Source organism: Macaca thibetana, chromosome 3 (genome assembly GCF_024542745.1).
Source record: "Macaca thibetana thibetana isolate TM-01 chromosome 3, ASM2454274v1, whole genome shotgun sequence".
Lineage (NCBI taxonomy): Eukaryota > Metazoa > Chordata > Mammalia > Primates > Cercopithecidae > Macaca > Macaca thibetana.
Genome location: NC_065580.1, coordinates 129,617,666 through 129,906,023, shown reverse-complemented (window position 1 = coordinate 129,906,023; position 288,358 = coordinate 129,617,666). Strand labels below are relative to the sequence as shown.

Sequence of the window (288,358 nt, the reverse complement as noted above, 5' to 3'; positions counted from 1 at the left end):
GCATTGGGGGCTTTTGGTTGGAGTCCAGTTCAATTTTAGAAAAATAAAAATACATGTCTCGCACTTCTGAGTGTGCAGACTAAGGTCCATTCTGTATTTGCAAACGAGGACAAAAAGGCGGTTGGGTGCGGTGGCTCACCCCTGTAATTCCAACACTTTGGGAGGTCAAGATGGGCGGATCACTTGAGGCTGGCCAGGAGTTCGAGACTGGCCTGGCCAACCAGCTTGGCCTTTCACCATGTTAGGGTGCCTAAAAATACAAAAAATCAGCCGGATGCTGTGGCACATGCCTGTAATCCCAACTACTCAGGAGGCTGAGGCAGGAGAATCGTTTGAACCTGGGAGGCGGAAGTTGCAGTGAGCCGAGATCATGCCACTGCACTCCAGCCTGGCCAACAAGAGCTAAACTCCATCTCCAAAAAAAAAAAAAAGAGAAAAGAAAAAGAAAAAAGGCAACTGGGGGAAAACAGTATTCCCAGCTCACCTGGCACTGCCCGTCTTTTTCCATATTCAGATCACATGGCGAGGCAGGTGTACTTGTCTGTCTTAGTGATAAGGAAGTGAAGGCTCAGATTCCCACAGCTAGTCAGGTGGGTACAGGCACTTGAACGAGACGGCGCTTTCCCATGGCCCATACGCTGCCTGGGACCCTGAAGGCTGATTCCTGGGCACTGCCCCAGCCACCTGCCTCTCTACAGACTATGTGCCACCCCTCCACCTGCCCTGGGACACCTGCCACCAGATGAAGAGGCCTGCTATTGCCTCTGCCTCCCCCAGCAGACCCCAGCTTCCACTCCAATTCACCTTGGAACTGCCGGTGCTGGCCCAGGCCAGGCTTTGGGGACCGTGCGAGGGAGGGCTTGAGAAAAGCCCATGTTTGTGCAGGAGTAGCCCTCTGTGACCTCTGGTGAACCCTTGGAGACTCCCAGGAGCCTGGACATGTTCCCAGCCCAGCATGACTAGAGGCATGAGTAAGTGTGGAGCTGGTTCTCCAGGCGGCTACCTGGCTTGGGTGCCAATGCCATCCCTGAGGGCTGGGGCCATGGCCACCTGCTAGCCCTGGGACATACAGTATTAACACGTCACTCAGGCCGGGCGCCGTGGCTCACGCCTGTAATCCCAGCACTTTGGGAGGCCGAGGCGGGCGGATCACAAGGTCAGGAGATCGAGACCACGGTGAAACCCCGTCTCTACTAAAAATACAAAAAATTAGCCGGGCGCGGTTGTGGGCGCCTGTAGTCCCAGCTACTCGGGAGGCTGAGGCAGGAGAATGGCGTGAACCCGGGAGGCGGAGCTTGCAGTGAGCCGAGATCGCGCCACTGCACTCCAGCCTGGGCGACAGAGCGAGACTCCGTCTCAAAAAAAAAACCAAAAAACAAAAAACAAAAAAAAACCCGTCACTCACACTGAGCCTCAGTTTCCCCCTCTGTAAGGTGGGCTCTAGCATCTACCTCCTAGGTGTGAAGCCTAAATGAGATGCCTCCTCTGTCTGCACTCCGCTGTAACCCTGGTTCCTAGAACACTGCCTTGCCCCAGCAGGACCTCCTGAAATACGTGTGAAAGGCACCCGCATACAGCACCCAGTGCAGGGCCAGAAACCCAGTGACCTCTCAGCTGGGTGCCCACCAGAGCCACACTCACTGCATTGTGCTGCTGCAGCTTCCACTGTCTCTACCTTTCCAACATCACCTGACCATTCTGCCCCTCTGAGAGCTCCGGAAACACACTGCTGGCATCCAGTGACCCCCCAACCCCTGCCGTTCACCCCGCCAAACACAACCCACCCTCCTCTCTGCCTCTCAAAGTCCCATCTTCCCCTGAGGCCCAAGCACGGCCTTCCTTACTCCAGGATCCAACTACCCCTCACCCTCCTGATCCCCCTTCTGGGGGTTCCCACGGCCTGTCGGCAGCCGCCACATCACTGTACCCTAGGTACTTTTTTTTTTTTTTTAAGACAGTCTCGCCCTGTTGCCCAGGCTGGAGTGCAGTGGTGCGATCTTGGCTCACTGCAACCTCTGCCTCCTGGGTTCAAGTGATTCTCCTGCCTCAGCCTCCCAAGTAGCTGGGATTACAGCTGCGTACCACCATGCCTGGCTAATTTTTGTATTATAAGTAGACACGGGGTTTTACCATGTTGGTCAGGCTGGTCTCGAACTCCTGACCTCAAGTGATCCTCCTGCCTTGGCCTCCCAAAGTGCTGGGATTACAGGTGTGAGCCACAATGCCTGGCCCACCCTGGAGGCTCTGGCCAGTCCTTAGTGCTCACCACGTGGCATGTTTCCCTGCAGGGACAGCCTCTGCAAATCTGGGTTTGGGAGGCCAGGGCACAACCCATGGTGGACATGGAGATGGATGGGTGGCTTAAAAAGGGTCAGGAGGCTGGGCATGGTGGCTTATGCCTGTCATACCAGCACTTTGGGAGGCCAAGGCAGGAGGATCACTTGAGGCCAGGAGTTTGAGACCAGCCTTGCCAACATGGTGAAACCCCATCTCTACCAGGAGAATAGCTTGAACCTGGGAGATGGAGGTTGCAGTGAGTGGAGATTGTGCCACTGCACTCCAGCCTGGGCAACAAAGTGAGACTTGGTCTCAAAAAAAAAAAAAAAAAAAAATACACACACACACACACACACACACACACACACACACACACACACATATAAAACACAAAAAAAGGGTCAGGAGAGGCACTGCACTGTTGAAGGCGGGGTAGACACCCCCCACATCTTACCACCACGCTTGCAGTTCCCATGGAGACACCCCTCCTTCTGTGGTTAGGAACCCACTCACCGACAACCTCATCTATTCACTATGGTCAACCAGACCCCCTTTATCAGGAGTGGGCACACTGACCTGGCCTGACCCCTCCCTCCTGAACCCAGACTGGGTAAAACTTAGAAATCACTGGTACCACCACTCCTTTCTCTTCCCCAGGATGTGGGGCCACATTCAAGCTTAGCCTTCCTCCATCTACCTGGGTCAGGCGCCCAGGTGAGGTGGCTAAACAGGAGGGCAGGGGCCTAGGCCGGGCACGGTGGCGCACGCCTGTAATCCCAACACTTTGGGAGGCTGAGGTAGGTGGATCACTTGAGGTCAGGAGTTGGAAACCAGCCTGGCCAACATGGTGAAACCCTGTCTCTACTAAAAATACAAAAATTAGCTGGACATGGTGGCGGGCACCTGTAATCCCAGCTACTCGAGAGGCTGAGGCAGAATTGCTTAAACCCAGGAGGCAGAGGTTGTAGTGAGCCAAGATCGCACCATTGCACTCCAGCCTGGGTGACAAGAGCAAGACTCTGTCTTAAAAATAAAATAAAATAGTGGCTGCGCGCAGTGGCTCATGCCTGTAATCCCAGCACTTTGGTAGGCCAAGGCAGGTGGATCACCTGAGGTCAGGAGTTCAAGACCAGCCTGACCAACATGGTGAAACCCCGTCTCTACTAAAAATACAAAATAAAATAAAATAAAATAAAATAGCCAGGCGCAGTGGCTCACACCTGTAATCCCAGCACTTTGGGAGGCTGAGGCGGGCAGATCACGAGGTCAGGAGTTTGAGACCAGCCTGGCCAACATGGTGAAACCCTGTCTCTACTAAAAATACAAAAAATAGCCAGGCGTGGTGACAGTTGCCTGTAATCCCAGCTACTCAGGAGGCTGAGGCAGGAGAATCGCTTGAATCCGGGAGGTGGAGGTTACAGTGAGCTGAGATCACACCACTGCTCTCCAGCCTGGTTGACAGAAAAGAACTCTGCCGCAGAAAAAAAAAAAAAGAAAGGCAGGGGCCTGGCTTCTGTTCCCAGCCCCCAGAACCTGTGCCCCACAGCAGGCTTAGCTCCAGCCCCCAGCACCATGACTGGGCCCTGTTCCCAGTGCCCCTCCACAGCCAGTGCCTCTTACCAGGCTTTGGGATGAGTCCTTGGAAAGGCCTAGAAGAGAAACAGAGGCAGGGGTGTCATGGGGAGGGCCTGGGGGATGAGGAAGACACCCCCGGGATGCAGTGGCCTCGGTCTCTCCTGGGAGCACCCCAGACCTATGGCAGCAGAATCTGCATTTTAACAAGCTGCCCTGGGGTTCTGTGTGTGCAGGACACTGAGACAATGTGGCAGGGTGCTGGCATTGGCAGTGTCACTCTGCAGGACGCAGACCTGGGCCTTGTGCAGGCTCTGCCCTGGCTGGCCCTGGGACCTTGGGCAAATCCCTCTGATGGGGGCTGAATGCCTTTCCCGGGGGCTGGGGGTGCAGTGAGCGGGTGTTGCTGAACAGGTTGAAGATGCCCTTGAAGGCTGCCCTTGCCATCGTGGGGTGACCAGTCCCACTTCTGAAGGGTTCCCTGCACTCGGGCTGGCCTGCAGTCCCTTTCTGGCCACCCCCAGGACCCAGGATGGCGCCAGGAGAGCCACATTGTCCAGTAGGGAGAGCAGGACCTAGGGAAAGGCTAAGGATTCGCAGGTATAAGCCTCCATCTGAGCTAGTCCCGCCTCTTCACCCTCATCCTTCCCCCTGAGTACCTGGTGACTGTGAACTTGATCTTGTCGGCCACGGCAAGAATCCTCTCCAGGTTCTGGGAGCCGAAGGTGCAGGGCTTTCGGAACGGGATTCCCGGGGGCAGCCCCTCAATGATCACGGAGCGGGGTTACTCTTGATCCGCTTGTAGGGGACCTGGACCGGGTACTTGATACCCAAGACTTCCCCTATGGGTGAGAGGCAGGGTCCTGCCCATCAGGAGTGAGAGGCAGCGTGGGGTGTGTGTACATGGGATTGCAGGGGTGTGACATGCGTGCAGGAGAGTGAATGGCACGAGAAAGGTCTCGGGTAGCACTGTGGAAAGGTATAGGCATTACAATGTGAGCTATTTGATGAGAACATTAAAAAAAGGCCAGCATGGTGGCTCATGCCCGTAATCCCAGCATTTTGGGAGGCCAAGGCAGGAGGATCACTTAAGTCTAAGAGTTCGAGATCATCCTGGGCAACAGAGCAAGATCCTGTCTCTACCAAAAATTTCTAAAAAATAGCTGGACAGGCCAGGCACGGTGGCTCAAGCCTGTAATCCCAGCACTTTGGGAGGCCGAGACGGGCGGATCACGAGGTCAGGAGATCAAGACCATCCTGGCTAACACAGTGAAACCCCGTCTCTACAAAAAAATACAAAAAACTAGCCGGGCGAGGTAGCGGGCGCCTGTAGTCCCAGCTACACGGGAGGCTGAGGCAGGAGAATGGCGTAAACCCGGGAGGCGGAGCTTGCAGTGAGCCAAGATCCGGCCACTGCACTCCAGCCTGGGCGACAGAGCGAGACTCCGTCTCAAAAAAAAAAAAAAAAAAAAAAAAAAAAATAGCTGGACATAGTGGTGCATGCCTGTAGTTCCAGCCACTTGGGAGGCTGAGGCAGGAGGATTGCTTAAGCCCAAGAGTTTGAGGCTGTAGTGAACCATGATCACGGGTGACATGGTGAGACCCTGTCTCAAAAAAAAAAAAAAAAAAGAAAAGAAAAGAAGGAAAAAGCCACACCAATATGCTCCCATGTCATATGCTCCTTTTTTTTTTTTTTTTTTTTTTGAGACAGAGTTCTGCTTTTGTTGCCCAGGTTGGAGTGGAATGGCACGATCTCAGGTCACTGCAACCTCCACCTCGCAGGCTCAAGTGATTCTCCTGCCTCAGCCTCCTGAGTAACTGGGACCACAGGTGTGCACCACTGCACCTGGCTAATTTCTTTTTTGTATTTTTGGTACAGATGGGGTTTCGCCATGTTGCCTGGGCTGGCCTTGAACTCCTGAGCTCAAGTGATCTGCCTGCCTCAGCCTCCAAAAGTGCTGAGATTACAGGCATGAGCCACCGAGCCAGGCCCCTGTCTATTAAATTCTGTGTGTAGTAGTTGAAAGCGTGTCTCACCTCATTGGTCTGCAAGGCTCATGAGTACAGGGACTGTGTCTGTTTTATTCATGGCAGTATCTCCAGTGCCTGAGATAGTGCCTGGCACATAGTAAATGCTCAAGACATACACGTAAAGGGGTGGATCGTTTCCCCAGAAATGCCCTCGACTGGAACTGGGAAACCTCCCATTTCTCTGCCCACAGCAGCTGCGTGTCCCTCCCCGGGGGGTTCTGCGCTGCTTACCATATTTCTTATTGAAAAGCTCCTGGACCTGCTCCCTTAGCGTGTGGGCGATGTAGATCCGTGAGAGCCTCGCGTCGTAATTTTCTGCAAAGCGCAAAACGATTATGGGTTTGGGCTGTTCAGTGAAAAGGCATTTGGTGACTTTTAAGGAAGATGATTTTCTAATTATGGGGAACTCCTTCTCTGACAATTAACGGATCTTTGGAGTGGGCCCCTCAGGTCCTTCAGCACCAACGTCTTGATGGAGATGTGTGTTTTCCAGAAGGACATGCACTGTTACCACAACAGTGATGACTTGGAAATTAAGTTAATTGTTGACATTTGAAAACCACCAAACCAATAAATAAGCCCCGGAGGGGAGGGGCACCATGGAGTGCGGAGTCCTGTGCCCCGGGCTGGCGAGCAGGGGGCGGGGGCTTCATGAAGTCACTGGGGGGCTGGAGACAAGGAAGGAATGGAAGCCCAGCTGATCCAGCAGACGGTGGAGGACGGGCAGTCCCCACAGACACAGCGGACGGGCCTGGCAGCTCCCAATGCAACCTCCACCTCCCAGGCTCAAGTGATTCTCCTGCCTCAGCCTCTTGAGTAGCTGGGACCACAGCCATGTGCCACTGCGCCTGGCTAATTTATTCTTTGTGTTTTTGGTAGAGATAGGGTTTCGCCATGTTGCCCAGGCTGGCAGCAAACCCCTGAGATCAAGTGATCCACCTGCCTCAGCTGGGATTACAGGCATAAGCCACTGAGCCACCCTCACCCATTAAAAACTCCCAAGTGTGGCCAGGCGCGACATTACAGGGATATGCAGACCAAGGCCCAGAGGGCCCTGGTCTATCTATCTAGGGCCCTGGGCCCTATCTATTTTTAAGAAAAGAAATCAGAAGCCGAGTGCAGTGGCTCATGCCTGTAATGCCAGCACTTTGGGAGGCCGAGGCGGGAGGATCACCTGAGGGCAGGAGTTGGAGACCAGCTGGGCCAACATGGTAAAACCCCATCTCTACTAAAACTACAAAAATTAGCCGGGCATGGTGGTACATACCTGTAATCCCAGCTACTCGGGAGGGTGAGTCAAGGTAATCCCTTGAACCTGGGAGGTGGAGGTTGTAGTGAGCTGAGACTGCATCACTGCACTCCAGCCTGGAAGACAGAGCAAGACTCTGTCTCAGAAAAAACAAAAACAAAAAGCTGGGCGCAGTGGCTCACACCTGTAATCCCAACACTTTGGCAGGCTGAGGCCGGCAGATCATCTGAAGTCAGGAATTCGAGACCAGCTTGTCCAACATGGTGAAACCCCATCTATACCAAAAAAATACAAAAATTAGCCGGGTGTGGTGGCATATGCCTGTAATCCCAGCTACTCAGGAGGCTGAGGCAGGAGAATCGCTTGAACCCAGGAGGCAGAGGTTGCAGTGGGCCGAGATTGTGCCATCGCACTCCAGCCTGGGCGACAACAGTAGAACTCCATCTAAACAAACAAACAAACAAACAAAGTGTCAGCATGCGCCGGAAGGATCCAAGACCACCATTTCTCTCTTTCCCTCTCTCTTTTTTTTTGAGACAGGGTCTTGCTCTGTTGCCCAGGCTGGAGTGCAGTGGCACGATCTCGGCTCACTGCAACCTCCGCCTCTCAGGTTCAAGCGATTCTCCTGCCTCAGCCTCCCAAGTAGCTGGGATCACAAGTGCACACCAACTTGCCCGACTAATTCTTACATATTTTTGGTAGACACGGGGTTTCGCCATGTTGGCCAGGCTGGTCTTGATCTCCTGGCCTCAAGTGATCTGCCCGTCTCGGCCTCCCAAAGTGCTAGGATTACAGGCACGAGCCACTGCACTCGGCTTCTGATTTATTTTCTTAAAAATAGATATAGAGACAGGTTCTATGTTGCCCAGGCTGGTCTCGAACTCCTGGCCTCAAGCCATCCTCCCTCCTTGACCTCCCCAAGTGCTGGAATTACAGGCGTGAGGTGCGGCACCTGGCTCCTATTTTGATTTCAAAGCACTAAGACCACAGCTGATTGCTGAATAAGGAGTGGGCGTGTCAGCTACCTCAGTGGGGATGGCGGGGGCCGGGGGGCGGGGAAGGGGAGGAGGGGAGCAGACAGGCTCCTGGGCCCTATACCTTCCCATTCCCCAAGTTCCCCCCACCATCCACCTGTAGGCACCCCCTGTCCCCTGGAGTCTCTAACACAGAGCTGGCAGGGTACAGCCGGGCCTGGGCTGCCAACCTGGCTTGCCTGGTTCCTTAGGCCCTGAGGTTGGGGGCCAGCTCCTCCCCACTTCCAGCCTGGCCCTCCAAACCCAAACCAGGTCAAGGTCATGGTGCTGGGACAACAGACCTCCCCCTGAGCTCAACCTTACCTTGAAAGCCCTGTCTCTTCAGGTTCTCGTCCACCAGAGGGTCCCCGGAGTCCCTCTCTGGGGCCAGGGCAGGGGGAGAGAAGCCAAGTGAGGAGGCAGTTCCTGGGACCCAAGATGGCATCGTTAGGGGAAACCCAGTGTGGGGGTGTGGGGAGAATGCCAGGGCCAGGATGGGAGCAGGACAGAGGCAGCAGGAGGAGGGGCTGGTGGCAGAAGCCCTTGGGGCCCTCCCTTGCCCGCCCACACCACAGCCTGCGACCCCACGCTGGGTACCTTGACTCTCCATGATGGGCTCTTGGACTCCCTCACTGAGCAGCTCAGGCCTGGAAAACACAAGTGGGGCTAGAGGTCCCTCCAAGCATCTGTGGGACTGCCCAGCCCTCCCCTCTGGGCCTTGGTCTGCATATCCCTGTAATGGACCCTCCTGGGTCCGCACAGTTCAGGCCTGGAGTCCCTGTCGCCCCACATGTGGAATCTGGGGGGCTGCGCTGGGCTTGAAGGATCCAGCTGGGCATGAGACCTGCCCAGTCCTGAACACAACTGTCTGATATCTCACTCCTGCTCCCAGGACATTGCACGATTGTCACTACCTGGGATTGGAGCAGGCGGCCTCAGGGGGCCTCCCGTGGAGCTGGTTTAAAGTGTAGAAACGAGGTCTGGTGCAGCAGCTCATGCCTGTAATCCCAGCACTTTGGGAGGCCAAGGAGGATGGTTCACTTGAGGTCAGGAGTCTGAGACCAGCCTGGCCAACATGGTGAAACCTGTCTCTACTAAAAGTACAAAAATTAGCTGGGCATGATGGCAGGTGCCCATAATCCCAGCTACTTGGGAGGCTGAGGGAGGGGAATTGCTTGAACCCAGGAGGCAGAGGTTGCAGTGAGCTGAGATAGCGCCACTGCACTCCAGCCTGGGTAACAGAGTAAGACTGTGTCTCAAAATGAAAGAAAATAAAAGAAAATAAAGGAAAGGAAAATAAAAGAAAAGAAAAGAAAAAAGAAAAGAAAAGAAAAGGAGTAGAAACAGTGGGGGCCCACTACATAGCAAGAACTCTGAGCTTCTGGAAAGGTCTGAGATCTACGGCTCACATCTGAGAGCTGCTGTGTCACTGCAGTCAGGAGTGCCAGTGACCAAGCCCAGCTTTGTATTCTGCTAATGTCTTTAGCTCCACAGACTCCAGAAAGCCCTGCCAGACATGAGTCAACCTTCTTTATCATAGAGCACTGCTTCTTAAGGCCCCATCTGCAGCACAACTTGTCCCCTTAGAGCAAGCCTGTTGGGGGGCTCGGGTTTGTGGTGGGTAGAGGACACTGGGAAAATCATGCTGGCCAGAGCGGGGCTGTCAGGGGATGGCAGGGTGGGCCATGGAGTGCAGAGGTAATGAGCTTTCTGGAGAGGTAATGAGCTCTCTGTCACAGGGGTAATCAAGCAGCTGAACCGAGGAGTCTCTGCCTGGGAGTGAGCCCAAAGGCCAAACTCTCAGGGACGGCACCCCCTGGGTCCCTGGTAGATGAGGATTTGGTCCCCGCTCTGGCAGTGGGCATCTCTTAGGCTTCTGTACAGTGCCAGGGCTGGGAGGGGGAAGCATAGCCCTGCCTTGAACCACAGTCTCAGGAGCTAGAAAAGGTTTCAGATTGGCCAGGCACGGTGGCTCACGCCTGTAACCCCAGCACTTTGGGAGGCCTAGGCGGGCGGATCACGAGGTCAGGAGATCGAGACCATCCTGGCTAATATGGTGAAACGCTGTCTCTCCTAAACAACATACAAAACAATTAGCCAGGTGTGGTGGCGGGCGTCTGTAATCCCAGTTACTTGGGAGGCTGAGGCAGGAGAATCGCTGGAACCCAGGAGGCAGAGGTTGCAGTGAGCCGAGATCACACCACTGCACTCCAGCCTGGGCAACAGAGTGAGTGAGACTCCGTCTCAAAAAAACAAACAAACAAACAAAGCAAAACCCAACTCGGGCGCTGTCGCTCGGCTGCAGAGGCTGCGGTTGGCGGTGGCTGCGGCGGCAGCGCAGGCTAAGCGGCAGCGCGGGAGTCCGCGGTTGGCGCTGCCCCAGCGGGGACCCGGCGGCTCGCAGGCAGCGGCCGAGGCGGGGCAGGGCGGGCGGGGGCCGGTGGGCGGCGGCCGGGCCGGGACGATGACTCTGGAGTCCGTGATGGCGCGTTGCCTGAGCGATGAGGTGAAGGAGCGGATCAACGCCGAGATCCAGAAGCAGCTGCGGGGGACGAGCGCGACGCCCGGCGCCAGCTCAAGCTGCTGCTGCTCCGCAGGGGCGAGAGCGGGAAGAGCATCTTCATCAAACAGACGCGCATCGTCCAGGGCGCCTGCTACTGGGAGGAGGCCAAGCGCGGCTTCACCAAGCTCGTCTACCACATCTTCACCGCCATCCAGGCCACGATCCAGGCCGTGGAGATGCTGAACATCCTCCACAAGGAGGAGCAGAACAAGGCCAGTGGCTCCTGATCCGAGAGGTGGACGCAGAGAAGGTGACCACCTTCGAGCGTTGGTACGTCAGCGCCATCAGGACCCTGTGGGACGACCCCGGCATCCAGGAGTGCTGCGACCGCAGGCGCCAGTGCCAGCTCTCGGACCCGGCCAAGTACTGCCTGACGGACGCTGCCCGCAGGGCCGCCTCGGGCCACCTGCCCACCCCGCAGGACGCGCTGCGGGGCCGCGTGCCCACCACCGGCATCTTTCGACCTGGAGAGCATCATCTTCAGGATTGTGGATGTGGGGGGACAGCGGTCGGCTCCAGGAAGCGGATCCACTGCTTTGGGAACCTGACGTCCATCCTGTTTGTCGTCGCCCTCAGTGAATACGACCAAGTCCTGGTGGAGTCGGACAAGGAGAACCGGGTGGAGGAGAGCAAAGCCCTGTTCCGGACCATCGTCAACTCTCCCTGGTTCCAGAACTCCGTCATCCTCTTCCTCAACAAGAAGGACCTGCTGGAGGACAGTATCCTGTACTCGCACCTGGTGGGCTCCGTCCCCGAGCTGGACGGGCCCCAGCGGGACGCCCAGCGGCGCGGGAGTTCATCCTGAAGATGTTCGTGGACACGAACCCCGACGGCGACAAGATCATCTACACGAAGAACATCCGCTTCGTGCTCGCGGCCGTGAAGGGCACCATCCTGCAGCTCAACCTCAAGGAGCACAACCCGGTCTGAAAGCGCCCAGGCCCAGGGAGACCGGACGGAGACAAGCGCCCGGACAAAACTTTCCTTCACACCGAGCCCGCGGCTGCCGCCGGGTGGCGCTGCTGAGCCCGGGCCGGGGCCTCTGCCTGCGGAGGAGTTGTCTTTGTTTTGTTTGTTTTTTAATATTTTTAACAAATGGTTTTTATTTCACAGTTATCAGAGGATGTATATCTCTCCGAACACTTCGCGCGCCTTCTCACCTTTTGTCAACGGGCAAAGGCAGCCTTTTTCCGGCCTTGGCTTATGACTCGCTTTTTTCTTAAAAAAAAAAAAAACAACAACAACAACAAAAAAAAAACCCAACGAAACATAAAACACACGAGTGCCCCGTGTCCCCAGCGACTCTGGGCCTCACGGAGCCCCTTGCCAGCCAGCATGGGGGTCCCCACTCCAGCAGCCTCCGGCGACTGTCCTTCCAACCCCACGTGCTTTTTCTTTCTCTTTCCCGCTTCTTTTCTTCTTCAGCACGAAAGGCCTGGAGACTCGGGGACTAACATTTTTTCCCCTTTTTAAAGTTATTGACGCCCAGTGCGCCTGGCCTCTCGACAACTCAATGCTGTGTTTTGCCCACTGGACTCCCGAAGAGGGGCTGGGGGACTCCCTCAGTCGCTCACCCTGGGAAGTGCCTAAACTTTTTTTTTTTTTTTTTTTTTTTTGAGTAAAAAGAACGCCTGACCTCACAGGTTGAACAAACGCCCAGGGTCCTCTATTCTGGCCAGGTACCCCATCCCTCTGCAGAGGATGGGAAGGGTCCCTGGGCTGGAGTCATGGGGGCTCGGGGCTCCTCTGGGTTGTGCCTCCAGGGGCGACATTGGCCACTCCAGGCTGCCCAGGGGCTCCAGAGGGCTGCACGGCCACCCTGCCCCAGCTGGAGTGCACCCCACTGGAGCCCACGTGGACTTGGAGGCTAGAAGGATGGTCCCCAGTAACACTCAGAGAAAGGCCACTTGGATGGGGCCATTTCTTTTCGTTTTGTTCTGCTTTGTGTTGTCCCCAATTTGGAAACAGTGAGGGTGGGGTGCGGACTTTTACAGCATATTCTCAGGTGTGTACCGGAGAGGTAGAGAGAGGGACTTGGCCCGCAGCTCCGGCCTTGTACCAAGTACTTGTGTCCGCTCCGGAGGAGCGGGAAGCCAGCACTTGCACTTTGGCCAGGGCCACGTGGAAGGTGGCAGCAGGCACCGGCCCTGGCAGCTTCCAGGTCTGGCTGGCCACAGCCACGGTCTGATGGGGAGCCCGCCAGGCCACGGCTGCGCACTGAGCCACAGCCCGGGGGACCGCCTCCCGGGGCCCCTTTAGGCACTGAGGCACCCAGACTGGTTCTCCCCCAGAGACTTGGAAGGTGGGGAACGAGGGGACTGTTTTTGGGGAGGTGGCTCTTTCGCCTGCTGCTGACTGACCACTGCAGCACTCCGTGGGTCTGGGCTTCGCACAGCTGTCCCAGGATGGATCGCCCGTGCTGCCCTCGCCCACTGCGATTCTGGGACCCTGGACAGCTGCTTCTGGCCTTGGCAGATTATAAAAGAAACAGCCCCAGTCGGGCGCGGTGGCTCAAGCCTGTAATCCTAGCACTTTGGGAGGCCGAGGCACGAGGTCAGGAGATCGAGACCATCCTGGATAACACGGTGAAACCCCGTCCCTACTAAAAAATACAAAAAACTAGCCGGGCGAGGTGGCAGGTGCCTGTAGTCCCAGCTACTCGGGAGGCTGAGGCAGGAGAATGGCATAAACCCGGGAGGCGGAGTTTGCAGTGAGCCGAGATCGTGCCACTGCACTCCAGCCTGGGCGACAGAGCAGACTCCATCTCAAAAAAAAGAAAGAAACGGCCCCCAAATAAGACCACCCCGACCAGCAGTTCCCGCCTGCCACTGTCACACCTGCCCGGGTCTTCTTCTGCGCAGGGCTGTCTGCTGGCTTCTGGCGGGAGAAGAGGGGGAGCCCTGTGGAGGAGACAGGTACATTTCTGGTGATCAGCCCCACTGGGAAACCGGGCAGCGTCCCCGCGCCCCTCGCCACTTTTCCGCTTTTGTCTCTCCCAGAAGCGTCCTTTTTTTGTGCCAAGTGTCTACTTAAGAGGATTGGCGCCAGAAACCCCCATGGTGAGTGCTGGGGCCCGGCCGTGCCCTGGGGGAGCAGATGGTGCCACCCCTGGCGGGGCCAGTGTATCCACTGCCGGCAGCGGACCCCTCTAGGGGGCCTAGACTTGTGGCATCTCTGAGGGCCCAGATCGCACACGGGGACCTGGACCTGGCACAAGGGTGGAATCGCCCAGCGTGCAGGCTGGGGTGCTTAGTATTAGCCCTTCCAGGGGAGGGGGCTGTGCCAAGCATCCCAGAGCCAGGTTGAGGCCACCAAACTGTTTGGCCTGCGTCCTCTGGGTCTGAGTGCCTGATCCCTTGACCCCTCAAAAAAGCAGAGGTGGGTGTTACAGGCCTGGGGTAGGGGTGCCTGCCCCAGTAGAGTCCCAGGCAGTGGTTCTCGTACCAGTGACACCCTCAGGTCGGGGAACGGGCAGCCGATCCCCACCCGTGTCATGTGTGGGACCATGTGTGGGGTGTATGTTTTTACTTTGGTGAATCTCACCTGCCAATGCTTTCTCATGAGTGCTGACCACCTTCTCTGACCATGTCACGCCCAGGCGGCAGCAGCCCCTGGCCACCGCAAGACCCATGCCCTGGGTCCCCCAGCTCCCCTAGAGGGGCATTCCCTTGCCAATGTCCCCCAGTGGTGGCAGCAGATCCTGCGGCTGGCCTGGCAGATGGGACCCAGTGATACTTGTATATTACACTGTCCTGATTTCAGATAATTTCAACCTTATTTAAAAAAGAATATTCTATACAATGCTGTTTTTAAACCTTTTACTGTTTGAAATGCATGTGTCGTGCACGTTGGGGGAAGGGAGGAGGGGCTGAGGAGCGGCTCAGTGTCACCTCCCGTGGCCACTGGCCCTGATCCTTAATCCAGACACCGATGGAAGTTGACTTTTCATATCTTCCTCCTGAAATGAACTGTTTTAAATTGGAAAATATTTTGTTAAAAAAAAAAAAAAACCCAAAACCCAAAAACAAAAACAAAAACCAAAAACCCACTATGAGATCCCTCTACAGAGTCACCGAAAATCCTAAAGCTGGAAACACTAACACTGCCGAAGATTTAGAGGACGTGCTGTAAGAGAAATCCATACAGCTCTAATGGGAGTTTACACTGGTGCCCCCACTTTGGAAAACTGGTAGTGTGTTGGTGCTGGTGCTAACACACTCGCATCTCCCTATTTTATCTTTTTGAGACAGAGTCTCACTCTGTCACCCAGGCTGGAGTGTAGTGGTGTGATCTTGGCTCACTGCAACCTCCACTTCCTGGGCTCAAGTGATTCTCCTGCCTCAGCCTCCTGAGTAGCTGGGATTAAAGGTGCCCACCACGACGCCTGGCTAATTTTGTATTTTTAGCACAGATGGGATGTCACTGTGTTGTCCAGGCCGGTCTCAAACTCCTGAGCTCAGGCAATCTGCTCACCTTGGCCTCCCAAAGTGCTAGGATTACAGGCGTGAGCCCCTGTGCCCGGCCAGTTCACTCTTTAGTAAAATTTTTATAGCAACTTCTCATTCCATAGTGATTTCAGTCACTCTCAACAAATTCACTTACAGTTATCAATATTGGAACTTTCGCAGATGTTGTCATAGATAAGGAATTTGGCCAAATGGACTCTTGATTATTGCAGTAAAAATTCTGCTCAAATTAGGTAACAGGCATTTGAAGTTTAAAATTATGCAAACTGTGTTGCAAAAATTTCGCTTCTAGGGATTTAAGAAACAGTCATGATTGTACAAATAAATGTGCTGTAGGGATGTTCATTTAACAAAATGTGTAAAACAGGGAAAACCTGTAAACAAACTAAGTGTCCTATAACAGAATTCATTAAATCAGTTATGATACATACATATGATGAAATGTATGCAGCCATTAAAAAATGTTATGAGGGGCTAAGTGCGGTGGCTCATGCCTGTAATTCCAGCACTTTGGGAGGCCGAGGTGGGTGATCACTTGAGGTCAAGAGTCTGCGGATCACAAGGTCAGGAGATCGAGACCACAGTGAAACCCCGTCTCTACTAAAAATACAAAAAATTAGCCGGGCGCGGTGGCGGGCACCTGTAGTCCTAGCTACTCAGGAGGCTGAGGCAGGAGAATGGCGTGAACCCAGGAGGCGGAGCTTGCAGTGAGCCGAGATCGCGCCACTGCACTCCAGCCTGGGCAACAGCGTGAGACTCCGTCTCAAAAAAAAAAAAAAAAAAAAAAAAAGAGTCTGAGACTAGCCTAGCCAACATGGTGAAATCCTGTGTCTACTAAAAACACAAAAAATTAGCTCAACGTGGTGGCGCACGCTTGCAATCCCAGCTACTTGGGAGGCTGAGGCAGGAGAATCACTTGAACCCATGAGGCAGAGGTTGCAGTGAGCGGAGATTACACCATTGCACTCTAGCCTGGGTGACAAGAACGAAGCCCCGTCTCAAAAAAAAAAAAAAAAAGGAAAGACTATTTGACACGAAAGGTATTTTTTATAATACATTAAGTGAAAGAGCAGATTACACCACAGTATATACAGTGTGTTTATATTTTGAGAAAATACGTTAAGAGATTACACCACAGTATATACAGTGTGTTTATATTTTGAGAAAATATGTATTTTGAATATTGGAATTATATACACCCAACTAGTAATGCTATCCATTGAGTCATGGAATTACAAGTGATTTGTTTTTTTGCTTGTCCCTATTTTCCAATTTTTCTACAGTGACCGTACTTGCAATAATTAAACATAGTATGGTCATTTAAAATACATCCACAAATTCTCTGATACTCTTTTCAAAAGGCAGAGCCCAGTTCCCATCCCCTTGAGTGTGGGCTGGGTTACATGATTCCCTTTTGACAGATGGGAAAAAGCAAAAGTGATGGCTTGCAACTTTGCAAACTACATCATAAAAGGTACTGTGGCTTCCTCTTGCTCACTCTTTGATTGCTCACTTGGGAAAGCCAGCTGTCACACCATGACACCTAAGTAGCCTGTAGAGAGGCTCATGTGACAGGAACTGAGGCCTCCGGTCAGCAGTCACATGAGCGAGCCATCTTGGAAACAGGCTTTAGGTGACTGCAGTCTCAGTGGACAGCTTGACTGCAATGTCACGAGACACCCTGAGCCCAAATGACCCAGCTCTGTCACTCCTGAATTCTTGACCCACAGAAATGGAGATCCTAAGTATTTTATTTATGTATTTGTGAGACAAGAGTCTCACTCTGTCACCCCAGCTGGAGTGCGGTGGTGTGATCTTGGCTCACTGCAACCTCTCCCTCCTGGGCTCAAGCGATTCTCCCGCATCAGCCTCCTGAGTAGCTGGGACCACAGGTGTGCACCACCATGCATGACTAATGTTTGCATTTTCTGTAGAGATGGAGTCTCGTTATGTTGCCCAGGCTGATCTTAAACTGCTGACTCAAGCGATCTGCCTACCTCGGCCTCCCAAAATGTTGGGATTACAGGTATGAGCCACTGTGCCTGGCCCTAAGTATTTACTTTTAAGCCACTAGGTCTGGAGTAATTTGTTACATAGCAGCAGATAAATAATACACATATTTCTATAGCGATCACATTTATAATTTAAATTGAATTAAAAAGGCCAGGAGCGGCCGGGCGCGATGGCTCAAGCCTGTAATCCCAGCACTTTGGGAGGCCGAGACGGGCGGATCACGAGGTCAGGAGATCGAGACCATCCTGGCTAACACGGTGAAACACCGTCTCTACTAAAAATATGAAAAACTAGCCGGGCGAGGTGGTGGGTGCCTGTAGTCCCAGCTACTCGGGAGGCTGAGGCAGGAGAATGGCGTGAACCCGGAAGGCGGAGCTTGCAGTGAGCTGAGATCCGGCCACTGCACTGCAGCCTGGGAGACAGAGCAAGACTCCGTCTCAAAAAAAAAAAAAAAAAAAAAAAGGCCAGGAGCAGTGCCTCATGCCTGTAATCCTAGCACTTTAGGAGGCTGAGGCTGGAAGATCGCTTGAGCCCATGAGTTTTGAGACCAGCCTGGGTAATGTGGCAAAACACCTTCTCTACAAACTACAAAAAAAAAATTACCTGGGTGTGGGCCGGGCTCGGGGGCTCACACCTGTAATCCTAGCACTTTGGGAGGCCGAGGTGGGCGGATCACGAGGTCAGGAGATCAAGACAATCCTGGCTAATACAGTGAGCTGAGATCGCGCCACTGCACTCCAGCCTGGGCAACAGAGCGAGACTGTATCTCAAAAAACAAACAAACACACAAAAATTAGCCGGGTGTAGTGGCGTGCACCTGTAGTCTGAGATACTTGGGAGACTATGGTGGGAGAATCACCTGAGTCCAGGAAGTCTAGGCTGCAAGTGAGCTGTGATTGTGCCACTGTACTCCAGCCTGCATGACAGAATGAGACTTTGTCTTAAAAAAATTTTTTTTTGGCCGGGCGCAGTGGCTCATGCCTGTAATCTAGCATTTGGGGAGGCTGAGGCGGGTGAATCACGAGGTCAAGAGATCGAGACCATCCTGGCCAACATGGTGAAACCCTGTCTCTACTAAAAATACAAAAATTAGCTGGGCATGGTGGCATGTGCCTGTAGTCCCAGCTACTCGAGAGGCTGAGGCAGGAGGATCGCTTGAACCCAAAAGGCAGAGGTGGCAGTGAGCCGAGATTATGCCACTGCACTCCAGCTCAAAAAAAAAAAAAAAAAAAACTTTTTTTTTTTTTTAAATTAACAAGTTCTAGTACCTAAAACGAGCAAAATTGCCATGTGTGGTGGATCACACCGGTAATCCCAGCACTTTGGGATGCCGAGGCAGGTGGGTCATCTGAGGTCAAGAGTTCAAGACCAGGCTGCAGTGAGCAAAGATCGCACCACTGCACTCCAGCAGGGCAGACAGAGTGAGATTCCATCTCAAAAAAAAAAAAAAAAAAAAAAGTAAAAATGCATTTGAAAAGAACAGCATCAGCCAGGTACAGTGGCTCACGCCTGTAATCCCAGCACTTTGGGAGGCCAAGGGTGGAGGATAGCTGAGCCCAGGAGTTTGAGACCAGCCTGGGCAACATGGTGAAACCCTGTCTCTACAAAAAATACAAAAATTAGCCAACTGTGGTAGCACACACTTGTAGTCTTAGCTACTTGGGAGGCTGGGGGAAGGATTGCTTGAGTCTGGGAGGTCCAGGCTGCAGTGAGCCATGATTGCATCACCTCACTTCAGCCTGGGAAACAGAGCAAGACCTTGTCTCAAAACAACAACAACAACAACAACAACAAAACATGCAAAAAGAAAACAAAACAGAACAGCATCATTTTCTTTTTCTTTTTTTTTTTTTGAGACGGAGTCTTGCTCTGTCGCCCAGGCTGGAGTGCAGTGGCCGGATCTCGGCTCACTGCAAGCTCTGCCTCCCGGGTTCACGCCATTCTCCTGCCTCAGCCTCCCGAGTAGCTGGGACTACAGGCGCCCGCCACCTCGCCCGGCTAGTTTTTTGTATTTTTTAGTAGAGACGGGGTTTCACTGTGTTAGCCAGGATGGTCTCGATCTCCTGACCTCGTGATCCGCCCGTCTCGGCCTCCCAAAGTGCTGGGATTACAGGCTTGAGCCACCGCGCCCGGCCAGAACAGCATCATTTTCTTATCACTTACACATTAGTTTGAAGGAAGGGAATCACTGGTAAAAGTTTCCATTTTCTTTTTCTGAGACGGAGTCTCACTCTGTCGCCCAGGCTGGAGTGCAGTGGCATGATCTTGGCTCACTGCAAGCTCCACCTCCTGGGTTCACACCATTCTCCTGCCTCAGCCTCCCGAGTAGCTGGGACTTGAGGCACCTGCCACTACACCTGGCTAATTTTTTGTATTTTTTAGTAGAAATGGGGTTTCACCATGTTAGCTAGGATGGTCTGAATCTCCCGACCCCGTGATCTGCCCGCCTCGGCCTCCCAAAGTGCTGGGATTACAGGCGTAAGCCACTGTGCCCGGCCAAAAGTTTTCATTTTTGAAAAAAGCATTAAAATATAGTGTGAGGCCAGGCATTATGGCTCATTCCTGTAATCCGAGCACTTTCGGAAGCTGAAATGGATTGCCTGAGCCCAGGAGGTTGAGGCTGCAGTGAGCCATGTTTGTGTCACTGCACACCAGCAGCCTGGGCAACAGAAGAAGACCCTGTCTCAAAACAACAAAACATGGTTTACCACAACCAACAGGAAAATTCTGGATAAAGCTATGTATGAAATATTTACTGCTGTGCTCAACAAGGTAGTGTAGAGGTCAAGGGCAAAATCCTGGGGTCAGGTCACCTAGTCTGCTGTCTAATTAGCTGTGTCATCTTTGGAAAGGTACTTGAACTCTCTGTGCCTTAGAATTCGTTTTCTAAAATGTGGGCAGGGCGTGGTGGCTCATGCTTGTAGTCCCAGCACTTTGGGAAGCCGAGGCGGGTGGATCATCTGAGGTCAAGAGTTCGAGGCCAGCCTGGTCAACAAGGTAAAACCAGGTCTCTATTAAAAACACAAAAATTAGCCGGGCGTGGTAGTGTGCACCTGTAATCCCAGCTACTGGGGAGGCTAAGGTTGCAGAATTGCTTGAACCCAGGAGGCAGAGGCTGCAGTGAGCCGAGATCACGCCACTGCAATCCAGCCTGGATGACAGAGCAAGACTCTGTCTCAAACACAAACAAACAAACAAAAAGTGGATAGTAGCATCTACCTCGAAGAATTGTTGTGGGATCAACAGTGCAGAGAACCTAGCAACTATAAAATTAAAAAAAGTTTCAGGACCCTCTATAAATTTATCATGCCAAGAGGGAAGTTACACCCTGACAGAGTCACATAGCATGTTTGTGACTTCTGCTTCTTAAATTATAATTTATTCCTTCCTTATTTTCATTCTGTAAATGACTATGAGAGACCAGAGAGTAGTCCTCCTCTCTTTCCAATCACTCATCTTTGTTACAGATTAACTGCCTCCTTTTTTTTTTTTTTTGAGACGGAGTCTCGCTCTGTCGCCCAGCCCAGGCTGGAGTGCAGTGGCGCGATCTCGGCTCACTGCAAGCTCCGCCTCCCGGGTTCATGCCATTCTCCTGCCTCAGCCTCCCGAGTACCTGGGACTACAGGCGCCCACAACCGCGCCCGGCTAATTTTTTGTATTTTTAGTAGAGACGGGGTTTCACCGTGGTCTCGATCTCCTGACCTTGTGATCCGCCCGCCTCGGCCTCCCAAAGTGCTGGGATTACAGGCGTGAGCCACCGCGCCCGGCCTTGCCTCCTTTATTGTTCTGTACCTAACTCACACCAGATGGCACAAAAGACCCCATGACTTACATCTTCAGTGTAGACGGCAAAATACACACTTCCCAGAAAAAAAGACCACCCTATCTGGGCACCGTCGCTCATGCCTGTAATTCCAGTACTTTCGGAGGCAGAGGTGAGCAGACTGTTTAAGCCCAGGAATTTCAGACTGGCCTGGGCAACGTGGTGAAACCCTCTCTCTACAGAAAATACAAAAATTAGTCAGGTGTGTTGGTGCATGCCTGTAGTCCCAGCTACTAGGGATGCCGAGGTGGGAGGATCACTTGAGCCAGGGAGGCTGAGGCTGTAATGAGTGGCGACTGCACCACTGCACTCCCGCGTGGGTGACAGAGTGAAAGAAAGACCACCCGGACCAATCAGATTGTTTTAAGTATGTATTAAGCCTTACATGGAGAGATGCTGAAATTCTGCTAAGCTTCCCTAAACTTTGTCTATGCAAGTGATCCCAAACTTCTAAGCCTTGGAACACTGTCTTCCACTCGGGTATCTGTGCTTCCCAGGTGACCCTCCTTAAACTCTCTGCATGAATAAACTCCCTTTAGATTCTGACCCTTTTGATTATTTGAGGTTGACACATTGTGCAATATACATCAGAATACCAAATATTAACCTTTAGAGCAGTCTGTGACATTTAGGTAGAAATCTTTTTTTTTTGGATGGAGTCTGGCTCTGTTGCCCAGGCTGTAGCGCAGTGGCATGATCTCCACTCACCACAACCTTGGCCTCCCAGGTTCAAACGATTCTCCTGCCTCAGCCTCCCAAGTAGCTGGGATTAAAGGCGCCCAGCACCATGCCCATCTAATTTTTGTGTTTTTAGTAGCGACGGGGTTTGGTCATGTTTGCCAGGCTGGTCTTGAACTCCTGACTTCAGGCGATAGACCACCTCGGTCTCCCAAAGTGCTGGGATTACAGGCGTAAGCTACTGCGCCCGGCCAACATTTAGGTAGAAATCTTACACATATTCCTATCTTTGGTCTCTCCCCACTTACATTTCTGACCTCTTTACAGCTAAGAACAAATCATTTGTGAACTTGAAAAGAGTTACCATAGTAACTGCAAAAAAAAAAAAGGAAGAGTTAAAATGCCACTTTCGCTGCTCTCTTTTAATTAATAAACCCTAAAAAGGCTACTCACTTGGACACTACTTAATTAACAATCAATTAGTAAGGAAAAGATACTGAAGCAGTAAACTTTAGTGACAGTGAAAAGTTCTGTTGACCAAACATGGATTCTCTCCTCCTAGAACCAAGTTAGAGTTGGAGTTACAGAAAATACTTTGAACAGGTCCTTCGGTATCTTGTAGGAAATCAGACAAAAACACAGATCAGTTACTTTCTTTTTCTTTTTTCTTTTTTTGACACAGTGTCTTACTCTGTTAACCAGGCTGGAGTGCAGTGGCAAGATCATGGCACACTGCAGCCTCCACCTCCTGGGCTCAAGCGATCCTCCCGCCTCAGCCTTGCAAGTAGCGGGGACTACAAGCACGCGCCACCATGCCCAGCTAATTTTTTGTATTTTTGTAGAGACAGAATTTCACCATGTTGCCCAAGCTAGTCTGGAACTCCTGAGCTCAAGGGATCCGCCCACCTCGGCCTCCCAAAGTGCTGGGATTACAGGTGTGAGCCACCATGCCCGGCCCGATCGCTTATATTTTTAAAAAGATGTTTTCTTGGTTTCCTAGCCCCTTGTATCCCCCTACAAAGTTCCAAAGGCTTTGATGTTGTTGCAACGGCCATCAGAGGTCAAGGCAGCTCCCGATTGCAGGGCAGCCTCAGACCTGGCCGATCCTGCGCGGCGCCCGGCGGCGGGGGACGCTGCTGGCGTCCCCGGGACCTGGCTGGGGGAAGTGTTGGGAGGCGCACCTACACAGACTCAGGTGACGCGAGTGTGCGGCAAGGGCTGCAGCCGAAGCTAGCGGGTTTGCGGTGGCCACTGAGGAGCTTCCGCCCGATCTTGTGCTTGTGCCCGCCAGGCGATAGCCGCTTGGTGCGCAGCGCCTGCTCGCTCAGCGTCAGGCCCTTGCTGCGCCCTACGCCGCAGGCTGGCAAGTCGCGCAGGTAGCAGTAGTACAGTCAGTGGTAAAGCTCCTCCTTGTAGGTTATTGGTGTCCGCGGCCAGGTAGGAGCCTGCGGGCCCTAACACACAGCCTGCGAACACTGACCCGCAGCCTGTAGCCACGCGTCTGCGCATGGGCGACCCTGGAACACCCAGCCGCCGCGCCTCGACTTCCGATTGGTTCCACAGGAGGGGGCGGGTCTCTGTGACGTCACAGGGCCTCTGTGATGACGTGAGAGCGCCGGCCTTCGGCGGCGTCACGGTGACGCCACAGTGCCTGGAGCTGGACTGTGTTTTTCTTGGAGTGGACCCGGGTAACCGCGAGCTTCCCCGCTGTCGGAGTGGACCCCCTAACCGCGAACTTCCCCGCCATGTTCTGTGTGTTGCTGGCTGGAGAAGGGTAGTTGACAAACTCCGACCCAGCTCAGTGTTTCTGTGGGTCAAAACTAGAAAACTGTCCGGACGCGGCCGAGGCGGAAAGAACCCTTCATTCAGGCCAGGAGTTAAAGAGCAGCCTGGGCAACATGGCACGACCCCTTCTCTGTAGTCACACCTCAGCTTCCCAGATACTTGAACCCCAAGGTTCAAGGCTGCAATGAGCTATGATCCCATCAGAGCACTGCATCCTGCCAGACTGAGGTAAACCCTGTCTAAAAAAATAAACCATCCAAGTGTGCAACAGGGAGGGACTGCTTAAAGAAAACATGATAATTGAATGTTCAAATACTTTAACAAGTGCAAAATGTACAGGCTTAAATAAATAGGGCTGGCCCGGCTTGTTGGCTGGCGCCTGTAATTCCAACATTTTGTGTGCCCGAGGCATTCCGATCACTTGCAGTCGGGAACTCGAGACCAGCCTGGCCAACATGGTGAAACCCCATCTCTACTAAAAATATAAAAATTAGGCCGGGCACCTTGCATCGTTTCAGGGGCTCGCACCTCCCTAAGGACCCGGTAATTGAACCTCTCGGACCTGAGACTGAGAAGCCTTTGCTTAGTTCTTCCCAGGGTGATCAGCCCAGGGGTAACGGAGGAGAGGCCAATAAGCAGGACCCATGAGAAGGGCCCCCTCCTGGAGTTTGGGGCCCATTCCCTCCTGCCCCTGTGTCTCCTCTGTCCAGGACTCCTGCCTGCTCTGCCCCACTCCTGGGGCCATGGCCATGGGGGGCTGCTTTTGGGTACAGGCCCCAGCGGCAACCCTGGGTACAAAGTGGGCAGCTCACCTGGAGGGGATTAGAATAACATGGCAAGAAGCGAGGGGAAAAGCCGCGCTGGAACCGCGCCTCTGGAGCCCCTGACATCACTGGGTGCACTCCTCCCTCACCTCACTCAGGCAGCGGCATGAGTTCCACGGGAGCGCTGTCCTGCTCCCTTTGCTGCCTCTTTTTAGTCTTGTGGCTGCCATAACACTTTCCCTTCCCCAGCCCTGCCAACCTGGTGGGATATTGGGCTTCTGTCTCACAGGGTTCTGGGGACAGGCCCGTCCTGTATCATACCCTCAGCGAGAGCCTTTTTTCTCCAGGGCCTGGGGAGCAGCCAGGCTTCGTGAGTTAAATGCAGATCTGAACCATACTAAGCTGGGGTTGGGGTACACACTCTCCTCCTCTGAAAACTAGCTAGGAGTTCCAACTTGGTGAGAGGGAGAGTGGGACACAGCCAGACCAGACAAGGACTGATCACCTGGAAAAACCTACCATCAAAGACCTTGAGGAGTGCTGGGTGCGGTGGCTCACGCCTGTAATCCCAGCACTTTGGGAGGCTGAGACAGGTGGATCACTTGAGGCCAGGAGTTTGAGTCCAGCCTGGACAACATGGCAAAACCCTGTCTCTACTAAAAGTACAAAAATTAGCTAGGTATGCTACGCTCCTGTAATCCCAGCTACTCGGGAGGTTGAGGCAGGAGAATCGTTTGAACTGGGGAGGCAGAGGTTGAAGTGAGCAGAGATCGTGCCACTGCACTCCGGTCTGGGAGACAGAGTGAAACTGTGTCACAGATATGAGCCACTGCGCCTGGCTCCTTCAGGTGGGTTTTGAGGCTTCACTACAATACTGGTTCCCTGTTGCTGCTGCAACAAATTACCACACACTTAGTGGCTTAAAACAGCACAGAGGTATTCCCTTACAGTTCTGAAGGCCAGAATTCTAAAGTCAGTTCCACGGAGTCAAGGTGGGAGCAGGGTCAGTGCCTTCCCAGGCTCTGCGGGAGATTCCATTTCCTGGCCCTGGAGGCGGCCTGTTCTCCTCAGCTTGTGCTGCCCTTCTCCAGTGACGCGAGTTTCCTGCTTTCATCGCTACACCTCCCTCTGCTCTCCATCACCTGCTCTGCTCTTATAAGGATCCAGGTGAGTACATAAACCCTGCGGGGACAAGCTGGCCAAAGACCCTTAACTTCATTATACTTGCAAAGCCCCTTTTGCTGTGTAAGGTCATGTTCACCGGTTCCCGGGATTAGGATATGGGCATCTTGGGGGCATCAGCCTGCTACAGCTAGGCTGCAAAACTGTTATACCCTCCTGGTGTTTCAATGATTGGGATAAAAAGGGCTGGGGTTTTTTGCTTTAGGGTCCCTGTTAAACTTGTATCTGTAAAGTCTGGGGTCCCTCTTAACCTTGTGTTTTTGTTTTTTGAGACAGAGCGTTGCTCTTGTCATCCAGGCTGGTAGTGGCTCGGTCTCGGCCCACTGTAAAATCCGCCTCCTGAGTTCAAGCAATTCTCCTGCCTCAGCCTCCCAAGTAGCTGGGACTACAGGCGCTTGCCACCAGGCCTGGCTAAGTTTTGCATTTTTGGTAGAGAAGGGGGTGGGACTGGGGGGTGGGGGAGGGGAGGGGGGTTTCTGCTATGTTGCCCTTAGCTCAAAGCGATCTGCCCCGCTTCTGCTCCTGAAGTGCTAGGATTACTAGCCCGCACCACTGCAACTGTAAAATCTTATTTCCACGCAGCTGAGAGAGTGTTTTAGGAAGTGTTTTAGGAAGTTTGCTAAAAGACCCTTGGAGACCTCCTCATTGTGGCCTCCCTGCTGTTGTGTTTAATTTGATTGATCTTTTCTGCCCTCTTGCTTTTCAGAAATTAAAAGGCTAAAAAGAGGTACTAAACGTTAAAACTTCTCTTATAGTCTCCCATTAAAGTAATTGTAAGAACTACCAAAAAGGGAAAAAATTTTTTTGAAAGCAGTAAAATGATATGGTCTGTTAGGATGTAAAATATAGAAAATTAGTCATTATATGTTATTGCTGCTCTGACATAGGGATGTATTATTGAGAATAAACTTTTGGTCGATTTTCAGAAAAATGGAATAATCATATTGCTGATCTACGTAAACAAAGAATTGTTTGAAAGAAAATATGGTATGTCTAAACTGGAAAAGTCCTGTAATAGTGTGTTCATCAGCATTTACACAATGGAGTTACTGTTCATCAGTGGGGATACTGTGGACAAGCCCAGGGCTGCTGGTGAATCCTGCCATCCTTACACATCTCTCCTTGTAAGGTACTTTGTAGTGTCTGTCTAAATATTAGCAACATTCTTTGTTTCTAGATTATTAGAAAGCTAAGGAAAAGTTGTATTTCTCTAATTATCAATTAGCATTTCTTTTAAACTTTCAGCATAGATATTTGGGATTTATTTACATATTTATTGCAAAGCCCTGGATCTTAGGGATTTACCCTGTGTGTGTGTGTGTGTGTGTGTGTGTGTGTGTGTGTGTGTGTGTGTGTATTTTTTTTTTTGAGATGGAGTCTTGCTCTGTCGCTGAGGCAGAAGTGCAGTGGCGCGATCTCAGCTCACTGCAACCTCCGTCTGCCAGGTTCAAACAATTCTCTGCCTCAGCCTACTGAGCAGGTAGGATTACAGGCACCCACCACCATGCCCTACTAATTTTGTATTTTTAGGTGAGACGGGGTTTCACGATCTTGGCCAGGCTAGTCTTGAATTCTGGACCTTGTGATCGACCCACCTTGGCCTCACAAAGTGCTGGGATTATAGGCGTGAGCCACTGCGCCTGGCCAAATATTATTTTTTTTAAGGTAATTGCTTCTCTCAGTCTGCTTTGTTAAATTCGTTATTCAGCCAGGCACGGTGGCTCATGCCTGTAATCCCAGCACTTTGGGAGGCTGAGGCAGGCGGAAAACCTGAGGTGGGAGTTCGAGACCAGCCTGACCAACATGGAGAAACCCTGTCCCTACTAAAAACACAAAATTATCCGGGCATGGTGGCATGTAGTCTCAGCCTGTAGTCCCAGCTACTCAGGAGGCCGAGGCAGGGCCTCGTTGTCTGGGCAACAAGAGCAAAATTCTGTCTAAAAAAATTCGGTGTTCACCAAGATGCGTCTATTGTCTCTACTTTTATCTTGATGCATCGCTGAGTTGATGTTAGATTTCAAATTCTTCTTTGCCCTTATACCATTCTATCTTAAAGCCACCTTTATATAATGATGAAAGAAATTCGCAATTTGTTATTATCATCTCTCTGATGGTATATAGCAAATGCTCACCTAAAAATAGCAACAACCAGTGAAAAACATCACGTGTTTTGTTGTTTTTATTTGAATGACTATTTACTTTGCAATCTACTAGCAAGCTGTAGAATTGTATGATATGCAGAATTTTAACTGAAGTGCTTTAAGTGACCATTTAACCATGAAAAACCATATTGATGGTATTTATGTTAATATACTTGAAACGAACAGTTTTTCTTCATCATGAATTATATAACCTACCCCTCAATAAAAGTCTAGAATTAGAGTAAATTTGCTAATTAATTCAATAACTTTTCCATAATATTTTTAGTTATGTACTTAAATACATAAGGTTCTTTTAGTGATTCTTCCAGTTTTTAATAATGTACACCTTTTTTGCCTTTGTTTTTTATTGGTTCATTTTAAAGCAAAAACCTCATAACATGTGCTATTTGGAAGCACTGTAACCTAGTGGTGAGATCATAGGCGCTGGGGACACAGCCTGGCCACATCTCTTCTCCTTTGTGAGCCTTAGTATCCTGTTTTGTGTTCATGAGAACTGAAGATCCATCCCGAAGATTTGATAAGATAGTAAAGTGCTTCACATAATACCGGGCTTATAAATACATAGAAAATGCTTCCTTCATTTTTTTTTTTTTTTTTTGAGACGGAGTCTCGCTCTGTCGCCCAGGCTGGAGTGCAGTGGCGCGATCTCGGCTCACCGCAAGCTCCGCCTCCCAGGTTCACGCCATTCTCCTGCCTCAGCCTCCCGAGTTGCTGGGACTACAGGCACCCGCCACCTCGCCCGGCTAGTTTTTTGTATTTTTTAGTAGAGACGGGGTTTCACCGGATTAGCCAGGATGGTCTCGATCTCCTGACCTCGTGATCCGCCCGTCTCGGCCTCCCAAAGTGCTGGGATTACAGGCTTGAGCCACCGCGCCCGGCCTTCATGTGTTTTTATTGATTGATTGAAGCAGAATCTTACTCTGTCACCCAGGCTGGAGTGCAGTGGCACTATCTAGGCTCACTGCAACCTCTGCCTCCCAGGTTCAAGAAATTCTGCTGCCTCAGCCTCCCAAGTAGCTAGAATTACAGGCATGCACCTCCACGCCCAGCTAATTTTTGTATTTTTAGTAGAGACAGAGTTTTGCCATGTAGGCCAGGCTAGTCTCAAACTCCTGACCTCAAGTGATCCACCTGCCTCCGAAAGTGCTGGGATTACAGGCGTGAGCCACCACACCTGGCCTATATTTTTATTGTTAATTTAGTACTATTCTGAGTAAAAATAATTTACTATTACAGTTTTATAAATTGACTATGACAGTTTTATAAATGTCAGTGCTTTTTTATAAGGTGAAACATTATGTTGTGGGGCTTTTGTTGTGATGGTGATTTATTAGATTACTTTGTTTACAGACAATAATGTTCAGCTGTTGTGAAATTATAAAAACAATCTTCACATTTCATAATTTTAAAGCAATATTAATGGTAATTACCTTAGGGAAAGATAGTTTTGTTGTGATATATAAGTATGATCCTGAAGTTTAGTGTACAGCAAAGGATATTACTAAGTCAGCACTATTGTGTTATATGGTACACTTGAAACTTTAGTACAGATATCAATGTTTAGCAAATAGACATTAACACATAATGATAGCAAAAAAAATGGAGCTGTTCTGATGGGAGACCATTGATTATGTTTGATTTTAATACTTCCCATGCTCTTGACTTTTTTTTTCTTCTTTGAGAGAGAGTCTTGCTCTGTCACCCAGGCTGGAGTGCAGTGGCACCATCTTTGTTGCCCAGGCTGGAGTGCAGTGGCATGATTACAGCTCACTGCAACCTTCGCCTCCTGAGTTCAAGGAATTCTCCTGTCTCAGCCCCCCCGATTACCTGGGATTACAGGTGCACGCCACCATGCCTGGCTAATTTTTGTATTTCTAGAAGAGACGGGGTTTTACCATGTTGGCTAGGCTGGTCTTAAACTCTAAACTTTGTGATCCACTTGCCTCAGCCTCCTGAAGTGCTGGGATTACAGGTGTGAACCACCACAACTGGCCCTCAGCATGCTTTTTATTTAGCCAAAGAATCAAAGCATTGCTGAAGAATCAAAGATTAGAAGACACATATTTTTTGCTAAGGGAGGTAACAGAGAAAGAAAAATATTCCTGGAGGTAGATCTTCAGTTTGGATTAGTCTGAACATGATGAAACCTGTAGAAACATTCATTTCTCAAGACAAAGCTCAAATTCAAGGTTGTGATGAGTGCAGTCACTGCTTTTGTTAGTGGCATTTGTGACAGTGATTGCAGAAACTGAGGGTGTGAAGCCTGTATTATATAAAGAATGTGCAAATGCCGTAGAAGACACTGCAAGGATTGGGTGCTGAAACAGTGCCAGACCTGCTATTGTCACGAGAGTGCAGCAGCTGTCACCAAAAGGAGAATCTCCACTCTTCCTGTCACTAGCATCACTCGATTTTGTCCCACTCATAAAAGATCTTGGAAGGAGTTAAAGGTGCTTAGTGGTTCCTCATTCCAATAGAACCTCACTTGGCCTGCACATGGAACATGCATTAGTCTTTGGACAGGACAATTCAATTCACAGACCACATGACAAAAGAGTTTTGTGGCCATCAGACCTGTCTGCTTAAACCCACCATGGGTGCACTGTGTTCTCAGCTTGGTAAAAGGTAGATGTCACATGCAAGAAGGCAGTAGAGCCAGGAACATGGTGGGGCCTCAAACAGTGGGAGGTGGCACCTCGCTCTGTGAGGAGGGTGTGAAGTCCTCCATGGGAGGAGCAGATGCCAGAAAAGGAGGTGAGGATGGGCAGAAGAGGAGGCTGAGCAGCAAGTGAATAGACGCGCTCGACCTCAGAGGAGGAGAGTCCTGTGTCTTTATTGGTAGTATTCAAATGTGGTTCATACTGATATTATTTTCTGTGGCTGAATGGTTCAACTACTCTGAAATACACAGGAAAAAGAGGGAAAAAAAATCTCATACTTAAACCCTTGAGATGCTATGTTTTCTTTTAAAGTAAAAGAAATGTTACAAGATTTTCTGAAACCAACCTTTAGCAATATTTTAAGACCTTCTCCAATATTTTCCACTGCCTTTGTCAGCAATCAGAGATGACCTCCACACTGAGGCAAATCTTCCACTCCCCTTACCCTTTTCCTTGTCTCTTTCTCTCCTTTCCTCATTCATTAACTCCAGTTGGCCTCCACTGTCTCCAGGTCGACTTTCGTCTTCATCCACAGCTCCTCCACACAAGCCCTGAACACCTGTCCATGTAAGTGACATCCTATATGTCTTTATTTTTATTTTATTTTATTTTATTTTATTTTTATTTTTGATACAGTCTCGTTCTGTTGCCCAGGCTGGAGTGCAGTGGTGTGATCTTGGCTTACTGCAACCTCTGCCTTCTGAGTTCAAGCGATTCTCCTGCCTCAGCCTCCTGAGTAGCTGGGATTACAGGTGCGGGCCACCACTCCTGGCTAATTTTTGTAGTTTTTGGTAGAGTCAGGGTTTTAACCATGTTGGCCAGGCTGGTCTTGAACTCCTGACCTCTGGTGATCCACCTGCCTCTGCCTCCCAAAGTGCTGGGATTACAGGTGTGAGCCATTGTGCCTGGTACATGATTTACTATTTATAAGAACATGAGCTTACTACTTGTGTAACATTTATCCCTGTATTTTAGATGGGAGTTGCTGAGGTGGTATGAGATTGGTGACTACATCTGGCCTCTCAGGGAAATGGCCAAGTTGTTCAGATTCTCAGCTGTATTATGTGAAGTTGTTTGTTGGCTTCACGCTTACTACTGTGAAATAAGTTATAAAGGAAAATTTTTTATTAAAAAAATAGATTCAGGCTGAGCACAGTGGCTCATGCTTGTAATCTTAGCTCTTTGGGAGGCCAAGGCACATGGATTGCCTGAGCTCAGGAGTTTGAGACCACCCTCAGCAAAATGGTGAAACCCCATCTCTACTAAAATACAAAAAAAAAAAAAAAAAAAAAAATTTAGCTGGGCATGATGGTGGGTTCCTATAGTCCCAGCTACTCGGGAGGCTGAGGCATGAGAATTGCTTGAACCCAGGAGATGGAGATTGCAGTGAGCTGACATCGTGCCACTGCCAGCCAGGGTGACAGAGCGAGACTGTCTCTAAAAAAAAAAAAAAAAGAGATTCACTCAGGGGAGGGGGATCCATTGCTAGTAAAATATGTCTAATACCTGATGCTTTTTGGTCTCCTAATGACCTATGAAACTGCAGGTCTCTTGGTTTTGTAATATATTCAGTTCCACATTTATTCACTAAAGAATTGAAGACCTTTTATATCCCCATTATGTGCCAAGTACTGGGTGGGACGCTGGGTGACAGAGATGAACAAATCCCTGATCCCAGGATTTCACAGTGGATGTTGGAATTCAGTGCCATTTAGCTTCATTCAATTGTGCAGTAGTCCCAAGATTTTCCAAGATCGTCTTGTCCTCCACTGTCCTGTTGATTCAACTTTAGAATATATCCCAGAGTCTGTCCCTCTTCACTCCTCACTGCTGCCACCCTGGACCTATCTGCCATGATCTCTCACCTGGATTATCTCAGTAGTCTCCTAACTGGTTTCCTTGTTTCCATGCTTGATTCCTTCAGTCTACGCTCTTTTTTTTTTTTTTTGAGTTGGAGTCTTGTTCTGTCACCAAGGCTGGAGTGCAATGCTATGATCTCGGCTCTCTGCAACCTCCACCTCCCGGGTTCAAGCGATTCTCCTGCCTTAGCCTCCTTAGTAGCTGGGACTACAGGCGTGAGCCACCATGCCCAACTAATTTTTTGTATTTTTAGTAGAGGCAGGGTTTCACCATGTTGGCTGGGCTGGTCATGAACTCCTGGCCTTGAGTGATCCGCCTGCTTTGGCCTCCCGAAGTGTTGGGATTACAGGCGTGAGCCACCGTGCCCAGCCAGTCTACTCTCAATACAACAGCTAGGACAGTCCTTTTACAGTGGAATTTAGATCATGTTTACCCCTCTGTTCAAACTCTCCAGTGGCTTTCTGTCTCTACATGATCTGCCCCCCTACTACCTGTCTCTCTGTGCTTCCTGCTACTCTCCTGCTCTTACTTCTCTGTATAAACACTGAGCTTATGGTGTTTCCTGTAACATGCCAGGCATGCTTGACCCTGTCCTATCTCTGGGCCTTGCTGTTCCCTCTGCCTGGAACATTCTTCCTCTGGCGTCTGCATGGCTCACTCTCTCACTGCTTAGGATTTCAGCTCAAAAATCACCTTATCAAGGGCCTCCAGGCCGCTTTGCATAAAATATATTCCCAACTCATATTTCCTACTTGATGTTTGACTCCCCCTTCTCCTTCATTAAACTGTAAGCTCCATTAGGGACGGGATTTTGTCTGTTTTGTTCTGTTGTATCCCTAAATACCTAGAAGGTGCTCAGTAAATATTTGTTGGTTGGATGACTAAATCAGCCTATTATTGAATCAGTCAATGTCCTCTGTACAAGGGACTTCTCATACTTGGTGCATATCTGTATGCACATCTGTATGATACCTATTGTAGGGAGGCACGTGGTCAGAATGGCTCTGTCTGTGTGGAATAGTTTTGCTTAGCATAATCCCAGCAGGCTCCCATTGGGGTTAAGCCACAGTTTTAGCCTTATTAAAATAACTTTTTAATCATAAAGTCAGAGGATGTAAAGATTGGAAGGGATCTGGGAGACTTTTCAGTTCGCTTTTCTCATTATTGATGTGAGAATAACAGAGCCTAGAGAAAGTAAGTTAATTACTCACAATTGTAAAGCTGTACAGGTCAATCTGAAATTAGGCTTCTCATGTCAGATTCTGTATTTTTTCCTATATGTGTTCCCCCTGCCTGGGACAGTTCATGGGCTTTCAGATTTGACAGTTTTCTCTCCAGTGTGTAAACAGGAGCTTTTATCTGGACATTCTAGGTTAGCATAGATCGACAGTGACCCTGCAATGTGTGAAAAATCCCAAAGATTGACCACTGTGAATGGGAACTACCCTAGATGTGTGAGGAGCACTGCAGGCACACTCACTCCTCCATTTGCTGGAGCTGTGTAGGGTGGAAAGGAAACCCAAATTAAAACCCTTTGCTAGTTCAGTTTTTTATTGCATGTCACAGTCCAATGTGTCTCCATTTAAATTCAGATTGATGAATGGTCAGACCAGCTGTAGGCCCTTTGGGCCAGAAGTCTTGATCTCACCAACTGTTCATTTTCTTGAGGGACTTCCTTCATTCAGGCATTTGTGTGTAGCCGGTCTACTGTGAAGTTCAGAGGGGTGTAGAGCCCTCTCTTTTTGGGACAGCCTATTCTCCCTGTGCAGCATGTCTTGAAGCTGGCCTGTCTCCATCCTGTTTCTAAGTGTGTGAGGTGCTTTATTAAGCAGGGTAAAGTGAGAGAGGACTCCTAAAGAGAGAAAAACTCCAGCATTTGCTGAAACATGTTAGTGAAATGATCAAGTTATAATTGGGATGGCATGAAAAAGACTAAAATTTATTTAATTTCTTGTCATCTGGTTTGTGATATATGGTGCCCCAAATTGAGTTTAGAAGGAACTTTGGTCATAGGTCAAGAAGATGTTTTTTATATATATATAATATATATATAAAATATATAATATATATATAAAATATGGATATATAAATTTTTTATTTTATTTTATTTATTTAATTTTTTTTTTAGATGGAGTTTTGCTCTGTTGCCCAAGCTGGAGTGCAGTGGCATGATCTTGGCTCACTGCAACCTCTACCTCCTGGGTTCAATTGATTCTCCTGCCTCAGCCTCCCAAGCAGCTGGGATCACAGGTGCCTGCCACCACGCCTAGCTACTTTTTGTATTTCTAGTGGAGATGAGGTTTCACCATGTTGGCCAGGCTGGTCTCTTACTCCTAACCTAAGATGATCTGCCCACCTCGGCCTCCCACAGTGTTGGGATTACAGGCATGAGCCACTGCGCCTGGCCAAAGGTGTCATATTTTATTCTACTCCCTGTGGCTTCTCTTACAATACCAATCATGCATGAAGCTCATGGTTTTGCTGCATCTAATGTTACTCAAGCAAAGGCTCTGGACTTTCTTAGTTTACACTAATGTATTCTAGTTTGCATTTGAAATGTACTCTGAGATTGCTGACTTCCAGATAGCCATTTTTGGGTCAAGGAAAGTTCAAGTATCCTGAGTATAGTAGCCATACCACCTAGAGAGCTTCCTTTTGGTTTGCTTACAAAATGTGTTTTAGCTTAGTTGTCTTACAGTAGGTGGGCAAAACAAGAAGGAGCAGAAGTCTGGGCACAGAGGCTCACACCTGTAATCCCAGCACTTTGGGTGGCTGAGGCAGGCAGATCACCTGAGGTCAGGAGTTCAAGACCAGCCTGGCCAATATGTTGTAACCCCATCTCTGCTAAAAATACAAAAATCAGCCGGGTGTGATGGTGTGTACCTGTAATCCCAACTACTTGGGAGGCTGAGGCATGATAATTGTTTGATCCCAGGAGGCGGAGGTTGCAGTGAGCCGAGAGTGTACCACTGCACTCCAGCCTGGGGGATAAAGCAAGACTCTGTCTCAAAAAGAAAAGAAAAAAAAGTTTAGGGACACTCAGCAGAACTATAAGGCCTAGAATTGGAAAGTGGGAATTACTCTGTTCGTAGATGATTTCTTTTCAAGATGGGCTAGTGGAGTTTCTGAGCAGCGGCAACGTTCTCCTTTCACATCTTCAGGTTTTATGAGATTACCTTTTGCCCTCTGAGTGATCAGATCTACCTCACAGTCACTCATGGGAGCCCTTGATCTCGACAAAATGGGCCTTGAGTAGCTGAGTTCAAAGAACTGAGGTGGCAAGAGGGAATCTCCTTCTTGGTTCTTATATATATATATTTTTAATGAAAGAACTAGAGAAGCAATCTCAAGGTCAGGATAACTCACCCTGATGTTCTTCTCACTTTTCAGGGATTGTGCTGCATTCTGACATAGGTTCTGCATCAAACACAGAATGCCCTGATCCTTACAGGCAGAGGCAGCTCTTCAGCCTATGGGGTAAGTAACCAGGGAATGGAATTCTCACCATTTTTATTGTCTATGCTAAGTTTTACTTTTAGATTTGGGGCTGGCCGGGTGCAGTGGCTCACACCTTTAATCCCAGCACTTTTGGAGGCCAAGGCGGGCAGATCACAAGGTCAGGAGATCGAGACCATCCTGGCTAACACGGTGAAACCCCATCTCTACTAAAAATACAAAATATTAGCTGGGTGTGGTGGTGGGCGCCTCTAGTCCCAGCTACTCAGGAGGCTGAAGCAGGAGAATGGTGTGAACTTGGGAGGCAGAACTTGTCGTGAGCCGAGATCGCGCCACCGCACTCCAGCCTGGGTGACAAAGCAAGACTCTTGTCTCAAAAATAAAAAAAAAAAAAAAAAAGGATTTGGGCCTGCTTCTTTTTTTTTTTTTGAAATGGAGTTTCACTCTTGTTGCCCAGGCTGGAGTGCAGTGGCACTATCTCGGCTCACTATAACGTCTGCCTTCTGGGTTCAAGGGATTCTTATGCCTCAGCCTCCCGAGCAGCTGGAATTACAGGCATGCACCACCATGCCCAGCTAATTTTTGTATTTTGTAGTAGAGACAGGGTTTTACCATGTTGGCCAGGCTGGTCTCAAACTCCTGACCTCAAGTGATCTGCCTGCTTTGGCCTCCCAAAGTGCTGGGATTACAGGTGTGAGCCACCGTGCCCAGCCTAAACTGCCCAATTTTAAGGGGACAATTGGGAAAACAATGTTTAAAAAGGTAATGAAGGTGTTGCCATGACTGTGGTTAGCAGTGTGAAGACCCTAGAAAATCTGTGTGAACCCCTGGGGGCTCATAGTCTACTACTTGGTCAAGAGCCTTAGAAAACTTGGATGTACATGTTAGGACACTAGGTTCTGAAAGCTCCCAGGGCTGTATAAACTTCTATATTAGGTTCCATGATACCCGATGAGTAGTCCCACATTTCCACAGTAGACACGCTATTGCTGCTTCCTTCCTTATCATGAGAAGAGCAGAAGATGCAGATAATACGTGAAGCAGGAAGACAAAGGGGAGACACTGAACTTGTCACCTACCTTTGGGTGCCCCTCATGCTTCGTGTTTCCCATTGAGCCTCACTACTCAGTGACACAGGGAATGGTCCCTTTGCTCTCTACTTTCCCTGTGGCTGCCTGGAGGTAGGGGAGGCAGATCGTGCCACTTGCCGACATTATGTTGCTGTGGATGAGTTGGAGGGACAGGAACAGGAAATGTTCCTGGCGGTGTTTGTGTCACTGGGGCTCACAGGGGTACTTTTCAATCTTCTCACTGGCCTCTGTGATTCTGTGACCCTGGTTATTACACGTTCAGAAAGTGTCAGCTTATTTGAAAGGGATACTCTTATTTTCTATTTAAACATTGCCAAAAACCGTCACACTTTTTTTTTAATTGAAATATTTTTGTATTTTTTATTTTTTGGAGATAAGAGTCTCGCCCTTTCATATGAACATGAAGGGACCCATAGTCCTTCCCCTACTGTCGGTCTTTAACTTAACATATCAATGAAGGGTTGTGTCTGAATGAATTATAGAAGTTTAGGACCTAAAAAAGGAAGGTCCCAGAAACCGGGCTTTGGTTTATTTCTACTACTACACTTGCTATTGAAATCAAGCAGGTGACTTCATTTCTCTTGGATTCAGCTTTCTTATGTGTCAGGATGGGAGAGGAAGGGCGGCATTGGGTGAAGTGTCATTCCACTGTCTGTAGTTCAAATCTGGCTAACACACGTCTGGCAAATTCTTAGATTTGTTGACAGCGGTTTCCTGGAGTGCTGTCTTGAACGATTCTGAACAGACTCAGCAAGAAAGTGTGTTTCAGTTGATTGGGTGTGTCTGTCATGGAGAAGGAATTAAGGAGTGGGGAGCACGCAGCATTCCCAGAGCATTCCTGCTTACTATCTCAATACCTGCTGCTGACGTTTCCTGTCCCTTATCAGGAATCCTGTCTACTCTGTGTCTGATGACTTGAACTTACTGAGTGCTGCTTCGTGGCATCATAGACACCACCTGTCTTTGAACAGCTACCCTGCCTCTTGATGAGAATGCAAAGGCTGCCAGGGGCCACTGCTGTATGGAATGGCCTTCGATCATTTCTGCTTAGAACACAGAGGTCATTTTGGCTAATAACGTAACTCTCCTTTTGAGTGAAAGTGTTAAAATGTTCCTCCTAAAAATACTATTTTTTAGGCTGCTTCTTCAGATTTGCCCAATATCCTAAGCAAAATGCCTTCAATATGAAGTGAATATTGCTCGATTGTAGGGAACTTGTCTGTAATGTACTGAGAATGCAGATACAAATAAAAGAAGGTCTGTGTCAAATTTTATCTTCCACAAATTATGTTCTCTTGAACTTTCAGCTCAAGCTCTTGGACTCACTGAGACAGTAAAAGTACCATATCCTGTTTGAATCAAACCCCGAGTTCCTGTATGTAGAAGCCTTGCCAGAGGGGATTCCCTTCCAAAGCCCTCCTGGTTTGGAATTCCGTGACTGGAAAGGATCGTCCAAGGGGGTAATAAAATGAAGTTTGTTGTTAAAAAGTAAGTTTTAGGCTAGGTGTGGTGGCTCACGTCTGTAATCCCAGCACTTTGGGAGGCTGAGGCGGGCAGATCACCTGAGGTCCAGAGTTCGAGACCAGCCTGGCAAACATGGCAAAACCCCATATCTAATAAAAATACAAAGAATTAGCCGGGCATGGTGGTGGGCACCTGTGATCCCAGCTACTCAGGAGGCTGAAGTAGGAGAATCACTTGAACCCGGGAGGCAGTGGCTGCAGTAAGCTGAGATCACAGCACTGCACTCTAGCTTGGGTAACAGATAAAATGCAACAATAAAAATGTAAGTTCTGTTTGCCACTTTGGTCATTTCTGGAATTAAAACAATAAAATGACATTTATACTAAAATGTTTTTCTAGCTGGAGGTGACAAGTGTGGCTGTAAGTCCTTAATGGAAAAGCCTGACTCTGAGCTGCAGTCCTGGCACTCTCCATTGCCCCTGCCATTCCCCATCCCGTACTCAGTTGTCTTCATCAGTGAGAGAATAGTGACCACTGCCTCCACGGTGTTCAGAGGCGCTGTGGTGGCTCGCACTATGCCTGAGTACTTGAATGAAGTTTAATCTGCTGGGTTTTATCTGCTCTGTTATTCCTGGGTCAATCTTGTTAGCAAGTAAATATTGATGATTGAGTACCCTTTTCTTTTTTTCTGAGACAGAGTTTCACTCTTGTTGCCCAGACTGGAGTGCAATGGTACAATCTCAACTTACTGCAACCTCCGACTCCTGGGTTCAGGTGATTCTCCTGCCTCAGCCTCCCAAGTAACTAGGATTACAGGCATGTACCACCATGCCCAGCTAATTTTTGTATTTTTTGTAGAGACGGTGTTTCACCAAGTTGGTCAGGCTGGTCTCAAACTCCTGACCTCAGGTGACCCTGAGGTCATATCACAACCATTTTATTGGCTATGAGGCCACCATTGTACTGGCTACTGTAACATTTCTTAGTTTTCTTTCTAGACCTGAACTAGTTATTTCCTACTCGCCTCCTGGAATGGCTAATAAACACTAAAGGTAAGAGATTACCTGTATTGCGTATTATATTTCACTGCATTAAGACATTCTTTCTCATCATTCCTTAAATCACACGGAATCATTGACCACTCTCTTTGGGGGACTTGCAGTTAGTTTCTTGGCTTTTTAAGGTATTTTATTTAATGGACTTCTTTTTCTTTAAAAAAAAAAATTTATTAGAAGTGTCACATTTGCAATCCCACTTCATTTATGTTTCCATGGCTTTGTTGAGCCCCCCTGTGGAGGATTACACTACAAGTTTAATTCTGCAGTTTACTTTGAAAAGAGCCAAAGTGAATGAATTTTAATACTCTGCGCTTATAAAGCATCTCCCTCTGTATTTTTTCCTACAGTATACTAAAGTAATTCTGTGCTTATTTTACAGTTTTGCAGTTTCTGGGAAGACCATGAAGCCCTGAGAGTAATGAAAAGTTTCCTGACATTGAGGTCACTGTGGAAGGTAAGAGCCAGTTCTTGGCATGTTTCTGTTGATTCTCCAGTTTAATAGTTATGTCAGTTCACTAGCTACATGTTTATACAGATGAAGGTAACCAAACTAGTTTTACATGTGAACAGCTGCCTGTGATAAAGCTAAATTTCTGAATGTCTTTAATTGAAATTTTGAAAATCATTAACAGAAAATAAATAACATGGATCACATCATAAACTGCACTCAAGAGAATCCCTAAAATGCTTTTACTTTATTATAACAAATAAGGGTACAGAGGGTCACGTGGAATGTTTCTTCATCTTTTGTCTTCTTTGTTTTTTCTATTCTTTTTAGGAAAGAAAGTTGAGGGGTGGTTTAAAAAGTAGTGCCAGGAATGAAAATATTTCCTACAACACCCTCTAATGTACTTCTTTCTCTCTATGCCCATGGGGTCTGCAGGGTTCTCATCTTTTCATGTTCACATTATTAAAATACTTCATACAATACCAAAGACAGTTCCCAACCAACCATCAAATATGGGTGTTTCTTCCATCTTCTCATAAATGCAAAAGGAAATAACTGCATTAGGATCATTGTTTTTTATTTGGAGATGAAAGTCTCGCTCTGTCACCCAAGCTGGAGTGCAGTGGCATGATCTTGGCTCACTGCAGCCTCAGCCTCCCAGGTTCAAGCAATTCTCCTGCCTCAGCTTCCCGAGTAGCAGGGACTACAGGCGCACACCGCCATGTCCGGCTAATTTTTTGCATTTTAGTAGAGATAGGGTTTCACCATGTTGCCCAAGCTGGTCTCAAACTCCTGAGCTCAGGCAGTCTGCCTGCCTCGGCCTCCCAAAGTGCTAGGATTACAGGTGTGGGCTGCCGCACCCAGCCTAGGATCTTTTTTTTATGTCCTAGGTGTCGATTTTTTAAGTAAGAGTTTGCAGTACTGGTGTTTAGTGGTGCAGTAATTTCCATTTAATCATCTGGCGTACTCGGAGAGAGGTTCCCAGATGACTAAGAGTATACCTCACAGAGAGTATACCAGATGACTGAGGATACCAGATGACTGAGAGTATACCTCACAGAGAATATACCAGATGACTAAATGGGGACTAGAGTATTTAAACTCTTCATTCATGATCCTATTAAAGGAAAGCTTACTTAATAACATAAACTCTTGGTTATGAATTAGATGTTTCTCCTATGAAAGCTTGTAGGCATCTTTGAGCAACTTAATACCTGATCATTTCTGTTCAAAAATGCCAAGAATAAAAATACATTCAAATCTTTCCTTTTCTTCTTTTGGAAAAGATCAAAGGATCAGAGATCTCTCCTCTACACGAGGTGCCATCCTTTCCTGAAGGAGCTCCTTGTAAAGTGTGTGAGGTGTTCCTTTTGGTAAAAAGACACACTGTGCGACCACAGAGACCTGAACCTGAACCTATAAAGATTTGAACAAGGTGAACGTTGAGACTATATAAAGGAGAGGTTAATTCCAAGGTGACAGGAGCTTTATAGAGAAGATTATGATTTCTACACTTCCAGTCCCCTTCTAACTCTAGTATAAAGGTACATTGTATATGCTGGTGCCCTAATCTCAGTCTGTGGATATTAGATATTAAGATTGAGGAGAAAATACAACAGCCAGTTAATGTGCACCATTTTTACAGGCACTGTCAGTAGCATATAAGAAACAGCATGTTTCTCAAAAGTAAATTAGTTCATAGTAGTCAGTTGGCACATTTGGCAGGTACCTCTATGAGCTTTTTTTTGGGTATCTTTAAACTCTTCATTCATCGATCCTGTTAACCCAAAGCTTATTTAATAACATAAGCTTTTGGTTATCAGTTAGATGTTAGGAAAAACAGATAAATGAACAGCTAATATAATGAGTTAAAAGGATTGAGGCTGTAGGAATAATGTTACGAGGAATAACTTTAGGATTGTTTGCTACTGTAGCTAGCTGTGATTTTCAAAATAGGGAGATGCCTGTTTTTCTCACATAAAAATAATTGTGCAGGTAGGCTGAGGCTGACATTGGTTCAGTAGCTCAAAGATGGTAAGACTGGCTTCCCTGTGCTTCTCTTCACTCTCCTTTCTGGTGCACGATGACCGAGAGAGCTCCTGTCATCATGTCTCCATCCAAACAGGACACATGTAAGTAAAGAAAATGCAGCATGAGCCCTGCCTGCACCCATGGTCAGGAAAAGCAAGAGGTGTTTTTTGAATCCTAGCAGAATTTTGCATAAGTCTCTTGGTTTTAAAAACGATGAATTTTAAAATAATAAAGTAAAATAAAGCACAAACTCTGAGGCCAAAGTGATAGGATTTAAATCTGTGCTCTGCCACTTAGAAAAGTTACTTAAACACTCACCATCAGAGAAAAGCAAATCAAAACCACAATGAGATACCATCTCACACCAGTTAGAATGGCAATCATTAAAAAATCAGGAAACAACAGGTGCTAGAGAGGATGTGGAGAAATAGGAACACTTTTACACTGTTGGTAGGACTGTAAACTGGTTCGACCATTGTGGAAAACAGTGTGGCGATTCCTCAAGGATCTAGAACTAGAAATACCATTTGACCCAGCCATCCCATTACTGGGGACATACCCAAAGGATTATAAATCATGCTGCTATAAAGACACATGCACATGTATGTTTATTGCGGCACTATTCACAATAGCAAAGACTTGGAATCAACCCAAATGTCCATCAGTGACAGGCTGGATTAAGAAAATGTGGCACATACACACCATGGAATATTATGCAGCCATAAAAAAGGATGAGTTCGTGTCCTTTGTAGGGACATGGATACAGCTGGAAACCATCATTCTCAGCAAACTATCGCAAGAACAGAAAACCAAATGCCACATGTTCTCACTCATAGGTGGGAATTGAACAATGAGATCACTTGAGCACAGGAAGGGGAGCATCACACACTGGGTCCTATTGTGGGGAGGGGGTAGGGGGAGGGATAGCATTAGGAGATATACCTAATGTAAATGATGAGTTAATGGGTGCAGCACACCAACACGGCACATGTATACATATGTAATAAACCTGCACATTGTGCACATGTACCCTAGAACTTAAAGTATAATTAAAAAAAAAAAAAAGAAAAGTTACTTAAGTTCTCTGTTCTTTTGGTTGCACACCTGTAAAATGGGAGGAAGAAAATAATATTTGACTCATGGTTTTTAAAATTTGAGATGTTATTTCTTTAATAAACAGCTGCTGTCATTTCAGACCACTTGCTATTTAGGCACTTAGGAATTTTTCATTAGAAGGCATGTAAAGAAAGACGATGGGCATTTGTAATGGATTTAACATTTATCATTTGAATGCCTGATGGACCCTCAGAGCTATGATTTTACTAATGAATTTTTCAGAAGTCCCTTAGCTAGCAATGAGCCTAACCAGCCTCCCACTCTCACCATTCAGTGCTCTTTTGTTCTTACCTGTTTCTCTACAAACTTGGTTACTCTCACAAAGTGATAAAAACTTGCATTTCTTTTCTTTCCTTTTTAGAGACAGGGTCTTGCCCTGTCACTCAGGCTACAATGCAGTGTTGTGATAATGGCTCGCTGTAGCTTCAAACCCCTGGGCTCAAGCAATACTCCCGCCTCTGCTTCCCAAGTAACTGGGACTACAGACGTACACCACCATGCAAAGCTAAATTTTTTATTTTTTTGTTGTAGAGATGGGATCGTGCTATGTTGCCCGGGATGATCTCAAACTCCTGTCCTCAAGTGATCCTCCTGTCTCAGCCTCCCAAAGTGCTGGGACTATAGGTAGCCATGGGCCACCTGTGTCCAGCTCGCTATTTTCTTTCTTTTAAATAACAACTTTATTGAAATGTAGTTCACATACGATGCAATTTATTTATCAAAGTATGCAATTCAGTGGTTTTTAGAATATTCATGGAGCTGTGATCTATCACCACCATCCATTTTAGAAACTTTCATTACCCTGCAGAGAAACCCACTGTTCTTAGCCACTAGCTAGTAGCTTACTCCCCCCATGCCCCTGTGTTCCCTCCCCATAGGAAACCACTGATCTATTTTTGTCTCTATAGATTTGCCTAATCTAGACCTTCTATATAAATAGGATTGTGCAATATGTGATCATTTGTGGCTGGCTTTTTTTTTTCCTCTTAGCACAATGTTTTCAGAGTTCCTTCCTGTCATAGCATGTGTCAGTATTTCGTTCCTTCTATGGCTGAATAATACTCCATGGTAGAGACACACCACATTTTGTTTATTCATCAGTTGATGAACATTTGGGTTGTTTCCATGTATTGGCCATTATGAATAATGCTGCTATGAAGATTCATGTACAAGTTTTTGTGTGGACATATATTTTTATTACTCTGGGATATGTACTTAGGAGAGAAATTGTTGCATTCTATGATACTGTACATTTAGCCTTTTGAGAAACTGTTTTCCAAAGTGGTTACACCAGTCAGGTGCAGTGACTCACACCTGTAATCCCAGCTACATGAGAGGCTGAGGTGGGAGGATCACTTGAGCCTACAAGAGACATCAGCTTGGGCAAGACAGCAAGACCCTGTCTCGGTTTTTGAAAAATTAAATTAAAACGGAAAGAAGACAGGTGCGGTGGCTCATGCCTGTAATCCCAGCACTTTGAAAGGCTAAGGTGGGTGGATAACTTGAGGTCAGGAATTCAAAACCAGCCTGGCTGGGCATGGTGGCAGATGCCTGTAATCCCAGCTATTCGGGAGGTTGAGGCAGGGGAATTTTTTGAACCCAGGAGGTGGAGGTTGCAGTGAGCCAGGATCACACCACTGCATTCCAGCCAGGGCAACAGAGAGAGACTCTGTCACACAAAAGTAAAAATATAAATAAACAAATAAAATAAAATGACAACAAAAGAAACACCTAAAGTAGTTAAACCATTTTGTGTTCCCACCAGAAATGTATGTGGGTTCCAATTTCTCCACATTTTCATCAACATTTCTTTTTTTGAGACAGGATCTCGCTCTGTCACTTAGGCAGGAATGCAGTGGTGTGAACACAGCTCACTGCAGCCTCGAACCCCTAGACACTCGTGATCCTTTTATTTCAGCCTCTTGAGAAGTTGGGACTACAGTCAAACTCCACCACACTCAGCTAATTTCTTTAATTTTTAGTAGAGAGGGTTTTACTATGTTGCCCAGGCTGGTTTCTAACTCCTGGACCTAAATGATCCAGCTGTCTTGGCCTCCCACACTGCTGGGATTATAGGTGTGAACCACCATGCCTGGTCCTCTCTCTCTTTTCTCTCTTCCCTTTCTTTCTTGCTAGAGGGAAATATGTCATGTACCAGCTATCCATCCAATGACTGCCCATCCGTTCCAAATTCACCCTTCACTGCTTGATCTGCAAACATAGATGTGGGTTCCTTAAATGCTTCCTCCGTCAGCTAGTACATGATTAAATGTTGTCAGTACATGGTTCTAGAGGGACCTTGTAAGAGACTTTTCTTTCTGGTTGTGGTGTGCGAATCTCCACAGGCACTGAGCGTCTGCAGCACTGGGCTCCTGCCCTGCATGGTGCTCAGCAGCACCCAGTGACCAGCAGTTTCTCTGCACCTGCCTGGGTGGTTTTGTAGTGAGACAACTGTTCGTTGATATCTTAATCTAGCATCATAGAGGGCGGATTTTCAGCAAATTCCAGAGGGCAGATTGCTAGCATCTTCCACCATGTGGTAATGCAGCAATTCTGCCATTGAATTACCCACGACTGTGCCCTCTCCAAGGGGGGCTGGATCTCAGCCCTAGTGGGGAGTCTTTTCCTTGATCTCAGCGTTGGGACAGTAGGGACAGTTACTGCTTGTTTTATCAGCTGGTCCTATACTTTTTTTTTTTTTTTTTTTTTTTTGAGACAGGGTCTCCCTCTGTTGCCCAGGCTAAAGTGCAGTGGCAAAATCATGGTTCACTGCAGCCTTGACCGCCCGGGCTCAAGCAATCCTCCCACCTCAGCCTCTCAAGTAGCTAGAACTACAGGTATGTGCCACCACACCCAGGTTTTTTGTTGTTGTTAGTTTGTTTGTTTGGGCAGAAACAGGGTCTCACTGTGTTTCCCAGGCTGGTCTCAAACTCCTGGCCTCAAAGAATCCTCCTGCCTTGGCTTTCCAAATTGCTGAAATTGTAAACATGTGCCACCGTGCCTGACCTCTGCTAGTCCTGTATTCTCTAGAGTTCTCTTTACTTTTTGGTAGCCAATCTCTCATTATGCTGTTGCCCTGTTATAATTAATAATTTTTTATTTTAAATTTAACACTTTAAACCTTTGAGTGGTTTATGTCTCCTGTTTGGACTCTGACAAATACAGAATTGATGCTAGGAAGGGTCCTGGGAGATAGACCCACATAGATGGGATTTGGGCATGGGTTTGGTTATCCAAGGAACAGTGCTGAGCTCCTTGCCAATGGGAAATGGGATGCTGGTGAGTTCCAGGAAGTGACCTCATAATGACTCAAGCTACCACTTATTGTTGATTGTGATGAAATGCCAGCTGAGGCACATGCCTTGGGAGCTAAGTGGCTGCTGCACTTGACCACTATGAAGATTGGTGTGGAAAGGGTCCTTTTGGATGCACTTGACCGGGGGCCCCGAATCCCTGGGTCACAGGCCTGTATTGGGCCACACAGCAGGAGGTGAGCAGTGGGTGGGCGAGTGCAGCTTCGTCTGTATTTACAGCCGCTCCCCACATTACCGCCTGATCTGTCTCCTGTCAGATCAGCGACAACATTAGATTATCATGTGAGCACAAACCCTATTGTGAACTGTGCATGCGAGGGATCCACCTTGCTCTGTCCTTATGACAATCTAATGCCTGATGATCTGTCACTGTCTCCCATCATCCCCAGATGGGACCGTCTAGTTGCAGGAAAGCAAGCTCAGGACTCCCACTGATTCTACATTATGGTAAGTTATATAATTATTTTGTTATATGTTACAATGTAGTAATAATAGAAATAAAGTGCACAATAAATGTAACGTGCTTGATATATCCCAGAACTGACCTTCACTGCCCCCAGTCTGTGGAAAAACTGTCTTCCACAAAACTGGTCCCTGGTCCCCCCAAAATTGGGGACCGCTGCACTTGAGCACTTACAGAGAGAAAAACAAAAAGCTCAAGTCTTTACCTTTCAGCATAAGTCATGGTCTAAGATCCAGAGAGCTTCCATGATAGCCCAAACACAATTCCTTATTTCTTGTATCCATAGGGCTGATATTATTGGAAATCAAACACAAACTTAAATGTGTGGGTTGCTGAATTACAGTGACAGTTGAATTCACTGTGTCACCAAGGTTCTCTTGAGAATGTTAGGGCACTAATAAGTGAAGAATGGGATCTTTTTCTTTTTTTCCTTTGTTTTTTTTTTTTTTTTTTTTTTTTTTTTTTTTTTGAGACAGTCTCCCTGTCTTGCCCAGGCTGGAGCACAGTGGGGTGATCTCGGCTCACTGCAATCTCAACCTCCTGGACTCAAGCTATCCTCTCGCCTCAGCCTCTGGGGTAGCTGGGACCACAGGTACGAGCCACCATGCCCATGCCCAGCTAATTTTTGAGTTTTGTAGAGATGTGGTTTCATCACACTGCTCTGGCTGGTCTCAAACTCCTGGGCTCAAGCCATCCGCCCACCTTGGACTTCTCAAGTTTCGAGATTACAGGTAGGAGCCACCATTGCCCCGCCCTGTTCTCTTTTACACTGGTTTATTGTAAGGGCCTCCAGTTGTTTTCCTGACTTCTAGGCTTGCTCACTTCGGCCTGTCCACTGAAGCCAGAGGAATTCTCCTAAAAGGCAAATTTGGGTCAAAATAGTTCTTGATTAAAACCTGCTGGTGACTGCCCATTGCCTTTAAGACAGAGTCAAACTAATTTGGCCACAGGGCCTGGTAAGAGCTGGTCTCCGCTCACCTTCCCAGTTTTATCTCGCACCACCCTCCCCATATCCCTACCCTCCAGCCACATGGAATGTAAATTTCCTTGGGGGACTTTACTGGTCCTGCAGGAAACCCTCTCCCTACCCCCATCATCACTCTTTCACTCTCATCGTTGCTCATCTTTAGCCTCAGCCGAGATGTCTCACCCCACTCTCTGTGATGCAACAAGAAGCCCCTTGGGAGCGTTTCAGTCCCACTCTGAACTTCTGTCATGTGCTCATCACAGTCTGGTAAGTGTTGGCCTATGATTCCTAGATTAGTCCATTTTTCATTGCTATAAGGAAATACCTCAGACTGGGTAGTTTATAAAGAAAAAAGGTTTATTTGGCTCACAGTCCTGCAGACTATACAAGTAGCATGGTACCAGGCCGGGCACAGTGGCCCACACCTGTAATCCCAGCACTTTGGGATACTGAGGCAGGAGGATTGCTTGAGCCCAGAAGTTTGAAACCAGCCTGGGAAACATGGTGAGATCTTGTCTCTGCTAAAGATAAAAAAAATAGCCAGGCATGATAGTGCACTGATGCATGCCTGTGGTTTCAGCTACTTGAAAGGCTAAGGTAAAAAGATCTCTTTAGCCCAGGAGGTCAGGATTGCAGTGAGCCATAATTACACCACTGCTCTCTAGCCTGAGTGTCAGAGTGAGACCCTGTCTCAGAAAAAAAAAAGCATAGTACCAGCATCCACTGGTGAGGACCTCAGGAGGCTTCCTCTCCTGGCGGAAGGTGGAGGAGGAGCCAGCATGTCACTTGTTGAGAAGAAAGAGCAAGGGAGAGGGGAGGAGGTGCCAGGCTCTTTAAACAATCGGCTGTCACGTGAACTAGTAGAGAGAGAACTCACTCATTACCATGGGGAGGGCACCAAGCCATTCATGAGGGATCTGCCCCCATGACCCACACACCTCCCACGAGGCACCACCTCCAACATTAGGGATTTAAATTCAGTATGAGATTTGGAGGAGACAAGCATTCAAACTCTATCAATTTCCTGCTACCCTATACGCTCTGCGAGGGCAGAAATTGTTTTTTTGTTTTTCGTTTTTTTTGAGAAGGAGTTTCACTCTTGTTGCCCAGGCTGGAGTGCAGTGCCGCGACCTCAGCTCACTGCAACCTCCACCTCCTGGGTTCAAGCGATTCTTCTGCCTCCGCCTTCCAAGTAGCTGTAGCTGGGATTACAGGCATGTACAACCATGACCCGCTAATTTTGGTACTTTTAGTAGAGACAGGGTATCACCATGTTCATCAGACTGGTCTGGAACTCCTGACTTCAGGTGATCCACCTGCCTCGGCTTCCCAAAGTGCTGGGATTACAGGTGTGAGCCACCGTGCCCGGCCAAGGGCAAAAACTCTTATACCTTGTTCACTGCTGTTTCCTGGGCACCTGTTATACTGCCTGGTATATAGTAGGAGCTCCAGAAATTTGTTAGGGCCTGATGTGTTGGCTCAAGTCTGTAATCCCAGCTCTTTGGGAGGTGGGGGCCAGAGGATTGCTTGTGCCCAGGAGTTCAAGGCCAGCCTGGGCAACATAGTGAGACCCTGTCTCTAGAAAAAATAATAAACTTGCCAGGAACGGTGGCTCACACCTGTAATCCCAGCACTTTGGGAGGCTGAGGTGGGCGGATCACCTGAGGTCAGGAGTTCAAGACCAGCCTGGTGAACAGGGTGAAACTCCGTTTCTACTAGAAATATAAAAATTAGTTGGGCATGGTGGCACGCACCTGTAATCCCAGCTACTCGGGAGGCTGAGGAAAGAGAATCGCTTGAACCCAGGAGGCAGAGGTTGCAGTGAGCCTTGATTATGCCACTGCACTCCATCCAGCCTAGGCGACAGAGCCAGACTCTGTCTGAAAAAAAAAAAGAAAAAAATAATAAATTTAGCTGGGTGCGATGTTACATGGCTGTAATCCCAACTACTTGGGAGGCTAAGGTGGGAGGATCACTTGAGCCCGGATGATGGAAGCTGCAGTGAGCCATAACGAAGCTGCAGTGAGCCATAATCATCCTGCTGTACTTCAGCCTGTTTGACAGAGGGGGACTCTGTCTCAAAAAAAGTAAAAAAAAAAAAAAAAAAAAAAAAAAAAAAAAAAAGAGGTAAGGAAATATTCATTGGGAAAATAAATAGTGAACAAGCAAAGTGTCAGGAGAGTACTGTGAATGTGGGTCATGTCAGTAGAGTGTAAGGACTTGGGCAGGAGCAGTTGGACTTGAAGAGCAGGTTGGTGGAGACCAGGTCATTCTTCGTAAGCAGTTTGCCCTGTAGCGTGTAGATCAAATATCCCACATTGGCTGCTGGCGACTGAACTGGGCTTCCTGTTTCTGTGTTTGGTTTGACCATCACAGTGTTGAAGAATTATTGAAGTGCAGTTTGCAAGGTTTGAAAACCTTGCAGTTTGTGCAGTTCCCCCTGGTCTCCCACATTACTCCGGCCTCATTCCCTCATGTAGGTTGCCTGACCTGCTGAGACCTGTGTTTGCTATCCCTGCAGATCAGTGGGTAGGAGGTGATTTAAGGAGGAAGATTTAATATATGAGTTATAGAAAGATAAATAGACTGAGTGCAGTGGCTAAAGCCTGTAATCCTAGCATTTTGGGAGGCCAAGGCGGGAGGGTTAGTTTGACCCAGGAGTTCAAGAGCAGTCTGGGCCACATAGTGAGACCCCGTCTCTACAAAAAAATTAAGAATTAGCCAGGCATGGTGGCATTCACCTGTAATCCCAGCTACTCGGGAGGCTGAAGTGGGAGGATAGCTCGAGCCCAGGAGTTGAAAGCTGCAGTAAGCGGTGCTCTTGACACTGCACTCCAGTCTGAGTGACAGAGCAAGACCCTATCTCAGAAAAATAAAAAAAAAGCAAGAAAGAAATAGATCCAGCATTGGTGGGAGTGTGCTTTAAAATTTTTTTTTCTTTAAATTTTTTGTATTCTAGCAGGCTGGGTCCATTCTCTCCTCTTTAATTTCTCAAACACAAAGCACCCTGCCAGAATCTCAAGTTGGATCTGCAGTAGGTCACCATTAACTCAGCAGCCTGCTATGTTGTGAGTCCTCATGCCAGGAACTGTGTGGGATACAAAATGTAAGAGAAGGCTGGAATAGAGCATCTCCAGGGGAAACGAGAGCCAGAGATACGGTGGTGCCTCATGGAGACATCCAGCTGGTGTTTGGTAGTGCCTTGTGGAAAGGCTGTACTTTGGCAGAGTCTCCACATCTGCAATGTGGCCTTCAATATTATAGGTCCCCAAACTCCAGGTTTTTACATTCCCTGCATAGGTCAGGGTCGTAGGGAGTGAATCAATCATCCTAGCAGAACTCCCTGGTTTTTAAGGCAGGCATTCCATTTATTAATTGACAAAGGAGGCATATTTCTCCTTTGGCAACCTGATGATTTAGGTCTTTTCCCTAGAGACTGCCTTTCCACATAAATGTTCTTGGAAAACTAAGCAGAGGATGAGGGAAAGGCTGTGAACAAGCTTGCTGGTCCCTCCCTGTCCTAAAAAAGAGCATACCTCTTCTGTAACCAGAAGACTTTTCACTAGTCCAGGCTGGGCAGACTGGGACAAGGGGGTGTGTGTGCGTGTGTTGAGACAGGGTCTCACTCTGTCACCCAGGCTGGAGTGCAATGGTGAGATCGAGCTCACTGTAGCTTCCACTTCTGCAGCTTTCACTTTGATCCTCCCACTTCAGCCTGCAGAGTAGCTGGGACTATAGGAATGTGCCACCGCACCCAGCTCGTTTTCTAATTTTTTGTAGAGATGAGGGTTCACTGTGTTGCCCAGGCTGCTCTTGAACTTCTGGCCTCACGGGATCCTCCTGCCTTAGTCTCCTGATTGGCTGGGATTATAGGTATGGACCACCTCAGCTGACCTGCGGTGAGTTTTCAACAATGTGATTCCTCTTTTACAGAACCAGCTAAGCTGAAGATTCCCTTGAGAACAAGGGCAAGCCTGTGGTTTCATGGCCTTTCTTCCATTTGTGGTTCTTGCCAAGTGGAATTTAAGTGACCTCTTATCAAGATGGATAAACCCAAGTTTCCCAGTGCTGGAATATAGAAAACGGATGGACAAGTAAGTCCCACTCAGCACCCATAGCCCAGACATGGGGACCTCAATACACCTGGGCCCCAGACATCACCTTTCATTGTGGGTAGCTCAGAGATGACACTTTTGGTTGTTAAATGCCCACTGGCAATATTTTATATAACAGCAAGTGAAGGAATAAATAGTCACCCAAACATTTTCTGTTCCCAATTCCAACATTAATTGGATGAGATGATTATTTTGTGAAGAATTTTCATATAGCACAGTCCTGGCCAAATCTTCAAGTGAACAGAAAAATTCTATTAAAAAGTCAATCTTCTGTCTCATTCTGTTGCCCAGACTGGAGTGCAGTGGTGCAATTGTGGCTCACTGCAGCCACAACTTCCTAGGCACAAGCAATCCTCCCACCTCAGCCTCCCAAAGTGCTGGAATTATAAGCAGACAGCCACCATGCCTGAAAGCTCGACAATTTACATCAAGTGTAATAAGAATGCTCATGCCCTGTGACTCACAGTAATCTCACTTTTGGAAATACCATCTTTGGATATAATTCAACATAAACAAAAGGTCATATGCACACAGTGAAAATCCGGGTGTAATTTTGTTTCTTTTTTTTTTTTAAAAAAAGGAATGCTTCACAAATTTGCATGTCTTTCTTGCACAGAGGCCATGCCAATCTCTCTATTGTTCCAACTTTAGTATATGTGCTACCGAAGCAAGCATGAGTAATTTAAGATAGGGTGGTTACATGGAATAAGGAAGAGTTATGGGGAATTTAAAAATCTGTGGTATTTATAGGCACCTAGTAACAGCTCAGTAAATATTAGCTGCTACTTTTATTATTTTTATGTTAATTCCACTCAATTAAAAACTGGCATTAAAAATTACCATTGTCATGGAACATAATGTATCCTACAGTATAATTGTAAAAACAGATATAATTTGTCCCTTGGTATATGGGGGGGATTAGTTCCAGCTCCCCTGTTTCTGTGTACACCAAAATCCACCCATACTCACTACAGCCTAGAATTTTCAGGTTCAAGGGATCTTCCCATGCCAGACTCCAAAGTAGCTGGAACTACAGGTGTGCACCAACACCACACCTGGCTGATTTTTTTCTTTTGTTTAGTAGACACAGGGTCTCACTACGTTGCCCAGGCTGGTCTCCAACTCCTGTCCTCAAGCGATCCTCCTGCCTAGGCTTCCCAAACTGCTGGGATTACAGGCATGAGCCACCATGCCTGGCCTCTGCTAGTTTTGTATTCTCTAGCGTTGTCTTTAGTTTGTGCTAGTGTGTCACTCATTACGCCGATCCTCTGTTATAATTAATACTTTTTATATTCAATGTACGTATTTTTTTTTACTTTTTTTTTGGTACTGGGTCACACTCGATCACCCGGGCTAAAGTGCAGTGGCACGATCTCTGCTCACTGCTACCTCCGAATTTTCCGGGCTCAAGCAATTCTCCTTCCTCAGCCTCCCGAGTAACTAGGATTACAGGTATGTGCCACCACACCTGGCTAATTTTTGTGTTTTTTTGTTTAGACGGTGTTTCGCCATGTTTTCCAGGCTGGTCTCAAACTCCTGAGCTCAAAGCGATCACCCGCCTTGGCCTCCCAAAGTGCTGGGATTACAGGTGTGAGCCACTGTGCCCATTTCAGTTTAAACCTCTGAGTGGTTTACATCTCCTGATTCGACTCCTAGAAATACAGAATTGTTGCCTGGAAGGATACCAGGAGAGAGACTCACACAGATTGGATTTGGGCATAGGTTTGGTTATCCAAGGAGTGGTGCTGAGCTCCTTGCCAGTGGGACATGGGATGCTGGTGATTTCTAGGAAGTGATCTCATAATGACTCAAGCTACCACTTACTGTTGATTGTGATGAAATGCCAGCCGAGGCATATGCCATGCAAGCTAAGGGGTGCTATACTTGACGACTGCGGCAGTATAGGTGAGTCTGAAGAATGGTATGGGATGGGTACTTTTGAATGCAGTCGAGCAGGGTCTCCAACCACAGGGCCACAGAGCCGGAGGTGAGCAGCAGGCGAGTGAGGGGAAACTTCATCTGTATTTACAGCCCCTCCCATTGCTCACATGACCATCTGAGCACCATGGCCTGTCAGATCAGCGGCAGCATTAGATTCTCATAGGAGCATGAACCCTGTTGTGAACTGTGCATGTGAGGGATCTAGGTTGCGTGCTCCTTATGAGAATCTAGTGCCTGTTTCTCCCATCGCTCCAGAGGGACCTTCTAGTTGCAGGAAAATAAGTTCAGAGATCCCACTGATTGTACATTATCATGAGTTGTAGAATTATTTCATTGTATATTACAATGCAATAATAATAGAAATAAAGTGCACAATATAGGTAATGCAGTTCAATCATCCTGAAGTCATTCCCTCCACCCCCAGTCTGTGGAAAAAATTGCCTTTCACAAATTCACTATTTTTTGTGTGGAGACAGGGTCTTAATATGTTACCCAGGCTGATCTCAAACTGCTGGCCTCAAGTAATCCACCCCTCTCAGCCTCCCAAAGTGTTGAGATTATAGGCATAAGCCACCATGCTCAACCAAGACTGAGTTTCTTAAACCAAATAAAAATTAGGTGAGATTACTTGAACCCAGGAGGTCGAGGCTGCAGTGAGCCCTGATTGCACCACTGCACACCAGCCTAGGTAACAGAATGAGACTCTGTCTCAAAAAATAAAATAAATAAAATAAATAAAATAAAATAAAATAATTTAAGTGAATTAGACCAGGCACGGTGGCTCATGCCTGTAATCCCAGCACTTTGGGAGGCTGAGGCAGGCAGATCACAAGGTCAGGAGATTGAGACCATCCTGGGTAACACGATGAAACCCCGTCTGTACTAAAAGTACAAAAAATTAACCAGGCGTGGTGGCGGGTGCCTGTACTCCCAGCTACTCGGGAGGCTGAGGCAGGAGAATGGCGTGAACCTGGGAAATTCAGAGCTTGCAGCGAGCCGAGATCGCGCCACTGCACTCCAGCCTGGCGACAGAGCGAGACTGCGTCTCAAAAAAAAAAAAACAAACAAAAAACCAAACAAAATATTAACCCTTGATGAAGTTCCCAGTAATTCTTTCCTTCCTGTTTCCCATAAGCCTTTGATTTTTGTTTGCTTTTCACATACCATTTAAAACGTTTAAGAACTTGTGTCTGTTTATATCATCCCCCTTTTTTTTTCAAAGAATGTCTTTTTGTCATTTCCAGCTGGATCTACCATGAAAGACTTCAGAGTCCAGGAAGAGAGACTGACTGGGCAGCATGTTATTCAGGTACAAAAAGACTTGGCCTATGACTCAAAAATGGTCAAATAACAGTACATGCATCAAATGCAATGGGAAGCTCTTCCGGAGGGTGAGAGAAGCTTCCAGTTAAGGTGACATTGAAGCCGGGTCCTGAAAAATGAGGAAGAGTTGTATGAGAGTGGGGAGGGAAGGGGGAGGTGGAGGGATGGGGAATGGGCTGGGATGGGATGGAGGGAGCTGCCCAGGCAGGGAAACCAGCACTGTAAAGACCTGGACAATGAAGATGGCACATTTTGTTCAGGGAATGATGAATTAAGTGTGGTGGGAATGCTTTGGAGAGACAGTAATTTGCTTGTATGGAATTTTGCCTGAGAGAACTCATTACAATTTCTAATCTGTTGATGTTATCATGCATCACTGTCCTTGTCAGATAGTTTGGAATAGGTATAATGATCACACTAACACCAAGCATAGTATTTCATTAGTTCTCATAAAATCACAGGCAGGTGCCACAGTTATCCCCATTTTATGAATGAAGTGATGAAGACTTAGGGATAATGAGTGATTTGCCCAAGCTCGCCTGGATATTAAGACTGAGTCAAATGTCGGGTCTGGTCTGACTTTAATGCTTGCTTTGTTCATGAGCACCACGTGTTGCCTCTCCTATGCAGTTAAGCAGGTAGACAGGTGAAAGAAAAGCCCGTGTTTGTCTCTCCTCACACACTTCTGACTGAATGTGTGTGTGGAGTTTCTACACCAAATTCTCCAATGCTCTGGATATTAACTGGGTATCCCACAATTTTATTCTGACACTACCTGGAGTTGGCACAGACCCCCTAGATGAGGGGCTCAGTCCCACGAGACCACCCTCATTTCAGATGCCAATGGCAAGTCCTAGGTTGTCACCTGTACTTTTGACCAACCTGTCACAAATCAGGGGTTCCCATGACCACCTTCTTGGGTTTAATCATTTGCTAGAACAGCTTACAGAACTCACAAAAACAGTTTATTTTCTTTTTTTCTGAGAGACAGGGTCTCATTTTGTTGCCCAGGCTGTTGTGCAGTGGTGCAGTCATAGCTCACTGCAGCCTCGACTGCCTGGGCTCAAGTGGTCCTCCCACCTCAGCCTCCCTAGTAGCTGAGACTACACGTCTGCACCACTATATCTGGCTAATTTATTTTTTGTAGAGTTGGGGTCTTGTTATGTTGCACAGGTTGGCCACAAATTCCTGGGCCCAAGCAATCCTCCCACCTCAGCCTCTTTGAAGTGCTGGGATTATAGATGTGAGCCACCACATCGGGCCAGTTCATTTCCTATTACTGGTTCATTGTAAAGGATGCATCGCAGAAACAGCCAATGAAAGAGATGTACATGCCAGATGCAGTGGCTCACGCTGTAATCCCAACACTTGGGAGGCCGAGGTGGGAGGATTGCTTAAACTCAGGGGTTTGAGACCAGCCTGGGCAACATGGTGAAACCCTGTCTCTGTAAAAAATTTTTAAAAAGCTGAGCACAGTGGCTCAAGCCTTGCAATCCCAGCACTTTGAGAGGCCAAGGTGGACGAATCACGAGGTCAGGAGTTCGAGACCAGTCTGACCAACATGGTGAAACCCCGTCTACTAAAAATGCAAAAATTAGCCAGGCGTGGTGGTGCGCACCTGTAATTCCAGCTACTCAGGAGGTTGAGGCAGGAGAATCGCTTGAACCTGGGGGTGGAGGTTGCAGTGAGCTGAGATCACATCACTGCACTTTAGCCTGGGTGACAGAACTAGACTGTCTCAATAAATAAATAAATAACCGAGTGCGGTGGTGTGCACCTGTAGTTCTGTAGCAGGACGAGCCGCAGACAAAACCTCTCAGACACCGAGTTGTAGAAGGAAGGGCTTTATTCAGCTGGGAGCATCGGCAAGCTACTGCCTTAAAATCCGAGCTCCCTGAGTGCACAATTTCTGTCCCTTTTAAGGCTCACAGCACTAAAGATTTCACATGAAAGGGTCATGACTGATTTGAGCAAGCAGGGGGTATGTGACAGGGGCTGCATGCACCGGTGGTCAGAGAGAAACAGAACAGGGCAGGGAGATTCACAATGTTTTTCTATACAATGTCTGGAATCTATGAATAACATCGGTTTCTAAGTTATGAGTTGATTTTTAACTACTGGGTTTAGGCCAGGCAGGCCCAGGCCTGGTTTCGGGCCTGGCACGGGGCTGCCTGTCTTTGGTTTTACTTCCTTGTTTTTTCTTAAAACAGGTACTGAGTATAAAACAATATGAGAGGGTCTCTCTTTCCTCGGTTCCAGTTACTAAGAACTAGACTCCGTCTCAATAAATAAATAACCGAGTGCACAGTGGTGTGCACCTGTAGTTCCAGTTACTAGGGAAGCTGAGGTGGGAGGATGTTTTGATCTGGGGACTGGGGAAGCTTAGGTTGCAGTGAGCTAAGATTGTGCTACTGCACTCTAACCTGTGCCACTGCACTCTAGCCTGGATAAAAGAGCCAGACCCATTCTCAAAAAAAAAAAAAAAAAAAAAAAAAAAGGTTGCCCAGGGCAAGGTAAGTTTGGAGGGGCACAGAGCTGCCATGCACTCTGTTGAACATGCTACCCTCCCAGCATCTCCTATGTTCAGTAACCCGGAAGCTCTGCAGTCCTGTTGTTCAGGGTGTTTATGGAGGCTTTATTATGCAAGCATGATTGATAAAATCCTTGGCCATTGGTGATTAAGTCGATCTCCAGCCCCACTTGCCTCCTGGAGTTAAGCGGGTGAGGCTGAAAGTTCCAAGCCTCTAATCATCTGGTTGCTTCCTCTGGCAGTCAGCCCTCCTCCTGAAGAAATCTAGGAGCTTGCAGCCACCCATTCATCTCGACAACATCCCCAAATGCATTCTTACCATGCTGGAGATCCCAGAGTTCTTAGAGGCTCTTGTGTTAGAAACCTGGGACCAAGACCAAATATTAAAACAAAAGATGCTCCTATCACCTCTATCACTGAGGTCTTTATAAAAGCTTTAGAAGCTCTGTACCAAGAACCAGGGACAGAGACCAAATATATTTTTATTTTCTTTTCTTGGGACAAAATCTGCCCGTGTCATCCAGGCTGGAGTGCAGTGATATGATCATAGCTCACTATAGCTTTGACCTCCTAAGCTCAAGCGATCCTCCCACCTCAGTCTCCCAAGTAGCTGGGACTACACATGCATGTCACCCATGCCCAGCTCATTTTTGTAGAGATGAAATTTAGTTATGTCGCCCAGGCTGATCTGAAACTCCTGGGCTAAAGTGATCGTCTCACGTCAGCCTCTCAAGTAGCTGGGAGTACAGGCACATACCACCATGTCTGGCTGATATTTATTTTTATTTTTTTGTAGAGGTGGGGGTCTCACTATGTTGTCCAGGCTAGTTTCAAACTCTAGGCCTCAAGTTTTCCTCCTGCTTTGACCTCCCCAAGTGTTGGAATTATGTGTGGAAGCCACTATGCCCAGCAATTACAAGGATTTTTTTTTTTTTTTGAGACGGAGTTTCGCTCTTGTTGCCCAGGCTGGAGTGCAATGGTGCGATCTTGGCTTACCGCAGCCTCCGCCTCCTGGGTTCAAGCAATTCTCCTGCCTCAGCCTCCAGAGTAGCTGGGAATACAGGCATGCGCCACTACGCCCGGCTAATTTTTGTGTTTTTAGTAGAGATGGAGTTTCTCTCTGTTGGTCAGGCTGGTCTTGAACTCCTGACCTCAGGTGAATCACAAGGATCTTTATAAAAGAAAGAGGGTAGGAGAGTCAGAATTGGAACAGGAGAGGTGGTTATGGAAGCCGAGGTCAGAGAGGGAGATTTGAAGATGCTTCACTTCTGGCTTTGAAGATGGAGTCAGGGGCCATGATCCAAGAAATGGGGGTGGCTTCTAGAAGCTGGAAAAGCCAAGAGAACATGGTAGAGCATCCAGAAGGAATGCAGCCCTGCTGAACACCTTGACTTTAGCCTTAATAAACCTAGTTTGGGCTTCTGGCCCCCAGAATTGTAAGATGGTTGATTTGTGGTGTTTTTAGCCACTAAATGTAGGAAAGTTTGTTGCAGCCACAAGAAGAAATGAACATGAAGCCAGGCATGGTGGCTCATGCCTGTAATCTCAGCACTTTAGGAATCCAGGCAGGAGAATCACTTGAAGCCAGGAGTTCAAGACCAGCCTGGGCAACATAGTGAGACCCTGTCTCTATAAAAAAATTTAAAAAATGGCTGGGCGCAGTGGCTCGCGTCTGTAATTTCAGCACTTTGGGAGGCTGAGGCAGGCAGATCACCTGTCAGGAGTTTGAGACCAGCCTGGCCAACATGGCAAAACCCCATATCTACTGAAAATACAAAAATTAGCCAGGTATGGTGGCACGCGCCTGTAATCCCAGCTACTAGGAAGGCTGAGGCAGGAGATATCCTTGAAACTGGGAGGTGGAAGTTGTAGTGAGTCAGGATTGCACCACTGCACTCCAGTCTGGTCAAGAAGAGTGAAACTCCATCTTCAAATAAAATAAAATAATAAAAGAAATCAGGCAGGCATGACGACATGCCCCTGTAGTCCCAGCTACTAGGGAGGCTGAGGTGGGAGGATTGCTTGAGCCTGGGAATTGGAGGTGGCAGTGAGCTATGATTGTACCACTGCACTCCAGCCTTGGTGGCAGAGTAAGATCTTGTCTCCACAAAAAAAAAAAAAAAAAAAAAAAAAAAAAAAAAAAAAAAAAAAAAAAAGAAAAGAAAAGAAAGAATAAATGAGCATGGTGGGCATGGGGACAGATGGCAATGTTAAATAGAATGGTCAGGGATGGCCTCCTAAGTGAAAATTAAGCCAAGACTTGAAGGAGGGGAAGGAGCTGGCCGAGGTGCTGAGGGAAGAGGATTGTAGGCAGAAACAACGGAATAAAGTGTCTGAGGTGTGTCTGAGGCTCTGGAAGGAGGTCAGTGGAGCAGAAGGAGAGAGGGAGAGAATTAGGGCAGGAGGCCAGGGAGTTGCTGGGCTGGGATCAGCACAGATCGTGTAAGCCCTGGGAGGTTATTGCTGGGGCTTTGGCTTTTACTCTGACTGAGATGGGAACTGTGGGAGGGTCCTGAGCAGAGAGGCGACATGATCTCTCTCCCGATTTAAAAGCTTTCTCCGGCTGCTGAGTTGAGAAAGACTGTGGGAAGATTTGGGTAGAAGCATGGGGGCCAAGCTGCGGCAACATCCAGGCGGGAGATGATAGTGGTCCTGACCAGGGTCATAGTGGTGGTGAGAGATGGTCAGAGGAGAGAAGCAGGGGAGGAGGCCAGGGGGTTGCTGGGTGGAGATCTTCAATACATGTTGAAGACACAACAGGATTTCCCGACAGACTGGATGTGAGAGAAGGCAGAGGTCAAGGTTGAGATAGATTCTTACTGAATTATTAAGTAATTTTAAAAAACACTACTGCCTTTCTCAATCCTATCAAGTATGGGATGCTAGATTAAAGAAATCTCTTCAGGCTCATTGCGGTGGCTCATGCCTGTAGTCACAGTTGTTTGGGAGGCAGAGATGGGAGTATCTTTTAAGGGCAGGAATTTGAGACCAGCCTGGGCAACATAGCAAGACCTCCTCTCTATAAAAATATTTTTCAAAATTTAATAAAATGAAATAAATGTAGCTAGGTATGGTGATGTGTACTTATAGTCCCAGCTACTCAGGAGGCTGAGGTGGGCAGATCTCTTGAGGTCAGGCGTTTGAGGCCAGCTTGGGCAACAGAACAAGACCCCTCACTCTACAAAAAATTAAAAAAATAGCCAGGTATGGTGGCACTCAACTGTAGCACCAGCCAGTGGGGAGCTGAGGCAGGAAGATGGCTTGAGCCCAGAAGGTCGAGGCTGCAGTGAGCTATAAGTGCACACACAACTGCATTCCAGTCTGGGCAACAGAGCAGGACCCTGTCTCACAATACAAATAGAATACAAATAAAATATGAAATCACAAGTTAGAGCCTTTTGGCGCTGTAGCCCTTGCAACCCCAGAGCCGTGCAGTGGGGTTTGCATCGCTGGGAATGAGGAGACCCCTGCCCAGTGTTGTTGCCTGACTAATCAGTGTTTTAAAAAATATATTAATCTGTTGGGAGGCCGAGGTGGGCAGATCACGAGGTCAGGAGATCTAGACCATCCTGGCTAACACGGTGAAACCCTATCTCTAATAAAAATACAAAAAAATTATCCAGGCATGGCAGCGGGCGTCTGTAGTCCCAGCTGCTGGGGAGGCTGAGGCAGGAGAATGGCGTGAACCTGGGAGACGGAGCTTGCAGTGAGCCGAGATTGCGCCACTGCACTCCAGCTTGGGGGACAGAGCGAGACTCCGTCTCAAAAAAAAAAAAAAAAAAAAAAAAAAAAAATATATATATATATATATATATATACACACACACACACACACACACACACACACACACACACACACATTAATACATATATATTAATTGGTTTGGGTGCAATGGCTCACGCCTGTAATCTCAGCACTTTGGGAGACCGAGGTGATCACCTGAGGTCAGGATTTCAAGACCAGCCTGGCCAACATGGTGAAACCACATCTCTACTAAAAATACACAAAAATGAGCCAGGCATGGTGGTAGGTGCCAGTAATCCCAGCTACTTGGGAGGCTGAGCCAGGAGAATTGCTTGAACCCAGGTGGTGGAGGTTGCAGTGAGTCAAGATCATGCCACTTCACTCCAGCGTGGGTGAAAGTAGACTTTGTTTCCCAAAAAAAACCGTATTACTTATGTCAACATGTACTGGTTTTATTATTCATATGTAATGAATGTATCTATGTTAAAAATTTGTCCTGCATTATAACAACATGAAATGGTTTTATTAATATGTAATGAATAATATTTTCAAAATTTTGTCTTATTTTCTAATTTTAATATATTTATATGAAGAAAAAGTTTTAAAAGATCTTCAATAGAGTTAAAAAATGTAAAGAGATGCTAGACCCCAAAAGATTGAAAACATGTAGTTTAGACATATTCAGAGTAAGCTACATACAACTTGCTACTTTACCTATTTTCTTTCTTTTTTTGTTGTTTTTTTGTTTTAGGAGATGGGGTCGCCTCTGCAACCCAGCTGGAGTACAGTGCTGCAATCACAACTCACTGCAGCCTTGAACTCTGGGGCTAAGGCTCCTCCTGCCTCAGCCTCCTGAGTAGCTGGGACTGTAGGTATACATGATGACACCTGGCTAATTTTTAAATTGTTTTGTAGACATGGGGTCTCACTTTGTTGGCCAGGCTGGTGTCAAACTCCTGGCCTCGAGTGACCCTTCCACCCCTGCCTCCCATCCTAGAGGTATGAGCCACCCCAACAAGCACTTGTTCAAATTTCTAAAAAAATAAAAAATTTCTAAAGTAAGGCTATGGGATGATGGCCGGAAGATCAAAGTAGAAAAACAGAAGAATAAGTTCTAATGACTTACACATATTCTTTTGACAGCAAGAAGAACTTTTAGTAGATACATTCCTTACAAACAAACAGCAAATACAATGTTATACAGGAACTTAAACACACACTGTACAATATTCCCACTTTGCTGATGTCAGTTATGGAAATTCTTCGTGGTTTACTTCACTATCGCTATCAGTATTTTGCTTCTCTCATCATTTTTATCAACTTCCTCATCTGCTAACTTTTCTCCAAGGTATGTCATATGGTGACATACTGCTGCTGCACGAACATGGCCAGTGTCATCCTGTTAAACACGTAGAATCCTTCCCTAACCCTCTGTCTCTGTGTTTTGCATTTTTCTTACCTTTACTGTCAGAAACTCCAGAAAGTCAATCGTACTAATTGATCACCAATTGCTTCATTAATCTATGCTTTGCTTATATGGAATTTTGCCCAACAGACGTCATTACAATTTCTAACCTTTTTTTTTTTTTTTTTTTTTTTTTTCTGAGACAGGGTCTTGCTCTGTCGTCCAGGCTGGAGTGGCAGTGGTGCTATCACAGCTGACTGCATCCTCGACCTTTCAGGCTCAAGCATGCCTCCCACCTCAGCCTTTCAAGTGACTGAGACTGTACGTGCTTGCCATGATGCCCAAGTAATATTTGGACTTTTCCTATACGTGGGTTCCAAAGGGCTGACTGCAAAACATGAGTATGCATGGACTTTGGTATATGCAGAGATGGAGGGGCTGGAACGAATCCTCTCTGTATACCGAGGGACAACTGTATATGTTTTTACAATTATGCTGTAGGACACATATTGTTCCACAGCCTTGAAAATGATAATTTTTAATGACAAATAATTTTGAATTTAGTGATATAATATAATAAAAGTAGCAGGTGGACAGGTGTGGTGGCTCACACTGGTAATCACAACACTTTGGGAGGCTGAGGCAGGAGGATGGCTTGAGGCCAAGAGTTTGAGACAGGCCTCAGAAACCAAGGGAGTTACCATCCCTACAGAAATATACATAAATTAGCCTAGTGTGGTGGCATGTTCCTGTAGTCCCAGCTACTTGGGAGGCTGCTGTGGGAGGATCACTTGAGCCCAGGGAGGCTGAGACTGCAGTGAGTCATGATCAGGCCTCTGCACTCCAGCCTGGGTAAACAATAAAAAAGTAGCAGCTAACATGAACTGACCAGGTGCCTGTAAATACCATAGATAGTTTAATTTCTTATAACTGTTTCTTATTTCGCTTAACCACTCTGTCTTCAGTTACTCCCAGATTTTCACTGTTTGAGCAGATGACCTTTTGTTTAGATTCAGTTATCTCCCAAGGTATTTCCAGAAGTGAGATTACTGTGAGTCATGGTGAATGGACATTCTCATTGCCCTTGATGTAAATTGACAAGGTTTTGGGTGCCTCCCAGGTATAATCCCAGCACTTTGGGAAGTTGAGGCAGGAGGATTGCTTGATGTCAGGACTTGGAGGAGAGTGTGGTGAGACAGTGTCTCTATTATTAAAAAAAAAATTGTCGGCCAGGCGTGGTGGCTCAAGCCTGTAATCCCAACACTTTGGGAGGCTGAGGTGGGTGGATCACCTGAGGTCTGGAGTTCAAGACCAGCCTGACCAACATGGAGAAACCGCATCGCTACTAAAAATACAAAATTAGCTGGGTGTGATGGCACACACCTGTGATTCCAGCTATTCAGAGGCTGAGGCGGGAGAATCGCTTGAACCTAGGAGGTGGAAGTTGCGGTGAGCCAAGATTACACCATTGCACTCCAGCCTGGGCAACAAGAATGAAACTCCATCTCAAAAAAAAATAAAAAAAAAATAAAAAAATTGCAAAGCTTTACCCTGAAAGGTTCATACACAATTTAAACACCCCTCATTGTATAAGAAAGTGCCCAGGCTGGGCGCGGTGGCTCAAGCCTGTAATCCCAGCACTTTGGGAGGCCGAGACGGGCGGATCACGAGGTCGGGAGATCGAGACCATCCTGGCTGACACGGTGAAACCCCGTCTCTACTAAAAAAATACAAAAAACTAGCCGGGCGAGGTGGTGGGCGCCTGTAGTCCCAGCTACTCGGGAGGCTGAGGCAGGAGAATGGCGTGAACCCGGGAGGCGGAGCTTGCAGTGAGCTGAGATCCGGCCACTGCACTCCAGCCTGGGCGACAGAGCGAGACTCCGTCTCAAAAAAAAAAAAAAAAAGAAAGTGCCCATTTCACTGCACCTTTGCCAGCACAGGGTATTATAATTTAATAGGTTATTTTTTGTTTGATGATTTTAAATGGATAAAAGCCCTCATATTACTTTGTCACATTTCAACATCATACCTTATTAGCCCTATTTCTTTTCTGTCTGTAAATGGTTGTTGTTGTTGTTTTGTTCCTTGAGACAGGGTCTTGCTGTGTCACCCAGGCTTGACTGTAGTGCCATAATCATGACTCACTGCAGCCTTGACCTCACAGGCTCAAACTACCCTCCCACTTCAGCTTCCCGAGTAGCTGGGATTGTAAGTGTGCACCACCACACCTAGCTAATTTTTTTCTTTTTTTGGATAGAGACAGGGTCTCACCGTGTTGCTCAGGCTGGTCTCTAGCTCCTGGCCTCAAGCAGTCCTCCTGTGTTGGCTTCTTAAATTGCTGGAATTTCAGGCATGAGCCACCATGCCTGACCTTGGCTAGTCCTACATTCACTAGAATTCTCTTTACTTTGTGCTAGCCAATCTGTCATACTGTTTCCCTGTTATAATGAATAATTCTCTGTATTAAATTCTAGCACTTTGGACTTTTGAGTGGTTTACGTGTCCTGATTGGACCCTGACTAATACAGAGTTGCTACTAGGAAGGGTCCCAGGAGACAGACCCACACAGATGGCATTTGGGCATGGGTTTGGTTATCCAAGGGACTGTGTGGAGCTCCTTGCCAACGGGATATGGGATGCTGGTGATTTCCGGGAAGTGACCTCACAATGACTCAAGCTACCACTTACTGTTGATTGTGATGAAATGCCAGCTGAGGCACATGCCTTGGGAGCTAAGTGGCTGCTGCACTTGACCACTATGAAGACTGTTGTGAGAAGGGTCCTTTTGGATGTACTTGAGCAGGGGCCCCCAACGCCTGAGCCATGGAGCTGTACGGAGCCACACAGCAGGTGTTGAGTGGAGCCATGGAGCTGTAAGGAGCCATACAGCAGGTGAATAGTGTTGAGTGAGGGAAGCTGCATCTTTATTTACAGCCACTCCCCATTGCTCACATTCCCCTGAGCTCCACCTTCTCTCAGATCAGCAGCAGCATTAGATTCTCATAAAAGCAAGTACCCCATTGTGAACTGTGCATGTGAGGGATCTACGTTGCGCTGTCCCTGTGAGAATCTAATGCCTGATGATCTGTCACTTTCTCCAATATCATCTTCAAGTGAGCCACTCCTGGCCCAGTTCCTGTCTCCTGTCAGCCTATACAGGCCAAGCTTCTGCCTCATGACTGCCTCTCCAGGTCGAGCTCCTCCTCCTGGCTCCATCTACAGGCCCAACACTTGCCTCAGATAAACTCTTCTGCCCAGCTCCTGTCCAGCTCATGGCGACCATTGTAGGCCTGAAAATTCCTCAATTCAGACTTTCTAGGCCCACCTTCTGCCTCCCACTGGCCTGGACACACCCAACTCCAGACTTCTTAAAGTCAACTTTGCCAGGCCCACCTTTGGCCTCCCAGCAGCCTTGACAGGCCCAGCTCTTGCCTCATGGCAGCTTCCCAATGCCAGGTTTCTGCCTGCATTGCGGTAGCCTTGATGGACCCAACTCTTGCCTTAACAGCAGCCTCCCCACACCAAGTTTCTGCCTGCATCATGGCAGGCTCCGACAGGCCCAGCTCCTGCCTCCCAGTGGCCTCTTTAGGCTCATCTTATGCCTCAAGGCGGCCACCCCAGGTGAAGCTCCTGCCTTTTGGCAGCCTCTAGAGGCCCAGCTCCTGCATCTCATGGCCTCCTGAGGCCCAGCTCATTCCTCAAAATGGACTTTCTACGACCAGATTTTCCCTTTGGTGACTTCTCCAGGCCCAGAAATTCCTCAGTTCGGCCTCTCAAGGTGGAGTTGCTGCCTCCCTATACCCTCTCCAGGCCCAGTTTTTCCTCCCAGCTGTGTCTACAGTCCCAACTCCTGACTCACAACAACCTATTTTGGCTCAGCTCCTGCCCAGCACCTGGCAGCCTTTGTAGGCCTAAAGCTTCTTTAAGTCAAGATTTCCAGACCCAGATCATGCCTCACAGTGGCCTTAACAGGCCCAGCTACTGCCTGACGATGGCCACTCCAGGCCCAGGTCTTGCCTTTCCCCAGCTCCCCCAGGCCCAGCTCTTGCCTCACAGCAGCTTCCCCAGTCCAAGTTATAGCCTGCCACCCGACAGCCTCGACAGACCCAGCTCCTGCCTTACACTGGACTATTTAGGACAAGCTCATATGTCTTGCGGCCTCTCCGGGCCAAGCTCCTGCGTCACACTGGCCTCTACAGGCCCAGGTGCTCAATTGCACTGGCCTGTTTAGGCCCATCTCATGCCTCTCCTGGACTCTGCAGGCCACGATCCGGCCTCACACAGGATTCTATGGGCCAGGTCATCCCTCACACTGGCGTGTTTAAGATCAGGTCATGCCTCTCCACAGGCCGAGATCCTGCCTGTTGTAGGCCCCTTCAGGCTGAGCTGCTGCTTCAAAGTGGACCCTCCAGGCCCAGCTGTTGCCTGACCATGGCCTCCGCAGGTCAGGTGCTTACCTTTTCTCAGCCTCTACAGACCAAGCTATTGCCTCCTGATATGACTTCAGGCTCCAATCGTCCTGAAGTCATCCTCGCCAGGCCCAGTGCGTGTGTGTTGGGGGCCCCAACAACCATGGCCTCTGCCTCACAGTGGAGCCTCCAGGCCCAGCTCTTGCCTCAGTGTGGCCACCTCAGGCCAAGCTCCTGCCTTTAGGCGGCCTCTCCAGGCCCGGCTCTTGCCTCTCGGCATCCTCTCCAGGCCCAGAACTGTTTCTAGTCGGCCTCTCCAGGCCTGGCTCTCCCTCCCGGCCGTGTCTGCTGGCCCACCTCCTGCCACATGACAACCACATTTGGCCCAGCTCCTGGCAGCCTTTGTAGACCCCAGGCTTCTCTACGTCAGGCCTTCCAGGTCCACCTTCAGCTTCCTGGTGGCCTGGGGAGACCCAACTCCTGCCTGACAAGGGCCTCTCCAGGCCCAGCTCTTGCCTCACATCGGCCTCCCCAGGCCACGTTTGTGCCTGCCTCGCAGCAGCCTCAACAGGCCCAGCTCCCGCCTGCGAGGTCCTTTTTAGGCTCATCTCATGCTTCACCGCAGTCTCCCCAGGCCACCCTCCTGCTTTTCAGCAGCCTCTGCAGACCCGGCTCCTGTGTCCCAATGGTCTCTTTAGGCCCAGCTCATGCCTCACCATGGCCTCTTTAGGCCCAGCTTTTCCCTTCTGGCAGCCTCTCCAGACCCAGAACTTCCTCAAGTTGGCCTCCCCCAGCCCAGTTGCTTGCTGCCTCCCAGCCTCCTCTCCAGGCCCAGCTCTTTTCTCACGGCTGCGCCTGTAGGCTCAATTCCTACCTCCAAACAGCCTCCTTTGACTCGACTCCTGCCCAGCTCCCAGCAGCCTTCGTAGGCCCGAAACCTCCTCCAGTTCAGCTGTCCAGGCCCACCTCTTACCTTGCAGCAGCCTTTCCAGGCCCAGCTCTTGCCTTTTGGCAGCCTTCCATGGCCATGCTCCTGCCGGCCTCTCTGCAGTCTCAAGTCGGCCTCTACAGGCCTAGCCTTTGCCTTTCTTACGGTGGCCTCTCCAGGCCTAGTTCTTCCTTCTGGCTGCGTCTACATGCCCAACTCCTGCCTCACAACAACCTCTTTGGACTCAGCTCCCACCCAGCTCCTGCCAGCCTTTCTGGGCCCCAAACTTTTTCCAGGCAAGCCCTTTAGTCCCACCTTCTGCCTCCCGGTGGCCTGTACAGACCCAGCTCTCGCTTAAGAACAGCCTCTGCACGTCCTGCTCTTGCCTACCAGAGGCCTCTCCAGGTCCAATTCATGCCTCACGGCTGTTTTCCCCAGACCTTGGTCTTGACTTTTGGCTGCCTCTTCAGGCCCAGAACTTCCTCAAATCAGCCTCTCCAGTCCCAGCTGCTGCCTCCCGGCCTCGTCTCCAGTCCCAGCTCTTCTTCTGGCTGCATCTGTAGGGCCCAGTTCCTGCCTCACAACAAACTTTTCGGCCTCAGCTGTTGCCCAGCTCCTGGAATCCTTTGTAGGCCTGAAACTTTTTCAAGTTAAGCTGTCTAGGCCCACAGTCTGCCTCGTGGCAGCCTGAACTGGCCCAGTTGCTGCCTGACAATGGCCTCTCCAGGCCCACCTGTTTCCTTGCAGAGGCCTTTCCAGCCCCAGCTCTTTCATCATGGTGGCCTTCCCCAGCCATGTTTCTTCCTGCCTCCTGGCAGCCTCAACAGGCCCAGCTAATGCCTCACACTGGCATCTCTAGGCCCAGCTGCTGCCTCACACTGGCCTCACCAGGCCCATCTCCTGCCTCACGACTGCCTCCCATAACCCAGCTCCTGTCTCGCTGTGGTCTCTCTTACACCAGCTCCTTCCTCACGATGGCCTCATCTGGCCCATCTTCTGCCTCACAGTGGCCACTCAGGGCCCATCTTCTGCCTCATGGTGGCCTCTTCTGGTTTTGCTCTTGCCTCACAGTTGCCTCTTCCAGATCCAGCTTTAAGTCTTTGATGGTCAACAGCATCAAGGAGCCTAAAGCTTCCCTGGACTCTCATTTGTTCACAGCAGAGTGCTTTAGCAAAAGCCGTCTCTTTTTTTAACCTTAAGAGTGGATTTCTGACAAATCGATAGTAAATTCTGCCTGTGTGGTTTCACAGTGATTTCTGTTTTATTTAGTGTTTCATGGCTTTTCTTGTCTTCTGGGGGTAAGGATTGGAATGAACCTTGGGCCCTTTGTATTTGCCCCAGACTTGGTAGCTTCTCACTTCATGTCTTCTATTTTTATATTTTTTACAGTTTTTTTCTTCTTTTTTTTGTTTTCCTTAGGGTCTTGCTCTATCACCCAGGCTGGAGTGTAGTCATGTGATTATGGCTCACTGCAGCCTTGGCCTTTTGGCCTCAAGTGATCCTCCCAACTCAGCATCTTGAGTAGCTGAGGCTACAGGCACATGCCAATATGCCTGGCTAATTTCTGTTTTTTTCTGAGAGGTTGGTTCTCACTAGGTTGCCCAGGCTGGTCCCAAACTTTTGGACATAAGCAATCCTTTTGCCTGGGCCTTCCAAAGTGCTGAGATTACAAGCGTGAGCCACCATGCCTGGCCTGCCATTTACTTGTCATGAACTATTAAGAATTTACTTTTTGATTAATATACTATGACTATATACATTTATGTATATATAGATACATTAAATTTTTCTTTGATACCAATTTTTTCCTTTTTTTTTTTGAGGCAAGGTACTGCTTTGTCATTCAGGATGGAGTGCAGTGGTGTGATCTCAGCTCACTGCAAACTCTGCTTTTTTGAGTTGTGATCCTCCCACCTCAGCCTCCTGAGTAGATGGGACCCCAGGTATAAGCTGCCATGCCCAGGTAATTTTTACATTTGTTCTACAGAGGAAGTCTCACCATGTTTCCCAGACTGGTTTCAAACTCCTGGGCTCAAGCGATACTCCCACATCAGCTTCCCACAGTGCTGGGATTACAGGTGGGAGCCACACCTGGCCTGCCTTTTTCTTTTCATGGATCATTAAGAATTTACTTTAAGCCGGGCACGGTGGCTCACGCCTGTAATCCCAGCACTCTAAGAGGACGAGGTGGGTGGATCATGAGGTCAGGAGTTCAAGACCAGCCTGGCCAAGATGGTGAAACCCTGTATCTACTAAAAATACCAAAATTAGCCATGTGTGGTGTAATCCCAGCTATTCAGGAGGCTGAGGCAGGAGAATCGCTTGAACACGGGGGGCAGAGGTGGCAGTGAACCAAGATAGTGCCACTGCACTCCAGCCTGGGCGACAGAGTTAAACTCTATCCAGAAGAAAGAAAAAAGAAGAATTTGCTTTTTGATTAGTGTACTGTAACTATATATATATGTATATGTGTGTTATCTATTCATATGTGAATATATGTGTGTATATATTTTCATAGCATACACACACACATATACATTGTGAAAAGAGATATTTGAATACCTAGAAACTGATAAGCTTCTTCCAGGTTTTGAAACCACCCTTAGCACAAACACAAAAGAAATACAAAGTATCATTATTAATGACCATGGACCAAGATGACCATGAGTCAGTAGTACTTTGCACCTCCACCACCTTCCAGCAGAGCATCTCAAAGGGCTGGATATATCTGAACATCACATCCTTTCACATACACTAGGATGCTTTGTAATTATTAAGACCTCAGTATGACCCTTGTCAGCTTGAAATCAAACTGTTTCTCAAATCATGGAGATATTGAGTAACAGCTTTGGTCAGGAAACAGGTATTGCATTTGGTTCGTCATGGTAAATTCCTGGCCTAGGCAGATGAAATATTGCAGAAGTGTGCTTGTGTGTGTGTGTGTGTGGGGGGGTGTGTGTGTGTGTTTGTGTGTGTACATTCTTGCGCACAGATATGGGGATGGAAGTAGTGGGGTTGAATTTGATGAAACCAGCAGTGGGCAGGCTTCTGGGAAGAGGGCACTTGTTTTGGCAGCAGCAGTGTAACTCTAGAATTAACAAATGCTTGCAAGCCTCAGTTTTCTCTCCTGAAAAATAAAGATTATAATTCCTGCCTTGATACGTGGATTAGGTGATTCACTATATGCAAAATGTCTAGTATATAATAGGCGCTGAACTAATACTACTTTCTGTAGCTCATTCTTTATCACTGCTTAATTTCAAAAAGTTTACTGCTTTTATAAAAATTATTTGTAATTATTCATAAAATCTAAGTCCTATAGAAAAGTACAAAGCAGGCCGGGTGCTATAGCTCACACCTGTAATCCCAGCACTTTGGAAAGGCAGGGCAGGAGGATTGCTCAAGGCCAGGAGTTTGAGACCAGCATGAGCAACATAGCAAGATCCCATCTCTAAAAAATTAAAAACTAGTTATGGTAACGCACACCTATGGTCCCAGCGACTCGGGAGGCTGAGGCAGGTAGATCACTAAAACCCAGGAGTTTGAGACTGTAGCCTGGGCAACAGAGTGAGACCTTGTCAGAGAGAGGGAGGTGGAAAGAGAGAGAAAGGAGAGAAAAGAAAACTATAAAGAAGCAAGTAACAAATCAAGAAATTTTCAACCACCAAGAAATAACTCTCAACATTAGGTGGTATGGCCAGGCGTGATAGCTCATGCTTGTAATTTTAGCACTTTGGGAAGCCAAGGCAGGTGGCTTACTTGAAGTCAGGAGTTTGAGACCAGCCTGGCAAACATGATGAAACCCCGTCTCTACTAAAAATACAAAAATTAGCTGGGCGTGGTGGGCGCCAGTAATCCCAACTACTCGAGAGGCTGAGGCACGAGACTTGCTTGAGCCTGGGAGGCGGAGGCTGCAGTAAGCCAAGATCGCACCATTCCACTCTAGCCTGGAAAACAGAGAGAGACTCTGTCTCAAAAAATAAATTAGGCAGTAATTAATTCATACCTCTTTTTGTGCAAATAGGTACTTACCTAAGTAGATAGATTAATGGATTAAAAATAACTGCCAGGCGCTATGGCTCATGCCTGTAATCCCAGCACTTTGGGAGGGTGAAGCAGGCGGATCATGAGGTCCGGAGATGGAGACAATCCTGGCCAACACGGTGAAACCCTGTCTCTACTGAAAATACAAAAATTAGCTGGGTGTGGTGGCGGGCACCTGTAATCCCAGCTACTTGGAAGGCTGAGAGGCAGGAGAATCGCTTGAACCTGGGAGGTGGAGGTTGCAGTGAGTGAGATCGCACCACTGCACTTCAGCCTGGTGACAGAGCGAGACTCCATCTCTAAATAAATAAATAAATAAATAATAAATAAATAGCTTTACGTATTTTATATGTGTTTTAGTTTAAATATATATAACTTTCATTTTGCTTGATACAACAGCAGCTGAAGAAACTAAGGTGAGAGAATTTCTGAACTTCAGATAAATGCCTATGTGCAAGTGATACATTTTTATTCAACATTCATTAAAATGAAAAAAGATAAAAGTATCATGATTCTTTTTAACCTGCAGTTTCTATTTTCACCCAGAGCGGCTGTATTTTTGGAAATGGTCCATATTTGAGGGTTTCTGTTTAGTGGGTTTCTACTTGGATGACCATTCTTTTTTTTTATGTATGTATGTATTTATTTATTTATTTATTTATTTGAGATGAAGTCTCGCTCTGTCACCCAGGCTGGAGTGCAGTGGCGTGATCTTGGCTCACTGCAATCTCCACCTCCTGGGTTCACGCCATTCTCCTGCCTCAGCCTCCCTAGTAGCTGGGACTACAGGTGCCTGCCACCACGCCCTGCTAATTTTTTGTATTTTTAGTAGAGATAGGGTTTCACCGTGTTAGCCAGGATGGTCTCGATCTCCTGACCTCGTGATCTGCCCACCTGGGCTTCCCAAAGTTCTGGGATTATAGGCGTGAGCCACCACACCTGGCCTTTGGATAACCATTCTTTTTTATTTTTTAATTATTTTTTTGAGAGAGAGAGTCTTGCTCTGTCGCCCACATTGGAGTGCAGTGGTGCGATCTCGGCTAACTGCAATCTCTGCCTCCCAGGTTCAAACGATTCTGCTGCCTCAACCTCCTGAGTAGCTGGGATTACAGGCGCACACTACTACGCCCAGCTAATTTTTGTATTTTTAGTAGAGATGGGATTTCACCATCTTGGCCAGGCTGGTCTCAAACTTCTGACCATAGGTGATCCTCCTGCCTCAGCCTCTCAAAGTGCTGGGATTACAGGCGTGAGTCACCGCACCTGGCATGGGAGAATATTCTTGATTCATTTTCCTTTTTTTCAGTTCTTTAAGTTCTGACTCTATTGTCATCTGGCTCTAGCTGGGGCTATGGGAAGGTCTGAAGCTGGCTAGAGGTTCTTCTCACATGTACGTTTTATTTTCCTACTCAAAGGCCAGTAGAGTACTTTCTTTATCATTGAAATTCAACAGTTTAGCCAGGGTCGGCCCTAGGCCAGTCATTCTGTATTAGTTCATCCAGGTGTGCGGTGTGTCTTTTGACTACTGACTATGTACTTCTCAATCTCTGCATGCAATCATTCTTTTTCTTTCTTTCTTCCTCCCTCCCTCCTTTCCTTCTTCTCTTTCTTCTTTTTCTTTCTCTTTGCTTTCTTTTTTCCTTTTCTTTCTTGCCTTCCTTAGTTTATTCCTTTTTCTTTTCTTTCTCCCTTCCTCCTTCCCTCCCTCCCTCCCTCCCTCTCTCTCTCCATCCCTCCCTCTCTCTCTCCGTCCCTCTCTCCCTCCTTTCCCTCCCTCCCTCTCTCCCGCTCTCTCTGTCCCTCCCTCCCTCCCTCTCTCCCTCCTTTCCCTCCCTCCCTCTCTCCCGCTGTCTCTCTCTCTGTCCCTCCCTCCCTGCCTCTCTCCCTCCTTTCCCTCCCTCTCTCCCTCCCTCCATTCCTACGTTTCTTCTTTCTTTCAAGACAAGGTTTTGCTCTATCACCCAGGCTCTAGAACGCACTGGTGTCGTCATAGCTCACTACAGCCTTAAACTCCTGGGCTCAAAGGATCTTCCCACCTCAGCCTCCCGAGTAGTTGGGACTACAGGCGTGCACCACCACACCTGGCTAATTTTTGTTACATTTGTAGAGATGGGGTCTTGCTATGTTGCCCAGGCTTGTCTTGGACTCCTGGTCAAGCTAGCCTCCCACCTCAGCCTCTGAAAGCACTGGGATTATAGGCGTGAGCCACTGTGCCCAGCCCTGTTTTATTTTTTTAGGTTGTCTAACTCAGGGTCACCCATCGACAACCCAGTGTTAGACTACTGTCTCTAATTTCCATAATCATTTTCTTCAGTTGCTTTATTGTAGTTCTTTTATCCTCTGATTCACTTTGATTATATCAAGCATTTTCTATGTGTTGAACCATTTTTTTTTTTTTTTTTTTTTTTTTTTTGAGAAGGAGTCTCTCTCTCTCCCAGGCTGGAGTGCAGTGGTGCAATCTCAGCTCACTGCAACCTCCGCCTCCCAAGTTCAAGCGATTCTCCTGCCTCAGCCTCCCGAGTAGCTGGGATTACAGGTGAACACCACCACGGCCGGCTAATTTTCGTATTTTTAGTAGAGACGGGGTTTCACCATGGTTGTCAGGCTGGTCTCAAACTCCTGACCTCAAGTGATCCTTCTGCCTCAGCCTCCCAAGGTGCTAGGATTACAGATTACAGGCATGAGCCACTGCGCCCAGCTGCCACTTTTTCTTTATTCTTTTTTCCATTGATGGAAGGAAACTTAGGTTGATTCCATCCCTTCACTGTTGCGAATAGTTGTCTGCAATTTTTTTTACACTTGTCATCAAGCGATATAATCTAGTTGCAGGCCGGGTGCGGTGGCTCACGCCTGTAATCCCGGCACTTTAGGAGGCTGAGGCAGGTGGATCACACAGTCAGGAGATCGAGACCATCCTGGCCAACATGGTGAAATCCCGTCTCTACTGAACATACAAAAGTTAGCTGGCCGTGGTGGCTTGTGCCTGTAGTCCCAGCTACTCAGGAGGCTGAGGCAGCAGAATCACTTGAACCCGGGAGGTGGAGGTTGCAGTGAGCCGAGATCGGGCCACTGCACTCCAGCCTGGGCAGCAGAGCAAGATTCCATCTCAAAAAAAAAATCTAGTTTATCTTCCCTTGAATGTGAATTTAGTCCCCTGCTTCTCTAAGCAGAATACAGTGGAAGTGGTGCTCATGATCTGCCAAAGTTAGGTCATAAAAGATGACACTGTTTCCACTTGGCTCTCCTTCCTGGGATGGGTGCACTTAGAACCCTTCCACCATTTTGTGAGAAAGCCCAGGCCATGTACAGAGGTGATGTGTGGGTGTTCCACCGGATCGCCCCAGCTGAGGCCCTAGCTAAGAGCCCAAATTAACCAGGAGATATTTGAGCAAGGAAACCTTTGAGACTATTCCAACTGCATACTGTTTGAAGGCAACCACGTAAGACATACAGAGGCAGAACTGCCTAGGTGAGTCTAGTCAGCCTGCAGTATTGTGAGAAGACAAATAAGCATCGTTGTAACTTTATACCATTAAGCTTGGAGTGGTTCGTTATACAGCAATAGATAGCTGATACACAGTGATCTTCCAATATGAATATTATATCAATTCTCCACTTGACAGCATTTAATGAGTTAGAATTGAGTGTAAAAGTCAAAATCCAGGCTGCGTGTAGAGGCTCACGCCTGTAATCCCAGCACTTTGGGAGGCTGAGGCAGGTGGATCACGAGGTCAGGAGTTCAAGACCAGCCTGGCCAAGATGGTGAAATCCTGTCTCTACTAAAACTACAAAAATTACCTGGGCGTGGTGGCGGGCACCTGTGATCCCAGCTACTGGGGAGGCTGAGGCAGGAGGATTGCTTGAACCTGGGAGATGGAGGTTGCGGTAAGCCAAGATAGCACCACTGCACTCCAGCCCAAGCAACCGAGTGAGACTCCATCTCAAAAAAAACAAAAAAAAACAAAAAAAAAAAACCCAATCCTGAATCCATCTGACAAGGGATTTGTAACCAGAGTATATAAGGAGCTCAGGTGGAAAAAAAAATCAATACAAAAAAAATCTGTCTGATTTTAAAATGGGCAAAAGATCAGAATAGACACTTCTGAAAACATAAAAATGGCAAACAGGCATATGAAAAGGTGCTCAACATCATTGATCATCAGGGAAATGCAAATCAGAACTATAGTGAGCTATCATCCTACCCCAGTTAAAATGGCTTATATCCAAAAGACAGGCAATACCAAATGCTATTGAGGATGTAGGGAAAAGGGAGCCCTGGTACCCTCTTGATGGGAATGTAAATTAGTACAACCACTATGGAGAACGTTTTGAGGGTCCTCAAAAAACTAAAAATAGAGCTACTTTATGATCCAGTAATCTTACTGCTGGGTATGTAACCAAAAGAAAGAAAATCAGTACATCAAAGAAATATCTGCATTTTTATATTTATTGCAACACTATTCACAATAGCCAAGATTTAGAATCAATCTAAGTGTCCACCAACAGGTGAATGGATAGAAAAAATGTGGTACATACACGCAATGGAAGACTGTTCAGCCGTGAGAAAGAATAGAATCCTATTATTTGCAACAACGTGGGTAGAACTGGAGGTCATTATGTTAACTAAAATAAGCCAGACACAGAAAGACAAATTTTGCATGTTCCCAGTCATTTGTGGGTGTTAAAAATTAAAACAATTGAACTCCTGAAGATGGAGGGCAGAATGATGGTTACCAGAGGCTGGGAAGGGTAGTGGGCTGGAGGAGGTGCACAGGAATGATTAGCGGGTACAAAAGTACAGTTAGAATGAATAAGATGTAGTATTTGGTAGTACAACAGCATGACTATAGTAAACAATTTTTGTATATTTAAAAATAGCTAAAAGAGGCCAGGCGCAGTGGCTCACACCTGTAATCCAAGCACTTTGGGAGGCTGAGACAGGTGGATCACCTGAGGTCAGGAGTTCGAGACCAGCCTGGCCAACATGGTGAACCCCTGTCTCTACTAAAAATACAAAAATTAGCCGGGTGTGGTGGTGAACGCCTATAGTCCCAGCTGCTTGGGAGGCTGAGGCAGGGGAATCGCTTGAACCCGGGAGGTGGAGTTTTCAGTGAGCCGAGATCAAGCCATTGCACTCCATCCTGGACAAGAGTGAAACTCCATCTTGAAAAAAAAAAAAAAATTAACCAGATGTGGTGGCACGTGCCTGTAGTCCCAGCTCCTGGGGAGGCTGAAGTGAGAGGATCCTTGAGCCCAGGAGACAGAGGCTGCACTGAGCCATGATTGCCCCACTGTACTCCAGCCTGAGTGAAAGAGCTAGACCTTATCTCTAAAAACAAAGGCCAGGCGTGATGGCTCATGCCTAAAATCCCAGCACTTTGGGAGGCCGAGGCGGGTGGATCACCTGAGGTCAGGGTTCGAGACCAGCCTGGCCAACATGGTGAAGCCCTGTCACTACTAAAAAATACAAAAATTAGCCGGGCATGGTGGCAGACGCCTATAATCCCAGCTACCTGGGAGTCTGAGGCATGAGAATTGCTTGAACCCAGGAGGGAGAGGTTGCAGTGAGCAGAGATCATGCCACTGCACTCCAGCCTTGGTGACAAGGACCTCTTCTCAAAGAAAAAATAAAAACACTAAAAAGAACATTCCAGCTGCTTGTCAAGAGACTGGACATGGAGGGGCAAGAGTGGGTGCAGGACATCTGGTGAGGAGCTGCCACATCAACATCTTTTGATCACACCAGGCCACGTTTTGAGCGGGGCCTCTGCTAGAATGTGGCCCAGCCTTACATGCCAGACACAGACACAGAAAGACAAGTGTCAGGAGAGGTCCTGTGAGGTCACACTGTGGAGGCTTCCTGGGAAAGTTGGCTCTTCAAAATCAACATCTTGGTTCATTCCTTTGATGCTGGAGACAATAACCTGTCTCTCCTCATATGTCTGCTCAAGACAGTTAAAAGCAGAGTGGAGTGTCTCTTTATCCAGGAGCTTAGGCTGCTCTGGAGTTTGCACAAACACAAATAATCATCACAGGCTCTCAGGCCACATGTCTTGGTTATGACCCAAAACAGCCCTTCAGCAGTGGACGTCTACATACTGGAAGTTCCCAAACACCTCTTTTAAAAATACATATATATATATACACACACAGACAGGGTCTCACTATGTTGCCCAGGCTGGTCTCGAACTCCCAGCCTCAAGAGATCCTCCTGCCTCAGCCTCCCAAAGTGGTGGGATTACAGGTGTGAGCCACTGAGTCTGGCTCTTTGTTGTTGTTTTTAGACAGGGTCTTGCTCTGTCACGCAGGCTGGAGTGCAGTGGCATAATTACAGCTCGCTGCACCTTCAAATTCCTGGGCTCAGGTGATCCTCCTGCCTCAGCCTCCTGAGAAGCTGGGACCACAGGCATGAAACCACACCCAGCTAAGTAAAAAAAAAATTTTTTTTCTAGAGACAAGGTCTTGCTGTATTGACCAGGCTGATCTTGAACTCATGATCTAAAGCCATCCTCCTGCCTCCACCTCCCACCTTGAACTCTTTTCCCAGGTTTGAAAATAAAATTTACACTTTGAGAAGGAGGAAGAAATGGGGAAGATAGAGAGCCAAGAAGCCAACCAGCCTTGCCTGAATAAACACTAAATCCCTTAAATTGATTTTACTTCAATAATACAGCTAATTAAGGTTTTTTTTTTTTTTTTTTAAGTTCCCACTTGGCATGTGAAACAGTTTCTTCCTCAGTAAATTTGAATATCAAGTGTCTATTCTGTGGTGTCTATTCTGTGATTGAGAAGGAATGAAGCAAGTATTTCACACATGGGAAACCATTGTTAAATGATTGTATTATAGAAAGGGGTGGACGGGACAGGGGCGAGGCAGGGGCAGATGTCACCGTGCCTGTGTCCCTGTGCTCCCCACCCACCTCCTCTGTCCCTGCTCCCCATGGTGTTTGTCAGGGGGCACAGTGCGCTGAAGGAGGGGTTACCAGGTGGCATATCCAGAAGACATCATTCTCGGCTTCATGGAATCCACTTACTTTGATCTACTTTGTTTCCTCATGATCTGATTTGTTTACTCATGAAATTCATTCAACAGGCTGGGCACGTTGGCTCATGCCTGTAATTCCAGCACTTTGAGAGGATGAGGCAGGCAGATCACGAGGTCAAGAGTTCAACACCACCCTGGCCTTGATGGTGAAACCCCGTCTCTACTAAAAATACAAAAATTAGCTGGGCATGGTGGCAGGTGCCTATAATCCCAGCTACTCAAGCGGCTAAGGCAGAGAATTGCTTGAACCCGGGAGGTGGAGGTTGCAGTGAGCTTAGATCTTACCACTGTACTCCAGCCTTGGCAACAGAGCGAGACTCCATTTCAAAAAACAAAAACCAAACAACAACAAAAAACAAATTCATTAAACGTTCACGTCAGCAGCTTCTGAATATCTTTTTTTTTTTTTTGAGACGGAGTTTTGGTCTTGTTGCCCAGGCTGGGGTGCAATGGCGCGATCTTGGCTCACTGCAACCTCCTGCCTCAGCCTCCCGAGTAGCTGGGATTACAAGCATGTGCCACCATGCCTGGCTAATTTTGTATTTTTAGTAGAGACAGGGTTTCTCCATGTTGAGCAGGCTGGTCTCAAACTCCTGACCTCAGGTGATCCGCCCACCTCGGCCCCAGAGTGCTGGGATTACAAGTGTGAGCCACTGTGCCCAGCCAGCAGCTTCTGAATATCTAAGCCAATTGTTAAACATAGTGATGTTACTAGATTCTTAAAACAAGCTGGAGGCTGGGTGCAGTAGCTCACACCTGTAATCTAACACTTTGGGAGGCTGAGGTGGGTGGATCACCTGTGGTCAGGAGTTCGAGACCAGCCTGGCCAACATGGCGAAACCTCATCTTTACTGAAAAAAATAGAAAAAAATTAACTGAGCATGGTGGCAGGCACCTGTAATCCCAGCTACTTGGGAGGCTGAGGCAGGAGAATCGCTAGAACCTGGGAGTCCGGGGTTGCAGAGAGCCAAGATCGCACCACTGCACTCCAACCTGGGCGACAGAGCAAGACTTCATCTCAGAAAAAAAAAACAAAACAAACTAGAGACGGGTTTGTTTTAGCTTCATTTTGAAACTGTGAAGACAGGCAGTGAGGATGAGTTGGGTTGTCCAAATTCAGGCAGCAAGCTGGAGACCACACGGTCCCTGGCCCTTTGCAGCCAGAGTGTGTGGGCCGACTGTGTGGGGGTATGCACTCCCCCTCCGTCTGCCGGCACTACCATGTACCATGTCTGGCCTCGTCACCTGGAGACCTGGGAGTCTTCTTTGGTTTTCCCTGACCTTTGCCACCAGATCTGCTTACTTGCAAGGCCTGTTGGTTGTGCCCCTCCCAGCCTTTCCCCTGTCTTCCTCCTTTTTATCTTGATCATTGTTTCAACCCAGCTAGAATCATATCTGCCCAGAGTACTCCAATAGTTCCTAGTTGGGAGTCCTCTAAACTCTTTTGTTTAAACAAATTTGGCCAAACAGGTGGCACACGCCTGTAATCCAAGCACTTCGGGAGGTTGAGGCAGGAGGATCACTTGAGGCCAAGAGTTCAACAGCAGCCTGGGCAACAGAGTGAGACCCCATCTCTACCAAAAAATTTAAATCTTAGCTGGATGAAGGAAATGTATACAATGGTCCATTTCTAAGACAAAGTGCCTTAAATCAACTTAGGTCAGTAGACTACAGAAGAAACAGGATACAGCAGGCTCCTGCTTGGACAGCCAATGCCTGCTTGTCACCCACCCCCCTTAGTTACCCTCACCTGAACCAAAGAAGTTTAGTCTAAGATGAAAGTTTACTAACTGCAAAATAGCTCGTGTTGTCTGTTCTTATCAGCCTGCCCAGCTACTTAAGTCAGAAGTCAAATACTTGAAGAGCCCCTGAGCTAACTAGGATTGCAATGCAGTGTGGGCTGCAACAAAATGCAGCAGGACAACCCTAAAGAAAACACCTAAAGCCCCTACCCAACAACCAATAGGTGACATCTGGGAAGATTGTGACCCCACAGTACTCAGCCTATGAGGAACTGGGGGAGGGACCTGTGCACTAGTGGATAAATTGCTTGTTGAAACTGTGCTGGGTGTGCCTGCTGCCAGACACCCGATATTGCAAGAGCGTCATTAAATGTCTCACTTCCGCTGTTCTCTGGGTCTCTGAGTCCGTTCTTTGGGTTTGGAGGGGTGAGTTTGTTTCTCATAATGGGGAATAAAAGTCATACATTCCCTTGGGGGCAAGTATTGGTATCTAGGTGGGTTATAGCTGAAGATGTTCTGTCATTCTGATATGTTCTAGAGAGGTATGTGACCTTGTCCCCACAAAACTGGTGACATAATACTAACACAGGAAACAAAGGAAAAAAGGTTATGCTGAAGCTAATTGCTACTTGGAAGTTGCAGCAGTTGAGTTAGATTTCATGAAGAAATAGGACTTAATATACTTTTAGTTTAAGAGGCCAGGGAAGATCTCTCTGAGGAAGTGAGGCTTACTGAGACCACAGAATTGAGAAGGGGCCTATCAGACAGAGCAAAGGGGGTTGGGCGCAGTGGCTCACGCCTGTAATCCCAGCACTTTGGGAGGCTGAGGCGGGAGGATCATTTGAGATTGCGAGTTTAAGACCAGCCTGGCCAACATGGTGAAACCCCGTCTCTATTAAAAATACAAAAATTAGCCGGACATGGTGGCACGTGCCTGTAATTTCAGCTACTCGGGAGGCTGAGGCAGGAAAATTGCTTGAACCCAGGAGGTGGAGGTTGCAGTGAGCTGAAATTGTGCTACTGCAGGCCAGCTGGGCGACAGAGCAAGACTTCATCTTAAATAAATAAATAGCCAACGGGAAGAACATTCCAGAGAGAGGAGATATGTAGAGACAAGAAGAACTTGCTATGTTCTGAAAATAAAGATACTTCTATTAAAGATACTTCTAGAGCACAAGCGGTGAGGTTGGGAGAGAGGCCTGCGATGAGATGGAGAGGAGGACCCTGCTGGCCCTGGCAGGAGTCTGGGCTCTTTTAAGTGACATGGAAGCCACTGAAATGCCTCAGGTGGGGAGGGTCCCGTCCAGATGTGTATTCTAAAAACTCTTATTCTGTTGTGTGATCCAAGAAATACATTGAAGGTAGGATCAAAGATCTTGGATGTGAATGGAAAGAGGGAGGAAAAGGGTGAAATCAAGTGTGCCTCTTTGGTTTCTGGCTCAAGTGACAGAAAATACTGCAATTACTGAGATGGATATGACCTAAATGGATAGGTGCAAGTTTTGGGGCGGAGATGGGATAAGATGTTATATACGCTTATATATATGGCACATATAATATACGTGTTATATGGCACATATGTGAACACACTCAACATGGCAGTTACTACTACTATCTGGACATTCTGTGTTCCATAACAAAGGCTTCTAGGAAGCAAGTGGAAATAATAACTTCCATGTCCTTAAATATAATCTGCAAGTATGAAATAGAACAGGATTCCCAAAGTGGATGGCAGTAGGTTCTCTCTGAAATAAATTACAGAAAACTTCATTACAAAATGATGATGCAGGCCAGGCACTATGGCTCACATCTGTAATTTTAGTACTTTGGGAGGCTGAGGCAGAAGGATCATTTGAGTCCAGGCTGGGGAATGTAGCGAGACCCTGTCTCTACCTACCACCACCCCCGAAAAAAAAAGTGATGGGTCCAGGGGAGTATCCACAATACAGCCAACCGAGGAAACTTTGGTTTATCACACCAGCGTCTGATAAGGTCTGTGCTTCTTTGAAATCACATTAATGAAAACATGTAACTACCAGAATGCTTCACATTGAAAGCTTTTATTTTGAAAAATAAAATACAAAAGTCATTAAGTTGTAAATGTATAATGATAATTTCCCAACTTCTCAGAAACAATACAATGAATTAAATAATTATTTAATATTATTCACATCAATACACTTAAACAGGCACACGTGTTCTACAAAACATTAGAACATGTACAGACAACCTATTTCAAAAGGAGACTGCCCAAGTCTGCTTACAGGATCCCATTTTTAAACCCTCTCCTTGAACACAAACTTCATAATCTGGTAAGAAAAGAGGACAAGAGCAGTTTTAACAGGAAACACGTTTCTTCTGGGCTCCTTATCGCAGGGCTGTGCATGGAATCAGGATCAAGAGCTCTTTGCTCAGGAGGCAGATCCCTCATGAGACCCAAAGCTGTGCGGACACCTCCATCCTCTCAGTGGGAGGAAACTGGCAAAAGCAGAGGAGACATAGCCAAGGTGCAGACGCTCCACCGAGCTCAGCAGGGGACAGCCAGTCCTAGGAATTTCCCTTCCGTTGAAAAGGCAGCAGTCTTTCCTAGGGCGAACAAACAGAACGTGGTTACGGGTGTGGCATCCTGGTGTGTTCCTGTGTCTTCATCTCTTCCTTCCCAGCTACAGGCCTGGACAAGCCAGGCAGCTGGGGAGGTTGCTGCAGGTCAGGGGCCAGGAGGATGGACGTTGAGAACAGCTGCCTCAGGAGGGCTGCCTGGGAGGCACACGCGCCCTCACTCTGGTGCTTTCAGATGCATGCGAGTAGCTGCTGGGAGCAAAGCAAGCAGATGGTGGCCAAAGCCAGGGCTGCTCCTGCCCATTTCCAAATAACTGCGACTGTCGTCTGCTATTGATGCTACTGTGGGGGTACTGTCAGGGGCATAAGGTGTCCAGGGGTCAGCACCCTGATTCCTCCTCATGTGAAGAAATGGGTCCTAAGGTTTTTTTTTTTTTTTTTTTTTTTTTGAGACGGAGTCTCGCTCTGTCACCCAGGCTGGAGTGCAGTGGTGCGATCTCGGCTCACTGCAAGCTCCACCTCTCGGGTTCACACCATTCTCCTGCCTCAGCCTCCCGAGTAGCTGGGACTACAGGCGCCCGCCACCATGCCCGGCTAAGTCCTGAGGTTCTTAAAGTGTCCAGGGGACAAGACCCTGATTCCTCCTTGTGTGAAGAAATAGGTCCTAAGGTTCTTTAAGTGTCCAGGGGTCAGCACCTGATTCTTTGTCACGGGAAGAAATGGGTCCTAAGGTTGTTTAAAGGAAGCTCTGGAGAACACAGTGACTGTTACTGAAATGCCAAGGGGACCCACAAGATAAGATAGTATCCGTCCTAAGGGCTCTGCTGTGTCCCCGGTTCTCCTGAGTCCTCCTCACCACGGGTGGGCCCCTCCCGGCCTCCACACAAAGGCAAGGGTGAACTGCTGTGGAGGCAGCTGCCGATGCGGTCGATCCTCCAACACGCTGGTCAGGAAATGAGGCCTTGTGAGTGTTTGGTGGGATGGGTAGGGAGATTACCTATGAACTTTGAAAGCATTTTGTAAAAACAAAGTTAGCCAAGGCCTGATAACTGCTGTTAAATATGCAGACCCACAGAATAATTCAGCGTTTGCTCCTCAGCAAAAAGGAAACCTGAATCCTAGAGCCTGTCGATATCAGCAGCTTGCTGCCACCTGGGATTTTGAGATGATGGAGCAGTGTCCGTGTGCTTCTTATGTCCATAATCCATCAACGCACCGCAAGTCACATTCAACCTGTTTTCTCACTAGTAAAACAGGAATACTACCAGCTTGCCAGAGTGGTTTGAGAACTGAATACAATTTTATATATAGATGTATATATAATTTAGCATATCAGTTATATATATTATCATCTTATACATATACAAATAAAATGCTTGGTATTTTATGCCTGGTATGGAGTATGCACAATACATCATTATTATATAAAGTAAAAATAAAAACAAAAGTCAGCAAGTAAACTATGAGAAAAAATCACTATCAATATCAGATTTTATTATTTTTATTTATTTATTTATTTTTGAGATGAAGTCTCACTCTGTCACCCAGATTAGAGGGCAGTGGTGTGAGCTCGGCTCACTGCACCCTGTCGGGTTCAAGCGATTCTCCTGCCTCAGCCTCCCGAGTAGCTGGGACTATATGCGCCCGCCACCACACCCAGCTATTTTTTTTTTTTTTTTTGAGACAAAGTCTTGCTCTTTTCACCCAGGCTGGAGTGCAATGGTATGATTTCAGCTCACTGCAACCTCCGCCTCCTGGGTTCAAGTGATTCTCCTGCCTCAGCCTCCCAAGTAGCTGGGATTACAGGCCCCTGCCACCACACCTGGCTAATTTTTGTATTTTTAGTAGAGACGAGGTTTCATTATGTTGACCAGGCTGGTCTCGAAATCCTGACCTTGTGATCCACCTACCTTGGCCCCCAAAGTGCTGAGATTACAGGTGTGAGCCACTGTGCCCAGCCAATATCAGATTTTTTTAAAAGGCTGTTCAAGTTCCAACTGATCAAAGGCTTTGCCATATCATTTGGAGCAAAACTGATCTTAAGCAAGTTTGGGTTGCTTAAGCAGAGACTGTAAGTCTGGGAGAAGGGTAGGAGCTCTGAGCAGCTGCACCTGGAGATCTGGGCTGAGAAACCAGCTTTGCCACTCATGAGCTGGTATCCCTGGACATGTGCCTGATGAGGGCCACATACTCAGATAGAAAGAGGGCTTAAAAGGCAGCAGCTGGCCTTGTCCACAATGTAGTGCTTAGTCCAATGAGACAATGTAGGTTACTTACATAAGCCATCCATAATACATTAAAACAAGCAAGGGCAAACTTGAAAAACCAACCAAGAAACAAACAAAAATTGCAGTAGTGGAAAAACATCTGCAAGTCCAGCACACAGAGAAAGCCCTTGGAGGCGGGGTGGGCAGCTGGGGCCCTGGCTGAACAGGGAACCAGAAGTAAGCAGTCCCTCCTGCGTTCTGGGTTTCCCTGCCTCTGGACTATGGTCTTGACAAACCACCTGCTCCCTCTGGGACCAGCTTCCTTATCAGAAAACAAGGAGTTGGATTGATGGCCTCCAGGTCCCTTTCAGCTGCAATATTTCATGGTTCATAATAAAAATAACAATACTATTGTTTGCTTATTATGAGCCAGGGTCTTGAATGATGATTAATTCTCACCACCATGCTCTTGTTAATATCATCCTCATTTCACAGATGAATAAATGAAGACAGAGAGAGGTGAAGTTAACACGCTCGCTGCCACACAGAAAGTGAAGAGCCAGGATTCCAACCCGGGCAGACGGACTCCAGAGCTGTGCTCTCCACCTCAGCCACCCAGACCCTGCAAGAGCCCGAGTGGGAAACAGGAAAACCCAGCAATGTTCCCCAACCCTCACCTCATGTATGGAAGAGGCTCCTGGTCCTGCTACTCCACTTGCTCAGTCTGTTGAAGGAAAGAAAAGATGTTTTAATGCCCTTGAAGTTGGTCAGCACGAGAAGTGACTGCCCCCACTGAAACACCAGGGGTGGCCCGCAGGCTCTGTTCACTTTCAGATGAACTCAGTGCACTACTGCAGTATGCTCAAGAATCTGACTGGCCTTTCCGCCTGGTTCCTGGGAGGGAAACGCTGAATCCTCGGAATTCCCTAAGTAACAAGAGTGTCTTTGTTATTTCTGAGGCCCTTGGATGACATCTGGGTTTATGGTATGAGATGACTCAGCATGGGGTTGCTCACCACAAAGACCAACCACGGGATCAGGGGGCTGGGCCTTGCAGCCCGCCTCAACTCTGGGGAAGGGAGGTTGTCTGGAGATTGAGTTCTAACACATGACCAATGAGTTGATCAATCTTGCCTGCATAAATAAACCCCAATAAAAACGCTGGGTGTGGAAGTTCAGTGGCACTTCCAGGTTGGCGAACACATGGGTGTGCCGGGAGGGTGACATGCCCTGATTCCACAGAGAGGAGGCGCAGAAGCTCTGCATTCAGGACCCTCCCGGGCCCACTTCTATCTTATGGCTGGTCCTGATCTGCATCCTTTATAAACCTGTAATTGTTAAGTACTGTACTTTCCCAAGTTTTATGAACCATTCTAGCTAATTATTGAATCTGAAGGTTCTTTGGGTTTCAGCTCATTTAAGACCTTATGGGCCCTTTCTGTGTGTGTGTGTGTGTGTGTGTGTGTGTGTGTGTGTGTGTGTCTGTGTGCATGCATGCTTCTGCATGATTTTTTGTTTCTTTTTTTAGTAGACAAGGTTTCCCTCTGTTACCCAGGCTGGAGTGCAGTGGCACAATCACAGCTCACTGCCTGGGCTCAACGGATCATCCTGCCTCAGCTTCCCAAGTATGCCACCATGCTCAGCTTCTTTTTTTTCTTTTTTTTTTTTGAGATTGAGTCTTGCTGTGTCACCCAGGCTGGAGTGCAGTGGTACAATCTCACTTCACTGCAACCTCTGCCTCCTGGGTTCAAGCAATTCTCCTGCCTCAGCCTCGGGAGCAGCTGGGATTACAGGTGTGTGCCACCATGCCCGCCTAATTTTCTGGTATTTGTTCTTAGAGATGGGGTTTTGCCATGTTTACCAGGCTGGTCTTGAACTGCTGATCTCAAGTGATCCACCCGCCTCAGCCTCCCAAAGTGCTAGGATTACAGATGTGAGCCATTGCACCTGGCCCCGCCCAGCTAATTTTTTGATAGAGATAGGGTCTTGCTATGTTGTCCAGGCTTTTTGCCCAATTAAAAAAAATTCCCTTATGATTTGTAGGAAAGATCTATATTCCACAGATGAGTCCTTTTTTTTTTTTTTGAGACAGAGTCTCACACTGTTACCCAGGTTGGAGTGCAGTGGCACGATCTTGGCTCACTTCAGCCTCTGCCTCCTGAGTTCAGCGATTCTCCTGCCTCAGCCTCCCAAGTAGCTGGGATTACAGTCGCCTGCCACCACGCCCAGCTAATTTTTTTTGTATTTTTAGTAGAGATGGGGTTTCACTATGTTGGCCAGTCTGTTCTCAAACTCCTGCCCTCGTGATCCACCCACCTTGGCCTCCCAAAGTGCTGGGATTACAGGCTCATGAGCCACTGAGCTCGGCCTCAGATGAGTCCTTTGTTTCAAATATGTTCTCCTACTTAGGCTCACTTTTTTACTCTTCTTATGATGATTTTTATTACATAAACATCCTCAATTATAATGTAGTTCATATTATCCACCTTTAAATTAATAATTAGTACTTTTTAGGGCTTAAGAAATTCTTTCCTCTTATGGTCATAAAGATGGTCTCCTCTATCATCTTCTTCGTTTTTGTGCGACAGGGTTGATTGCCCAGGCTGGAGTGCAGTGGTGTGATCTTGGCTCATTGCAGCCTCGACCTCTGGGGCTCAAGTGATCCTCCCACCTCAGCCTCCCAAATAGCTGCGACTATAGGCATGCACCACACCTGGCTAATTTTTTGTATTTTTAGTAGAGGTGAGGTTTGGCTCTGTTTCCCAGGCTGGTTTTGAACTCCTGGACTCAAGCAATCTGCCTGCCTCAGCCTCCCAAAGTGCTGGGATTACAGGCCTGTAACAACTTCATCATTTTGCCTTTCACATTTAGGTGTGTGATCCACTTGGAAATATTTTTAGGTATGTTGTGAAGCAGGGGTGTCCCTTTAGTTTTAGCCTCAAATTCCTTTTCTTGACTTCTTCAGACTTGTTATGCAAACCAGGTTTTGGAATTTTTTTTTTTTTTTTTGATGGACTTTTGCTCTGTCACCCAGGCTGGAGTGCAGAGGTGCAGTATTGGCTCACTGCAACCTCCACCTCCCTGGTTCAAGCAATTCCCCTGCCTCAGCCTCCTGAGTACAGGCCCACACCACCAAGTCTTGCTAATTATTTTGTATTTTTAGTAGAGACGGGGTGTCACCATGTTGGCCAGACTGATCTCGAACTCCTGACCTCAGGCAATCCGCCCACCTGGGCCTTCCAAAGCGCTGGGATTACAGGTGTAAACCACCACGCCCAGGCACTTTTGGATTTTATATTCCTTCAAGACAGCCTCTTGGAATATTCTCTGGCTCCAACTTCCACAGCCTGTGAGTGAGTCTGTTCATGAATCTGCCCAGGTTTCTGGGACCTCACGCCCAGCCTGGGCCCAGAGCTCTGCGCCCCTTGTCTGCACGAGGCGGTCGGAGTCTTCTGGATAAATCAGGAGCTCCTCCTGTGACTCCTGAGGACTTACTCCAATGCCTCGCCATAGTACACGCTGGGTAAACAACTGGTGAACAAGTGAATGAATGGATGAATAGTAAATATATGTGAGTAAGAATATGCCCTGCAAGTACTTTGAAGCACTCAAGTCATATGTATCAATTACTGGCGGCTGAATGTTTTTAGACAAGGGTCAGGAAGGAAGAGGCTTCAACTCTGGTGTGAGACATGGCTTCCCTCAGAGAGGGCAGCCCATTTACTCCAGGCTTGCTTCAGGCAACTAGACTTCACACAAGTCTATGAGGCGGCGGTGTTTCACCAATCTCTATCTGGAACGCTTTTAGAAACTGAGTTCAGAACTGAGTCTCCTTTTCCTACTGACAAGCTAATCACTGACAGCAGCAGCCTGGAGGCAACATGCATCAATGCCATGCTGGCAAGGGAAGTTGGCCGCACTCAGGCCATGGGTGCCCATTTTTTCTGACTTCTATATGGGGATGACAGGTGATGCCCAGAGGCAGGACGCGGGCTCCTCTAGGCATGTCAGCTGCAAGACTCCCTGTTTCTTTCCAACCCAGGAAACAGGATTGGAATGCAAGTCCAATCTAGACTCATGGCAACCTCCACCTCCCGGGATCAAGCGATCCTCCTACCTCAGCCTCCCAAGTAGCTGGGACCATAGGCCTGTGCCCCCATGCCTAGCTAATTTTTTCTTTTTAGCTAGGCAGTCTTGTTCTGTCACACAGGCTGTAGTGCAGCAGTGCAATCTTGGCTCAGCAACCTCCACCTCTCGGTTCATGTGATTCTCCTGTCTCAGCCTCCCAAGTAGCTGGGATTACAGGCACCTTCCACAATACTTGGCTAATCTTTGCATGTTTAGTAGAGTTGAGGTTTCACCATGTTGGCCATGCTGGTCTTGAACTCCTGACTTCAAGTGATCCACCAACCTCGGCCTCCCAAACTGCTGGGATTACAGGCATAAGCCACCGTGCTGGCTTTAATCCTTCAAACTCTTGGTGTCCTTCCCAAGGGCCAGTAACTGTGTGCATAATATATTTATAAGTCTTCTGGGCTCCAAATGAGAAAAACCAAAGGGGCATGGATGTACAGTATACACAGTAGGAACAGAGAGGGTCGCTGCAAATTTTTATTTCAAATTAGGCACTGGAAGGCTGGAGTAGCTTTACCCACTGGGTGGCTTGTGCAGGACCTCAAACAATCAGCATTTCGTTATCAATAAAGTATTTCCCTGGTTTTGGGAGACATTGAGCTCTCTGAAATTAAGACTGTGTTAAATTATTGTTAAAATCAACAAGTCCCAGAGGCTGATCTTTCTTCCACCAGCACATACCATTATCTCTTCTTTTCTTTTTGGTTTCTTGTTTCTGTCTTTTTAATTTCATTATCTCTTTAAAAATATTACTTCAATGCAAGAGCCAATCTAGTATACATCAGGAGGAAAAGGCAGACACCGTACCTGTGGTTTTTCTTTAAGAAAGTCAGGTAGTTGGAATTCTCCCTTATAGACCTGGAAAAACAAAGCAGGCGTGAGTTTAAGGCAACAGGTCCAGTCCCCATCATTTCAGGACATGTGCCATGCCTGACCATGGCCGGGTTTACTGCTCCACTGCTGGGGAGTTTAGAATGAGAGAGAAGCCTGTCGGTCCAAGAGCAGCCAGTGGGCAGGACTGACGGAAATCCCCATTCACTGCGATTCCCTCCTGCCCTGTGTTTACCGAGTGTTCACAGATGCGGGCTGGCTAGGAGAGGGCTCAGGGTACCTGAAAAACAAAAGCACCCTGACTGCCAAATCCCAATCACTTTAGCTGAGAGAGGAAGCAAGCCCTAAGGCAATCTCTCTGGAGCAACCAACACAGAACTCACACAGTTGAGGAACAAGCTCCTGGTTCCTTTTGAATTCTCCAAGGATACAACCCTGGATTTAATCCAACTTTACTTTCCTCAATTTACCCAGTATTCCCATGGTGATTTGAATTTGAATATTAAGTGATTCTTAAAATGATATATACCTTAAATCTCATAAAATCTTATAATTAAAAACGTATGCTTTAATATATAAAAATGTCTCCAATACATGCAATAATTAGGAATCATTTTTAAAATACCATTTATTACATTTAAAAGCCCACTGAATATGTAAGAGTAAATCAGTGAAAGATATATAAGACCTTAACACAGAAAACTATAAAACACTATTGAGAGAAATTAAAGACCCACATAAACAGACATACCACTTTCAGGGACAGGAAGATTTAACATAGTACAGATGGCCATTCTCCTCAAAGAATCCCCAAACAAAATTCTAGCATGCTTTTTTTTTTTTTTGGAGGGGAAGGAGTAATTTCAACTTGTTTGTAAAACTTAAATGAAAATACACAGGGCCAAGAATAGTCAAGGTAGTTTTAAAAGAATAACAAAGTAGAAGAACTTATTCTACCAGATATCGATACATTATTATTATACAGCTATAATTATCTACATTACATAGCTCTAAGCATTAGCTAAGTTAATGATATAGCCATAAGAACGACAGTTTTTGGCACAGGGATAGACAAATATATCAATGGAACAGAATGACAGGTCCAGAAACAGCCCCTGAGATATGGATGCCTGGTTTATGGCAAGGTGGCACTATAGAACAGTGCAATGAGAATGCATAAATAAAAAAAGTGCTCTATGCATATAATGATATACTATACAGCAACAGAAAAATGAACTCTGCTACATTACCAAGAACACAGATGAATCTTAACATACAATAAGGAGGTGGGGAGCCAGATTCCAAAGAATAATATACTATGTCTTCATTTAAAAAATTTAAAGCTAAGTAGGTAAAACGAATCAATGATCTTAGAAATCAGGATACTGTTTGCCCTGGACAGGAAGGAGGTGGTAGTGATTTTGAGAGAGAGAAGCTGAGGGAGGCTTCCAGGGTGCTGGTAATTTTCTGTGTTGATATGAGTAGTGATTATGAGCATGTGTTCATTTTGTGAACATATCAGTTATTGATAAATGACTGGTGTACTCTATGTGTGATATACTACAACAACAAAATTCAATAAATGAATTAAGTCAGTGGTTTAATGTTAAAAATTTACTGTTAAAATACACATATATTGGCTGGGCACAGTGGCTCACGCCTGCATTCCCAGCACTTTGGGAGGCCAAGGCGGGTGGATCACGAGGTCAGGAGATCGAGACCATCCTGGCTAACACGGTGAAACCCCGTCTCTACTAAAAAAAAAAACAAAAAAATAGCCAGGCGTGGTGGTGGGCGCCTGTAGTCCCAGCTACTCAGGAGGCTGAGGCAGGAGAATCGCGTGAACCCAGGAGGCGGAGCTTGCAGTGGGCCGAGATCGCGCCACTGCACCTCCAGCCTGGGCGACAGAGTGAGACTCCGTCTCAAAAAAAAAAATATCATTTAAGTACAAAGATGTTTATTTCAACACCGTTTGCAACAGCAAAAAAATACCTGGGAACAAGTAATGTCAATCAAGAGTGGAAAAGCAATCCACTAGGAAGAAGTTTGATAACCACTGGAATCGCGATTGTAACAAGAAACGAAGGAAAGTTATTGGAAGGACAGTTACTGGATGGTCCTTCAGAGCACAGAGAAATCTCAGTGCTGAATCCTAAGCCTAAAAACCTAAAGAAGTTTCTCCTTTTACTGATCCATCTAAATATAATAGCCGCATTACTTCGGAGGCTCAGAGAATGAACACACTTTTTTTTCCTGCAGTGCCTAAAACCTGGTCTATTTTTTGTTTTTCTCTGCTACAGTCTAGGAGGCCTAAACTGAAGTAGAGACACAAGGCTTACAGATAAGGTATTTCCATGGAGGTGCGTGGCCCTGGAAGGTGAACAGGGTGCAGGATAACAAAACTGCAGCTACTAGGAGTGTCTCAAAGCTCCCATCATCTCCCCTAGTCAATGGGGGCTGGCCTAGCTGTTCCCAAACACTGCATGTTCTCACTCATAGGTGGGAATTGAACAATGAGAACACTTGGACACAGCGTGGGGAACATCACACACCGGGGCCTGTCGTGGGGTGGGGGTAGCGGGGAGGGATAGCATTAGGAGATATACCTAATGTAAATGACGAGTTAACGGGTGCAGCACACCAACATGGCACATGTATACATATGTAACAAATCTGCACGTTGTGTACATGTACCCCAGAACTTAAAGTATAATAATCATTAAAAAAAAAAAAAATCTGCATATAAGAATCATTTGTTCGGCCAGGCGCAGTAGCTCAGGCCTGTAATCCTAGCACTTTGGGAGGCCAAGGCGGGCGGATCACCTGAGGTCAGGAGTTCGAGACCAGCCTGGCCAACATGGTGAAATCCCGTCTCTACTTAAAATACAAAAAATTAGCTGAGCGTGTTGGCGGGCGCCTGTAATCCCAGCTACTCAGGCAGCTGAGGCAGGAGAATCACTCGAACCTGGGAGGCGGAGGTTGCGGTGAGCCGAGATCACTGCATTGCACTCCAGCCTGGGCAACCAGAGCGACACTGTCTCAAAAAACAGAATCATTTGTTCTACCCTGACACCACAACTCGGATGGGTCCAGCTTGCTGAGGTGGGAAGCCCTGGGAGCTGTGTATCATGTTAGCACTCGCTTCCATCCACTTTGCCTGCCTATTGTCTGTGGGGTCAGAAGACACCATGCCAGTGGAGGGGCTGAAGCTACTAGAATGTTTTGTTTGTTTTGAGTTTTTTACCAGATTCTCACGTGTCCTTCCTTCTCCCTCTATTCAAGAAATGAAGTCCCAGCCCCTACTTTCCAGGCCCCAAGGGCATACACTGCTCAGGCCCATAGTCCGCTCTGGTCTGTGCCCTGGCTGCTTTACAGAACCAGTTCAGTTCGGGCCTGCCCCAGTTCCTCTTCTCTTGTTAGTGGGTTGGGGTCTCAAGTGACTTGACTTTTTTTTTTTTTTGAGACGGAGTTTCGCTCTGTCACCCAGGCTGGAGTATAATGGCATGATCTTGGCTCTCCGCAACCTCTGCCTCCCACATTTAAGTGCTTTTCCTGCCTCAGCCTCCCAAGCAGCTGGAATTACAGGCATGCATTACCACACCTGGCTAATTTTTTGTAGTTTTAGTAGACATGGGGTTTCTCCACATTGGTCAGGCTGGTCTTGAACTCCTGACCTCAGGTGATCCGCCCACCTCAGCCTCCCAAAGTGCTGCAATTACAGGCATGAGCCACTGTGCCTGGCCAACTTTTCTTATTTTCACACTCTCTCAGACATTCAGACACTGAATCTCCTCTTTGAGCTAGCCTCTTTTGCTAGAATTTATGCAGAAGGTTTAACTCAAGCCCAGGCAGTCATACAGGTGTCAGTGGCAGAGCAAGGCTCACAGGCCCCACCCCAGGGCTCTTCCATTAAACCACACTCATTGCATCCTACATTGCCATTAGCAAATCTATGGTGAAATCTTTCTTACTCTTTTTGGCTTGTTATAAAAAGCATAAGGCCTAACAAGGAAATATGAGTGGGAACATTCAACACTCTAAGTCCCTTCCGAGTACGGACAGTTCCAGATAGGTAAGGCTTATATGAAGAAGAAAAAAAAATCCTAGGTATGTGATGTTACAAATGTAATAAAAAAACCAAAAGGGGTCAGGGTAAAATATCAGATAAAGCTCAAGCAAAAAATCAGTGGGCAGCTGTCTGGAGATTTCCTTCTTTTAGTATCCTCTAGGGAACAAATGCCTCAAAAGTTAGGAACTGTAAAACCGAGAAAAATAACATTTTCCACTGACAAAGCAATTTCTGTGCAGTGCAGGAAACTGACCCACTACATTGCCTACACAAACAGCAGAGCTAGAAATGGAATTTCCTTTGGTTAACAATGTTTCTGGACATCTGAATATTTTCAGGCACTAAAAGAGAGAGGATTCTGCTTGACAGCAACGAGATAGGTATTCAGAATCCAAATGTTTCTACAAACTCTCCCACCTCAAGCACTGAAGAAAAAGACAAAACTAAGCTTCTGATTTGAAGGGCAAATTGAAAATACAAATAATTTAAAAACCTGCTAAACTTTACTATTTTCTATGCATCAGGCTGGTATTAAGCAAGTGCCTCCTCATCAAATCACACAATCTCCTGAGGAGGTATTATTCTCTTTTTACAGATGAAGCAACTGAGGCACAGAGAAATTAAGTAATTCATAGACAGGTGGTGAAATGGGAAGCTTCTGTAGTAATACTAGATTGGATTTCAATCATTGTAGTTGCTCTGTTTAGACTGCGGTATGGAGTCTATAGCAATAATCCAGAGAAGAGATAATGATGGCTTGGACCAAGGAGATAGAAGTAGAAGGGGAGGATTACAGATTTTTTTTTTTCTAATTACATCTCGATATGCTACAAGACAGGATGTGGGATGTGAGGGACAAGGAGAATCAAGAATGACTCCAAGGTGTTTTGCCTAAGCAACTACCAACTGGAAACATGGAGTTACCATAGGTTGGTAGGGCTTTTCTTTCAATACTTTAAATATTTCACTCTGTAAGTCTGATAGCAATGAGACAATAGAAAGAAAGGGCATCCAAACTAGAAAGGAAGAAGTCAAATTATCCTTGTTTATAGATAATATAACCTTATATTTGGAAAATCCAAAAGACTCCACCAAAAAAACTATTAGAACTAATAAATTCAGTAAAGTTGAAGGAGACAAAACCAACATACAAAAATCAGTAGCATTTTTATGTGCCAGCAGTGAACAATCTGAAAAAGAAATCAAGAAAGTAATCCCATGTACCATAGCTACAAATAAAATAAAATACTTCTTCTCAGAAATAGAAAAAACAATCCTAAAGTTTACCTGGAACCATGAAAGATCCAGAATAACCAAAGCTATCCTGAGCAAAAAGAACAATACTGGAGGAGTAACATTACCTGAATTCGAATTATACTACAGAGTTATAGTAACTAAAACAGCATGGTACTGGCATAAAAATAGACATACATACCAATGGAATAGAAGAGATAACCCAGAAACATATCCAGACATCTACAGAGAACTCATTTCCAACAAATGTGCCAAGAACATACATTGGGGAAAGAACAGTCTCTTCAATAAATGGTGCTGGGAAAACTGGATATCCATATATAGTAGAATACAACTAGATACTTGCTCACACCTATAATCCCAGCACTTTAGGAGGCCAAGGCCAGTGTGGATCACTTGAGGCCAGAAGTTTGAGACTACCCTGGGCAACATGGTGAAACCCTGTCTCTACTCAAAATACAAAAATTAGCCAGGCATGGTGGCATACACCTGAAATCCCAGCTACTCAGGAGGCTGAGGCATTAGAATTGCTTGAACCTGGGAGGTGGAGGTTGCAATGAGTTGTGATCACACCACTGTACTCCAGCCTGGGAGACAGTGAGACACCGTCTCAAAAAAAAAAAAAAGAAGAAAGAAAGAAACTAGATCCCTATCTCTTGCCATATACAAAAATCAAATCAAAATGAATTAAATACTTAAATCTAAAACCTCAAACTATGAACCTACTAAAAGAAAACATTTGGAAAACTCTCCAGGACATTGCACTGAGCAAAGATTTCTTGAGTAATACCCCACAAAGACAGGCACCCAAAGCAAAAATGGACAAATGGGATCACACTAAGTGCAAAAACTTCTATGCAGCAAAGGATACAATCAACAAAGTGAAGCGACAATTCCCCACATGGAAGAAAACATTTGCAAACTATCCATTTGACAAGAGATTAATAACCAGAATAGATTAAGAGCTCAAACAACTCAATAAAAAATCTAGTAATACAATTTAAAGATGGGCAAAAGATCAGAATAGACATTACTCCAAAGTAGACACACAAATGGTAAGCAGGTATATGAAAAGGCACTCAATATTACGTCATGACCATCAGGGAGATGCAAATCAAAACTACAATGAGATATCATCTCACACCAGTTAAAATGGCTTTTATCCAAAAGACAGGCAATAACGATGTGGAGAAAGGGGAACCCTGCTACACTGCTGGTGGGAATATAAATTACTACAGCCATCATGGAGAACAGTATGGAGGTTCCTCAAAAAACTAAAAATGGAACTACCATATGATTTAGCAATCCCACTGCCAGGAATATACCCAAAAGAAGGAAAATCAGTAAATCAAGGAGATATCTTCATTATCACGTTTGCTGCAGCACTATTCACAATAGCTAAGATTTGGGATCAATCTAAGTGTCCATCAACAGATAAATGGATAAAGGAAAGATGGCATATATATATATATACACACACATACACACACATACACACACACACACTATCCAGCCATAAAAAAGAATGATCCTGTCATTTGCAACACCATGGGTGGAAATGGGGGTCATTATGTTAAGTAAAAGAAGCCAGGCATAGAAAGACAAACTTTGCGTGTTCTCACTTACTTGTGGGAGCTAAAAATTAAGACAGTTGAACTCATGGAAATAGAGAGTAGAACAATGGTTACCAGAGGCTGGGAAGGGTAGTGGGTAGGTGGGTAGGGGAGGAGATAGCTAATGGGTACAAAAATATTATTAGATAGAAGGAATAAAATCTATTATTTGATAGCACAACAGGGTGACTCCAGTCAACAATTTACTATATATTTAAAAACAACTAGAGTATAAAGATGGTTTGTAATACAAAAAAATGATAAATGCTTGAGGTGATGGATACCTCATTCATCCTGATGTGATTATTACACATTGTATACCTGCATCAAAATATCTCATGTACCCCATAAATACATACACTTACCAGATAACCACAAAAATGAAAATACAATTAAAAACATAATAAATATAGAAATATTTCACTCTCCATAAGTAAGGTGTTTTTTGTCCTCCAGGTTTTTTCAGGATGTTATCTGATTTTCTGCTATTTGATTATGATATGCCTAGGTACAGACTTTCTTGTATGTATTTATTTATCTATTTATTATGTTATTATTTTTTTTTGGAGATGGAGTCTCACTCTGTCTCCCAGGTTGGAGTACAGTGGCGCCCAGCTCACTGCAACCTCCACCTCCCAGGTTCAAGCAATTCTCCTGCCTCAGTCTCCCGAGTAGCTGGGATTATAAGCACCTGCCACCAGGCCCGGCTAATTTTTGTATTTTTAGTAGAGACAGGGTTTCACCATGTTGGCCGGTGTAATCTGACCTCAAGTAATCTGCCCACCTCGGTCTCCCAAAGTGCTGGGATTACAGGTGTGAGCCACCCCACCTGGCATTTGGTATTTATCTTGCTTGTTTTCTTAACTTTCTAAACTGGATTTGTGGTTTGATGTCTGTCTTTAGTTTTGAAAATACTCAGACATTATTACTTCAGATGGTTCTTCTATTCCTTTCTCTCTTTTCCTGTTTTCTTTTCTCTCTTTTCCTGTTTTCTTTGCCTGTAGTCCCAGCTACTCGGGAGGCTGAGGCAGGAGAATGGCATAAGCCCAGGAGGCGGAGCTTGCAGTGAGCCTAGATCATGCCACTGCACTCCAGCCTGGGCAACAGAGTGAGACTCTGTCTAAAAAATAAATAAATAAATAAGAAATGTTGGCTGGGTGAGGTACCTCACACCTGTAACCCCAGCACTTTGGGAGGCCAAGGCGGGTGGAACACGAGGTCAGGAGTTCAAGACCAGCTTGCCCAAGATGGTGAAACCCCGTCTCTACTAAAATTACAAAAATTAGCCAAGCGTGGTGGCAGCTACTCGGGAGGCTGAGGCAGGAGAATCGTTTGAACCTGGGCAGCAGAGGTTGCAGTGAGCCAGGATCATGCCATGCACTCCAGCTTGGGTGACAGAGTGAGACTCCATCTATAAAAAAAAAAAAAAAATTAGAAATGTTTTTTCTATGCTTCATGACCTTACATATCATCCTTGCACAGGGCCATGTTGTACATGTTGTGTCTCTGTATTGTTCCAATTTTAGTGTATGTTCAGCCAAAGCAAGGACTTAAATATATATAATTTCATAACTGTCCCACAGTTTTTGGATATCCTATTCTTTTCCTTTTTCTTTTTTGTGGAGTCAACAGATCTCTCTCTGTTGCCCAGGCAGGTCTTCAATCTTGGTCTCAAGTGATCTTCCCACTTGGGCCTCCTGAAGTGCTGAGATACAGTGTGAGCCACCAGGCCCTGCCATGTTCTGTCATTTTCATTCTTTTTTCTCTTTGCAGTTTAAGTTTTGGAACTTTCTACTGACATATCTTCAAGCTCACTGAGTCTTTCCCAGGTTATCTATTGTCCTTTCCAGTCTATCAATAAGTCCAAAGGCATTTTTCATTTCTGTTATAGTATTGTTTATTTCTAGTATTTCTTTTGGGTTCTTTCTTAGAGTTTCTATTGTCTGCTTATGTTATCCATCTTTCTTGCATGTTGTTTACTTTCTCCATTAGAGTCTTTAGTGTATTAATCATACTTACTTAAAATTTCCTGTCTGATTATTCCAAAATTGCTGCCATAAATGAGTTTGGCAATGGTTCTGATTCTTGTTATGCCTTATGCAACTTTTGATTTTTGTCTTTTAGCATGTCTTGTAAGTTTCTGTTGAAAGCAGACATGATATACTGTACAGAAGAAACTGCAGTAAAGAGTCCTTTTGCTTGAGGCTTTATGTTTCTCTGGCTAAGAGTTGGGTTGTGTTTACTGTTTTGTGTAGCTGTATAGGTTAAATTTCCTTTAGTGTCCTTTTTCTAAATCAATTTTTATTTTAGATTCAGAGGGACTTGTGCAGGTTACAAGGGTATTTTGTGTGATGCTGAGGTCCGGCGTACAACTGATCCTGCTACTCTGGTCGTGAGCAGAGTACCCAATAGGCAGCTTTTCAACCCTTTCTCCCCTCCCTCTCTCCCCTGTCTTGCAGTCCCCAGTGTCTACTGTTCCCATCTTTATGTCCATGAATACCCAATGTCTAGCTCCCACTTAGGAGTTGGGAACATGTAGTTCTGGTTGTTTCAGCATTAATTCACTTAGGATAATGGCCTCCAGCTGCATCTATGTTGTTGCAATCACATCCTTGTTTTTGTATCTCTTACCGTTTCTTGGTTTCCCTAAAGACTCCTTATTAAAACAGGGTCTCAAAATTAGTTAGTTTAGCAGTAATCCACTATCATTATACAGGAGACAGATCGGTGGTGGTGAGGTGTCTGTGTGGTGGGGGGAGTGTCCTATAACCACATAATTAGTTCTCAGTCTTTTAGTGAGCCTGTGTGCCTGGGCCGTGACTTTCACAAGGGCTTCTCAGGTTCCCTTCTCCCCCCATTAGGTAAGACAGGAAGGCTAGAGAGGGCTGCGGTTGGGTGTTTCCCTTCTGATACACTTTGGGTATTTTTCCCCTCCAACTCATGCTGAAATGTGATTCCCAGTGTTGAAGGTGGGGGCCTAGTGGGAACTGTTTGGGTCATGGGGCCAGATCCCTCATGAATGGCTTGATGTTGTCCCTGCACTTACGAGTGAGTTCTTACTCTATTACTATGGTTCACGCAAGAGCTGGTGCGAGATCTGGTTGTTAAAGAGTCTGGCACCTCCCTCCCCTCTCTCTCTTGCTCTCTCTCTCTCTATGTGCTGTGCCTGCTCCCCTTTGTGTCCCACCATAAGGGAAAGCTTCCTGAGGCCTCACCAGAAGCTGAGCAGACACATGCTGGTGCCATGCTTCTGGTACAGCCTGCAGAAATGTGAGCCAAATAAACCCCTCTTTTTTTTTTTTTTTGTGAGACGGAGTCTCGCTCTGTCGCCCAGGCTGGAGTGCAGTGGCGCGATATCGGCTCACTGCAAGCTCCGCCTCCCGGGTTCACACCATTCTCCTGCCTCAGCCTCCCCGAGTAGCTGGGACTACAGGCGCCCGCGGCCACGCCCGGCTAGTTTTTCATATTTTTTAGTAGAGACGGGGTTTCACCATGTTAGCCAGGATAGTCTCGATCTCCTGACCTCGTGATCCGCCCGTCTCAGCCTCCCAAAGTGCTGGGATTACAGGCTTGAGCCACCGCGCCCAGCATAAACCCCTCTTCTTTATAAATTACCAGTCTCGGGTATTTTATAGCAATGCCAAATGGACTAACACATCTTCCTCCAGGTCAATTAGGCTCTGGTAAAGCGCATGTCAATTAGGCTTGATAAAACAGTTTACTTTGAGAGCAAACCATTGCTAAGGAGTGCTCTGGCTTATTTCAAGATGAGGATTCCCCTTCTCCCTACCTGAAGCTTGAGGAGATTTTCCTCTTTACCCTGAGAATCCGGTGAGGTTTCTAGAGGTAATCTGTGATTCTCAGTATGTACCTTTCCCTCCAGTTTTTGGGAGAATGGTTTGCCCTGAAACCTCAATTTTCTGATTGAAGAGTTGATTTTTCAGTTTTTGCAGCTTGTCTTCATCCTTGGTGTTCTACAATTTCATGGTACTGTGGTTTATTTTCTTCACTCAATGGTATTGGAAACAGATGCATGTCCATCTATTCCTACATTGTTACTTTGATAATATCCTGCTGTTCATTTTCTCTATTCTCTTTTTCTGGAATTCCGGTCAGTTAAACATTGGACAACTTGAATTTTGCTTCCCCGTTTCTTATCTTTTTTCTCTAAGTCATCTCGTTTTCTCTTTTTATAAGATATTTTCTCAACTTTATTCAATCACTAATTTTAAATTTCAGCTCTTATTTTTAGTTCCCAAGCTTTCTGAATGTTTTTGTTTTAGAAAATAGCAATTTATTCTTGTTCCTTCACCTTACCTCTACAAGAATATTAATTACAGTTCATTTACATTTTTTCTTTTGCTTATTACATTGTTTTTGTTATCTCTGAGGTACATTTTTCCCTTTCTTTTGGTCTCTCTTATGTTAGAGATGTTCTGCCAATTTCTGGCGAGTCTTGGCTATGAAGCACTACAAAGTTAACTGGAGTTCTGTATATGAGAGTTGAGTATAATTATGGGTGTGCTTTCTCAGCCAGCCTTTTTGTCAGGATTCTCCAAGTATAATTTTGTAGGTCTAGGCCGAGTGCAGTGGCTCACACCTGTAATCCCAGCACTTTGGGAGGCCGAGGCAGGTGGATCATGAAGTCAGGAGTTCAAGACCAGCCTGACCAAGATGGTGATACCCCATCTCTACTAAAAATACAAAAACATTAGCCAGGCGTTTGTGGCGGGTGCCTGTAATCCCAGCTACTTGGTAGGCTGGGGCAGAGAACTGCTTGAACCTGGGAGGCAGAGGTTGCAGTAAGCCAAGATTACGCCACTGCACTCCAGCCTGGGCAACAAAGCGAGACACTGTCTCAAAAAACAAAAATTTTGTAGGTATTTTATATACCTATGTGTGTATAAAATTTGTGTACATACATATAGAATCAAGGTGTTTTGGCTACCATAGCTTTGTGGTATTCAAAGTCAGGCAGTGTGATGTCTCCAACTTTGTTCTTTCTGCTCAGGATAGCTTTAGGTATTCAAGGTCTTCTGTCATTCCACACAAATTTTAGGATTTTTTTTCTATTTCTGTGAAAAATGTCATTGGTGTTTTGATAGAGATTATACTGACTCTGTAGATTACTTTGGGTAATACTGACTTTTGAGATGGAGTCTCGCTCTGTCGCCCAGGCTGGAGTGCAGTGGCGTGATCTTGGCTTGCTGCAACCTCTACCTCCCAGGTTCAAGTGATTCTCCTGCCTCAGTCTCCTGAGTAGTTGGGATTACAGGCGCCCACCACCAGGCCTGGCTAATTTTTCCATTTTTAGTAGAGATGGGGTTTCACCATGTTGGTCAGGCTGGTCTCGAACTCCATAACAATATTAATTCTTCTAATCCATGAGTATGAAGTATCTTTTCATTTTCTGTATGTCCTCTTCAATTTCTGTCATCAATCTTTTATAGTTTTCATCACAGAGATTCTTCACTTATTTGGTTAAGTTTATTCCTAGGTATTTTATTTTTTGTAGCTATGTAAATGGGATTGCTTTTCTGACTTCTTTTTCAGATTGCTTGCTGTTGATGTACAGAAATGTTACAGATTTTTGTCATGTTGATTTTGTACCCTGAAATTTAACTGAATTTGTTCATCAGTTCTAGCAGTTTTTGGTGGAGTCTTGAGGTTAAATACAGGATCATGTCATATGCAAATAAAGATAATGTGGTTTCTTCCTTTCTGTTGGGTACCCTTTATTTCTTTCTCTTGCCTAATTGCTTGGGCTAGGACTTCAAGTACTAAGTTGAACAGAAGTGGTTGGAGTGGGCATCCTTGTCTTGTTCCTGATCTTAGATAAAAATTATTCAACTTTTCACTGTTGAATATGACGTTAGCTGTGGGTTTGTCATATATGGTTTGAGATACGTTCCTTCTTTTTTTTTCTCTTTTGAGATACAGTCTCGCTCTATCACCCAGGCTGGAGTGCAGTGGCGCAATCTCAGCTCACTGCAACCTCCGCCCCCCCTGGCTCAAGTGATTCTCTCACCTCAGCCTCTCAAATAGCTGGGATTACAGGTGTGCACCGCCACACCCAGCTAATCTTTGTATTTTTAGTAGAGATGGGGTTTCACCATGTTGGCCAGGCTGGTCTCAAACTCCTGACTCCAAGGGATCCACCCACCTCAGCCTCCCAAAGTGCTGGGATTACAGGCGTGAGCCACCACACCTGGCCGAAGTATGTTCCTTCTATACCCAGTTTGTTGAGAATTTTTATCAAGAAGGGATGTTGAATTCTACTGAATGCTTTTTCAGCATCTACTGAAATCATCATATGGTTTTTGGTCTTGACTGTATTAATGTGATGTACCTTGTTTACTGATTTCTGTATGTTGAATCATCCTTGCATCCCTGGGAATTCTACTTGATCATGATAATCTCTCTTTTTTTTTAGGTTGAGAGGTACATGTGCAGGTTTGTTATATGGGTAAACTGCGTGTCACAGAGGCTTGATGTACAGATTATTTCATCATCCAGGTAATAAGCATAGTACCCAATAGGTATTTTTTTCTGATCCTCTCCTTCCTCCAACCCCCCACCCTCAAGTATGCCTGGTGTCTGTTCTTCCCCTCTTTGTATCCCAGGATGATCTTTTTAATGTGTTGTTGAACTCGGTTTGTCAGTATTTTGTCGAGGATTTTTGCATCTATGTTCATCAGGGATGCTGGCCTGTCATTTTCTTGTTGCATCCTTGTCTGGTTTTAGTATCAGGGTAATGATGCCCTTGTAGAATCAGTTGGGAAGTATTCCCTTCTCTTCCAAAAAAAAATTTCGTTTTTGAGTTTGAGTTGAATTGGTATTAATTCTTTAAATGTTTGACAGAATTTCGCAGTGAAGCAACAGGTCCTGGGCTTTTCTTGGTTGAGAGACTTTTTAAATATGGCTTCAATCTCATTACTCATTACTGGTTTGTTGAGGTCTTTTGTTTCTTCCTCATCCAATCTCGGTAGGTTGAATGTGTCAGGGAGTTCATACATTTCTTCTAGGCTTTGCAATTTTTTGGTGTACAGTTGTTCATAGTAGTCTCTAATGATCTTTTGTATATCTGTGGTATCACTGACAATGTCTCATTTTTCACCTCTGGTTTTACTTATTTGGGTCTTCTCTCCCCCCGCACCCTCCCACCCACAGTCTTGTTAAAGGTTTGTCAATTTTGGTTACCTGTTAAAAAAAAACCATTTTCATTTCATTGATCTTTGTATTCTTTTAGTCTTGGTTTCATTTACTTCTGCTCCTTTATTCTTTCTTTCTATTAACTTTGGTTTTTTAGGTGCCTTTTTTCAGGGAGAAAAAAAGAATAAAAAATTGGGGGTTTGTTTAGTTTTGCTTTTCTAGTTCCTTGAGGTGTATCATTAGGTTGTTTATTTGAAGTCTTTTTACTTTTTGATATAGATGTTTACCGCTATACACTTCCCTCTTAGAACCGCTTTTGCTGTATTCCATAGGTTTTGGTATTTTGTTTCTATTTTCGTTTGTCTCAAGAAATTTTAAAATTTACTTTAAAATTTCTTCACTGGTCCATTTGTTGTTTAATTTCCATCAGTTTGTACTGTTTCCAATGTTCCTCTGATTATGGATTTCTAGTTTTATTCCACTGTGGCCAGAAAAGATAAATATAATTTCAATTTTAAAAATTTGTTAACACTTGTTTTATGACCTAATGTATGATCAATCCTGGAGAATATTCCATGTGCTGTTGAGAACAATGTGTATTTAGCAACTGTTGGATGGAATGTTCTGTAAATGTCTGTTAGGTCCATTTGGTCCAGAGTACAGTTTATCGTCTATGTTTCTTTGTTGCTTTTCTGTCTGGATGATCTGTTCACATTGAAAGTGTGGATGTTCCCTAGTATTACTGTATTGCAATCTATCTCTCTTTTTAGGTCTATTAATATTTGTTTTATATTTTTGGGTGCTCTGGCGTTGGGTCTGTATATATTTACAATTGTTATATCCTCTTGCTGTATTGACCCCTTTGTCATTATATAATGGCCTTCTTTTTTTTTAACCATCTTGATTTAAGTTTATTTTATGTGATAAAACTATAGGCACTCTTGCTCTTTCTTGGTTTCCATTTGCATAAATTATCTTTGTGCATACCTTCACTTTCAGTCTGTGCTTATCTTTATGGATGAAGTGAGTTTCTTGTAGCCAGCATATGGCTGGGTCTTGTTTTTTAATCCATTCTGCCACTCTTAATTGGAGAATTTAATCCATTTATATTCAAGGCTATTGCTGATAGGTAAGGGTTTACTACTGCCATGTTGTTCCTTGTTTTTGGTTGTTTTGTAGGTTCTTTCTTCCTATTTTCCTTTCTTACTGTCTTCCTCTATGGTAAGTGATTTTCTCTAGCAGCGTGCTTTGATTTTGTGTTCATTTTTAGTGTATCTACTATAGGTTTTTGCTTTATGGTTCCTGTGAGGCTTACAAAAAAAATCTTATAATAGGTCATTTTAAACTGATAATCACGTAACTTTGCAAAGAAAAGTAACAAAAACAAACTCTATACTTTAACACCACCATTGCCATTTTGACTTTCTGATGTTTCGATTTAATCTTTTTATTGCTTAAACAATTGTCTGTCTCTTAAATAACTGTTGTAGTTATTGTTTTTAATAGTTTTGTCGGCCAGATGTGGTGGCTCAAGCCTGTAATCCCAGCACTTTTGGAGGCAGAGATGGGCAGATCACCTGAGGTCAGGAAATCGAGACCAGCCTGGCCAACACGGTGAAACCCTGTCTCTACTTAAAATACAAAAATGAGCCAGGTGTGTTGGCACATATCTGTAATCCCCGCTACTCAGAAGCTGAGGCACGAGAATTGCTTCAACCCGGAAGGCGCAGGTTGCAGTGAGCTAAGACTGCACCACTGCGCTCTCCAGCCTGGGTGACAGACAGAGTGAGGCTCTGTCTTTAAAAAAAAAAAAAAAAAAAGTTTTGGCTTTTCATCTTTATACTTAAAATATAAGTGGTTTACTCACCCCATTTACAGTATTAGAATATTCTGAATTTGTCAGAATTCTTATTTTACTAGTGAGTTTTCTTTTGCCAGTGAGTTTAACACCATTAGATGCTTTCTTTTTACCCATTAGCATCCTTCACTTTCTTACTGAAGAGCTCCCTTTAGCATTTTTTGTAAGACTGGTCTGGTGTTGATGAATTCCCTCAACTTTTGTTTGTCTGGGAAAATCTTTATCTTGCCTTTGTGTTTATAAAGGGTAACTTTGCTGGGTACAGTATTCTTGCTTGGCAGTTTTTTTCTTTTCCTTCATCACTCTAAATATGGCATTCCACTCTCTTCTGGTCTACAGGGTTTCTGCTGGGATATCTGCTGAAAGCTCTATTGGGGTCTGTTGAATGGGATACATTTCTTTTCTCTTGCTGCCTTGAGTATTCTTTCTTTGCGTTTGATTTTTGTTAACCGGATTGTTATGTGTCATAGGTATTTCTTCTTTGGGTTGATTTTAATTGCTGATCAGTGAGCTTCCTGTACCTAGACAATGTCATCTTTCTCCAGATTTGGGACTTTTTCAGCCATGGTTTGCTTAAGTATGCTTTCTACACCCTTTTCTTCCTCATCTTCAGGAATTTCTATTATGTAGAGGTTAGTTTGCTTGATGGTATTCCACAATTCTTGTAGGTATTCTTTACCCTTTTTTATTCTTGCTCCTCTGAATGGGTAATTTCCTATGTTCTGTCCTTAAGCTCACCAATTCTTTTCTTTGATCAAGTCTGCTGCTAAAGCTTTCCAATGAGTTATTTCAGTTCAGTTACTGTATTGTTTATAGATAGGATTTCTATTTGTTTTTAACTTGTTTCTATTTCTTTGTCAAATTTCTCTCTATACTCCTGGATTGCTTTCTAAATTTCATTTAATTTTCTATCTCTATTTTCTTGTGATTCCCTGAACTTTTTTAAGAGGCTTATTCTGAATTCTATCTGACATTTCATAGGTCTTCAATTCTTCTGAGTCCACTGGTGGAGCTTTGTTGGTTTCTTTTGGTGGTGTCATATTTCCCTAAGTTTTCATAATCGTTGCTTGTTTATGTTGATGTCTGCACATTTGAGGATACAGCCATTTCTTCTCGTTTTTGCAGGTGTTCTTTGGTGATTTTGGGCCTTTAATTCTTAGTATGAGAGCTTAAGTACTGGCCTATTGTTTCTTCCCATTCTGGGGAGCACTTATAGAGAGCATCAGAACTGAAACACTGCACTAAAACTAAACTAACTTGCCCTGCCATTTAAAACACTGCACTAAAACTAAACTAATTTGCCCTGCCATTTGAAACATTGCACTAAAACTAAACTAACTTGCTCTGCCATTGTTTCACAGATGGGAAGACTTACAGTGACCACAAAAAGGTAAATGTTGTTCTGGAACTCTATTGCTACCTGTCGTCATTTCCAGTCTGTGAAAGTCTTAAGTGGGCACTGGAACTTAATCCCAACTTTTTTTTTTTTTTTTTTGAGACACCGTTTTGCTCTGTTGCCCAGGTTGGAGTGCAGTGGCGTGATCTTGGCTCGCTGCAACCTCTGTCTCCCAGGCTCAAGCAATTCTGTTGCTTTAGCTTCTGAAGTAGCTGGGATTACAGGCACGTACCACCACATGCAGCTAACTTTTGTTTTTGCGGTAGAAATGGGATTATGTTGCCCAGGCTGATCTTGAACTCCTGGGCTCAAATGATCCACCCAACTTGGCCTCCCAAAGTGGGATTACAGAAATGAGCAGCCATGCCCAGCTTAATCCCAATTTTATAGCTGTTTCTGGGCCAGGGGAAGGTTCCATGTGAGCACTAAGTTTTGTGGAAAATCCAACCAGGGATTCAGGCTTTCCCACTGATTACACCCCAGTGGCACTAAGACACAGCCAGCCTTGTCAATAGGGTATCTCAGCTGATTTGAGTACACAGTAGCTGCAAGATCCATATATGAGTTGCTACAATCAGTGCCCTGCTTTTTGTCCCCAATTTACCCCAGGTAGTTCAGCTCTCTTGACTCTCCCAGATGGGACTGGAGTGGGCTCCCTGGGAAGATTCCCAGACCAGTGAGGAGACTGAATACCCACCTCCAATTCCTTCCTCTCACCTTGGAAACTGTAGGGCTAGGAAAATTCTCCCTGAGCGGTGTTTTGCCAGTTTGGGGGAAGGGGTGGCACAGTCTGAAATGACTACTTATTTTACAAAAAATTTTGTCGGCCCAGGAGGTTTCTCCACTTCTTCCCCAAGTTCTGGTGAACTCAGGTTGGTGTTCTTGTCTTTGAATAATTTATTTATTTTTTTGAGATGGAGTCTCGCTCTTTTGCCCAGGCTGGAGTGCAGTGGCATGATCTTGGCTCACTGCAAACTCCACCTCCAAGTTCAAGCGATTGTCCTGTCTCAGCCTCCCAAGTAGCTGGGATTACAGGCACCCACCACCATGCCCAGCTAATGTTTGTATTTTTAGTAAAGACAAAGTTTCACCATGTTAGCCAGGCTGGTCTCGAACTCCTGATCTCAAGTGATCCACGTGCCTCGGCCTCCCAACGTGCTGGGACTACAGGAGTGAGCCACCGCGCCCAGCCTGAATAATTTCTAGTTGTATTTTTGTGGGAAGAGTGATGCCAAGGATTTTTTATTCCACTATCTTGCTGACATCACACTTTCCCCCTAGTGTCTTCATTTTCTCTAGTCTTCTTCCTCCCTAAGGGAATCTATCTCTTCTGCAGAGGGGGAGGTGGGGTATAGAGATAAGGATCTGGAAGTCTAACTGTTCCTACATAGACTATCAACCTCCCTATTTTTAGTATCAGACTTCATCCGTTTCCCCTAATTTGTAATACTTGATATTTCTAATTCCCAAACATGTGTAGGGTTCAGGGTGAACTGGTTTGCTTCTTGTCCCTTTGCTTTCTTGTATCCCTGTTTTTCAGGCATTTATGTTAGATTATCTTCCAAATGGCTCAGTCCCTTACCATTTTTACATTAGCTTTCCATATTCATATATTATGTTTTGAGAGTGACAAATGAGTTCACGGTTGCTAGTTTGGTGGCCTCTGAAAAGTTGGACATGAAAGACATCTACTAAAGTTAGAGGATCCAGTAGTACTAGTTTTATGGAAACATGTTATTAGGGTGCACACACAGTATATACATTCTCTGAGGTCCAGGGGACTTGTGGCTGGAGGCTGCAAGGGTTTGCCAAGACTGGAAACCATCACTTATGGGAATGCAAAGCTAACAAATAACTACTATTAGAAAACAAATTCTATGTTGTGCAAGGGAAAAGAGGATGCATGTAATTCTCATAATCTTTAACTTTACTGTTAATTATTCACAAGAGACTGGAGCTGGGGAAAAAAAGACTAAAGATTTTTTAAACCCTTCTCCTCCCCAGGTCTCATGTTCTATGATTCTGAAGGAAGTTTCTCAAAGCCTGAGCGATACACAGATTGCTTTCTTAGTTCCACCTGTGGCCTCTCTAGCAGGCCTTCTGGGTCTTTTGTCTAACAACCTAATGCACTTTCTCGATCTTCCATAGTACACACGCTACGTAAGACCTAAAAGAGCCGGGCGCGGTGGCTCATGCCTGTAATCCCAGCACTTTGGGAGGCCGAGGCAGGCAGATCACGAGGTCAGGAGATTGAGACCATCCTGGCTAACAAAGTGAAACCCCGTCTCTACTAAAAATAAAAAATTAGCTGGGTGTGGTGGCAGGCGCCTGTAATCCCAGCTACTCGGGAGGCTGAGGCAGGAGAATGGCGTGAACCCTGGAAGCAGAGCTTGCAGTGAGCCAAGATCGCACCACTGCACTCCAGCCTGGGCGACAGAGCGAGACTCCATCTCAAAAAAAAAATAAAAATAAAAAAAGACCTAAAAGAAATGCATACAAAAATGTGAGCTCTATATACAGTATTTAACACTGCTTTATAGCTTTTACTTGTGGCAATGGTGGTATGTTTCCAAACAAGAGACTTTGACTGTCAACAGACACTATTACAAATAAAATAATTCAAATATAAAAGTAAATTGTATTTGCTGCTTTGGGTTTGTAGACGGAAATCAGGTTCAAGTTTTTGGAGTGAGGTATAATTAATTCCACTATAAGAACAGCCTTCAACTGTGGGATTACATAGAATACAAAGATAGAGAAGAAAGGAGAGTTTGCCTAAACTGCTCGTGAAGTTTCAAAAACTTGAGATTCTGAGCATTGGCTAAAGTGAGCAATGTGTCATGTTTGTCATCTGTCCTCAGGCCACTCTTAGCTTTCTTACCCTTACTATTAAACCCAATGCCACTTCACCTGTCACCACAGCCTCACCTATATAGTCATCTCTTGGTATCCACAGGGGATTGGTTCCAGGATCCCCTGTGAAAACAAAATCCACAGGTGCTCAAGTGCCTTATATAAAATGGTGTATTATTTGCATGTAACATACACATATCCTCCTGTATACTTTAAATCATCTCTAGACTACTTATAACACCTAATACAATGTAAGTGCTATGTAAATAGTTATTCTGTATTGTTTAGGAAATAATGACAAAGTCTGTCACGTTCAGTACAGATGTAAGCATCATTTCTGCCCCCACATATTTTCAATCCATGGTTAGTTGAATCTATGGATGTGGAAACCACAGATACAGAGGGCTGACTATAGTAACAATTTATAATTAAGATGCAAACAGGGCAGACGCAGTGGCTCATGCCTGTAATCCTAGCACTTTGGGAGGCTGAGGTGGGTAGATCATCTGAGGTCAGGAGTTCGAGACCAGCCTGGCCAACATGATGAAACCCCATCTCCACTAAAAATATAAAAAATTAGCTGGGTATGGTGGCACGCGCCTGTAATCCCAGCTACTCGGGATGCTGAGGCAGGAGAATCGCTTGAACTCGGGAGGTGGAGGTTGCAGTGAGCTGTGATTGTGCCATTGCACTCCAGCCTGAGCAACAAGAACAAGACTCCATCTAAAAAAAAAAAAAAAAAAAAAAAAGATGTAAACAAAGTCTCAGTGCAGCTTAAAGTAAATGTCATTAACATTACTTGTAGACTGCAGATCCAGTTCTGCATAGCAGCAGTCCCCAACTTTGGGGCCGGTTTTGTGGAAAACAATCTTTCCATGGACCAGCAGAGGGGGTAGTTTCGGGATGATTCAAGCACATTATGTTTACTATGCACTTTATTTCTATTATTATTACATCGTAACATATAGTGAAATTATTATACAACTCACTGTAATGCAGAATCAGTGGAAGCCCTGAGCTTGTTTTCCTGCAAATAGAGGGTCTCATCTGGGGGTGACTGGAGACAGTGACAGATCATCAGGCATTAAAGTCTCATAAGGGCAGAATAACCCAGATTCCTCACATGCACCGTTCACGAAAGTGTTCATGCTCTTATGAGACTCTAATGCCATTTGTTTTAATGCAAAAATCGCAATTACTTTTGCAGCAACCTAATAGATACAGTAAACAGGAAGGCAATGGGCAAGTACTGATAACTAAGAGGTAACAAATGAAACAAAGAAAGAAACAGAAATTATGAAAGGCAGACAGAAGCCTTAAGTTTTTAGGAAAGAGATGAACAGTTCTATACCCTACATAAGGAGAAGACAGGCACCTTCTCTTTATAACACACAATTGCTAATTTTCTTTTGATGAAATAAAATTTCAAATAAAGATCAGTAATTTATTTTAAAACGCAAAAATATGTGATCAAATGCAGAAATGAGTCTACTCTAAATTATTAAGATTTGGTCTCTTCATGGCAAAAATCTATCCAGAAACTTAGCTTTCAAGGATGATTCATTTCCCAAGGGTTTCAGATAGCCAAGGTTTTACAAGTTACAGGAAAAATCGTCAGAAATGTTATTAAGCCAATTCTGTACTTGGCTTAATCTTATGAAGAACATGACCTTGTTTAACCCTCTTCAAGTGTGGGATAGATCTAGTGACTGGCTTCTAAGAACCAGAATTTGGCAAAAGTGATGGGATGTTACTCCTGAGATTAAGTTACAAAAAGTCTGTTATCTTTTGTCTTGAGCACTCTATCTTGCTCTCTTGCTTGCTTGCTCTGAGGTAGGCCAGCTGCATGTTGTCAACTGCCATAGAGAGTGGCTCATGTGGCAAATAACAGACATCTCCAGCCAACAGCCAGCGAAAATCTGAGGCCTGCCAACAGTCACATGAGAGAGCTTGAAGGCAGATCCTCTCCCAGCTGAGCCTTGGGATGACTGCAGCCTGGCTGACAGCTTGACTGCAACTTCATTAAAGATCTGAGCTAGAAGCATCTAGGTAGCTTTGCCTGGATTCCTGAACCACAGAACCTATGAGACAACACACGTTTGTTGATTTAAGCCATTAATACATTTTAGAATAATTTGTTATGCTTCATATATAAATCATAGATTTTGGTGTCAGGAGTAAAGTTCTGTTGTAACACATACCAAAAATGTGGGAGAAGTATTAGAACTGGGAAATAGGTTCTAATAACAGGGCCTAGTTCTAATACTTTAAGGCCTTTCAGAAGAGCAGCCTAAATTGCCAGGAATTGACAGTTGGTAGATTTTGGATTGTTAGGAGTTGGACTGTGAGTTTTAAGGAATGTGAGGAACATCTGAGTAGAAACTGGAGGCAAGGGATCTCTGTTAGGTACTTGTGGAAATTTTAGCAACCCAATTTTACAGTGATGTGGAAGGCAGAAAATGTGCTGAATGAATTAGATGGTCTAGCTAAAAATATTTCCAAGCAAAGTTAACTGCCTGATTTCTTCTTGGTGTATACAATAAGATGTAAGAGGAGAGAGAAACTGAGTGAAAGACAGTTTAAAAGAAAAAGGAGCCAGGACATCACGGTTTTGAAAGTGGATGTGAAAATTCCTAGCCTCACCATCTTCAACACTAGCCATGTGGCAAGCTCACATTTCCTACACTTATTCTGCTTCCCATCTTCAGAGCCCTTTCTCTACCTTCAACTCCCTTGCCTCTCCTTTATGAGGACCCTGGTGATTACTTTGGGCCCACCAGATAATCGGTCATCTCCTCATCTAAAATTCCTTAATTACATCTGTAAACTTCCTTTTGCCAGGTAAGGTAACATATTCCCAGATCCCAGGGATTAGGAAATGGACATCTGGGTTTGTTTGTTTTTCCAATTTTTATTTATGCTGAAGAAGCATCGTATCTGCAACTTTCAACTAATACCAACAAAAAAAAGCCATGTGAGTATACATATACACAGAGAAGATAAAGTAAATACGGCAAAATTTTAACAATAATTCTCTGTTAGGGTATATAGGTATTTATGGTACTATTCTTTCCATGTTTCTCTATAAAAAAATTGGAAAAAATCAGGAAGATAAAGTTTCAACACGACAAATATATTAACCGTGCAAAGCTCACTGTAGTAGATTACAAGGAATATGTCATTTGTGGGCCAGGAGAAGTGGCTCACACCTACAATCCCAGAATTCCAGGATTCCTGCCTGAGGCGGATTGCTTGAGTTCCAGGAGTTCGAGAACAGCCTGGGCAACATGGAGAAGCCTCGTCTCTACAAAAAACACAAGTATTAGCAGGGCGTGGTGGCGTGTACCTGTAATCCCAGTTACTTGGGAGGCTGAGGCGAGAGAATTGCTTGAACCCGTGGGGTCAAGGCCGCAGTGAGCTGTGATTATGCCACTGCACTCCAGCCTGGGTGACAGAATGAGATCTTGTCTCAAAAATATATATATATCTATATAGAGGGCGGGGCGGGGGGCTGGGAACCCAGCACTTTGGGAGGCCAAGACGGACGGATCACTTGATGCCAGGGGTTCAAGACCAGCCTGGTCAACATGGCGAAACCTGGTCTCTACTAAAAATACAAAATTAAAAATACAAAAATTAGCCAGGCGTTGTGGTGTGTGCCTGTAGTCTCAGCTTCTCAGGAGGTTGAAAAAGAGAATTGCTTGAACTCAGGAGCCAGAAGTTGCAGTGAGCCAAGATCATGCCACTGCACTCCAGCCTAGGCAACAGAGACTGTCTCAAAAAAAAAAAAAAAAAAAAAAAAATTCATTTGTGAATGGGCTAAAACAGAAACTCAGAGGTTAGCAACCTACTCTGTAACAAAGGCAAATGCAGCCACACAAAACATATAAATTTTAGGTTGTTCTAATAAAACTTTATTTACCCAAAAACCAGGTGTAGTCTCTGTTCCAGCACTTTGGGAGGTTGGGGTGGGCATATTGCCTGAGCTCAGGAGTTTGAGACCAGCCTGGGCAACATGGTAAAACCCCATCTCTAATAAAAACACAAAAATTAGCCAGGCATGGTGGTGCACACCTATAATCCCAGCTATTCAGGTTGTGATTTGCTAATCTCTGATTTAATTAAAATCAGTTTTTAAAAAATAGATCTTTAGACCATCTCCAGAAATCTGTACCAATGACTAAACTATGTGCTTAGCACAACATTATGCATTATAGACTCTAAATTTTTGCTTTTTCTCATAGTTATCTTCAACATACATACACACATACACGCTTTTTTTTTTTTTTTTTTTTTTTTTTTTTTTTAGACAGGGTCTTACTCTGTCACTCAGGCTGGAGTGCAGTGGCACAACCACGGCTCACTGCAGCTTTGACCAGACTCAAGGGATCCTTCCACCTCAGCCTCCTAAGTAGGTAGGACTATGGGCAGCTGCCACCACACCTAGCTAATTTTTGTATTTTTTATAGCGTGAGGATTTTGCCATTTTGCCCAACCTGGTCTCGAACTCCTGGGCTCAAGTGATCCACCCACCTTGGCCTCCCAAAGTGCTAGGATTACAGTGGCGTGAACCACTGCACCCAGCTGTACATATACATTTTTTAACTCTAAAGGTTAAAAGACTAGTCTTACAACCAGCGGTTTTGAATTCAGATTTACTGTGAACTAAATATAATTTATCCCTCTCCTTTCTTTCTGTAAACTCATTGTAAACTCTAATATAATCCTTCCTTCCAATTATAGTCCAGAGCACAGAATTAATCAGAAGCCTTAGTTTCTGACAAACTTTCATCATTGGTTTATGCCTGGCCTGCTGTTATTTATTTAGTAATATAATTTATTATTTTTAAATAATGCAATAAACATTCCCCTTTGAAGAATTATAACTTGATACTTTCACATGCAGAGAAAACACATAACTCCAGCTAGATATGATTACACAAAAAGGAATCTGGAGTTTGAAATCCCCCTGGGCTCTTGTGGTCCATTAGACACTCATTATCTCTAAAACACAAATACTGTAAAACAGCTGATAACATGCATGTTTACATATTTTCATTTGTTTAAAAATATTTTGACAGCTTTGCAAATCTTGGACTGAGTTCTAGGAAAGTTCAATAGTCTTGTGCTGCCTAGAAACAACTGATGTTGTCAATACTTCTTATATAAAGAAGAAAAAAAATTAATCAGTCTAGAAGCATGATATTCTTTCTATTCCAACAGTAGAAAGAATTTAGAAGAATTCTATTTCTTTTAAGAAAAAGAAATGGTTCAGGGTATCAACTTTCGATGAAGTTGGACAAGATGGATTGGAACGTGAATTGAGTTGGGAATGTGTCGTGACTGTGAAATAGGAACCTCTTCCTCTTAAAGAAAGTAGTACAGAGGAAATTTAGCATTAAGGCATTGATTTCCTGCAGGAAAAAAGTTTAGTGTGCAGAATGATTAGGAAATCATATTATCTGACCACAGGACATTTATCAGGCAGGAATGCTATTCTGTTCAAAGGAAAGAATCCCAAATCAAGTTTTCAGAGACACTGAAAGACAGTTAATATATACAAGTAAAGTCAACAGTAATTTCATCAATTTCCTTTCACTGGAGTCCTTTTCCCCTCTTTTCTCTTTTACTTATCCTTTAAACATGAGAATACAGTAGCACCATCTCTGAGCTCACAGGGCATTCTGAATGCCCTGTTCTTATGGCATTAAATGTAAATCTATCTTCTTCATTGGACTTAAGGAGAGAGTAGAGTCTTAATCATCTTTATATCCTGGATGGAGGAACAAATGGACATGTGGATCAAAGAAGAATAAAAGAGTGAGATCCTTTCATAGTCATCTCCATTTTTACAGTTGATAGACTCACAGAAGTTTCTGAAACCAATTTACAGCAAAGATTGAACATAAAAGGACAGAAAAAGTGACTCTGTTGGAGCTTCCCTGATTGGAACCTACTGATACAACATTATAAAATACTGGCATTCATTCTATCATTCTATTCAATTCTTGCAAGAAGAAAATTAAAGAACTCACAACTGTAACCTCGGCACTTTGGGAGGCCGAGGCGGGCAAATCACGAGGTCAGGAGTCCGAGACCAGCCTGGCCAACTTGGTGAAACCCCATCTCTACTAAAAATACAAAACTTAGCCAGGCATGGAGGTGGGCGCCTGTAATCCCAGCTACTCGGGAGGCTGAGGCAGGAGAATCATTTGAATCTGGGAGGCAGAGGTTGCAGTGAGCCAAGATAGCGCTACTGCACTCCAGCCTGGGTGACAAAGCAAGACTCCATCTCAAACAAACAAACAAAAAAAAATTAAAGACACTGTATAGGCAGCTGGGCACAGTGGCACATGTCTGTAGTCCCAGCTACTTAGGAGGGTGAGGTGGGAGAATCACTTGAGGCCAGGAGTTTGAGACCAGCCTAGGCAACACTGGGAAACCCTGTCTTGGGGGGAAAAAAAAACTTTAAAAAATTGTTTAAAACCATTGTATAGTATTCTCTTTCGCTTAATTACACTTTAAAATGTTGATAAGGGAACAATAAAAAAATCCAGATACCAAAAAAAAAAAAAAAGAAAAATGGCAGTGATATGGCTAGGCTTTGTGTCCCCACCCACATCTCATCTTGAATTATAATCCCCATAATCTCCACGTGTCAAGGGAGAGACCAGGTGGAGGTCACTGAATCACGGCAGAGATTCCCCCATGCTGTCCTCGTGACAGTGAGTGAGTTCTCATGAGATCTGATGGCTTTATATGGGGCTCTTCGTCCCTCACTTAGCACTTCTCCTTCCTAACTTGTGAAGAACGTGCCTTGCTTCCTCTTGACCTTCTACCATGATTGTAAGTGTCCTGAGGCCTCCCCAGCCATGCTGAACTGTGAGTCAATTAAACCTCTTTCCTTTATAAATTACCCTGTCTTGGGCAGTTCTTTATAGCAGTATGAAAACGGACTAATACAGGTAGAAAATCTAAGAAGTTCTCCCTAGCTGCCAACATCAAGACTTTGATATAAGAAAGAACACAGTACCTTTTCAAAACCAGTAATTTTAATCTTGTTTTTTTTGTTGTTGTTGTTGTTTTGTTTTTTTTGCCTGGAAGAACATTCTATATAAACCACATTTCAGATATGAGTGTTTTGTCTTTTTTTCTTTTTCTTTCTTTCTTTTTTTTTTCTTTTCTTTTTTTTTTTTTTTGGAGACAAGAGTCTTACTCTGTCACCCAGGCTGGAGTGCAGTGGCACAGTCTTGGATCACTGTAAAACCTCTGCCTCCCGAGTTCAAGCAATTCTCCTTCCTCAGCCTCTCAAGTACCTGGGATTACAGGAACCCACCACCACATTCAGCTAATTTTTAGTAGAGACAAAGTTTCACCATGTTAGCCAGGCTGGTCTTGAACTCCTGACCTCAGGTGATCCACCTGCCTCAGCCTCCCACAGTGCTGGGATTACAGGTGTGAGCCACTGCACCCAGGTGAAAATGGCTATCATTGTGCCAGCATTTAAAAGCTGAAATCTAGGTATCTTTTTTTCCCCGTTTTAATTAGATTTTAATAAAAGCATGTATGTAAAAAGTTTATATGTAAAGGAAAATGTGCAAACCACAGCTAAACAGCTCAATGAAATTCTTTTTTTTTTTTTTTTGAGACAGAGTCTCGCTCTGTCGCCCAGGCTGGAGTGCAGTGGCACCATCTCTGCTCACTGCAAGCTCCACCTCCTGAATTCACGCCATTCTCCTGCCTCAGCCTCCTAAGTAGCTGGGATTACAGGCACCGGCCACTACGCCCAACTAATTTTTTTGTATTTTTAGTAGAGACGGGGTTTCACCGTGTTAATCAGGATGGTCTTGATCTCCTGACCTCGTGATCCACCCTTCTCAAACTCCCAAAGTGCTGGGATTACAGGCATGAGCCACCGCGCCCGGCCAGCTCAATGAAATTCTATGGAGTAAACACAGATTGAGAAATAGAAGATGACCTTTCATAATGTATCCTTTCCTCCAATAAGAGTAACTCTGAACGTTACAGGAATAGAATCATACCCCATCCCTGATAACCTCCATTCTACTTTCTGTCTCTATGAATTTACCTATTCTATGTACCCTGTAAGTCAAATTATACAACATTTGTCCTTTTGTGTCTGGTTTATTTCACTTAGCACGGTGTCTTGAAGGTTCATCCATATTGTAGCATGTATCAGAATTTCATTCTTTTTTAAGGCTGAATAATATTCCTTTGTGATCTGTCTATCCATCTATAGCACATTTTGTTTATCCATTCATCTGTCAATGGACATTTAGGTTGTTTCCACCTTTTGACTGTTGTGAATAGTGCTGCTACGAACACTGGTGTACAAATATCTGTATTCCTGCTTTGAACTCTTTTGTATATATACACAGAAGTAGAATTGCGGGATCAAATGGTAATTCTATAATTTTTTTAGGAACTACCATACTATTTCCCATATCTTTTTTATTATAAGCATCCTAGGAGGTGTGAAGTAGTATCTGATTCTAGTTTTGATTCACCACAAGTTGGGTGATTCAAGAGGAACCAACTCTGGCTGACTTAAACTACTAATTGGGTGATACAAATTTTTATTATTGGAGTTGCAAGAATTCTTTATATAATCTGGATACCAATCTCTAGATAGCATCTGTGGGTTGTCTTTTCACTTTCTTTATAATATTTACAACACAAAAGTTTTTAGTTTCGATGCAGCCCAATTTGGATTTATCTCAGGAATGCTAGGGTGGTTCAATGTAAGATAATCATCCAGTGTAATACATAATAATAAATATAAAGAAAAACACATCATCTCAATACACACAGAAAAAACACTGGGCAAAACTCAACATCACTTCATAACAAAATACTTAGCAAACTAAGAACAGAAGAAAGCTTCTTTAACATGATAAAGGACATTTTATTTAACAATCCACAGCAGGCAGGGCATGGTGGCTCACGCCTGTAATCCCAGCACTTTGGAAGGCTGAGATGGGTTGACTGCCTGAGCTCAGGAGTTTGAGACCAGCCTGGTCTGGATAGATGGCCCAATCAAAGAATCAAAATAAAGTGAAAGAAATCACTCTAAAGAAACACAATTTTGCAAGCCATGTATCTGCTATGGGGTTAATATTCAGAATTATGTAAAGAACTTCTATAATTCAATGGCAAAAAATCAAATAATCCAATTTTAAAAATGGACAAAGTATTTTTCCCCAAAGATGACACACAAATAGACAACATGCACATGAAAAGATGCTCAACATCACCAATCAGCAGAGAAATGCAAATCAAAACCATAATGAGTTACCATTCATATCCATTAGAATGGCTACTATTTAAAAAAAAAAACAGAAAATAACAAGTATTGGTGAGCTGTGGAAAACTGGAACCTTTGTGCACTACTGGAAGGGATGTAAAATAGTGTAGCTGCTATGGAATAACAGTACAGTAGGTTCCTGAAAAAATTAAAAATAGAACTCCCACATAATTCAGCAATTCCACTTCTGAGTATACACAAAATAACTGAAAGAAATAACTCAAAGAGATATCTGCACATCATGTTCACTGCAGCACTATTCACAATAGCCAAGAAGTGGAAGCAACCCAAACTGATCAACAGACGATGGATAAACAAAATGTGGTACAGACATACAATGAAATACTATGCAGCCTGAAAAAGGAAGTCCTGTCACATCCTATAACATGGATGAACCTTGAGGACATTATGCTAACTCAAACAGGTCAGTCACAAAGAGACAAATACTATTTGATGCCACCTGAGGTACTTAAATTGAGACAAAAGTAAAATAGGGGCCGCCAGGAGTAGGGAGGAGGGGAGAGGGGAGAAGAAGAATGGAGAGTTATTGTTTAATGAGTATAAAGTTTTCCATTTTTCAAGATTAAAAGTTTCTGAATCTGTTTCACAACACTGTATGTATGTTGAACACTACTGAGATGTACAGTTATAAGTCTTTAAGAGAGTGTATTTTATGTCATGTGTTTCTCATCACAATGAAAAAAAATCAATTCCAGGCAGGTTACAGATCTAAAAGAGAAGGGTAAAGCAATGAAGTTTTTTTTTTTTTTTTTTTTTGAGACAGAGTCTCGCTATGTCGCCCAGGCTGGAGTGCAGTGGCCGGATCTCAGTTCACTGCAAGCTCGGCCTCCCGGGTTTACGCCATTCTCCTGCCTCAGCCTCCCGAGTAGCTGGGACTACAGGCGCCCGCCACCTCGCCCGGCTAGTTTTTTTTTGTATTTTTTAGTAGAGACGGGGTTTCACCGGGTTAGCCAGGATGGTCTCGATCTGCTGACCTCGTGATCCGCCCGTCTCGGCCTCCCAAAGTGCTGGGATTACAGGCTTGAGCCACCGCGCCCAGCCAGCAATGAAGTTTTAATTAGACAACATAGGAGGATATATTCAAGGACTTGAATTGGAAAAAAGACTTATTAAATGGTATGGCAAAAGCACTAAACATAAATAAAAAGATTACTAAATTGGGCATTAAAATTAACTTCTAGTCTTCAAAAGACAGCCGTAAGGGAGAGAAAAGGCAAGGCAGATAGATGGGAGAAGTTATTTGAAATACATATACAGTGTACATATCAACACATGTAAATAATTCCTAAAAATCAATGTGAAAAAAGCAAACAATTCAAAAGAACACCAGGCAAAGAACCTGAACTGGCAATTCACAACACAGCCTACTAGTCAACGACATATGAAAAGGTGCTCAGTCTCAGTTACTAAGGAAATACAAATGTAAACCAAAATGAGACATTAATACACATGAGGAAGAAAACTACAATTTTAGAAGATTAAACTGTACAAGGTATTGGCAAAGAAGAACTGAAGTTCTTACACATCTGCTGGTTAGAGAGTAAACAGGTATAATCACTCTGAAAAACTCTTTGGCACTCTCTCTCAAATTTGCACCTACAGATACCCTTTGACCCATCCTTTTCAATCTCTGATAGAAAAGTTTATTAACTCAGCAGGCCTGGTTGCACATTCCCAAGACAGGCCTGTTTTCAGGATTGGCTACTGGCTGCCTCCTATCATAGAATGTTATGTCTGATAAGAAATGTTTCATGTGTCTGAGGCCTTGGGCCATGCTGTATTGGTTTAACCAGATAGTTTATGCTAACAATGTGATTTATGGTGGACACCTGCTTTTTCTCTGGGGATCTGGATCCCGACCCTGAAGTCAGTTGTACAGGTACTACCAAATGCCAAGATCGTGACTGACCCCTAATAAAAATTCTGGACACAAAAGCTCAGGTGAGCTTCCCTGATTGGAAACATTTTGTGTGTGTTGTCACACATGTTGCTGGGGAAATGAAACGTCCTGTCTGACGCCACTGAGAGGGCACATTAGAAAGTGAGCAGCTGGTTCCTTCCAGACTTTCTCCATGTGCCTTTCCCCTTTGATGATTTTTACTTCATATCCTTTTGCTGTAATCAACTATAATCATAATCATAAGAACTTCTGATTACTATGAGTGGTCTTGGAAACTCCCAGTATAACTCCCAGGCATATTCCCAACAAAAATGCATTATTCATGTTCACCAAATGATATGTACAAAGATACTGTGTATCAACATTAAAACAGAGCCAAACTAGAAAAAAAGTCCAAATACTTATGTAATTATAGCGTAATATTAAATAACAAAAATGAACAAGACCCAATGTGGTGGCTCACAACTGTAATCCTAGCACTTTGCGAGGCCGAGGCGGGTGGATCATGAGGCCAGGAGATCAAGACCATCCTGGCTAACACAGTGAAACCCTGTCTCTACTAAAAATACAAAAAAAAAATTAGCCGGGTGTGGTGGCGGGCGCCTGTAGTCCCAGCTACTTGGGAGGCTGAGGCAAGAGAACGGTGTGAACCTGGGAGGTGGAGCTTGCAGTGAGCCCAGATCATACCACTGCACTCCAGCCTGGGCGACAGAGCGAGCAGTCTCAAAAAAAAAAAAAAAAAAAAAAAAAGAATTAGAGTGAAGTAAAAATATTCCCAAATATGCAAAGTCTGAGTCTACCATCAATTTACCTTTACTAAAAAAACTTCTAGGCTGGGCGTGGTGGCTCACGCCTGTACTCCCAGTACTTTGAGAGGCCAAGGTGGGTGAGTCACAAGGTCAGGAGTTTGAGACCAGCCTGGGAAATATCGTGAAACCCCATCTCTACTAAAAATACAAAAATTGGCCAGGCATGGTGGTGGGCACCTGTAGTCCCAACAACTCAGGAGGCTGAGGCAGGAGACTTGCTTGAACCCAGGAGGTGGAGGTGGAGGTTGCAGTGAGCCAAGATCATGCCACTGCACTCCAGCACGGGCAACCAAGCAAGACTCCGTCTCAAAAAAAAAAAAAAAATTCTAAAGAATGCACTTGGGAGAAAAAATAGGAAACCAATCTGAGAAAGATGATCTTAGATGCAAGAAATAATTGTGAGCACGGGAAATGGTAAACATATACAGAAACATAATACTGTCCATATAAAGTAACAGTAATGATGTCTAACATATAGTGTTTAAAAAAAGAACTTAAATACTCAACAGTAATAGCATAAGCATTAAAAGGGTGGTTATCAGAGTTAGAATATTTGTGTGGGGATTTAAAAATATTGAATAACTTTATCAACTAGAGTTTGAACAGTAATATATATATATTTATTTATTTTTGAGACAGAGTCTTGCACTGTCGCCCAGGCTGGAGTACAATGGCATGATCTCGGCTCACTATAACCTCTGCCTCTAGGTTCAAGCGACTCTCCTGCCTCAGCCTTCTGAGTAGCTGTGATTATAGGCGCTTGCCATCCCGCCTGGCTAATTTTTATATTTTTAGTAGAGACAGGGTTTCATCATGTTGGCCAGGCTGGTCTGGAACCCCTGACCTCAGGAGATCCACCCACTTTGGCCTCCCAAAGTGCTGGGATTACAGGCGTGAGCCACAGCGCCCGGCCTGACAGTAATATTTAAAGGTTAACAAAATAATAAATATGTGTAATGTCTAAAACAAGGGAAGATGGAATTTTTTTAAATTATGCAAAAAGAAACAGGCCACAAAAGCACAAAAGAAGTGGGAGAAATGAAAAAGCATTTGAAAATATAGTTTTAAAAGAGGGACAATAGGTCTGCAATCCCAATAAACGTAAAAGCCCTACACTTGCTAGAAAAACAACATAGGTAAGATTAGACTAACTACAACTCTAACTATAGGCTATCTATTAAAAAAAAATTAAAACACAAAGACTCAAAGAATAAAATTTATAAAAACGATATACTAGGGAAATTATAACCAAAAAATATTGGGGATAACTATAGTAGTATCAAACAAAATAGTTTTTAAATAGGCTTCCCAAATTTAGCAAAAACAAACAAAACAGAGGATGCCTAAATTTGAATGTTAGATAAATAACGAATAATTTTTTCAAAAGGAATGATGAATATTTAATTAAATGTTCAATTCAGCAAGCTAGAAAAGGAGCAACAGAATACAGCCAAAGGAAGTACTACTTGAAAATACTAATTAGAGAGACAAACTGGTAGTAAGGTTATCCTCAAAATAGGCAAACCCCCTGCCAAAATTGTATAGATAGCATAAATCAGTAATATTAGGACCAAGAAGTACATATAACTAAAGATACAGATTTTTTAAGGCATTCACTAAATACTACAAACAACTTTATCACAAGTGGTGCAAGATCAGAGATAACCAGCTCCACACATGTTTATGTCTTTCCATGCCAGACTTTTTTTGTTAACTTTTAAGTTCAGGGGCACATGTACAGTTTTGTTCTATAGGTAAACTCATGTCATGGGGGTGTGTTGTACAGATTATTTCAGCACCCAGGTATTAAGCCTAGTACCCATTAGTTATGTTTCCTGATCCTCTCCCTCCTCCACCCTCCAGTACACCCCAGTGTCTTGTTCTCCACCATGTGTCCATGTGTTCTCATCATTTAGTGCCCCCTCATAAGTGAGAACATGTGGTATTTGGTTTTCTGTTCCTGTGAACAATGCATAATTTTTGCAATATGTAGAACATACTTACACTAAAAAAGTACTCAATGTTTATCTGAAATTCAAATTTAATTGAGCATCCTGTATTTTATTTAGCAACTCTACTTTAAGACAAAAAGCATTTTTAGTGATAGTCGTTACATTACAATAAAACGTTCAATTTGCTAGAAAATGGTAATGAATCTAAATTTGTAAGCTCTCAAAAAATAGCCTCAAAATAAAGCAAAATTTGACAACTTTAGAGAGAAATGAACAAATCTATCCACAAAGTGGGAGATTTCGACACAACTCTTTCAATTATTTATAGACCAATGATACAAAACATTAGCATGAATTAAGGGCTACATAACTGTCAAGTTTGACTTCTGGGCTACCAATAAAACCCAGCACCCATTAATTAGTGAATACACATCCTTCTCAAGAACACATACACAGTAAGATTCACAAAAACTGACCCCATCTTAGATCATTAAGCTTCAACAACATTTTACAGAATTAGTATAATTTAGACAATATTCTTTAACTATATTATATTTAAGTTAGAAATGAGTAACAAAAATGTAACTTAGAAAACCCTTAAGAACACATTCTAAATAATTTATGAACACAAATAATTTTAAAATATTCAGCTCAAAACAAAATTAAAATAATTTTAAAATTACGCAGTGAAATCAGAATTTTTTTTTTTTTTTTTGAGATGGAGTTTCGCTCTTGTTGCCCAGGCTGGAGTGCAATGGTGTGATCTTGGCTCACCGCAACCTCCACCTCCTGGGTTCAAGTGATTCTCCTGCCTCAGCCTCCTGAGTAGTTGGGATTACAGGCATGTGCTACCATGCCTGACAATTTTGTAGTTTTAGTACAGATGGGGTTTCTCCATGTTGGTCAGGCTGGTCCTATGCTCCCAACCTCAGGTGATCCACCTGCCTCAGCCTCCCAAAGTGCTGGGATTACAGGCGTGCACCACCACACCCGGCCACAATTTTTTTTCTTGTTATTCTTGCCTGATTAAACTTAGAATCATTTTAACAATGGTAACCCCCTACCCCCACTCCCTCCCTAATTCCATTAGATTGCTGGAATTAAGCAGACACATTCATGTGGCAAGAACCAAGATATTTATACTATTCGATCTTCCCATCTAAGAACATGATCTGAAGTCTCCATTTAGTTCTTGCGCATCAGAGATCTTTTTCTTTTCTTGTCAGATTAATAAAATCTTGGCTAGTGTGCTGGTTATACTACCACTCCCACAACCCCCAAACACCCTCTGTGCCCCAGGAGGCCAAGCTCTCCAGATTGCATCACCCAGGCTTTCTTGCCCTTTGGCTTACGGTTAGGCAACCGTGAGCACTACTAACAGGTCAGAGCAGCAGCAGGAAGAACTCAGCTGATTCCCCCAGCTCCGTCTTGACCTTGCCTCTGTGCTGCCAGTGGCTGTTTTTCTCTAGAGACACAGCACCTGTAGGTGGTTCCTCCTCTATTAATTCCAGTTTCATGAGTCTGATAACTATGTGCCCTCCCTTTGCCCCTGCAGGTCTAAGGGTGGCAATGGCTTCCCATTGTTGCTAGTTACTGGGTGCTTCACCATTCCTTGTTGATTCCCTTATTGTGGCCACACCTTGGTAAGTCATTCCTTTGATAAACTCTTCTCAACTGAACTGTTTTGAATGGGTCATTTGCTTCTTTTCATTATCATAACAGATACAATTAGGTGTTGAATTTTGTGACAATGATCATTCTTTAGAATACCATGAAATGGAGCGAGCAGTGGAGTTGGAAAAAAGCAGTATTTTCCAACTATCATAACTGCATCATTGGTGTGGGTAAGAATAATCAATGGATGCTAATCTAGAGTGTAAAGCCTGATGAAAAGCAAGATACAGCCACATGCCACATAATGACATTTTGGTCAGTAATAAACCACACTTATGACAGTGGTCCCATAAGATTATAATTCTGTATTTTTACTGTATCTTCCTGTGTTTAGATATGTTTAGATAATACTTATCATAGTGTTACAACTGCCTACAGTATTCAGTACAGTAACAAGCTGTACAGTTTTGTAGCCTAGGAACAACAGGTTACACCATACAGCCTAGCTATGTAGCAGGCTATACTATCTAAATTTAAGTAAGTACACCCTATGGTGTTTGCACAATGACAGAATCACCTAGTAACACATTTTTCAGAATGTATTGCCATCGTTAAGCAATGTATGGCTATTTGCACAGTCTTCAAGTTTTTTCCACACTGATTGCTTTTATTTTTAATTAATTTATTTTTGAGACAAGGTCTCACTCTGTCACTCAGGCTGGAGTGCAGTGGTGTGATCTCGGCTCACTGCAGGTTTGACATCCTGGGCTCAGGCAATCCTCTCACCTCAGCCTCCTGTAGCTGGGACAAGAGGCACATGCCACCAGTCCTGTAGAGAGGGGTCTCCCTATGTTGCCTAGACTGGTCTTGAGTTCCTGGGCTTAAGTGATCCTCCTGCCTCTGTCTCCCAAATTGTTGGGATCATAGGCATGAGCCACAGGGCCCGGCCACTGATTGCTTTTTAATTGAAAGGGAGAAAAAAGTAACCATAGAGTGGAGACATTGAAAAAACATATTTACTATGAGATTGAAATTAACATCATCAGTGTGACAGATGAACATCATATGCCTTCAAATGTGGATACCTTGAGAATGAAACCACACAATGTACCTAGTATTCTGGCCTCATATGCATAACCCGCAATAATAATCAAGAGGAAACATCAGACAAACCCAGAATGAGGAACACTCTAAAATAACCTGCCAGCATTCTTCAGAAAAATGTCAGTATCATGGAAGACAGAGAGCATCTGAGAAACAGTTACAGATTAAAGAAAACTAAAACAATATAAAACTATATACATGATATGATCTTAGACTGAAACCTGTACTGGCAGGGGAGAAAAAAACTACAAAGTCCATTTTGAGATAACTAACAACATTGAAATATTTTATAAGGAGAGAGAAAGAGAGAGAAGACAAACACATGAATCTGGGAAACAATACACAGGAGTTCTCTGTATTATTCTTACAGCCTTTCTGTAAGTTTTAAATTATTTCAAAAGAAAAAGCACCATGAATATTGCTCCACTACTGTAGTTTTTAACTCTTTGTTTCATTAAATCCTGGAAAATACGATGAACGGTATAGATTCTATTCCCAGGAAAATCAACTTGCATCAGCACATAGAGGTCTACATATTACTGCAGGGAGTTCCAAGCCCACACAGGCTAAGATCACTGCCCACTGCTCCATCATTTTCTAACATTTAGTATTTGCAAAAGAAAATTTTGTAGCCAGCATAATTAATTTTATTTTATTATTATTATTATTCTTGAGATGGAGTCTTGCCCTGTCACCCAAGCTGGAGTGTAATGGCATGATCTTGGCTCACTGCAACCTCCAACTCCCGAATTAAAACGATTCTCCTGCCTCAGCCTCCCGAGTAGCTGGGATTACAGGCGCATGCCACCACACCCAGCTAATTTTTTGTATTTTTAGTAGAGACGGGGTTTCCTCATGTTAGCCAGGCTGGTCTCAAACTCCTGACCTTGTGATCTGCCCACCTCGGCCTCCCAAAGTGCTGGGATTACAGGCATGAGCCACCATGCCTGGCCGTCAGCATAATTTTTGTTTCTTTGTTGAGAGCTCATTTTTTTGTGCCTTGATATATGCATGATTTTTTTTTTTTTTTTTTTAGGATCCTTAAAATCAAAAGAAAATCAGCAAAATATGTCTAGGTACAGGCACGTTTTCATAATGTTGTTTAGAATATAGTGAGCTCTTTTATTCTTCGGGTCATTTTCAACCCTGGAAAGTCTTCCACGATGACACATTTGATTCATGCTTTTGTTCCACTTCTGTTGTCTCCTTTGCAGACATCTATTAGTCACCAGTTAAATCTCTTTTTTTTCCATAGGTATCATTTTCTCTTATCTATCAATCATTTTCATCTCTATCCTTCTGCTGTACATTCTGGAAGAGCATCTAATGTATACTCTCCCTATCATTAATCTGATTTTTCGTAGTGTCACTTCTACAGTAATCTTCAGGTAATCTTTGGGTTTAAGGAAACGTCACAATACAATCAATGATCAACTTAGTGGAAAATTTCCCTATTTAGCACAGAGCTTTTCATATGTTCACTTTAAAGGGATTTTTAATTACAATATTTTAATAGATTTTTAAAAAGATAATTGGGGAAATTATTTCAGGCACTGGTAATCAGACACCAAGTTAACCTATAAGTATCTCCTCTCATATTTTCTCCTGAATTAGAGCATGGGGTAAAAAACGACTTCTAATACTGATTTATTATATTCTCATTTATAGACACTATGTTTTTTAAGAGTTGAACACTACTGTTTAGAACAGTCACTCTGAATGTTCAGAATAGGCATTTGCTGACCTAAAGAGAAATGATTTCATTCTTTAAAATTCCAAGGAAAACTGTATAAATAGCTACCCAACTAAATCTCTTCACTGCAAATGTTCTCTTGCTCTCAAAAAGCACTCTCACTAAAGAAGGCAGAAAGAGAAGGATGAGGGGAACCTATTTCTTTTGTTTAAGGAACTGAATTTCCCATAGACCTTCAGATGGGATCACAGTTGTAAAAGACAACTAAAATGTATGAAATTCTCAATGGCATAGGCAAGTGGAATTTGTGCTTGTACACAAAACCAACAAAGGACTGGATCCTTTGACATTTAATCTGGTAAGTAAACGTATAGGAAACCCTACTTTACACAGCAAATACGAGTGCATGAAACTCATTAGCCCCTAAAGGACTTCTGGTAAAAAACACAAATTATTGGGATACACTTACGGAATGACAGTGCCAAAGCTGGGAGAGAAGATTAGAAAGGTTTGACTTTGAAGGATAAATCAAAGGGCACAATCAGGCCTTGACAAGGCTATTCCTGTGGGGTAGTCTCAGACTTTCAGGCTGGTCCTGTGGACAAATTTTTAGGTTTCTAACAGTTTTTAACCCTTTAAAACACAGTAAAACATTTTTCTCCCATCTTATTATTATTTCATTTTCTTCTACGGCATGTCTTTTCTCTCCAATCCAATTACCTGTGTTTTCCTCCTAGATACAAGCCAGATCTTTGCATCTCCTGATGCATTAGAAGGTAGTATTCCAAAAAGCAACTATTTAGTAATTGCTTGTTTAATAATCAAAGACTTAAAGTGATGCATCAGAAGAAAGACTAAAGTATTCTGAGAGATGGTAAAATGTTCTACTTTGAACTTCCTTATATATTCTTTACAGAATGCCTGCAGGAATCAATTCAGCCTTCTTTCAAAATAAAACAAAATGGCTGGGCACGGTGGCTCACTCCTGTAATCCCAGCACTTTGTGAGGCCGAGCTGGGTAAATGACTTGAGCTCAGGAGTTTGAGACCAGCCTGGGTGACACGGTGAAACCTCGTCTCTACAAAAAAATACAATAATTAGCTGGGCACGGTGGTGCATGCCTATGATCCCAGCTACTCAGGAAGCTGAGGTGGGAGGATGGCTTGAGCCCAGGGGAGTTTGAGGCTACAGTGAGCTATGATCCTGCCACTGCACTCCAGCCTGGGCAACAGAGCAAAGAGTGAAACCCTGTCACCAAAAAAAAAAAAAGACAAAATGTTTCAATAGGGGAAAAAAAAATCCTGCCAAGTTGAGGAAATGAATTTAACTCTACAGTTGTTGCTTGGAAGGTCTATGAAAATTTTGAAAGAATAAGATAAGAATTTCCTTAACTAAAATTTAGGCCAGGCAAAGTGGCTCATGCCTATATGCCTATAATCCCAGCACTTTGGGAGGCCAAGGTAGGAGGATCACCTGAGCCCAAGAAGTCAAGCCTGAGTAAGCTATGATCATGCCACTGCACTCCAGAGCACTCTGGGCAACAAAAGCGAGACCCTGTCTCATAAACAAACAAACAAACAAACAAATAAATAAAAACTCTTCAAATCTAGGCACAAGAAATAAAGTGAGAAGTAGCTAAAAATTAATCATACTTCAAATTCACCAAGTATGGTGTTAGTTGGAATATTCCTACTACAACCCAGAAACCCAATTCAACTAATACAGTCAAAAAGGGAAATGTTTCCTGGAAGTGGACTAGGACGTCTCACATAACTGTGGCAAGGGCAGAGCTGGAGATGATCTTCATGGACAACCAGAACCAGGACCTCAACCCCTGCCGGACACTCCCTTGACCTCTTTGGCTCTGCTTCTCTTGATGGGTTGACTTTATTCCCTTATTTTTAAATTTTTTTAAATTTTTTTATTTTTTTGAGACAGTCTCGCTCTGTTGCCCAGGCTGGAGTGCAGTGGCGCGATCTCGGCTCACTGCAAGCTCCGCCTCCCAGGTTCACGCCATTCTCCTGCCTCAGACTTCAGAGTAGCTGGGACTACAAGCACCCGCCACCAGGCCAGCTAATTTTTTTGTATTTTTAGTAGATACGGGGTTTCACCGTGTTAGCCAGGATGGTCTCGATCTCCTGACCTCGTGATCCGCCTGTCTCGGCCTCCCAAAGTGCTGGAATTACAGGTGTGAGCCACCGCATCCGGCTGACTTTATTCCCTTATACACTGAAGAACACGACCCCATTTGCAGTGAACATACAGTAATAGAACAACTGAGTACGAGTATCTCAAACACACAACAAGAAGTCCAGATGTGAGGTAGATGGACAGTCCTAAGCCCAGAATCAAGGGAAGGCTCTGCCCTAATCTTCCTTCTGTCACCTTCAGTGTGTTGATGATAACTTCTCTTAGGATCAAAAAGTGGCTGCAGCAGGGCTAAGCATAATGTTCTTCCACAGCAGTGTTCAAAAGCAGGAAGGAAGGAGTAAGCTCTTTTCACAAAATTCTTTATTTTCTAAGAAAGCTAAATCTCTCCAAGAAAATCCCTAGCAAATGTCTCCTTATCCAGACCTAAGAATGATTAACTGGGAGTCTAATGCCTTTAAAGGTCTGCTAGAAACATTTATCACTGGCTACTATCTATTCTTTCTGAGGGCTGCTACCTGTGAGAGTTCAAGACTACCTTTGCTAGCGAGGCAAAGGTGGTCTTCTCTTCCTCCCATAACCTGTTTTGCCACCATAATTTGTTTGGCCATGATCCAAGCCCCTGTTCTTTCTGTAATCTCAGGGTGGTATAAAAGTGTCAATCATCGAGCCATTTGAGTTTTTCTTTAAAAAAATTGTGCAACTCTCATGCATACATGTGCACATAAAATTTGTAAGCTCTTTCCCTGTTAAAAAAAAAAAAATCTCCTTATGTATCACTGGCTATAAAAAATTGGTCAAGTGGTCATTTCACCCACAAGAGTGTATGGGAAAATGAGTATCTGGCAGTTTTAGCTCCTTTTTTTTGTTTTTAAAAGAAATAGTCTTTACTAACAGGGAAAAAGGAACAAGTAGTCAGCAGTGTCTAAAATTTCCAGCAACAGTTCCTGTGCCTTATATCTAGTGACCCTCCCCACCAGAGAGAAACCACCTTTCTTTCCTTGGTACCACTTCACAGTCCCAGGGAAAGACCTTTATTTGCCTAGGTTGGGTCAAGAACCACCCTGCTATGACCCTCGGAGGGCTAGGGTCATTGTGCTAGATTTTGCCTATTTGTACGTGCAGAAACCTAGGAAGTGTGTAGGAATGAATCCTAAGAATGTTAGACCAGACAAGAAGGAATGTAACGTTGAAGCTTAGATGCCAGAACCTCCTTGGTATACTGTAAATAAAAGTTATTCAAGCCAGGTGCAGTGGCTCACGCCTGTAATCCCAACACTTTGGGAGGCCAAAGTAGGTGGATCACCTGAGGTCAGGAGTTCCGAGACCAGCCTGGCCAACATAGTGAAACCCTGTCTCTACTAAAAATACAAAAATTAGCTGGGCATGGTGTTGGGCGCCTGTAATCCCAGCTACTCAGGAGACTGAGGCGGGAGAATTGCTTAAACCTGGAAGACAGAGGTCGCAATGAGCTGAGATGGCACCATTGCACTTCGGCCTGGGCAACAAGAGCAAAACTCAGTCTCAAAATAAAAGTTATTCAAAAGGTTAGAAAATAAGGAATACTGGAGTGTATTTAATATGTATGACTGATCTGTTCACTCATCTCCTAACTACATCCCAGGAAGGTCTAGAGAACTCACTCCTTCACCAAGCCTTTGAGAAATACACGGGTGAAGGGGGAAACAAAATCCTAAAAAGCTCTTTAGTGCTTGTTCACTGCAGGCTAGAAATAACAACGGGAAAGACTGTCAGAGAAATAGACTCCCTGAACCCAAGGGAAGGATGAAAAGATCTCTGAGTCACAGGAGCCAACTGGTGACGCTTCATGACAGAAACAATGGGCACATGGCTACACTTTATAAGCACGTGCAGAGGTAGAGTAGGAAAAGAGAATGGTGCGAGTTGTAGAGATCTCTGGTGGTGGCTGATTGGTGATGGTGTCCCTAGGACTTACAGAGATGGGTAGCATACTAAAGCCATACTTCAGGGGTTACACTAGAGCTGCCTCTCTCTACCAAAATATTACACCAAAAGTAATACTGCATTCCTGGAGAAACTGCAGAGATTAGTATTGCCAACAAAAACTTAAGATACAGGATGATACTTAATGAGTGGTGACTCCTATTACAACTGCTGTTCTAGATGTATTAACTTTATTAGAGAAAATCAACATAGCTCCTACTATCTAAATGTAGTTATTGATCCAGCAAGCACTTCTTCTCTATATCTGTTAGTAAAGATCATCAGAAGTAACATCTTACACCAAAGGGCTATAGCAACTCTCACTACAGCATTCTGTCATAATCTAGTCTACGGGAACCCTGATCATCTCACTTCTGTACAAAAAAAGCATACTGGTCCACTGTACTGAGACATGTTAATTGGACTTAATTAAACACGAAATAGCCAACACCCTACCTACTCTGGGAAGACACGTATGTGTCAGAGGTTAGAAAATAAGCCCTGAAAAAACTGAGTGGTCTGTCACCTCTGTGAAATTTCCAGGGATTCAACAATCTAAGAAAGAGAATAAGATATTTCTCTGAGGACAAGTTGGTACACCTAGTATCCCCTTCCAATAAGAAATAGACTCAACACCTAGTGAGCTTCTTTGGGTTTTGGAAAAGACATATGTGCTGTTCTTGAGTTTTGTTTCATTTGGGTTTACTACTCATATGCATTTACCAAGTAACCCATAAAAGTGGCATTCTGAGTAGGGTCCAGAGCAAAAGATGACTCTGGAATAAGTCCAGGCTGCCCTGCAATCGTATCACATCTGAGGCCGTATGATTCAAGAGATCCAGTGGTGTCTGAAATGTCTGTGGGAGACCGCAGTGCTGTGTGGAGGTATGGCAGGCCCTAGAGGTGAATCACAGTATAGAACCCTAGGATTTCAGAGCAAAGCTATGCTAACTTCTGGAGATCATTACTCTCCCTTTTGAGAAAGAGCCCTTGCTTGCTACTGGGACTTAGTAAGGACTGAACACTTTACCACTGGCTAACAAGTTACCCAAGTCGCTTAGGCTGCTAATCATACATTCCAAGCAGTGTACATGATTGCACATTTTGTCTCAAAGGAGTGACGGCTATTGATATGAATCCACACTGATTTGTGGTCAGTAGCAAATGGTTTGACTGGAAATTCAGAAATTCAGAATAAGTTGGGAAACTTGTGGTACGATGTAGAAACGAGCTATGTCAATAAACTATTCTCAAACAGGACAAAGTGTGAGAGTATTTGTGTCCCATGTAAATGATGACCAATGTATAATCTCAGCAGAGGAGGCTCTCAATAACCAAGTGGACAAAATGACTCATTATTTTACCAGCCACTGTTTCCCTTGCTCAGAAGGCTAATGAACAAAGTTCATATCATACTGTGAGAGCAGTAGGAATGAAGGTTATGCATGTGCTCAGTGACACTGGCTTCCACCTGTCAAGGCTGACCTGACAACAATCACGGCTAAGTGTCCAACCTGCCAACAGGAGAGGCCAACAATGGTGCCCCGATAAAGCGCTGCTCCCAGGGGGTCTGGGCAGCCATCTGTAGCAGGATGATCACACCGGACCACTTCCATCCTGAAAAGGACACTGCTTTTACTCAATGAAGATTTCCTTCTCTGCCCACATTTCTGTCAAAACCAGCATCCTTTCCCTTACAAAATATCTTATTCACCATAATGGCATTCTAAACAGTACTGCTTCTGGTCAAGTACTTCTTTTAAAGTGATTGAAGTGGGCCTGGTGTGGAGGCTCACGCCTGTAATCCCAGCACTTTGGGAGACCAAGGCAGGTGGATCATGAAGTCAGGAGATTGAGACCATCCTGGCTAACACAGTGAAACCCCATCTCTACTAAAAATACAAAAAACTAGCTGGGCGAGGTGGCGGGCGCCTGTAGTCTCAGCTACTCGGGAGGCTGAGGCAGAAGAATGGCGTGAACCTGGGAGGCAGAGCTTGCAGTAAGCCGAGATCATGCCACTGCACTCCAGCCTGGGTGACAGAGGACAAAGCGAGACTCCGTCACCAAAAAAAAAAAAAAAAAAAGAAAAAAAAGTGAATGAAGTGGAGTTTTGGTTCCTTTATGGTGAGGTTAAGCCAACTACATCCCATAAAGTTGTTTCTCCCTCTAATTACAAGTATAAAGTTTGAGCAAACTTTTAAAAAATAACTACCTTGGGCTGGTCACAGTGGCTCACGCCTGTAATCCCAGCACTTTGGGGAGGCTGAAGCGGGTGGATCACCTGAGGTCAGGAGTTGAAGACCAGCCTGGCCAACACAGTGAAACTCTGTCTCTACCAAAAATACCAAAAATACCAAAAATTAGCCATGCATGGTGGCAGCTGCCCGTAATCTCAGCTACTCAGGAGGCTGAGGCAAGAGTCGCTTCAACCCAGGACGGGGAGGTTTCAGTGAGACGAGATTGTGCCACTGCACTCCAGCCTGGGCACCAAGAGCAAAACTCTGTCTCAAAACAAAGCAAAACAAAACAAAACAAAAAACTACATGAGGATCTGGAAAGTAAATAAAAGTCAGCAGATTGTGGAGGGAAGTAAAAAGTTGGAGAAGTGACCTTACAGGGTGAGTTTTCTGTTTGTTTATTTTTTTCTCATCAGGTTTTTCCTTGAGGGTGGGACAGCTTCAGTCACTAAGCAGCACACATAGGTGGCTAAAACTCTGATAGGCATTGTTTTCTTTCTGGTCAGAGGAAGCAGGGAAAGGAGCCAAAGAAAGACAGGGAGTCAGAGAAAACTCCTGGAGCAGAAACAGCAGGTGAAGGAGCTCTCCACTTTTATGTATGCACCTACACGGGTCTCAGCTTAACCTCTGAATCACACATGCACAGGACAAACCCAAACCAGCTTAGCAAAGGCTTTGCTTTGATAACTGAATTAAGATTTGAACCACTGCCTGCAAAAGGCAAAACAATGTATAATCCAGCCTACCTGGGTTGATTGCCTGCTAAAACAAAAATAAATGCATTCACAAGGGTATTATAAAGGAACCCAGAGTCTATACAAGACAACAGTCATTATGTCCAGAGAGAGAGAGAGAGAGAGAGAGAGAGAGACGCACACACTCCAGCCAGTCCAGTGCTGTAATCTTATATAATATAATCATGCAATCACATATCTCCCATCGCCTCTGTTGTATTCTATTTGTTGCAAACAAGTCACAGGTCCTGTCCACATTCAGGTGGAGGGAATCACTAACGGGTGTGGACAGAGGAGGAATCAAGGGGTCATCACATGAAGAATAGAAAAGAAGTTATCACTATCAATTTGACAGACATTAGAAGAATTCTAAGAAAATACTGCAGCTTCCTGCCAACAAATTTAACAACTTAAGTGAAATGGCCAAATTACTTTAAAAAACAAAATTTATCAAAATTGACACAAGAAGAAGAAAATTGGAATAGCCCTATATTCACTAAATATTATCAAAATTCTTCCCCAAAAGAAAACTCCCAGCAGCTGTGGACTCTCCCAGTTTACAGGTCTTAATCCTCAAGGGACAAGTGCTTCTTTGGGGCAGACACATTATTTCCACTGAACAGAGAGCTGAGACTGTTAACTCAGTAATTCTTGCTCCTCATGCCACTCAGACAAAAGACAAGTAAGGCAGGTACTATAATAGCTAGGCTGATTAATCCTGATTATCAAGGAAGAACCAAGTTTAAAATACACAACGGGAAAAAAACACTCAATGGAAGAAGGAAAGAAATTGCCTGGAACCTAGGATTTTCTATTACACTTGTTTATTATGGAAAGTTAACGGGGTATTAGAGCAAAACGATATGGCCATTTATTGGTACATACACCCCAGAATGAAGGTTTAGGCCACTCCATAAGGCAAACAACAAAGACCATCTGAGGTGACTACTGAGGACCAAAGGAACATGGAATGGCTAGAGGAAGAAAGAAGTGACAGATACCTGCTATGATCACATGAAAGGTACAGAAAATGAGAACTACAATAGTTTGGCAGATATTCTTCTTTGCTTTGATATGAATATATACTGAATATATTAATTAATTATTTTTTCCACTTTTCCCTGTCTAATAATACTCTTTAATATAAGGTGTATTGACTCTGGCTGGGCACGGTGGTTCATGCCTATAATCCTAACACGTTGAGAGGCTAAGGCAGCAGGACTACTTGAGGCCAAGAATTCAAGAGCAGCCTGGGCAACACAGTGACACCTTGTCTCTACAAAAAGTTAAAAATAAAAAAAAATTTAGCTAGGTGTGGTGGTGCACACCTATAGTCGAGAAGCTAAGGCAGGTAGATCGCTTGGGCTTAGGAGTTCACGGATGCAGTTAGCTATGATGGCACCACTGCACTGCAGCCTGGGCAATAGAACAAGACCTTGCCAAAAAAAAAAAAAAAAAAAAAAGGAAATGGCTAACTCTGTATCTCAGTATAGCTAAGTTTTTAGGATATCAAAGAGGGGATGTGACTCAGCTAGTGGAATACATTCATATCAGCCAGAAATGTACAAAGCACAATATGAAATACAGCATCTCCTCTTTGAGGGAGTGGTTAGCATGCTTTCAGTTTGCTAAGCGAGAGTTACATCATGTTAAGCAGAGCATTAGCTTTATCTGGCAGTTAAATACGGTTTAAATAGGTGTGTATGTAAGCCAGGCTGGCAAAGGAATGGCCTATGCTGGATGGTCAACTGGCACCACCACCACTGCTGTCTAGGACAGAAAATTAAGTCTCCCAGAATTCCTTTCCCTGTGTGGTTCTGAGTCAGAGGCTTCTATGAGTTTTAGAAGGTGGAAATGAAGCAGAAGCCATTATTTTTAAGAGGTCAGGGCAGTCAGATGCAGTCGCTCCACTGGCCTCTCCTAAAGCTCCACTTTATCCCCATGGCAGGCTTCAAAGACCTTTCCTTGGGCTCCCACACTGAGTCCTACCTTGGCAGCAAGAGGCAGTTTCCTAGTACTTCTCTGCCCACTATAGAGCTGCAGGTTTCAGTCATTGGTGCCTATTCCTCTAGTCTTCCAACTGTAGCTGTATCCAGCTCATTCCCTACTCCTATTTTAAACAACATGTCCAGTATACAATAAAAAACGTGCAGACCTTCACTTCTTTAGTCCTCCCACATTTGCATAAGCCTTAATTAATACATTAAACCCCTCACTCCTATAACACTTACAGTGGCTCAATGTTTCCCTGACTGAGCCCAGACTGATACGTAGTCATAAAGTGCTGCCACAACCTCTGGGGGTTTGCCTCTGGGTAATGGAGCATTTCTCACCTACGACAGAATCCTTGTGAGCTGAGTCATAACTCCAAGAGCCTCATATCTGAAGATCCCTTTTCTTGGCATATTCTTTTTCTATGTGTAAGGTTATTTTGCTAATAATAATCATTTATTGAGCATCAAGTAATTGTCAAGTATTAAGTCTGGCACTCAGGCTACAAAATGCAAATGGTATCTTTGTCCTTGAAAATTCTTTACTTATTTATTTTTTAAAAAATTTCATATACAAGCCAGGTGCAGTGACTCATGCCTGTAACCCCAGCACTGTGGGAGGTCAAGGTGAGTGGATCACCTGAGGTCAGCAGCTTCAGACCAGCCTGGACAACATGGTGAAACCCCGTCTCTACTAAAAATATAAAAATTAGCCAGGCATGGTGGCGCATGCACCTGTGATCCCAGCTACTCCAGGGGCTGAGGCAGGAGAATCGCTTGAACCCAGGAGGCAGGGGTTGCAGTGAGCAGAGATCGTACCACTGAACTCCAGCCTGGGTGACAGAATGAGACTCCGTTTCAAAATAAATAAATACATACACACACAGCTGTTTTTCTAAATACAAATGGTAAAACATAACACTGACCATATCTTAGAGATCCTCCCACATCATTACTTTTAAAACTCTTATTCTGTTGAAGGGATGCATAGCCTTTTTTTTTTTTTTCAGACCAGAAAGTTGTTACCTTAACTAAACAAAGACTACAGCATCATTTTGAACTGTATTAACATTTTCAATTGAAGGCATGTCTGGCAAAGTATATAAGTCCTTAGTTTAAAAGCAGCAGCATATAACATAAATCATCATAATATAATGTGAAAAGTACATGAGTAAAGGTAGGTACAGTGTAGTAGGAGGATCTGTGGCACAGAAGAGGTGTCACGTGAGTTGAGTTTTAAAAGACAAAATTGTAAGATGAGAAGAAGGACAATCTAGGCAGAAGGAACAAAGGTATGGAGGTATACAGTGTGCTACGGATATGAAAGGGAGGTACTATGGGGTGTTTAAAAGAATAAAAAGAGATGAGATTGAAAAGGAAGGTTGAAAGCAGAAGGCAAAGAATCTTAATGCCCTCATTCTAAAGAGTTCCAATCTGGTTTGAATGCAGCTGATCCCCAAAGACCACTGCTCTCATCAAAACAAGAAAACACCAGATAAACTAACTTCATAGTTTTCTGTAAAGCCACGAAAGAGCAGTAAATGAATGCCAAGAAGTCTAACAGAGCCAATTTCTGGGAAAAGCTGAGTTCTTCTTCACAGAGAAACAAAAGCCTGTTTCTAGCTACCTTGAATCAATTGCCTGTCTGGGTACAAGTGGGCAGAAAAGGAAGTCTCCCATAGGTGGAAAGATTTTGCTGAAACAAGCCAAACTTTTAGTGAGACTGTGGACTGGTATGATTAATTAGAATCTGAAAGAGTCCTGAGTGTAAAAACAAATCTCTTGGTCTGACAATTACATATAATACTACAAGAGAATCTTAGTAAGTGCTGGTGGGAGCACAGTGAGAGACAGAGAGATATCTCCCAGTGCTGTGTGGTGCTTGGGTTCCAGGGCCCTGCTATAGTTGCAATCCAGAGGTAAAGTAAATTAATTTAATCTTCAACTCAACTGCCTCCCAGCTGAAATCTTGCTAAAATCAAAGAAATCAACCCCTCATCTAAATGATACAGAAAGCTAAGGTTGGACTAAAAGTCAAATTTCCTTAATCTCATTTGAATCCAGAGGCAAACTGAAATTAATTAAAGCTGCTGCTCAGCCCCAGCTCAGCTTGATTCACTGTGAAATTTGAATGATCACCTTAGCTACCTGCTGGAAGAAAGAACTGCTCTCTTTAACAAAAATAAAACAAAAAGTATTACCTAGTTCATTCTCCACCCTTCTTTTATACAAAAGGTCCAGTATGCAGTTAAAACTTCTAAGACATGTGAAGAAGCAAATGAGTACAGGCATACCTCATTTCACTGTGCTCAGAAGATGTTGTGTTTTTCACAAATTGAAGGTGTGTGGTAATCCTGTGGTGAGCAAGTCTATTGGTGACATTTTTCCAACAGCATGTGCTCCCATCATGTCTCTTTATGACATTATGGTAATTCTTGCAGTATTTCAAACTTCTTCATTATTATATCTGTTATGGTGATGTGTGATCAGTGATCTTTGATGTTACCATGTAATTGTTTTGGGGTACCACGATCCTAAGCCCATATAACATAGTTAACTTAATGTGTATGTCCTGAATGCTACACCAACTGGCTGTTTGTTCCCCCATCTCTCTCCCCGCTCCTTGGGCCTCCCTATTCCTGAGACACATTGATATTGAAAAAAGGCTGATTAATAATCCAACAATGGGCTCTAAGTGTTCAAATGAAAGGAATAGTCGCGTATCTCTCACTTTTAAGTCAGAAGCTAGAAACTATCAAGCTTAGTGAGGAAGGTATGTTGAAAGCCGAGATAAGCTGAAAGCCAGTCCTCTTGCATCAAATAGTCAAGTTGTGAATACAAAGGAAAAGTTCTTGAAGTAAATTCAAGTGCTACTCCAATGAACACACAAGTGGTAAGAAAGTGAGAGTCTTAATGCAGACATGGCAAAAGTTTTAGCGGACTAGATAGATAGATAAAGCCAGTCACAACATTCCCTTAAGCCAAAACCTAATCCAGAGCCAGGCCCTAATTTTCTTCAATTTTATAAAGGCTGAGAGAGGAAAAGTTGGAGGCTAGTAGAGGTTGTTGGTTCATGAAGCTTAAGGAAAGAAGCTACCTCTATAACATAAAAGTGCAATTTTCAGCCCACTGTTGAGATCTATTGCTTAGGAAAAAAGATTTCTCACAAAATACTATTATTCGTTGATAATATACCTTGTCACCCATGAGTTCGGATAGGAATATACAAGATGAATGTTGTTTTCATGCTTGTTAACACAGCATCCATTCTGTAGTCCACGGATCAAGGAGTAATTTCTACTGTCAAGTTGTTTTTGTTTTGTTTTGTTTTGTTTTTTGAGATGGAGTCTCACTCTGTCGTCCAGGCTGGAGAGCAGTGGCATAATCTCAGCTCACTGCAACCTCTCCCCATCCCGGTTCAAGCAATTCTCTTGCCTCAGCCTCTTGAGTGGCTGGGATTACACACATGCACCACCACACCCAGCTAATTTTTGTATTTTTAATAGAGATGGGATTTCGCCATGTTGGCCAGGCTGGTCTTGAACTCCTGACCTCAGGTGTGGTCAGGTGACCATACCCACCTCAGCCTCCCAAAGTGCTGGGATTATAGGTTTAAGCCACTGCGCCTGGCCCTGTCAAGATTATTATTTAAGAAATACATCTCATAAGGCTATAGCTGCCATAGATACTAACTCCTCTGATGGATTTGCACAAAGTCAACTGCAAACCTTCTGGAAAGGATTCACCAGTTTAGATGCCATTAAGAACATCCATAATTCATGGGAGGAGGTCAAAATTTCAACGTTAACAGGAATTTGGAAGAATCAGATGGATGACATTGAGGGCTTCAAGACTTCAGTGGAGGAAGGAACTGCAAATGTGGTAGAAATAGCAAAAGAACTATAACTAGAAGTGAGCCTGAAGATGTAGTTGAATTCCTACAATCTTATGATCGAACTTGAATGAATGAGTTGCTTCTTATGAATAAGCAGAGAAAGTGGTTTTTTGAGATGGAATCTACTCAAGGCTGTGAACATTGTTGAAAAGACAGCAAAGGATTTAGAATATTACATAACAAAACAAATTGCTATCGTCGCCCCTATCTTTAGCAACCACCACCCCGAATGGTCTAGCAGTCAATATGGAGGTAAGAGTCTCCACCAGCAAAATGATTATGACTTGCTGAAGTCTGGGATGATTGCTAGCATTTTGTTTTTAGCAATGTAATATTTTAAATTAAGGCATATGCATTGTGTTTTCTTTTGACATAATACTACTACAGACTGAACAGACTACAATATAGTGTATAACTTTTATATGTACTGGGAAACCAAAATATTTGTGACTTGCTTTATTGGGATATTCACTTTATTTTGGCGGTCTGGAACCAAACCCACAATCTCTCCAAGGTGTGCCTATAACTCATAAAAAAGAAAAACAGTTCAACAGGGAGGGACCCATGGATGAAGACTTTAAAAGTTATTAGGAATATGTTAAAGGAAAAGATCAACAGAATGGGTAAAGAGCAAAGAATTCCAGCAGAGAAAGGGAAATTCTAGAACTGAAAAATAAATGATCTGAAATGAAGAAGTCACCAGATGGGCTTACCAGCAGACTGGACACAGAAAAAGAAGGGATCAATGAATTCAAAGATAGGCTAATAAAAACTAATCAAAACTGAGGCCCACACTGGAGATGGCAGTAGAACGGATCAGAGAATTTGGTATATTATAATCAAACTGCTGAAAACCAAAAATAGGGAAAAATCTTATAACAGTCAAAGAAAAAAAAATTACATTCATGTCAGCTGACTTTCATCAAAAACATGGGAAGCCAATAAAATAGTATCTTTTTAATGTTGAAAGTTAAAAAAAAACAATAGAAAACAACCAACAGCCTAGAACTCTATGTCCAGCAAAATATTCTCAAATTAAAAAAATAAAAAACACATTTAAAAAAAAAAAAAACCTAAGAGCATTAGTAGTCAACATATCCTTACTATAAGAACTGCTAAAGGAAGTTCATCAAGCTAAAGAGAAATGATGCCAGATGAAAATCTGGATCTTCAGTAAAGTAAAGAACAAAGAGCCCATCTGTGGCCCACAAAGCATAATGTATTTACTATCTGGAATTTTTTTTTTTTTTTTTTTTTTTGAGACGGAGTCTCGCTCTGTCGCCCAGGCTGGAGTGCAGCGGTGCAATCTCGGCTCACTGCAAGCTCTGCCTCCTGGGTTCATGCCATTCTCCTGCCTCAGCCTCCCAAGTAGCTGGGACTACAGGTGCCCACCACCAAGCCTGTCTAATTACTTTTGTATTTTTAGTAGAGATGGGGGTTTCAACATGTTAGCCAGGATGGTCTCGATCTCCTGACCTTGTGATCCAACCGCCTTGGCCTCCCAAAGTGCTGGGATTACAGGTGTGAGCCACTGTGCCTGGCCTACTATCTGGATTTTTACGAAATAAAAAATGTGCAGCCCATGTCTTAGAGTAACCACTATAAGCAAAAACAAAACAAAACAAAAAAAAAACAAAGAGGTGGAGCTAAAAAGAGGAGATAATACAAACAATGGAATACTAAAAAAGATTAATCCAAAAGAAGGCAAACAAAGAAACAAAAATAGATGATTCAAATAAAAAACAAATAGCAAGATGGTAGTTTTAAATCCAATCAAATGAATAATTACATTAAATATAAGTGGATTAACTCTCCATTTAAAAGGCAGAGACTATAAAACTGGATTAACAAACAAAGCCAGCTATATAAAGACACAGATTAAAAGTAAAACAATGGGGAAAATACACCATGTATATAGTATACATAAAAACACTGTTGTGGCTATATTCATATCTGACAAAGTAGACTTTCAGACGGTAACATCAGAGATACAGAGAACTATTTCATAATTACAAAAGAGTTAATTCTTCAAGAAGGTCTGAATGGGTGTGTTCCCAAAAATAGAGATCCTAAATACATGAAACAAAATTGCTAGAAATGTAAGGAAAAATGGAAAAATTCATAATTTTCCCAAAATTAATAAAGCAGACCAAAAAATCAAATAACATTTAGACTATAACAACACTATAAAATTACTTGACCTCACTGATATTTACGGAACTCTGCAATAATCACAGAATACATATTTTTTCAAGTAATCACATAAGACCTACATACTGGCCATAAAGCAATATTCAATATATTTCAAAGGACTGAAACAAACCATAATGAGTGTTCTCTGACCATAATGGTCACATTAGAAATCAACAACAAAAAGATAATGAGAGAATATCCAAATACTAGAAAAGTAAATGCCATTCTAAGATGTCTAGACTCTATCCTGTAGTAACAGTGGAGTCATTCACGAATTTTAAGTAAGGAGACCTAATTTGGGTAACTGGGCGAATAAGCATGCTAAGTATGGAGACAGAAAGAACAGGAACAAGCAGTTTTTGCTGGGTATAGGAACCAGAAAACACAACTATGCATTCATTCCAGGCTTCACCTTTAATGTAAGAATATCAATTCCAACTGCTGCAGCTTTTTGCTGTTTGGTTTAGGGATTTAATCTAACCCCTGTCCCAGCTGACTTCATTTTCACATTTCTTCTTGTCTGTTACTGTGGGTTCTGCACCTTGATACATGCTTTTCCATTTGATCACTTGCTCTTCCTCAGTACTATCTACTCAGGTTTCCAACTAAATATTCCATTCATAAATTAGATCTGCTTTTCAGCTCTCTCTTAGTTTAGCAACCAGGTCCTTGAATTGTTGTGGGACTTGAGCTATGTGCCCTGAGGACTCTGTTCCTCAAATCTGCTCTCTGGCTCATAGGTACTGCAAGTATAGATGAGCACAGCATCATCCCCACTCTCAAGGTGGATTCCTGCACAGTTTAATGAACAATTTCACCTAGCTTCTGCCTCTCAGGGAACAAGTTTAGACAATAAATTCAATTTTGGACTTTGAATTTGAGGTCCTTGAGAGCATCCTTGTGGACACATACAGAAGACAGTTGGAAATAACGAACCTGGGGCTCAGGAAAGAGACCCACTAGGAAATACAGATTTATGATTATCAGCAAATAGGTTGTAATGAAAGCCCTATGAGTGGATGAGCTTGAGCAAAGAGACTATAAAATAGGAGTCATTAATCTGACAGGCTTCTGGCACATCTATGCATCCACTGAAATTGTGGGTAATAGGAGTCCTTAATCTGATGGACTTTTGTAACATGTAGGTATCTACTGAAATTGTGGGTAAAATCTGTGTATTCATATGTCTGTATTTCTGAGGTGGGGATCCACATGTTTCATCAAATTCTCAAATAAGTTCTTAAGTCTAAAAAGGTTAAGAATCTATGCAAGAAGGCTAAGGATGTAACCTAGACAGCACTATTTATTGAAATGTGCTATAATTTTAGGATTATAGACTATGGTGGAATAGGGTACAAAATATGTTAACATTTCATTACCAATTTACTATGTGAATCACAGTAACCATGAAGCATGATTATCTATTCAATATTGGGCAATATGTCCCTAAAATGTGCTGACTCATTATTACTTGCAGACTACCCAGAATTGTACAAAAAAAAAAAAAAGAAAAAACCAGCATTTTTAGGCCTAGAGATCCACATTCTAAATTCTCAGTTAAAATGTGATTCTTCTCCCACTCTCACACCATAACTAAGAAAAACACCTTCCCAGGCCGGGCGCCGTGGCTCACGCCTATAATCCCAGCACTTTTGGAGGCCGAGGCGGGTGGATCACGAGGTCAGGAGATTGAGACCATCCTGGCTAACACAGTGAAACCCCGTCTCTACTAAAAATACAAAAAATTAGCTGGGCTTGGTGGCGGGCGCCTGTAGTCCCAGCTACTCGGGAGGCTGAGGCAGGAGAATGGTGTGAACCTGGGAGGCAGAGCTTGCATTGAGCCGAGATCGCATCACTGCACTCCAGCCTGGGCGACAGAGCGAGACTCTGTTTCAAAAAAAAAAAGGAAAAACACCTTCCCCAGCCACCTCTTTCTCTGGGGCCCATCTCATATCATAGCTAACAATCAACAATCTCTTTTCAAGCACTGCTTTATAAAAACCTCATGACCATCAGTGCTGGATACATTAGCATCTGACTTATTACAGGCAAAAAAGCATTGAAGATACACAGGATTTACTTTGCAAAAAGGTCTTATGAAATCTACCCTCACAAGACAAGAATGTCAGTTTGTATGCATTACCACAAAAGGCCCAAAAACACCATTATAGTTCACACTTCATCTTTTCTTCCTCAAAATTATCTGTCACTTTAAAGATAGGCAGAGACAGGAAAAAAAAAAAAAGGTGGGTGTTTTTAAATTTCAGTGTGTTATTTTGAAATCCTTTCAAAAACCAAGAGTGTGTATGACATAGATTCTTTGGTCACATGGATTCAAACCATAGCATTCTTCCCAACCCATCACTCAAGAAAGCAAAGGATAATCTAGCCAAGCCAATTTGCATGTAAGAAAACTATAATGTCTTCATTTTGCTATTTTTAATGCTATAAAACCTTCAAAATAGCACTGTACATGTATCTTGGTAATAAAAAAAAGCCTTTCACTATTGTGCAAAGGAGAAAGCTATGAATTACCAACTACAAAGAGCTCACAAAACTTTAATACATATAACACTTTAAGGAGTGGCTCATGCTGGCTGGGCACGGTGGCTCACGCCTGTAATCCCAGCACTTTGGGAGGCCGAGGTGGGTGGATCATGAGGTCAGGAGATCGAGACCATTCTGGCTAACACAGTGAAACCCCGTCTCCTAATGAAAACTTAAAAAATTAGCCAGGCGTAGTGGTGGGCGCCTGTAGCCCCAGCTACTTGGAAGGCTGACGCAGGAGAATGGCGTGAACCCTGGAGGTGGAGCTTGCAGTGAGCCGAGATAGCGCCACTGCACTCCAGCCTGGGAGAAAGAACAAGACCCCGTCTCAAAAAAAAAAAAAAAAGAAAGAAAGAAAGAGTGGCTCACGCCTGTAACCCCAGCACTTGGGGAGGCCAAGGCAGGTAGATCACTTGAGGTCAAGAGTTTGAGATCAGCCAGGCCAACACGACTAAACCCTATTTTTACTAAAACTAAAAAAAAAAATTAGCCAGGCTTGGTAGCGTGTGCCTATAATTCCATCTGAGACAAGAAAATCATCACTTGAACCCAGGAGACAGAGGCTGCAGTAAGCCAAGATTGTGCCAACAGAGCAAAATTCTGTCTCAAATAAATAAAGGAAAAACTTAAAAGATAGTTCATAAAAGAATATATACATATAGCTAATAACTGAAAAATGTTCAATTATATTAATCAATGAAATCTATTAAAACCAACAAAAATCTAAAATAAATTACCTCAATTGTGCTGGTAGTTCAAAGGTTTTTTGTTTGTTTTTTGTTTTTGTTTTCTTGAGACAGGGTCTCACTCCATCACCCAGGGTGGAATGCAGTGGCACAATCTCAGCTCACTGTAAACTCAAAATCCCAGGCTCAAGCAATCCTCTCACCTCAGCCTCCCAAGCAGCTGAAACCACAGGCATGTGCCACCATACCTGGCTAACTTTTGTATTTTTTGTAGAGATGGGATTTTGCCACGTTGTCCAGGTGGGTTTGAACTCCTGAGCTCAAGCGATCCACCCAGCTCAGCCTCCCAAAATGCTGGGATTACAGGTGTGAGCCATTGTGGCCAGCCCAAAGGTTTTTTTTGTTGTTGTTGTTTTTTAATATCAATAGATATCAAACACCTTTTAAAAATCTCATATACTTTACCCTGGTTTAATTCTACTTTTATCGGTCCTACCTTAAAAAAAAAAATCCTAAAATTGAGTATGTGCAAAGATGTTCACTGTAGCACAATCTGTCAAAGAGAAAACTGTAAACAACAAAATGGTAAAATCAATTATAGAACATCTACTAGGGAAATATATTTTGTTTGTTGATTTATTCATTCATTTACTACTGTGTTTCAGAAAGAATTTAAGGTGGCGTCTATGAAGGTATAAAACTACAAAAATTATGTTTAAAAAGCATGCACACAATGGGAAAATGCTCATGAATATTAAAAGGGCTGGATACAAAACTGTGTGTATATAAAGGTAAGATGATATATGTAATCTTACCTTTGTTTAACATAATGCAAAGGAGAGAAAATACATCAAAATATTAAGAAAATATGTGTAAATAAATAAGAAAATTTAAAAAAGAATAATATGTGTATATGTATAGGTGGTAACATTACAGGTGATTTTTATTCTCTTGTCCTTTTAATTTTGTAAGTTTCATATAATGATTATATTTTTATAATGGAAATATTTATATATATATGAAAAGCATAAAGAGGATAGTGATTATTTTTTTAATTTGCCCTCATATGTGATGGTTTATAAGAAGGCAGCTCTTCTCATATAGCTGCTAATGATGAACTGAAAAAGGGAAATAAAAGTAATACCTAAGAGAAAGGAATTCACATAGAAATTAATCTCATGAAATAAATGTGGCATAAATTTGTCAATTAAAGTTATCAAAAGACAGAATAAAGAGATGATATGGCATATGGTTGTAGGGAGGGAAGGACATTGATATAAACAAGAGAATACCAGACAAAGCCAAGGAATTTTCACCTTGGAATCAAATAGCTTATCAGTGAACTTACGCTAACACGGTTGTCTTATTTGAAATGTAGTTTCAAAAAATATATGTAAGTGACACAAAAAACTGCCGTTGACAGGGGCTAAGGAATGAAGAGTACGGGTACAGAATTTCAGTTTGGGAAGACAAAAAATGTTCTGGAGATGGATGGTGGTGACAGTTGCACAACAATGTGAATGTATTTAATGCCACTGAATTGTGCACTTTAAACATGTTAGAGTGGTAAATTTTATGTTAAACAGATCTTACTGCAATAAAGAAAATAATATATAAGGTCTGATTTGAAATAGACTCAACTGGTAGGCTATATAATCTAATTAGCTCTGAGTTTTCAGCACTTTCCGAAACAATATTTTGTAAAGACGTGAGCATAACTTATTAAAATAAAAACTGTAATGTCACTTTAATAGCAACTTTCTCTTAATCAGAAGACTAGTGTTTAATAATTTTTCTAGTGTAACCAATGTTTAGCCTTTAGGTATCCAAAAATTATGCCTCATCTAAACAAAGGTTTAAAGTAAAGTGGCTATTAGATTTACAGAAAGAAAGAAATCAGAAGTAAGGTCACTAATAATTATAGTATTTATGCAGATCTGCAGTAATTGGCTGAGAATAAATCTCCCAACAGTGAGTTTTACTCCTAGAAACTGAGCAAAATACCCTAAGGAGTATCCCCAATTAGCCAGTTATCCTTAAAATGCAGTGGAAGACTTCTGATAAGAAAGTATTCTACAAATAGAATTTTTCTTCATTTTTTTTTTTTTTTTTTTTTTTGAGACAAGGTCTTGCTCTGTCACCCACGCTACAGTGCAGTGGCATAGTCTCAGCTCACTGCAGCCTTGACCTCTCAGGCTCAAGCAATCCTCCCACCTCAGCCTCCCAAGTAGCTGGGACTAGAATCATACGTGACCATGCCTGGCTAATTTTTATATTTTTTGTAGAGATGGGGTGTCACTATGTTGTCCAGGCTAGTCTTGAAATCCTGGGCTCACTCCCACCTCGGCCTTCCAAAGTGCTGAAACTACACGTGTCAGCCCTATTCTGGGCCCAAATTTTTCTTTTTTTTTTCTTTTTCTTTTTGAGATGGAGTCTCGCTCTGTCACCCAGGCTGGGGTGCAGTGGCATGATCTCTGCTCACTGCAAGTTCCGCCTCCCGGGTTCACGCCATTCTCCTGCCTCAGCCTCCTGAGTAGCTGGGACTATAGGCGCCTGCCACCATGCCTGGCTAATCTTTTGTGTATTTAGTAGAGACGGGGTTTCACCGTGTTAGCCAGGATGGTCTCAATCTCCTGACCTTGTGATCCACCCACCTCGGCCTCCCAAAGTGCTGGGATTACAGGCGTGAGCCACCGTGCCAGGCTGCTGGGCCCAAATGTGTCTAATTCAAAATAATTTTCTGATCATTAAATAGCAAGAAATAAAATAAGAAAAAAAGTATTCGGATCCCAAATTCCAAATCTAGTTTTCTCAGTTGCTTTAAAAAATCTCACTTACCCTTCGAGTGTTTTCAAGAATTTTGGGATCAGGTTTTCCATAGTTAGGTGGGTTGGCATACGGGTCATATCCAAGTTTGGCAAGCATAGGAGCAATCACTGCCATGTCTTGTAAAACATCTGGCGGTATCTTCCCAACCCATTTGGATAGAGCTGCTACATTGACCGGCTTGATGACTTGGTCTGTAGATCTCTCCACTCTGAAAACAACGTAATATGAATAAATGTTGATTTAAAATTTAGAAAGTCATGCTTTAAAACCACTATAAATTATGTTTTAATGACTAATGGTTTTAATTGTCTGGATTACAAAACAATTGAGAAAGAGGGCTCTAGTCAGGTCTGACACTATTTACCAGAATTAAAAAAGAATTTAAGATTGTCAGGGATTATTGGCAATCTCAGATTTCTAGAAATAGGAAAAAGGGTTAGCTGAAACATCTGCATTAAATATCTTGACACTGTAATTACAACATCCAGGAAAAAAACAGTAACAAAATAAAGATACGGCTGCTTAGAAAAAGTGCCAGTCAACTTACTTGAAATGCTTACCAAAAAAAAAAGACAGACGGATGGATGGAAAGAGGGACAAACAGATGGTAAAACAGATGGACAGTGATAAAGGAAATACAGCAACATGTTAATGAAAGAATCTAGCTGGTGGGCATAAGACTTTCAATTCTTCTGTACATTTTAACTTTTCATAACAAAATGTTGGGGGAAAACGGCCAACCATAAACCACTAAGAATGTAAAATATTCACTTGTTCTATTTTCCTGCTGACTTCCTTAAAAATCTTATTTTCTATAGAAGAAAAAAAAAAGGGCTGTTTTTTATTTTCAATATTACAGGATTCAATATTACAGAATAAATGTGTTCTACCTCTTGACATGGAAATTTACTCTAAGCCTGTAGTGATTATACTCACAGTATTTGACTAAATAACTAGCAACCTCAGGATAAAACGTAGCATGAAATGACTTTTGGATTTAAGCTGGATCTGAATTAGATTTTGGTCAATGACTATAAAATAGAAATGCTTAAAAGAGACTTTTATATCCTAATACATAAAAAGTCATTCAAACATAGTATTCTAAGAAAAGGTAAAGGCCCTTTTAATTAAGAATATGACCCCTCACTGAATAACCATTATCTGATGAGGAGTCTCCTAAAGGGGCTCTGCTTCTCAAATAATAGAAAAACAATTCCTCTTCCCTGGGATTCGTGAGGCTACCTGCTCCAGGTTTCCCCCCTGCCTCAAGAGCCATGTTCCTTTCTCCCTTTTCAAATATTTCTCCAGGACTCCACTTAACCCACTGCTCCCTTCTCTCTATCTGTTCTCCTTGTATTGCTTCATCCCTAATGTTCTTTGCTTGACATTCTTAACCTGTGTAAAGAACATCCTGGTTTGCCCAAGACAGGTCCAGTTTACACCTAGCATAATTTACCCCAGTGTAATTATTAAAAGCACCTGCCATTCACTCCCATAAGTGTTCAGAAATGAGCAGAGGATGTCATATGTGTATTGCATAAACCGTATTACTTTTCTAAAATCCAAAAAATTCTGAAATCTGAAACACATCTGTGTTAAGTATTGGGGTCACACAGAGAGTCCTGTATATCATGACTGGGAAGCTGGGCTTACCTTGAGGATAATAAGGAATAAATGAAGAATGGTTTTTTTGTTTTGTTTTGTTTTGTTTTTTTGAGACAGAGTTTGGCTCTGTCGCCCAGGCTGGAGTGCAGTGGCGCGGTATCGGCTCACTGCAAGCTCCGCCTCCCGGGTTCACACCATTCTCCTGCCTCAGCCTTCTGGGTAGCTGGTACTACAGGTGCCCGCCACCTTGCCCGGCTAGTTTTTTGTGTTTTTTTTTTTTCAGTAGAGACGGGGTTTCATTGTGTTAGCCAGGATGGTCTCGATCTCCTGACCTCGTGATCCGTCTACCTTGGCCTCCCAAAGTGCTGGTATTACAGGCGTGAGCCACTGAACCCAGCTGAAGAGTTTTAATAACAACTAATATGAACAAAGTACTATTATTAGCATTCAGTGCTGATAACTATGGGAAGAATAATTGGAGAATGAGGCAAGTGGGGTCAGGAAAATCGGTATAGATGCTCAACATATTAGAAGAAAATAAATGATTAAGGCTTCAAGTAGATTAAATGAATTAGAAATAGAGACAAGACAAATTCCAAAGATAATTTTTAAAACTACGAAGACACTGGGAGACCGAAGTGGATGGATCATTTGAGGTCAGGAGATTGAGACCAGCCTGGCCAACATGGCGAAATCCCCTCTCTACTAAAAATACGAAAATTAGCCAGGTGTGGTGGTGCATGTCTGTAATCCCAGCTACTTGGGAGGCTGAGGCAGGAGAGTCGCTTGAACCTGGGAGATGGAGCTTGCAATGAACCGAGATCACACCACTGCACTCCAGCCTAGGCAACAGAGTAAGACTCCATCTTAAAAAAAAAAAAAAGGAAAGACAGTGGCCGAAGAAGAGAAAGGAGTCTATGATTAATTCATACTTGACTTGAAGGACAGATGTTTGTCTGTCATTCAATAATATAGATAGTATGAAGAAAAAGCATGTGGGTTTTTTATGTTGTTGCTTTTTCTTTGACATGTAGAGAAAAATAAAAAACATGTAAATTAACAGTAATCAGAAGGTCACCAAAAATCTAGAGAAAAAATTCTAATTGACTGGAATATAGTAGATGCTCACTAAACCATGTCTATTATTATTTCACACTGATGATAGCTCTGGTTCATCAGAATAGTGAAAGCCATATTTATCATTATGATTGAATAAATGAGTTGAAGAAAAAGTATAATCATTTCCTGTCTGAAAAAGAGCTCTAAATTAAAAGACTTTGGAAAGGCTTTGCTATATAACCACTGAGTTTATAAGAGCCGCTAGCAGCAAATGCAGTCAACTATGGCCTCTCAAGGGGAAGAACACAGGAAACCTATGCATATCAGTCAAGTGCTTATCTTTAAGATCAGCAGAAATGACATTTTATACATATCAAGCATAAAATTCAAATTCAACAGTCACTTCTTTTTTATTATTTATTTATTTATTATTATTATTATTATTATTATACTTTAAGTTCTAGGGTACATGTGCATAACGTGCAGGTTTGTTACATATGTATACTTGTGCCATGTTGGTGTGCTGCACCCATCAACTCATCAGCACCCATCAACTCGTCATTTACATCAGGTATAACTCCCAATGCCATCCCTCCCCTCTCCCCACTCCCCATGATAGGCCCCGGTGTGTGATGTTCCCCTTCCCGAGTCCAAGTGATCTCATTGTTCAGTTCCCACCTATGAGTGAGAACATGCGGTGTTTGGTTTTCTATTCTTGTGATAGTTTGCTAAGAATGATGGTTTCCAGCTGCATCCATGTCCCTACAAAGGACACAAACTCATCCTTTTTGATGGCTGCATAGTATTCCATGGTGTATATGTGCCACATTTTCTTAATCCAGTCTGTCACTGATGGACATTTGGGTTGATTCCAAGTCTTTGCTATTGTGAATAGTGCCGCAATAAACATACGTGTGCATGTGTCTTTATAGCAGCATGATTTATAATCCTTTGGGTATATACCCAGTAATGGGATGGCTGGGTCATATGGTACATCTAGTTCTAGATCCTTGAGGAATCGCCATACTGTTTTCCATAATGGTTGAACTAGTTTACAATCCCACCAACAGTGTAAAAGTGTTCCTATTTCTCCACATCCTCTCCAGCACCTGTTGTTTCCTGACTTTTTAATGATCTCCATTCTAACTGGTGTGAGATGGCATCTCATTGTGGTTTTGATTTGCATTTCTCTGATGGCCAGTGATGATGAGCATTTTTTCATGTGTCTGTTGGCTGTATGAATGTCTTCTTTTGAGAAATGTCTGTTCATATCCTTTACCCACTTTTTGATGGGGTTGTTTGTTTTTTTCTTGTAAATTTGTTTGAGTTCTTTATAGGTTCTGGATATTAGCCCTTTGTCAGATGAGTAGATTGCAAAAATTTTCTCCCATTCTGTAGGTTGCCTGTTCACTCTGATGGTAGTTTCTTTTGCTGTGCAGAAGCTCTTTAGTTTAATGAGATCCCATTTGTCAATTTTGGCTTTTGCTGCCGTTGCTTTTGGTGTTTTAGACATGAAGTCTTTGCCCATGCCTATGTCCTGAATGGTACTACCTAGGTTTTCTTCTAGGGTTTTTATGGTATTAGGTCTAACATTTAAGTCTCTAATCCATCTTGAATTAATTTTCGTATAAGGAGTAAGGAAAGGATCCAGTTTCAGCTTTCTACTTATGGCTAGCCAATTTTCCCAGCACCATTTATTAAATAGGGAATCCTTTCCCCATTTCTTGTTTCTCTCAGGTTTGTCAAAGATCAGATGGCTGTAGATGTGTGGTATTATTTCTGAGGACTCTGTTCTGTTCCATTGGTCTATATCTCTGTTTTGGTACCAGTACCATGCTGTTTTGGTTACTGTAGCCTTGTAGTATAGTTTGAAGTCAGGTAGTGTGATGCCTCCAGCTTTGTTCTTTTGACTTAGGATTGTCTTGGTGATGCGGGCCCTTTTTTGGTTCCATATGAACTTTAAAGCAGTTTTTTCCAATTCTGTGAAGAAACTCATTGGTAGCTTGATGGGGATGGCATTGAATCTATAAATAACCTTGGGCAGTATGGCCATTTTCATGATATTGATTCTTCCTATCCATGAGCATGGTATGTTCTTCCATTTGTTTGTGTCCTCTTTTATTTCACTGAGCAGTGGTTTGTAGTTCTCCTTGAAGAGGTCCTTTACATCCCTTGTAAGTTGGATTCCTAGGTATTTTATTCTCTTTGAAGCAATTGTGAATGGAAGTTCATTCATGATTTGGCTCTCTGTTTGTCTGTTACTGGTGTATAAGAATGCTTGTGATTTTTGCACATTAATTTTGTATCCTGAGACTTTGCTGAAGTTGCTTATCAGCTTAAGGAGATTTTGGCTGAGACAATGGGGTTTTCTAAATATACAATCATGTCATCTGCAAAGAGGGACAATTTGACTTCTTCTTTTCCTAACTGAATACCCTTGATTTCTTTCTCTTGCCTGATTGCCCTAGCCAGAACTTCCAACACTATGTTGAATAGGAGTGGTGAGAGAGGGCATCCCTGTCTTGTGCCAGTTTTCAAAGGGAATTTTTCCAGTTTTTGCCCATTCAGTATGATATTGGCTGTGGGTTTGTCATAAATAGCTCTTATTATTTTGAGGTACGTTCCATCAATACCGAATTTATTGAGCGTTTTTAGCATGAAGGGCTGTTGAATTTTGTCAAAAGCCTTTTCTGCATCTATTGAGATAATCATGTGGTTCTTGTCTTTGGTTCTGTTTATATGCTGGATTACGTTTATTGATTTGCAAATGTTGAACCAGCCTTGCATCCCACGGATGAAGCCCACTTGATCATGGTGGATAAGCTTTTTGATGTGCTGCTGAATCCGGTCTGCCAGTATTTTATTGAGGATTTTTGCATCGATGTTCATCAGGGATATTGGTCTAAAATTCTCTTTTTTTGTTGTGTCTCTGCCAGGCTTTGGTATCAGGATGATGCTGGCCTCATAAAATGAGTTAGGGAGGATTCCCTCTTTTTCTATTGATTGGAATAGTTTCAGAACGAATGGTACCAGCTCCTCCTTGTACCTCTGGTAGAATTCAGCTGTGAATCCATCTGGTCCTGGACTTTTTTTGGTTGGTAGGCTATTAATTATTGTCTCAATTTCAGAGCCTGCTATTGGTCTATTCAGGGATTCAACTTCTTCCTGGTTTAGTCCTGGAAGAGTGTAAGTGTCCAGGAAATTATCCATTTCTTCTAGATTTTCTAGTTAATTTGCGTAGAGGTGTTTATAGTATTCTCTGATGGTAGTTTGTATTTCTGTGGGGTCGGTGGTGATATCCCCTTTATCATTTTTTATTGCATCTATTTGATTCTTCTTTCTTTTCTTCTTTATTAGTCTTGTTAGCAGTCTGTCAATTTTGTTGATCTTTTCAAAAAACCAACTCCTGGATTCATTGATTTTTTGGAGGGTTTTTTGTGTCTCTATCTCCTTCAGTTCTGCTCTGATCTTAGTTATTTCTTGCCTTCTGCTAGCTTTTGAATGTGTTTGCTCTTGCTTCTCTAGTTCTTTTAATTGTGATGTTAGAGTGTCAATTTTAGATCTTTCCTGCTTTCTCTTGTGGGCATTTAGTGCTATAAATTTCCCTCTACACACTGCTTTAAATGTGTCCCAGAGATTCTGGTATGTTGTATCTTTGTTCTCATTGGTTTCAAAGAACATCTTTATTTCTGCCTTCATTTCGTTATGTACCCAGTAGTCATTCAGGAGCAGGTTGTTCAGTTTCCATGTAGTTGAGCGGTTTTGATTGAGTTTCTTAGTCCTGAGTTCTAGTTTGATTGCACTGTGGTCTGAGAGACAGTTTGTTATAATTTCTGTTCTTGTACATTTGCTGAGGAGTGCTTTACTTCCAATTATGTGGTCAATTTTGGAATAAGTGCGATGTGGTGCTGAGAAGAATGTATATTCTGTTGATTTGGGGTGGAGAGTTCTATAGATGTCTATTAGGTCTGCTTGCTGCAGAGATGAGTTCAATTCCTGGATATACTTGTTAACTTTCTGTCTCGTTGATCTATCTAATGTTGACAGTGGAGTGCTGAAGTCTCCCATTATTATTGCATGGGAGTCTAAGTCTCTTTGTAAGTCTCTAAGGACTTGCTTTATGAATCTGGGTGCTCCTCTGTTGGGTGCATATATATTTAGGATAGTTAGCTCTTCCTGTTGAATTGATCCCTTTACCATTATGTAATGGCCTTGTCTCTTTTGATCTTTGATGGTTTAAAGTCTGTTTTATCAGAGACTAGTATTGCAACCCCTGCTTTTTTTTTTGTTCTCTATTTGCTTGGTAAATCTTCCTCCATCCCTTTATTTTGAGCCTATGTATGTCTCTGCATGTGAGATGGGTCTCCTGAATACAGCACACTGATGGGTCTTGACTCTTTATCCAGTTTGCCAGTCTGTGTCTTTTAATTGGAGCATTTAGTCCATTTACATTTAAGGTTAATATTGTTATGTGTGAACTTGATCCTGCCATTATGATATTAACTGGTTATTTTGCTCGTTAGTTGATGCAGTTTCTTCCTAGCCTAAATGGTCTTTACATTTTGGCATGTTTTTGCAATGGCTGGTACCGGTTGTTCCTTTCCATGTTTAGTGCTTCCTTCAGGGTCTCTTGTAAGGCAGGCCTAGTGGTGACAAAATCTCTAAGCATTTGCTTATCTGTAAAGGATTTTATTTCTCCTTCACTTATGAAACTTAGTTTGGCTGGATATGAAATTCTGGGTTGAAAATTCTTTTCTTTAAGAATGTTGAATATTGGCCCCCACTCTCTTCTGGCTTGGAGAGTTTCTGCCGAGAGATCTGCTGTTAGTCTGATGGGCTTCCCTTTGTGGGTAACCCGACCTTTCTCTCTGGCTGCCCTTCAGATTTTTTCCTTCATTTCAACTTTGGTGAATCTGGCAATTATGTGTCTTGGAGTTGCTCTTCTCGAGGAGTATCTTTGTGGCGCTCTCTGTATTTCCTGGATTTGAATGTTGGCCTGCCCTACTAGGTTGGGGAAGTTCTCCTGGATGATATCCTGAAGAGTGTTTTCCAACTTGGTTCCATTTTCCCCCTCACTTTCAGGCACCCCAATCAGATGTAGATTTGGTCTTTTTACGTAATCCCATACTTCTTGCAGGCTTTGTTCATTTCTTTTTCTTCTTTTTTCTTTTGGTTTCTCTTCTCGCTTCATTTCACTCATTTGATCCTCAATCGCTGATACTCTTTCTTCCAGTTGATCGAGTCGGTTACTGAAGCTTGTGCATTTGTCACGTATTTCTCGTGTCATAGTTTTCATCTCTTTCATTTCGTTTATGACCTTCTCTGCAATTAATTACTCTAGCTATCAATTCTTCCACTTTTTTTTCAAGATTTTTAGTTTCTTTGCGCTGGGTACGTAATTCCTCCTTTAGCTCTAAGAAGTTTGATGGACTGAAGCCTTCTTCTCTCATCTCGTCAAAGTTATTCTCCGTCCAGCTTTGATCCATTGCTGGCGATGAGCTGCGCTCCTTTGCCGGGGGAGATGCGCTCTTATTTTTTGAATTTCCAGCTTTTCTGCCCTGCTTTTTCCCCATCTTTGTGGTTTTATCTGCCTCTGGTCTTTGATGATGGTGACGTACTGATGGGGTTTTGGTGTAGGTGTCCTTCCTGTTTGATAGTTTTCCTTCTAACAGTCAGGACCCTCAGCTGTAGGTCTGTTGGAGATTGCTTGAGGTCCACTCCAGACCCTGTTTGCCTGGGTATCAGCAGCAGAGGCTGCAGAAGATAGAATATTGCTGAACAGTGAGTGTACCTGTCTGATTCTTGCTTTGGAAGCTTCCTCTCAGGGGTGTACTCCACCCTGTGAGGTGTGGGGTGTCAGACTGCCCCTAGTGGGGGATGTCTCCCAGTTAGGCTACTCAGGGGTCAGGGACCCACTTGAGCAGGCAGTCTATCCCTTCTCAGATCTCAACCTCCATGTTGGGAGATCCACTGCTCTCTTCAAAGCTGTCAGACAGAGTCGTTTGCGTCTGCAGAAGTTTCTGCTGCTTTTGTTGTTGTTTAGGTGTGCCCTGTCCCCAGAGGTGGAGTCTACAGAGACAGGCAGGTTTCCTTGAGCTGCTGTGAGCTCCACCCAGTTCGAGCTTCCCAGGGCTTTGTTTACCTACTTAAGCCTCAGCAATGGCGGGCGCCCCTCCCCTAGCCTCGCTGCTGCCTTGCGGTTAGATCGCAGACTGCTATGTCAGCAATGAGGGAGGCTCCGTGGGCGTGGGACCCTCCCGGCTAGGTGTGGGATATACTCTCCTGTTGTGCCCGTTTGTTTAAAGCGCAGTATTGGGGTGGGAGGTACCCGATTTTCCAGGTGTTGTGTGTCTCAGTTCCCCTGGCTAGGAAAAGGGATTCCCTTCCCCCTTGCGCTTCCCAGGTGAGGCGATGCCTCGCCCTGCTTCAGCTCTTGCTGGTTGGGCTGCAGCAGCTGACCAGCACCAATTGTCCAGCACTCCCTAGTGAGATGAACCCAGTACCTCAGTTGAAAATGCAGAAATCACCGGTCTTCTGTGTCGCTGGCGCTGGGAGTTGGAGACTGGAGCTGTTCCTATTCGGCCATCTTGCTCCGCCCCCCAACAGTCACTTCTTAAATACCCACTATGTGCCAAGTCAAGTCTAAGGTTTGATATTAAGGATACAAAGATGACTGACTAGGCCATGGCCTGCCTCTCAAGATGCTCAGAATCCAGCAAGAGAGACAAAGGTACACATGACTAATACACAGCATCATAAATGAAGTGACAGAGGTTAGAGGCAATATGACAGAAGTAGGCCATTCTTTTCATGGGGTAACACATGACTAGGGCAAGTTACTAAGCAGCTAAGGCAAGGGTTAGCATCTATGAGTCACACATTAAATTAAATTGGTTCACATTGCCTGTTTTTGTCTGGCCTTCAGGAAAAAATGGCTTTTACATTTTTAATGTTTTGTTTTAAATAAAAATAATCACATTTCATTACACATGAAAATCATGTGAAACTCGAATATCAATATCCGTAAGTAAAGTTTACTGGAACACAGCCACACTCATTCATGTACAGATTGTCTATGGCTGCTCTTGTACTACAATGGCAGAGTTGAGTAGCTGAGGAAGAGACCATATGGCTTGCAAAACCTAAAATATTTACTATCTAACCCTTACAAAAAAACTTTGTCAACCCTGATGTAGGACTGTATCCTAAGGAAAATTAGGCTTTCTGTGTGTGTGGTCTCAGGTGATGTCTTCCTGACAGAAGGACCACATCACTATTTACATTCATGAGAGAACCTGGTGTTTGTTTTTTTGTTTTGTTTTGTTTTGTTTTTTTGAGATAGACTTTCGCTCTGTCACCCAGGCTGGAGTGCAGTGGCGCAATCTCAGCACACTGTAACCTCTGCCTCCTGGGTTCAAGTGATTCTCCTGCCTCAGCCTCCCAAGTAGCTGGGATTACAGGTGCACGCCACCACACCCAGCTAATTCTTGTATTTTTAGTGTGGTTTCGCCATGTTGGCCAGGCTGGTCTTGAACTCCTGACCTCCGGTGATCTGTCCACCTCAGCTTCCCAAAGTGCTGGGACTACAGGCGTGAGCCACTGTGCCCAGTCACCTGGTATGTTGAGAGAATAGCAAGTAAGGAGAGCTAAGAATGTACTGAAGCTACTAAGTTGGGAGGATGGAAGGGAGAAAAGAAACAAGAGTTTACTCAGTGTTGCACTTATCTGGTTCAAGAAACACATTTGTTCAACCCAAAGGATAGATCTTTAAAATAAAATAGAAAATGAGAACAAGATACGATGCAGTCCCAATCTTCAAGGAGGTCACGGTCTGGTTGGGGAGCCACATAAACATTCCACATTGAAACTCTTACAGTTGTCTCTTAGTCCCACGTCAGCTCTCTGGGCTTGGCTTTTCCCTCTTTCCATGGGTTCTAGTTATTTAGTTTATGTTTTTCTAAGAGGCAGCAGAGTGTAGTGGAGAGAACGCAGACCTGGAAGTCAGGTCTGTATGATCCAGCTTTGTAATCTAAGAAAAACTCTGATCCTAAGAGACTGGGGATAATGACCACTAACCGACAGAGACACAGTTTCCAAAACATTTTCAAAGCAGGAGTTGACAACTATTGCTCCAATCTGGCCTGCTGCCTGCTATGTAAATAAAGTTTTACTAGAACATAACCATGGCCATTTGTTCCTGTACTGCCTATGGCTGCTTTTGCTCTATAACAGAAGAGCTCAGTGCTTACAACAGAAATCATATGGCCTGCAAAGCTAAAAATATCTGGCCCTTTACAGAAAAAGTTTGCCAACTTTTGTTCAAAAGGATACAGTGATTATAGAGAAATGGGCCTGGAACTGACAGCCTGATTTTCTTTTCTTGATAATAACCTGCAGAACTGCATGGAGCTCATTAAATCTCCCCTATTCCTTCAATCCTTCCAGAATTAACCAACACTTAGATCTAAAGCATACTAGGGTACGAACTAGATACCATTCTACCTACCTTTAGCTTACTGGGACCTCAAAACACAGTGCCTCACAGACTGGTACATTTCAACACACACAGCCCATGTACACTGAGACAAGATATCTGTGACTCTGCAAGTTCTCGCAGTCCCAAGTGCCCAGGCTTCCTTCCCTCTGTGGCAGTCACAGTGGCAGCAACTCCTCCTCAAGGAATGGGGTCTATGCCAAAGTCTTGAATGACTGAGGTGAATATAATCCTCCATGACATCCATTTTAAGCATGGATTTTCCACGAGACTCAGTTAAACACTACAGCCAGGCTGACTGCCAAACCACAGGTCTGAATTATGATACCCAGCAACTACTACAAGAAACCAAATCCTCCAGATTAAAGCATAGAGGATGGAACAGACATGCAAAAAGGAAAGAGTGAAAGTACATAATCCAAGTGGTTAGGTTTATTACAGTAAAGCATGTAATGAAATACCATTAAAAACCATGTTTTCAAAGACTTTCACTATTAGAAAATGCTCAGGTCACATCTTGTGAAAGAAGATTTTAAAATGTATATACAATAGAAATTCAATTTTGTGAAAATGTGTTCTACAGACCAATAATGAGTTCCTAAACTGAATTAGTACTAAAAAACCTACCCACCAGAAAAAGCCCTAAACCAGAGGGATTCATAACCAAATTCTATCAGATGTATAAAGAAGACCTCGTACCAAACCTACCGAAGCTATTCCCAAAAACTCAGGAGAAGGGACTCCTTGCCAACTTATTCTATGAGGTCAGCATCATTCTGATACCAAAACCTAGTAGAGAAACAACAAAAAAAGAAAACTTCAGGCCAATATCCCTGATGAACGTAGATGCAAAAATCCTCAACAAAATACTAGGAAACAGAAACTAGAAGCACATCAAAAAGCTAATCCACCACAATCAAGTAGGCTTTATCCCTAGGATGCAAGGTTGGTTCAACGTACACAAACCAATAAATGTGATTCATCACATAAACAGAACTAAAGACAAAAACTACATGATCAGCTCAAAAGACACAGAAAATGTTTTCAATAAAATTCAGCATCCCTTCATGTTAAAAACCCTCAACAAACTAGGCATCAAAGGAACATACCTCAAAATAATAAGTGATACCTATGACAAACCCACAGCCAACATCCAGAACATGCTGAATGTTCTGGAGGGCCCACAGATGTGGAATAATGTATTTGTAAGAATTATATTAAACAATCTTTATTTGATAAATAGTGCCTTACAATCCTAATGCTACCTATCAAATTTCAATAAGAGCAATTTCAGCATCAAGTAATGAACAGTAGCTAAATTAACAAGAGATCAACAAAAAGGGCTTTAAAGGGAGCAGCACTAGCTGATGTGCTGCTGGAAGCATACCATACTGGAAGTATTCCCACTGAGAACCAGAACAAGACAGGATGCCCTCTCTCACCATTCCTAGTCAACACAGTACTGGAAGTCTTAGATAGAGTAGTAAGAAAAATAACTAAATGCATCCAGGAAGAGTGAAAGCCAACTATCTTCCATATTTGCAAACAATATGACTTTATACCTAGAAAACCCCACAGTCTCTGCCCAAAAGCTCCTAGATCTGATAAACAACTTCAGCAAAGTTTCAGGAGACAAAATCATTGTACAAAAATCAATAGCATTTCCATACATCAACAATACCCAAGCTGAGAGCTAAATCAAGAACACAATCCCATTCACAATAGCCACAAAAACTTGAACCGTGTGTGACAGACCCATGACCTACAAGAAGATGGCCCAAGATCTGGTCCAGGAATTGAAGAAAGACACTTTCAATGTTCAGAGGAAGATCCTCTTCTATGAGAAAACAGCCCAAGAAGGCTGGATGACTGCCGTGTCCACTGTGTGAGTGCTCTAGGTGCTCTGGAAAGAAAACAACCACAATAGGCAGAAGCCAGGTGACTGTGAGGTCAAGTTCCAGCCTTTCCCAAGCTGTCCATTGGTGTCTGGATTTCCATCTGCAGCCCACAGGGGCTGAGAAGTGCCAAGGGGACTGTGGGCCACCAGGCCCCCAGGAGGGAGGCAGGTCACAATGTGAGGGCTTGCGTCCAGAGCACCTGCCAGTTTGATTCTGTTTTCCCTGTAGTAGAGTCCTGAATGCCCAGAGCCTTGGCAGCACATCAGCTGGTGCTGCTCCATTTAAAGCCCTTTTGATTGATCTCTTGTTAGTTTAGCTACTGTTCATTACTTGATGCTGAAATTGCTCTTACTGAAGTTTGATAGATAGCATTAGGATTGTAAGGTACTATTTATCAAATAAAGATTGTTTAATATAATTCTTACAAATACATTATTTCCACATCTCTGGGCCCTCTAGAATTATATAGAATAAGTATTGTATTTTCATTTAGAGAAAAGGCCTCTCTTACCCCAACATCATTGTGTTTAATATTGATAGGAAGGTTTAAAACAAAGACCGTTTCTGATCTAAGAGCTGTTATTACAAAACAGTAAGAGTAAATTGGCCGGAATAAGCTTTAGTTTTAAAACAAAACGAAACAAAATAAGAAAAGAGCATGCTTATATATTGCTGGTGGGAATGTAAATTAGTTTAGCCACTGTGGAGAGCAGTTTGGAGATTTCTCAAAGAACTTGAACTACCATTAGACCCAGTAACCCCCTTACTGGGTATATACCCACAGGAATATAAATCGTTCTACTACAAAGACACAGGTAACTGTATGTTCATCGCAGCACTGTTCACAATAGCTAAGACATAGAATCAACCTAAATGCCCACACAACAGTGGACTGGATGATGAAAATGTGGTAGATATACAGTATGGAATACTACACAGCTATAAAAGAAAAATGAAGTCGTGTCCTTTGCAGCAACATAGATGGAGTTGGAGGCCATTATTCTAAGCGAATTAATACAGGAACAGAAAACCAAATACTGCATGTTCTCACTTAGAGGTGCTAGCTAAGCACTGAGTACACATAGACACAAAGGAGGGAACATCAGACGCTGGGGCCTACTTAAGGGTGGAGGGTGGGAGGAAGATGAGGATCGAAAAACTACCCACAGAGTACTATACTTATTACCTGGGTGATGAAACAATCTGTATACCAAACCCCTGTAACAGACAATTTACCTCTAGCAAACCTTTGCATGTACTCCCTGAACCTAAAAGTTGGAAAGAAAAAAGCAATGTGTTCTATATGCATGTTATATGTATGTTTTAGAATCATATCAGAATGTTTACAATGAAGCATGATTTTTATTTTCTTATCTAACTTTTCCATATTTTCCAATGTTCTATGATAAACAATGTCTTTCTTTTTTTACCTCATGTTATCATGGGACTCACAGAATCACAAAGAGTATCTTCACTCAGAAGTCTAATAACTATCTCAAGCTCAACATAGTCCAAACTGAACTCTTAATGTCACCCCAAAGTGTACCCTAACCGCAAGGCAGCCTCAGTCTCCTAATCTCAGTTAAAAGCAACTCCGTTCTTATGGTTGCTCAGGACAAAACCAGAGTTATTTTTCAACTACCTTCTCTCATACTTCACATCAAATCCATCAGGAAATCTTATCAACTATACCTCAAAATATATGCAAATCTGGCCACTTCTCATTAACTCCACTGCTGCTCACCTAGTCCAAGTCAACATCTCTCACCTGGATTTCTGCAATTTTTTTTTTTTTTTGAGATAGAGTCTTGCTCTTGTTGCCCAGGCTGGAGTGCAGTGGCGCAATCTCAGCACACTGCAACCTCTACCTCATGGGCTCAAGCAATTCTCCGGCCTCAGCCTCTTGAGTAGCTGGGATTACAGGCGCCCAATACCACGCCCAGCTAATTTTTGTATTTTTAGTAGAGACAGGGTTTTGCCATGTTGGCCAGGCTGGTCTCGAACTCCTGACCTCAAGTGATCCACCCAGCCTATTTCTGCAACATTCTTCTAATAGGTCTCCCTGCTTCTTCCTCTACATCCCTGTGGTCTATTCTCAGTCTATCACTAGACAGAGTCTTTAAAACACCAGTCAGGTCATGTCACTTCATTGCTCAAAATCCTGCAATGACTCCCTAGTCACTCAGAGTCTAAGCACTGGAAATGAGAGGGAATCTGAGTAATCACAGAATAGTTTTTCCTATTTGAACAGATTTTCTGATTTGGATAGATTTAGGGGATAATTTGGTGCGATCATCCAAATAGAAAAAACTATTGTGAATAGTTTTGGTCTCACCAAATCATTCCCTAAAAACATACAAAGCAATCCAATAACAAAACTAAAACACCGAGGACAACAAAACTAGATGACAAAGTAGTTCACAAACTCCAAAATACAAGTTCGTGGAGACAACCAACAGTAACCACAATCCCCGCATGGAATGAATGTTAATTTGGTGGAAGAAAAAGAAGCAACGATGCTTCTGAAACCCAAGAATGGGAAACACCAAAGCAGCCATAAACCAAACTCTAAAAATCAGAGCAGACCTATTTGAGAACACCAGGTGAAATTGGGAAGGGTTTCATCAAACCAAAAAGTGACTATAAGGGCCTCTGGTAGGTTCTGGCAGGGGCCAGAGAAAGATGGGAAACACGAACTTGAAACCAACCAGCCAAAACTACAGGACAGGACATCGCAATGAGAAACTTCTGGGAAGAGAATCAGAATTGGGCTATTACAATGGTGACAGAGACAAAGGAAAGAGAAGGCCCAGATACAAGCGAAGGAAGGGTATGGAGTCAGGAAGTCTCAGACAGCAAGCCACCATATTATTTAATGCTTTACCAGAACAAAACCGAAAAACAGGAGAGGGAGAGCTATGAAATTAATAAAGACAGCTTGAACTATTCCTCCTCCCAAAAGCTTGAGAAAACTGTTTTTCAGTAAAAATGAGTGACAAAAAAGTATTTGGTCAAATATCATAAAGAATTGTTAAAAGAAAACAGAGAAGAAGAACATTCCTATAAACAAAAAAAGACATGCCACAAAACATTAAAATTGTAATTTACTATTTTAAAACAAGCTAAAAGACATTGAGAAAATGATACATAAATCATATTAGAAATAAGGTGATAGAGCTCAGGAATTTAGAAATGAAAGGAAAAATCATTACAGAAATAAACTAAACTAGAAGGAAGACGAGTTAATAAATGCTAGAGAATCTTAAAACAAATTAAAAGTGAAATAGAATGCCTTCAAAGATTTAAAAGCTTTCCAATTTAAAATAATTGAAAATAGAAGAAATATTAGCTGGGCATGATGGCACGTGCCTATACTCCCAGGAGGCAGAGGTTGCAGTGAGCCAGTATCACACCACTGCACTCCAGCCTGGGAGACAGCCTGTGAGTCTCAGCCTGTGAGACTCTGCCTCAAAAAAATACATAGATATAGAAGAAATAAATTTAAAATTTAAAAAAACAATTCAAAAGAAAGTGAAAAATATTAACAGGCAAAAAAAGCCTAACATGAAAAATAGGAGTCTTTGAAGAAGAAAATCAAAGTTAGGGAACACAGCAAATACTAAAAACCAAAATTTAAGAAAATATTCTTTAAAAAAAGCTTTCTTAACCTATATATTGACAGAACACAAGGTGTATCTGAGAATATCTGCTTTATGATGACCAATAAAACATACTCTAGTAAAATTATTGTACTTTAAAAAAAATTTTGAGTAGCTAAGCAAAGTGTGCAAATTACCTACAGGAGAAGAAAATTAGATCAAACTTTTCAACATCAATACTTTAAAAAAAATTAGTTTTATAAACTGATAAAAACTGAATATATAACATGTTTTAAAATATGTATACATGGTGAAATGGCTCAATCAAGCTAATTAACATGTGCATTACCTCACATAATCACTTTTTTGTCATGAGAACATTTAAAATCTATTCTCTGGGCAATTTTCAAGTATAGAATACATTGTTATTAACTATAGTCACCACAGTATACATCTCTTGAACTTATTCTTCCTGTCTAAATGAAATTTTATATCCTTTAATCCAACATCTCTAATCCCCATTCCTTTAACCTCCAGGCCCTGGTAACCACCATTCTACTCTTGCTTCTATGAATTTGACTATTTTAGGTTCTACATAGAAATGAGATCCCAAGTATTTGTCTTTCCATGCCTGGCTTATTTCACTTACAATAATGTTCTACAGGTTTATTAATGATGTCGCAAATGACAAGATTTCCTCCTTTTAAAGGCTAAATAGTACTCCATTGGGTATATATGCCACATTTTCTTTATCCATTCATCTGTGAATGGACACTTGGATTGATATCTTGGCTATTGTGAACAGTGCTGTAATGAACATGTGAGTGCAGGTATCTCTTCCACATACTGATTTCAATTCCTTTGGATACATACCTGGTAGTGGGATTGCTGGATCATATGGTAGTTCTATTTTTAATTTTTTGAGGAACTTCCATGTTGTTTTCCATAACAGCTGTACCAAGTGACAGTATCACCAACAGTGTATAGGTCTCCCTTTTCTCCATATCTTTGGCAACACTTGTTACCTTTTTTGTAATAGCCATTCTAACATGTATGAGGTACACTGTACTTTTAATTTGCATTTCTCTGATGATTAGCGATGCTGATCATTTTTTTCATATAACTGTTGGCCATTTGTATGTCTTCTTTTGATAAATGTCTGTTCAGGTTCTTTGTTTTTTTTTTTTTTTTTTTTTTTTTTTTGAGACGGAGTCTGGCTCTGTCGCCCAGGCTGGAGTGCAGTGGCCGGATCTCAGCTCACTGCAAGCTCCGCCTCCCGGGTTCACGCCATTCTCCTGCCTCAGCCTCCCGAGTAGCTGGGACTACAGGCGCCCGCCACCTCGCCCGGCTAGTTTTTTGTATTTTTTTAGTAGAGATGGGGTTTCACCGTGTTAGCCAGGATGGTCTTGATCTTGTGACCTCGTGATCCGCCCATCTGGGCCTCCCAAAGTGCTGGGATTACAGGTTTGAGCCACCGCGCCCAGCCCCATTTTTTAGATTATTTGTTTTCTTGCCGAATTGAGTTCCTTACATATTTTGGATATTAACTCTATATCAGATGTATGGTTTGCAAATATATCATCCTATTCCATAGGTTGTCTCTTCGCTCTGTTCATAGTTTTCCTTACTGTGCAGAGCTTTTTTGTTTGACATAATCCCGTATGACCCTTTTTGTTTTTGTTGCCAATGCTTTTGAGGTCAAATCCAAAAATTCATTGCCCACACCAATGTCATAGAGCTTTTCCCTTATGTCTTCTTCTGGTAGTTTTACAGTTTCAGGTTTTACATTTAAACCTTTAATCCATTTTGAGGCCAGGTGCGGGTGGCTCATGCCTGTAATCTCAGCACTTTGGGAGGCCGAGGCAGGTGATTCTCTTAAGGTCAGGAGTTCAAAACCAGCCTGGCCAACATGGTGAAACCCCATCTCTACCAGAAAAAAAAAAAAAAAAAGAAAACAACAACAATTAGTTGGGTGTGATGGCACATACCTGTAGTCCCAGTTACTCAGAAGGCTGAGGTGAGAGAATCGTTTGAACCCAGGAGGCGGAGGTTGCAGTGAGCCAAGATCACACCACTGCACTCCAACCTGGGTGACAGAGTGAGAGTCTGTCTCAAAAGAAAAAAATAATGTTTTTTCAAGATAAAACTTTGATCCATTTTGAGTTGGTGGTTGTATATGATGTGAGGTAAGAGTCTAACTTCATTCTTCTCATGTGGATATCCAGTTTTCCCAACATTATTTAAGAGACTGTCCTTTCCCTATTGTGTATTCTTGGCACTCTTAAGATCAACTGACCATAAATATGTGGCTTTATTTCTGGGGGCTCTCTATTCAGTTCCATCGGTTTATACATCTTTTTTTATGCCAGCACCATGCTATTCTGATTACTATAGCTTTAGAGTATATTTTGAAGTCAAATACTGTGATGTATCCAGCTTTGTTCTTTTCTATCAAGATTGCTTTGACTATTTGGGCCTTTTTGTAGTTCCATATAAATTTTAGAAGTGCTTTTTCTATTTCTGTGAAAATGTCACTGAAATTTTGATAGGGAATGTATTGAAATCTATAGATATTTTTAGTAGTGTGGCCATTTTAACAATATTCCAATCCATGAATACAGGATATTTTTCCATTTATTAGTGTGTTTAATTTCTTTCATCAGTGTTTTATAGTTCTTAGTGTACAAGTCTTTCACCTCATTGATTAAATTTATTCATAAGCTTTTTCTTTTTTTTTTTGTAGCTATTGTGAATGAGATTGTTTTCATGATTTCTTTTTTGGACAGTTCATTGTTAGTGTATAGAAACACTACTGATTTTTGAAGGCTGACTTTGTACTTGAAATTTTACTGAATTCATTAACTAGTTCTAACAATTTTTGGTGGAGTCTTTAGGACTTTCTATATGTAAGATCATGTCATCAGCAAATAGAGACCATTTAGTTTCTTCCTTTCTGACGTGGCTGCCTTTTATTTCTGTCTCTTGCTTAATTGCTCTGGCTAGGACTCCAGTACTGTGTTGAAGAGAAGTGGTGAGAGGGAGGCCAGGCACAGTGGCTCACACTTGTAATCCCAGCACTTTAGGAGGGCAAGGTGGACAGACTGCTTAAGCCTAGGAGTTTGAGACTAGCCTGGGCAACATGGCAAAACCCCAACTCTATAAAATACACAAAAATTAGCCAGGCATGGGGGTATGTACCTGTAGTCCCAGGTACTTGGGAGGCTGAGGTGGAAGAATTGCTTGAGGCTGGAGGAGGAGGCTGCAGTAAGCTGTGACTGCAGTACTGCCTTCCAACCTGAGCAACAGAGTGAAACCATGTCAAAAAAAAAAAAAAAGAATGGGGGTGAGAGTGGGCATCCTGTCCTGATCTTGCAGGAAAAGCTTTCAACTTTTCAATATTGAGGATGATGTCAGCTATGGGCTTATGATACAGTCTTTATTGTGTTGACATACCTTCCTTCTGTATTTAATTTGGTTGAGAGTTTTTATTATGAAAAGATGCTGAACTTTGTCAAATGCCTTTTCTGCATCTATTGAGATGATCATATGATTTTTGTCCTTCATTCTGTAAATGTGGTATATCACATTTATTAATTTCCATTATTTTGAACCACCTTTGTATCCCAAATATAAGTCCCACTTGATCATGGTGAACGATTCTTATAAATGTGCCAACGGATTTTGTTTCCTAATATTTTGTTGAGGATTTTTGCATCTATATTCATCAGAAATACTGGTTTATAATTTTTCTTTTCTTGTAGAATATCAATACTTTTTCCCTAGAAGAAACCGAACAATCTATTTAATATACATATGGAAGAAAAATAAGCCAAGAATCTTATATCCAGGAAAAATAATGTGTAAAAGTATAAAAGGCACGGAGCAGCTGTTATCAAAATTACAAACTCAGAGAATATTGTTCCCACAGACACTTTCTGAAGAATCTACTAGAGTGTATGCTGGCAAACTTTTTCTGTAAAAGACTAGATAGCAAATAGTTTAGGCTCTATAATCCAAAGAAGAATCTGTTGTATATTCTCTTTTTACAATTTTTACAACCCTTTAAAAATGTCCTAAAATGAAAAAAAAAAAAAAAATCCTAACATGTAGGGATGAATGGCTAAAGAAATGATGATACATACACGATATGGATATGGATATATACGTATATATGGATTAATACATACACTCACACAATAAAATATTACACAGTCTTTAAAAAGGAGACACTGCCATTTGTAACAACATAGATAAACCTAGAGGACATTATGCTAAGTGAAATAAGTTAGACACAGAAAGACAAATACTGTATGATCTCACTTATATAAAGAATATAAAAAAGTAAAACACATCAAAGCAGAGTAGGATGGTGGTTACCAGGGGCAGAAATGGGAGGAAATGGGGAGATGTAAGTCAAAGGGTACCAACGTGCACTTATATAAAATAAACAGGCATGGCACGGTGGCTCACACCTGTAATCCCAGCGTTTTGGGAGGCTGAAGCAGGCGGAGCATCTGAGGTCAGGAGTTTGAGACCAGCCTGGTCAACATGGTGAAACCCTGTCTCTATTAAAAATACAAAAATATTAGCCAAGCGTGGTGACACATGCCTGTAATCTCAGCTACTCAGGAGGCTGAAGCAGAAGAATCACGTGAACCCAGAAGGCAGAGGTGGCAGTGAGCTGAGGTTGTGCCACTGTACTCCAGCCTGGGTGACATGGCGAGACTCTATCTCAAAAATAAATAAATTACATACATACATACATACATACGTACATAAAATAAGTCTAGCGATCTAATGTACAACATAGAGACTATAGTAAATAATAGAATACAGTATAAAAAAATTTGCTAAGCTTTTAGATCCTCTTACACAAAAACAGGTAACTATGTCTAGTGACAAACATGTTAATTTCCTGACAGTAGTAGTCATTTCACTATGTATATTTCCAGCAAGAGACCATGTTGTATACCTTAAATATACACAAATAAAATTTTTAAAATATAAATTTGTAAAAAACTATTCTTAGCTCACAGGTCTTACAAAAACAGGTAGCAGATCATAATTTGCCAACTCCTGTACTAGAACATGAGCTGCAGGCCGGGTGTGGTGGCTCACACCTGTAATCCCAGCACTTTGGCAGACCAAGGCGAGCAGATCACAAGGTCAGGAGATTGAGACCATCCTGGCCAACATGATGAAATCCTGTATCTACTAAAAATACAAAAAAATTAGCTGGGCATGGTGGTGTGAGCCTATAGTCCCAGCTACTCGGGAGGCAGAGGCAGGAGAATCGCTTGAATCCAGGAGGCAGAGGTTGCAGTGAGCTGAGATCGCACCACTGCATTCCAGCCTGGAGACAGAGCGAGACTTCGTCTCCAAAAAAGAAAAGAAAGAAAACTAGCTTCAGAGAAGCAAAATGATTAGCGGGGCACTGACAAAGAACTGGGATGATATTAAGTAAACAGCTATCCATGGAAATAAAAGTAGTTAAGAGTGACATGGTATGTAAGTGTACTCTGATGATGTAGATACTATTTTTTTAAATATAGGAGAAGATGAGAGAGAGCATATGCAAATAATTATTTTCTTTAGTTCTTCTCATTAATCTTAATGTGGTGACTGTACAATGTTTGAGAAAGCAAATGAATAATCATATGATAGGATAATCCTATCATCCCCTGTGTCCTTCAGAACAATGATTCTCAGTGTGAAGAAAGGTAATACGGATTTAATCTAGAACCCTATAGTTCCACTTCTGTTGTTGTTTTGTTTTTTTGAGAGGGGTCTTGCTATGTTGCCCAGGCTGGCCTCAAATGCCTGGGCTCAAGTAATCCTCCCACCTCAGTCACCCAAGTAGTTGGGACTATGGGCGTGTGCAATTGCACCCAGCTAGTCCTGCTTTTGAATAGAAAGTATCAGTATGAATTCATGAAGTATTTTATTGCACACACACACACACACACACACACACACACACACACACACACCCCCTAGCTATGATCACTGAAAAAGGCTTATGAATACTGACTACCCCAGCAATGAACATCCCCCCTTCTGGTCAGATAACAGTCTTGAAAAAAATATTTTCCACTAAATGAAAGTAGGGCATCTTAAAGAAATGACTGATCACTGAGCTCAGCTGAGCGTGTACTATCTTGTCACACCAGATCTTGTCATACCAGATAGCAAGGAAGCTATCAGACACAACTGAGGTCACAGCAAGAGTACTCAGGAGCCAATGTGTAGAAGCATCTAGTGGCCAGAGAAGGAACAATTTGAACCCAATAAAAATGCTAATTGCAATAGATAGAAACATATAAAATTGGTCTCTTGGGAAGATGAAAACGAACTAAACCATTATCTTGAAAACTGGCCAAAAAAAAAAAGCAAAAGAATCAGGCATTTATTATGCTTTTCCCATATGAAAAGCTGTAACCCTAGGCAACCAAAAAATAGAGGCAAGGATGTGTCTCTTCATAAAATTGTTCCAACTAAGATACAGAAAAGAAATCAGAATTAGAATATCAACATTTTACAATATCCACCAAATTGATGAATCTAGGCACTGAGGATCAATGGCTGCTAAAACCACAAGAAAAATGACAACCACATATAATGTATATAGCCTTACCAAATAAGACCTTGAGTGTGATTAAGCCTCTGGACTCAGCGATCAATTTACATGAAGTACAGAATTCAGAAGAACATGTTGGATAATCAGCAGTTCAATTGCAAAATTGCACAATTTTCCAATCAGCAAAATTCATATTGTGAATAACTTTACAGGCTAAATAGCTTGGGTTCTTCAAAAAATAGTGTATGGTAGAGAAAGGAATGGATCATTTGGAAATCTGTCAATTAAAAGAAAGAGAAGACTTGTCAAATTATCTTTAATGAGTAAGAATAAGCTACAATGTCTAAATGCACATTTGGGTAACAAAAGTATAAAGAAGCAGAATAAGTGCTTTCTAAAGGTGTCTCAGAATAGTGGATAATTTGGGAGGAAAGAAGGGGACTTAGTTTGGGATAGGGTACGTGAAAAAGCTTCTGGATTGACTGATATGGTTCTATTTCTAACATGGGTGACAGTTATAAGAGTGTTTGCCTTATAAAAATTCATTAAGGTAATTTTTAAAATAGTCCTTACGGTGGTCTACAAGGTCCTACATAACATAACCTGACCTTCACACACTCCCTCCTTCACTCTATTCCAGTCCTATTGACATCTTTGTAGGTCCTTGACTAGGCCAGGTGTGGTCGGTCTCTTGATAGCTACTTTACTGTGACTCTTCTCTCTCCCTGGAGCACTCTTTCCTGTATATCTACTTCACTAACTCCCTCACCTCCTTTGAGACTTTGCTCAGATATCACCTTCTCAATGAGACGACTAACTTCATGTTATAATCTGACCTTCAAAATCCCTGGTCCCCTTTATTTTCCTCTGTTTTTCCTTTTTTTCCATTAAAACCTTCTAATATGCTATATGTTTTTATTATGTTTTTTTGTCTCCCCCCCGTCCCTCACCATGAGACTGTAGGATACACGATGGCTGGAATTTTTGCCTGGTTTGTTCACTTGCTCTCCTACAGTTCTCTACTCAAATATCACCTTACCAATGAGTCCTTCCCTGACAATTCCTACATCCCAGCTCTTGGCAACCACCTATTCCCTGCTTTATTTCTTATTTCATAGCACTTATTACCATCTGACAATCTAAACATTTAACTCATTCTTTTTTTAAAAATGAGATGGCTCTAAATGTTTTGTCTGTTAACTGCTGGAACATTATTGGCCATATAATGGATGCTCAGTAAAAACATGTTGAGTCTTTATTATATCTAGGTAGTTTTTTTCCTGTTCCTTCTTAAGAGCTTTTATTATGAATCACAACTGAATTGTACCCAGAGCCTTTTCGGCACTGAATGATATGATCATATGGTTTTCTCCTTTAATTTATTGATGCAGTACATTCTGTTGACAGATTTTTCTAGTAGCGAACTATTCTTTTGTTGCTGAAACAAAAACTATTTGGTCATAATAGCTGATCAATCTTTGCTACACTGCTGAATTCTATTTACTGGTATTTTATGTATGGTTTTAGCATCTGTATGCATAAGAAAACTAATCTAAAGTTTTCTTTTATGTAATTTCTACTGGGTTCTGTCATTAAATCGTAGCTTTGAAAAATGAATGGGGAGTTTTCCATCTTTTCCTATGAACTAAAATAGCTTAAATAGCATTGGACTCATCTGTTCTCTACTGCTTAGAAATAATTCAGTTGTGTATTGTCTCTTCCTTTTAAAATGATATCTCTTATTTAATCTCTTTGATGCTAATCAACCTACTTAAGCTCTCCATCTATCTTGAAAAATCAGCCATTGTTTCTAGACTTTCAAATGTACTACAAATGTACTTTCATGTATTCTCATGTCATTTTTTAAAAATGTGTCTTTTATAGGCTGGGCACTGTGGCTCACGCTCTGTAATCTCAGCATTTTAGGAGGCCAAGGCAGGCGGATCACCTGAGGTAAGGAGTTCAGCATGGCCAACATGGTGAAATCCCGTCTCTACTGAAAATATAAAAATTAGCTGGGCGTGGTGGCGCACGCCTGTAATCCCAGCTACTCAGGAGGCTGAGGCAGGAGAATCGCTTGAACCTGAGAAGCAGAGGTTGCAGTGAGCCGAGATCACACCACTGCACTCCAGCCTGGGCAACAGAGTGAGACTCTGTCTCAAAAAAAAAAAAAAAAAAAAATCATTTATAGTTGTGATTGTTTCTCTTTCCTCATCCTTTATAATATATATTCACTTTTATTTTCATCAGTATTGCAAAGGGTTTACATTTTTACTCACCATCCCAAAGAATTGATTTTGGTTTTTATTTATCCTATTCTATTTTTCTCTATTTTATTAATTTCAGCTTTGATCTGTATTGACTTTAGGACCCAATACTCTGACTCCTTTCTGTAAGAAATCATTTCACTGTCTTAAATTCCCATATGTTTGGATCTATTTCTTATTCTGTTCTTTGCCACTGAGTAAGACACATCAACCTTGAGTCATACAAGTAGATTTCATTATTAAAGTGCTGAGGAAGTTCTCATTATAAAATATAATAGGGGTATCAACAGCAGCACTAAACTGGAGGTTCCATAAGGCATGTACAGTTGAAGGCTAAACTATGGCATAGTTTAAAAAGTAGCACCTTGGCTGGGTGTGGTGGCTGGCTAACCCCTGTAATTCCAGCACTTTGAGAGGCTGAGGTGGGTGGATCACTCGAGGTCAGGAGTTCAAGACCAGCCTGGCCAACATGGCAAACCCTCATCTCTACTAAAAATATAAAAATTAGCTGGGCATGGTGGCACATGCCTGTAATCCCAGCTATTTGGGAGGCTGAGGCAGAAGAATTGCTTGAGCCTGAGAGGAGGAGGTTGCAGTGAGCCGAGACTGTACCACTGCACTCCAGCTTGGGTGATAGAGGGAAACTCTGTCTCAAAAAGAAAAAAAAAGAAAGAAAGAAAAAGAAGCCACCTAATCTAACCTCATGCTACATGTATAATATGTGTATGCATTTCTGCCACACCCCCTCCCCCAATATATGTTCCATAAGGGCAGGAATTTTTGTTTTGTCTGCTACTGTATCTTATGTGCCCAGGATGATTCTAGGTACATAATGGGAGCTCAACAAATATTTGTTGAATAAACGAGTAACTGCGGAAAGCTGTTTCTAATTTTTCAGATAAAATCAGGATTTCTAGCTTCAGATTAACAGTTAGCATAAGGTCAAAAAATCTCTCTCCTCCACTGTTTACCCTTTCTCTCCCCTGTGTCTCGGTCGTATCTCAGTACTTATTCAGCAGTTTGGGGATGAAAGCGGTTCTGTTGGGGATGAAAGCAGTTCTGTTGTGGTTTTGTCTCTGGTTGTTTTATTTTCTCTATGTAGCAACATTTTGGTGTTTGGCCAGTCCTGCATTCTTTGCAAGAACAAATCTGATTTCTTTTTTATGGCCTACAAATGGTTGCAAAAACACTGACATTTCATTTCTCAAAAGTCCCTTTACTGACTCATCCCCTTATTGACTCTGGTCCTCCAGCATGAAATAACAGAACCAATTTAGTTAATTCTTGCTAATAATTACCCTAAGCACATTCTGGACTTCAAGAATAACATACATGACCAAATATTTAAACACTGGCTAAAATGCAATAGGGTAATTAACAGACTAATCAGTAGACCTGTTTTTATGTTTATGTCTCAAAGGAGAATTGTTTAACATGTTTATATCTTAATTAATGCTTTTAACAGTTACAAAAATGAAACTATAATTGAATTTCCTTCTAGAATGATTGAACTTGATAATACTATACATCCTTGATTTGAATAACATTGACAGAGCAATCAAGATTTTTTTTTAAGATCCTAAAAATTATCTTTCATAATACGGTGTATATACAGATCTTAACAGCAACACTGTCTGAAGTATATAACTCAAAATTTTATGTATACAGCCATGTAACCACCACCCAGATAGGACAGTGATCATTTCTAGCCCCTCAACAGTCTCTTTTGTGTTGCCTCCCAGTCAGTACCCCAGAATAATCACTTTTCTACTATCACAACAGATTGGTTTTAGCTACTTTTGAACTTCATATAAATGGAAACCTACAGTATATACTTGTTTGCATCTGGCTGTGTACACTTAGTATAATATTTCTGAGATTCAATCATGTTGCATGTATCACTAGTTTGCTTCTTTTTACTGCTGAGTAATATCTAATTGCATGAATATAACATATTTTATTTATACCTCCCCCGGTTGATAGGTACTTGGATCCATTTCTAGCTTTCAGCTATTACTATAAATCGTGCTGCTATAAATATCCTTGTGTAGGTCTTCTAGTGTAATTTTTAAAGTGTATAACCTCTTTATGTTGGAAATATATGTAGGAGTGGATTTGTAGGGTCATAAGCTAAGCATGTTTTGCTAAGTAGCCAGAATATATAGTTTCCCCAAATGGTTATACCAGTTTAACTCCTACCAACATTATCCTTGCCATTAGTCTGTAAAGTCCATTCATTTAAAATTAACCATTCTGGTGAATACGGAGAGGTATCTCACTGTGGTTTTAAACTGTATTCCCTATGGACTAATAATACTAAGTCTACTTTTTTTTGTAGTAGTAGTAGAAGAATTAGACTGGTGAAAAGATCACACCTTGCTAATTTACTCAAAAATTATATACTGAAATATGGGAAGTGTGCAGGGCTCCTGAAAGTGAAGAGGAGAAAAAAATATGGTTTCATCCTTCCTGTCCTCTGGTAATTGATTACTGGACGGCCTCCTTTTTCTGGGGACCAGCTTGGGCCAGTGCTAAGTTAACCTATATAGTTAACTTGATCCATGTTCTTTATTGTTTCAGGCAGATTTGAGTTACCATCTAGCACATTTTTATTTCGGCTGGAAGAATTCCCCTTAGCATTCGTTGTAGGCAGGTCTGCTAGCTACAATTCTCACAGTTTTGGTTTATGAGGAATATCTTATTTCTCCCTCATTTCTGAAGGGGAGTTTTGCCAGATATGGAAGTTTTCGTTGAGCTTTTTCCTTTCAGGGATGTGAATATGTCATCCTACTGCCTTCTGGGCTCCATAGTTTCTAGTGAGAAGTCTGCATTCATCTTACTGAGGTTTCCCTGTATGTGATGAGCTGCTTTTCTCTTGCTGCTTTAAAGATTCTCTCTTTGGTTTTCAACAGTTTGCTTATGAGGTGTCTAGCTGTGAATCTCTGGTTTTATCCTGCTTGGAGTTTACTGAGCTTCTTGCATGCATAAATCCATCAATCAAATTTAGGGTTTTAGCCACTATTTCACTTCCCTTTCCTTTTTTTTTTTGAGACAGGGTCTCACTCTGTCATCCAGGCTGGAGTGCAGTAATGCAATCACAGCTCACTGCAGCCATGACCTCCTGGGCTCAAGTGATCCTCCAACCTCAGCCTCCTGAGTAGCTAGGACTACAGGCATACGTCACCACGCATGGTTAATTTTTGTATTTTTTGTAGAGACAGGGTTTCACCCTGTTGCCCAGGCTGGTCTCAAACTCCTGGGCTCAAGAGATCTGCCTCTTTTGGTCTCCCAGAGTTCTGGGATTACAGGCATGAGCTACTGCACCCAGCCCATTATTTCTTCAAATATTTTTCTGTCCCACCATCTCTCCTCTCCTTCTGAGATTCCCGTCATGTGTATGTTGGTACACTTGATGGTATCCCACAGGTCTCGTTAGGCTCTATTTATAGTTCCTAATTACTCTTTTTTCTTTTCTGTTCTTCAAATTAGATAAAGTCAATAGAACTACCTTCAAATTTCTTTCTTCTTCCTGTTCTAATCTCCTGATGGGCCCTAGGAGCAAATTTTTCATTTCAGTTACCATGCTTATCTACCTGGTTTGGTTCATAATTTCTATCTTTTTATTGATGTTCTCAATTGGCAAGACACCGTTCTCAAACTTTCAGTTAGGTTTTTGTATTTTTTTGTTTTTTTTTAAGATAAGGTTTTCTTTAGCTCTTGATGAATCATTTTAAATAGCTGATATAAAGTGTTTGTCTAGAAATTCCAATGCCTGGGTTTCCTCAGGGACAATTTCTATTCATGGCTTTTTATCTTGTTGTGTTCCATATCTTACACTTTTTTGTTAATCACGAGACATTTTAAATCTTATAATGTGGCACCTCTGGGAATCAGATTCTCTCCCTTCTCCAGAATTTTTTATTGCTGCTTATTGTTGTAGTTGTGTTTCAAGACTTATCAAAACTAATTCTGTAAAATCTGTATTCCTTGTTATGTGCAGTCACTGGAGTCTCTGTTCTGTTAGCTCGACGGCCAGCTAACAACTGGACAGACTGCCTTAAATGCTTGGAACCAAAAAATCTCCCCATCTCTGCAGAAGGGCTCTGCGTAGGTTTGGGATACACCTTCACTACTTAGCTAGGTAGCTTCTAACTCTGCCTTAGTCTTCACTTACTGCTTTCACAGAGTCTCACGATCAGCGAGAGGTAGAAGTCTTCCCTGGGCATGCATACAGTCCTTGCCAAGCACGTGGCCTTCTACATTCTTGGGAATATGTGAAGCTTTTCAAAGCCCTCATAGACATCTCATTCCCAATCTCTGCTCCTAAGCTCTTTAATTTGTCTACTGTTTGCCCCCATTGTTATCTATTGATTCAGGAAGCAATGACTAAATTATTTGTCTATAAATGTTTCTTGATAACTACTGTCCTCCCCACTCTCAGAAGTAGGCCAGTTCTGAGTCAGGAGAAATAAAGACAAGGTTTTTAAGTCATTCTTCCAGTGATCCACCAAAGAAGGCAAAACAAATAATTACAATGAGGTCTCTTCTGCTCCCTCCAGTACAGGAACACAGGCTGTTATTTTAGCCCCAGCTGACACATGGAACAGGGAATGGGGCTTGGGTAAGCTCATTATTCTTACTAAGATTCAGCCATTTTTTGTGAATAAGCACTCTTCACATTTTTTTTTTCAAGTCTTTGGTTACTTTCTAGAGTTCTGAAAAAGTTGATTCTGACAGGTTTTGCCAGTTCTTCCATTGCTCTTATGGAAGAGTAAAATTTTACCCTTTACTATGGCACTTTTGCTGATGTCACCCCCAAATAGCAAACCTTTTTAAACCACTTGAAATGTCTCTCTCCTAGCTTCCTAATAAATCAATTTATCAAACACTTACTTAGAATCTACACTGCTGTGTGGCTAAAAAGATAACTATAACAAAGTGCTTGTCCTCATCCTCAAGTAATATGATAAATTCAACAGTATCAGATTCCAAATGAAACTATTAGTAATTATGACACTGGAGTGGGTTCGAGAGGTGCAATTTTAAAAGTGTCCCAGATGGTTCTGAAACCAGTAGCTTGCTTGAAGAAATATTGCCTCAGGTTTTTGCCAGCCTCTCCATATTAGAACTCTATACTGATAAGCAGAATAAATGTGTTACAAGACCAGAACGAGAAACTGAGCAATTAGGCCAGAAAGAGTTACCACTGCAGAAAAACAGAATGTACTAACTGCAATATGGGAAGAAGAGGGCATAAGAGAGACCATCTTTTGGCTTTGTGCACAAGCAATCTTGATCCTAGTATTAAATTTTGTCAGTACTACAAAACAGCCTTGAAATTGTTCAAATGTTATGTCCTCAGAGAAACCTTCCCTAATTCCCATCCAAACTGGCACCCACACCTTTACTCTAAAATATTATTTTTCCCTTTAACCTATTTAACAAGGATAATATTTTATTTTATTTTATTTATTTATTTTTATGGAGATGGAGTCTCACTCTGTATGTATGTATGTATGTATGTATTTATTTGTTTGTTTGTTTGTTTTTATGGAGATGGAGTCTCACTCTGTCACCCAGGCTGGAGTGCAGTGGTGCAATCTGGACTCACTACAACCTCCACTACCCAGATTCAAGCAATTCTAGTACCTCAGCCTCCCCTGTAGTGGGAACTACAAGTGCACACCACCACGCCTGGATAATTTTTTTGTATTTTTAGTAGAGATGGGGTTTCACCATGTTGGCCAGGCTGATCTTGAACTCCTGACCTCAGGTGATCTGCCCACCTCGGACTCCCAAAGTGCTGGGATTACAAGCATGAGCCACTGCGCCCAGCCAAGGATAGTATTTTTTAAACTATCTCCCAACACACATTTCCTTATCAGCAAGCAGATTACCCCTTCCTAGTATCACACCTGCCATCATGCCCAAAGGAAAGTGGCAGAGGAAATGGAAAGTCTACCCAGCCTAGACTTCTGGTGTCTTCATGACAGAAGAAGAGAACAGGCCGGGCGCGGTGGCTCAAGCCTGTAATCCCAGCACTTTGGGAGGCTGAGACGGGCGGATCACGAGGTCAGGAGATCGAGACCATCCTGGCTAACCCGGTGAAACCCCGTCTCTACTAAAAATACAAAAAACTAGCCGGGCGAGGTGGCGGGCGCCTGTAGTCCCAGCTACTCGGGAGGCTGAGGCAGGAGAATGGCGTAAAAACCCAGGAGGCGGAGCTTGCAGTGAGCTGAGATCCGGCCACTGCACTCCAGCCCGGGCGACACAGCGAGACTCCATCTTAAAAAAAAAAAAAAAAAAAAAAAAAGAAGAAGAGAACAGTGGGAAGGAAACAGCAGTGACAAAAGTCTGTTCTCATCTCCTCTCTCCAGGATAGAGTTCCAAAAGGAAAAAGACATGTTAGGCAGACGGAAGAAAAAGCTAAAAAACAGGCATCTTTGATCCATTTCCCTTTTGGGGTTCTGGGAGGAGACTGCTACACAAGATGCCCCTTAATGAAAAGGTGGGGGCTGAATCATCAACATAGAAGGGTTAGGAGGAAGGAGGGCATGGATTTAGTTATCCAGAGTTCTCTGGCTCCCACAAGGCATAAAAGGCATTCTGAATTTTCTGTATGCCCAATGAAAGAAGAGGAAGGGAGTTGGGGATTCTGCTAGCAAAATTACTGAAGGACAGGATTTTGCCCCAGGGGAGGCAAACAGATTCAGTAACTGAGGGCTGTTTGTCTTACTGTACAGGTCCAGGGCTTAAAGAACATGACACCCAAACCTCAGAGTCAGAATGAGCCAGGGTGGGGCCAGTGAAGCAAGGAGAACCACTGGACTATCTGCTGACCATAGACTGCAACAGCACTTATCAGCAGGACACAGTGACCAGGTGGACAGCAATACTATCACTCCAGAGGCCAAGGAGGACTCAGAGCAGCACAAGACCACACAGTCACCTCATCTTTAGACACACACACCCATATGCCATCTAGGGAACAGACATGGTTCTCCTGGCATGGACACTAGCAGTAATATATGCAGTGGTGGTGATAGCAGTGGTAAAAATAATAATACCAAACACACATTTATAGCACTTAGGTGCCAGATACTATCCTAAGCTCTTTACGGATTATTAATGCATTTAAACCTTACTAACAACCCTATGAGATAAATGCCATTACTATCACCATTTTACACATGAAGAAAATGAGGCATACAAAGGTTAAGTATCTGATTCAAGGCCCCACAGTCAGTAAGTGGTAAAGCCAAGATCTGAACCCGATATGACAACATATATTTTATGGAAAAATACATGTATTAAATATATTTTCTATGAAAATGATAAACAGAATGTCAGACATACAAAGACTTTTCTAAAGAATCTAGGTAGTATTCTACTGCTCTGAATCCGGGATAACATAAAGATATAGGAGATAACACACACAGCCAACAGCTGCTCACAATTTTAAAAAATTTTAAGGTGAGCACTAATCTATCAAATGATTGTTACTGAACAAAACTGATATACTGGGAAATAAAGCAAACTAGTACATAGACTTATATATGTTTCATGAACACAGCAACACAGTGCTGTCTACACGTGATGAGTTCAGACAATATAAAAGGTTTCAGAAAAAAGTAAAGAGTGCTTATCTTTCAAAGGACCATACTGAAATATCTATAAACGAAAGGCTTCAAAGTAATCCAGTGGGGTACTACAACCTGAAAGAACCAAAAAAAAAAAAAAAAAAAAAAAACAGACAATATACGTTGCACAACAATTTTCAAAACACTGGATATTAGGGCAATGAAGAACAGTGTTTCCCAAAAAATGGGAAAAAAGTGATCCCCATAATTGCCCCAGCTTACTGCCTTGAGAAAATATCCAGGCTGTGGTACAAGAAGGGGGTCCCAGGCAGAGCCCAGCAGATTCTAAATTGAGAAATGGAGCTGAAAGTCCTGTTTGGAGCTTTCAGGCCAGAGAATCAATGAGGAGAGAGCTGTATATAGAGAGAATTCTGGAGATGTGCTAAGTGGAAAGAACGAATTTACAGGGAACTGTGCCCAGAACTCACAAAGAACAAGGAATAGTGCTTGCTCTTACCACCCAGAGTGGATAAACTCATAATTTATTGGGTACTGGTAGAGTACTCAGCCAGGCCTTGACTCAGTAATAGGGAATAATCAGGCACAGACTAAGTATTTCTTCAGACTCACCTAACAAATCATAAAAGCAAAATCCCCAAAGATCAAACTGGTCAAGTAAGTTAACTGCGTCCTAGAACAAAGCTCAAGAATATTTGCAGAACTACAAAAATATCCAGCAAACAAAAACAAAACAAAAAATATCCAGCAACCAAAAAAGTAAAATTTACAACATCTGGCATCCAATCAAATATTATCAGGCATGAAAATAAACAGGGAAACACAACTCATAATGAGAAAAATGATCAATTTCAAATAACACAGATGTTAGAATTGCCAAATGCATTAAAACAGTTATTCCATGGCCGGGCGCGGTGGCTCAAGCCTGTAATCCCAGCACTTTGGGAGGCCGAGACGGGCGGATCACAAGGTCAGGAGATCGAGACCATCCTGGCTAACATGGTGAAACCCCGTCTCTACTAAAAATACAAAAAAAAAACTAGCCGGGCGAGGTGGCGGACGCCTGTAGTCCCAGCTACTCGGCAGGCTGAGACAGGAGAATGGCGTAAACCCGGGAGGCGGAGCTTGCAGTGAGCTGAGATCCGGCCACTGTACTCCAGCCTGGGCGACAGAGCGAGACTCCGTCTCAAAAAAAAAAAAAAAAAAAAAAACAGTTATTCCACAGATTATTCCACAGTTATTATGGAGTACAGTCATTCAAGTACATGTTGAGCATCCTTAATCCAAAAATCTGAAATGCTCCAAAATATGAAATTTTGTGACATTCACGTTGACTCCACAAGTGGAAAATTCCACACATACTTAACACAGACTTTGTTTCATTAATAAAATTATTCAAAATATTGTATAAAATCACCTTGAGGCTATGTGCATAAGGTGTAATATGAAACATAAATGAATTTCATATTTAGACTTGAGTCCCATTCCCAAGATATCTAATCATGTATATGCAAATATTTCAAAATCCAAAAAAGAAAACAAAATCTGAAACACTTCTAGTCCAAGCATTTTGGATAAGAGATACTTAAGCTGTATTGACGGCAGTGCTAAAAAGAAATAAACTATGGAGACATGAGAAGACATGGAGTAAAGTGCATATTACTAAGTGAAAGAGCCCAATCTGAAAAGGCTACATACTATATGATTGCAACTCTATGACATTCTGGAAAAGGGAAAACTATGGCTAGAGTAAAAGATCAGTGGTTGCCAATGGGCTGGAAAAGGAAAGGATAAATAGGTAGAACACGGAGGATTTTTAGGACAGTGAAAATATTCTGTATGATACTAAAATGGTAGATATATGGTAGTGTACATTTGTCAAAACCCATAGAATGTACAATGCCAAGAGTGAACGCTAATGTAAACTATGAACTTTGGGTTATAATAATGTGTCAACATAAATTCATCGATTGTAATAAATACAGCAGTAGGATACTGATATTGGGGTAGGCTGTGCATGTGTGTGGATAAGTAATATATGGGAATCTACACTTTCTGTTCAATTTTGCCATGAATCCAGAACTGCTATAAAAAACAGCCTATTTTTGAAAATAAAATTGAAAAAAATCAGTGAACTGTGGAAACATTTTAAACAGTCTCATATATGTGTAACTGGAGTCCTGAAGGAAAAGAAAAAGTAGAAAGGAGAAAAAAATTTTTGAAAAAAAAAAGTACACAATTTTCCAAATTTTATATAAACTATAAAACTCACTGATCCAAAGAGCTCAACACATTCCAAGTAAAAATTACTGATTTCAGGAATGCAAGGTTCTACAGATTACTACAGATTCCACAGATTGTAAATAATAATGATTATGAACAACTTGATGCCTATAAATTCTACAACTTAAAGGAAATGAACAAATTCCTTGAAAGACACAAACTACCAAAGCTCACATAAGAAGAAATAATTTAAATAGCCCTATATTGTCTAAAGAAACAAAATTATAATTATTTACAAGAAGAGCATTTACCAAGCTAAACAAAAAAAAAGGAATCCACACCTACTCACAAAATACAGTAATAAAAACAAAATACACAAAAGATAAAGAGCTTAAAGTGGTCAGATAAATGACATATAACAAAGGCCTGACAATTACTAACAGCAGATTTTTCAACAGCAACCACTGCAACTAGTGGATGGTGGAATAGTATCTTCAAAACACTAAGAAAATTATTGCCAACCCAGAATTAAATAAACCAAAAATAACCTAAGAAACTAAGACTTTTTCAAAAAAACAAAACAAAAAACCCTGAGAAATATAAAGATCCTTAGAATAAAATTAGAATCATAAGTCCATACTATGCACAAATGTGAGCAGCAAAAACTCTGGGCAAAACCCCTCATTTCAGGCAAAAATAATTGGGAAAGACCACAGTGGTCTAAGGAGTGTAAGAATCATTCTCATTATTTTTAACACTTTCTCTGAGCTCTTCACCCTAAGGGTGGCACCAGCCATACAGAAACACATCACAGGCAGCTAAAGCTCTGAAAGAAATCCAAACGTCAGACTACAATAACAATGAAAGGAGCCTCTGGGAGCCATAGAGTATGTGGGGAATCTAGGAAAAAGACGAGCCAGAGAAAGGGTTTCCCATAATTTTGCACATGAACCAGCACAACTTCTAGCTCACACACGAGACAGATTCAGGGAAACAAAGCAAAGGCTCTGAGAATAAATTAAAATATAAACTGTTGCCAAAGCTCCAAACTAACTCATAAATGGTCTGTGGATAGGAAAGACCCAAAGTAGCATGGCGCAGTCTTTGAATTGATACTGGAAATACTATTCACAGAAGGTGAGAAAACTTGTGGTTTAGAACCTAACCAGCCTGACTGCCTACCAAAACAAAAATAAAATCAGCATTCTCCCAAGGATTTTAACAGGGCTTAGAGACACAAAATATAACTCCAAAGTTACTCAAATCCACAGCATCAGGATTGGAATCCACAGCATTCCAAAATTGAGGGAAAAGACAATCAAAAGTAATTTGTAAGGGAAGCATAACTATATACCAAAACGAGACTTAAGAGTGTAAGAAAAGAGAAAATTACAGGTCAGTGTCACTCATGAAATAGATATAAAAATCCTAAGCCAACAATTAGCATACCAGCTGGGCGCAGTGGCTCACATCTGTAATCCCAGCACTTGGGGAGGCCAAGGCACGTGGATCACGAGGTCAGGAGATCGAGATCATCCTGGCTAACACGGTGAAACCGCATCTCTACTAAAAATACAAAAAATTAGCTGGGCATGGTGGTGAGCGCCTACAGTCCCAGCTACTCGGGAGGCTGAGGCAGGAGAATGGCGTGAAGCCGGGAGGCGGAGGTTGCAGTGAGCCAAGATCGCACCACTGCACTCCAGCCTGGGCGACAGAGCAAGACTCTGTCTCAAAAAAAAAAAAAAAAAAAAAAAAAAATTGCATACCAAAGCCAAAAACAAAGCTCAGATGATAAATCATGACCAAGTTGGGTTTTCTCCAGAAATTCAAAGTTAAATAAATATTAGAAAATCTATTAATGCAGCTTACTATATTTGCAGCTTATGATTAAAGAAAGTCAGATGACTCCTTCAATTTGACAAAATACAACCTTTGTGGTGGGCTACCTGGAAAATGGTTCCCAGTAATTCTGTCATATAAAGGACTCTTTAAAGAAATTAAGGGTATGCCTAATAGGTCCTTGCGACTGAACAACAGGGGCTCTAGGAAGCTTAAGAACATTGTCCCTCAGCCATCTGAGAAAGATCACAAAGTAAAGAAGGGTGTACCTTAGATTTGTAGGTGTGACTATTACCCAATGGAATCAACACCAATGAGTTTCACAAAAGACTTACAAAGTTTTTGAGAAAATTATATCAGCAGCAACACTGCCAGGTTGGACCAAAAAAACCCAGAAATAGTACAACATGAAAAGAGGCCACTAGACTCCCAAAATTCTACTGGTAGGAAGCAGACTGATAAAAAACTACATAGCTGCTAACTGCTACCTTTCATGAAAAAGGAAGAATAACTCAGAGGTGGAATCAAGCGTCAGGAGGGCAGGAATTATTCCTAGGCTGTGAGACCAATCAAGGAACTTCTAACTTCCTGGCTGGATTTCAGAATTGATAGGGACCAGTGACACTTCTGTGCCTCCTATTTTCCCTCCTTTAAACAGGAATGTCTATTATCCCATGCCTGTTCCACCCTTGTATACTGGATATAGGGAAAGGAGGATAACTTGTATCTTTAATGTTACATTTCTACAGATTGAGTGGAACTGTACACAAGGAACTATATTTTAAAAACTTTGGCCAGGTGCAGTGGCTCACACTTGTAATCCTAGCACTTTGGGAGGCGGAGCCCAGGAGTTTGAAACCAGCCTGGGCAACATAGCGAAACCCTATCTCCACTAAAAATCAAAAAATTAGCCAGGTGTGGTGGCACACAACTGTAATCCTAGCTACTCAGGAGGCTGAGGCAGGAGGATCACTTGAACCCAGGAGGTTGAGGCTGCAGTGAGCCATGATTGCGCCACTGCACTCCAGCCTAGGCAACAGAGTGAGATGCTGTCTCAAGAAAAAAAAAAAGAAAGAAACTTCACCCATAAGCCTCATTCACAACTGGACCTGATTTAGATGGTAAGATTCTGGACTGTGAGCTGATGCTGTAACGGAATGAGACTTTTGGAGACCTGGAGAAAGGGGCAAATTAAGAGGGGCACATGCAAGAGACATGAGTCATTGGGGGCCAGAGGGCAGGCTGGAATGCTGCTTCTAAGATAGCACCTGATGGTTCCCAACTCCTGATATTCCTACCTTTGTGTAATCCCGTCTACTTGATTTTAGCTGGGCCTAGGAATTTGATTCTAATTAATATGGCAAAAGTGATAGGATGTCACTTCTGAGATAAGGTTGCAAAAGATGTAACTTCCATCTTCTTTACCTTCTCTGGCTCTTCTTGCTTGCCAGCTGCCATGTTAAATAGCCCTATACAGAAACATACACGGCAAGGAACTAAAGCCCTCCACCTATGACAGATAAGGAACTGAATCGTGCCAAATACCACATGAACTAGGAAATCATTCCTTCCCCAGTCCAGCCCTGATGCAGTCTTGTGAGGGACTCTGAGGCAGAAGATCCAGCTATACTGTGTCCATATTCCTGACACACAGAAACTTTTATATAATGTTTGTTGTTTTCAGCCACTAAATTCTGGGGTAACTTACTACACAGCAAGAAAAAACGAATACAATATCCATTAACTTTGAAAACTCTTAGTGAAGTAGAAACAGAAGAGAAATTCTTCAACTTGATAAAAGGTATCAACAAAGAGAAAGAAAACTAACAGCATATACCAATAATGTACATTAAAATAAATACAGCAAAATTCATTAAACATATTCCCTTTAGAGTAAACTCTGTTCTGGGAAAAAAATAAATCATTTTCCTTCATTTCCTATACACAGGATATTTAGGAGTAACTAAACAGTTGATATAAGCACAGTCTTCTTTATAGAAAAATATCATTAATGAATACAGAAGGAAATTTTAAATTAGACTACCATTTGGCCAGACTTAATAAAATAGTAGGCCTGGGCAATGATTCATCAATGATCACTAAAACCATTAGGCAGAAGCCTAAAAAAAATTGTACTGCTTCATGAATCACATTCTTACTTAAATCCAGTTGGTTGTTTTTTTAAGCGGGAGAGAATTTGACAGTACTACAAGTACAATGACCACTAAGTACAGTTTGGTGCCACAGCCTTGATCTGTGCTAAGGCATCCAGAGTTTTCAGCTCTTTTGCACTATCAGCACAAATGTCAACAGAATGAAAATTCAAATAACATCTTAGTATTATTGTGAAAATAGTTTTAATCTTGCAGATCTCCTGGGAAGGTCTGAAGGATTTTTTTGGTATTCTGAAACCATAATTTGGGAACCTCTAGTGACACACAGAGAAGTATTTATAGATGGAATGATGTGTTATCTTGTATTTGTTTTAAAATAATAATTCAGCAGAAGTTGGGGGAAGGAAAGGAGTTAACAATAGTGGCCTACAATGGTTAACTGTTGGTATTGGGAATTCTGCTTATCAATTTATTTTTGTGTTTGGAATTCTGCACAATAATAAAATATTGTTTAAGGCATTCCCTTTAAAGCATGATTTCTCAACCTTGGCACAACTGACATTTGGGGCCGGATAAATACTTTGTTGTAGCAGCTGTCCTATAATTGCAGGATGTTTAGCAACACCCTGGCCTCTTTCTATTTAAGGCCAGCAGTATCACCTCCACTTCCCCAAATGTGAAAACCAAAAAGTCTCCAGACATTGCCAAATGTCCCCTGGGGAACAAACTGCCCCCACTTAAGAAGAACTTTTTTTTTTTTTTTTTTTTTTGAGACGTTGTCTCGCTCTGTCACCCAGGCTGGAGTGCAGTGGTGTGATCTCCACTCACTGCAAGTTCCGCCTCCCGGATTCATGCCATTCTCCTGCCTCAGCCTCCCAAGTAGCTGGGACTACAGGCGCCCGCCACTACGCCTGGATAATTTTTTGTATTTTTAGTAGAGACGGAGTTTCACCGTGTTAGCCAGGATGGTCTCGATCTCCTGACTTCGTGATCCGCCCAACTCGGCCTCAAAAAGTGCTGGGATTACAGGCGTGAGCACCCAGCAACAACAACTGTTTTAAACCAAGGTTGCTTATTACTATTAGAAGTCCTAGCTTAGGCAAAACCACAGAACATTAGGAAAGCTGCAGGATATAGATATACAAGTCATTTACAATTGTATACACCAGCAACTAACAGAACATTTAAAAACAATACACATATTGGCCAGGCACAGTGGCTCACGCCTGTAATTCCAGCCCTTTGGGAGGCCCAGGTGGGTGGATCATGAGGTCAGGAGATCAAGGCCATCCTGCCTAACACGGTGAAACCCCGTCTCTACTAAAAACACACACACACACACACAAAATTAGCTGGGTGTGGTGGCCAGTGAAAAGCAAGAAGTACTAGCTGGAAGCTTCTAAGAAATATCCTCAAAAAATACTAAACGCCATTTGTTTCACACACATCCACCCCCGCTGTGCTGCTTAGAATGTAGATGAAATGACTGGCGCTCCAACTTGGATCCTGGGAATGATGGAGACAAAAGCTGGAAGCAGCCTAGATGCCAGATGACTGCAGAGCTGACCAAGCAGCCCAGGTCTGCCTTCTTCTACATAACAGCCATTATTTGGAAATCTTTGTTATTTTGGATCTCCATTATTTGTAGAGAAATCTAATCAAACTAATAAATGATCTGATATCCAACTTCTAATTTTTGCTACCAATTGCTATATTCTCCAAGAAAAGTACAAATGTTGCCTTATTAATTCATGTTCTGGTTCTGCTTCTTCTCAATCTTTCACTGACACACTTTGAAATGCAGTGTTTCATCAGCTCTCTGATTTCCTTTCACAGCCCACTTTACTGTCGCTTGTATCCCTTGTTTATTCAATTCCTCCTCTCCAGCTAAGATGTCTCAGTCACTTCTGTCTTCAATATAACTTGTAAAAGGAGGCTGGGCACGGCAGCTCACAGCGGTAATCCCAGCACTTTGGGAGGCCAAGGCAGGAAGACTGCTTGAGGCCAGGAGATCGAGTCCAGCCTGGGTAACATAGTGAGACCCTATCTCTACCAAAAAAAAAAAAAAAAAAAAAATTAGCCAGGCATGATGGCATGCACCTGTAGTCCCAGCTACTAACAGGAAGCTAAGGTGGGAAGATCGTTTGAGCCCAGAAGTTCAAGGCTACAGTGAGCCATAATCTTGCCACTGTACTCCAGCCTGGGTGACAGAGCAAGACCCTATCTCCAAAGAAAAAAAAAAAAAAAGATACAACCCCAATAGCATCCTTAGGCAGTGCCTTCACAAAGGAGAAGTTTTCACAAATAAACAGACTTGTTCTCTGATAGTTTCATGAAAGAAAAAAAAAACACTACATGTAATATTTATAAAATTCTTCTGGGATATTTCAGACTGAGCTAGTAGAGCTCAAATGATCCTAACTTGCCTGCTATTAATTTTCCATGCTATTAATGCTCATAATCTTTGTGAATAGTCTGTCATTTTCTTCACTTGCTCAAAATATTCTTGTTATCCTTAAATTTCACAAGAATTTCAAGTGGCTATTGAGTTTTCTGTTAATCCCATAAGATGTAAGAATTTTAAGTTTCCAAACTGACAAAGATTCTTTGTGTGACCAAACTTCAGTCAGGCTCCTGAACCTTCTCCTAGGACCATCAGTGCACTTCTTTATAAAATCCAGTTTTAGGCTGGGTGCGGTGGCTCATGCCTGTAATCCCAGCACTTTGGGAGGCCGAGGCAGGCGGATCACGAGGTCAAGAGATTGAGACCATCCTAGCTAACACGGTGAAACCCCATCTCTACTAAAAATACAAAAAATTAGCCAGGCATGGTGGTGGGCGCCTATAGTCCCAGCTACTCAGGAGGCTGAGGCGGGAGAATGGTGTGAACCCGGAGAGTGGAACTTGCAGTGAGCCGAAATTGCGCCATTGCACTCCAGCCTGGGAGACAGAGAAAGACTCCGTCTCAAAAAAAAAAAAAAAAAAAAAATTCCAGTTTTAGCAAAGAACCCTGCTAAGGCAGTTTAGCAAGAACCTCCTACCCTTGATAACTAATCACTCTCAGGTTTCTCATCCTCCACCACTCCCCAGGTGATGTCTGATCACCCTGGCCTGTCTTCAATGAGAATCCTATCAGGTAAATTTAGCCAGAATGCCCCTGACCCCTGATGTTTCCTCATAGTAATTTTCCATCCACTGGCCCTCACCTTGCTCCCTGGCTATAAATTCCCACTTGCCCATGCTGTATTCAGAGTTAAGTCCAATCTCTATCCCCCACTGCAAGACCCGATTGCAGTGGTCCCTGTATCTCCTGCAATGGTGCTAAATAAACACCGCCTCATGCCTTAGCAAGTATCACTGAATAATTTTTTCTTTAACAAAACTAAATTTCACTTTGGATAGTAAAAAGAAACTGTGTTATAAATTTAATAAATTACTAATTATTCTTCCTACTTCCTCAAAATATCTCCATTTCCAAAAACCTTTTGCATTATTTTCACTCATTTATTTAGTCTTTCTTTGCTTTTGATCTAATTTAGAGGTTTTTTTTGTCTGCTTTACTTATTAGAAGCTGTAGGTTTTAATGTTCAGTTTTAATGTTCTTATTGTTCTCTTGTACTTATCACTACTATTATCTTTTTCATTCTAATTTATTTGTGTTTAATAGTTACTATATTCTCTTTCTGCTCTAAGTGTAGATAAGAACTCGTCTCTGAATTGTAGTTGTGATTCCTATACTTGTTGTCTAAACATCACTGTTACATTAATCTGCTTTTCTGGTTTTGCTCTTTTGACCTAGCAAACTTGATTTTTATTTGTTCCAGGTAATTTCATGGTATCATAATGAGTTTAATAACAGAAGTAACTGTACACTTTTATAACTTCCCAAAACTTCCCTGATGGAGACAACTAAAATTCCACAAAAAAATCCACAAACCATGAGAAAAGGGCAACGTAAATAGCCTCAAACTTTACTTCTACTTTCTTTTCAAGATATTTGAGCAGGAGCCTCTGACTTTTCTGTAACTGGAACTGCCCAGAGAAGCAAGAGATGCCACCCCGACAGTAAATAATTGGAAATTTCTAAGCAAAGTAAAGGTTAACTTTCATAGTTAACAACACAAGAGATAGAACTGTGAAAGCCTGCTGATATCTCTATTTTCAACAACTTCTATAAGTGTCCCTAGGCCATCTGGTGACATCTTCAAACCTTGAAGGCTACCTAAATATTTAAGTATTGTAATACTACGTAATACTAAGTATTAAAATATTTATTTTAAACAATTTTCCCAGAATAAAAATGTTTAAATAAAAAGAAAAGCACACAGGATGACTGACTCTGGGTGATAAATTCTTCATTATATTGAACATGGGCTATTTACAACTTGGTACTATGTAATAATTTTGTATGTTTCTGCCTTATTCCCCAATAAGCAGTTTTTGAAAGTAGGGATTCAATCTTAAAAAAAGAAGTATGGCTGGTTAGGTATAGTGGCTCACGCCTGTAACCCCAGTACTCTGGGAGGCTGAGGTACATGGATTGCCTGAACTCAGGGGTTTGAGACCAGTGTGGGCTCTACCAAAACTAAAAAAAAAAAAAAAAAAATAGCTGGGCACAGTGGTGCGCACCTGTAATCCCAGTTACTCGGGAGGCTGAGATGGAAGGGTCACTTGAACCTGGGAGATGGAGGTTGCAGTGAGCAGAGATCGTGCCACTGCACTCCAGCCTGGATGACACAGCGAAACTCCGTCTCAGAAAAAAAAAAAAAGGAAATATGGTCTAGTTTAGACTCACCTTAACCAAAGCAGTTCTTGTTTTATATTGGAATTCTGGGTAAGATTTTCTTTCAAAAACGGGTTCAAATATTATTTTGCTTTTAAGTTTTAAAAAACAATTGTAGCCTACCAGAAAATACTAAAATACCAAGTGTTGGTAAAGATGTGAGGCAACTAGAACATGTTTATCTACAGTACAGCCATACATGAATGATAGAGACACTTTGGAAAACTCTTAGTATCAAACACACACACACACACACACACACACACACACACACACACACCCCTTGTCATCCAGCAATTCTATTCATTGGTATATACCTAAAAGAAATGAATGCTATATCCACCAAAAGTAATGTACAAGAATGTTCTCAGCAACTTTTATCTGTAATAGCCCCAAACTAGAAAGACCCCAAATGCAAAAATCTTGGAATAAGCATTAGTAGCTTCTACTCATGACTGTGACACGTTAATTTTTGACAAAACATAGAGCCTTCGAGGGCCTCCATTCCACATACTGAAATGCTAAGTAAGGTCTCTTTGCTTTCTAAAATTCATTAATTCATAATATAATTTCTATGAATTTTCTTGGCCTTTATGCTTACCTTAAATATAGCAAGTATATACACAAGATGTTCTCTACCTGATTGGCACCAAAATTTAACCTAAGCATATCTCTTTAATCCCTACTAAAGAGGCTGGTGGTCTAACAGCTCCTTTTATATTAGTAAATGTAGGTGGCATCCGTGCTGGGCCAACATACAAGCACAAAGACTGAAATACTTAATGCAGGTGATTAAAAATCAATTATAGTCTATTATCTGGAAATAATAATAAACTGCAATCAGAGTAGCCAGAGCTGAAATTTTCTTTGAATCAATAAAAACAACCTAGAGCCACTACAGTGATGGTATGTCATAACTTATAATCAATAATTGAAAGCTCGGTATAGGCAGGCAGCTGTTCCTTTGAGATTATCTACATAAGAAATCTATTTACTATACAAGTTCTATACAGCAAAAAAAAAAATTAAGGAGATATTCCTTGGTGAAAGTAAGAAGGGCACACAAGGAAAGTATACTGTTTTTTCTTTTTTACAGGGGTTATATATTACTTTGATAAATGAAAAAAAACAAAAATACAGTTATAGCCAACTTTTCTTCATGAAGAGATGCCACCTGAATTTAATAGTAGTTTCCATTTTTATATCCTCATTCCAGGTATATAAGTCATCAAGACAGGTGGGAGGGTATACCAGTTGTCACTTCATAAGAAAAGCAGCAAAACGCTAAAAATCATCATTTGAGAAGTTTTGAATCCAAGGAACTTCTTGTATGGATTAGGCTTCCAAATTTTGGAGATCCTCTAGCCTTTTGTAAAAAATAAGAGAGGTTATATCCTTCAGATGACAAAGGAAGCACGACACGTAGTAAAATGCCATGGAGAAAAGCACGACCTCATGGAGACCAGGGCACACATATTCGAATTCTGGTCTTGTCATCTAAATCTGAACAAATTGTTTTAATCTTACTGTGACTCAGTCTACTTGTCCATAAAATGAAGAGATTAGATTAGATGATGCTTTTATTTTTCTCTACCACTAAAAATTTCAAAATGCTTATAATTCACTATGTGCTCATTAACATGATATACGCACTTCCTGATTTTAACCTTTATCCACAAAAAAGCCGACTATCCTCATTAACAACAATATCTAGAAATTAGAAATCAGAAGCCACTAAAACTGAATGATGAACATTAAGGTCTGAGGCCTTGAAGAAGGCTTTTCACCGCCTGTAAGTTGGGTTTGTATCCATCAAACAAATAAGAGGGCCACAATATATAAATGAAAAAATGAAGTATAAATAAGTGAAAATCCATAATAAACTAGTAGAGAATTAACAAAAAAAGAAACCTCATCAGTGAATCTGTATCTGTTCCAGAAAAGGTCTTCAGTTTCTATATATACACACACAGGTACATACACACATATATACATAAAACACATACATACATACATATAATTAGCTAAATATAGAGTCAAAATAAAAAACGTGTCTTCTACTCACTTTGACAGAGACACTCCCCCAGCTTTCCCAATCATCTCTTCATGGTGCAATACCGAATGGTTCCATGGAATCTGAAGGAACTTTAAGAGTGTTCTCATCCATCGTTCAGGATGTAAGACAAGTTGTTCATAGTGAACCAACATGCACTTTTTATAACCAACCTCCATACACTGGTTATACATGGTCTCTATAGCACGATTCCACTTGGTCAAACAGTCCCTATAGCTGTTCAGGTCAAATCCAGCTATAGTAACTTTTCGAGAAATCATCGAATGTACTGATGCCCGGCCATCTCGGACCATCAGGAGAAATTTGGCATTGGGGAATAACCTAGCAAGGTAAGTTAAAGATTTCAGGGCAAAAGGATCTTTATTACATAAATAAGGGGCTGGCTCCCCATGCTTAACAATGATTTCTAGTAAGAAGGCTTGCATGGCAGAATCCAGCACTTCATCAGTAACACCAGCCTCATCCAGGCGGATCTTCTCTTTACTTGACCGTGACCACATCTGCTTCAGGGCCAGGATTCGGGGAATGACCCTGGTTTCCTCTCCACAGCGAATGTCAGGATGTGCATCCAGCATGGCCCTCATGAGTGTGGTTCCACTCCGAGGCACACCTCCAATAAATATTAAAGGCATATCTTTGTGATAGGCAAAGGTTTTGTTGGCTTTGAGGTCCAGGCCAGTTCTCACAGTGGTCCTTGTGCTCTCCAATTTGACTGGCTGGCTACGTTCCTCTATCCGGTGATGGCATTCCATGGCATGCTGGCCCAAGTAAAACACAGTCACAGAACTAATCACCAGACATGCCAATAGTAAGTTCTGCTTCAGCTTTCCAACCATCTTGATGTGGTTATCTTGTTATTAAACAGATATTTTGCTCAAAATGATTTTCGGAAAATGTTCAGGCCATGGAGAGTCTACTTCAGAAAGATAACCAACGTCTAGTAGAGAAAGGAAAACGTTATTTTATCATTACATTGAGATTGCTTACAAATCAGTCACCAGTTATCACCACTGCATTTTAGGTAGAAAAAAGCTGAAACAGTCTTGGATTCTCTGATATTCTTTTTTTTTTTTTTGAGACGGAGTCTCGCTCAGTCGCCCAGGCTGGAGTGCAGTGGCGCGGTCTTGGCTCACTGCAAGCTCCACCTCCCGGGTTCACGCCATTCTCCTGCCTCAGCCTCCCGAGTAGCTGGGACTACAGGCACCCGCTACCATGCCCGGCTAATTTTTTGTATTTTTAGTAGAGACGGGGTTTCACTGTGTTAGCCAGGATGGTCTCAATCTCCTGACCTCATGATCCACCCACCTTGGCCTCCCAAAGGATCCTCTGATATTCTTAAAACAAATTTGAGCAAAATTTGTTTTACTCAGTATATACAGTATAGACAAATTTGAGTGAAAATAAATCAATGTCTATAATCGGAAACAGCTTTTGTTAATGCAGTAATTCTGAAGCTATGTACCTGGTAAAGAATGGAAAATAAATAAAACTATTTCTATCAGTGAGTCAACCAAATATTTAATAAGCCCAAGAATGTCTGGAGTCCAACTCAAGGCTGATCTCTGCTATTCAGACTTGCCTCATCTCCAAGCAGTTATTAGCTCCACATTCTAACAATGAGAAATTATAGAAGAAACATGAAACAACTTCCAAATCTTCAACAGAGATTCAGTTTATTATCCCACAATTTATTTAGGTACTACAGACCAGATACTCAGGCTCGACTGAGGACCAACTTTGAAAAGGAAAACAGTAGAGTAACCTCTGCTCTTGGAAAACAAAGTCTTTTGACAGATATGTAAACAATAACAATAAAATGTGATGAGTGCCTCAGTGGAACTATGCAAAGGGACAATGGGAGCATAATGAAAAGGAGCATGTAATTGACCTGAGGAAGCTGTAAAAGTTTTACAGAAAGTAGGATCAGGTAAAGGACCAGGTGCAGGTAAAGGACCAGGTGCAGCAGCTTACACCTGTAATCACAGCTCTTTGGGAGACCGAGATGGGAGGATCGTCTGAGCTCAAGAGTTCGAGACCAGCCCAGGCAACATACTGAGACCCCGCCTCTTTAAAAAAGAAAAGAAAAGAGAAGGGAGGGATATTCTAAACCAAAGGAACTTGTGTGCAAAAGCACAATGGCAAGACAGAACATAGCATAATTAGGTGACAGGAAGAAGTTTAGGAGAGCTGTTGTATAGGCTGCAAAAAGAATTGTATGTATAAATATCTGTGATCTAATCCTCAGAAGGACAGGTAAGATCTGGACACAGGAAGCGCTCTAAGCTGCAGGTACACTACCACCAAAGGCATGGATGTGCAAAAGCAGAAGCATGTATATGAAACAGCTGGAGCTGCTAGTTTAGCTAGAACAAGGGTACACCGTGGGAAACAGACAGCAACCAGACTACATCTATACCAAAATAATTTACCCTGAATCCTCAGAAGGCAAGTGTGGCAGTTAATTTTATGTGTCAACTTGGCTAGGCTTTGGTGCCCAGTTGTTTGGTCAAACACCAGTCGAGATATGGCTGTGAAGGTATATTTTAGATGTGATTAACACTTAAATCAACAGATTTCTAGTAAAGTGGATTACCCTCCGTAACACAGGAAGGCCTCGTCTAACAGGTAAAGGTTTTAAGAGCAAAGACTGAGGTTTCCTGGAAAAGAACTACATCATGGAAACCCTGCCTGTGTGTCCAGCCTGCTACCCAGCAGAATCTGGAGTCAAGCCTGTGGCAGGCCAGGTCACTAACGCAGGCCTCCATAACAACTGTTTCAGTACTGACTGAGTGGTTCAGTTCAATATTAAAAGCTAAAAAAAAAAAAAAAAAAGCCAGTGCTGTTATACAATGGCTGGAACGTAACAAAAGCCCACCAAGAGTTTTGCCTAGGCCTTTCCTGGGCCTTAAAGCATGACAAAATAACGAAGGAATTCTTAACAGGACCCATTTAGGATTAAACAAGTTTTATTGGGGGTCTGAAGAAACTCCCCAGGCCTCCACAAACAAGTTTATTGGAGGTCTGAAGGAACACCCCAAATCTCCGTGATTTAGCAGGAGACAAGATAAGGGTAATCACCCCAGCACCTAGACCCATTTAGATTAAGTAAACTTACTGAGGCTCCAGAAAATGCACTTCAGGACTCAGACTTTAGTTACAGATTAAAATAAGTTAATCACTTACATCTTTAGATGAATGCACACTTACATGCAGACATATAGGTTAGAAGGTACATAAGCTCAGAAAAACTTTGTAATTTTAAGTTGGTCTGGTGATAATTTCCAGGCCTCCCTGTAACCGGTTACAGAAATAAAAACTCTCTTTCTCCCCAGTTCATCTGCATCTCGTTATCGGGCCACAAGAAATAGCAGCCTGACCCTCAATTTGCTCTGGGAACAAGACTGCAACATCAACTCATCTCTGCCCAACTGCCCTATGAATTTCAGACTTCAAAGCCCCACAATCACATAAATGAATCCCTTAAAAATCAGTCTCTTTCTCTCTCTACCCCCGACCCCTCCCCATATACACAGTAGGCATGAGTGTTATCTACCACTCTAAATTCAGTGAGATCCCTTCCAGCCCACTAGCAAAGCAGCCAGTGCTAATAGTTTGCCTTGCCCTGACTACTGGTTGTTTTTCTATAAAACCCTAACACAGGGGTTCGGTTTGTTTTTCTGGAGAACCCTAAATATACCTGGGGAAATGACTAACTACACTAAAAAATACATTCTGAGAGGGAAGACTTCCAGGTACAGCCTAGTGAGAAGGTAGTTAATTCCTCTCCCCAAAAACCAATGATAAAGCTGGGTGAAATGGGCAAAACAACCCTTTCAGTGCTCTGGAAATCCACCAGAAGAATACAACAACCTGAGAAGCATTTATGCTTGAAAAACTGCTAAAAGGTAGGTAAGAACAATGAGAGTCTGTGTAAGGTTACTCCCACCTCATCTACCCATTCAGTAGGTACAGAGGTTCTGCAAGGCAGAGCAGGGCAAGGCAAAACATTAGGACTGACAGTTTTGCTGCTGGGGTGGAAGGGAGTTTGCTCGGTTTGGAGTGGGTAAGAATACACATGCCCACCTGCATTGTGAGTAAGAGATGGAGCAGGTGGGAGGTGAGTGAGAGGGTGACTAGCTCTAGAAGGCGAAGGTTGCAGTCCAGGTGGGGCACATTTGTTGGCCAACCCTGAAGTGGCATGCAGGCACAGAGGAGACATGAAAGGACTGGGTGGAAAGTAAAAGACAGGGCAGATCCGAAAACAGCCTAAACTTTGTATGTGCTCCCTACCCACAGAGGTCTACTGGCAGAGGACGAACACCTTACTGGCTCAAGATGTCTGAGGCAACCACTATCCAAGCACTGGGTGACCACTGATCACTAAGCTATGCAGACAGGAAGGCAACTCCTAGAAAGCCATGCTTAAAAATGAAAACAATTATAAAGTGTGTGCACACTTTAAGTATATATACTTAAATAAAGTACATATACTTTATACTATATATACTTTAGATAGACATAAACAATCCTAAAAGTGTGTGTGTATATACATATACACATATATATGAGAGCAACATCAGCATACATTTAAATGACGAGGCAAATTTATAGAGACAGCAGAGTGAAAAAGCAGGGATTTAAGTGCAAGCTTACATGAAGGAACTTTTTGCAGTGACTGAACTGTTCTAAAACTGAACTGCTGTCATAGTTGTACAACCCTATAAAATCTACTAAAAAATTATTGAATTACACCCTCATACTTGTGAAAGGAAAATAAATATTGGGGCCCCCAAATCACTAAGCTAAAGGGAAAAGTCAAGCTGGGGACTGCTTATGGCAAACCTGCCTCTCATTCTATTCAAAGTCATCCCTCTGCTCACTGAGATAGATGCATATCTGATTGCCTCCTTTGGAAAGGCTAATCAGAAACTTAAAAACATGCAACTGTGCGTCTCTCACCTATCAGTGACCTGGAAGCCCCTTCCCCACTTCAAGTCTTCCTGCCTTTGCTTCCAGCTGTCCCACCTTTCCAAACGGAACCAATGTACTTCTTACATATACTGATTGATGTCTCATGTCTCCCTAAAATGTATAAAACCAAGCTGCGTCTCAACCACCTTGGGCACATGTCGTCAGGACTTCCTGAGGCTGTGTCACAGGCGTGTTCCCCAACCTTGGCAAAATAAACTTTCTAAATTAACTGATACCTGTCTCAGATTTTGGAGGTTCACATACTATATATATAAATTACACTTCAATAAAGCTTTTTTTTAAAAAAGGAATTCATTACTAGAGAAACACTTCCACAGTCTCAGTAGAATACAACAACTAAGAACTGGTTCTTGTTTATTCATGTGTATGATTTAATCATTCATTCAATATATGTTTGAGCACATAGTTTTGCGCCAGGCACTATATAAAGCTTCAACAAAGAATCACAAAGACTAGGTTGAGATTAAAATATCAGCTTAAAAAACTGCAAAGAAAAAAGTATTAAGACAATTGGTGGCAATATAGCATTAAAATGTCTATGCACAACATTGTATCCATTATAATAGAAGACACACTTAAGATGTTATCCTAATATTCAATTTAAAAGGAGCCAAGTAGAAAGAAAAGGAAACAACAGCAAAAGAGAATAATGTAGAAAACAGAGAAGAGTCATCCTATTATACAATAACATTTTGGTTAAAGAAAGTAAAACCAGGCCGGGCGCGGTGGCTCAAGCCTGTAATCCCAGCACTTTGGAAGGCCGAGACAGGCGGATCACAAGGTCAGGAGATCAAGACCATCCTGGCTAACACGGTGAAACCCCATCTCTACTAAAAAATACAAAAAAAAATAGCCGGGCGAGGTGGCGGGCACCTGTGGTCCCAGCTACTCAGGAGGCTGAGGCAGGAGAATGGCGTAAACCCAGGAGGCGGAGCTTGCAGTGAGCCGAGATCCGACCACTGCACTCCAGCCTGGGTGACAGCGAGACTCCATCTTAAAAAAAAAAAAAAAAAAAGAAAAGAAAACCATATTGCAGATTCAAAAAAAGAAAACTTTCGGTTGGGCGTGGAGGCTCACACCTGTCCCAGCACTTTGGGAGGCTGAGGCGGGCAAATCATGAGGTCAGGAGGAGATCGAGACTATCCTGGCTACAGTGAAACTCCGTCTCTACTAAAAATACAAAAAATTAGCCGGGCGTGGTGGTGGGCGCTTGTAGTCCCAGCTACTCGGGAGGCTGAGGCAGGAGAATGGCGTGAACCCAGGAGGCGGAACTTGCAGTGAGCTGAGATCCTGCTACTGCACTCCAGCCTGGGCGACAGAGCGAGACTCCATATCAGAAAAAAAAAAAAAAGAAAGAAACTTCCACGAATGTAAACAGACACTATAGATGTAAGGCTCTACACGTCTATTGAGCAAAACAAATGATAACAGACCCAATCTGGACACAACTTGGCAATTCTAAGCATGAAAAACGCTGCAGGCTTCCAAACAGAAAAAACGAAAAACGCAAAGGACCAATAACAAACTGACATCTGATGGCACTACAACATTTAATGCTTGTCCTATGGTTTCCGTGTGTGTGTGTGTGTGTGTGTGTGTGTGTGTGTGTGTGTAGCCATGCTTTTCTTTATTTTTCAAACTTGCTCTAAAGGACTTCTATATTGCTCTTCTAACTGGGAAAAGATAAAGCAATATTTTAAAAATAAAAAGAGGCCGGGCGCGGTGGCTCAAGCCTGTAATCTCAGCACTTTGGGAGGCCGAGACAGGTGGATCACGAGGTCGGGAGATCAAGACCATCCTGGATAACATGGTGAAACCCCATCTCTACTAAAAAATACAAAAAACTAGCCGGGCGAGATGGCGGGCGCCTATAGTCCCAGCTACAGGGGAGGCTGAGGCAGGAGAATGGCGTAAACCCGGGAGGCGGAGCTTGCAGTGAGCTGAGATCCGGCCACTGCACTCCAGCCTGGGTGACAGTGCGAGACTCTGTCTCAAAAAATAAATAAATAAATAAATAAATACATAAATAAATAAATATAAAAAGAACAGTCTTTCTTTTAAAACGGCATTTAGGCTAAGACCTGAACAATGAGTAGGAATTAGTGAAGAGAAGAGCATTCCAAGAAAAAGTACGTGGATATGCAAAAGCCATGTAATGGGAAGGCATTTTAACACATTCAAGAAGCTGGAAGTAGGCCAGGCACGGTGCCCACGCTTGTAATCCCAGCACTTTGAGAGGCCAAAACGGGTGGATCACCTGAGGTCAAGAGTTTGAGACCAACCTGGACGACACGGTGAAACTCTGTCTCTACTAAAAATACAAAAATTAGCCAGCCGTGGTGGTGCATGCCTGTAATCCCAGCTACTCAGGAGGCTGAGGCAGGAGAATTGTTTGAATCCGGGAGACGGAGGTTGCAGTGAGCCAAGATCACCCCACTGTACTCCTTCCTGGGTGAGAGAGAGACACTCTTGTCTCAGAAAAAAAAAGAAGCAGCAGGAAGTAGGCCAATGAAGCTGCAAGGCAGTGACCAATAGGAAAAGTGGTTGAAAGGTCAAACTGGACAGAGGTCAGATCATAAATCTTGTGGGTCAAGTTAGAGATATAAATTTTATGGTAGATGTAATCAGGTATCACTGATTTGACTACTTCAAGCACGGAGTTACTTTCTCCAATTTATGTTTATAAAATCTCATTCTAGCTAAAACAATCTTAAAAAAGAACAAAGTTGGAGGACCCTCATTTCCCAATTTCAAAACCAAATGCTATAATCATAAGACAATGTAGTACTGGCATAAAAATGGACACACAGATGAATAGAACAGAATTATCCAGAAATACAATGTTTATGGGAAATTGATTTTTGACAAGGGTACCAAGACAATTCAGTGAGGAAATAAGAGTCTTCTCAGCAAATGGTGCTCAGGCAACTGGATATCCACATGCAAAAGAATGAAGCTGGATACCTACCATATACTGTTCTTAAAAATCAATTCAAAATGAATCAGACCTAAATATATGAGCTAAAACTATAAAACTCTTAGAACAAAACAAAGGTGTAAATCTTCATGGCCTTGGGTTAAGTAGTGGTTTCCTAGACACAACACCAAAAGTACAACCACCACCAACAAAAATGGACAAACTGGACTCCATCAAAATTAAAAAATTTTGTGCTTCAAAGGACACCACCAAGAAAGTCAAAGACAAACCAAAAAATGGGAGAAAATATCTGCCAATTATATGCCTGATAAGGGATTTGTGTCCAGAACACATAAAGAACTATTACAATTCAACAATAAAAAGATAACAATTTAAAAATGGGCAAAGAATCAGAATACGTATTTCCCCAAAGAATATATGCAAATGGTCAATAAGCACAGGAAAAGACGCTCCACATCATCAGTCTAGGAAAATACAAATCAAAATCACAATGAGATACCACGTGAAACCCACTAGATGACAACGTGGGCAGTAACAAATGTTGATAAAATGTGGTTAAATTAGAACCCTCATACACTGCTGAAGGGATTATAAAATGGTGCAACCACTTTAGAAAACACACTGACAGTTTTCCTCAAAAGGCTAAACACAGAGTTACTGCTGAGGTGGGAGAATCACTTGAGCCCAGGAGTGTGAGACAAGCATGGGCAACACAGTATGAGACCTCATCTCTACAAAAAATAACTTAAAAATTAACCAGGCATGGTGGTACGTGCCTGTGGTCCCAGCTACTCAGGAGGCTGAGGTGGGAGGATTACTTGAGCCCAGGAGGTGCAGGCTACAGTGAGCCATAATCACACCAGATCTCCAGCCTGGGGAACAGAGTGAGTCCCTGTCTCAAAAAAAAAAAAAAATTTAATAAGAAACAAAATAAATAAAAAAAATAGTTACCATGTGATCAAGAAATTCTACCCAAGAGTACTGAAACACATCTCCACATAAGAATTTGTACACCTATGTTTACAGCATTGTTAGTCATAGCCAAAAAGTAGAAACAACCAAAATGTCCATGAACTGATAAATGGATAAACAAAATGTGTTATATCCACAAAATACAGTATTATTCAGCCACAAAAACGAACAAATACACGCTACAACATGGATAAACCTTGCATCCACTTCTATCACTTAAAGCTGTTAAGTGAGGGCCAGGTGCAGTGGCTCACGCCTGTAATTCCAGCACTTTGGGAGGCTGAGATAGGCAGATCACAAGGTCAGAAGATCGAGACCATCTGGGCTAACACAGTGAAATCCTGTCTCTACTAAAAATACAAAAAAAAAAAAAAATTAGCTGGGCGAGGTGGCCAGCTAATGATAGCAGTCACTCATGAAAGACTACTTACTATATGATCCCATTTACATGAAATGTCCAGAATAGGCAAATCTGTAGACAGTAAAATTAATAGTTGCCTGGAGCTGGAGGGTGGGGGAAGATGAGGAGTGACTAGGTTTTTTGTTTGTTTGTTTGAGACAGAGTGTCGCACTGTCACCCAGGCTGGAGTGCAGTGGCGCAATCTCGGCTCACTGCAACTTCCGCCTCCCAGATTCAAGCAATTGTCCTGCTTCAGCCTCCCGAGCAGCTGGGACTACAGATGTGTGCCACCATGCCCAGCTAATTTTTGTATTTTTTAGTAGAGATGGGGTTTCACAATGTTGGCCAGGATGGTCTCGATCTCTTGACCTCGTGATCCGCCCACCTTGGCCTCCCAAGGAGTGACTAGTAATGAGCATGGGTATTCTTTTTGAAGTGATAAAATATTCTAAACCTGGACAGTACGGAATTTTATGGTATGTGGATTTTATCTCAATAATACTGTTTTAAAAAACCACTAAACACTTACTAGAATGGCTAAAATATACTGACCCATGCTGATGAGGATAAAAAGCAACTGGAACTGCCACATTTTGCTACTGGGAATGCCCAATGATAGATATATCTACTGTGAAAAAGAGTTTCGCAGACTCCAATAAATGTAAATATATACTTACCATACAACAATGGCATTCCTGAGTATTTATCCTAGTAAATGAAATCCTATTCACCTAAAACCTGTACATAAATGTTTATAGCAGCTCTAGTCATAATCACCAAAATCTAGAAATTATCCCATGAGTTAATTTGGACAAAGTGTGACATTTTCACTGCTGGAATAGTATTCAGCAATAAAACGGAACAAACTCTTGATATGTGCAACAACTTGGATGAATCTCAAAGGCATTATGCTGTGTGAAAGAAGCCAGTCTCAGCCAGGCGCGGTGGCTCACGCCTGTAATCCCAGCACTTTGGGAGGCCGAGGCAGGCAGATCACGAGGTCAGGAGATCAAGACCATCCTGGCTAACACGGTGAAACCCCGTCTCTACTAAAAATACAAAAAAATTAGCCAGGCATGGTGGTGGGCGCCTGCAGTCCCAGCTACTTGGGAGGCTGATGCAGGAGAATGGCATGAACCCGGGAAGAAGAGCTTACAGTGAGCTGAGATTATGCCACTGCACTCCAGCCTGGGCGACAGAGCAAGACTCTGTCTCAAAAAAAAAAAAAAAAAAAAAAAGAAGCCAGTCTCAAAATTATTCTTTTCATAAAACATCCTCAAAAAGACAAAACTATAGATCAGTGGATGCCAGGGAACTGTGTGACTATAAAGGGATATAACTGAGATGATGGAACTATTCTGTATTGTGACTGCTACATGACTCAATATATGTATCAAAAGTCACAGAACTGTGCACAAAAAATTCTATTTTATTATGTAGTAATTTCAAAAATGTTTTTTTTTAATCAGAAGAGATTTGAGGGGAAACATGGGGGAAGGAGGAAGACAGATGGCAGGAGAGGACCAAAAACAGGAGTTTGTGATCCTCATTCTTCCAATTAATGTTTCTGATTGAACAGACAATAGATTCAATGGTGACAGAAACATATGAAGCAAACAACTTACAGAGAAATGATCCTAGAAAAACAGTCTTGTATTTTCCATCTTATGAACACTTAAATAAAAATTCATTTAAAATCTGAACAAAGCAAACCAAACTCATTCAGTGAATGAAAGAGAAGTGTTCTTATGGATCCAATAAGCTTATGAATTCAATATGGTTGATTTCATTTCAACCATTTATACCGACAGTTATACAGGAATGATTCTTCTAGTATACTCCATTTATTTAGGGGGTTACATATATGATACATGAGGAAAAATAAATATTTTGTACTATTTTAAATTACACTTAACTTGCCAATTTCTGATACATGTCAGAATGCAACAGGTAATAAATGATTCAACTTCTTTCAAATATTGCCTTAGTTGATTCCCTGAAAGAGCACAAGAAAATAAAATTTCCTTAGCAACAATTCAACTGTAGGAAAACAAGATAACTACTTTTAAAAGTAGAGATACAAAATATTCACCAATCAAAAGTTAACATGAAAGGCTTCTACATTACTAAAGCAGCAATCAATAGTTTCTGATACCCTCTAACGACTTCCCATTAAAACACCCCCAGTATTGAAAACTAATTTTGAAAAACAAAAGAAGAAACCTGAAATTCCCAGCAAAATACATACAAAAACTAAACCTGGAAATATACTCGTAATGCATTTCCTTGTCCAAAAACATACTTATAGATCATTTTAATGACTGCATAATACTCTACTGAAAGGATTTACCTGCATTTATTTGGCTGATTCTCTATTATTATTTGCATGTTTTAAAATTTTCATTACTGTGATATATTACTATGATAACTATTCTTATATTTACAAACATCTTTACACACATGATTGTTTTCTTAAACTAAATTTTAGAGGAGGAATTGTTAGGTAAAGGAGGGTGAAGTGTGCTTGATTATAAAGGATTTAATAAACATTTGATTCATCTCTTTCTCATACCCAACATACAAATCTGACCAAAAAAAAAAAAAAAAAAAAAAAAAATTCTGTTGGCTCTACTTTCAAGAATCAGTTACTTCTCAACACATCCACTACCACTACTAGCATCTTGCGCCAAGATTACTGACAGGTATCCTTACTTCTACCGCTGCCCACTAGAGTCTATTCTCAACTCAGCAGCCAGAGGGGTTCTTTTTTTTAATAAAACAAAAGGACTGGGGAAGCTGAGGTGGGAAGATTGCTGATATCCAGGAGGTTGACACTGCAGTGAGCCATGATTGCACCACTGCCCTCCAGTCTGAGCAACAGAGCCAAACCCCAGCTCTAAACACTAACTTAATTAATTAAAAAGATTGTTCCATTCCTCTGCTCAAAGCCTGATATTTGTTTTCCAAATGGTCACTTAAAGTCTTATTTTGGGCTGGGCGCAGTGGCTCACGCCTGTAATCCCAGCACTCTGGGAGGCTGAGGCGGGTGGATCACAAGGTCAGGAGTTCAAGACCAGCCCGGCCAAGATGGTGAAACCCCATCTCTACTAAAAATACAAAAATTAGCCAGGCATAGTGGTGGGTTCCTGTAATCCCAGCTACTCGGGAGGCTGAGGCAGATAACTGCTTGAACCCAGGAGGCAGAGGTTGCAGGAGCTGAGATTGCACCACTGCACTCCAGCCTGGGCGACAGAATGAGACTCCATCTAAAAAAAAAAAAAAGGCTTATTTTAAGGCATTCAACAGCAAACTATGTTAAATTTCTCTGCCTCTTTTTCCACTGCTCCTGTCAGGAGATCCCTACAGGCATCCAAAAAGTAGCACTAATTGATGATAATAGCTTATCATCCCAAAACAGTAGTTTGTTGTTCAAAGTAAAGCAATTGAGAAGGCACCCCTCACCTTCAGAGGTTTCATAAGGACTCAAATGAAAGCAACTCCCTCTTTACTAAGGGATAATTTAGGGCAAAGAACACCTTGCCATATACTCAAGCATACTTGTTAGTTGTCAACTGACACAAATTTGAGTGATTTTCTTCAAGTTTTAATTTCTGCTGTATTTTAAACATTAAAAGGCATTAGCTAAATGTATGTTAATTAATAGTGGGAGGGTATGTTCCATAGTCCTTCAAGATATCTGAATACAAGTAAATGATCAAAGGCCTTGTGAGGGATACTAAAAAGGGAAAAGAAAGGGATTTTGGCTTCTCCAAAAACATTCTCATTATTTTTCACTAAGCTTGTGAAGCCTAATTTTCTCTTTCTGGAGGTTTCTTAACTTCCAGAATCAGTCCTAAGAGGGGTCTTTATATCATCTACGTATAATGCTCTCATTTTATAGATGTACAAACTGAGGCCCAAGTAGCACATTCTCCTCATGACTTCTCTAAATCTTACCTATTCTTCAAAGGTCACTATTCATTGTGCCATATTTATTTTACTCCAAAAGATGTTGCATGCCTGAAGCCCAGAGACTTTGTCTATGTCCCGTCCTCTACCAGAGCATACTTAGCAGAGCACCAGCTCACAGTGTATACTGAGCCTACAAAAAACAGGTACCTAACCTAACTGGGAAGTACCTTTTTCTAGATAAGAGACACTATAGTGTTTGAGGCTCCACTCACACCTTCATACTAATTCTTCTCAAATTCTAAAACAGGTAGTCCTTTGATTTAAGAAGTACAGTAAAAGCTAGCCTGACCATTATCCTTATATACTAAAACACTGTGTGCATGTGTGTTTACATGCATGTGTGCATGTGCATGCACACACACACACATACACACACAGCCTCGATACGTTACTTTTATTTCTATTTATTTATCTATTTATTGAGACTGAGTCTCTTTCTGTCACCCAGGCTGGAGTGCAATGGCACAATCTTGGCTCACTGCAAACTCCGCTTTCTGGGTTCAAGTGATTCTCCTGCCTCAGCCTCCCCAGTAGCTGGGATTACAGGCATGTGCCACTGCACCCAGTTGATTTTTGTATTTTTAGTAGAGATGAGGTTTCACCACGTTGCCCAGGCTTGCCTTGAACTCCTGATCTCAGGTGATCCACCCGCCTCAGCCTCCCAAAGCACTGGGATTACAGGCATGAGCCACTGTGCCCGGCCCTCTTTCCATTACTTTTAAACTCCACTTTGCTGTATTTTCAGACAAGCAGATCAACATTTTCTCAACTAGGACATTTACAGAGCTAAGGCTGATCTAAAAAGAATACCAGAATGGGCCAGGTGCGGTGGCTCACGCCTGTAATCCCAGCACTTTGGGAGGCCGAGGTGGGGACGGATCACCTGAGGTCAGGAGTTCGAGATCAGCCTGGCCAACATGGCGAAACCCCGTCTCTACTAAAAATACAAAATTAGCCAGGCATGGGGGCACATGCTTGTAATCCCAGCTACTCAGGAAGCTGAGGCTTGAGAATTGCTTGAACCCAGGAGGTGGAGGTTGTGGTGAGCCAAGATCGCACCACTGCACCCCAGCCTGGGCAACAAGAGTGAAACTCCATCTCAAAAAAAAAAAAAAGAATACCAGAATGTTCAGGCTTAGTTTTATCGCCAGGGGAAAGAAAAAGCACTGAAACACTGCTATATACATATCTGAGGAATCACTATTAATAGAACTGCTCTTTCCCAGCAGGCCAAATGAAATAGACTCCCAGAAATAATGCCTTAGAGAAGAGAGTGCTGACATTACATTTCTCTACTTACATATTTGCAAATTTTATAAAGTAAGATTGCTAACCAAAAACAGGATCAGTCAACAAAAGTAGAGATACAGAGGTCAGTAGCCAGCAAGGCCATGCCCAACACCCAGTGCACACACATAGGCCCAGGTACACACACTCGAGAGCACGTTCACCACTCCCTGCTGTTATAATCAGGAACATGGCCATATTCTAGGTCCAAAGAGATGCTGGGAACATATTCTAGCAAAAGATAAATTACAGGAATGTAACAACACCCCTAAAAACTGTCTTTCCTTTGTTAATCACTAGTTCCTTGCCTCTCATGCCCATTCATGATGCCAACCAACGTGGCAAACAGCAACAGCCAATACCACTGTGCCTGCTGACTAAAGTCCAGTCTGTATCTGGTTTCTCCATTTACTTCTAGCCTGTTAGCAAAAGGAAAAATAATTTTATCGCATGCTTGAACTTGCCAATGAATAAATGCACAGAGACAGATTTTGAATGACAGCTTTGCCATGCAGTAGAAACTTCAAATCTGACCTAAATGAAACCATTGTTGCAAGATCCATTCTTATGTCAGCTCATGGTCAGAGCACCAACATGGGAACATCTTTTCCTAGCTGCACGTTAGGGGCTGGCACTAGACCCACTAACGAGTAGCAAATGGCAAGAAGAATATGGTACACACAACTGACAATCTTTGAAAGTCAGCTGACACTCACTTCTTAAAGGAGCAGTAAACTTCAAAAAAACCATACCAAGAACTGGACCTAATGCCTAGAACACAAATGGAGATAGGAGCACAGGTTAAACTAAAGCATAACATCTGTGAAGGTTCAAGTTAAATGAAATGACGTCTCGGTTTTACTTCAGAAATATCTGAGACCAAACATGTGTGGAGGGTATATATGAAATTAGACTGCTATGGGCTTATTGTTGAAGTTGGGTGATGGGTACTTGAGGGCTCATATAGCTGTCTCTATTTTGGATATGTTTGAAATTTTTCATAATAAAGAGTTAAAATGAAACAAAACAAAATAAAAAATTTAAGTTACCAAGTTCCAAACTTCTCAGACCTATAAATCAGAAAGTCATTGTTAGCTAAACTATTTCTCTTCTAGATTCATCAAGCTCATGTTTACAATCCGTTTAGAGCACCCACCATGAGGAACAAAGAAAGCAAATTTGTTCAAATTTTATACTCTTATTTGGTAACTCAAGGTTTTGCCATTTTTCTATCAACCTTGTAACTTTTTTTTTTTTTTTTTTTTGAGACAGGGTCTCACTCTGTCACCCAGGCTAGAGTGCAATGGCACATAGCTCACTGCAGCCTCCAACTCCTGGGCTCAAGTGATCCTCCCATCTCAGCCTCCTAAGTAGCTAGGACTACAGGGGCATGCAACCATGCCTGGCTAATTTTTTGTTTGTTTCTTTCTTTCTTTTTTGTAGAGACAGAGCCTCCTTACGATACCCAGGCTGGTCTCGAACCTCTGGCCTCAAGTGATCCTCCTACCTCAGCCTCTCAAAGTGCTGGAATTACAAACATGAACCACCACACCCAGCCCCTCATAACCTTTAGAATGAAAAGTAACTGAATAGAAAAAGTAGAAGAGAAGATGGCACTGAATTAATGTAAAAGAAGCCTGGTGTATTAGAGTCAGAAGACCTGGGCTCTAGTCTGGAATCAGTTTTTTTCTGAGTCACATGGCACTAGATAAATCACTGAGCATCAGTTCTCTCATCCATAAAATAGAGATAATGATAATCAAACCCTTCTTCACAAGTAATTAGAGTAGAAATTACGAAAGGAAGAAGACAGACTGGGGACAAAATGCAAAAGAAAAAGGGACACCTGCAAGTTCTCTCTCACAGCGCTGCTGGGGCAATCACGTGGAAACATGTGAAGGGGCTTTTAAAGAACAGGGGCCCAGGACACCCTTCCTTCACTGTCTCCTGCTCATCCTCCACCTTTGCCTTCACCTCCCAGCACTCCTCCCATGCAGCCTGACCCCCTGAGAACCATTCCCCATTGACATCAGGCCCCTCCACACCCGGCCTCTGCTCATGGTACCACCTCCAGGACCATGCCGCTTTCTCTCTTTTACACATATCTCCTCAGTCAACCTGTCCCTGACTGCCTTTTTCCATCTTTTCCGCACAAAAATCAATTGTTCCCTCTTCTGTAACCTCAAAGTGCTTGGTTAAAAACACATCAGTTTGCACACACACCACTGTATTGTGTGGTTAGTTTACCTCACCAGACTACTTAAGTTCCTTTAAAGCAAAAATTAAAACCCATTCATCATTTAATATGCAGCAGGTACATGAACAGATAAAATACAAAGCAAGGAATTTTTTTTTTTTTTTTTTTTTTGAGACTTGCTCTGTCACCTAGGCTGGAGTGCAGTGGCAGGATCTCGGCTCGCTGCAAGTTCCGCCTCCTGGTTTCACGCCATTCTCCTGCCTCAGCCTCCCAAGTAGCTGGGACTATAGGCGCCCACCACCACACCCGGTTAATTTTTTGTATTTTTAGTAGAGACAGGGTTTCACCGTGTTAGCCAGGATGATCTCGATCTCCTGACCTCGTGATTAGCCCGCCTCAGCCTCCCAAAGTGCAGGATTTACAGGCATGAGCCACCACACCCGGCCTAAGCAAGGAATTTATAGACGAACAGGCAACTAGTGAAACCTTTCTTAAATCTCCTTAAAATACCTACAAAGTCATCTGAAATAAAGCAAACAGTCAACAAATAAACATCAAAAATGAAACAAGGAACTATGAATAAACAGAAAGAAAGTAATCTGGGAGCGAAGAAAAAAACTTTGCAATTTCAATCACTGCCTCAACAAGATATTCTGCAATCAACAAAATGATTACAAAATTCATAGCAGAGAGGAAAAACAGTTTTTCCAAGTCTTTGGAAAGAAAGAGTCCTACAGATATTAACTGTTAGAACACTAACAGTAATCAATGACACAAAATAGAAAAGCCCAGATTTTAAAAAGTCAACTCTGTATTCAAACTTATGTTTCAAAAGCAACATCACAAAGCGGTGACCAAAGATTAATTTACAGCACTGCATTCCCTCACTCACACTCCTACACTTACCCTGCTTCATCTGCAGTCAGCTCCCACTCACACTGTAATGACTCAAATCGATTTGCAACCAAGACTTCTATCCCTATCTCAGACTTGATCATTTAAAGGCTAAGGGACAACTCTATCTGGATGTTCACCGGCATGTCACATTCAACAAACACTGAATGGAACCTACCTTCCCTAGTAAATCTCTTCTACTCTTCCCTTTCCTCCATTGGTCAATGAACCACTTTCTCTCTGATTATCAAGCTCAAAACCAGGGAACTTTTATGTAGTTTCTCCCTTAACCTCTCCATCAGTAACTGGTAAAGTCCTGTCAATTCTTCCTCTTTCATCTCCCTTTACTTGATTTCCCTCCATTTTTTCCCTGCTGATAATTAGGAAAAAAAAAAAAAATCAGTTTAATCCTCACCCTCTTCCTTTCTCATATGAACTCTATAGCCTCCTAAATGGTCTGAGTTCTGACTTCCTTCAATTAGTTCAATCACTAACTTGTCTTGTCTCAGGAATTATCTTTCTTTTTTTTTTTTTAAGATGGAGTCTCACTCTATTGCCCAGGTTGCAGTACAGTGGCACAATCTCGGCTCACTACAACATCCACCTCCCAGGTTCAAGCAATTCTCCTGCCTCAGCCTCTCAAGTAGCTGGGATTACAGGCATGTGTCACCACGCCCGGCTAATTTTTGTATTTTTTAGTAGTGACAGGGCTTCACCATGTTGGCCAGTCTGGTCTCAAATTCCCAACCTCAGGTGATCCACCCGCCTCGGCCTCCCAAAACATCGGGATTACAGGTGTGAGCCACCGCTCCCAGCCAGGAACCATCTTTCAAAAATGCAAATATACTTACGATGTTCCCTTGCTTAAAACTCTTCCACAACTTTCTACTTTTTCCAAAAAAAATTAAAAATCCTCATCATAATGTTAGTACAAGGCCCTTCCTGACCCAGCCCTTGTCTGCTCCCCAGCCTGTTTCACCACCCACCACCCCCACACTCCCCACACACTCACTCAGTGCCACCGTCATCCAACTGAAGCATCCCTTCCTTGTTTGAGCCTCCACATGCACTGCAGCTTTTGCATGTCTCTCTGCCTGATGACTCTCACTCATCCTTCAACATTCCACCACTTTAATGCCATGTCTCCTGCACAGCTTTCCTGACAGCTCTCTACCACATACGACACAGGTGTACTTCCTAGTGCCCTCGTACATACCCTATCATATCATGTCTCACACTACATGGTTACTTTGTTTTTCCAGTAGACTGTGAGCTCCCTGAAACTAGAGACTTCTGAATGAATTAATGAATTTTAGATTGCCAATAAGGTAATTATGGCTGTAATTAGATTCTATAAGTGTAATTAGTTGTGAGTTCTTGGGATGTATTGACTATATCTTACCTTTTTCAGTTTCTCCATAGTATATAACAACATACTACAAGCATATTAAGCACTCAATAAATGTGCATTGACTGATCCTGCTAAAACTTTCTCAATAAAACCCCAGATAGCTAATGCTTTCCTAGGATTAGAACATTAGTTTTTCCTTCCGGTTCCAGTGTTATAATAAGGTTTGACTACATTTTAAAAAAACTAAAAATACAAAGTTCACCTGTTTTTTCCCTTTGACCCTTGCTCTTCTAATCCACTCTCTTTATTGATCAGCTATTTCATCTGCCTCTATCATCACTTCACACTCTCGTTGATGAATGAATCAAAATCTTTTTTGCAATCCCTTACACTTGCTGCAACAAATCATAAGGTTAAAGGAACATTTCAGTTCTAGAATTTTACACATAAGGAAACTGAGGCCCAAAAGGGATAAATAACTTCCTTAATATATTGCTACATGGCAAATTATTCACCAAGCTGGAACCCAGGTCTGACTGTATACCATGGTACGTCCCAGTTATTATTAGGCTTGGCATGAACAAACAGCCAGGTATGCAACAATTATGGTGCAAATGAAGTAAAGTTAAGACCATGTGCTATTATTTATAAGGTTTTTATTAGCATATAGATTTTAAAAATATACCCAGCTTTTTAACTGTATTTTCTCCAGAATTATCCCATCATGACCACCTCAGATCTAATTAGAATGACAGAAGAAAACTGTAAATCCATGTAGCCATTATGCTTTACTTACAAAAATGAGCAGGATGCATATTTGCACACTTTCTGAAAGTCTCTGAAGATTTCATCCGGGAGAGATTAAGAATGGAGAGCTAGATTTGGTCTCAAGAAGTAACAGATATATATAAGAGGCTAGAAACTAGCCTGGCAAATAGCTGTACCTTTCCTGTACATTTTACCAGTTTAGTTTTGCTTTAGCCTAGTCACTCTCCTATGAAAGGAGGTTTCCCACGTTTGTTGTGAGAAATTATGCCTCTAACCCAAAATTAGTTGGAGCTGGAATTTTGTGATGTTCTCTATGAAAAGCTGGGCATTAAATCTTTGATCAGAAACCACTATTATGGCCAGGAGCAGTGACTCTTGCCTATAATCCCAGCACTCTGGGAGGCTGAAGTGGGTGGATCACTTGAGGTCAGGACTTCGAGACCAGCCTGGCCAACATGGTGAAACCCTGTCTCTACTAAAAATACAAAAAAAAAAAAAAAAAAATTAGCCAGGCATGGTGGCACACGCCTGAAGTCCCAGCTACTCAAGAGGCTGAGGCAGAGGCTGCTGTGAGCTGAGATTGTGCTACTGCACTCCAGCCTAGGCGACAGAGCCAGACTCTGTCTCAAAAAAAAAAAAAAAAAAAAAGAAAGAAAAAAGAAACCACTATAACATCAATTTTGGGTTTTTTTTGAGACAGAGTCTCGCTCTGTCGCCCAGGCTGGAGTGCAGTGGCACGATCTCTGCTCACTGCAAGCTCCGCATCCTGGGTTCATGCCGTTCTCCTGCCTCAGCCTCCCGAGTAGCTGGGACTACAGGTGCCTGCCACCACGCCTGGCTAATTTTTTTGTATTTTAAGTAGAGATGGGGTTTCACCTGTGTTAGCCAGGATCATCTCAATCTCCTGACCTCGTGTTCCGCCTGCCTCAGCCTCCCACAGTGCTGGGATTACAGGCGTAAGCCACCGTGCCCAGCCCTATAGTAACAATTTCTGGCCGGGTGCGGTGGCTCACACCTGTAATCCCAGCACTCTGGGAGGCCGAGGCGGGCGGATCACGAGGTCAGGAGATCAAGACCATCCTGGCTAACACAGTGAAACCCTGTCTCCACTAAAAATACAAAAAATTAGCTGGGCCTGGTGGCGAGCACCTGTAGTCCCAGCTACTCGGGAGGCTGAGGCAGGAGAATGGCATTAACCCAGGAGGCAGAGCTTGCGGTGAGCCAAGATCGCCTCCAGCCTGGGCGACAGAGCGAGATTCCAACTCAAAAAAAAAAAAAAAAATTTCTATGGGCAAAATTGAATTTTCATTGTCTTCTTATACCTTTCCAATAATTATAAAAACATATCAGTACTGTTATTTAATTTTTACAGGGTAGAAAATCTTACTCATACATTTCAATTAAATGTTACATACATTAAATAAGCATATAAATGAGTATGATTTATGATCTGCCTTGAAAGAACTAGCAACTTAGCAAGGAGAGAAGACAAGAAACTAACCATATATGCCATGATAAAATAATAAAAAGATCATACAAAAGGCATGAACAAAGACATATGTGCATTTCAAGGAAGGATCACATCCATGGGCTCAGAAGAGGCTACATGAAGAAAATGACATCAGAATGAATCCTAAGGGGGACCGGGCGCAGTGGCTCACCCCTATAATCCCAACACTTTGGGAGGCCAAGGCGGGAAGATCACTTGAGGTCAGGAGTTTGAGACCAGCCTGACCCACATGGTGACACCTTGTCTCTAGTAAAATACAAAAATTATCTGGGCATGGTGGCGGGTGCCTGTAATTCCAGCTACTCAGGAGGCTGAGGCAGGAGAATCACTTGAACCTGGGAAGCGGAGGTTGCAGTGAGCCAAGATCGCACCACTGCACTCCAGCCTGGGCGACAGAGCAAGACTGTCTCAATAAAAAAAAAAAAAAGAAAAAGAGCAAACAAGACCAAAACCATCAGAAGGAAGAAAAGAATAAAGACTACAGTGAAATAAATAAAACAGAAAATAGAATAGAGAAAATCAACAAAACCAAAAACTGGCTCTTTGAAAAGATCAGAAAAATTAACAATCTTTCAGCTAGACTGACCAAGAACAAAAGAGAGAAGACTCAAATTATGAAAATCAGTAATGAAAAGGAGACATAACTACCAACCCTACAAAAATAAAAGTGATCATAAACAATTGTAATCCAACAAATTAACCTAGATAAAATGGACAAATTTCTAAAAGATACAAACTACTAATAGTAACTCAAGAAAATATTAAAAATCTGAATAAATCTATAACAACTAAAGCAAATGAAAGAGTAATTTAAAATTTTCCACAAAGAAAAACCAGGACAAGATGGCTTCACTGGTAAATTCTATCAAACGTTAAAAAAAAAAGAAAAAATTGATACTAATTCTTTTTAAAAATATGTATTAGGAGGCCAGGCGTGGTGGCTCATGCCTGTAATCCCAGCACTTTGGGAGGCCACGGCGGGTGGATCACGAGGTCAGGAGATTGAGACCATCCTGGTTAACATGGTGAAACTCCATCTCTACTAAAAACACAAAAGTTTAGCTGGGCGTGGTGGCAAGCACCTGTAGTCCCAGCTACTTGGGAGGCTGAGGCAGAAGAATCACGTGAACCCAGGAGGCGGAGCTTGCAATGAACTGAGATCGTGCCACCACACTCCAGCCTGGGCAACAGAGCAAGACTCCATCTCAAAAAAAAAAAAAAAAATATATATATATATATATATATTAGGGTCAGGTATGGTGGTGCACGCCTGTAATCCCAGCACTTTGGGAGGGTAGGCTGAGATGGGCAGATCACGAGGTCAAGAGACGGAGACCATCCTGGCCAACATTGTGAAACCCTGTCTCTACTAAAAACACAAAAATTACCTGGGCTTGGCGGCACATGCCTGTAGTTCCATCTACTTGGGAGGCTGAGGCAGGAGAATGGCTTGAACCTGGGAGGCGGAGGTTGCAGTGAGCCGAGATTGTGCCACTGCACTCCAACCTGGTGACAGAGTGAGATTCCATCTCAAAAAATATATATATTTAATATAATATAGATTAATATATTAAATATATATTTAAAACATATATTAATATGTATTTATATATTTAATGCACATATCTTATAAATTGTTTATTATAATATATAATATACATATAAAAAATCTATAAAATATATATTTAAAAAGCCAACAAAAATATACATATAAATACATAATACATATTTAAAAACATGTTAAATGTACATTATGTATTTATATCTTTTTTTGGTCAGTGGTTTTTTTTTTTTTTTTTTAGGCAGGGTCTCACACTGTCGCCCAGGCTGGAGTACAGTGGCAGGATCTCGCCTCCCCTCCCAGGTTCAAGAGATCCTCCTGCCTCAGCCTCCCAAGTAGCTGGTACTACAGGTGTATGCCGCCACACCATGCTAATTTTCATGCTTTTTTGTAGAGACGGGCTTTCATCATGTTACCCAGGCTGGTCATGAACTCCTGGGCTCAAGCAATCTGCCTGCCTTGGCCTCCCAAAGTGCTGGAATTACAGGCATGAGCCACTGCACGGGCAACACCAATTCTTAACGACACTTCCGAACTCATTATATACGGCCAATTTTAATTGGATTTTGAAACCAAAAATATTACAAAAATAAATTGCAGCTCGCTATTTATAAATAAATATAATTTATATTTATACTTATAAATACTTAAAAATTACAAAAAAATGTGTAAATATGGGGTAATAGTAAATATTACTCTAAAAATGAGATAAAGGACAATATTATATATGATTCTGTTTTTATGATGTGTTCAAAATAGATATTTCTATTCTATATAATATAAACCTATAAAGACATAAAATGGATTAGTGGTTGCCTAGGGATGGAGAGGATGAAGAGTAGGAGAGGATAACGGCTAAGGAGTGCATGGTATGGTTTTTTCGTGGGTAGTGAAAATGTTCTAAAATTGATTGTGGTAATGATGTACAACTATATAAATATACTAAAAGTAAATGAATTTTATACTTTAAATGGTTTAACATGTGGCATGTGAATTATATCTCAATAAAGCTGTTACAAAACAAAACGCAGGGCCGGGCGCGGTGGCTCACGCCTGTAATCCCAGCACTTTGGGAGGCCGAGGCGGGCGGATCACAAGGTCAGGAGATCGAGACCACGGTGAAACCCCGTCTCTACTAAAAATACAAAAAATTAGCCGGGGGCGGTGGCGGGCGCCTGTAGTCCCAGCTACTCAGGAGGCTGAGCCAGGAGAATGGCGTGAACCCGGGAGGCGGAGCTTGCAGTGAGCCGAGATCGCGCCACTGCACTCCAGCCTGGGCGACAGAGCGAGACTCCGTCTCAAAAAAAAAAAAAAAAAAAAAAACAAAACGCAGGCTGGGAGCTACATGCTCCTTCTAAGGTGACTGTCTACTAAAACATAAAGTTTAAATATGATCTATAACTCCTAACATAATATCCAAAATGTCCAAGATACAATCAAAAGTCATTCATCATAGCAAGAACCAGGAAAACCACAATTTGAATGAGAAAATACAGTTAACAGATGCCAACAACAGGATGAATCAGATGTTGGAATGATCTGACAGAGATTTTAAAGTAGCCATTATTCTTTAACAAGCCATTACATACACTCTTTAAACAAATGACAAAATAGAAAATCTCACCAAAGAAGTAGAATAGACAAAAAAGAACCCAATAAAAATTATAGCACTGAAAAACAACCAAAATAATAACTCGGTGGGTTAGCTCAACAGCAGAATGAATATAACACAGGTAAGAACCAATAAACTTGAAACAAGAATTACCCAATCTAAACAACAGACAAAAAAATAAGACTGGAAAAAAATTAAAAGAAAACAGTGTCTCGCGTGCTGTGGGACAGTTAGCAAAAGATCTAACATTCAGTCACAGAATGAAAGGAGACAGAGAGTGGTACTGAAAAATTATTCTATGAAGTGACTGAAAACTTCTCAAATGTGATAAAAAGATGAATCTGCAGCTCAAGAAAATAAGAGAACTTCAAACAGGAAAAGCCAAAGAAATTTGTGCAGACACATCATAATTTAACTTCTGAAAACTAAAGACAAAGAAAAAACCTCTAAAGCAGTTGGGGAGAGAGGATGTTACCTATAAGAAAATGAATTCTAATGACAGGGTTTCTCATCCGAAAAAAGTTTCTCAACATTTCTCAAATGTTAAAAGCAAAGAACTGTCAACCACAAATCCTATAAAAAGAAACAGCTGACAAAATCTTAAGAAAAAACAAAGAACAAAGAACACAAAAGATTCCATGGTTTATATCTAAGCCCTGAGAAATCAGAAAATAGAAAATACGCTGAGGATGGGCGCAGTGGCTCATGCCTCAGCACTTTGGGAGGCCTAGGTGGGGGAATCACTTAAGGTCAGGCATTGGAGACCAGCCTGGCCAACATGGTGAAACCTCGTCCCTACTAAAAATACAAATATTAGCTGGGCATGGTGGCGGGAGCCTGTAATGCCAGCTACTTGGGAGGCTGAGGCAGGAGAATCTCTTGAACCCGGGAAAGGGAGGTTGCAGTGAGCTGAGATTGTATCACTGCACTCCAGCCTGGGCCACAGAGCAAGACTCAATCTCAAAAAAAAAAAAAAAGAAAAGAAAAGAAAAGAAAATACACTGATACCAGTAGATGAGCAATCACAGGTGTTTCCTGTAACAGTGCTTAAATACATGGGAATTATTTATTTCTTCCTACCTATCACCAATCCCAGTGAGATTCATTTAGGTATAGGGCTTGCTTAAGGCATATTCCTTACTTCCTTAATTTTCTTAGTTAAAAAGAAATTGTTATGCCACGGTTCAAGATCTTTTATCAAATTGACAGTTTTTGTTCTAGTTAAAAATTTAAAAAGCTCACGAGCCTAAAATCAGAGCTATTTGTTTTAAAAAGATACAAGATCAATATACCTTAATCATATGAAATAAAGTCTATTTTAAATAGTATCTTCTAAAGACAAAGCCTGAATGAACCTCTGTATAACTGTCACAGCTTAACCACCTTAAAAGCCAAGACATTACAGAGCAAATAATACTTATCTTAATCCACTCCAATTTATAAAAATTGTTTTGGGGTTTTTTTGTTTGTTTCTTTTTGAGACAGAGTCTTGCTCTGTCGCCAGGCTGGAGTGCAGTGGCGCAATCTCGGCTCACTGCGACCTCCGCCTCCTGGGTTCAAGGGATTCTCCTGCCTCAGCCTCCCAAGTAGCTGGGACTACAGGCACCCACCACCATGCCCAGCTAATTATTGTATTTTTAGTAGAGACCAGGTTTCACCACGTTGACCAGGATGGTCTCCATCTCTTGACCTCATGATCTCCCCGCCTTGGCCTCCCAAAGTGCTAAGATTACAGGCGTAAGCTACTGCGCCTGGCAAGATTGCATGTTTTTAAAACAGGAATGACTACGCGTATTTGACCAGTGACCTGTTAAGCAGCAAAGAAACAAGTGGTCAGTTTGCAAAATCATGAGTTCAAGCTCTGTTTTATATCACTTATCAACTGATTTATTCAACCAACTTTTATCAGGTTTCTAAAATATATCAAGTACTGTGCAAGGCAGTGATGAAAAGACAAATAAGGCATGGTTTCAGACTTCAAGGAATTAGTTATAAAAATGGACCCAGCAGATATAAAATGTGGTAAGTCCTTTAATAGGTAAATGTACACAAGAAACTATGTCAACGAAGGTGGTATTTAGCCTGTTGTGTGTGTGTGTGAGAGAGAGAGAAAGAAAGGCAGACAGATAGACAGGGTCTCACTCTGTCACTCAGGCTGGAGAGCAATGGCATGATCATAGCTCACTGCAGCCTCAAACTCCTGGGCTCAAGCAATCCTCCTGCCTCAGCCTTCTACATGGCTGGGACTACAGGCATGTGCCATCACACCTGGCTAATTTTTTCATATTTTGTAGAGACGGGGATCTTGCTATGTTGGCCAGGCTGGTCTGAAACTCCTGGTCACAAGCAATCCTCCCACCTCAATCTCTCCAAACTCTGGGATTACAGGTGTGAGCCACCACACTCAGCTATCCTGATATTTAAAGGATGAGTTACTACTATTGTTCTTCACGGTTCTATCACTCCCTCTTTGGGCTTTCAGCCCAGTTCTCAGTCCTAGCTACCTATCTCATGGGAAGCATCTTTAAAGTAACAAGGTCTGGCCCTGCACCAGACCAAATGATACAGAATCCCTGTGGATGCCTCGATCCCCTATCCACATTCTTTAAAAGCTCCCCAGGTGGTTTTTAAGTAGTGCCTATGTTGAAAATCACTGAACCAAGCAATCTCACCTACTTCTGATGACTTCACTTTCAATTCTAGCACAGACCCTCCATATACATCTCCATCTTCAGGGTCAACTGTTCTCTCAGGCTATTTCCTGGGCATCAAGATGTTATGATTGGCTTTCTCCTTTTCCCTGAAAATTTGTTTCTTTTCCTGCATTTCCTACCTGGATGAACAGAACCACCATTGCCCAGACACACAAGCCTGAACTCAGTAAGTCATCCTTGACCCTTCCTTCTCCCTCTCTCTCACCTATACACCTAACCAGTTCTCCTTACTCCACAAATTCACCCCCAAATCTAACCTCTTGGCCTCACTGGCCTCATCATCTTTCACCTACATTCCTATAATGACTGCCTTAATTGGTCTTTGTACACCTAGTCTTGCCCCTCTCTAACCTGTTCTCTACAATGCTACCAGAGATCAGAGTAATTTTTCTGAAAATACACCTGGGGCCAGGCGCAGTGACTCACACCCATAATCCCAACACTTTGCGAAGTCAAGGCAGAGGGTTACCTGAAGCCAGGAGCTCAAGACCAGCCTGGGAAACATAGCAAGACTCCCATCTCTAGAAAAATAAATAAATACAATCAAAATATACCTGGTCACAATACTCATTCATGTTACCTGCCAGAGTAGGGGATGCAGACATGAATCAAAACCCACCCTGATTTCAAAGCCCTACAATTAGAGTAGAGAAAGACATATAAACAAGTAAATGACAGTAGAGATGAAGAGAGATGGATTGCAGGCAGATGTGGGAAGGCTTTACTGCAGAGGTAACCAGAAGTCTGTATAATCTACAGGTGCCTAAGTGGGAAAATGCATTCTATGGAGAAAGAGAAACATAAAGCCATTTAGGCATGTTCAGCTAATGGAGGTGATTTTATATGGCTGAGGCAAAAGGTAACACATGCAGCAAGACACAAAGCCTGAGATGGGAACAAGCCAGACTTTGTAAGATCTGCCCAGGATGAAATCCTTCAAAGGTTCCTCGCTGTCATCAAGATTATGTGTTAGGACACACAAGGTCATTCATGAGCGGCTCCTATATACCTTCCCAGCCTCATCGCTCATCGTGCCCATTCTCCAGCCTTTCCAAATTACCAGTTCTTTCCAAAAACACCAGGTTATCGCACGGTTTTTTTTGTTTGTTTTTTTTTTTTTTTTTTTTTTTTTTTTGAGATGGAGTCTCACTCTTGCCCAGGCTGGAGTCAGCTCTCTGTAACCTCTGCCTCCCAGGTTCAAGCCATTCTCCTGTTTCAGCCTCCTGAGTAGCTGGGATTACAGGCACCCGCCACCACGCCTGGGTAATTTTTGTATTTTTAGTAGAGATGGGGTTTCACCATGTTGCCCAGGTCTTGATGGTCTTGATCCATCTGCCTCAGCCTCCCAAAATGGTGGGATTACAGGCGTGAGCCACCGCACCCAGCCTATGACACACTTTTCTGTATGTTACCCTCTCTTCCAAAATGCCCATCTCCCCTTACCTTTCCTTGTCTAGATTCAGCTCTTCTGAAAACTTAGTTTACTGAGCGCTATGTGCCTGGCAATTTGCTAGAAACTGGAGATACAATGAGATATGACGCAACCCTTTTCCTTAAAGAGTTCACTCTCAAGTCAGGGAGAAAAATAAGAAAACAGAACATTATAAATAGTAAAAATGGGTTGGGCACAGTGGCTCACCCTTGTAATCACAGCACTTTGGGAGGCTGAGGCGGGCGGATTGCTTGAGGTCAGGAGTTTAAGACTGGTCTGTCCAACATGGTGAAATCCCGTCTCTACTAAAAATACAAAAATTAGCTGGGTGTGGTGGCGGGCGCCTGTAATCCCAGCTACTCGGAAGGCTGAGGTACAAGAATTGCTCAAACCCAGGAGGCAGAGGTTGCAGTGAACTGAGATGGCACCACTGCACTCCAGCCAGGGCAGCAGACCAAGACTGTGTCTCAAAAAAAAAAAAAAAAAGTAAAAATGGTATAAGTGGTAAAAATGGAGATGGAAGTATGTACAGAGTGCTGTGGGAACACAAAGAAAAGTCACCTAACCCAAACTGAGGAGAAAGGGTAGTCAGAAAAAGTCCTAGATGCCTGTCGACAGAAACATGTCCTCACTCCAGGGTGATGCTCCCAGAGCACCCTGTAGTCATCTCTGTCAAAGTCTTGATTGTACTATAGTAAATGGTCTGTTTCTTTACCGCTTTTTTCTCTGGATCACAAAGGGTCCAGGAAGGAGATGCGCCCATGCTGCAGAACGCCTGGAAGGACTGGCTCAACATACTAAGGGTTTGGGAGCTGCTGAGAATTTTTAAAGAAAACAAGCAGCATGATCAGATTGATGTCTCAGAAATGGAACCAATTCCAGCAGCAATGTGGAGGATGAAGTAGAACTACAGGACGCAGAGGTTCAGAAAAAGCATAACCAAGGTCTGAACCAGTCTTCTGGCAATGAAGAGAGAGGAAAAAAAGATCTTATGAAGAGAGGGAAAAAAAAGATCTGAGGTAGCAACAATAGGATCTATGCTAGACTTAATGTGAGGAGAAAAGAAGATGATTTTAAGGTTTCTAGAGTAAAGATCTTAAAATAGGAATGTTTGTATATGTGCTTGAAGGGGGCTATGGGTGGAAAGAAAGGGAAGGAAAAGGTAACCACATTTGAAGTAATCAAGCATCCACATACAGCTATGCAGAAGGCAGATGAAAATTAGAACCTGAGGTTCCAGAGGAATGGGGACCAAATAGACGTCTTCAAAAACCATAAATATACAGGTGCTATTTGAAGCCACGAAAGGACATGTAATCACACAAGGAAATTAGAGAAAAAAACAAAAATGCAACCCTAAGGAATGCCACGTTAATCTGAGAAGAATAAAAAAAGAAAAGGGAAGCATCAAGAAAAGCTTTGTTTTGGTCTGAATGATGGAAACCTGAGGATGTATACCGTCCAACAGAAAAAATAATAATATGGGAAGAGATTAGCTTTAGAAAGGAAGACCCCTCTTCCTCTGAGATCAAAGGAAAGGATATTAGAAATCAGGGACAGACAGGCACAGACAAAAATGACAGCTCCTTAAGAGTTCAGGGCCGATGCCCACCAATTTCTTCTGTGGAGTTAAGTGGCAAAATAAGCAATGAAGTGAAGGCAAGAGTAGGACAAAGAGTCAGAGAAGAACGGTGAAGATCTATAAACAGCCATTTAGATTTTAGGACATAAGCGGAATCTAGAGAGTAAGTCAAAGGATCTCCAGAATCCAGAAGTGTGCAGAAACAGCACCCAGCAGCTTAGTTACATGATTTTCGCCAGCCTGCCCTGGGAGCCCAGGAGCAGAGAAAGCTGACTGATTGTCCAGGCTTGAGAGCATCAGAGCAAAGGTGGCAAGAATAGTACAGGGCCAATGACAATGCTTTTATCATTTTAAAAAGTCAAACGTATTTTACTCTTTTTTAAAAATCGACTCGCTACTTCCTCCGAGAGCGAGTGCTTGGAGAGGCGGAGGGAGAGGGGTGGATAATTCCTCTCTCACTCTTAGAGGACTTGTCAGAAGTTTCATTCTCAAGCATATTTGGTCTGTACAGCAGCTGATTCCAGGAAATCCAAATCCTGATTCCTTCTGGTTCTTAAAAGATGAAAATTCATTGAAGCTCCCTGGACTATCCAGCTAATAGATAACCACGAGAAACACTGCTTATATACTACGCCATTTTAGCTGGGAGGTAGGGGCTCTTTCTTTCCTAAAAAGAAAGGTTCCCTAAACACTGCAGATGGGGATGGAGAGGGGATGGGGAGTAATTATACTGTAAAGCTCGCTGACTCGCAGCCTAAGAATCCTTTACAAAGGCAATTAACATAAAACAATACATGGTATAGATAGTAGAATTGTTTCTTCTTAATGAATGCAGTAAGTAAGTGACCATTTAATCGCTTTACTGGAGTTCACCAATTTCTCCTGCCATCTCCCATACCATTCTTCAAGCAGAGTCAAATCCCTGTGGACAATGGACTTCTTGCTACCATCATCTGGAAAGTACAAAAGGCCTGGAAGGAGGAAGAGGCTAACATGCGTGACCACCCACCATATGCCAGGCCTACTGTGTGCTAGACTCTGGGAAAGGGAGTTTACATGTTATGGGGTGCAGCTCATGTAAGGACGAATGAAGATATTACACTATGGATCTGAGCCGGGCGCAGTGGCTCACGCCTGTAATCCCAAAACTTTGGAGGGCGAGGCAGAAGGATCGCTTGAGGTCTGGAGTTCGAGGCCAGCCTGGGCAACATAGCGAGACTCTCTCTCTTAAAACAAAAATAAAACAACAAAAAAAAACGATGGATCTGGCATTCCAGAGAGTGGGAAAGTGTCTGGAGGTTTAAGTGTAAGGGAAGGAAAAGGAGATCGCGATGGTGGGTGGTCAAAGTGAGGGGAGAAGAGGTGAGTTGGGAAAGGAAGGTACTTAGGAGCAAAAGGGCAAGACCCAGGGACACCTGGAGCGGGGCAGGGGACTGCCATGCAGACAGGACAACGTACAAAGGGTAGGATGATGGGGCGATGAGCTCGAGAAGCGCAGCCGGGGTAGAGGTGGGGGCAAATGTCCGATCCCGGCGAGACGAGGGTCTCATCCCTGGGGACTGCGGGGCTAGGACGTGGTCCCAGGGCTGCGAGAAGGGAGAGAAGGGGCAGAGGGCAGAGGCCCCCGCGGCCGGGAAGAAGCCGAGCCCGGGAAACGCCGGCGATGGGGGAAGGGGCGTGGGAGCAGGGGCTGGACGGGCCAGACTCGGGGCTCCGCGCTCGGAGGCGGGGCTGGACAACCGGGAGGCAGCGGGCAGGAGGCGACAAGGGGCCAACGGATGCCAGGACGGGGCTCGGGGCCGGGAGTGAGGAGACGAGAGGGGAGCGGAGCCGCAGCGAGCGCCGCGTCCCCTTACCTGGGATGAGTGAGGAGCCGCCGCGCCGCCTGGACGGCATCCTGGCCTCAGCCGCTAGTCCCACCGCCTTCGGTGGGGGGCCACTCGGGAGCCCGCCCTCACCGCCAGGCGCCAGCAGCTGCCAGCCCGGAGCGGCCCCGCAGAAGAGCGCCGTTCCGACCCACACCCGAGGCCGCCTCAGCAGCGACTCCCGCGGTCGCCGCCTCAGCGCGGACCTCCAGGGTCCGGGGCGGTGGCGGGATCACACAACTGCTGCGATTGGGTGAGCGGGCGATGTGTCGGCTGCTCTGATTCGTGGGTTCCGGCCGGCTGCCCACTGAGGGAGGTGGAGCTGGGGATGGAGCTGGGTCCGGCAGGCGCCGAGGGGCGGGGGTCTGACGTCGCAGCCGGCCCGCGCCCCCACAGCCCTGCCCGTGCGCGCTCCCGAGGGGGCTTCCCGGCAGCAGCCGGCCTGGCGGGGTGGTTGCCCTAGCAACGGCGCGCGTGGCTTGGCTGCAGGGGAGCCGCGGGCAGGTGGCGGTCTCACCGCCCCCACCCCCCACGTGGGTAGCCCAGAGGCCTTCATCAGTGAAACCCTAGGACAGGACAATAAAATGAGTTTTTCCTGATAATTCCCCTCCTCTGCTTCAGAGCCCACCGTTGCCAGCTGCTGGCAGAGGAGCTGTCATCTCCTGGGGGAGATAACGCGCAAATGCAGATAACGAACACAAACACTATTTCATCCGCACCGAGAGTGTAGACGTGCAATAGTCCCTCCCAACCACAGAGGTGGGAGGCTGACGCCCTAAAAGAAAGAAAGAAAAACTAGGAAGGGAGAAAAAGGCAAAGAGGCAAAAGAAAGGTGGGGAAAGGGCAGACATTTCACAAAATGATCCATTCATTTTACAGTTTCTTCGTGGAGACACGTCCACACCAGGTTCTGTCAAAGCAATTATTTCTACTGTGTTGACATGGATTAGAGAAGGCATGAGTGCAGAATCTAACAGCTGTATTCAAAATTGCTGTCTACTAGGCCAGGTGCGGTGGCTCATGCCTCTAATTACAGCATTTTGGGAAGCCAAGTCTAGTGAATCACCTGAAGTCAGGAGTTCGAGACCAGCCTGGCCAACATAGTAAAATCCCGTCTCTGCTAAAAATACAAAAATTAACTGGGCATGGTGGTGGACGCCTGTCGTCCCAGCTACTCGGGAGGCTGCAGCAGGAGAATTGCTTGAACCCAAGAAGGTAACTACCTTCTTTTGCACATAGTATAATATTTTCAAAGTTCATCCATGTCGTAGCATGTATCGGCACTTCATTCCTTGTTATGGCCAAATAATATTCCATTGTACGGACATCACCTTTTTTTTTTTTTTTTTTTTTTTTTTTTGGGAAGAATCTCATTCTGTCTCCCAGGCTGGAGTGGAGTTATGTGATCTTGGCTCACTGCAACCTCCACCTCCCGGGCTCAAGTGATTCTCGTGCCTCAGCCTCCAAAGTAGCTGGAATTACAGGCATGTGCCACCATGCTTGGCTAATTTTTGTATTTTTAGTAGAGATGGGGTTTCATCAAGTTGCCCAGACTGATCTTCAACTCCTGGCCTCAAGTGATCTGCCTGCCTTGGCCTCCCAAAGTGCTGGGATTACAGGCATGGCCACCATTCCTGGCTGGACATCACCTTTTATTTATCCATTAATCCATTGATAGACATCTGTTTCTACTTTTTTGGCTATTATTCATGATGCTGCTATGAACATTTGTGTAGAAGTTTTTGTGTGGACCTCATTTGATCTTTACAGCAACTGTCTAAGGTACATATATCTCCTTCTACAGATAACCAACTGACTGGGTGTGGTGGCTCACTCCTGTAATCCCAGCACTTCGGGAAGCCCAGGCAGAAGGATCCTGTGAGCCCAGGAGTTCTAGGCTGCAGTGAGACGTGATGGCACCACTGCAGTCCAGCCTGGGTGACAGAGTGAGACCTTGCCTCTCACCCAAAACAAACAAAAAATATATATATATGTATGTATACACCCACACACCCACACACACAGATAAGAAAACTGACTATAAGACAGTAGACAGCAATTTTGTTGTTTGTTTGTTTTTGTTTTGAGATGGAGTTTCTCTCTTGTTGCCCAGACTGGAGTGCAATGGTATGATCTTGGCTCACTGCAACCTCCACCTCCCGGGTTCAAGTGATTCTTCAGCCTCAGTCTCCCCAGTAGCTGGGATCACAGGCGCCTGCCACCATGCCCAGATAATTTTTTTTTTTTTGTAGTTTTAGTAGAGACAGGGTTTCACCATGTTGGCCAGGCTAGTCTCGAACTCCTGACTTCAGATGATCCGCCTGCCTCCGCCTTCCAACGTGTTGGGATTACAGGTGTGAGCCACCGCGCCCAGCCTTTGTTTTGTTTTTAGAGACAGGGTCTCGCTATGTTGCCCAAGCTAGTCTCGAACTCCTGACCTCAGGCGATCCTCTAACCAGTTAAGCAAGGGCCAAGTTCCATTCTGCTTTCTACATTTCAGACCTCTTCAGGAAAAGGACTCACCATGACCTCAGTAATACAGAAGCCACCGCCGGTGCACAGCCCCTGCCAGGCTCTCTCCACAAAGTGGAGATGGAGATCTGAGATGACCTCCTACACTGCCCAGAAAATCCTTCCCCCACCTATAAGACCTGGAAGAAGAATTGAGTAACCACATGGGGAGCTGACACCGGTCCTCCTACCACGTATTAAACTGTGAGAATGAATTCTAGATGTGGGAATTCAGTAAGAACAAAGGACACAATCCTTTCAGTGAAACCTGTCACATGGCAGGATGTCTCACTGAGCAGGACAGCTTCAGGTGACCCAGGAACTACACTGTCTGTAGCTGACAGGGTCCAGCCTTTGAGGCAGAAGTAAGAAGCAGCTTGATCTGAAGCAAAGCTCAGGGCTATTGAGAACAAGATGAACTTCTCCTGCTTTCTAAATCTGCCCCAACACATATAGTACATCTGCTAGTAGGAAAAGAGACTCCAAAACATACTCAAGTGAAAAGAACAAAGTTCAAAACAGTGTGTATAATATACCCATTTGTATATATTTAAAATACACACACACACACACACACTTCTTATTTTCAGAGGCAATATCAAGAAAGATGCACACATTAAGTTGGTAACAGTTTTGTCTCTGAGAGGGAAACTGAAGGACTTGGGCACAGGAGTAGGAAAAAGACTAATTCTTAGCTATGTACTCTTTGGCACCTTAAAAAATTATGTGCTGGCCGGGCGCGGTGGCTCACACCTGTAATCCCAGCACTTTGGGAGGCCGAGGCGGGCAGATCACGAGGTCAGGAGATCGAGACCATCCTGGCGAACATGGTGAAACTCCGTCTCTACTAAAAATACAAAAAAATTAGCCGGGCGTGGTGGCGGGCGCCTGTAGTCCCAGCTTCTAGGGAGGCTGAGGCAGGAGAATGGCGTGAACCAGAAGGCAGCAGAGCTTGCAGTGAGCAGAGATCATGCCACTGCACTCCAGTCTGGCTGACAGAGTGAGACTCCGTCTCAAAAAAAAAAAAAAAAAAAATTATGTGCTATGTGCTTGGATTATCTTTTTTTTTTTTTTTCTTATTTTAATAGGCAGGGCCTCATTCTGTCACCCAGACTGGAGTACAGTGGCATAGTCATAGCTCACTGCAGCCTCAAACGCCTGGGCTCAAGCGATCCTCCCACCTCAGCCTCCTGAGTAGCTAAGACTACAGCTGCACGCCACCCACTCCCTGCTTTTTTTTTTTTTTTTTTTTTTTTGAGACAGAGTCTCGGTCTGTTGCCCAGGCTGGTGTGCAATGGCATGATATCAGCTCATTGCAACCTCTGCCTCCCGGGTTCAAGCAATTCTCCTGCATCAGCGTCTCGAGTAACTGGGATTACAGGCACCCGCCACCATGCCCAGCTAATGTTTGTGTTTTTAGTAGAGACAGGGTTTCACTATGTTGGCCACGCTGGTCTTAAACTCCTGGCCTCATGTGATCTGCCCACCTTGGCCTCCCAAAGTGCTGATTTCAGGTGTGAGCCACCGTGCCCAGTCTTTTATTCTTTTTTTTTTTAGAGATGGGATCTTGCTATGTTGCCCAAACCGGTCTTGAACTCCTGGGCTCAAGCAGTCCTCCAACCTTGGCCTCCCAAAGTGCTGGGATTATAGGCATAAGCCATCATGCCTGGCCTGGATTACCTATTTACAAGGAATGAATACATAACTTTTTTAAAAAGGAAAACTCGTTCCTGAAAAACTTTCCAAGCCTGTATGCACATCTGGTTCACATCACATTTCTATTTCTCTGTGTAATTTAATGAGCCTCATAGATTCTGAACATTCTTTCTGTGTTTCTAATTTCCCTCCTGGGCCTCACCTCTCCAGGTGATCAGCCCAGAATTAGATAATCTCACCAGAGAGCATTGGCCAGGCGCGATGGCTCACACCTGTAATGCCAGCACTTTGGGAGTCCAAGGAGGGTGGATCACTTGAGGTCAGTAGTTCGAGACCAGCCTGGTCAACATGGTAAAACCCAATCTCTACTAAAAATACAAAAATTAGCCAGGTGTGGTGGTGCACACCTGTAATCCCAGCAACTTGAGAGGCTGAGGCAGAAGAATCGTTTGAACCCAGGATGTGGAGGCTACAGTGAGCCAAGACTGTACAACTGCACTCCAGCCTGAGCGACAGAGCAAGACTCTGTCTCAAAAAAATAAAAAATAAAAGATAACCTCACCTGAGAGTATAGATGGCTTTGCCCTCTCTTTAGGCAATTCAAAGGGCTCACAGCCTGTTTCTTCCAAACAGCCTACGCAACCCTGGCACGGCTCAGAAGCAGAGGAAATGGACCAGTGCTTGCTGCCATCCCAGTGAGAGCTGCGAGTTTCTCTCCTCTAGGCCAGGCTTTGCACCATGTCTGCCTTGGGAATTCACCGCTAGAGAATAGCTGGCCAAGGAGGAGTGAGGACTCCTTACTACAGCAACCTCACCTCCTGGAGGGAAAGTCTATGCAACATACCTAGGAATGTGCAGGCTTTGAGAACTGAAAAGGCAGCATTGCCCTCCAGCGCTTTTGCTTTGCGGGTTGTTGGCATTGCTTTGCTCTTAAGAAGGACACAGTCCCCGCGCAGTGGCTCACGCCTGTAATCCCAGCACTTTGGGAGGCCGAAGCTGGCGGATCATGAGGTCAGGAGATCAAGACTATCCTGGCCAACATGGTGAAACCTCCTCTCTAAAACTACAGCAATTAGCCGGGCATGGTGCCGCCCTGCTGTAGTCCCAGCTACTCAGGAGGCTGAGGCAGTCGAATTGCTTGAACCCTGGAGGCAGAGGCTGCAGTGAACCGAGATCACGCCATTGCACACTCCAGCCTAGGTGACAAAGCAAGACTCCGTCTCAAAAAAAAAAAAAAAAGGACACAAATGCAGCAAAGCTCTCTTTGTGACATTTTCATTCTGGGGTCTGGCATGGAGGGAAGATGGTGGCAGAGGTGGGAAATGGCAGAGATGGGGAGTCCCTCAGAAATGAAAAATTTGAGGCCAGACGCAGTGGCTCACGCCAGTAATCCCAGAATTTCGGGAGGTGAGGCGATCAGATCACTTGAGGTCAGAAGTTCGAGACCAGCCTGGTCAACATAATGAAACCTCATCTCTACTAAATATACAAAAATTAGCTGAGTGTGGTCATGGGCGCCTGTAATCCCAGCTACTCAGGAGGCTGAGGCAGGAGAATCACTTGAGCCCAGGAGGTGGAGGTTGCAGTGAGCTGAGATCCTGCCACTGCACTCCAGCCTGGCCGACAGAGCAAGATTCCATCTCAAAAAAAAAAAAAGAAGAAGAAGAAGAAGAAGGAGATGAATGTGTCTGTCACAACTAGCAGGAACTGGCCTGGCACTGGATGGATGGATGGATGGATGGATGGATGGATGGATGGATGGACAGGTAATGAATGGCTAGATGAACAGCAAACGCTGCAATTGTCAAAGAAGGCCAGCAGGGCACCGGAGCCGGGACCCAGGGAGAACAGGAGGACACTTGGGTCACTCAGGGTCCTGCCAGGAAAGGACAGGGAAACTCCAGGTGAGGACTCCAGGGCCAAAGATCTTTGACGAAGAACTGAGAGTTAAACTTTCACTCGACCTAAAGTGACCTAAAAGCCCTGGCTAATTTGGGACAAGATGAAACACTTACCTGCACACAGCATCAGAGAGCCAACGACCTGCGGGAGGCACTTCGCAGTTCTCTTGAAGCTTCCAGGATACAAGGATTTAAGGCAGAAAGAAAAGGGTGATACAATTTAAAGAAAAAGAAAGAAGTGAGCAGGACTCCTGACTTTCTCCACCCCTAGATCCTGGAAAACTGGGCAGGTCAGGCCCCTTAGCCACATCATCATTTGAAAATGAAAATTCAGCCCAGCCTATGAGCAGGCATTTTCCAAGTGGCTACAGAATTCCTGCACCTTCCAAAAATACCTCTTCATGCAACTTCTTCCAGGGAGAGAGGGCCACATGCCCAGGCTGGAGCCGACCAACTGAGCTTCCTGAACCCGGGAACTGTCACCACGTGCTCTGCAGACCCCAGATTCAGGAAATGCCCACTGCTCCATGGGGAAACGCAGCCAGACAGCTGTGCTGTGTTCCAGGCTGAAAGCAAAGCATCCTCTAGTTTTACTTATGACCAAGGAGACTGTAAGCCTTCCAGGAATGTTTTCCAAACCTCACCATGCATCTAAACTACCTGCATAGCTCAGTCGACACAAGCCTCTCAGCAGTTTTAGGAAAGAGAAGATCTGGAAGGAACTCCTCACAACCCCTACAGTGAGACGGGGTGGGCCAGTGATTAACAGGCAGCATTAGGGTGTCTTCAGAGAGACTGGTTGGTGGTATGCTCTTTCTTGAACTGGGTGCAATTAGCTGGTTTACTTACTTTGTGAAATTTCATCAAGCTACATATACATGTGGACTTTTCTGTATTTTTTTAAATTTTATTTTATTTTTCTTTAATTGAGACAGGGGTCTCACTGTATTGCCCAGGCTGGTCTTGAACTTCTTGGGCTCAAGTGATCCTCCCGCCTTAGACTCCCAAAGTGCTGGGATTATAGGAGTGAGCCACCATGCCTGGTCTTTTCTGTATGTTTGTTACACTTCATTAAAAAATAATAATAATAATAGAACTATGCGAGGTAGTTCACACCTGTAATCCTAGCACTGTGGGAGGCCAAGGTAGAGGATCGCTTGAGGCCAGGAGTTCCAGCCTGGGCAACATAGAGAGACCCTGTCTCCACTTAAAAAAAAAACAAAGGTCAGGCACAGTGGCTCACACCTTTAATCCTAGCACTTTGGAAGGCTGAGATGGGTGGATCACAAGGTCAGGATATCCAGACCATTCTGGCTAACATGGTGAAACCCCATCTCTACAAAAAATACAAAAATAAAATTTGCCAGGTGTGGTCGTGGGCCGCTATAGTCCCAGCTACTCGGGAGGCTGAGGTGGGAGAATGGTGTGAATACAGGAGGCGGAGCTTGCAGTGAGCCGAGATCACGCAACAGCACTCCAGCCTGGGAGACAGAGCAAGACTCCGTCTCAAAAAAAAAAAAGTCAGCGTGGTAATGCATGCCTGCAGTCCCAGCTACTTGAGAGGCTGGGCAGGAACATCTCTTGAGGCCAGGAGTTTGAGACCAGTCTGGACAACATAATGAGACTCACTCTCTACAAAAATAGTTAACCAGGTGTGTGGTGTGTACCTGTAGTCCCAGCTACTGGGGAGGCTGAGGTGGGAGAATTGCTCCAGCGCAGGAGTTTGAGACTGCAGTGAGCTATGATCATGTCACTGCACTCCAGCCCGGGCAACTGAAGAATACCCTGTCTCTAAAAAAAAAAAAGAAAAAAAAAAAAAGGCCGGGCACAGTGGCTCATGCCTGTAATCCCAGCGCTTTGGGAGGCCGAGGCAGGTGGATTGCCTGAGGTCAGGAGTTCGAGACCAGTTTGGTCAACATGGTGAAACCCTGTCTCTACTAAAAAATACAAAAAAATTAACCGGGCGTGGTGGCATGCACCTGCAATCCTAGCTATTTGGGAGGCTGAGGCAGAGGAATTGCTTGAACTAGGGAGGTGGAGGTTGCAGTGAGCCGGGATCGCACCACTGCACTCCAGCCTGGGCAACAGAGCAAGGCTTGGTCTCAAAAAAAAAAAAAAAAAAACGCTCCCCAATAAATTCTGTTTGAGAACTGCTGAGTTCTCAGACTCAGGAGATACAGGATGAGGGGCTTAGATTATGCTAAAGAGGGGTGATAGGTGCTTCTAAGCACCCAGCTTCTAAGTATGGGGTGGAATAGTTCCAGGGGTATGCCTTCACCTCTTAGGCAAGTCTAGGACTCTCAGAGTTGGGAGACGCTCCAGGCAAGAGAGACTGAGTGCAGGTTCTTCAGGGAGCAGTTGGCCCTTCCCTACCCACAGATGCTGACCAGTGACACCAGTGCAGACCAGGACTGACTGCCACACTACCCTACCTACACCCTACCACTTGGACAGGGACTGCTCAGGCCCCTGGCGACCTGCTTCAAGAGTGCCATTTCCTCCTGTGTCTTAGCTTTCCCTCCCTGGTTAAAGAGGCTAGAAGGGGCCAGGTGCATTGGCTCACACCTGTAATCCCAGCACTTTGGGAGGCCAAGGTAGGATGTTCACTTGAGGTCAGGAGTTTGAGACCAGCCTGGCCAACATGGTGAAACCCATCTCTGCTAAAAACACAATAATTAGCCAGGTGTGGTGGCAGGCGCCTGTAATCCCAGTTCCTCAGGATGCTGAGGCAGGAGAATTGCTTAATCCTGGGAGGCAGAGGTTGCAGTGAGCCAAGATTGTGCCACTGCACTCCAGCCTGGTCAACAAGAATGAGATTTTGTCAAAAAAGAAAAAAAAAAAAAGAGTGCAGTGGTTTATGCCTGTAATCCCAGCACTTTGGGAGGCCGAGGCAGGAGGATCAGCTGAGATCAGGAGTTCGAGACCAGCCTGACCAACATGGCAAAAACCCGTCTCTACTAAAAATATAAAAATTAGCTGGGCGTCGTGGTGGGCACCTGTAATCCCAACTACTTGGGAGGCTGAGGCAAGAGAATCACTGGAACAGAGGAGGTGGAGGTTGCAGTGAGCCGAAATCATGCCATTGCACTCCAGCCTGAGCGACAGAGTGAGACTCCATCTCAAAGAAAAAGACGCTAGAAGGGCTACCAGCTTCTTGCCACCCTCCCAAGTCCCTTTCCCAGAGCAAGCACCTTCTTCAAGGGATAGAAAACTCTTGCAAGATCCAGGGGAACCAGCGCACAGGCTTTGCCAAAGCCCCACACCAGGCCCCGTTATAGGCTCTGAGGACACAGCAGTGACCAAGACAGTCCCTACTACCATTCCCTCTTTTTTTTGAGACAGAGTCTCACTCTGTTGCCCAGGCTGGAGTGCAGTGGCACAATCTTGGCTCACTGCAACCTCCACCTCCTGGGTTCAAGGTTCAAGTGATTCTCATGCTTCAGCCTCTTGAGTAGCTGAGATTACAGGCACGTGCCACCATGCCTGACTAATTTTTGTATTTCGTAGAGATAGGGTTTCACCATGTTGGTCAGGCTGGTCTTGAACTCCTTGGCCTTAAGTGATCCATCTGCCTCAGCCTTCCAACATGCTGGGATTACAGACGTGAGCCAACACGACCGGGCCCTGCTACCATTATTTGGGGTTACCGTTTAGTGAGAGTCTGGCAATCAATTACACATGAAGTGTTCAGAATATGCCACCCTCAAATATGCCATTTTGGCATAAGGCTTATTTTGAGCTGAAGGCAATTAAGAAACAAACAGCAAACATAGGAGCTCTCTGTCCTCCCCCTTTCTCCCTAAAATTGGAGCATAAATTTCCCTTTTGTAAAGGAAATTTATTTTAGTTGTTCTCTGAAAGCAACTGGCAGATAACTCTTATCACACAAGACTAAGAAACCTTATTAAATTGGCCAGGTGCAGTGGCTCACCCCTGTAATCCCAGGACTTTAGGAGGCTGAGGTTGGAGGATCACCTGAGGTCAGGAGTTTGAGACCAGCCTGCCCAACACGGTGAAATGCAGTCTCTACTAGAAACAAAAAAATTATCTGGGCATGGTGGCAGGTGCCTATAATCCCAGCTACTCAGGAGGCTGAGGAAAGAGAACTGCTTGAGCCCAGGAGGTGGAGGTTGCAGTGAGCCGAAATTGTGCCATTGCACTCCAGCCTGGGTAACAAGAGCAAAACTGTGTCTCAAAGAGAAAAAAAAAAGCTTTTCTCCTGTTAATCTGTCTTTTGTCAGTTTAATTTGCAGGCCCTCGTCACTGAACCTAAGAAGGGTAAAAGAAAAGCATGAGTCCAGACACAGTGGCTCACACCTGGAATCCCAGCACTTTGAGAGTCTGTGGCAGACAGATCACGAGGTCAGGAGTTTGAGGCCAGCTTGGCCAACATAGTGAAACCCTGTCTCTACTAAAAATACAAAAATTATCCAGGCATGGTGGTGCGTGCCTGTAATCCCAGCTATTCGGGAGACTGAGGCAAGAGAATTGCTTGAATTTGGGAGGCGGAGGTTGCAGTGAGCTGAGATCACGTCACTGCACTCCAACCTGGGCGACAGTGTGAGACTCTGTCAAAGAAAAAAAAAGAAAGAAGGAAGGAAGGAAGGAGAAAGAAAGATAGAAAGAGAGAGAGAAAGAGAGAGGGAGGGAGGGAGGGAGGGAGGGAGGAGAAAGAAAGAAAAGCATGCTTAGCAAAAGCACTCAAGGCCATGATGACTTACTCATCCCTTAGTGTGCCCAGGGCTCCCCTTCTATTCCTTTTCCTCTGGCAGCTCCATCCACCTATGTTTCCCAGCATAACTCTGCCAGCAAAACTTCAGCCAACCTTCACATCAGACCACAAAAGTCAATTCCGCTAGGTAGGGACCCATCTCTATGACTCTTGTGATCTGTGCCCTGATTTATTTATTTATTTCCTTCCTTCCTTCCTTCCCGCCTTCCCTCCTTCCTTCCCTCTCTCCTTCCCTCCTTCCTTCCTTCCCTCCCTCTCTCCTTCCTTCCCTCCCTCTTATTTTCCTTCCTTCCTTCCTTCTTTCCTTCCTTCCTTTCTTCCTTTTGTTTTCTTTTTCTTTTTTTTTTTTTTTGAGACGGAGTCTGGCTCTGTCACCCAGGCTGGAGTGCAGTGGTGCGATCTCAGCTCACTGCAAGCTCTGCCTCCCGAGTTCATGCCATTCTCCTGCCTCGGCCTCTTGAGTAGCTGGGACTACAGGCGCCCGCCACCACACCTGGCTACTTTTTTATATATTTTTTTTAGTAGAGACAAGGTTTCACCGTGTTAGTCAGGATGGTCTTGATCTTCTGCCCTTGTGATCCGCCCGCCTCAGCCTCCCAAAGTGCTAGGATTACAGATGTGAGCCACTGCGCCAGCCTCGTTTTCTTTCTTTCTTTTTTAGAGGTTGTATTTCACTCTGTCACCCAGGCTGGAGTGCAGTGGCATGATCATAGCTCACTGCAACCTCAAACTTCTGGGCTCAAGTGATCCTCCCCCATCAGCCTCTTGAGTAGCTGGGACCACAGGCACATGTAACCACATCCAGCTAATTTTTAAGTTTTTTGTAGAGACGGGTCTCACTATGTTGTCCAGACTGGTCTCTAACTCTTGGCCTCAAGTGATCCTTCAGCCTCGGCCTCCTAAAGCCCGGGGATTACAGGCATGAGCCACCCTGCCTGGCCTGATTTATTCCTTTCTTAAGGCACTTCTCCCAATCTACTTTGTACTCTCTTTCTTTGTGTATTTGTGTGGTTCTCCACCCTCACCTGCATCAGATAGATAGGAAGCTGTTATGACGGGCCCATGACAGGCCTGGGAATATTTGGTGAGATGGAGTCAACTGAACAATGGGACAGCATTTCCCTCAAGAATCATCAGTTCACTTTATTCTATATCTCTGTGACCCATAGACAAAAAGTCCTATGGTTTGCGTTTGTTTTTTACTTTTTTTTTTTTTCTGAGACAGAGTCTTGCTCTATTATCCGGGAGGAAGTGCAGTGGCACAATCTCGGCTAACCAACCTGCGCCTCCTGGATTCAAGCGATTTTCCTGCCTCAGTCTCCCAAGTAGCTGGGATTACAAGTGTACCCCACCATGCCCGGCTAATTTTTGTACTTTTAGTAGAGACGAGGTTTCACCATGTTGGCCAGGCTGGTCTGGAAACCCTGAACTCAGGTGATCCACTTGCCTCAGCCTCCCAAAGTGCTGGGATTACAGGCGTAAGCCACGGTGCCCAGCCTTGTTTTTTACTTTTTTTTTTTTTTGAAGCAGGGTCTCACTCTGTTGCCCAGGCTGGAGTGTGGTGGTGCAATCTTGGTTCACTGCAGCCTCCACCTCCTGGGCTCAAGCAATCCTCCCACCTTAGCCTCTGGAGTAGCTGGGACTACAGGCACATGCCATCACACCCGGCTTTTTATTTATTTATTTATTTATTTATTTATTTATTTATTTATTTTATTTTATTTTATTTTTTTTTTTGAGACGGAGTCTCGCGCTGTGTCACCCAGGCTGGAGTGCAGTGGCGTGATCTCGGCTCACTGCAAGCTCCGCCTCCCAGGTTCACGCCATTCTCCTGCCTCAGCCTCCGAGTAGCTGGGACTACAGGCGCCCGCCACCACGCCCAGCTAGTTTTTTGTATTTTTAGTAGAGACGGGGTTTCACCATGTTAGCCAGGATGGTCTCGATCTCCTGACCTCGTGATCCACCCGCCTCGGCCTCCCAAAGTGCTGGGATTACAGGCTTGAGCCACCGCGCCCGGCCTATTTATTATTATTATTATTTTTTGAGACAGAGTCTCACTCTGTCGCCCAGGCTAGAGTGCAGTGGCGCAATCTCAGCTCACTGCAACCTACGCCTCCCGAGTTCACGCCGTTCTCCTGTCTCAGCCTCCCGAGTAGCTGGGATTACAGGCACCCGCCACTACAACCGGCTAATTTTTTGTATTCTTTTTAGTAGAGACAGGGTTTCACCGTGTTAACCAGGATAGTCTCGCTATCCTGACCTCGTGATCTGCCTGCCTCAGCCTCCCAAAGTGCTGGGATTACAGGCGTGAGTCACTGCGCCCGGCCCACACCTGGCTTTAAAAAAAAATTTTTTTTAGACCGATTGCAGTGGCTCACTCCTGTAATTCCAACACTTTGGGAGCCTGAGGCAGGTGGATCACCTGAGGTCAGGAGTTTGAGACCAGCCTGACCAACATAGTAAAACCCTGTCTCTACCAAAAATACAAAAATTAGCCAGGCGTGGTGGCGTGTGCCTATAAATCCCAGCTGCTTGGGAAAATTTTTTTTATAGAGACCAGATTTCACTATGTTGCCCAGGCTGGTCTCAAACTCCTGAGCTCAAGGGATCCTCCTGCCTTGGCCTCTCAAACTGCTGAGATTACAGGCATGAGCCATGGTACCCAGGCTTGTTTTTATTTAAAACTTTATTTTGAAAACAATTTAAACATAGAAAAAAAAATTGTGAGAATACCATGAACTCCAGTATCCATACAGTTCACCAAGTGTCCAACTGCTGATTCACCAATTAAAATTTGCCTCATTTGCTTAATCTCTCTCTATATATAGATAGGTTATTATTGCTAATGTTATTGAATCATTTGAAATTACAGACACCGTCTTCTGTCCCTTTACTCCTAAATACTTTATTAGTGTCTCCTAAAAATGAGAACATTCTTGGCCAGGCATGGTGGCTCATGCCTGTAACCCCAGCACTTTGGGAGGCCGAGGCAGGAGGATTACCTGAGGTCAGGAGTTCGAGACCAGCCTTGCCAACATGGTGAAACCCCATCTCTACCAAAAATACAAAAATTGGCTGAGTATGGTTGTGGGCGCCTGTAATCCCAGCTACTCGTGAGGCTGAGACAGGAGAATAGCTTGAACCCGAGAGGCGGAGGTTGCAGGGAGCTGAGATCAAGCCACTGCACTCCAGCTTAAGGGACAGAACAAGACTGTCTCAAAACAAAACAAAACAAAAAAGAACATTCTCCTTTTTTTTTTTTTTTTTTTTTTTGGGACTGAGTCTTACTCTGTTGCCCAGGCTGGAGTGCAGTGGCATGGTCTCGGCTCACTACAACCTCCACCTCCTGGGTTCATGCCATTCTCCTTCCTCAGCCTCCCGAGTAGCGGGGACTACAGGCGCCCACCACCACGCCTGGCTAATTTTTTGTATTTTTAGTAGAGACGGGGTTTCACTGTGTTAGCCAGGATGGTCTTGATCTCCTGACCTCGTGATACGCCCTCCTTGGACTCCCAAAGTGCTGGAATTACAGGCGTGAGCCACCACGCCCAACCAGAACGTTCCCTTATACAATGATCAAATGAATGAAATTTAACATCGCCATGACACGGACGCTGTTACCTACTATACAGTCCGTAGTCCAATTTCCCTGATTGTTTCAATTTATGTCCTTTATAGCAAAATGTGTTGCAGTTAGCTGTCGTGCCACTTTAGTTTCCTTTAATCTGGAACATTTCCTCACTCTGGCTTTCATTCTGGAAGTACACAAGTTATGTGCCCCAGAAGTGTGTTGTAACTTTCTCAGGGCGTCAGTCATATCAGGAGCCCGTGAGGTCTGTTTGTTCCAATAGTGGGACATATTGATCATTTGGTTAAGGAAAAATTCACCAGTTTTCTCTCCTGCAAAGTTAGTTTTTCTTTTGTGATTAATAAGTAATCTGTTGGGCGATACTTCGTGACTATGGAAATAGCCTGTGTCCCATCTGACGATGATTCCAGCCTGGTCCTGTTGTACTTGCCAATCATTCAAGGAAAGTGCAGCTGGCCAGTGCCCAGGCTGGGAGGCGCTGGAGGTAGCAGAGCCAGGATGGGCAGAGAAGGAAAAGCAACTAGGACAGGAATCTGTGCAGAGAGCAGGGAAGGCATTTGGGATGCCTCGCCGGGAGCCTTCATGCAGCTCACCGAGGGGTGGGTAGCGGGCACCCTACTCCCCTTCAGTGCCCACCAGGCACTTCTGGGCTGCCCCAGTGGGGCTGGCTCTTTGCTGGGATCGTGCCCTGGAGAGAGGCCAGTTTGCAGGAGGCAAAAGGAAGGCTCTTTCCCTCTTCACTCCCCAGTGGCCTCTAGTGATCCCTGGTCGGGAGGTAGAGGGGAGAAAGCCCCAAAGGCAGAAGTACAGCATTTGAGAGTAAATTACATTAGAGCAAATATTATCTCCAGGATATTTCCAGGGTGCAGTAAATCTGTAAGATTCCAGACACCTGGGCCTGGCCTGGCCCCACTAGCCAGGCCCCTCCACTGGTCCCCGGCCTGTTTGCTCTGCTCCCTGCAAATATTTGTTATGCTGTTGGACACAACCCTAGGCTGGCGGTCAAGGTGGAATGGGAGTGGGAGTGGTTTGCGTGATGCCCACAGGATACACACAGTCCAGGGTGGATTGGCCGTGAGCTCCTGGAGGTGTATTTGTTTCCCTCCAGATGACCATGAACTGGATGACTTGGCACAACAGGAACTTCTTCTCCCACAGCTCTGGAGGTCACAAGTGTGAAGTTGCCAGGAGTGGTGGCTCATGCCCGTTATCTCAGCACTTTGGGAGGCCGAGGAGATCGGATCACCTAAGGTTGGGAGTTTGAGACCAGCCTAACCAACATGGAGAAATTCATCTGTACTAAAAATACAAAATTAGCTGGGTATGGTGACACATGCCTGTAATCCCAGCTACTTGGGAGGCTGAGGCAGGAGAATCTCTTGAACCCGGGAGGCGGAGGTTGTGGTGAGACAAGATAATGCCATTGCACTCCAGCCTGGGCAACAAGAGTGAAACTCCATCTCAAAAAAAAAAAAAAAAGGAAAAAAGGCCGGGGCGGTGGCTCGCACCTGTAATCTTAGCACTTTGGGAGGCCGAGGCAGGTGGATCACCTGAGGTCATGAGTTCAACACCAGCCTGGCCAACATGATGAAACCCCATCTCTACTAAAAATACAAAAATTAGCCAGGCGTGGTGATGCACGCCTGATATTCCAGCTACTCAGGAGACTAAAGCAGGAGAATCGCTACAACCCAGGAGGTAGAGGTTGCGGTGAGCCGAGATTAAGCCACTGCACTCCAGCTTGCGGGACAGGAGCAAAACTCAATCTCAAAAAAAAAAAAAAAAGTGTGAAATCAAGTTGTCCTCAGGGCCACCTCTTCCCAGGGCTCTAGGGGAGGAGCCTTCCTTACCTCTGCCAGCTTCTGGTGGCCATTGGCACTCGTTGGCTTCCCAGCCTGCATGCTCCAACCTCTGCCACCTTGGTCATGTTCCCTCTTCCTCTTTACATAAGAGGTCATGTCCCCTCTTATAGAAATTTGTCATTCAATTTCTGGCAGGATCCTGGGGATACCCGATTAATCCAGGATCATCTCTTTGCAAGATCCTGAACTGAGTTGAATCTGCAAAGACTATTTTCAAATAAGGTCACATTCATAGGTTCTGGGAGTTAGAACATATCCTCAGAGGGGTGCACCATTCAGCCCTCAACAGAGGCATCCATATGCCCCCTTCCACTCTGCACAAATGTTAATTTCTCATGGTTGTCTCTCTTGCTTTCCTTCCCTCCCTCCCTCCTTCCTTCCTTCCTTTCCCTCTCTTTCCTTCTTATTCCTCCCCTACCTTCTCCTCCCCTCCCCTCTTCCCCTCCCTCCCTCCCTCGCTTCCTTCCTTCCTTCCTTCTTTCCTCCCTTCCTCTTTTTCCTTTTTTGACAGGATCTCACTCTGTAGCCCAGGCTGGAGTGCAGTGGCACAATCACAGCTTACTGCAGCCCCAACCTCCCAGCCTCAAGTGATTCTCCTGCTCAGCCTCCCAAGTAGCTGAGACTATAGGCATGTGCCACTACACCTGGATAACATTATTTATATTTTGTAGAGATGGGATCTCACTATGTTGTCCAGGCTGTTCTCAAACTCCTGCATTCAAGTTAGCCTCTGGCCTCGACCTCCCAAAGTGCTGAGATTACAGGCGTGAGCCATGGCACCTGGCCTTGCCACATGTTTTCTGAACACATTCTATATTGATGGTTTCAAGTTATTAATGCAGCCAGGTGTGGTAGCTCACACCTATAATCCCAGTGCTTTGGGAATCATTCCTGTAATTCCAACACTTTGAGAGCCTGAGGCAGGCGGATTACCTGAAGTCAGGAGTTTGAGACCAGCCTGGCCAACATGGAGAAACCCCGTCTCTACTAAAAATATAAAATTAGCCGGGCATGGTGGCGCATGCCTGTAATCCCAGCTACTTGAGAGGCTGAGAGAGAAGAATTGCTTGAACCCGGGAGGCTGAGATTGTGGTGAGCCAAGATTGAAACATTGCACTCTAGCCTGGGCAATAAGAGTGAAACTTTGTCTTAAAAAAATGTGTGTATGTATATATATATATATGTGTGTGTGTGTGTGTGTGTGTGTGTGTGTGTATCTATCTATATATATATATCTGGGCGTCATACCACCACACTGGCACTCACATTGGTGGGATGTGGCAACTTGACTAGGCTGAAACACAGACCCTAGAATTTTCTTTCTAGTACAACCCCAGTTAGGGCTACAAGCAATATTGTCTCAGAGGATGGAAAGGCAGCAGACATCCTGTAGCATCCACACAGCTCCTCCCTGTGATTTGATCAAACACTAAAGGGATTTTGCACCTGAAAGTCGTCTTTAACCAGTTGCCTTTAAGTTAATAAAAAGGGAGATTACTTTGGTTGAGGCCTGACTCAATCAGTTGTGATCCTTTAAAAGAAGGCTTAGGGCTGGGCGAGGTGGCTCACGCCTGTCATCCCAGCACTTTGGGAGGCCGAGGAGGGCGGATCATGAGGTCAGGAGATCGAGACCATCCTGGCTAGCATGGTGAAACCCCGTCTCCACTAAAAATACAAAAAAATTAGTCGTGGTGGCAGGCGCCTATAGTCCCAGCTATTCAGGAGGCTGAGGCAGGAGAATGGTGTGCACCTGAGAGGCAGAGGTTGCAGTGAGCCAAGATCGCGCCACTGCACTCTAGCTTGGGCAACAGAGCGAGACTCAGTCTCAAAAAAAAAAAAAAAAAAAAAAAAGGCTTAGGCAAGGGGAAGAAACTACAGTGATTTATGTGGTAATGGATTAGAGTTGGAGATATCAGGATGAATGCATATTTACCTTAATGTGGATACAGATCATTACGTATAGAAATAATTATACATGCATGAATGTACACAGCATAGTACACACATACTTCCTCACTCTGCCTAGGAGAGGGCCTAGAAGTAATTACAGACCAGCAACAACAAGCATATGTAGCTCCCAGATGTTGGAATGTGTTTTATTTATTTATTTATTTATTTATTTATTTATTTATTTTGAGACAGAGTCTCTTTCTATCCCACAGGCTAGAGTGCAGTGGTGTGATCTCAGCTCACTGCAACTTCCACTTCTCAGATTCAAGTGATTCTCCTGTCTCAGCCTCCCCAGAAGCTGGGACTACAGGCAGACGCCACCACATTGGCTAATTTTGTATTTTTAGTAGAGATGAGGTTTCACCATGTTGGCCAGGTTGGTCTTGAACTCCTGACCTCAAGTGATCCGTCCGCCTCGACCTTCCAAAGTTCTGGGATTACAGGCATGAGCCACCATGCCTGGCCCTGTTTCTGATACCATTCTTCAATAAAGAAACCAGGGCTCTGGTAGGGTGCGGTGGCTCACTGCAACCTCGCCTCCTGGGCACTACTAGTATTTTAGAATCTGTTAGGAATCCAAATGTTTTCAAAATATCAAACTATATATTTAAATATATTTCAAATACAAACTTTTAAAATCATATCATGAAGCATTAAGTAAAAAGTAAAATTGTACATTATTAGACCAGGGACAGTGATTTACACCTGTAATCCCAGCACTTTGGGAGGCCAAGGCGGGCGGATTGCTTGAGCTCAGGAGTTTGAGGCAAGGCTGGGCAACATAGCAAGACCCTGTCTCCATAAAAAATATGAAAATTAGCTGGGCATGGTGGTGGGTGCCTATAGGCCCAGCTACTTGGGAGGCTGAGGTGGGAGGATGCTTGAGCCCAGAAATTTGAGGCTGTAGTGAACCATGATTGAGCCATTGCACTTCAGCCTGGGTGACAGAGCGAGACCCTGTCTCAAAAAAAAAAAAAAAAAAAAAAATCATTATACAATTCTAGTAGCAAATAAAATGAAAGAAAATTAAGTAATATTTAAAAATAGACCGGGTGCGGTGGCTCACACCTGTAATCCCAGCACTTTGGGAGGCCAAAGCAGGTGGATCACTTAAGGCCAGGAGTTCAATACCAGCCTGGACAACATGGTGAAACCCCATTTCTACTAAAAACACAAAAATTAGCCAGGCGTGGTGGCGTGCACCTTTAATCCCAGCTACTCGGGTGGCTGAGGCAGGAGAATCGCTTGACCCTGAGAGGTGTATGTTGAAGTGAACCAAGATAGCACTACTGCACTCCAGCCGGGGAGATAGAGTGAGACTCTGTCTCAAATAAATAAATAAATAGGAGCTAAATGATAGGTTCAAATGGACATAAAGATGGAAACAAAGACACTGGGAACTCCACAGGTTGGGAGGGAAGGAGGGGGAAAGGGTTGAAAAACTGCTTATTGGGTACTCTGCTCACTGTTTGGATGATGGGTTCACTAGAAGCCCAAACCTCAGCATTTTGCAATGTGCTCATGTAACACACCTGCACATGTACCCCATGAATCCAAAGTTTAATAAAATAAAAATAATCAACTTAGCGCAATAGACAATTATAGAAGTTTAATCGTAAAACACTGAACACAAAATAGCACTGTTTTGTTTTTTTTTTTGCTTTTTGAGACAGAGTCTCACTCTGTCACCCATACTGGAGTGCAGTGGTGCCAGCTCAGCTCCCTGCAACCTCCGACTCCCGGACTCAAGCAATTCTCTTGCCTCAGCCTCCCCAGTAGCTGGGATTAACGGCATGCGCCACCATGCCAGGCTAATTTTTTTTTATATTTTTATTAGAGATGGGGTTTCACCATGTTGGCCAGGCTGGTCTCAAACTCCTGACCTCAAGTGATATGCCTGCCTTGGACTCCCTAAGTACTGGGATTATAGGCATGAGCCACCACGCCTGGCCAGTACTGATTTTTTAAAAAGCAACCTTTAGGCCGTGCGTGGTGGCTCACGCCTGTAATTCCAGCACTTTGGGAGGCCGAGACGGGTGGATCACGAGGTCAGGAGATCAAGACTATTCTGGCTAACACGGTGAAACCACGTCTCTACTAAAAATACAAAAAAATTAGCTGAGCAGGGTGGCAGGCACCTGTAGTCTCAGCTACTCGGGCGGCTAGGGCCGGAGAATGGCGTGAACCCGGGAGGCGGCAGAGCTTGCAATGAGCGGAGATCGTGCCACTGCACTCCAGCCTGGGCGACAAAGCGAGACTCCGTCTCAAAAAAAAAAAAAAAAAAAAAAAAAAAAGCAACCTTTAAATATAAAAAGCATCTGGAGTTGTGAGAGAACTTTTGTGTAAATATTTCTGGTTGCTGGAAAAAAATCTTTTTCTGACACCTGTTTGGGGAAGATGGAAGAAATAACTTTAAATATATATATATATTTAAATATATATAAAATATATATGTATATTTTGAGACAGAGTTTCACTTTTGTCCCCCAGGCTGGAGTGCCATGGCACAATCATGGCTCACTGCAACCTCCTCCTCCTGGGTTCAAGCAATTCTCCTGCCTCAGCCTCCTGAGTAGCTGGGACTACAGGCACCCGCCACCACGCCTGGCTAATTTTTGTATTTTTAGTAGAGAAGGGTTCCACCACATTGGCCAGGCTAGTCTCGAACTCCTGACCTCAGGTGGTCCACCCGCCTTGGCCTCCCAAGGTGCTGGAATTACAAGTATGAGCCACCACACCTGGCCAAATATTTCTCTTTAAGTCCTTCATCTTTAAATACTCCCATTTCATTTAGATAACTTTTAGATTATCTGACAGAATTCTGGGGGGAAACATTAGGACTGCAATTTTTTTTTGTTTTGTTTGTTTGTTTGTTTTTTGAGATGGAGTCTCCCCTCTGTCGCCCAGGCTGGAGTGCAGTGGCGAGATCTCAGCTCACACTGCAAGCTCTGCCTTCCGGGTTCACGCTATTCTTCTGCCTCAGCCTCCCGAGTAGCTGGGACTACAGGCACCCGCCACCACGCCTGGCTAATTTTTTGTATTTTTAGTAGAGACAGGGTTTCACTGTGTTAGCCAGGATGGTCTCAATCTCCTGTGCTTGTGATCTGCCTGCCTCGGTCCCCCAAAGTGCTAGGATTACAGGCGTGAGCCACTGTGCCGAACCTAGGACTGCAAGCTTTCTATTGACAGCGAGCAGTGTGTTTTGCTCCAAATAAAATCATTCTGCTTTCTTTTGATCTTTCAGTTTCATAATGTATGGATGGGTGTTTGTTTGTTTGTTTGTTTGTTTGTTTTTTGAGACGGAGTCTCCCCTCTGTCACCCAGGCTGGAGTGCAGTGGCGAGATCTTGGCTCACCGTAACTTCCACCTTCTGGGTTTAAGTGAGTCTCATGGCTCAGCCTCCCCAGTAGCTGGGATTACGGGTGCACACCAATACGCCTGGCAAATTTTTGTATTTTTAGTATGGATGGAGTTTTACCATGTTGGCTGGGCTGGTCTCAAACTCTTGACCTCAAGTGATCCGCCTGCCTTGGCCTCCCAAAGTGCTGGGATTACAGGTGTGAGCCATCACACCCGTCCTAGATGGAGATTTTAATCGATTCCCCAAATCAGTTCCAATTCTGTCACGCTCATTATCTGCTTCTTCAAAAAGTCTTTGAACCAGAGTTAAGAATATTATTATTGGCTGCGTGCGGTGGCTCATGCCTGTAATCCCAGCACTTTGGGAGGCCAGGCAGTCGGATCAGCTGAGGCCAGGAGTTCAAGACCAGCCTGGCCAACATGACGAAACCCCGTCTCTACTAAAAGTACAAAAATTGGCCAGGTGTGGTGGCACGTGCCTGTGATCCCAGCTACTCTGTAGGCTGAGGCAGAGTTGCTTGAACCTGGGAGGCAGAGGTTGCAGTGAGCTGAGATCATGCCATTGCACACCAGCCTGGACAATAAGAGCGAGACTCTGTCTCAAAACAACAACAACAAAAAAGAATATTATTATTGCATCAGCGGCCAGGCACAGTGGCTCACGTCCGTAATCCCAGCACTTTGGGAGGCTGAGGCGGGGGGATCACGAGGTCAGGAGAGGAGATTAAGACCATCCTGGCCAACATGGTGAAACCCTGTCTCTAACAAAATACAAAAAAATTAGCTGGGTGTGGTAGCAAGCGCCTGTAGTCTCAGCTACTAGGGAGGGTGAAGCAGGGGAATAACTTGAACCCAGGAGGTGAAGGTTGCAGTGAGCTGAGATTGCGCCAGTGTACTCCAGCCTGGCACAGAGCAAGACTCCATCTCAAAAAAAAAAAAAAAAAAAAGGAAAGAAGTGTGAAATATGGGCCAGGCACGGTCGCTCATGCCTGTAATCCCGGCACTTTGGGAGGCCGCAGCAGGTGGATCACCAGAGGTTGGGAGTTTGAGATCAGCCTGGTTAATGTGGTGAAACCCTATCTCTACTAAATATACAAAATTAGCTGGGCATGGTGGTGCACGCCTGTAATCCCAGCTACTTGGGAGGCTGAGGCAGGAGAATCACTTGAACCTAGGAGGTGGAGTTTGCAGTAAGCCGAAATCAAGCCACTGCACTCCAGCCTGAGCAACAGAGTGAGACTCAGTCTCCAAAAAAAAAAGTGTGAAATATGGAAAAATTATTATTATTATTTGAAACAGAGTCTCACTCTGTCACCCAGGCTGGAGTGCTATGGTGAGATCTTGGCTCACTGCAGCTTCCACCTCCCAGGTTCAAGCGATTCTCCCACTTCAGCCTCCTGAGTAACTGGGATTACACGCATGTGCCACCACGCCCAGCTAATTTTTGTATTTTTCGTAAAGACAGGGTTTTGCCATGTTGGCCAGGCTAGTCTTGAACTTCAGACCTCATATGATTCACCTGCCTCAGTCTCCCAAAGTGCTGGGATTACAGGCATGAGCCACTGCACCCGGCCTGGAAAAATTATTATTATTATTATTATTTTTTTTTTTTTTTGAGACACAGTCTCACTGTGTCACCCAGGCTGTAATGCAGTTGTGCATCTCGGCTCACTGCAAGCTCCATCGTCCAGGTTCGTGCCATTCTCCTGCCTCAGCCTCCCCAGTAGCTGGGACTACAGGTGCCCGCCACCACGCCCGGCTAATTTTTTGTATTTTTTTTTTTTTAGTAGAGATGGGGTTTCACCATGTTAGCCAGGATGGTCTTGGTCTCCTGACCTCATGATCCGCCCGCGTTGGCCTCCCAAGCACTGAGATTAACAGGTGTGAGCCACCGCGCCCGGTCAGAAAAATTATTTTTAAATTAAGTGTATCTTTGTTCAATTTGGAATTTTAGAGAATCAAAAAACTCCATGAATAGTCTCAGTACAAAATAATTCATATTGCAGATTTAGGCCAAAACAATAGTATTACACCAACAAAAATACCAGTATTTCCATATTTAAAGATGGTATAGCAGGCTGGGTGCGGTGGCTCACACCTATAATCCTAGGACTTTGGGAGGCTGTGGCGGGCGGATCACTTGATGTCAGGAGTTTAAGACCAGCCTAGCCACTGTGGTGAAACTCTGTCTCTAATTCAAATACAAAAATTAGATGGGCATGTTGGCATGTGCTTGTAATCCCAGCTACTCAGGAGGCTGAAACATGAGAATCACTTGAATCCAGGAGGTGGAGGTTGCAGTGAGCCTTGAGCTGTGATGGCACCACTGCATTCCAGCCTGAGTGAAAGAGTAAGACTCTGTCTCAAAAAAAAAAAAAAAAAAAAAAAAAGGCATAGTGTACAAGATTGCTGGAAAACCAGGATGCTGAAGACCAGTAGAAGGAGTAGGGTGGAATATAAACAGAATACATTCTCAATGAATGCTTCTTGAATAACTCGATCATATTTTAGACAATTATGCCATTTCCCCTAAAACAGACCTAAAGCTAATGAGTGAGTTTCCTTGCTCTATCGGTGAACTAATTAATGTTTTTTTCTGAGAGCTACTGTGTGGCCAAATGGACATTACTGAGTGAAGACTAGCTATGGGAAGCATATTCTGCTAGGTTTTTGTTCTTTCTTTCTTTTTTTTTTTTTGTTTGAGAGACGGGTCTCACTATGTTGCCCACACTGGAATGCAGTGGTATAATCATAGGGCACTATAGCCTTGAACTCCTGGGTTCAGATAATCCTCCTGCCTCAGCCTCCTGGATAGATGGGACTACAGGTGTGTGTCATGCCCAGCTAATTTTTTTTTTTAACCTTTTCTACAGAGACAAGCTCTTGCCATGTTGCCTGGACCAGTCTCCAACTCCTGACCTCAAGCCATCCTCTCACCTTGGCCTCCCAGTGTTGGGATTATAGGCATGAGCCACTGTGCCCAGCCTTTTATCACATCTTGAAGTCAGTAAGAAGTAGATCATCTCATAGACCAGAGCTTTCAGAATAAGCCAGTATTTTGGCTATTCTTGGCCCTTTGCATTTTCATATACATTTAGAATTAGCCAGGCGTGGTGGCACATATCTGTAATCCTAGCACTTTGAGAGGCTGAGGAGGCAGTATCGCTTGAACCCAGGAGTTTGAGGCTGCCGTAAGCTATTATTGCACCACTATACTCCAACTTAGACAACAGAGCAATGCCCTGTCTAAAAAAAAAAAAAATTAGTATCAGCTTGTCAATATTTATTAAGAAATGTGTTGAGATTCATCCTGATGGTGGTGGTTCACTAAAAAAAAAAAAAAAAAAAAAAAAAAAAAAAAAAAAAAAAAAAGGAGAAGAAAGAAATATGTTGAGATTTTGATAAGGATTACATGTAATCTACAAATCAATTTAAGAAGAACTGATCTTTACAATATTGAGTGTTCCAATCCATGAACATGGTATATGTCTCCAGACTCACACAAATATTAATGAATGCAAAAGAAAACATCAGAATGTCAGGGTTGTTGGTTCAGAGAACACCTGTGGGAATGTTGGTCTGGCACTACTTGTCTTCTAGGAGCTGCCTCTGCTCCTTACTTCCTTTTTCTAGGTTGCCAGATTATCATGTGAACTTGTCCTGATTGATTCAAGGGAAGGCACCTGCCCCAAGCCGATCCAATAAATGTCCTTTCACAGATTTTTGGAACAGAGACTGAAAGAGAGTTGAACCAAGCTCTCTTTGGCTGCAAAATATAAAATTTAGGAGCTCCCTGTAACCATGCTTCAGATTATGTGAACTAAGGATTGGGGGAATTGCTGAGAAAAAAGGATAAATCTCAAAGAGACACAGAGATAACAAGAGAGGAGAGTAGTGTTTGAGTCTCTGACTCCATATAGTTCTTAAGGCCATTGAGTTCTGAGAGATGGAACTATCTTGTTCATGAATTCCAAGAGACAGTCCATAAATCTGCCTTTAGGCTTAAGCTAGTTTGAATTGGGTTTCTGTCACTTGCAACAAAAGTCCTAATTAATGCAGTTGAGTGGACTTAAAAGGTATATCATCAAATAGATTTCAGGTAAAGCCTCAAATAGATTTGTACTTTAAAAGGCTTACAGTGTGAAATGCACTCCATTCCCTCTGCTGCCCCTAGAAAGAGCCCTCTCTAACACAGGACAGCAGCTGGCAGACACACTTTGTTCTTTTTCCCTGCAGGAATTTTACTGCCTTCATTTGGGACAGATTATCAGAGGTGGGCACCTTTATCCTCTCTCTTGTGCAGGATTTACACAATGTAAGCAGCCGTCTTATTTTTATTTTTGGATGCTACATTTTGGTTAGAATTGAATGATCATATCTGTCATCAAGATTACCTACATGATCAATCTAAGACTGTTGTAAGCCTACCTGACAAGAACTCCATGTCAAGATGTCAAGTGTACCCCAAAATAAGATGCAAGCACCAAATGGGACTTCAAGAGAAATGCTAGAAATCTTCCCTCTTACTGCCTTTCTTGATAATTACCACACATTCTGTGAGGGAAAAAGTGTTACAGTGATAGAAAGGTAAGGTTCTGAATTTTGAGGAGATTGGAGGTCAGGTGCAGTGGTTCACGCCTGTAATCTCAGCATTTTTGGAGGCCAGGGTGGGTGGATCGCTTGTACCCAGGAGTTCCAGACCAGCTGGGCAACATTGCAGGACCCCGTCTCTAAAAATAAAAACAAAAAAAATTAGCTGAGTTTGGTGGCTCATACCTGTAGTCCCAGCTACCCAAGAGGCTGAGGTGGGAGGATCGCTTGAGGAGGTCAAGGCTGCAGTGAGCTGTGATCATGCCACTGCACTCCAGCCTAGGTGACAGAGCGAGACCCTGTCTGAAAGAAAAAAAGAGAGAAGAATTTTGAATATACTGTGATACAGGTAAAGGGCATGCCGTGTATATGCAGACAGTACTCAACTTTACAAACTTAACTCTTGAACAGCCTACTCTTTCACACATTTTATATACTATATACTGACAGACCCAATACACCTTTCAAAGGCCACATTTGAACTGTTTTTTTTTTTTTTTTTTTTGTTTGTTTGTTTTTTGAGACTGAGTCTCACTCTGTCACCCAGGCTGGAGTGCAGTGGCGCAATCTTGGCTCACTGCAAGCTCCACCTCCTGGGTTCATGCCATTCTCCTGCCTCAGCCTCCTGAGTAGCTGGGACTACAGGTGCCCGCCACCACACTCGGCTAATTTTTTGTATTTTTTAGTAGAAACGGGGTTTCACCGTTTTAGCCAGGATGGTCTCGATCTCCTGACCTTGTGATCTGCCCGCCTCGGCCTCCCAAAGTGCTGGGTTTACAGGCGTGAGACACCGCGACTGGCCTAAGCTTGGTGAATCTTTCACTTTGGTGAGATACTCTTCAAAGTGAAACTAGTCAATTGTGTTACCGAGTCCAAAGCTTGTACTGCTCACTGCACAGCAGCCAATAAATCAAGAAACAAGCTGTGGGGCAAGGAAGACGACTTTATTTTGGAGAGCCAGCAAACTGACAAGATGGCAGGCTAGTGTCCTAAAAAGCCATCTTGCCAAGGGGGGCGGATCACCTGAGGTCAGGAGTTTGAGACCAGCCTGGGCAACATGGTGAAACCCTGTCTCTACTAAAAATAAAAATATTAGCCAGGTGTGGTGGTGGCCATCTGTAATCCCAGCTACTCGGGAGGCTGAGGCAGGAGAATCACTTGAACCCGGGAGGCAGAAATTGCAGTGAACTGAGATCGCACCACTGCACTCCAGCCTGGGTGACACAGCGAGACTCCATCTCAAAACAAAAACAAAAACAAACAAACAAAGAAAAAAAACATCTTGGCCAGGCACAGTGGCTCATGCCTGTAATCTCAGCACTTTGGGAGGCTGAGGCAGACAGATCACCTGAGGTCAGGAGTTCGAGACCAGCCTGGGCAACATGGTGAAACCCTGTCTCTACTAAAAACACAAAAATTAGCCAAGTGTGGTGGTGTACACATGTAATCCCAGCTACTCAGGAGGCTAACACAGGAGAATTGCTTTAACCTGGGAGGCAGAGGTTGCAGTGAGCCGAAATTATGCCACTACACTCCAACCTGGGCGACAGAGGGAGACTCCGTCTCAAAAAAAAAAAAAAAAAATTATAGGAGAAAAGTACAGATCACACATGTTCCTATGACTTGTGTTTTTTCCCGGGGGCCGGGCGGGGGAACTAGAAAGGAAAATAAGTAAGTAAAAAGTGTTAAAAAATAAAATTAAACTATAAACTGAATTCCTCCCGTGGTTACCTTGGCCTATGTGCAGAGATAAGCAAAAGCAAGGAACCTAAAAGATATCACAGCAGGGAGGCTAGGATGGAGTTAGTCATGCTAGCCCCCTTTTTCATTATTACGATTGTGTGTTTTTTGGTGAAGGAAAAAGAAAAATCAACTTACGTAGGACAGCGGAGGACCCTGTAGACTCTGGGAAAGTACATTCCTTGGGACAGGGTCTGAGATGACACGTGATCTGCTCCTGTGGCCCTAAGAAGCAAAACAAAGTCAGTCAACTTTCCCACGATTCCATGAGGCAGTCTGTTCTTGGCCTTTTCTATGTTACCCTGACAACTCTGAGAAGGTCCTGGCCACTACACTTTAACAACATTGTAAAAGTTTTCAATATGTTCCAGACTTTCTAAATCAAGGCTATATTACTTTATAATTCAGTATCTCTACCACTATCTATGTCTAGTTGATAATAATGATAGATAGATAGATAGATAGATAGATAGATAGATAGATAATAGGTACATAGATAAATAAATAACAGGTAGATAGATGGATAGATAGATGATAGATAATAGGTATATACATAGATGGATAAATAGATGATAGATGGATGATAGGTATATAGATATATCATCTATCTATCATCTATCTATCTAGATGGATAGATAGATGGATAATAGCTATATAGTTAGGTGGATAGATAGATGATAGATAGATACATAGATAGATAATAGCTATAGGCCGGGTGCAGTGGCTCACGCCTGTAATCTCAGCACTTTGGGAGGCCGAGGCAGGCGGATCACCTGAGGTCAGGAGTTCGAGACCAGCCTGGTGTGGTGGCAGCTACTTGGGAGGCTGAGGCAGGAGAATCGCTTTAACCTGGGAGGTGGAGGTTGCAGTGAACTGAGATGGTGCCATTGCACTCCAGCCTGGGGGACAAGAGTGAGACTTTGTCTTAAAAAAAAAAAAAAAAAAAAAAAAGAGTCTGGCGCGGTGGCTCACACCTGTAATCCCAGCACTTTGGGAAGCCAAGGTGGGCAGATCACAAGGTCAGGAGATGGAGACCATCCTGGCTGATACAGTGAAACCCCATGTCTACTAAAAAACAGAAAAAAATAGCAGGGCGTGGTGGCGGGTGCCTGTAGTCCGAGCTACTCAGGAGGCTGAGGCAGGAGAATGGCGTGAACCTGGGAGGTGGAGCTTGCAGTGAGCTGAGATGGCACCACTGCACTCCAGCCTGGGCAACAGAGCGAGACTCTGTCTCAAAAAAAAAAAGATAATATCTATATAGATAGATGGACAGATAGAGGATGGATGAATGATAGGTATATAGATAGAAGGATAAATAGATAAATAATAGATAGATGAGAGATAATAGATAATAGGTGTATAGGTAGATGGACGGACAGATGATAGATGGATGAAAGGTATCTAGATAGATGGATAGATAGATGATAGATGATAGATGCATGGATGATAAGTATCTAGATAGATGGATAGGAAGATAGATAGATAAATAGATAATAGATGGATGGACAGATTATAGGTATATAGATAGATGGATAAATAGACAATAAGTAGATCGATGGATAGATGATAGATAATAGGTATATAGATAGATGGATGGCTGTGATAATAGATAATAGATGATAAGTATATAGATAGATGAATAGATAGATGATAGACAGATGATAGATGGATGGATGATAGGTAGATAGATGATAGATAATAGATAGATAGATAATAGGTAGGTAGTTTTTTTTTGTTTTTTTGTTTGTTTGTTTGTTTGTTTTTTGAGACAGATTCTCTCTCTGTCACACAGGCTGGAGTGCAGTGGCCTGATCTTGGCTCACTGCAAGCTCCACCTCCCGGGTTCAGGCCATTCTCCTGCCTTAGCCTCCCAAGTAGCTGGGACTACAGGTGCCTGCCACCATGCCTGGAAAATTTTTTTTTTTTTTTTTTTTTTTTTTTTGAGACGGAGTCTCACTCTGTCCCCATTGCTGGAGTGCAGTGGCCGGATCTCAGCTCACTGCAAGCTCCGCCTCCTGGGTTCAGGCCATTCTCCTGCCTCAGCCTCCCGAGTAGCTGGGACTACAGGCGCCCGCCACCTCGCCCGGCTAGTTTTTTTGTATTTTTTAGTAGAGACGGGGTTTCACTGTGTTAGCCAGGATGGTCTCGATCTCCTGACCTCGTGATCCACCCGTCTCGGCCTCCCAAAGTGCTGGGATTACAGGCTTGAGCCACCGCGCCCGGCCTGTATTTTTAGTAGAGATGGGGTCTCACCGTGTTAGCCAAGATGGTCTCAATCTCCTGACCTTGTGATCCGCCCACCTCGGCCTCCCAAAGTGCTGGGATTACAGGCATGAGCCACTGTGCCCAGCCGTAGGTAGGTAGATATTTTCTGTGGCTTCTGAAGCCCTCTACTCAATTGTGTCTGGATTGGATCCTCTGGAAAAAACAGGATCCAGACCTCAATAACTAAGGATAGGGACTCTAGAATTTCTGAACTGATGAGTTAAAATAGCTTAGGAATGGGCTCTCAGTTGGGGAATTGCCACACGAGGACACGTTTTAATCATTAATGCTGATGCAGGCCAGATTGCTTTCCAAGAAACCCTGCCCTGTCACTTTTTCCAGCCATTCTTGTCTGAGGAGGCAGAGGAATTGAGCAAGCCTGGACGGTTAGCTGCGCCTGGGTTGGTGGCCAGAGTTTGAGCAGGAGTGTGTGCAGGACAGGGTGTGATGGTGGAATGAGTAGTTCCTTGGGTCCTCCAAGTACCAGGGGAATGCCACAACTGGACACTTCCAGAGGGACCACACTCCTCCAGGCTTGGAGGCCATGGCGAAGAATCCAGGTTCCAAATACGACCCCTTTTCCCCTGCGCTTCTGAAACACAGCCAAGGGTTACCTTTTCCTTTTTATTTTGTTACATGAGGCAGTGTCTTGCTTTGTCACCCTGGCTAGAGGGCAGAGGCACGATCATAGCTCCCTGCAGCCTCAAACTTCTGGGCCTCCAGCCTCCCGAGTAGCTAGGACTACAAGTGTGTGCCACCATGCCCAGCTTTTTTGTTTGTTTGTTTTGTAGAGACAAGGGTCTCACTATGTTACCCAGGCTGGTCTCAAACTCCTGGCCTCAAGCAGTCCTCCAGCCTTGGTCTCCAGAAGCACTGTGATTATAGGCATGAGCCACCAAGCCCAGCCAATAGATCACTTCTTATCCGATATTATATCTCAAGAGATTTTGCAATTTAAAAAATTAACTTGGTATGAGGCAGCTAAGTACCGTGTACTGTCTGATCAGGGAATCTTAACTGGGAGTTTAACCTAGAGAGACATTTCAAAATTCATAGATGACAGACCCCCTTCTGTGACCCCTCAAACCAGATCTGAGGCCTAGCCTCATGTTGTTTGAGGAAAGTCCATGGGGATTCTAACTCAAGGCTTGAATTGAGGGCCAGTGCAAGAGAACATGGCGAGAATAAGGCCAGGCCACAACCTTGATTCCTTTTTCTTTTCCTATTAAAAATGTCACTTTCACTGGAATCACCAAAAAATCACATTCTAGAAAATGTGCTAGGCCAGCACTCTCACTTTAATGAGCGTACACATCATATCTTGTTAAAATGCAGATTCTGGCTGGGCGCGGTGGCCCACACCTGTAATCCCAGCACTCTGGGAGGCCAAGGCAGGCAGATCACTTGAGGTCAGGAGTTCAAGACCAGCCTGGACAACATGGTGAAACCCCATCTGTACTAAAAATACAAAAAACAAAAATTAGCTGGGCGTGGTGGCTGGCACCTGTACTCCTAGCTACTCAGGAGGCTGAGGCAGGAGAATTGCTTGAAACTGGAAGGCGAAAGTTGTGGTGAGCCAAGATTGAGACATTACGCTCCAGCTTGGGCGATGGTGTGAGATTCTATCTCAAAAAAAAAAAAAAAAAAAAAAAAAAAAAGGCTGAGCACGGGGGTGCACACCTGTAATCCCAGCACTTTGGGAGGCCGAGGCTGGCGGATCGTGAGGTCAGGAGATCCAGACCATCCTGGTTAACACCGTGAAACTCTGTCTCTACTAAAAATACAAAAAATTAGCCGGGCGTGGTGGCAAGCACCTGTAGTCCTAGCTACTCGGGAGGCTGAGGCAGGAGAATGGTGTGAACCCAGGAGGCGGAGCTTGCAGTGAGCCGAGATCATGCCACTGCACTCCAGCCCGGGTGACAGTGTGAGGCTCCATCTCAAAAAAAAAATAGCTGGGCACAGTGGCCCATGCATGTAATCCCAGCTACTCGGGGGGGCTGACTGAGGTAGGAGAATCACTTGAACCTGGGAGGCGGAGGTTGCAGTGAGCCGAGATCATGCAGAGTGACAGGGTGACAGAGTGAGACTCCATCCAAAAAACAAAATAAAATAAAATAAAATAAAATGCAGATTCTGATTCAGCAGGGCTGGGGTGGGGCCTGACAGTTTACCTTTCCAACAAGTTCTCAGATGATGACTGTGCTGTTGGGCCATGGTTCATACTTTGAGAAGCAAGGGGGCTAGGTCAGTGTGTTACTGAAACACCAGGGATTTGGTCTGGGTCCTGCTGCTCGCTGCACAGAAAGCCAACCATTAAGACGATGATTCTTGCCAAGGAATAAAGCTTTAATCGGGTGCTGCAGGCCAGGAGAGGGGAGATCAGTCTCAAATCCATCTCCTTGAGGGACTAAAATTAGGGGCTTAAACAGCAGGGAAGAAATGTAACTACCTCTGAGAAAAGAGGAACTCAGGAGGGGGTAAGGAAGCATTCATGATGAATGAGGGGCCTGGAGTCTGTTGTCTGGATGCGATAATCTGGTGAGTTTCAAGTCTTTGATACTTTTTTTTTGAGAAGGAGTCTCGCTGTGTCGCCCAGGCTGAGGTCCAGTGGGGCGATCTTGGCTCACTGTAAGCTCCACCTCCCAGAATTACGCTATTCTCCTGCCTCAGCCTCCTGAGTAGCTGGGACTACAGACGCCCGGCACCATGCCCAGCTAATATTTTTGTATTTCTTTTAGTAGAGGCGGGGTTTCACCATGTTAGCCAGGATGGTCTCAATCTCCTGACCTCATGATTCGCCTGCCTCGGCCTCCCAAAGTGCTGGGATTACAGGCGTGAGCCACTGCATCCGGCCATCTTTGGTACTTTTTGAGAGACTTGGGTGTCCTTTCTTGAGGAAGGAATTCAGATAAAACAAATGTAAGTTTTAAGCTTTAAGATCAGAGGGTTTGGCCAGGTGCAGTAGTTCATGCCTGTAATCCCAGCACTTTGGAAGATCAAGGCAGGTGGATCACTTGAGGCCAGGAGTTCAAGACCAGCCTGGGCAACAAGTGAGACCCCCATCTCTTAAAAAAGTATTTTAGCTGAGTGTGGTAGTATGTGCCTGTAGTCCCAGCTACTTGGGAGACTGAAATGGGAGGATCATCTGAACCTGGTAGGTCGAGGCTGCAGTGAACTGTGATCACGCCACTGTACTCCAGCTTGGGCAACAGAGTGAGACTCAGTCTCAAAAACAAACAAACAAAAAAAAAAAAAAAAAAAGAAAAAATCCCACCCAGAATGGTTTTGCTATTTTGAGGTGCACATAGACCTCAACAGAGAGAAGCTGAAGGTTATCACTGGCTTCCTAGAGGGCTGGGAAAGGACTAAGGGGCGAGACAGAATGGAAAGGTATTGGCTTTCATCAACAAAACTGAAGGTAGTAGACACCCAGTGACTGAGGGGAGGAGTTCCTCAGAAGACTCACCAACCCTCCAAAATATCAAAGAGCTGGCGGCGTTAAACATCCAACAAATCTGACACCAGCTCACAACAGTTGCACTCAAACAAGACCTTTCCTGACCCACTTTTTTTCTCTTCCCTTCCTGTCCTCCAATCCCAAGAGAGCAGAAGTCAGCCACCCACCGCCCCTTTCTTTAAAGTCAGGCTTCAGGCTTCCAACCTATGTTCCAGATCAATCTGGGTTTTTGGGTTTTTGTTTTTTTTGAGACAGAGTCGCACTCTTTATTGACCAGGCTGGAGGACAGTGGTGTCATGATAGCTCACTGCAGCGCTGAACTCCTAGGGTCAAGTGATCCTGCCACCTAAGTCTCCCAAGTAGCTAGAATTACAGGCACATGCCATCATACCAGACTCATTTTTTAAAAAGTTTTGGGGCTGGGCATGATGGCTCATACCTGTAATCCCAGCACTTTGGGAGGCCAAGGTGGGCAGATCACTTGAGGTCAGGAGTTCGAGACCAACCTGGCCAACATGATGAAACCCCGCCTCTACTAAAAACACAAAAATTAGCTGGCTATGATGGCAGGTGCCTGTAATCCCAGCTACTTGGAAGGCGAGGCGGGAGAATTGCTTGAACCCAGGAGGCAGAGTTTGTAGTGAGCCAAGATTGCACCATTGTACTCCAGCCTGGGCAACAAGAGTGAAACTCTGTCTCAAAAAACAAAAAACAAAAAACAACATTTTTGATAGAGACAAGGTCTTGCTATGTTGCCTGGCTGCTCTCAAACTTCTGGCCTCAAGCGATCCTCCTGCCTCGGCCTTGGAAAGTGCTGGGATTACAGGTGGAATCATGCCCGGCCCCAGATCAATCTTTACTCTGAGAAACCTCTCATCTCTTCTGCCTCCCCACCAGTCTTTCAAGGCCTTGTTGAAGCACTCCTGGCTTAACTGGTGATCTCACACACATTCCCTAATGAATCACTGGCACGTTAATCTCTAATTCAAGTTTGGCTTCCCAGGAAACCCAACCCGTAGCCAAGTAAATTTTAGGGCTGCTTTTGGAGAATGTCCTCAGGGAAAGCAATGACTCACCTTTCTATACACCACACCCCCCCACCAAGCTATGCTTCTGACCAGGGTGGACAATCAATAAACAACTGCAGGGGCCCCCCACGGCACAGCCATGGTCAGGTACAGTGTGGCAAAAACATCTAAAAATGATCAGGATTGAGTTTCTCACCAGGCCAACAGCATGAGTACTCAGAATCTAAATTAAATTGATTTAAGGTCCATAAACATACTTGAGGCCAAGCGTGGTGGCTCACACCTGTAATCCCAGCACTTTGGGAGGTGGCAGGCAGATCACTTGAGGTCAGGAGTTCGCAACCAGCCTGGCCAACATAGTGAAACCCTGTCTCTACTAAAAATACAAAAGCTAGCCAGGCTTAATGGTGGGTGCCTGTAATCCCAGGCACTGGGGAGGCTGAGGCAGGAGAATCACTTGAACCTGGGAAGCAGAGGTTGCAGTGAGCCGAGATTGCACCACTGCACTCCAGCCTGGGCAACAGAGTGAGACTCTGTCTCAAAAGTTGAAACAAAAAAATACAAAAATTAGCTGTTTGTGGTGGCAGGCACCTGTAATTACAGCTACTAAGCAAACTGAGGCAGGAGGATCGCTTGAACCTGGGATGCGGAGGTTGCAGTGAGCTGAGATTGAGCCACTGCACTCCAGCCTGGGCAACAGAGGGACACTGTGTCTCAAATAAACATACTTGAGGTAGATTCTTGTAGTGAAGGCCTCCCGTGTTCACACCCTCCTGTATTCCAGCCTCGTGTAATACCCTCCTCTGCAGACTCTAGGCTTGGTCATTCGGTCTTGCTTTGGTCAATGGGACCTTAGCAATTGTGAAGCTAGGAGAGGCTTGAAAAGGGCTTGCACTTGGGACCGGGTGCGGTGGCTCACGTCTGTAATCCCAGCACTTTGGGAGGCCGAGGCGGGCGGATCACGAGGTCAGGAGATTGAGACCATCCTGGCTAACATGGTGAAACCCCGTCTCTACTAAAAATACAAAAAATTAGCCGGGTGTGGTGGCGGGTGCCTGTAGTCCCAGCTACTCGGGAGACTAAGGCAGGAGAATAGCGTGAACCCGGGAGGCGGAGGTTGCAGTGAGCCAAGATGGCGCCACTGCACTCCAGCCTGGGTGACAGAGCAAGACTCCGTCTCAAAAAAAAAAAAAAAAAAAAAAAAAAAAAAAAAAAAAAAAAAAAGGCTTGCACTTTGGGGCGCGTTCTCTCGCTGCTCTTTGGAGCTGCAAAACTGCCATGAGAAGCAGCCTGGGCCAGCCCTTTTTGGAGATGAGAGATCACCTGGAACAGAGATGGACTGTCCCAGTTGAGGCCCCCTTAGACCCATCAGCCTGCCAGCTACCAGATGTGAGTGAGACGGTCCCTGACTATTCAGAGCCAGCCACAAAACATTCAGACTCATAAAACAAGAGAAATAACAAATGTTTATTGTCTCAAGCCACTCGATTTGGAGCGGTTTATTTTATTTTCACTTCTATAAAACCCTGTGACCTATTTTTTGTACTTGGTTTTCTTAAGAATCTGTTTTTCTTTTTTCCAGTGGCAGGGTCTCACTGTGTCACCCAGGCTGGAGTATGGTGGCACGATCACAGCACTCCGCATTCTCTATCTCCTGAGAGCTCAAACAATCCTCCTGCTTCAGCCTCCTGGGTAGCTGGGACTACGGTGTGGGACACCACGCCTGGCTATTTTTTAGTTTTTGTAGAGACGGGTTCTCACTATGTTGCCTAGGCTGGTCTCTAAATCTTGGCCTCAAGTGATCCTCCTGCCTGAGCCTCCTGAGTAGCTGGAACTACAGGTGTGAGCCACCATGCCCGGCCTAGCTTGAATAGTTTTGCTCCCTCAGAAGTGGGCTGTATTGCTGGAATGTTAATGTGACCTGGGAAAGAAAGCATACTTAGCCAAAGCCGGGCATGGTGGCTCACAGCTATAATCCCAGCACTTTAGGAGGCTGAAGCAGGCAGATCACTTGAGGTCAGGAGTTTGAGACCAACTTGGCTAACATGGTGAAACCCTCGTCTCTACTAAAAATACAAAAATTAGCCAGGCATGATGGTGCACACCTGTAATCCCAGCTACTTGGGTGGCTGAGGCAGGAGAATTGTGTGAACCCAGGAGGTAGAGGGTCGCAGTGAGCCAAGATTGCACCACTGCACTCCAGCCGGCAACAGGGACAGAGTAAGACTGTCTCAAAAAAAAAAAAAAAAAAGAAAAAAAGAAAAAAAAAAAAAAAGCACACTTAGGCAAGATAGAGAGCTTATGCCAGGACATTTCCTTTCCTTACAAGTAAGCAGATGACAAACTTTACCAGTACAATGGTTAAGATGATTTAAGATGATTGTTTGCCTTTGGTTTTATGTGTTAAGTACATAAGTTCTGTTTATAAAGGCAAAGCTATTTATCTTTTTTTCTGGAAGATAAAGTTTATTAAACTTAGGAAGTTCTTCTCCATCATATCATTTGATATATATGGGTGTGGATGACTCATGGACTCATGTCTGTAATCCCAGAACTTTGGGAGGCCCAGGCAGGAGGATCATCTGAGGCCAGGAGTTCAAGACCAGCCTGGGTAGTATAGTGAGATCTCATCTCTAAAAAATAAGTTAAAAAAAATCAGCCAGGTGGCTGGGCACGGTGGCTCACGCCTGTAATCGCAGCACTTTGGGAGGCTGAGGTAGGTGGATCATGAGGTCAGGAGTTGAAGACCAGCCTGGCCAAGATGGTGAAACCCCGTCTCTAGTAAAAATACAAAAATTAACCGGATATGGTGGTGCACATCTGTAATCCCAGCTACTCGGGAGTCTGAAGCAGAATCACTTGAACACAGGAGGCGGAGGTTGCAATGAGCTGAGATCGTGCCACTGCACTCCAGCCTCGGCAAGAGAGCAACAGTCCGTCTCAAAAAAAAAAAAAAAAAAAAAAAAAAAAATTCAGCCACTTGTAGGCTTGGTGTAATGGCTCACACCTGTCATCCCAGCACTTTGGGAGGCCAAGGTGGGCAGATCACTTGAGGTAAGGAGTTCAAGAGCAGCCTAGCCAACCTAGCAAAATCCCGTCTCTACCAAAAATACAATAATTAGCCAGATGTGGTGGTATGCACCAGTAATCCCAGCCACTCAGGAGGCTGAGCATGAGAATTGCTTGAACCTGTGAGGCGGAGGTTGTAGTGAGCTAAGATCGCACCACTGCACTCCAGCCTGGGCGACAGAGGGAGACTCAGTCTCAAAAAAAGAAAAAAAAAATAGCCAGGTGTGGGGGCAGGTGCCTGTACTCCCAGCTACTCGAGAGGCTGAGGAGGGAGAATTGCTTGAGCCCAGGAGGTTAAGGCTGCAATGAGCTATGATTGTGCCACTGCACTCTAGCCTGGGTGACAGAGCAAGACTCTGTCTCTAAATAAATAAATAAATACTTTCTCTTTAGTATTTTAATGGACTAACAAATCAGTTTAACTCTTTAATGCATCTGTTATTAACTTGGATGTAAAGTGTGAGTGTTTACCTAAGTCCATTTTTTCCCAAGACTTATATACATATATAGATGTGTATATGTACATACACCTCAATGATTTATCTATTCTCATTCTGGTATTACACATTATTACAGTTTTACAACGTATTTTTCCACATAAGAGGAAGAATCTCTGTTATTACTCTTTTTATTTTTTGAGACAGAGTTTTGCTGTTGTTGCACAGGCTGGAGTGCAATGGCACGATCTCGGCTCACTGCAGCCTCCACCTCCTTAAACGATTCTCCTGCCTCAGCCTCCCAAGCAGCTGGGATTGGATTACAGGCATGAGCCCGGCTAATTTTGTTTTTAGTAGAGACAGGGTTTCTTAATGTTGGTCAGGCTGTTCTCCAACTCTTGACCTCAGGTGATCTGCCCGCCTTGGCCTCCCAAAGTGCTGGGATTACAGGTGTAAGCCACCACGCCCAGTCATTATGTTTTTAACTGTATTGTGGATATTCTCATGTTTGTGAGCTGACTTTTTTTTTTTTTTCCAGAGTCTCACTTTGTCACTTAGGCTGGAGTGCAGTGGCATGATCTCAGTTCACTGCAACCTCTGCCTCCCGGGTTCAAGCAATTCTCCCTACCTCAGCCTCCCGAGTAGCTGGGATTACAGGCATGCACCAACACACCCAGTTAATTTTTGTGTTTTTAGTAGAGACGGGGTTTCTCCATGTTGGCCAGGCTGGTCTCGAACTCCTGACCTCAGGTAATCTGCTCACCTCCACCCTGCAAAGTGCTGGGATTACAGGTGTGAGTCACTGTGCTCAGTTGAGAAAATAAATCACTGGCTATGGTAGCCATAGCCTTACAGAATGTATGTCTTTTTTTTTTTTTTTTTTTTTTTTTGAGACGGAGTTTCACTCTTTCACCCAGGCTAGAGTGAAGTAGCACGATCTTGGCTCACACTGCAACCTTTACCCCCAGTTTCTAGTGATTCTCCTGCCTCAGCCTCCCTAGGAGCTGGGATTACAGGCATGCATCACCACGCCTGGCTAATTTTTGTATTTTTAGTGAGACAGGGTTTTGCCATGTTGGCCAGGCTGGTCTCAAACTCCTGATCTCAGGTGATCCGCCTGCTTCAGCATACCAAAGTGTTGGGATTACAGGCATGAGCCACTGCACCTGGCTCTGTGAGCTATTTTGGAGAATTTTCTGCCTTATGAGTCTTGCCACTACCCCATTCCCCAGGTTAGAAGCCCGGAAGCATGATTCTGCAGCCTCCATTGCAGCTAAGGAATGGTCATGTGACCTAGGCTAGGTCAGGTGACTGAGGCTCCACTACTCCAACATAACTCGTGGGAAACTTTAGAACTAAACATGAGCCAGGCATGGTGGTGCAACCTGTAATCCCATTGCTTTGGGAAGCACAGGCGAGAGGATCACTGGAGCCCAGAAGTTCAAGGCTGCAGTGAGCTATGATCACGCTACTGCACCCTAGCCTGGGCAACACAGTAAGACCCTGGTCTCTTTTTTGTTTTTTTTTTGAGATGGAATCTCGCTCTGTCGCCCAGGCTGGAGTGCAGTGGCTTGATCTCGGCTCACTGCAAGCTCCGCCTCCTAGGTTCATGCCATTCTCCTGCCTCAGCCTCCCAAGTAGCTGGGACTACAGGTGCCCACCACCACGCCCGGCTAATTTTTTGTTATTTTTAGTAGAGACAAGGTTTCACCCTGTTAACTAGGATGGTCTCGATCTCCTGACCTCATGATCCACCTGTCTTGGCCTCCCAAAGTGCTGGGATTACAGGCGTAAGCCACCATGCCCGGCCCCAGACCCTGGTCTCTTAAAAAGAAAAAAGAAAGAAAGAAAGAAAAAGGCCAGGAGCGGTGGCTCATGCCTGTAATCCTAGCACTTTGGGAGGCCAATGCAGGCGGATCACGAGGTCAAGATATCAAGACCATCCTGGCCAACATGGTGAAACCCTGTCTCTACTAAAAATACAAAAATTAGCCAGGCCTTTTGCATGTGCCTGTAGAACCAGCTACTCATGAGGCTGAGGCAGGAGAATCGCTTGAACCTGGAAGGCGTTATTATTTTCCCGTTGACAGATTTTTCTTTTCTTTTTTCTTTTTTTTTTTTTTCTTCAGAAACAGGGTCTCTCTCGGTCACCCAGGCTGGAGTCCAGTGGTCCCATCATGGCTCACTGCAGCCTCAAACTCCTGGGTTCAAGCGATCCTTGCACCTCAGCCTCCCATGTAGCTGGGACTACAGGCACTCACCACCAGTGAGCTATGACTGCGCCACTGTACTCCATCTTAGGTGCAGAGCAGAACCCTGTCTCTTAAAAAAAAATAAGTGGCCAGGCACTGTGGCTCACGCCTGTAATCCTAGCACTTTGGGAGGGTGAGGCGAGCGAACTCCTGAGGTCAGGAATTCGAGACCAGTCTGGACAACATGGCGAAACCCCGTCTCTACTAAAAATACAAAAAAAAAAAAAAAAAAAATTAGCAGGGCATGGTATCATGTGCCTGTAATCCCAGCTACTCGGGAGGCTGAAGCAGGAGAATCACTTGAACCCGGGAGGCAGAGGTTGCAGTGAGCTGAGATCACGCCATTGCACTCCATCCCCGGGCAACAAGAGTGAAACTCCATCTCAGAAAATAAAATAAAATAAAAAATAAATAGGTCGAGCGTGGTGGCTCATGCCTGTAATCCCAGCACTTTGGGAGGCTGAGGTGGGTGTATCACAAGGTCAGGAGATCGACACCATCCTGGCTAACACGGTGAAACATGTTTCTACTAAAAAATACAAAAAATTAGCCAGGTGTGTTGGTGTGTGCCTATAGTCCCAGCCACACGGGAGGCTGAGGCAGGAGAATGACATGAACTCGGGAGGCAGAGCTTGCAGTGAGCCGAGCTTGTGCCACTGCACTCCAGCCTGGGCAACAGAGTGAGACTCCATCTCAAAAAAATATAAATAAATAAATGGCCGGGCGCGGTGGCTCACGCCTGTAATCCCAGCACTTTGGGAGGCTGAGGTGGGTGGATCACAAGGTCAGGAGATCGAGACCATCCTGGACAACATGGTGAAACCCCGTCTCTACTAAAATACAAAAAAATTAGCCGGGCGTGCTGGTGGGAGCTTGTAATCCCAACTACTCAGGAGGCTGAGGCAGGAGAATCCCTTGAACTTGGGACACGGAGGTATAAATACATATATATATATATATATGTATATATATACACACACATATGATAAAGCATTTAAAGAAGAAACAAAGAGAGGGCTGGGATCTGACTGAGTGAGTCATCACAGCAAATGAGGAGCTGGGCCAGGTGACCCCAGCTGATAGGATACAGAGGCTGAACACCCAGGGAGTAGAGGTGGGTATGGTCCTGCAGGGCCTGTTGGAAATGCCAGGCTGTAGCTGGACAGATAAATGTCCACCACGAAGCTTGATCCTGGAGGATCCCTGCAACCAAGGCCCGCTCCCAGCCTGGCGCATCCCCAGCTCTGGGCCAATCTACCAATCTCGGGCCACTGTCCAGACCTGGCGAACAAGCCTCCAGCATCAGAGATCTGCAGACACACGCTCAGGCTCTGCTGCCCTGGTCCTGTGTGATCGTGGCTCACGGGGGCTTGTTCTTGGCTCCAGTCCTGACTGCAGTCCCCTCCTGTGACCTCGCCTGCATCGGTGACTTATGCATCTCCCAGCATTCAGACCCTGGCTGTCTTCTGGTTTCCCTGGCTCAGCACACCCTGCCCTGGCCCTGACTCCTTGGTGTCCCTATGACTCAAGACTCTGGCTCCCTGCCCCGGGACCCCACCCTGCCCATGTTCTGGTCCTCCCAGCTAAGGCTACACAAGGGGGAAAAATAGCATTTAACCCAGAACCCACCAGGTTCCTGGGACCCTCTGCCCCTGCCCTGTGCAAGGACAACATGGATCTTCTGGTTCTGTGAACCCAGCCTCTGACCCAGCCATGCACGCAGGACACGGCAGACATGTAATTAATGGCCCACGAAGCTTCTAACAGAGGCTCATTGTGAGTAGCTTGTACCCTAGGGGGAGTGAAGGGAAGACTGACTCTTGGCTGCAAGCCATACTCAGCATATCACAGCCTCCAGCCCTAAAGTCTACTTGCTCCATCCTCCTCCTTGGTCAGGGGTGTTTGGGAACCACGAGGAAGGAGCTTTAGAAACAGGCTTGCTCAATAGAGCTGATACTCGGGCGTTTCGAGTTCTCAGCAAACACTCGCTTCCCAAGACCTAGCACGTGATCTCCAGCTCTAGAGCAGACAGGTCTAGGTCGACCTCCATCTCTTTTTTTTTTGAGACACAGTCTCGCCCTGTCTCTTAGGCTGGAGTGCAGTGGCATGATCTATGGTCACTGCAACCTCCTCCTCCCAGGTTCAAGGGATGCTCTTGCCTCAGCCTCCTGAGTATCTGGGACTACAGGTGTGCATCAGCATGCCCGGCCAATTTTTGTAATTTTTGGTAGAGACAGGGTTTTGCCGTGTTGGCCAGGCTGGTCTCGAACTCCTGACCTCAGTTGATCCCCGACCTCGGCCTCCCAAAGTATTGGGATTACAGGCATGAGCCTCTACGCCTGGCCCTGAAAATTTTTTTTGTAGAGCTGGGGACTCACTTTGTTAGCTAGCCTGGTATCGAACTCCTGGCCTCAAGTGATCCTCCTGCCTCACCCACCCAAAGTGCTGTGATTACAGGTGTGAGCCACTGCGCCCAGCTGTCTACCTCCACCTCCAGTGTTTGCTCCCTGGGAGTGCCTGGGCCATTGTTTCAATCTGCACCTTCGGTTTCCTCCTCTATGACACAGGCACAAGGCACGCAGAACCCTTAGTGCAGCACCTGGAATGTGGTTGGTGTTCAAAAATAGTAGCTATTGGTTGAGGCAAGAACAATCACTAGATCCTAAGAGTAGTGAGTAAAAATGTAGTAAGAGAATATTTCTCTCAAATATTTCCCCATAAAATGCTTGTTAATTAAAAACGGGGGGAGGGTGCAGTGGCTCACGCCTGTAATCCCAACACTTTGGAAGGCTGAGGTGGGAGGATTGCTTGAGGCCAGGATTTTGAGACCAGCCCAAGCAACATAGTGAGAACCCATCTCTACAAAAAATAAAAATTTAGCAGCCAGATGCAGTGGCTCATGCCTGTAATCCCAGCAATTTGGGAGGCTGAGGCAGGTGGATTACCTGAGGTCAGGAATTTGAGACCAGCTTGGCGAACACGGCAAAACCCCGTCTCTACTAAAAATACAAAAATTAGCTGGGCATGGTGGTGCGTGCCTGTAATCCCAGCTACTTGGGAGGCTGAGGCAGGAGAATTGCTTGAGCCCAGGAGGCAGAGGTTGCAGTGAGCCGAGATCAGGCCACTGTACTCCAGCCTGGGCGACAAGAGTGAAACTCTGTCTCAAAAAAAAAAAAAAAAAAAAAAAAAAAAAAAAAAAAAGCTGGGTGTGATGGTGCACACCTGTAGTCCCAGCTACCTGGGAGGGAGGATTGCTTGAGCCCAGGAGATAGAGGCTGCAGTGAGCTATGATGGCACCACTGCATTTCAGCCTGGGTGACAAAGTGAGACCCCGTCTCACAAAAATTAAAAAAGGGGAGGGAGAACTAATCAAAGAACACCATCAAAAGAGTAAAAATACAACCCTCAGATTGGAAATAAATATTTGCAATTCACATATATGATAAAGATTAATATCCAGAATACATTAAGTATTCCTGTGACTAAAAAACACAACAAAACATCAATTCAAAAATCGCCAGGCATGGTGGCTCACACTTGTAATCCCAGCACTTTGGGAGGCCCGGCAGGTGAATCACCTGAGGTCAGGAGTTCGAGGCCAGCCTGGCCAACATGGTGAAACTCCGCCTCTACTAAAAATACAAAAAATTAGCTGGGCGTGGTGGCGGGCGCCTGTAATCCAAGCTACTTGGGAGGCTGAGGCAAGAGAATCACTTGAACCCGGGAGGCGGAGGTTTCAGTGAGCTGAGGTATTGCCATTGCACTCCAGCCATTGCACTCCAGCCTGGGCTACAAGAGCGAAATTCCATGTCAAAAAAAAAAAAAAAAAAAAAAAAGACAAGGGTTGGGGCACATGTTCTCAGGATCCCCTGAGGGCTGTGTCACGGGTCATGGTCACTAAAAAATTAAATTAAATTTAAAAAAAAAACAGGCAAGGGACTTAAGTAGGCATTTTTCCAAAGAAGATATATATATATAGGTTGAAATGTACATGAAAAGATACTCAATATCATGAATCATTAGGGAAACGCAGATCAAAAACACAAAACCACAATGATATCCCCTTTCACACCCATTTGGATGGCTGATATGAAAAACAAATTTAAAAAAGAAAATGAAAAATAACAAGGGTTGGCAAGAACGTGGAGAAATGAGGATCACATTGTGCATTGCGGGTAAGAATATAAAATGGTGCAGCTGCTGTGTAAACAGTTTGGCAATTCCTCAAAAAGATAAACACACAATTACTAAGCAATTCAGTCATTCCATTCCTAGATACATACTCAGAAGATGTGAAAGCAGGGACTCAGATACTTGCATGCCAGTGTCCACAGCAGCATTATTTGTAATAGCTGAAAGTTAGGGCCGGGCGCGGTGGCTCAAGCCTGTAATCCCAGCACTTTGGGAGGCCGAGACGGGCGGATCATGAGGCCAGGAGATCGAGAGACGATCCCGGCTAACACGGTGAAACCCCGTCTCTACTAAAAAATACAAAAAAACTAGCCCGGCGAGGTGGCGGGCGCCTGTAGTCCCAGCTACTCGGGAGGCTGAGGCAGGAGAACGGCGTAAACCCGGGAGGCGGAGCTTGCAGTGAGCTGAGATCCGGCCACTGCACTCCAGCCTGGGTGACAGAGCAAGACTCCGTCTCAAAAAAAAAAAAAAAAAAAAAAAAAAAAATTCGAAGCAAGCCAAATGCACATCAGCAGTTGAATGGATAAAGAAAATGCAGGATACACACACAATAGACTCTTATTCAGCCTTAAAAAGGCATGAAATTGGCCGGGCGTGGTGGCTCACACTTGTAATCCCAATACTTTGGGAGGCCAAGACAGGTGGATCGCTTGAGGCCAGGAGTTCGAGACCAGCCTGGCCAACACAGTGAAACCCTATCTCTACTAAAAATACAATAAATTAGCCAGGCATTGGGGTACATGCCTGTAGTCCCAGCTACTCAGGAGGTTGAAGTGGGAGGATCAACTGAACCAGGCAAGTCGAGGCTGCAGTGAGCTGTGATGGCAACACTGCACTCCAGCCTGGGCAACAAGAATAAGACCCAGTCTCAAAAAAAGAAAAGCCAATTCATTACCTTGAAAATAGGCAAAAAATGGGAAAGAATCAAACATTCATCTTGCCTGCTCTATACAAATTATATTTGGTAGCATAAGTCACAAAGACACATTATTTCCCTCATGAGGAAAGATCACAATACGAACTATAGTGTTGCCAAAGGGGTCAAGCGTGAATCTGACTGAGCTTACAGATCCAGCTGCTGAAATGCAGGAAAAACATAAGACAACAAGTTGAAATGTGCCATAAGTAAGCCATCAGTAAAATCCAGGACTGTGTGAAATTCTACAGGTCAAACTTCTTGGGCTCTTCATCATGAAACTGTAAGAATAAAAAGGGATGAGTCTGAGGCAGAAGTATTGCTTGAGGCCAGGGGTTCAAGACCAGCCTGGGCAACATAGCAAGATACTGTCTCTATGAAAAAATAGTAAAATAAAATAAAGTAAAAAGAAAGGAATTGAGGGTGATCCTCTAGATAAAGAGTTTTTTTTGTTTGTTTGTTTTGGAGACAGAGTCTCACTCAGTCGCCCAGGCTGGAGTGCAGTGGCACAATCTCCACTCACTGCATGCTCTGCCTCCCGGGTTCACACCATTCTCCTGCCTCAGCCTCCCGAGTAGCTGGGACTACAGGCGCCCGCCACCGTCTCCGGCTAATTTTTTTTTTTTTTTGTATTTTTAGTAGATACGGGGTTTCACCGTGTTGGCCAGGATGGTCTCGATCTCCTGACTTCGTGATCCGCCCATCTCATCCTCCCAAAGTGCTGGGATTACAGGGGTGAGCCACCAGGCCCTCTTTTCTTTTTCTTTTTCTTTTTCTTTCTTTTTTTTTTTTTTTTTTTGAGACAGAGTCTTGCTCTGCCGCCTAGGCTGGAGGGCAATGACCCGATCTCAGCTCACTGCAACCTCCACTTCCCAGGTTCAAGTGATTCTCCCGCTTCAGCCTCCTGAGTAACTGGGATTACAGGCACCTGCCCAGGTAATTTTTGTATTTTTGTAGAGACGGGGTTTCTCCATGTTGGCCAGGCTGGTCTCAAAACTCCTGACCTCAAGTGATCCACCTGCCTCAGCCTCCCAAAGTTCTGGGATTACAGGAGTGAGCCACTGCACCTAGCCAAAGAGTCTTAAAAGACATGTTAAAGTCAACAAAAGTGCAAGAGAAAATTATCATGGTAAGGGATAGTAATAAAACTGTAAAGAAACCCAAAGAAGTGGTTTATTTGAAGTCAGGATTGTGCGTACTTTAAGCAGGAGGAAGGTCATTGTGTTTGAGACAGGACAAAGGGGAGGTTTCTGTAGGGGCTGGAAAAGAGTTCTTTTTTTTATTTTTTATTTTATTTTTTTCTTGTTTGGAGATACAGTTTGCCCAGGCTGGAATGTAGTGGCACCATCATAGCTCACTGCAGCCTCAAACTCCTGGGCTCAAGCGATCCTCCCACCTCAGCCTCCCAAGTAGCTGGAACTACAGCTGCATGCCACCATACCCAGCTAATTATTGAGTTTTTTTTTTTTTTTTGTAGAGGCAGTGTCTTGCTATGTTGCTTAGGCTGGTCTCGAATTCCTGGCCTCAAGCAGTCCTCCCACCTCAGCCTCCCAAAGTGCTGGGATTTTAGGTATAGGCCACCACAGCCAGTCTACTTCTTGTCCTTGAGTGGTAGTTACAATTACAAGCTCTCCTGAAAATTCATAAAACTATGATTTATCATTAACACATTTTCTTTATAACTCTCTCTTTAGGCCGGGTGCAGGTGCTCATGCCTGTAATCCTAACACTGACACAGGAGCCCAGGAGTTCAAGGTTGCAAATGAGCTATGATAGAGCCACTGCACTCTAGCTGGAGGTGACAGAGTGAGACCCTATATCTAAATAATAATAATAATAATGATGATAATAATATAGTAATAATAATAATTCTCTCCTTTTGTTCATGGTTTTTTTTGTTTGTTTTTTGTTTTTTTGAGATGGAGCCTTGCTCTGTTGCCCAGGCTGGAGTGCAGTGGGGGTATCTCGGCTCACTGCAACCTCTACCTCCCAGGTTCAAGCGATTATCCTGCCTCAGCCTCCCAAGTAGCTGGGATTACAGGTACCTGCAACAATGCCCAGCTAATTTTTGTATTTTTAGTAGAGACAGAGTTTTGCCATGTTGGCCAGGCTGGTCTCGAACTCCTGACCTCAGGTGGTCTGCCCGCCTCGGCCTCCCAAAGTGCTGGGATTACAGGTGTGAGCCACCACAGCCCGGCCAGTTCACATGTTTTGTGTTGTTGTTGTTGTTGTTGTTGTTTTTGGTTTTTTTTTTTTTTTTTTTGTATCTGTGTCTTATCATACAATTGAAAAATTAAGGTTATTTCAAAACCAAATCCTCTAATTTTTTTCCCAGGAAGTCCTTCATGGACATAAAACTGAAGTAAATGGATTGGATAGAACTGGACTCAAGAGTGACTCCTGGATTTACATCACAGGGCAAGGCGAGAATCACAAAAACATCACAAGTCCATGCATAGCTTATAACAAATAACCAACAAACTCCTCCAATGTATCGCAAGGATAGAATACTTTGTAAGATGATCAGGAATGGCTTTCCAGAGAAAGCAGGGTAGGAACCAAAGCGTTTTCGTTGTTGTTGTTGTTGAGATGGAGCCTCAATCTGTCATCCAGGCTGGAGTGCAGTGGCACAATCTCAGCTCACTGCAACCTCTGCCTCCCAGGTTCAAGTGATTCTCCTGCCTCAGCCTCCTAAGTAGCTAGGATTACAGGCACCTGCCCAGGTAATTTTTGTAATTCTGTAGAGACAGGGTTTCACCATGTTGCTCAGCCTGGCCTCAAACTCCTGATCTCAAGTGATCCACTTGCCTCCACCTCCCATGGTGCTGGACTTGAGCCACCGCGCCCAGCCAGGAGCCAAATCTTGAGTTAGGATTTGGATACTTGAAACAGGCATGCTGTACAAGCAGATGGCACTGTATACACAAAAGCACAGAGAAAACACAAAATATCTTCACGCAATGTTCTTCCCTCCTCTGGTTAACTTCTGCTTACCCTTCATGTCCAAACATTACTTGCTCAGAGAACTTTTCCTGTGTCTCCCAGAAAATGTCAGGTTCTTAGCGCACTCTCCTTTGTAACTCTTGCCACAGTTGTAATTCAATGATGAATTGTGATCTTGGTCATTTAGCATCTCCTCCCCCAGAAGTCAGGGGCCCTGGTTGTCTGAGTCATATCATGTCTCCACTGCCTAGTCCTAAATAAGCCTTGCACTGCCTAGTCCTAAACCTTGCGTCATAGACACTCAATAAAAATGGATGAAAACTTATGTGTGAACCCATTCAGCTGGAATAGAGGGTTCTGCAAGATAATTTATTTTCTTTTTTCTTTCTTTTTTTTTTTTTTGACAAGGAGTCGTGCTCTGCCGCCCAGGCTGGAGTGCAGTGGTGCCATCTCGGCTCACTACAAGCTCCGCCTCCTGGGTTCACACCATTCTCCTGCCTCAGCCTCCCGAGTAGCTGGGACTACAGGCACCCGCCACCATGCCGGGTTAATTTTTTTTTTTTTTTTTTTTTTTTTTTTTGTATTTTTAGTAGAGATGGCGGTTTCACCGTGTTAGCCAGGATGGTCTTGATCTCCTGACCTTGTGATCCACCCATCTCAGCCTCCCAAAGTGCTGGGATTACGGGCATGAGCCACCACGCCCGGCCGAGAATTTTTTTCTTAAGACAGGGTCTCACTCTGTCATTCAGGGTGGGTTGCAGCAGTACAATCACGGCTCACTGCAGCCTGGACCTCCCGAGCTCAAACAATTCTCCCACCTAAGCCTCCTGAGTAGCTGGGACTACAGATGTGTGCCACCATGCCAGATAATTTAAAGTTTTGTGTGTGTGTGTGTGTGTTGGAATCACGCTCTGTCACCCAGGCTGGAGTGCAATAGCACAATCTCAGCTCACTGCAACCTCCCCCTCCCGGTTCAAGTGATTCTCCTGCTTCAGCCTCCCCAGTAGCTGGGACTACAGGTGTGCACCACCATGCCTGGCTACTTTCTGTATTTTTAGTAGCAATGGGGTTTTGCCATGCTGGTCTTGAACTCCTGACTTCAGGTGATCCACCCATCTCGGCCTCCCAAAGTGCTGGGATTACAGGCATGAGTCACTGCGCCTGGTCTAAAGAATTTTTTTTATAGAGATGGGGAATCACTTTGTTGCCTAGCCTGGTCTCGAATTCCTGACCTCAAGTGATCCTCTGGCTTCAGGCACCAAAAGTGCTGGGATTACAGGCGTGAGCCACTGCACTCAGTCACGAAAGAGACTTAAAGTTGGAAATGTTATTGGAAGCCAAATGGTGAATGACCTAGAAGGTTAGAGTTAAATGCTTAGTTGTTTTCTTTTTTTCGTTTTCTCACCATGAAAAATGTATTGTCTCACAGTCCAAAAGCTAGAGGTAATGACAGGGTTCTTTTTTTTTTTTTTTTTTTTGAGACAGGGTCTCACTCTGTCACCCAGGCTGGAGTGTAGTGGTCCAATCTCGGCTCACTGCAACCCCCACCTCCTGGGCTCAAGCAATCCTCCTACCTCAGCCTCCTGAGTAGCTGGGACTACAGTTGCACATCACCATGCACAGCTAAGTTTTGGATTTTTTTTAATAGAGATGGGGTTTTGCCACGTTGCCCAAGCTGTTCTCAAACTCCTGAGCTCAGGTCTCCTACCTGCCTCGCCTCCCAAAGTGCTGGGATCACAGGTGGGGAGCCAGGTTTGTTCCTTCTGAGAGCTCTGTTCCAGACCCCTCTCCTTGGTTTGCAGTTGGCTGTCTTCCCATGTGTCTCTTCACATCATCTCCCTATGTGTGTCTCTGTGTCCAAATTTCCCCTTTTTATAAGGACAACAGTCATATTGGACTATGGCTCACCCAAATGACCTAATTTCAACTTGATTATCACTGTAAAAAACTGTCTCCAAATAAGGTCACATCTGAGATACTAAGGGTGAGGTTTCCAACATACCTGTTTTGCTGATGGACAGGTGCAGTGGCTCATGCCTGTAATCCCAGCACTTTGGGGGGCCGAGGTGGGAGGATCACTTGAGGCCTGGAGTTCGAGACCAGCATGGCCAACATGGCAAAACCCATCTCTACTAAAAATGCAAAAATTAGCCGGGCATGGTAGTGCACACCTGTAGTCTCAGCTATTGGGAGGCTGAGGCACAAGAGTTGTTTGAACCTGGGAGGTGGAGGTTGTGGTGAGCTGAGATCACACCACTATATTCCAGCCTGGGCAACAGAGTGACTCTGTCTCAAAACAAAACAAAACAAAACAAAACAAAACAAAACAAGATAAAACAGAGATATCTAAATTATCTTTGTATTTCACATGCCTTAAACCATTTTTATTTAATTTTTTTTTTTTTTTTTTTAATGAGACAAACTCTTGCTTTTGTTGCAGGCTGGAGTGCAGTGGCAGTCTTGGCTCACTGCAAACTCCGCCTCCTGGGTTCAAGTAATTCTTGTGCCTCAGCCTCCCAAGTAACTGGGATTGCAGGCGCCCGCCACCAGGCCTGGCTAATTTTTGTATTTTTAGTAGGTTTCGCCATGTTGGCCAGGCTGGTCTTGAACTCCTGACTTCAGGTGATCCACCCACCTCAGTCTCCCAAAGTGCTAGGACTACAGGCGTGAGCCATCGCGCCTGGCCTAATGGGTTTTTTTGTTTGTTTGTTTTTTTTTAATTTTTGAGACAGGGTCTCTCTCTGTTGCCTACGCTGGAGTGCAGTGGTGCCAACACAGCTCACTGCAGTCTTGACTTCCTGCGCTCAAGCAGTTCTCCTGCCTCAGCCTCCTGAGTAGCTGAGACTACAGGCACATGCCAACATAACCAGCTATTATTTATTTATTTATTTATTTATTTATTTATTTATTTATTTTGAGACAGAGTCTGCTCTGTCACCCAGGCTGGAGTGCAGTGGCACAATCTCTGCTCACTGTAAGCTTCGCCTCCCAGGTTCACGCCATTCGCCTGCCTCAGCCTCCCTAGTAGCTGGGACTATAGGCGCCCGCCACCACGCCAGGCTAATTTTTTTGTGTTTTTAGTAGAGATGGGGTTTCACTGTGTTAGCCAGGATGGTCTCGATCTCCTGACCTCATGATCCGCCTGCCTCAGCCTCCCAAAGTGCTGGGATTACAGGTGTGAGCCATCGTGCCTGGCCTATTTATTTTTATTTTTTATTTTTTTATTTTTGTAGAGATGAAGTCTGACTATGTTTCCCAGGCAGGTCTGGAACTCCTGGCTTCAAGTAATCCTCCCACCTTGGCCTCCCGAAGTGGTGGGATCATAGGTGTGAGCCACCACACCCTGCCTTAATGGTTTTTAAGTGTACAGTCCAGTGACATTAAATATATTTAAAATGTTGTAAACCATCACTACCATCCATCTCCATAACTCTTTTCATCTCGTAAAACAAAAAACATACACCTATTAAACAATAACTTCCAATCCCCTCTTCACCCACCCCCTGGAGACCGCTATTTTACCTTCTGTCTCTATGATTTTGACTATGCTAAGTACCTTGTATAAGTGGAATCATACAGTATTTTTTGTGTGTAACTGGCTTATTTCATCTAGCATAATATCACTAAGGGTCATCCATATCGTAATGTCTGAAAATTTTTTTGTTTTTTAAGGCTGAATAATATTCATTGTATGTATATGCCACCTTTGGCTTATCCATTTATTCATTGATGAATACTGATTGTTTCCATATCGTGTGTGTGTGTGTGGTTTTTTTTTTTGGAGACAGAGTCTCACTCTGTTGCCCAGGCTGGAGAGCAGTGGTGTGATCTCCATTCACTGCAACCACCACCTCCTGGGTTCAGGTGATTGTCCTGCCTCAGCTCCCCGAGTAGCTAGGATTACAGGCATGTGCCACCATGCTGGGCTAATTTTTGTTGTTGTTGTTGTTGTTTTGGTAGAGACAGGATTTCACCATGTTGGCCAGGCTGGTCTCGAAATCCTGATCTCAAGTGATCCACCCGCTTTGGCCTCCCAAAGTGCTGGGATGACTGGTGTGAGCCACTGCGCCCAGACTGTTTCCATTTTTTGCTACCATGAATAAGACTGCTGTGAACATGGGTGTACAAATATTTTTTCAAGACCTTGCTTTCAATAATTTGTGTATACAGTCATCCCTCAGTATCCACAGGGGATTGGTTCTAGGATACATTGAGGATACCATAATCCACAGATGCTCAAGTCATTTATTTAAAATGAGGTGGTATTTGCATATAATCTATGCATATCCTCTTGTATACTTTATTTTATTTATTTATTTATTTGTGAGATGGAGTCTCGCTCTGTCACCCAGGGTGGAGTGCAGTGGCGCCATCTTGGCTCACTGCAAGCTCTGCCTCCCGGGTTCACGCCGTTCTCCTGCCTCAGCCTCCCGAATAGCTGGGACTACAGGCGCCCACCACCATGCCTGGCTAATTTTTTGTATTTTTCGTAGAGACGGGGTTTCACCATGTTAGCCAGGATGGTCTTGATCTCCTGACCTCGTGATCCGCCTGCCTCAGCCTCCCAAAGTGCTGGGATTACAGGCGTGAGCTACTGCGCCTGGCCCTCTTGTATACATTAAATCATCTCTAGATTACTTGTAATACCCAATACAATGTAAATGCCGTGTAAATAGTTGTTATACTGTATTGTTTAGGGAATAATGATAGAAGAAAAGGTATGTACATCTTCAGAACAGACACAATCATCATAGGCCTAACTACAATGTCTATGTGTAGTTGGTTGAATCAACATGCAGAACCCATGGATACAGGCCAGGCACGGTGGCTCACACCTGTAATCCCAGCACTTTGGGAGGCCAAGGTGGGTGGATCACCTGAGCTCAGGAGTCGAGACAGCCTGTCCAACATGTGAAACCCCGTCTCTACTAAAAATACGAAAATCAGCTGGGCATGGTGGTGCACTTCTGTAATCCTAGCTACTTAGGAGGCTGAGGCACAAGAATTTCTTTCTTTTTATTTTTTGAGAAGGAGTCTTGCTCTGTCCCCCACGCTGGAGTGCAGTGGTGCAATCTCAGCTCACTGCAAGCTCCGCCTCCCAGGTTCACGCCATTCTCTTGCCTCAGCCTCCCAAGTAGCTGGGACTACAGGTGCCCGCCACCACGCCTGGCTAATTTGTTGTATTTTTAGTAGAGACGGAGTTTCACCGTGTTAGCCAGGATGGTCTGGATCTCCTGACCTCATGATCCGCCCGCCTCAGCCTCCCAAAGTGCTGGGATTACGGGCGTGAGCCACCGCGCTCGGCCGAGGCACAAGAATTACTTGAACCCGGGAGGCAGAGGTTGCAGTGAGCTGAGATGGTGCAACTGCACTCCAGCCTGGACAACAGAGACTCCATCTCAACAAAACAAAACAAAACAAAACAAAAAAACATGGATACAGAGGGCCAGCTATATACAAAGATATGGAATTGCTACATTGTATAATTCTATTTTTAATTTTTTGAGGAATTGCCACACTGTTTTCCACAGTAGCTGCACCATTTTAAATTGCCAGCAACAGTGCACAAGAGTTCCACTTTCTCCATATCCTTTCCAACACTTGTGATTTCTGGAATCTTAGTTACTTTATTTTTAATAGTAACTAAAGGACACTTTTACATGTATAGAATTCTCAGTTGACAGGTTTCCCCCCACCCACCCAGCATGCTACATCTATCACCGCACCCCCTTCTGGACTCCACAGTTTCTGCTGAGAAATCAATGACAATCTTATTGAGAAATCCTTGTACATGACAAGCAACATTTTTTGCTTTTTTTTTTTTTTTTTGAGACAGAGTCTCACTCTGTTGCCCATGCTGGAGTGCAGTGGTGCAGTCTCTGCTCACTGCAATCTCCATCTCCTGGGTTCAAGTGATTATCCTGCCTCAGCCTCCCAAGTAGCTAGGATTACAGGTGCTCGCCACCACACTTGGCTAATTTTTTGTATTTTTAGTAGAGACGGGGTTTTGCCATGTTGGCCTGGCTGGTCTAGAACTCCTGATCTCTGGTGATCCACATCCCTTGACCTCCGAAAGTGCTGGGATTACAGGTGTGAGCAACTGTACCCAGCTAACTTTTTTTTTTTTTTTTTTGGCTGCTGCTTTCAAGATTTTTTGTCACTTGTCGGTTTGATGATAATGTGTCTTGGTGTGGATCTGTTTTTGGTTAATTCTATTGGAGTTCATCGAGGTGCTTTGATTTGTAGTTTCATGTCTTTCTCCAATTTGGGGTAGTTTTTGACCATTTTTGCAAATAATCTCTGTCCCTCCCTCTTTCTCTTCTCCTTTGCTGAACTGCATAATGTGTATCTTGGTCCTCTTGATGGTGTCCCCTAGTCCCTTTGGATGCAGTCACCTTTGTTTTCTCTTTTCTTTTTTTTTTCTTTTGAGACAGAGTCTTGCTCTGTCGCCCAGGCTGGAGGGCAGTGCCACGATCTCAGCTCACTGCAGCCTCTGCCTTCTGGGTTCGAGCGATTCTCTTGCCTCAGCCTCCAGAGTGGCTGGTATTACAGGCGCCTGCCACCACGCCCAGCTAATTTTTGTATTTTTAGTAGAGATGGGGTTTCACCATGTTGGCCAGGTCTCGAACTGCTGACCTCAGGTGATCTTCCAGCCTCAGTCTCCCAAAGAGCTGGTGTTACAGGTGTGAGCCTGTAACATGTCCGGCCTGTTTGTTCTTTTCTGTTTGCTCCTCAGACGAAGTAATTTCAAATGTACTTTCTTCAAGTTTGTTAATTCTCTCTTCTGCCGGCTTGATCCTTCCATTGACTCTACTGAATTTTTCAGTTTATTGTATTTTTCATCTCTAGAATTTTTCTTTTGGTCCTTTTTATAATTTTTATCTCTTTATTGATATTCTCATTTTATACATATATAATTTTGCTGATTTCCTTTACTTCTTTGTCCATGTTTTTCTTTAACTAGTCAAGCATATTTAAGATGGTTTTGTTTTAAGCTCTTTGTCTAGTAAGTCTGGTACCTGTGTCTCTTCAGGAATAATTGTTTTTTTTTTTTTTTTTGAGATGGAGTCTCGCTCTGTTACTCAGGCTGGATGGAGTGCAGTGGTGCGATCTCAACTCACTGCAACCTCCGCCTCCCGGGTTCAAGTGATTCTCCTGCCTCAGCTTCTTGAGTAGCTGGGATTACAGGTGCCCACCACGATGCCCAGCTCATTTTTGTATTTTTAGTAGAGATGGGGTTTCACCATGTTGGCCAGGCTGGTCTCAAAACTCCTGACCTCAAGTGATTTGCCCGCCTTGGCCTCCCAAAGTGTTGGGATTACAGGCATGAGCCAGTGCGCCCGGCCTCTCCAGATATAATTTCTGCCACTTCATTTTCTTCCTTGAAATAGTCCATGTTACCTTGTTTTTTTAAATATGCTTTGTGATTTTTGTTGTTGTTGGAAAGTAGGCGTTTGAAAAGGCAGCCACTTCTTTGCATATTGGGTCTGTGCCAAGGAAACTCCTTCACTAATTAGCAGGACATTTTTTGTGTCTTGGGATCCACCTGAGGAGAAAGCGAAATGTCTTGGTCCATTTTGTGCTGCTATTACAGAATATTACAGACTGGGTACTTTATAGAGAACAGAAATGTATTTCTCACAGTTCTGGAGACTTTAAAGTCCAAGAGGAAGGTGCCCGCATCTGGTGTGATAAAGGCTTTCTTGCTGTGTCCTCACATGGCAGAAGGCAGAGGGTACAAAGGGATGAAATGTATGTCCTCACATGGCAGCAAGCCGTTTATACAGTGGTATTAATCCATTAAAGAGGGCAGAGCCCTCATGACCTCCCAGTAGGCCCCACCTCCCAATCCTATGGTAATGGGGATTACATTTCAACATAAATTTTTGGAGGAGAGAAAAACATTCAAACCATAGCACTCTCCCCTAGCTCCCCGAAATCCATATCCTTCTCACATCCAAAATACCTTCATTAAATTCCATCCCAATAATCCCAAGAAGTCTTAACTTTTTCAGCATCACCCTTAAAAGTCTAAACTTCAAAGTCTTATCTAAATCATGCCGGGTGAGGTGGCTCATGCCTGTAACTTTGGGAGCATTTTGGGAGGCTGAGGCGGGCAGATCATTTGAGGTCAGGAGTTTGAGAAAAACTTGCCAACATGGAGAAAACCCATCTCTACTAAAAATACAAAAATTAGCTGGATGTGGTGGTGCATGCTACTCCTAGCTACTTGGGAGGCTAAGGGAAGGGAATTGCTTGAACCCAGGAGGTGGAGGTTGCAGTAGTGAGCTGAGATCACACCAGTGCACTCCAGCCTGGGCAACAGAGCAAGACTCCACCTTAAAAAACAAAACAAGGCTGGGTGCGGTGGCTCACACCTGTAATCACAGCACTTTGGGAGGCCGAGGCGGGTGGATCATGAGGTCCGGAAATCGAGACCATCCTGGCTAACATGCTAAAACCCCACCTCTACTAGAAAAAATACAAAAACTTAGCTGGGTGTGGTGGCGGGCGCCTGTAGTCCCAGCTACTCGGGAGGCTGAGGCAGGAGAATGGCGGGAACCCAGGAGGCAGAGCTTGCAGTGAGCCCAGATCGCGCCACTGCACTCTAGCCTGGGAGACTGAGCAAGACTGTCTCAAACAAAACAAAACAAAACAAAACAAAAACCTTGTCTGGGAAATCTGCTGCTCCCCTTGTTAATTTTTACTTTTTCTTCTTTTTTTTTTTAGATGGAGTCTCACTTTGTCACCCTGGCTGGAGTGCAGTGGTGTGATCTCAGCTCACTGCAACCTCCATCTCCTACGTTCAAGTCATTCTCATGCCTCAGCCTCCTGAGTAGCTGGGACTACAGGCTACACCACTGCACCCGGCTAATTTTGGTATTTTTGAAGAGACAGGGTTTCACTATGCTAACCAGGCTGGTCTCGAACTCCTGACCTCAGGTGAGCCACCTGCCTCATCCTCCAAGTGCTGGAATTACAGGCATGAGCCACCACACCCGGCCCCAGACAAGGCTTTTATTTTGGGGCTAGCGCCCCAGTACAAGGATGCTCCAGCTGACTCTGAAAAAAGTCAGTAGTTTTTTTATTAGGCAAAGTGTGGGAATTGGCATCGGGGTAAGGTTTGCAGGCTGAGCTGGTAGCACATGATGGGCAAGGCATGCAAGCCAAGCATGTCTGGTTGCAATCTTGGGTAAGGGCCATTTGGTGGTCTGGCCGGCGACAAAAGGGCTGTAAATCAATTACTCAGCATTTCTTTCTGAGGTGGAACTCTCCGCAGCCTTGGTTTGATATTTAGATCTTCTAAGGCCAGTTCCTAGAATTTTTTTTTTTTTTTTTTTTGAGATAGAGTCCCACTCTGTCCCCTAGGCTGGAGAGCAGTGGCACGATCTTGGCTCACTGCAACCTCCACTTCCCGAATTCAAGCAATTCTCGTGACTCAGCCTCCAGAGTAGCTGGGACTACAAACGCGTGCCACCACGCTCAGCTAATTTTTTGTATTTTTAGTAGAGACAGGATTTTGCCATGTTGCCCAGGCTGGTCTCGAACTCCTGAGCTCAGGTGACAGGTGATCCACCCACCTTGGCCTCCCAAAGTGCTGGAATTACAGGCGTGAGCCACACGCCTGGCCTATTTCCTGGAATTCTTTAAGTGAAAAGCATGGTTAAACATTATGGCATCAGTGAGGTAGTGGTGTGGGGTTTTTTGTTGTTTTTTAATTTTTGTGGGTACATAGTAGGTGTATTATTTATGGGTTACATGAGATGCTTTGATAGTCATGCAATGTGTAATAATCACATCATAGAAAATGGGGTATCCATCCCTTCAAGCACTTATCCTTTGTGTTACAAGCAATGTAGGGTGGGTGCGGTGGCTCACACCTGTAATCCCAGCACTTTGGCAGGCCGAGGCAGGTGAATCACCTTAGGTCAGGAGTTCAAGACCAGCCTGGCCAACATGGTGAAACCCCATCTCTACTTAAAAAAAAAAAAAAAAAAAGGCCGGGTATGATGGCGCATGTCTGTAATCCCAGCTACTCTGGAGCTGAGGCGGAAGAGTTGCTTAGAACCTGGGAGCAGAGGTTGCAGTGAGCTGAGATGGTACCACTACAGTCCAGCCTGGGTGACAGAGCGAGACTCGGTCTCAAAAACAAAAACAAATAAACAAAAAAATCTAATTATACTTTAAGTTATTCTTTTAAATTTTTAAATTTTAATATTTTGAGACACAGTCTCGCTTTGTCACCCAGGCTGGAGTGCAGTTGCGCTATTTCAATTCACTGCAACCTCCGCCACCCGGGTTCAAGTGATTCTCGCGCCTCAGCCTTCTGAGTAGCTGGGACTACAGGCGCCCACCACCACACCTGGATAATTTTTGTATTTTTAGCAGAGATGGGGTTTCACCATGTTCGCCTGGCTGGTCTCGAACTCCTGACCTCAGGTGATCCACCCAGCTCGTCCTCCCAAAGTTCTGGGATTACAGGCATCAGCAACCATGCCTGGCCATTTTTTTTTTTTAATTTTTGTGGGTAGATAGTAGGTGTATATATTTACGGGATACTTTGATACAGGCATGCAATGCATAGTAATCACAGAGTAAAGGGGGTATCCATCCCCTCAAGCATTTATTCTTTGTGTTACAAACAATGCAATTAGGCTCTTTATTTTTAAATTTGAGGCTGGGCACAGTAGCTCACGCATGTAATCCCAGCACTTTGGGTGGCCAAGGCAAGCGTATTGCTTGTGCTCAGGAGTTTGAGACCAGCTTGGGCAATGAGATAAAACCCCGTCTCTACTAAAAATACAAAAAATTAGCCTGGTGTGGTGGCGCATACCTGTGGTCCCAGCTACTCAGGAGGCTGAGGTGGGAGGATTGCTTGAGCCCAGGTGGAGGCTGCCATGAGCTGAGACTTTGCCACTGCACTCCAACCTGGGTGACAGAATGAGATCGTCTCAAAAACAAACAAAAACAAAGTACAATAAATCATTGTTGATTGTAGTCACCCTGTTGTGCTATCAAATACTAGATCTTATTCCTTCTAATTATATTGTTGTATCCATTAGCCATCCCTCCCAACCCCCACTACCCTTTCTAGTCTCTGATAACCATTCTTCAAATCTCTACCTCCATGAATTCAGTTAATTTTTTTTTTTTTGAGACGGAGTCTCACTGTGCTACCCAGGCTGGAGTACAGTGGCACGATCTTGGCTCACTGAAACCTCCGCCTCCCTGATTCAAGCAATTCTCCTGCCTCAACCTCCCAAGTAGCTGGGATTACAGGCACCTGCCACCACGCCCGGCTAATTTTTGCATTTTTAGTAGAGACGGGGTTTCGCCATGTTGGCCACGCTGGTCTTGAATTCCTGACCTCGTGATCCACCCCTCTTGGCCTCCCAAAGTGCTGGGATTACAGGCGTGAGCCACAGCCTG

The 288,358-nt window shown here is 43.9% G+C and overlaps 1 protein-coding gene, 1 long non-coding RNA gene, 1 other non-coding gene and 2 pseudogenes across 7 annotated transcripts; 2 read left to right on the top strand and 3 right to left on the bottom strand.

Annotated features, from left to right (window-relative positions):
- The first annotated feature begins 10,606 nt into the window (after positions 1-10,606).
- LOC126950303 (guanine nucleotide-binding protein subunit alpha-11-like) lies at positions 10,607-11,656 on the top strand (annotated as a pseudogene).
- Positions 11,657-37,314: 25,658 nt separating this feature from the next.
- On the top strand, positions 37,315-64,163 carry LOC126950317 (uncharacterized). Of its 3 annotated transcripts, XR_007724160.1 has the most exons (8): positions 37,315-39,161; positions 39,547-39,621; positions 41,611-41,747; positions 45,482-46,523; positions 47,034-47,773; positions 51,440-51,600; positions 54,807-54,871; positions 62,772-64,163. It is a non-coding gene; the product is annotated as an uncharacterized LOC126950317 (long non-coding RNA). The 3 variants fall into 3 exon arrangements; XR_007724162.1 differs by lacking the exons at positions 37,315-39,161; positions 39,547-39,621 and adding an exon at positions 40,693-41,050 and having other exon boundaries at positions 41,615-41,747; XR_007724161.1 differs by lacking the exons at positions 37,315-39,161; positions 39,547-39,621 and adding an exon at positions 40,693-41,050.
- On the bottom strand, positions 52,193-52,296 carry LOC126951773 (U6 spliceosomal RNA). Its single transcript, XR_007724637.1, has one exon. It is a non-coding gene; the product is annotated as a U6 spliceosomal RNA (small nuclear RNA).
- Positions 64,164-82,774: 18,611 nt separating the features above from the next.
- On the bottom strand, positions 82,775-228,794 carry TPST1 (tyrosylprotein sulfotransferase 1). Of its 3 annotated transcripts, none has more exons than XM_050783584.1 (6): positions 228,471-228,696; positions 196,424-197,369; positions 150,312-150,510; positions 90,441-90,491; positions 86,177-86,223; positions 82,775-84,296 (listed from the first exon to the last, which is right to left on the bottom strand). In XM_050783584.1, exons 2-5 carry the CDS (start codon positions 197,266-197,268, stop codon positions 86,206-86,208), a joined length of 1,113 nt encoding a protein of 370 aa, XP_050639541.1. In that variant the 5' UTR covers positions 197,269-197,369; positions 228,471-228,696; the 3' UTR covers positions 82,775-84,296; positions 86,177-86,205. The 3 variants fall into 3 exon arrangements, with proteins under 3 accessions (XP_050639541.1, XP_050639540.1, XP_050639539.1); XM_050783583.1 differs by having other exon boundaries at positions 82,775-83,319; XM_050783582.1 differs by lacking the exons at positions 82,775-84,296; positions 86,177-86,223 and having other exon boundaries at positions 87,898-90,491; positions 228,471-228,794.
- Positions 98,838-98,950, bottom strand: LOC126951800 (uncharacterized; annotated as a pseudogene).
- Positions 228,795-288,358: the final 59,564 nt, after the last annotated feature.

Bases quoted from the DNA above. Each gene is read 5' to 3' on its own strand.
- TPST1 (XM_050783582.1), bottom strand. From the start codon at position 197,268: ATGGTTGGAAAGCTGAAGCAGAACTTACTATTGGCATGTCTGGTGATT. The intron at 150,511-196,423 runs GTGAGTAGAAGA...CGTTGTTTTCAG, and splicing joins GGGGGAGTGTCTCTGTCAAA to AGTGGAGAGATCTACAGACC. The intron at 90,492-150,311 runs GTAAGTGAGATT...TTGTTTTTCCAG, and splicing joins TTCTTGAAAACACTCGAAGG to GTCTATAAGGGAGAATTCCA.